The following is a 284,748-nucleotide window of genomic DNA, read 5'->3' on the forward strand; positions in this document are numbered from 1 at the left end:
CCTGGCCACCCCAGCCTGGTGGCAGGGACTAACTTCTCAGTCTGGGTTAGGCACAGCTCAAAGTCTGATTGCAAGGACTGTGGGAACTCTGAGATCCCAAGAGCTTCAGACTCAGGGTCAAAGATGCGGAGATTACTTGAATCCTAAAGTGATTACTATAGAATATGACATCTTACTCAGAGACCCATGAAATCTTGGAATCCACCTAAAAAATCTTAGAAGGTTAAATCTCATTCAAAGAACCTTGGAACAAAAGTGTTAAAGACTGTGGGCTGCAAGGCATCTTAGAGGTTGTGGATTCCTGTCTACAGCGCCAGGCAGAAGTCCTCCCTATAGTCTCCCAAAAAAGGCCAGCACCCGGGCACCGCCAAGGATGGAGCTCACTCCCTGGGAGGCAGCCCAGGATTCTTGCATAGGACAGGTCTGACCCATAGCAAATCTTCCGGTCTTAGGGTGTGGTCATCTCTTTGGAGCAGCCGTCCTGGTTCTCATGTGCTTCCTTCTTGCCTCGGTGTGTATTGTTTCTAAGGATATATATTGCTCATAAGGAGAAGTCATTGCTGTCCAGGAAAACCATCTGCATCCCAGGCCAGACCTCACCTTCTACCCCACCACCTACCCCCAGTTTGGCCCTCAGATGGTAATTGGCCAGGGAGCTAAAGGTCCATGAAAGCTGGTGGGATGAAAGAGGGGTTTGCCTTGGTTTCCAGCAGGTCCCGTTACCAAAATCCCACAGAGATTTCCCTTCTTCCACACTCTTCTCTCTCTTAGCTCTCTGAGGCCTCACCAACACTTTAGGGGAAAGCTGAGAGCTATGACTCTCAGTGACCGCCCTGAGGGGGAGGGGTAAACTGAGGCTCCTGCTGTTGAATAAACCCAGAGTCCTAGAAAGTCACAGTGGAAAGGAGCAATGCCCTCTATTGAAAGATAGGGGAGCTGAGGCCTAGAGCGGGGGCTGGGTCTGAAGACTCTCTGCCAGCCTCGCAGACCCCTACTGTAGCTCAGACTGGGTCAGAAGCCTCCTCTCTGCCCCATTATCTCTGTGCCATCGCCCTGTATTGTCACTGGAGACTTAGGACGGGCAGGGGGCCTTCTCCTTCTCATTTGAGTCCCCAGTGCCCAGCCTAGGATAGGGCAGAAGAGGCATAGGAAGGGTGGCAGGTGATGCTTCACTCACTAGTGATGGGAAGTGGCAGCCTGAGTCTGCTGGGCTCCAAGCGCAGCCTCCCTGAAGAAAGAAGGGTAAGGCTCCTTTAAATTTCCAAGATCAGCAAAAAAATTTCAAGAGCCTTTGCCACAGTATTCTTAGCTCTGAGCCCAGCTCAGGCCCTGCTGACTGCCGCCCTTCCCCCACACTCCCAGGCTGCACTTTCTGGAAAAAGTGCTCTTTTGGGAGTGGGGAGAGGGTGTGAACTGCAGAGAAACTCCCGTGTTTCCTGCCTGGTTCCTCCAGTGCCTTCCGCTCCCTGTTGCAGTTGTTCCTGCTCTCCCCTCACCTCCCACAGGGGCTCAGCTGGATATTCTCTAGGTCCCAAGAGGTGTGGGCAACAGGAAATAGAAAACCATCAAGTTCAACTGTATTCACACTGTACGAAGGGGGAAACTGAGGCCCAGAGCGGGACAGGCCCAGGTAGGCAGGCCCAGTTCTGCCAGGTATTGCAGAAGCAGCGTTCTTTGGTGTCGATGGCTAAATTCATGCAGCCCTCGCCCTATAGAATTCTAGGACAAAAACTAACATCATTTAAGTGCTCAGTACATTCATATTATCATATTGAATACTTTCAGGTTAAGTAAAAATGTCCTCGTTTTAAACATGAGAAAACGGAAGATCGGGGAGTCTAAGTGTGTCCAAGGGCATACTGCAAAGTTGCAGTCAGAACTGGGATTTGAACTAGGTCTGTGTCCATGGGGAGGTGGGGGAGGGGAGGAAAGGGAAGTGACACTTAAGAGGCACTTCCCTGAAGCCAGGCCCTGGGCTGGGCACCCTAAACAGTATCTCACTTTTAATTATAGGACATTAGTTGAACGGAAGTGTAATCCCTTTCTCCTTTTACTAGTACATGTGATAGAACTGGGGCCCAGAAAGGTGCCTGTAACCAGGCTGTCCTCCCTCAGCTAGCCGGGGCCACCACAGGCCAGTCTTCTTTGAGATGCTGGCTGGGAGCCAAGAATGTGCTGGCAGCCCAAAGCATGAGTCAGGGAAACGCAATTTCTGCAATCTCTGAGTCTGTCTGACTGCAGCCTTCCAACAGAAAAGGCTGTCCTGATGCTGCCACGTTGGAGGGTGGGAGGCCGGTGTGGGGGTGGGCAAGCACATAATCCCTCCCTGCTCCTCCCAGAGCCGGCAGGACCCACCCCCACCCGTCTGCAGTCCTGGTGCTTAGAAAAGCACACAGTGCCTTCGCCCACATGCCTACCACAACACCCGGGAGACACACACCCACTGACACGACACTGCGGGCACACATGTCCACACACTGTGGCTCTTTAATGCAATGCATACACACACGTCTGCGTAACTTTCTAGCAACACGAGTACACCACACATGGCACAGATGCTGAATAGGTACCTGTATGCTGGCACGGACTCAAAGGGACGGGGGGGGGGGGGGGGGGGGGGAGGGGAAGGGCGAAGCCAAGAAGTCGGAAGTCTGTGATTCTACTCTCATTGTCTTTTTGTTGTTGTTTTTGTTTGTTCATTTTTTTGTTAATCCTCACATGAGGATGTTTTTCCCATTGCTTTTCAGAGAGACAGGGAGGGAGGAAGGTAGAGGGGCACAGAGAGAGAAGCATCCATGTGAGAGAGACACATCAACTGGTTGCTTCCCACACGCACCTTGACTGGGGGCGAGGAGTGAACCGCAATCCAGGTTTGTGCCCTTGACTGAGAATCAAACCCATGACCCTTCGGTGCAGTGTGGGGGCCACATTCTAACCACTCTCATCTCTTAACCCCTATTACCTGTGAAGCCTTGGGGAAGTCCCTTTCCCTCTCTGGGCTTCCATTTCCATTTATAAAATGAGAGAGTGTGACTTTTCTTTGCACCCCACTGCCTGCCAGTTGGCATCTCCCAGCCTTCATCTCAAAACCTCAGGCTTTTCTTGAGCATCTCTTATGTGTGTGGTGCCAAAACCCCCACAATGCAGGACATAGATCCCATTGGGAAAAGGAATGAGCCAGGGGCAGAACACAGGGACAGGGCTCCTGGGCCAGCCCAGGGCTCCAGCCAGTGCACCAGTTCAAAACCCTCTTGTGGCCCCCTGTGGTCCCTAGAAAAAGTCCAAACCCCTTCACTGCCCTACACCTTGTACCAGGCATGCCAATTTGCAAGTACAGGCCTGGGGCGTCCCTGGGCAAAGCTCTCTCCCTACTTAGCGCCAGAGCAAGGGATGATGCTCATAAGAAAGCTTAGGTTTGGGGAGCGGGGAGTACATCTTATTTTGGGTGGACTGGGAGCTTCCTTCATCCTCCAGCCTTGCTCTCCCAGGTCTCTTCTCACAGCCCATGGAAACAGCTCCAGCTGCCTGCAAGGCCAGGCCAGGAGGGCTGGTAGGGTGGTAGTATAGTTGTTAAATGCTGCCTGTCCCTTCCCTTCACCTGGTGCCACCCACCTGTCCAGCACCCAGTTCTTCTCCCCTCCAGGTGACGGTGACAGCTGTGATAATAATGATGCCCCAATCAGCCACAGGGCTGCCCTCCCTGTCTTAGCATCTCTGACACTCAGGAAAGGGACTGATGAGCTCTGACCCCACCCCCACCCCAGCCCTAATCTGCTTCAGCCCAGGACAGTCTTCCTAGAGTGATAGAGTACAAGAAGCCCTAGTTTGGGGGTCAGGAGCCATGAGATCTGTCCTAGCTCGGCTCTGTTTTAGCTATGTGCCCAGGATCTAGTTCCTCTATAAAACAGGAATGATAATCTCGAGGATGATGAGAAGCACAGGAGATGGAAAGCATTTGGAGAACTCTCAATAATGTTAGCATCTTCACTCTACACACTGCTCATCTCTTCTCCTCATCAAATTCTACCTAACCATAAGAAGCCCCTTTGACCATTCCTGCTCTGTCCTCTGAGCAATCTCCTGTCAGTTCCACTCACACCTGGCCTTGTACATACACATTAGGACAGCAAAAGGCTGTGATTGGAGTAAGGACAGCCCTGAAGATGACAGCCTGGCAGGCAAAGGGAAAAGAACCCAGCCTGGGAGTTAGGAAGTTTGGGTGCCACCACTCACTGAGGGACCTTGGAAAGTCACTGCACTACTCTGTGCATCAGTCTCTTCATCTGTAACATGGAGATCTGAGCAAGATCTGGAAGGATCTGAGGGATCTCATTTTAAACAGGAAGAAGTGTTCATCCACACTGTTGGCAGGAGGAAGAATTGGGACATCCTTTCCAGAAGGCAGTTTGCATCGGGAGCTTTAAAAATATGTGACTGAGCAGACCAGAAGAGATTGGCAGAAAATTTTCAAAGTGATGAAAACCAAGAACCTACAACCAAGATTACTCCACCCAGCAAAGCTATCATTTAGAATCAAAGGCCAGATAAAAGAGCTTTCCAAATAAGAAAAAGCTAAAGGAGTTTATCACTACCAAACCAGTATTACGAGAAATGTTAAAGAGACTTCATTAAGAAGAAAAGATAAACATATGAATAATAAAATAGCAATAACTACATATCTATCAACAATTACTTTAAATGTAAGTGCATTAAATTCTCCAATGAAAAGATAGAGGATGGGTTCTGGTCAAGATGTCAAAGTAGGTAGATGCTGCACTCACCTCCTCCCATAATGACATGAAAATTACAACTAGTCCAGCCGGAATGGCTCAGTTGATTGGAGCAAAAAGGTTACTGGTTCAATTCCTGGTCAGGGCACATACATGGGTTGTGGGTTCGATCCTGGTTGGGTCATATACAGAAGGTAACAGAGTGATGTTTCTCTCTCACATCAATGTTTCCCTCTCTCTCTCTGTCTCCCTTCCTCTCTCCAAGTATGTCCCCAGGTAAGGATTAAAAAATAATAATAACAACTAAATTATAAAGCAATCAACCTGGACAACCATCTCAAGACTATAAGTCCTATAACTAAGGATATAAAGAAGAAGCCATGCCGAGAATAGCAGGAAGGGCAGAGATGCGAAACAGGCTGGCCCTACAGCAACGGTGTGGCATTTGAGAACCAGAGGGATAGCTCATTGCAGAGGCCCTCCCTCTGACCCAGAACACAGAGCCAGGATGAGGAGCCCACATAACATCTGGCTGTGAAAATCAGCAGGGATTCTATCTGCCTGGGTGACACGGAAGTTTGCTAGAAACTCAGGCATCCTCTTATAGCACAAACTCTCACTGGCAGACACTCACCTTGGGATCCAGTGGAGGGATAGCAGCAACTCAGGGGTGCCAGAGACAGAGAGAAATGGAGTTGTGTGGTTTCGGGGTGAGCCATCTCACATGGCAGACAGGTGCCATCTTTCTTGTGTTGAGTCTTCTGTCCACATGGCGAAATCTGATTCTACATTAGCCTAGTGACTAGGCCCTAGTCAATACCAGTAGCTCCACCCTGATGTCTCCCTAAGACAACTCACACATGCCCCAGGCTCTCTCAGCACCAACCAGCCTGGGCTTGTGTAGCAGTCTTTCTTTAAAAACTTGAAGAATTCTGTCAAGCTTGGGAGCGGGGGACGGGGGGAGGGGGGGAAGGGAGGGGGGAGGGGGGGAGGGTTGGGTGCCAGAGACATATAGGGAGAAACTGAGTTGTGTGGCTTCAGGGTTGAGGGCTGGAGGAATGGCTGCCATTGTCTCTGTGTTGAACCCTCCCCCAACATGACCAAATCTGAATCTGCATTAGCCTCGTGAACTCCACTAGCTCTATTCTGTTGACTCGCAGACAGCACCCCACCACAGAGGTCCACAGGCAGTTGGTGGCTGGCCTAGATGTAACCTGGGACTTTTGCTGAGTGGCCTCAGGTCCAGTACTGGTGCCAAATCTGAATCTGTAGTAACCTGGTGAACACCACCACTCGCCCCATCCTGGTGACTCCCTGAGACCCTGCTTCACACAACAGGTGTTCTGCCCAAGAGTCTTGCAGGGGCTGAGCCAAATGGCTAGCTGGCAGGTGGTAGTAGTTCTTGGGGTGCCCTGGGTCTTTTGTTGACTTGCCCCAGGCCTAGTACTGGTGGCAGCCAGTCTTGGTTTGTATCATGGACCCTCCCACATGCATCTAGGCCCAGCATAGGCAGTTACAACCACAGAGCACTTTGCAGCTCCTAACAAGTATCCCTAGGCCAGTCACAGGCAGTGTGTGACATTAACCTACACCGGACTCCTTTCTGAAAGACCCCAGAACCATAAACTCCAGTGGCTGGCTTCAGACCCCAATAGAGCATCACCAGATTAGCTCCACAAGTGGCACACTCAGAGAGGTCTCGGCAGACACCTGACCCTGCTGGGGAGAATCCCACTCTGTGAGGTCAGCCCCAGCACAGCAGCTCATACACTGTGGTCATGGCCAATCCTCACGGCTAGCCAGCCTGAGGATCAATACATAGCAGTCAAGAATCAACTACAACAGGAGGACACTCATCTCAGGTGACCAGAGAGACTGTAGCACTGGACCCCGCAGGACACCCACTATATAAGGCCACTCTGCCAAGACTGGGAGACATAGCAGATTTATCTAATACATAGAAACAAATACAGAGACAGCCAAAATGGGGAGACAAAAAAAAAAAGTCCCAAATGAAAGAACAGGAGAAATCCACACACACAAAGAAAACTAAATGAAATGGAGGCAAGCAATCTACTAGATACACAGTTCAAAACACTGGTTATAAGGATGCCTAAGGAACTTACGGGAAGAATGGCTAAACTCAGTGAGAACTTTAACAAAGAGATAGTAAGCATTAAAAAGAACATAGGGATGGGAGAACCAAGATGGCGGCATAGGTAAACACCTGTACTTGCTGCCTCTCACAACCACATCAAAACTATAACTAAAAGACAAAACAACTATCATCCAGACCCATGGGAAAGCTGGCTGAGTGGAAGTTCTACAACTAGAAGGAAAGAAAAAAGCTCATTGAGACCGGTAGGAGGCACACGTGGAACAGGCTGACAACCAGGTGCGCTGTTGTTTTTTTCCAATCGGGAGGGAGATACAAGCTCCCTCTGAACTCTGGTTCCAGGCGAGACTCTGGGGACCCAGACTCATACGGGGAAAAACTGGACTGGCTGGCATTGGGCTGGAACGGGAGGGCGGCTTTCTCTCAGAGGTGCTCGCAGCGATCATTATTCCTGCATGGGGGTGCAGGACTTAAGAGACATGGGGACCTCTCCCATGTAGGGCTGACTGGCAGCCATTGCTGTTTTCTCTGCCCTGGTGATTCCCTGAGACCCCTCCCCACCCAATTTACAACCCCACCCAAGCTGTGCACAGAGGCTTTTGCATATGAGTGGCCTGTCCTTTCTCAGCCTAAAACATATCAAACTGCAGCTGGGTCAGAGAGCCCCAAAGCTTCCAAAAGAAGGCCCAAGGCCCAGCAACAGCAGCCTGCCTTGCTTCACAGCTGGGCCTCATCTGGGCACTTCCAAACCCCATACAAAGAGGAGGAATCTGCAGATCTCTCTGTAGCTCCTGCTGGGTGGCCTCAGGCAGTGGCTAACTTTGTACCTCCTTGGAGATCCAAGAGCCAGTGTACCCAGTGGTCAGTGTGAAACCATACCAGATTACAACTCTTCACATCCATAAGTAACACACTCAAGGGGCAGACTCAGTGAGCACCAAAGCCCCACTGAAGCAAGTCCTGCCCATAAGGGTGTCTCCAGCACAGCAGTTCTTCCATTGTAGACACAGCTGGTCCTCACAGCCAGTTTGCCTGGAGGTCAATTCCTCCCAGTGATACCAACAGCAATCAAGGCTTAACTACAACAAGACTGTGCACACAGCCCACAAAGGGGTGCACCAAGAGTGTCCACCTCAGGTGATTGGGGAGACTGAGCCACTGGGCCCTATAGGATACCTACCACACAAGATCACTCTATCAACACAGGGAAGCAGCCAAAATGTGGAGACAAAGAAACATGTCATAAATGAAAGAAATGGAGGAAAGCAAACTACTGGATATAGAGTTCAAAACCATAGTTATAAGTTTACTCAAGAATCTTCTAGAAACCTCTGAGGAACTTAGTGAGACCTTCAAGGATCTTAGTGAGAATGCCAAAAAAAAAAAAAAAAGGAAAAGGACCAGTCAGAAATTAAGCATACACTGTCTGAAATAAAGAATAATATATAGAGATTCAATAGTAGACTAGAGGATCCCAATAATCAAGTCAAAGATTTGAAATACAAGAAATCAACACCCAACCAGAAAAACAAGAAGAAAAAAGAATCCAAAAATATGAAGATAGTGTAAGGAGCCTCTGGGACAACTTCACGTGTACCAACATCCAAATTATGGGGGTTCCAGAAGAAGAGAAAGAGCAAGATATTGAAAACATATTTGAAGAAATAATGACAGAAAACTTCCCCTACCTGGTGAAAGAAATAGACTTACAAGTCCAGGAGGCACAGAGAACCCCAAACAAGAGGAATCCAAAGAGGACCACACCAAGATACATCACAATTAAAATGCCAAGGGCAAAAGACAAAGAGAGAATCTTAAAAGCAGCAAGAGAAAAACAGTTAGTTACCTACAAGGGAGTACCCATATGACTGTCAGCTGATTTCTCAACAGAATCTATGCAGACCAGAAGGGAGTTGCAAGAAATATTCAAAGTGATGAATAGCAAGAACCTACAACCAAGATTACTCTACCCAGCAAAGCTATCATTTATAATTGAAGGTCAGATAAAGAGCTTCACAGATAAGAAAAAGCTAAAGGAGTTCACCTCTACCAAACCAGGATTATATGAAATGCTGAAAGGGGTATTCTTTAAGAAGAGGAAGAAGAAGAAAAAGATAAAGATAAAAAATTATGAACAACAAAGTGACAACAAATACATATCTATCAACAAGTGAATCTAAAAATCAAGTGAATAAAAAATCTGATGAACAGAATAAACTGGTGAATATAATAGAACCAGGGGCATAGAAAGGGAGTGGACTGACAATTCTCGGGGGAAAGGGGTGTGGGGGTGCGGGAAGAGATTGGACAAAAATCTTACACTTATGGATGAGGACAGTGGAGGGGGTAAGGACATGGGGTGGGGTGGGAACCGGGTGGAGGGGAGCTATGGGGGGGGGGGAAAGAGGGATATCTGTAATAATATGAACAATAAATATTTAAAAAAAAAAGAAAGAAAAGAACATAGGAACCATAAAAAACACACAGAGAAATGAAGACTACAATAACTGAAATGAAGAAGGAATCAACAGCCCTAACTGGTTTGGCTCAGTGGATAGAGTGTCGGCCTGTGGACTGGAAGGTCCCCAGTTCGATTCCGGTCAAGGGCATGTAACTTGGTTATGGGCACATCCCCAGTAGGAGGTGTGCAGGAGGCAGCTGATCGATCCCTCTCCCTTCCTCTCTGTAAAAAAATTAATAAAATATATTTTTTTTTTAAAAAAAGAAGGAATTAACAGCAGACTAGGTGAATAAGAGGTTCAGATCAGCAATTTGGAAGATAAGGAAGCAAAAAGCACCTAATCTGAACAGCAAAAAGAATAAATAATCAAAAAAAAATGAGGATAGCATAGGGAGCCTTTGGAACAACTTAAAGCATACCAACATTTGCATGATGGGGGTAGCAGAAGGAGGAGAGAGAGAGCAAGAAATTGAAAATCTATTTGGAAAAGTAATGACAGAAAATTTCCCTAAATTGGTAAAGGAAACAGATATACAAGTCCAGGAAGCACAGAGAGTTCTAAACAAGATGAACCCAAAGAGGCCCACAACAAGATACAACATAATTAATATGCAAAAGGTTGAAGACAAAGAATCTTAAAAGCAGCAAGAGAGCCCTAGCTGATTTGGCTCAGTGGATAGAGCACCAGCCTGTAGTCTGAAGGGTCCCAGTTTTGATTCTGGTCAAGGGCACATGCCCAGGTTGTGGGCTCGATCCCCAGTGTGGGGCTTGCAGGAGGCAGCCAATCAATGATTCTCTCTCATCATTGATGTTTCTATCTCTCTCTCCCCCTTTCCCTTCCTCTCTGAAATCTTATGGACTTAAAATATATATATATTTTAAAAAGCAGCAAGAGGAAAGCAGTTACTTAGCTACAAGGGAGCTCCCATAAGACTGTCAGCTGAGCCCTAGTCAGTTTGGCTCAGTGGATAGAGTGTTGGCCCTCAGATTGATGAATCCTGGGTTTGATTCCAGTCAAGGGCACTTAGCTGGGTTGCAGGCTAGATCTCCTGCTCTGGTTGGGGCACATGCGAGAGGCAATCAATTGATGTGTCTCTCTCACATCAATGTTTCTCTCTCTCCCTATCTCTCCTCCTCCCTTCCACTTTCTCTAAAAATTAATGGAAAAATATCCTTGGGTGAGGATTAACAAAAAAAAAAACAAAAACCCACATTTCTGCTGTTTGGAGGTGTATTTCTTTTCTTTTTAAAAAATATATTTTTTATTAATTTCAGAGAGGAAGGGAGAGGGAGTGAGAGAGATAGAAACATCAGTGATGAGAGAGAATCATTGATCGGCTACCTCCTGCATACGCCCTACTGAGGATCAAGCCCGTAACCCAGTATATGCCTTGACTGGGAATCAAACCATGACCTCCTGGCTCATAAGTCCAAGCTCAACCACCAAGTCACACCAGCTGGGCTGGAGGTGTTTCCCCCCACTCTCACCCCCCAATAAGTGTGTGTTAATAATAGATAGAAAAATAGATATAATAGAGAGAAATGCCAGAAGTAAATATTCTTTATTTTTCTTTTATTTATTGTTTAGGGGAGAGTGCGAACGCAGTCCCCCACTTCCACAAATTATGCAGTCAAGTTTCCCACATTTGGAGAAATCACAGGGGTCAACACATCGGGGTGCAACGGATAAGCCTCGCCCTGGGAAAATCACCTTTGTGATCATGGTATCTTCCCTGCCAGGTAAGTAAAGAAGGAAATATTCTTGAATGGTTCAATACTGTGCATCGTTGGAGATGAAAATGCATGTTATTTATATTTTCTCCTCACTGCCTCTCTGAATTTTTTCAATAGCATATTTACTTTTATAATCTGTTTTTGTTGGGTTTTTTTAAATAAACTGAATAGAAAAGAAACATCCAGTGGGAGGTGAAGATCTGAGTGGGGTCTGGGGACCTGGGGATGGGACCCCTCCTGCAGCTCTGGGGGAGATGGGAGGCTGGGGCAGGAGCCCCTCTGGCCAGGCCTGGCATTCTCCATCACAGGCCTGTCGGCTTTAGGCCTCAGGCTAAAATGAGCGACACCCTTATAGGATTTCTTGGGAGGCAGCCAAGGCAGGCAGGCAGGCAAGAATCCCTACAGTGTCACCATGCAAGAGGGCAGGAGTACGTGTGGGTAATGATACAGAAGATGGCCAGCCTGCTAGTAGGAGCTTGAGAGCCAGAAGCTCAGAGCTTCCTCCTGAAGGCAATTTAACAGGGAAGTGACGAGGTCACGTTGATGTTTATGTGTTGTTGTTGTTTTTAAATATATTTTTTATTCATTTCAAAGAGGAAGTGGAAGAGAGAGAAAGAAACATCAATAATGAGAGAGAATCATTGATGGGCCACCTCCTCCATGCCCCCCACTGGGGCTTAAGCTCTGCAATCGGGGCCTGTGCCCTGACCAGGAATTGAACCGTGATCTCCTGGTTCATAGGACAATGCTCAACCACTGAGCCGCGCCAGCCAGGCCACATTGATGTTTTAAAAGGAGTTCTATGCCTGTTGAGTGGAGAATGACAGAGGGAGGGCAGAGAGGAGTCACAATAACCCAGAGATGCTAGTGCTTAGACCTGGGCTGGGGCCATGGGTCTAGAGAGGACCCAGGAGGAGGAGGAAGGAGGACTCTTGTGTGCCCAGCCTGGGCAAAAGGATGGCACATGATCCCCTTCCTGAGATGGAGATTCTGAGGGAAGATGTGAGCTCCGTTGTCCATAGGTTGGAGACATCCAGGAGGGTGTAGCATCCGTGAGTCTGGCACTAAGGAGAGAAGGCCACCCTGGGGAGGACAGTTTGGGAGTCGTGCACAGGAAAGTAATGGATGCCATGGATGGTAGGTGTGAGTAAAAGCAGGCGCAGATGGTGAGAAGAACAGAGGCTGGGGGAAAACAGGCCCCTGCCAGGCAGAAGGGCACCTTTGCCACACCCAGGAAGGAGAATCAAGGTGAAACTGGCAGGGCCACGGATGGGGCAGAGCAGGAGGGAGGAAGGCCATGTCGGATGCAATGGAGTGCGGCCTCCTCTGCCCCCACCTCCCTGGCTGAGAATGCTGAGGGAGGACCAGGCTGCCACGTGATCTGTACCCTCAGCCAGGCCCCATTGGCTGGTGGGCAGGAGCGGGCGCAGAGACAGGCTGAGCTGATGCAACGTGGGCCTATCGTTGCAGCCCTGCTGAGGGGATGCAGCTGTGCTGGCCACTGCCCAGAGGTTCCAGCAGGGAGGGGGGAACCACTCTCAGGGAAGGCTGGAGCTCCGGGACTGCAGCCCAGCCAGGCCCCAAAGCCCTCTGCTCTGGGTTGGCTCTGACTCAGGAGGGAAATGCGCCTTTCATGGAAGTCCCTGAGCCCTCAGCTTTGTGCGTGTGCGTGCGAGTGAGTGTGTGTGTGTGTGTGTGTGTGTGTGTGTGTGTGTGTGTGTGTGTGTGGTGGGGGAGGGCCCCCAGCTGATGCTGCGCGCACAGTTTTCCCTCTCAGGCTCAGCATTTTCAAGGGAATATGGGAAACAAATGGGAAAGGAGGAGCCGGGCATCTGCAGAGCCCAGGCTGAGAGTCAGGTCCTGGGTTCCAGTGTGCTCAGACTTTGACTCTGTATATGCGACTTCCAGCAAGTCTCTGATTCCTCTGAGCCTCAGTTTCCCCATCTCTTTAGAGAGTTTCGAAAAAGAACTCAGAAGTTGGGGGCTGGAGCCAGAAGGAGGTCACCAGGGGCACAGCTGACAGTCTGGGCACCCTAAGCAGGCATAGGAGAATGGGAACTAGTATTCATTCATTCATTCATTCATTCATTCATTCATTCATTCGTTTATTGGAAGGGGGAGAGAGAGAAAAACATCAATTTGTTGTGTTTTTTGTTGCTGTTATTGTTTATCCTCACCCAAGGATATTTTTTCATTGGTTTTTAGAGAGAGTGGAAGGGAGGAGGGAAGAGAAAGAGAGAGAGCGAGAGCGAGAGCGAGAGCGAGAGCGAGAGAGAGAGAGAGAGAGAGAAACATTGATGTGAGAAAGACACATCAATTGGTTGCCTCTTGCACACGCCCCAACCAGGGCCCACATCGATCCTTCAACCTAAGTATATGCCCTTGACCCAAGACCTTTTAGTCTGCAGGCCGACACTCTATCTACTAAGCCAAACCAGCTAGGGTCATTGGTTGATTCTTGTATGTGCCCTGACCAGAGATCAAACCCTCAACCTTGGCATATCGGGAGACACTCTAACCAACTGAGCTACCCAGCCAGGCTCAAGACCCGTATTTTAATCACATCTGCAAAGTTCCCTTTACCATGTGAGTTAACATATCCAGTGATTAGGACATGGACATCTTTGGGGGCCATTCTTCTTCCGACCACAGAAGCCAACCCTGTGAAGGCCTTGAAGTGGAGGCGAGCACCCCAAGCAGAGGGAACTGGGTGTGCAAAGGCCTCAAGGCTAGAATGGACTGGACATGTTCTTGGAACAGCAAGAAGGCCACTCTTCTAGAAAGTGATAATACAGTTAGCTTGATCATAATCAACCTCCTCCATGGGGTCAATCCCACCTCTGAAGATAAGTGTGGTGTACTCCATGGCCCCTGAGCATCCAGGACAACCCTTGCAGAGCATCCCCTTGGCACTTAAGGTTGTCTCCTCCACCCCTTCACTTCTGCCTGGCCAACCCTCCATATGCTTAGAACGAGAGCCCTGGATGTTTGAAGCAGGTTCCCGCCTGGGCCCTCACTTGGAGCTGGGAACAGACTGACTCTGATGGAAGAGTGGGCCCAGCTCCTGGTACCTGCATATAATCCTGCTCTTTCTTCCTCTGAAGGCCAGGATTGTGTGGCTGAGGGAGGATGGGGGCAGGAAAGGTTGGACTTTCATCAGTGGCAGCAGCCATCAATGGCCATATTGTTAGCTCTAGGCTTCGATGGGGAGGGCACCAGAGTCTGGCTGAATGAGGCTTCTGTGCTCACTAGGTCAGGGTTCCCAGGTCAGGGGCTCTCCTGAGAGATGCCTCCCACCCTCGACCACTGTCCAGACCCTGCCATTTGTCTTCTTAGCATCCCTTGTACTGGCTGGCTCACTCAGTTGTCACTGGCTGGCTCACTGTGCCACTGGCTTCTGGATGGTAGTCTTTGCTGTTAGAATGTAAGCTCTCTGAAAAGGCAGGAACCGTCTGTCTTGATCACACCCAGTCCTAGCACCCAGCCCAGAGCTTAGCTCAGAGAATTTGCTCCATAAACTGTGCAAAGTATGGATGAATGAATGAATGACACTGTTGCCATTCTTGCTTTCTCTTCCTGGACCATTGCACCAGCCTCCTCACTAGCTTTCCTGCTCCTGGTCTCTCCTCCTCCTCACAGTTGCCAGGGGATCATTCTAACACACCTTCTAGTTAAAACCCCCTGGGTGTTCGCTGAGACCCTCAGGATCCAGCCAAACCCCTGCCAGCCTTGCCAGGATTCACCCACCAAGTTTCATCCCTGCCCCTGCACTTCTCCTTGAGCACACCTGACACGTCTCAGCCTGTGTGCCCTGGAACTGGTGGACGCCCTTCTTCCTCTAATCTCCACCCGGGAGGCTCCTACTCATGGTTCAGGTGACAAGCTCCTCCAGGAAGCCTGCCTGATTACCACCCCCAGCCTCCTCTGGGCTCCCACAGCCTCCCCACTCCACCCCACTCTGTGCTTCCCACCACCTCAGCACCAATTCTAATTGTCAGTTAACACCTTTGTCTTTCTCTGCAGACCCTGAGCTCCTCAAGGGCAGGCACTAAGTCTGGCCCACATGTTGTTGTTTTTTGTTTGTTTGTTTTTTAATATATTTGTATTGATTTCAGAGAGGAAGGGAGAATGAGAGAGAGATAGGAGCATCAGTGATTAGAGAGAATCATTGATTGACTGCCTCCTCCATGCCCCACACTGGGGACTGAGCCTGCAACCCAGGCATGTTCCCTGACCAGAATCGAACCATAACCTCCTGGTTCATAGGTCGACGCTCAATCACTGAGCCATGCGAGCTGGGCTCTGACCCATGTTTTGTTATAGCCAGGGCCCTGGACATGGTCAGGCACAGAACCAACACTCAGCAAAGGTGTAATCTTAGCCTCAAGGTTGTAGGTGCCACATGAGGCCTGACTAGTGGGCACTTCTACCCTCTAGTGGTAACATTGTGTCACTGCACTTATCTGTGTCCTATTTATGGGCTTCACTAGGGTGATAGACTCCTAGAACAGTGGTTCTCAGAATGTGTTCCCAGTGTCAGCATCACCTTGTAACGTGTTAGAAATGAAAATTCTTGAGTTCCACCCCAGATCTGTGAATCAGAAACTCAAGGGATTGGGCACAGCAATCTGTTTTTCTTTTTAAATATATTTTTTATTGATTTCCAAGAGGAAGGGAGAGGGAGAGAGAGCTAGAAACATCAGTGATGAGAAAGAATCACCAATCGGCTGCCTCCTGCACACCCCCAACTGGGGATTGAGCCCGCAACCTGGGCATGTACCCTTGACCAGAATCGAACCCAGGACCCTTCAGTCCCCAGGCCGACACTCTATCCACTGAGCCAAAACCAGCCAGGACCCAGCAATCTGTTTTAACAAACCCTCCAGGTGATTCTGATGCAGGCTAAAGTTTGGGCACCCTTCTTCCAGGAGACCAAGGTAATGGAGGAGACAGCAGGCCCCAGTAGGTAACATCACCTGCCAGCTAGAATCCAGGACTCCCAGTGAAAGTTGAATTTCAGACAAACAACTGTTGACGTAAGAAACATCCCAATCTGTAAAGAATCTTTATAAGTTTATTTGAGCCAAACTAACTATAATCGCCGAGAAGCAAAATCTCAACAGATTGAAAAAAATGGGAGTTTTACCACTTCTTTTACACATCATAATCAAAGGAGAAGACAAAAGAGGATTACATGACATCCACTGGTGATAGATTAGGGAGTCGGGGGGGGGGGGGGGGGGGGGGGAAAGCAAAGTGGGGAAACCTCTGGGATTGGATAAAGAGTAAAATGAAGAGACACATGCTTCTTTTACATTGGTGGGTATAGGGTAGTTAACAATTAACATTTACATCACATAGAGATGGTATGGGGGGAGGGGCAAGATAACAATGAGGGGTTCTGTGGGCTCTTATTCTGGTGGGTGATTGTGCCCTGAGGGATCTGGAACACAAAGGGGATTATTCTGACCTTCCAAAGGTATGTTATTGTAGATCCAAAGAGACAATAGACAGCCTCTGTTAAGGTAAAGATTGACCTTTGTCAAGAAAGATATCGCCTAGGACGTGACTACGCCATGACTCACTTATGGTTAAGTAGTTTTAATTTCAGACCATCCTATGTGGTTACTTTCCGTCTGAGTTTGTAAGGCCACCACACAGGCCTCCCCTAAGCTTGTCAGGTTTAATATGTGACCCCTTTTTAGTCCACACAACAAAAGATTTTTTATTGCAAATTCTGCACCAGACACATTTATTATAAAACATTATCTGAAATTCAACTTTTACTGGGAGTCCTCTTTCCCCCCCTTCTAAATCAGACAATAATTGCCAATTACTATCAGTTTGGCTCTAAGCTGAGGACTCTGCTCTTGATTTTTAAAAATATTTTATAAATAACTGGGTTTTTTTTAAAGATTTTAAAATTGATTTTTAGAGAGGTAAGGAGAAACAGTGATCGGCTACCCCCTGCACCCCTGCACACCTCCTACTGGGGATTGAGCCTGCAATTCAGGCCTGTGCCCTTGACAGGAATCGAACCAGTGACCTCTTAGTGCATGAGACAACACTCAACCAACTGAGCCACACTGACCAGGGCTCTGCTCTTCATTTTATTTTAATTTAATTTTTATTTATTTATTATTATTTTTAATCCTCACCCGAGGATATTTTTCCATTGATATTCAGAGAGCGCGGAAGAGAGAAGGAAAGACAGAGAGAAATATCGATGTGAGAGAAACACATCAATTGGTTGCCTCCCACACATGCCCTGACTAGTGCCTGGGCTAGGGAGGAACCTGCAGCCGAAGTACGTGCCCTTGACTGGAATTGAACCCGGGACCTTTGGGTCCACAGGCCGACCCTCTATCCACGGAGCCAAACTGGCTAGGCCTAATTTTATTTTTTTAAATATATTTTTATTGATTTCAGAGAGGAAGGGAGAGAGAGCAAACCATCAATGATGAGAGAGAATCATTGATCGCCTACCTCCTGCACACCCCCTACTGGGGATCCAGCCTGCAACTCGGGCATGTGCCCTTGATTGGACTCGAACCTGAGCCCCTTCAGTCCGCAGGCCGACACTCTATCCACTGAGCCAAACCAGCTAGGGCTCTGCTCTTGATTTAATGCTCTGGTGTCACCATTTTGAAATTCTTAATAATTTTTGGACATGAAGCCCTGCATTGCCATTTGGCATGGGTAGTCAGTCCCAGAGAGGACCCTTACAAAGCCTCACCCTGAACATTCAGGACCCAGAGCTCAGAGGTAGGCAGGGTCAGACCTCCAGCAGCTAAGTAGTGCCATTAAGTTTTCCCAGCCCCGTCTTCCACATCCCCCATTGCCCCCCTCCTTCATCCCTTCCCGGATTTTGGTATCTATCTCCTCACTTTCCTGCTGCCTCTGTTCTCACGCCTTCCATTCCACCTTGCACACAGTGAAGTCCCTAAAATGTCTGCCCACATCCCCCTCATGCTCAAAACTTTCTCTGGGTGTCTCCTCACCGCTGCTCTTATTGTAAGAGCCATCTGCTATTACAGAGCACAGGGCTAGGTACTTCCCTTCATCACCTCCTGTGTTCTGCCAAGTAATCCGCCTCGGGCTGATGCCTGGGTGAGGGGGTGCCGTGGGCAGGACCTATCTGCAGCGTTGGATAGGAAATAGGGAGTTATTGCTTAATGGGTACCGAGTTTCAATTTCACAAAATGAAAAAGTTCTGGAGATGGATGGTGGTGATGGTAGCACAACAATATGTATATACTTAATACCACTGACAGTACACTTAAAAACGGTAAAAATGTAAATTTTTTGTTATGTTTTGTTTTTTACGACAATATTGTTTTAGAGTTTTATTTTTTAAATGTTTTTAAAATTTACTTAGGGATTTTAGAGAGCGAGAGAAACATCGATTTGTTGTTCCACTTATTTATGAATTCATTGGTGGATCAAACCCGCAACCTTGCCATCCTTGCCATATTGGGATGATGCTCTAACCAACTGAGCTAACCGGCCAGGGCTAGAGTTTTATATTTTATTTGTGTGGTGTTTTTTTTTTGTAGGTAATTTTTAGTAAGTACTTAACATTTTTCCAGTTTAATTATTATTCTTACTAGAGACCTGGTGCATGAAATTCGTGCACTGGTGGGGGGGGTCCCCTCAGCCCAGCCTTCCCCCTCTCACAGTCCAGGAGCCCTCAGGGGATGTCTTACTGACAGCTTAGGCCCACTCCCTAAGCCACAGTCTGGCCTCCCTCTGTGGGAGGCAACTGGGCTGTTCAGGGGAAGGCACCACTCCCATCACCCTGCTGCTGCTGCCACTGCCAGCCGCCGTAGCCAACAAGGTGTTTTCATCAACACAGACTCCAGTCCCTTCACCACAAAAAAATGACAACTTTCTTTAGGCATTTTCAAGATGTCTCTTTCATGGGATATGACATTTCTTTTTTTTTTTTTTTTTTATCCTCACCTGAGGATATTTTTCCATTGATTTTTAGAGAGCATGGAAGAGAGAGGGAAAGACAGAGAGAAACATCAATGTGAGAGGGACACTTCGATTGGTTGCCTCCTGCATGAGCCCTGACCTGGGCCCGGCCAGGGAGGAGCCTGAAACCTAGGTACATGCCCTTGATCAGAATTGAACCCAGACCCTGCGGTCCGCAGGCCGAGGCTCAATCCACTGAGCCAAACTGGCTAGGGCAGGATATGACATTTCTTAGCCCCTCCATCAGCGGACCTTCGTTTTTTTCCTCCAAGAGTGAGGTGGAAAAACCCTAGATCACCTTCTTGGATTCTTATTCCCAAGTTACCAAGAACACTGCAAGTGGTGTACCAGGAGCTTAGCCAATGAGCGGTCAGAAAAGGTATTTCCTCTGCATCTCATGTGCAGAGGCGGGACTGCTGGCATGCCATGGCTGGCAGGCCCCCCTGTCTCTACTGTGAGCCTGCGCCATCCATGGCTTGCCTCACCTCGCATGCAGTCCCCTCCCGCCCACCTGCGCACACAGCCTCCTCCTGAGCAGTCATTGTGTTACGGTGTCCCAGACAATTTGCATGTTACATATATATATATATATATATATATATATATATATATATATATATGCTTGAATGTGAACTGATCAGTAACTTTGTAACCACATTGATATCTTTAATTATCCCATTTTACCCCCTATGTATAATAATCTTTTCTTTAACTACCCAACACTTTTTCTTTTACTTTATTCCCACCCCCCACCTTTGGCAACCATCAGCTTGTCCTCTAGAAGAATATTTTTGGTTTTTGTTCATTCATTTATTTGTGTGTTTTTTAGATTCCACATATAAGTAAGATTATACAGTATTAGTCTTTCTCTGTCTGACTTATTTCACTTAGTATAATACCCTCTAAGTCCATCCATGTTGTTGCAAATGACAAGATTTCATTCCTTTTTTTTTGTTAATCCTCACCCAAGGATATTTTTCCATTGATTTTTAGAGAGAGTGGAAGGGAGGGGAGAGACACAGAGAGCAACATTGATGTGAGAGAAACACCTGGAATTGTTGCCTCCCAACCAGGGCCTGGGATTGAGCCTGCAACTGGGGTTCATGCCCTTGACCAGGGGTCCTCAAACTTTTTAAACAGGGGGCCAGTTCACTGTCCCTCAGACGGTTGGAGGGCCGGACTATAGTTTTTAAAAAAAACAATGAACAAATTCCTATGTGCACTGTGGGCCCGGGACGAGTCGGCTGCTAAGCAGGACAGGCAGCGGCACCCGGCGGGCTGGATAAATGTCCTCGGCGGGCCGCATGTGGCCCGCAGGCCGTAGTTTGAGGACGCCTGCTTGACGGAATTGAACCCAGGAGCCTTCATTCCGGAGACCATGTTCTATTGACTGAGCCAAAATGGCAAGGGCAAGGTTTCATGCTTTTTTATTGCTGAGTAATATTTTATTGCATATGTGTACCACATCTTTAAAAAAAATTATTGATTGATTTTAGAGAGAGAGGAAGGGAGAGAGAGAGAAACATCAATTTGTTTAAAGAAATTTGTAAACATATAAAACAATGCCATTCTTCTCAATAATTTTTTGTTTTTGGAAAATATATGTCTCATAAAAATATGTTAACATTTAATAAGATTGCTATTGTTAAATTAATTACTTAATTTTTTTAAATGTCTCCATTTTAATTTATAATACTTTAAATACAACATAAACTATATAAAAATAATTTCTCTGTGATCTTCAGTAATTTTGGGGTGTGAAAATGGTTCTGAGAACAAAAAGTTTGAGAACCAGCACTCCTGTTATTATTCTGCACTAACCAGTATTACCCAGCAGGGGGCAGCAGAGGCAGCCAAATGAACATGTCCCCTCTGCATTTCTTTAGCTAAAGGTATTCGGCACCTGACTATTGGGTGTGACCCTCACCCTGTTTGTGCTAGAGACACAGAAGTAAATTTGTGCAGTTCAATCCCCCAGGTAACAGACCCTGGCAATTGACAGTGGTGGGGCTAAACTAGACATTCCCTCTTGTGAGCATGGGGAGGTGCTGATAAATGATAATTCCCACTCTGAAGCTCCCCATCCTTTCAAGACCAGAGGTGTCAGGTATTCTTTTTTATTAAGTTGACACAGGCATTTCGCGAAGCCACCCCCAACCCCTCCACCATGGAAAAGGGGCCACCATATAGTTTGGCTCCTACCTCAGATGGCCTTGTTCCTCCCTTTCCACTTCCCACAGCCATGGCTTCAGCATCATGCCTCTTCTCATGGTCCCTGCTCTGCCTGGTCCTCCCTTGGAGAGCAGACACCTTGCCTCCTGCTTCCCTGAGACCTCCCGGCTGAATCTTCAGCGGCCCCATCCCCACCCCCTAAGTGGAAGTGCTGCCTCTCACCCTCAGGCCTGTGCCCAGACTCTCCATTGCCCTTATGGGTGACCTCCTCTCTTTCACACGGCCTTATGTCCTCCTCTACACGCCTCCAGCTCTGCCTCCTCCTCCAGCTGCCACCCAAGCACACACTCTTTGGCAGCTTCCCTGGGAAAGGCAGCCCACACTGGATCCAAGCGCACCCCTCCTCCTGCCTCCGCCTCTCCCGGCCACCCTCAGTCCCAGCCGTGGACCCCAGGACACTTCAGTCCTGGTGCTCTTGGCCCTCGCTATCCGCTCCCTACAGCCCCCTCTCCTCCCCTTTTCTGATCAGTCCTTCTCTGGCTTTTTCCTGGGCTCCATCCCCTGTCCACCCCTCTCCCTGTGGATTTTCTGCTTCCTCCATGCAAGCCCACTCCCTCCCTGGGGCCACTCTCCTCTCATCCCAAAAGCTATCCCTGGCTGTGGCCTCAAGCCTTGGCTCCTCTCCTGAACCACAAACTCCTCAAATTCTCTATCTCCCTTACCACACACAGACATGATGAAGAGCTTGCCTCCTTTCCTTAAATGTTCCAGGTTCAGACACTCATCTCTTCGTCATCCAGACGCAAAACAGGCCTCAGACAGATTCCCTGCCTCAGCCTCTCCTCCAAAGAGTGACCAGGGCGAGCTCTGAAGGGCAAACATGACCTTGTAACCCCTGCTTAAAGCCTCCAAGGCTCCCCTCTGCCCTCAGCACAGAAGCCAAATTCAGTGACAGAGACATGTGACATGCCCCCTGTCCACCTCTCCAGCCACAGACAGACTCTCCTGACCTTTCTGCCTTGGTACTGTGGACCTGACTGTGGTCTACACACACACACACACAGTGCTACCTCTGGCCTGGCTGACTGAACACCAGGACACTCTCTCTCTCTCTCTCTCTATCTCTCTCTCTCTCTCTCTCGTTGATTTCAGAGAGGAAGGGAGAAAGATAGAAACATCAATGACGAGAGAAAGTCACCGATCAGCTGCCTCCTGCATGCCCCCCATTGGGGACCAAGCCCGCAACCTGGGCATGTGCCCTTGACGGGAATCGAACTTGGGACCCTTCAGTTCGCAGGCCGACGCTCTATCCACTGAGCCAAACCAGCTAGGGCACCAGGTCTCTTGTAATCCGTACCACCTTTGAGGGGCCACTACTTTCATCTATGCTTTAGTCATACGGAAGCTGAGGCATAGAGAGGGAAGGTGGCTGGGCCAGGATGTGTGTCCGGTGCCAAACTCAAGTGTCACTTCCCCTGTGAAGCTGCCCTCGATGCCACCCTCCCCTCCCCCTGCAGCCTCCTGCGTTCACAGGGCACTCTGCACACACCACTGCAGAGAGCCCCCAGACTGGGCACCCCTTGCTTGTCCAGTCCCTGGATGCCCAATGTTTGGTCTCAGCTTAGAAATTATTGGTAAATGTGGGATGAGCTTGGGGCATAGAGAGACACCCCATCCCTCGCTCTCTAGAATCTCATACTCTGGTGGGAAACCTGACCCACAAACAGCCCAAGACCCAAGGGATCAATGTCCCAAGAGAGGCCCAAAGGGCCAGCAGGGTCACGGGCTCCAGTGGACAATGCTGTGCCCTCCTCTCCCTCCCCCCCCCCAGCGGAGTTGGTTGGGCAGGGTCCCCAGAGGGGTCAACCTGTGTCCTGGGCTTGAAGGATGGAGAAAATGCCAGTGGCTGAATGGGGCACACGCAGGCAGGAGAGCTGGGGAAAGGATTCCGGGCTGGCAGAGGCAGACCGGCAGGAAAGCAGGCTATCCTGTGAGGGCCCAGAGTTCAGCTGTCTACAGACCCTACCAGACAGTGAGCTGCAGGAGGGCAGGGCCACATCGGCCCGATGCTCCAGGGTGTCCCCTGCCAGCACCGAGCACAGCGCCTGCACATAGTGGGTACACATAAGGATTTGTTGGAAACAGGCCTCATGGGGCATAACATTTTATACAGTTTGGTGCCCCTACTTAAGAGAGTGCTAAATTCCTAATATAAATGTTGGCACAAAGTGGATGTTTATTTGCCACAAAAATAGGAAGCTGCACAGCAGAGCTGAGGCTGCACGCAGTAGCGACACTGTTAACTCCCCTCTGGCCAGAATATAAGGAGGGGAAGGTTCTCGGAGAGGTGGGGCACCGCTGACAAGGGCAGCCTTTTCTGTCAGCCCCAGAGACCCAGGTTCAGAGCCACCTCGGAGCCCTCCCAGACAACCCACCACGACCAGGCCTCCGTCATGCTTCGTGAGCCTCTCTGGCTGCATAAAGGCCTGATTCTCCCAGGTCAGGAGACTTCCTCCCTCTGGGAGGGTAGCCAGAGGTGAATGTGGGCGTTTGAGAACTGTTTGCTGATCACCCCTTGGCGACCTTGGGCACTCCTCTCTGGGGCCTCAGGGGTCATGGAGGGTCTGTTCTGAAAGCCTTCTTTTTATTCTGGCCTCTGCTCATCTGGCCCGCTCAGGGGGCTCTCACAGCAGGGGCGGCAGAGAATCTCTCTGAGAGCCTCATTCATCTCCCCATGCCGAGGTCTCACCGGGGCCAGCCAGCACTCAGCTGGGTGGGAATGCTCTGCCACAGAGGTGTGGGGCCAACCAGACCTGAAAGCATAATTACAGAGCCTTCCAGCTGAGAGATTCCACACCAAAGGCAGGCTTCCTGGAAGAGTCCAGGAAGTCTTCTTAGAGGAGGAGACACTTGATTGGAGAGATGGAGCATTCATTCGATAATTACTTACTGAGTACTTACTATGTGCCAGGCTCCGAGGATACAGCAATGAAAAAAGACAGACAGGCATTTGCCCCAAAGTGTCTTCCCTTTGGTCCAGCAGGGAAGTAGGAATTGACTCGGGAGAGAAGGGGAGCACAGTCCCAATGGTACTCTACCTGTGGATGGAGCTAACTTTGGTATGAGGGGAAAAGGAAATGACCAGAAGATGAGGCTGCTTGGCAGAGAGCAATAATGGAGAGTCTGGAACACCAGGCTAGGGACTTATAACTTAATCATGCTGACAACTGGGAGCCACAGAAAGTTCTAAACAGAGGGAGAAGTTACAAGGTTTCTTTTTTAAAAAATATATTTTTTTTATTGATTTCAGAGAGGAAGGGAGAGGGAGAGAGAGCTAGAAACATCAATGATGAGAATCATTGATCGGTGCCTCCTACACACCCCGACTGGGGATCAAGCCCGCAACCCGGGCATGTGCCCTTGACGGGAATCGAACCCAGGACCCTTCATTCCACAGGCTGACGCTCTATCCACTGAGCCAAACCACCTAGGGCACAAGGTTTCTTTTTTTTTTTCTTTGTTGATTAAGGTATTACATATGTAATATGCCCCCCTCACCCCACCCCCACTCATGCCCTCACCCTCCTGGTGTCTGTGTCCAAAGATTTCTTTTTTTAAAAAATATTTTTATTGATTTCAGAGAGAAAGATGGAAACATCAATGATGAGAGAGAATCATTGATTGGCTGCCTCCTACACACCCCCTACTGGAGATGGATTCTGCAACCCTGGCATGTGCCCTGATGGGGAGTTGAACCATGACCTACTGGTTCATAGGTCGACGTTCAACACTGAGCCATTTTGGCCGGGCAGGTTTCTTAGCACCATACCAAGCTCAACACAAAAGACAAGCGCAAGCTTCCTGGGGCCAACCTGCCCACCCCCGGCCCTGGGTTTGGCTAGGAGAGGGCACCCCTCAGCCTGGCCTTCAGCCTCCAGTTCCACCTCTTCCTGTGCTCCCAGTCACACTAAGAGGTTGGTGTACTCTATAGGGAGGAAGGGACAGAGTGTCTGGGTCCAGGACTCACTGAGGACTCTAACCCTTAACCATACAGGCCCCACACCATTTGCCTTTTGTGGGCTTTGGGTGTTTTCATGCTACCTGGTTTCCCTACAAAGTTCTGTCTTTCCCATATCAATACCTGGCATAAAACTTCCCAGGACACCCTTCTGACAACCCGTGAGTCCAGACTCAGGGTCTTCAAGACCGGGGCTTCAGCATGACCCTGCTGAGTTCAGGGTCATGAGCAAGACTCCAGCAGAGTCCTTGGCCCCTGGAATAAAATCCGAAGTCCTTTCTGTCTGGCCCTGTCTGCCTCTTCACACTGCCCTGAGAGCTCCAGTCACCCCAAACGTGTCTGGTTCTCCAACAAAGCAATGATCTCCCTCACTTCCAGAGTTTTGCCTAGACTGGCCTCTCTGCCTAGAGCACTGCCCATTCCCTGAGGTTCCCTCCTAACCTAGCTAACCCCTACTTCTGGCCTGAACTGCCTGTCACTACCTCAGGGAAACCTCTCCTAATCCCCCAGAATAGGCCAGGGGTCCCCAGAGGTGTTCTTTCAGATCCCATGCCTTTGCACATGCCGTTTCCTCCCTCAGGAATAGACTTCCCTCCACCTCTGCAGCCTGGTGCCTGCCCAGTAGCAGCATCTTTATTGCGCTTTTACAGAAGCGGCCCCAGAGCCTCAGAGAGGTCCAGTAACCTGTTTGAAGCCACACAGCTGTGCCTAGAGTGCTACAGTGGTAAGTGGGTAATATCCTGGGCCAGCTATATGGTCTTGAGAACATCATTTGGCCTCTCAGTGCTTTAGTGTCCCCACCAGTGAAATGGGGTAACTCTGCATAAGGTTGTACTGTGCGAGCCTCCATTCCTTTGCTCCCCAGGCATTCATTCAACTTTCGCTCCTTCAGACATCAAAACCCTGCAATGCCGGCTCTGTGCCTCGCCCTAAGCAGGGTACTGGGAACTCCATAGGTATGAAACAGACACAGCTCCTGCCACAAGGCGCTTAGGAGGGATGGGAGCAAAGGGCAAAAAGGTCACTCACAATCCTCTGCTGATAATGACGTTCCTCCCCGCGTATGGGGCTAAGAAGGGGGGATTGTTTAAGAGAGATCCCCTGTATTTTCAAAAACTTAGTTTTCACCGCTTCCTGAAATCTGGATATTGCACAGCATCCAAGGCTCACTTTCTCACGCTGAGCCCTAGAAGCTGGGAGGGTGAAGAGTATTGTGAGGGCTGTCTCACAATTCCGGAGGGCTCCACTTATCCTGGGGATTCCACTACCTCAGATACCGCACCTCCACCCTGTTTCTTTCCCTACCTCGACCCCTGTTCCATCGCATGACTCCTTCTCTCCCATACAAGGCGGTCTCCACGCCCCGGTCCCAGACACATCAGTCCTTTTCACTTCTCCCTCCTCTTCACCTCGCCCTCCATTCAGGTCCCCAGGTTACCTTCCCTCCTGCTCCGCTCTTGAAACAGCCCCAGCCCCAACATTGTCCTCCCTCCAGCCTCACTTCTCACTGTGGGCCCCGCCCTTTCCAAGGTAGAGTCCGCGTTCCGCAGAGCCCCGCCCTCTTCTCACTCTTCCATTGGCCCCTGCCCCCTGACGGCGCGGGCGGAGGGTGGGCACCTGGAGAGCGCCCCGCCCCTTGCCCTGGTCCGGACGATGGGTGGGGCCTCGGGATGACTCCGCCCCTTTCGGGCGAGGCCGCGCCTGCTGGCACTGGGGGCGCTGGGCGGCGCTGCCCCGGCTCTGCGCTGTTCTGCCCGCAGCTCCGTGGGGGTGGGCGACCGGGATGACAGCGGCGGGGGTGGCGGCGGCGGCGGCGCGGGGCTGAGCGCGTGGCGTGGAGCCAGGGAAAGAGGAGGAAGTGGAGCGCGGCCCGCAGCTGCGAGTCAGCCGCTGCGCCGAGGTCCACCCCGTTTTGCAGAGCGAGCCGAGTCCGGAACCGGGAAGACTTCCCCGCCGGGCTCCGGCCCCCGCGGCTCCTCGCCGGCGTCCCGACCAGCCCCGCCGGCCCTGGCCCCGGCATCTGCCACGGGACACTTCCAGCCCCACGGTCCGGGGCGTCGTGGCCGGGACTCCCGAGCCCACGACCCTGATTCAGTGCACCTGGGCGGGACGCTCCTGGCCCACCATACGGGTCCACAGTTGCGGCTCGTTCCCAGCCTTTTGCAGCGGGTGTCGGAGCCCTCCGCCCAGGGATAACGCAGGTTGTCCCCAGGACCCCGACTGAGTGCAAAGGAGCCCGGACACCCTCAGCCTCTTTCCCTGAGACCTGGACCTTCAGCTCCTTCCGACCCGGCGCTTCGGACTTCCAGGCGGCGAGCGCCCAGGAAGCCCCTGCCAGGGTCCAGCGCCCCCTGAAGGGTCCCAGGCGGGTTGGACAGTCGGACTGAACCGGCCCCGGGTGGTACTGCGAGCCGAAGCTGCCACGTTCCTGCCGTTCCAGGCGAGGGGCTTGGTGCTTCCCCCCCTTCCCCCGAGAAGAACACAAGGGCCCCCCTGCCCCGGCAGCCGGCGGGAGCCAAGAGCTGCAGGTGAGAGCCTCCCAGATGCCGGGCTAAGCGGCTTCCCAACCCATCGGGGCAGCGACGGGCCAGCTGCGGGCGTGTGCCCGGCACTAGCTGAGGCTGGAGGGGCGCGGGAAGGGGAGGAGGAAGGGAGAAAACGGGCACTTATTGAGCGCCCATTGTGTGCGTGTCCGCGCTCCACCCTTGCGCAAGTGGTCCCTCATTAAGTATCACTAATACTCGATGAGATAAAAGGTGTCGTTTACTGTTATAGGGGCTTACAGATCGGGAAACTGAGGGTCCATGGGGTTGAGTGACCCTGCTGTTTTCACTCTGGGGATGAGACTGGGAGGAGGGTTAGGTCGGAGGTGGAAAGAAGCAGAAAGTGAAGAGAAAAAGAAAGGAAGTGGATAGCCGCCGGCAGAATGGTGGAAGCCGTCAAGGTGGGGCCATTTGAGACACCCTAGAGCCGATCCTGAGGCTGAGGAGGTAGCTTCTGCTGGCTTCCTTCCCTCCTGTCTATGGCCGGGTCACCTCCCAGGACAGAGGTGGGAAACTTCCCACCTTCACAGCTTCCCCCCTGTGGGCCTCTCTCCCCTGCCCCAGACTCCAGGATCTCTAAGGCACTCTGGAGGTCCTAAGGCAGTGCTTATGTGTCCGGGAACTCACTGTAGAGGTCTCCCAGACAGAGCCTCTCATCGCCAGAGAAGATGAGGCCCCTCAGCACTCACCCAGCTCACATCCTTCACATTACTGACAAGGTGTGTGGGGGAGGCTGTGGGGTGAAGGAAGAATGGAGTGTGTGTGCCAACTGTCCCAGATCCTAGAGCAGTGAGTGAGTGATTGAGCCACAAGTACGCTTGAGGAAACCTTCCCAAATATCCTGCAGGGTATCCACTCTCCCTCCCCAGTTAGCATCTTCTGGGTAGGTGGCTGGGGTTTTTCCTACCCTGATGTGAGGTCAGGGTGACCAGACATGACGCTGTTGTGAGAGTCTGTGTGGTTGGTGCTGGGGGCCCAAGACATGCCGGCAGCCTCCTAACCTTTGGCCCGGACTAAAGATTTGACCTTAGCCTGGCAGGGGGCCCTGCAAGACACCTCTGACCCTGGCAGGGAGGGCTTGCTCAAGGTCTCAAGGCTGGAGCTGCCAGGGCTGAGGGCCATGTCCCAGGTGTCTGGATTTCCAGGCAGGGGTTCCTTCTGCTACCCACCCTCCCCACCCCCAGGGCAGTGCAAGGGAGAGGGGTGTTGTGAAAGAGGGCTTGGCATGGATTCTGTGGGCTCTTGTTCTGGGTGGGGTGGGGGAGGGGACATGGCCTTGGTCTGAGCCCTGTGGCCTTGGCTGGGACTCTTTAACCCCTGCTGTGCCCAGCTTCCAGGATTGTAGAGGAAGCCACCTGGGAAAGCCCCTGGGAGGTGGAGGAGAATGGAGAGGTCAGCTAAAGACTGGAAGCTCTGTCCCTGGAGGGTCTGCAAGAGAAGGTGACGGAGGGGCTTGGGATTCCCCCCAATCTATGGAGATTCAAATTCTCCTAATAATCCTGCCTCTAAGCAAAGCTCCTTGTTAATGACATAATTTCACACCTGTGATCTCATTTCATGGTGTGATGGGAAGAACCTGGAATGAGGTGAACAGGGTTGGGGAGCCACGTGGGACCTCTCAGATGCATCCATGGCTCCCAGCCTCACCTGTAAAATAGGGTCAAGGCAGGCTGGCGTTATCTGTTCAGATAATGAGGCCATAATATTTGGCAGACTGTCAAGTGCTAAAGAGGGTGTGTGTGTGTGTGTGTGTGTGTGTGTGTGTTTGTGTTTGCTTGCCATGACTAGGATTGTTATTAATGGCTACATTGTGTGGGAAACTGAGGCTCAGAGAGGTGAAACCACTTGCCCAGGGATTTTGGGTTTGCTTCAGCAACTGAGTGCCAACTGCATACCAGGTGGCCTGGAAGTTACCCAGATGGAAAAGGCAGTGTGATGACTAGCTCACAACCGGGTGGGCTAAGTGGCACAGACAGATAGTGGTGAGACAGACCAGGTGGGCGTGAATGCGCTCTGCCTCCCACTGGCCATGTGGCATTGGGCAAATCACTTCATTCCTCGGAGCCCCAGCTTCTGCTCTATAAATTAGAATTCCTCCTTTATGAAGTTGTGTGAGGATTAAGTGAGATATAAATATATAGCGCTTGGCAAGATATCTGTTTCCTTCCCTATAAGGAAGGAAGCTTGAATTTTGACCAGGAAATCTGGGAAAATTCTCAGGCTTGCTCTCCTGTGCCACCTTCCTGGTCTCAGAATCCTCTGGAACCTGCTTGGGGACCCTGGATTCTGACCCCCACCCCAGGGCCAGGGTTGTGGGAGCTGGTACTCATTCCCTCTGGCTCTTTGTCCCGCCTCCCTTAGGCACAAAGGTGCAGTGAATAATTTATGGGTCCCCTCACACTGAGAGGCAGGCTCAGAGAAATTGCTCTGTGCCCAGATGAGCTTCTGAACTTGCCCCAGAGGAGGGGGTTGTTCCTGTTAGTGCTATATGAAGTCTTGGCTATGGGGGGAGGGAGGCAGGACAGGAAAAACGTGACCTGTTATCAACCTGGGGCCCCTCTCCAATGGAAACCGAGCTAGCTGGGCTAGGGTCAAGCTGTGGGCCTCCGATTCCAAATGGGTGATGAGAAATGGCAGGGAGAGGCCCATGACGAGGAGTAACCCTGGAAGGCCTCATCAAGGAAAACGGTGTCTGGGTTGGGGCTGGAGGCAAACTGCTGTAGTCCTGACATCAGCTGAAGGTTGAATCCTGGCTGTGCTGCTTACTCACTGTGAGACTAAGCAAGAATCCCGACCCTGCCAGGCCTCCATTTGCTCCTCTGTAAAATTAGGGTAGTTATGGGTGACTGTGAGGCCACATACATAAAGCACGTGGCACCATAGGACTTAGTGAAAGGGTGCTTCATTGTGAACGTGAACATTGGGGTGGGCTGATGGCAGGGGAGGTGGGATAGGGTAGTAAGCAGAGAAGTGGGTTGAACTCTGAGATAGTGACACTGGGGTTTATGGGGTCAGTGAAGGGAGTGGAGAAGAGGGAGGGTAACCAGATGCCAGAGGGCCTTGAATGTCAGACAGAATTCACATTTCAGAAAGCAGTATGGAGCCATAGCCAGTTTGGCTCAGTGGATAAAGTGACAGCCTGTAGACTGAAGGGTCCCGGGTTCAATTCTGGTGAAGGGCATGTACCTCGGTTGTAGGCTCGATCCCTGGCTGGTCCAGGCTCGTGCGGAAGGCAACCAATTGATGTGTCTCTCTCACATTGATGTTTTTCTCTGTGTGTCTCTCCCCCTCCCTTCCACTCTAATCTAAAAATCAATGGAAAAATATTCTCGGGTGAGGATTACAAGATAAAAGAAAGAAAAAAAGCATCGTGGAGTGCCCACTCAGAACCCTCTGTGGCTCCTTTTTGTCTGTAAGTTGGAGACCAGTCTCCTTTGTTGCATCTTCAAGGCCTGGCCCACTGTAGCCACTGCATGGACCCCTGGCTCATTGCTCATCACTGTCTCCTAAACACACCACATGTGGCCTCATCCCTGCGTCTATGCTTGTGGGGTTCCTCCTGTCAGAGCTGCCATCCCTGCCTCTTCTCTGCTCATCTCCCCATCTGTTGGGGCCCGACTCCAGTCATAAACATCCCTGGATTATCCAACCCGCTGCTGAATCTTCACCACTTCATAGTAATAAATAATACCTACCATTGCGCCATATTTCACAGTTTGTAGAATGCATTCACATACTCACTAGTAATACTATGATGATGATATTAACAGTAGCTACAGCTTTGAGTACTTATTATGAGCCAGACACTGCTAAGCGCTTTACGGACACACTCATTCGCAACGCGGGGCGGTAGCTGCTGTTGTCTCCAGAAACGGGGGCTGGCTCCGAGTGGTGCATTGTATTGCTCAAGGTCACACAGGTTAGACAGAGGGGCGTGAGGAGTCAAACCTGTGCTCCTATCTGGGACTAAACTGACAGCTTGACAGCTTTTAGAAGATATCCCGTCTCCTCCACTGGGGCCAAGTACCTTGAGAGCATACTTCGCATGTAAAAAGCCTTCTTTTCAAAGCTAAGGAAGGGCAGTGCTGGCGCTAGCATGGGCCCAGGAAGGAACCCTGGCTGGGCATCCAGGGCCCTGGGCCCTGGACTGGCTGGCTGTGTGACATGGGCGAATCGGCCCTGCGCTGTGTCCTGTTTTCCCACTGGTGAGTGGGGTGGTGTCCAAACTCCCAGCGCTCCTGCTTCTGCAGTGTCCTTCGTGACCCTGGGAGGCAGAGGAGACCACAGCATCAGGGCCAGAGGATGTGGTGTGCTGGGCGGCTGTGATTCTTGGCCTGGCTGCTGTCGGGACAGCAGGCTCTGTAGTTAGCTGCTGCCTTTCCCGAAGAAGGGTGGTGCCTTGTGCTGCTGGCAGCATGGTCATTAGCAGGGCAGAGAAGACCCTGTGAATTGGGAGCAGCTGGGCCAGGCCAGGTTGGCAGTGCCGGAGGCAGGCTGGCCCAGCCACAGTGGGGTCATTGGCAGGGCAGCTGGCGGGGCAGCCGCTGCTCCTCGCTTTGCAGCCTCCAGGGCGGTGGCAAGTACCCACTGGGCACCAGAGCTTTGTAGGCTGAGGCGTGCCCTTGCTCCTGTGACGTGGTCCTGGGAGTGGAGCAGAGGAATCTAGCCAGGCCCCAAGGTGCCTCCTCCTCGAAGCTTGCAGGACTCCGCCCACACAAGTGGAATCCCACTCTCCTCCTCTGCAGATCCTTAGCCCTCATTCACTGACGGTGGTCTGTGGATTGGGGCTGTGTAGGTCTGCTTTCCTTGCCAGCCAGTCAGAACTAGATTCTATGCCACCCCAACCCTCCCCTCCCCTCAGAGTGCCTAGCAGCATGCCTGGCACAAAGTGGCAACCCCTGGGCAGTGGAGACCATGTGAGTTGACCCTTGAGCAAGTTGCTCAACCTTTCTACTTGTAAACAGGTCTGGTAATAGCAGTGTTGTGGGAGTTAAGTGGGGTGATGGGAGGAAGAGGCTGCATCAGCCTGAGTCCACTTGCCTGCCTTCTTGGTAGCCTTGTGAACAAGTGACTCAGTAGGAAGTTGATTGAAGTCTAGCTGGTGATGCCAGGAGGGAGGGTGTGCCAGGTGGCAGGGAGGACTTCCCACAGGAGGACACTTTGCCGTCTGGGGAGGACTCTGTGTCAGGTGGGATTTATAGAGCTGCAATTCCCATCACCTTCCTGGTGAGCAGGTACTTAAGGGAGATGAGGAAGGCTCTGAGCTGAGCTCAGGGCAGGGAGTGGGATGTCCAGGGACCTGGTTACTCTCAGGCCTTAGCTGCAGGAATGACCCAGTTGGAGGAGCCATCTGGGCCCAGCTAGCAGATGCTGGGCAGAGCGAGTCCTTCCTTAAGCAGCATCCATTTTCGAGCTCTCTCTCTCTCTCTCTCCCCCTCCCTCTCTCTCTCTCTCTCTCTCTCTCTCTCTCTCTCTCTCTCTCCCCCCCCCTCCCTCTCTCTCTCTCTCTCTCTCTCTCTCCCCCTCCCTCCCTCCCCCCCCCTCTCTCTCTCTCTCTCTCTCTCTCTCTCTCTCTCTCTCTCTCTCTCTCCCCCCTCCCTCTCTCCCCCTCCCCCCCTCTCTCCCCACCCCCCCCCCTCTCTCTCTCTCGCTCTCTCATCGAAAATGTAGCATGATCGGAGATTTTAGTCTGTTGGGGAAACAGACATTAAACAAGTAAACACACAGATACAAAACTTCCAAATTGTAAAGAGTAAGCTCCTGAGGTGGGGCCAGTCCCATAGTTGTCTGTGGATGGGTGGTGGTAAAGGGTAATGCTCAAATCACAGCCTGAATGCACATGCTAGCAAATGATTTAACCTCTCTGGCCCTCAGTTTCCCCATCTGTAAAATGGGACGACTAGAGCACCTATTTCATAAGGTTGTGGCGAGCATTAAATGAATTATACATATAGAGCGCTCAGAAAAATACCCAGCACTTACTAAGTACTTGGTGCATGTTAGCTGTCATTGGCTGTATCTCTAGCACCTAGCAGAGTGCCTGGAAGAGAATAGGTGCTTGGGAATGGGTATGGAATGAATCCCAGGTAAAGGGCAGCTGCTCTGTGCAGTGAAAGAAAGGATGGTAAGCAGAGAAGGACACAGAAACAATGACAACACAGAATATGGCAGGGAAGGCCCCGGGCTGGGTTGTGTCTAGTGCTGGATGGAGGACATGAGGAAAGGCTGCCGGGTGGTGGTGCTCCCAGTGCTGAGGTTGAACGTATCATTGAACACACGCATGCGCACACAAGCACAAGCACACGCCCTGGCACTGCTGTGAGGTCAGCACTAGGATTGAGCTCAGAAGTGAATGGTTTCTGTCTCAGGGTAGCCAGCTAGGGTAGAGCTTGGGAAGGCCCAGGTCTGCTGGTCTCCACAGGCCTTCCTTTCCCACTGCCTCACTCATACTGTCTCGCCATCTGTGACATTCTGTTTGAGGGCATAAAGAAGGCAAGAAAGCAATTGGGGAGGAAGTGTGGGCCGAGATCTGAGACCAAATCTACAGAACAGAATAAACAGGCCTTGCTCCCTGGGCACACCCGCTGGCAGAGGTGGTCTCCCAGCATTAATCCTGCAGCTGTTTAGCTTTGAATGAGAGGACTCTATTTTTTTATTTTTAAATGTCATGAAGAATTCCTCTCACCCTCCCATCCAGGAGGCTCAAAGGAAAGTTTTTTCTACTGACAAGGGAGCCAGGACCCCCCAAGTATCTTAAAAGAGGTCACCCCAGAGGCACCCTGAAGTCTGGGTCCCCTTGTGCTGCTTGCACTCGAGGTTGGCCTTGAGGACATGACCTCAGCCCTCCTATTTTGCCTGTCCTGTAACATGGGGTCAGAGTACTAAAGTCCTTCTCTCCTTCAAGAGTGTGGGGTGAGCCCTGATCAGTTTGGCTCAGTGGATAGAGCGTCGGCCTGCGGACTGAAGGGTCCCAGGTTCGATTCCGGTCAAGGGCATGTACCTTGGTTGCGGGCACATCCCCAGTGGGGGGTGTGCAGGAGGCAGCTGATCCCCAGTGGGGGGTGTGCAGGAGGCAGCTGATGGATGTTTCTCTCTCTCTATCCCTCTCCCTTCCTCTCTGTAAAAAAATCAATAAAAAAAAGAGTGTGGGGTGGGAGAGGCTTCAGTGGGCACCTGTGCCCATGGCTCTCGAACTTGGCTGCACACCTTAGAATCATTTAGGAAACTAGAAAAGTCCTTCCTGGGCCCCACCCCGCAGTCCAGGGCAAGACGCAGGCAGCAGTAGTTTTGTGAAATGCCCCAGGTGATGTCCGTTGGCTGTCAGGAATGAGAACCACCGGCCCGCACTCTGCATGCCTCCCGCAGCTTCCCCCATGGTCCCTGCCCAGCCCGCGACAAGGAGCTCTTTGCTTCCAGCTGCTCCCTCCTCTGGCAGTGCGTTCCCTGGGACCTCCCTGCCTCGGGGAACAACGGGGCAGTGGGAAGACTTCACAATCCTATATGCTTGGGTTCCAACACTCCTCTGCTCCTGGCTTGGGTGTCTTCTTGGAGCCTCGGTGTCCTTATCTGGAACTAGGAGTAACAGTCACCCCTCCCGGAGAGGGCCGCGGAGACCGAACAGGCCACACACAGAGAGCACGAGCGCAGTGCCTGAGTGTCCACACTGCACGAGAGGCAGAGACCCGCAGAGCCGCCAGCCTCACTCAGACCCTGGCCTCCCCTGCCCTAGCCCCTGAGCCCTGAGTCCCAGAGATGCTGCTGGTGGGGGAGGGAGCAACACACAGTCTCCAGGCCCTTTCCTCCTGCCCCCCTCTCTCTAAGAGATAAGACAAGACAGCAAGCATTTTGTTTTGCTTGGTTTTGTTTTAATGGCCAAAGAGTCAGGCTCTCCTTAACAATGAAGCCTTGTCTGAATCTGCTTGTTTTTCCCAATTGGGCACCCAACTACACCGCCTGCTTGGGGCCCCCCAACCCCCCTATCCCACCTGGAAGAATGTCAGAGGGTTTCTTTTTCATCGAGGGGAGTGGGCTGGGAGACACTGGAGGCCTCTGTCTGGCCCTCGCCAATAACTGACCCCAATTAAGGGAGCTACCTTTGTTGGAAGCCAGTTCACAAAATTAATTCAAGGTAGCTACCGGGATGGGCTTTGGAGGCAGAAGAACTTGTGTTTGAGCCTGGACTTTGTCTCTTTCTGGCAACCGGACCCTGGGCGAGTCATTTCAGCTTTTTTAGCACCAGTGTTTTCTCCTGTAAAATGCATACATGGGATTCACTTCCTTGGGTTGTTCTGAGAAGCCAATGCAGTGCTTGGTGGGTAAAGCTCAGTGCCTGCCACATAGTGAGCACTCAGACGCTGTCCGCGATCTTCCTTGTCAGGAACTGAACTCTGGCCCTGCCCCTCCCGTCACTGGCGAAGATCCTACTCCGTGCACCCAGCCTGCTCCACGTGTGGGGTCAGGCCCAAGCTCAGGCGCAGACAGTGGAGGCCTGCACCCTGTGAACGGCCCTGTAATCGCCTGCTCCATGCATCCTGTATTTAGAGCAGGCTCCGAGGGCTGTTGGTGCTAGTGCTTGGTCTCCTCTCTCTGGCCCAGCCCAGGGTGAACTGCTCAGGCCATAGCGGGGAGCAGACGCACAGAGGAGAGTAAGTGCCGGGCCCAGCAGCCCCTGGGAGCAGTTATGGCCCAGGCCGAAGTGCACAGGGAGGAAGTGGTCAGCTCTATGGACAGGGGCTGTGGTCTACAGTCAGGGAATCAGTCAGCCCAGGAGAACTATCGGGAGAATAAAACCTCAACTATTTTTCTTCCTTACTCCAGTCTACCACTGGGCCTTCCCATTGGGTGAACCTACTCAGAAGCCAGAGGCCTGGAGCCCAAATCAGTCCACTGAGATGAGCCTTCAGGTCCTCAAGCAGGACGGAGAGTGGATCTGGAAAGGCAGACAGGAGACATTTCTCACTCTGATGGTCAAAAGCTGTGGAATCCCTGGTCCCACCCTCCATAGGATGCAGTTTAAGCATCTATTGTTACCTGGGTGTTCCTCTTGTGCCCCCACCCCAAAGATAAGCCAAAGCATTGCAACTGCCACAGCCCTCTCAGGGAGAGGAGTTCTGGGGTACCCAGGCTTCCATCTGTCTCTCCAGAGGTGCCTTAGCACCCCTTTGAAATTGGTACCCAGGTCCCCGCCCACTGTGCCCGTCACTTCATCCAGCTCTGCCACTACTACTGGTCCTCAGAGGCCCTGGCTGTCAGTTTTCTCCAACTTGATCACCTGAACAACCTGCATCTCTCTCCCTCTTAGTCAGGCAGTGTGGAGCAGTGGTTGGAACGCAGGTTCTGAAAAGAGACTTTCTCCTGAAATCCTAGCTCTGCCATAATACAGCTGGGGAATGGCAAGTGTGCCCCTCAATCTGTCTGAGCCTTCGTTTCCTCATCTTTGAAGTAGAGATCACATAGAGCAGAGGCATTGTAAAGATTAAATGAATGTGTCCTAGCCAGTTTGGCTCAGTAGATAGGCCTGGGGACTGAAGGGTCCTGGGTTCGATTCTGGTCAAGAGCACGTGCCCGGGTTGCTGGCTCGATCCCCAGTAGGGGGTGTGCAGGAGGCAGCCGATCAATGATTCTCTCTCATCATTGATGTTTCTCTCTCTCCCTTTCCCTTCCTCTCTGAAATCAATAAAAATATATATATTTTTAAAAATCTTAAATGAATGAATTAACATAAAGTACTTAGGATGGTGCCTGGTGAGCAGGAAGTGCCCAGTAAGGGACAGCCTTCATCATCACAAATAATACAGGCAGAACCCCGAACGCAGTGTGGCAGGACCATTAGTAAGAGGATGGGGACTGTCACCAACCGTAGCCTAGATTCTGCTCCAGTGCTGAGGCTGTGACAGTTTCTCACAGCCTTGCCACGCTGTGGACACTCACCTATCAGTTCTCCACCCCCTCCCTGCAGTCCTCTCCTGCAAGCCACGTCCTGTGAAGAGGGGTCTCATCCTCCCGAGCTGCAGTCGGACTAGATGTCCCCAAGTTCTGCCCCTGAGTCTGCACCAGGAGATGTCCCCAAGTTCTGCCCCTCAGTCTGTCCCTGAGTCTCACCACGTAGTGAGCACTCAGACGCTGTCCACGATCTTCCTCGTCAGGAACTGAACTCTGGCCCTGCCCCTCCCATCACTGGCAAAGATCCTACTCCGTGCACCCAGCCTGCTCCACGTGTGGGGTCAGGCCCAAGCTCAGGCTCAGACAGTGGAGGCCTGCACCCTGCGAACGGCCCTGTAATCGCCTGCTCCATGCATCCTGTATTTAGAGCAGGCTCCGAGGGCTGTTGGTGGTAGTGCTTGGTCTCCTCTCTCTGGCCCAGCCCAGGGTGAACTGCTCAGGCCATAGCGGGGAGCAGACGCACAGAGGAGAGTAAGCGCCGGGCCCACCAGCCCCTGGAAGCAGTTATGGCTCAGGCCATAACTAATAATACAGGCAGAACCCCGAACACAGTGTGGCAGGACCATTAGTAAGAGGATGGGGACTGTCACCAACCTTAGCCTAGATTCTGCTCCACATAATAGTTTACCTTTTATAACAACACCCCTGCTCTGTTATCTCTACTTCAAAACAGAGGGAGAGACTCAGGTTGTCCCTGCCCTGGAGGCTGGGGTGGAGGGGAGTGGTTGGGGCACAGTCCAATTCTCTTCCTCATGGGGCAGCGGGAAGCCATCAGTAGGAGACAAGCAAAAACCGAGGAGCTCAGAGGAGAATGAGAGAAATCAGGGAGCTTCATGGAGAAGGGGCATTTGAAATGAGCCTTGAAGGTAGGCTAGGACCTCATTTGGTCCACATTGGATGGGAAAGGCCTTGTCAGAAGGGGGAGAGTAAGGCTGAAGCCAGGAGGCATGGCCATAGGCTGTAGCAGGAAATGGGGTGAGCAGCATGTAGGGTACACAGCAGGCCCTCAAAGGTAGAGTGGATCTGGGAAACATTCGGCTCTCTGGAATCAGGCAGGCCTGGGTTTGAATCCTGGCTCAGTTCCTGGTTGTTTTGTTCTTGTTTTTTACTATGGGCAAGTGGGTTGGCTTCTCTGACCCTCCATTTCCCCATTTGTATGTAGAATGGGGGCAGCCCTCACAGGCTGGGCAGTGCCACCCAATGTGCTGAGTGAGGCTGAAGTCAGGCTGCTTCTCTACCCTGGGGCTGCAGAGAAGCTTGGTCCATGCTTCCTCCCCAAGGAACAGCCTTATCTCTAGAGTGGGGCAAAGGTCATGGGGAGGCTGGTGTCAGGTGAGCTCAGGTGTCCCAGCTCAGAGCTGGCGCTGGTGTAGCCACCTTGCATGTCCTCCTTAGGTCTGGGTGGCTGTTGACAGCTCGGGGGGTCATCCCTGGGCCCACATCTGCCCTGGACCCCCAGAATGAGCCATGCTGCCGTGAGCTCAGATGGCCCCCACAGGAGACTGTGCAGACCAGGTAAAGGGAGTTGGGGGGCCCGGCAGGCCATACTCATGTTGCTGGGATGTTGGGGAGAAGATGTGTTGGGGGCACATTGCATGGAAAGCCCCCATGAGGCATAGTGTTTGGGGAGCAGCTGGGTAGGCCTAGAACTCAGAACCCTCTCTCTCTAGCTGGCCACACTGCGCACTCCCTCTCCTGCCTGACGGTGCTCCGGCATCTCCAGCAGCGCATGCCGGGGCGTCTGGGCAGAAGCTGTGAGGTGCCCTGGTGGCTGTGGTAGTGCCTTGATCTTCAGAGGCCTTCCTGAGAAACAGGTGTGCAGGCTTTCAGTCAGTCCTGGCTTTGAAGACATTGGGCAAGTCACCACCTCTGAGCCTCAGTTGCTCGCCTGTAAAATGAAGGCAGCAGCACGTACCTTCTAGGTCTGTTTTGAAGCTACAGTGACATACTGGATGAGGCAGCATCTAGTATTTTAGAAGAGATTCCACCACCACCCTCATCCTGCTCCCTTTCTCTGTGCACTGTCCATTCTTAATGCTGCCTCAGGAAGTTCTCCTTCGTGTCTAACTTAAAACTGTCATAATGCAACTGGAACCTTCCTATTGTTGAGAGCTCTGCAGAGATAGACCAAGCCCTCGGTATCAATGTGCCCCATCGGTACCTGGGAGTTCGGCCGGGAATGGAGAAACGGGGAGTTGGTTTTCACCTTGGAGCCTGGGTGCCCAGCTGTCAATGGCCAGTACCTCTGACCAGCGTGGAGTGGGGGTGCATCATCTTGGCTGCTCACACTGTTTTTCCTCTCTGTGCTTGATCCATGCTTCAAAGGGATGACTCTGAGGCAGTGGAGAGAGCCCTGGGCTGGGCCTAAAAGGCCTGGATTCCAACATACACTTGACCCCTGTCATGCTGTGTGGCCTGAAGCCAGTTAGCCACCTCTCTGGGCCACTATAGGCCTGTGAGGATTTCTGTGCCCGAGGGCCCAGTCTCTCCAGTGGAGATGTATGCAGTTCAGCTGGAAGACCCTTTTTCTATCTCTCCCCTACCTGGGCCCAGCCAGCCTGGGAAGCTGGAAGATTAGCATCCTGATGGTTGGTGGTGGTAGGAGCTGGTCCACCTGTCAGACCAGAGCGCCCATAGGCAGGCAGTGAGTTGGGAATCCTGGTGGGATGGGTAGTGCCTTCCTCAGACCATGGATTTTGAGAGCCTGGATCTCCTCCTACTCACCTAGCTAAACTCATCTAGCTCAAGGGTGGGAAATGGCTGGGGGTGGGGAGGTCAGGGAGGTGAGAAGACTAGCCTGAGGTCCCCCAGTCTGTCAGTGGGGAGTGGGGAGGGAGTCCCATGACACCTGGGTAGGTTGTGCATCTGAATCCTCAGCAGGTGTCGAGGACAGCGAGCCAAGTGGTTACCAGTGAGGCAGTGTCTGGTCTGGGAGGGGGCTCTGTGGGCTGTGAGGGGGTTAGCTGGGACTCCAGACAGCCGGGTCCCTCTCCCTAGGAAGAAGTTGGCCAAGGAATGCAGGAGGTGGAGGGATCAGGAACCCCAGAGCCATGGGCTGCAGCCAGTTCTGAATGCTCCTGTGAACTGCAGTATTTGGTTTCATGGAGGAATTAAGACTTCTTTCTTGTTGGCTTTGGACACATAATAGTTTACCTTTTATAAAGTGCTTTGATATTCACGATGTCACCGAATCCTCATGGCAGTCCGTGAGAGGCAGCATGGCACTTGTTAGGGAGGACAAGGAGGGAGTGAGCTCTAGAATCAGACAAACCTGGGATTAAATTCTGGCTCCCACCAACTCCCTCAGGCAACTGAGTAACCAGCTGAGCCTCAGTTTGCTCATCTGTGAAGGGGATAATGATCCCCCTTAACAAATAGTTAGCAACAGTTGTCTGGCTGGCTGTGCACATTAGGGGAGATAAGGTCTATAACCACTGATTCAGTGCCTGATGCAAAGTAGTAGATTTCACGATTTTTATTATCAGCCCATTTTACAGATGGGAAGGTGGAGGCTCAGAGAAGGAAAGTGACTTGCCCGAGGTCATGTAATGATTTAACTTGGCCCTCCAGACTTCCTATCTGTGGCTTTTTTCTCCAGCACCACCTTCTCTGTCCTCAAATGACCAGGTAAACTGACCCCCTCATCTCTCCAGTCTTCCACACATGATGCTGTCTGCAGAGGCCTTGTGCCCTGCTCCCCACCGAACAGTGCTTGCCTGGCACACAGTAGGCACTTAAAATATGTTTTTCCTGTGCATGACTATGTTGCTAAGTTGATGTAAAAACGTAAGAAGTATTTTTCCAGGCAGCTAAGGTTTGTGCCCCTAAGCCTTCCTTCTGCTCCCTTATCCTCTTTAAAACCAGCCCTTGAATCATTTCAGTTGGAAGCCTTGTGAAAGGATTGACACTTCCTTTCTCTGCACTGTGCCGATAGGGCTAACCACTCAGCGATGGGCTTTGGGAACACGGACTGCTTTGCTGGGAGTGCTGAGACTCTGCCCCGAGTGCCCTGGACTGCGGCACCTGTTCAGCAATAGTTTCTGCCTTTCAGATTTCTGGCTCTTCTCGCCCTGACCCTTCACTCTGCTGTCCACAGACTTGCCTCCAGCAGCCCAGCACCTCCTTCTTCTCCCTTCTTACACATGTTATGTGTATCCTTCCTAATTTGCTGCTTCTACCAGTTGAGGACTGAGAAATGGGACAATTGAGTTTGTTAGAGTAGTTCATCCATTCATTAATACCTGTTCAACTAGCCATTTTTGATTCTGGGTCTTGCTAGGGATTCATCCACCCTTCCACCCATTCACCCATCCACCCACTCACCCATCCATTCACTCACCCACTCACCCACTCACCCATCCACCCATCCACTCATCCACCTATCCACTCTTCCACCCACCCACCCATCCACCCTTCCACCCACCCACCCATTCACCCTTCCACTCACCCACGTACTCACCCATCCATCCATTTACCCATCCACCCACTCACCCATCCATTCACTCACCCACCCATCCACCTTTCCACCCACCCACCCTTCCACCCACCCACTCACCTATCCATCCACTCACCCATCTTCCCACTCACCCATCCTCCCACTCACCCATCCACCCACCCACCCTTCCACCCACCCACTCACCCTTCCACCCACCCACTCACCTATCCATCCACTCACCCATCCTCCCACTCACCCATCCATCTGCCCACCTGTCCATCCACCCACCCATCCTGATTGAGAACATCTGCAGTAGCTTGTGATTACTCAAGACATGACCACGCACCAACCTGGCTGTGAGGCAGGGAAATAAGGATGTGCACAGCAAATACCAGGCCAGGACTTGATAGTTTGTAAGCTGCCCCTGCTTCCATCACCACACTGAATCTTCGCAACAGCCTGAAAATAGCATTATCCCCATTTTGTAGCCAATGAAAGCAGAGCCCAGCAGGTTGCAGTCCCCTGTGCAGTGGCCAGTAGTGAGCACAGTACTGCAGTTGGAACTCGCGTCTCCAGCCTGGCCCATTACCTGTTCCCTCTTCTGCGCTCCATTTGGGACCTGTATGATGCCCCATTCATTTTCTGCTTCTGTCACAAAGGATCGTTGTTGGCTTTGGCCAGACCTCTGCCTCCATAAAATGGCCAGCGCAAGGAAGTGTGGCCTTGGCTGTGTGCCAGCGCAAGCATCCTTTAGTGTCCATACCTTGTCTGTGGTGGACCTAGCCACACCATCTAGTACACACTTCCCAACCTGCTCTGAGCAGTCCTAGCTCCCTGGGATGGTAGCAGGTCCTAGGACAAGTGGGCATACAGGTCTGGAAGGCAGCGGGACTTCTCAGGGTCTTTACTGTGTTGACATGAAGTAAGGGTCCCCGACAGGTGGTATAGTGTGCAGCCAGCCTTTCCCAAGCTTGCTTGAACATGCAACTCCATTGTCACGGCGCCCGTGGCCTGGGACTGATGTCTAGAGAAAACGCTTGAGGAAGATAGCAAACTCTCGCTTTCCCATTTTGTACACAGAAGCCTCCAGCTAGCGCATGTTTCCTCCCAGGGCTGTTTGATTTTGAGAGGACCACGGGGAGCAGAGTTTAGCCCCAGGATGGAATTGATAATAATGGTGGCTGCAGGGGAACGTGGAAGGTGGAGATATTTTTATTCTTTCATCCACAAAACTAACGAATCTCAGACATCTACTGTGGGCCAGGCACAAAGCCAGCATTTGGAAATGCCAAGATAAGTCTGACTAAGAACCTTCCATCTCATTTCCCCGTGCCCACTAAGGGTTTTTAAAGAAAGACAAATGCAAACCTTAGAAGGAAGAAGTGATTGTTTAAATTGTTCTGGGTCTTCGTGGTGAGTGAGTATGGCACACATTTACTCATTTCAGTGAAGTGTCAGTGCCAGATCCTGAGGGGTGTGAGCGAGAGGGTTCCAGGAACACTCCGCCTGGGCAGAGGGCACCGGTGTTGTAAGGGAGGTCAGTCGGTGTTGTAAGGGAGGTCAGTCGTGTGGGGAGGCTCAGGAGGTGGGGGACAGGGAGGGAGACATCCCCTGGGATTAGCCTGAGCTGGGGGGTGTGGAGGGGAGGGGAGAGGGGAACTTGAGTGAGGCTTGCAAAGAGGGCAAAGGTTACCTGTGGAGGGGGTTGGGTGGGGGGAGGGGGAGGTAGGCTCTGGCCAGCCGGAAGAGCAACAGCAGAGAAAAGGTATAGAGGTGACAACAGGGGGGTTACATCTTCAAGACACTGTAAGGAGCCTGGGGTGATGGGGACAGAGGGAGGAAAAGCGGGTGTCTTTGAAGTTGGGCTGGGGAAGCTGGCTGGGGCAGATCCTGAGGGTCCGAACACTGGCCGAGTGGGTGCCTACCTGACTGGGAGTGCCTTAAAGGCCAGACCATGTCACATTCATCCCCAGACTTGGCTGGCACCTGGTAGGTTTGTGGACTGACTGGACTCTTCCACTGTGGGACCTTGGACAAGTCCTTCCCCTCTCCGGACCTTGAGTTCCTCCTGCTTGGGTCAGGCCACCCAGCCCATCCCTTTCAGCTCGGAAGGGCTCTCAGGGATTCTTGCCTGTGTTCAGGGGAAGACCAGACTGTCGTCGCTCCCCTACCCCCAGCCTCTGGATCCACTGGGCGGCCCTAGTGGACCCTGGGTGGGGACAGCCCGTTTGCTGGGTGTGGGTCAGGCTGGCTCTACGTTCTTTCTTCCTTCAGCAGTCGGCCCTCTGAGCTCAGGGTGAAGTGCCCTGGTGTCCTCGCTGATGGCTCTTCTAAGGCCTCAGACTGTGATTTGGGGGACAGGGCCGTGGAGCAACAGGGGTTGAGGGTTGTGCACATGCCCCAGCTTGGTGCGGGGTAGGAAGTTCTGCTTCTTCTCGGTAAATATGGGCAACTTGCTTCACCTCTGAGCCTCGGTTTCCTATCTGTAAAATGGGAACAACAGTTAACTCCCACACTGGGCTTTCGTAAGATATGAGATTAAATTTGTGAAAGCACATAGTAAACTGACTTACCCCACGTGCATGGAAACAGTTCTTGTTGGTAATTATATTTATTGTCCAGTTTTCATAATCCCTCAGGCCTCTGGCCCACTCACCCCTTTCCCAGAAGTGCTCCCTGGTGACGGCTCACTATTCTCCCTGTGACTTCTGCTGGGTTCATTTTATCCAGGCCACAGCGATAGGAGGCCATGAATTATGTACAAGTTGCACATGCAGATCAGGGTGTGTTTTGCATTCCTGTGTCTGTGAGCATTTAAATAGCAAGGGAATTGGCCTGCTGGGTCCTGGGACCAGATACCACCCTCCTCCCCCACCGCATCCCAAAGGCCTGCAGAGCATTAGGTTTGGCCTCTGGGGAAGTGTGGGGAGCCCATCTCAGGAATTCCCCCGCCCCAGCTTATCTGTACTGCTGGGGTCCAACAGGGTTTGCCCACATGCAGGGGACTCTGTCCTGTGTTCCTCATAACTGGGAATTGGAGGGAGGGGGACACTGGGCCTGAGGGGCAGAACAAGGCTGTCACCTGTCCATCCCCTCTACCTCCCAGTTGGTGCCAGGAAATGTCGGTCAGGGCAACTCCGATTTCTGGCATGGACGTGACTTTATTTCAACAGGGCCTGGGGCCCCTGCTCTGGGGGGCCTGGAAACTCTCACACACAGTGCTTGGTCAAAGCTGCCCTGCCCAGGATGGGGTGAAAGGGTACAGGGCTGGGCTCTGCCCAGCATCCTTTCCCCCAGAGATCCGTGGGTCCCTCTCAATGCCCTTGTTCCGCAGTGGCTCCCAGATGGTGTCCTAGACCCACCAGGGTTGGGGTTGAGGGCAGACAGCTGGGCTCCGCTGGTGCCTGGAGGCATCACAGATGTTCCCTCTGCTTGGGTTAGTAAGGGGGCAGAGGAGTGGGGGCAGGGAGCAAGCAGAGAGAAGGATGTAATGGAGAATCAGTGTAAACTTAAGCAGCTCATTGAGAAAAGGGTCCAGTGAACATCAATTCTTCACCGTCTTTAAAAGGCCTGACACACCTGGGTTCCTGTCCCCGATCCCCACGGGCCTGTGCAACCTTGAATTTCTGACATGGCCACCGTGAGGCTCAGTCTAGGCCAGTGGTCGGCAAACTGCGGCTCTGTTGACTAATGAGTTTGCCGACCACTGGACTAGACTAAATGTTACCGTGTAGTTGGAAGCTGTGAGGATTAGGCAATTGTGGCATATTGTGTGCAAAGAGGTAAAGGGTAGTATATGACAGTGGTCGGCAAACTCATTAGTCAACAGAGCGGCAAACCGCGGGTAAGTCCCTAATCTCCCTGTACTTGAAAAGGGAGGTAAAGGATACCTAACTCTCAGCTCCATGAGATTCAGATGAGAAATTATCTATAAAACTCTACTGGGGAGCCCTAACTGGTTTGGCTCAGTGGATAGAGCATCGGCCTGCGGACTGAAAGGGCCCAGGTTCGATTCCGGTCAAGGGCATGTACCTTGGTTGTGGGCACATCCCCAGTGGGAGGTGTGCAGGAGGCAGCTGATCAATGTTTCTCTCTCATTGATGTTTCTAACTCTCTATCCCTCTCCCTTCCTCTCTGTAAAAAATCAATAAAATATATTAAAAAAAAAAAAAAAACTCTACTGGGGAGCCCAGCTGGCATGGCTCAGTGGTTGAGCATTAACCTATGAACCAGGAGGTTGTGGTTCGATTCCCAGTCAGGGCACATGCTGGGTTGAGGGCTCGAGGAGGGCATACAGGAGATAGCCAATCAATGATTCTCTCTCATTGTTGATGTTTCTATCTCCCCCTCCCTTGCCCTTCCTCTCTGAAACCAATAACAATATATTTAAGAAAAGAGCCGAAACCGGTTTGGCTCAGTGGATAGAGCGTCGGCCTGCAGACTGAAGGGTCCCGGGTTCGATTCCGGTCAAGGGCATGTACCTTGGTTGCGGGCACATCCCCAGCAGGGGGTGTGCAGGAGGCAGCTGATCGATGTTTCTCTCTCATCGATGTTTCTAGCTCTCTATCCCTCTCCCTTCCTCTCTGTAAAAATCAATAAAATATATTTTAAAAAAAAGAAGTAATGATATTACTTATTAAAAAAAGAAAAGAAAAGAAAAGAAAAAAACTCTACTGGGGGAAAAAAAGCAACTGATACACAGTAGGTTCTTGATGGAGTCTGGGGTGGGAGACCTGGGGTGCAGGCCGGTGGCTCAGGAAGCCAGGCCTGGGTTCCCCATGCGGGTGACAGGCAGGCTCCGTGAGGACAGTCAAGTGGAGCCTCATTTGCTTTCCTTCACGGGACAGCTGGCTAAGTCACCTCTGAGTATTCCTGACAAATGCCCTTGTGCACGTTCCTGACATGTCAGAGTCAGCCCTTGCCAGACCATGTGGTGCTCAACTGACCAGCCTTGGGCACGAGGGAATCCAGAGAAGGATTCCTGGTGTCAGGGGCTCACGCTGCAGCCTCCTCCTGCGGGCCTCAGGCTTCAGTCCGGTCACAGGGATGCTTACCATCTTCTTGCCGGTTGTGATCAACCCCCAGGCCCACACTGCTGGGGCTGGTAGCACTGAGGGCTGAAGGGAAGGAACTAGCCCCTGCTCAGCTAAGAATAGAAGGCTTTGTGTGACTAAGTAGCAGCCTGATCATATCAGGCCTCCCAGCCAGGCCCCAGGTAGCTTATCAAGAAGGATCTGGGGCCATGGTGGGTCCTCCTGGGTAGAGGAGGGAAAGGGGGGTTGAGGTGCTGCGGGGCTTTCCCTGGACTTCTCTCTCATTTCCATATGATGATGATTTTTCTTTTTCCATCAAGTAAGGCTTATTGCTCCTCCCTTCTTCTCCCTGGGGCTGGCTGGGGATCATCACCAGCGTTCCTGGGGGACAATCTCTTCTGGGAAGAGTTCAAACAAACAAACTGGCTTCTGAGAGGAACAGATTGGTGGAAATGGCTTTGTCTTCAAGGAGAAAGCCAATGATGGCCGCCATTTATTAAGTGCCGACTGTATGCTAGACCTGAGCACAGCATTTGGTGTCCTTGACTCATCTAACACTCGCTAGGGTACTGTGGGCGGTGCCCTATTCCCACGATTCAGTTGAGGACACTGAGACCCAGCTAGCCCTTGGCAGACCTCATATGGGAACCAAGGACTGTCCCGTCTCATTACTTTTGGGGGCAAAGGATTCCTGAGTCAGGGGAAGAGGTGAGAGTCAGAATTCTTAGAGCCCTGGGCATGGAGGACACAGTTGCTCCGTGCAATAAATCACTCTTTGCCTTATGCTGGAGTCTGTTTCACTTTTTGCCAGCCTGGAGTAGGAGAAACATCACAGGGTTGGGAAGAGGAATTATGATCTTATCACAAACATATAGCTGGTACAGATACCTGTCTGTTGAGTTGGAATGGAACCAAACTTCTTCTGTGAAGTAGGACGAAACTGCTCCGGGCAGGATCATGAGGCTGCAGCTCCTGGTTCCTGGTCCTCCTCTGGTGCCTCCCTCTTGCCCTCCCCTCAGAGATTATACCCCGTCTGAGAATGGAAAGGAATTCTGAGTCACCTTCTGTTAGTCTAGATGGGAAGACTGAGGCCCCAGAAGGAGAAGGACTGGCCCAAGGTCACACAGTAAACGGGCCTGGAACACATAGTAGGTGTTCAAGAAATCCCTTCCTCCAGGCCAATGCCTGCTCCCCTGTGGGGCACTGCTTTTGTGCGGAGACCTGGAGGGCCTGTGATGGACTGGGAGATGGAGTCAGCTGGGTCCTGGGAGGGAGGCAGGGCCCAAAGGCTGGCACCTCTGTCTACGGTGCCCCAGACTCTTCTATGCTTATCCAAATCCTGCTAAACTCAAATGCCCCCTTTTCTGTAAAGCCTGCTTGGACTCCTCTCCCTCATACCCCTTCTAATCTCTTTCTACCCCAAGAATGGGAACATTTTTTTAACTGTGGTGAAAAGCAGATAACACAAAATTTACCATCTTAATCATTTTTATGTGTGCAGTTCAATAGTATTAACTGTGTTCACATTGTTTCACAAAAGTTCACAGAATTTTTTCATCTTGCAAAACTGAAACTCTATACTCATTAAACAACAATTTCTTCCTCCACCCCCACCATCCCTTGGCAACCACCATTCTACTTTCTGTTTCTATGAATTTGACTGCTTTGGATACCTCATATACATAGAATCATGCAGTATTTATCCTTTTGTGACTGGCTCATTTCACTTAGCATAATGTCCTCCAGGTTCATCCATGTTTGCTACATGGTTATAGCCTGTGACAAGATGTCCTTCTTTTGTTGTGGTTGAATAATATTCCATTGTGTGCATATACCAGATTTTGTTTATTCATTTGTTTGTTGTTGGACACTTGGGTGGCTTCCACCTCTTGCTATTGTGAAAGGGGTGGGAGTTTGGAAGTTGAATGAGCCTGGGTTGGATCCTGGCTTCCAGCATCACTTGAGTTTCGAGTTTGAGTCCTTCATCACTTGCTAATGTGTCTAATGGGGTTGCTGGCAAGGATTGATATTGTGCATATAAAAATGCCTGGCACATAGCAAGCTCCCAGTGAATGGTAGGTAGAATTTATTCTCATTATCCACTTTCCTTCTAGGGACAGATCCCTTTGGGGGTTTATAGGACCATGGATTATTGGACCCACATACCCAAGCTCACCTTGACCCCATCCATGAGGCCAACTCAGCATCCGTGAGTCTTAGAACAATGCAGCTGAAGAGCACCTAGGCCTAAAGAGGGGCAGGGACTAGCCCAAATTCACACAGTCAATGGCCATGCCAGGATTAAACCCAGATCTCCAGCCTCACAGCCTGGGACCTTCCTGGTGCAGTCCCCAGGGTCCACAGGTCTCAAGCTTAGGAGGGACTAGCTCTCCAGGGGCCTGTGTCTAATTCTGCAGCATGTAGAGTTGTGGGTAGCAGGCATCTCAGGCTCATCTCTGATGGGCACAGGCAGGTGGCATCCACCAGGCACCTCTGGTCATCACCTTAGCCCATGGCTATGGACAGTGGAGCTGCCGCAGTACGAGGAGCTGGAGGAGCTTGCATCAAACTCATTTGCATTATGCAGGCTTAGGTCTAAGTTCCCTGTATTGTACCTGGGAGGCCATTCTCGGCTTTTGTTCATTAAGTTTTCCTTTGCCTATTCCTTCCCTCAGTCTTTTATTCTGAACCACTCCCTGGGGCTTGCTGTGGGCCTGGAGACAACCCGTGGAGGCGGTTAGTAAGGCATGATAGCGAATAGTGTGGATTCTGGGACTAAATTGCCTGGGTTCAAATCCTGGCTCTGCCAGTGACTAGCTCTGTGACCTTGGGCAAGCTGCTTAACCTCGCTATGCCTCTGATTCTTCTCTAAATTGGGGATAATGATGTTCTAGTTACTATTGTTACCTAACAAATCACCCTGAAACTCACTGTCCTGTAGCCTTGGGGCTTTGCTCCTCCATGGCTTCCTCACAGCATGGCAGCCTCAGAGCAGTCAGACTGTATACACAGTGGCTCAGGGCTCCAGCAGGCATGTTCCAGTGAAGGAGGCAGGAGCAGCAGCACCTTTGAGGACCTGGCCTTGGAAGTCTTTAGTGTCGCTTCAGCCATTAGTCCCCAACCCCAGATTCAAGTGGGGGAGACATAGACCCCTGGCTCTCCACGAGGAAAGAGTGTCAGAGTTATTGTAAGAAGAGCAAGTGAGAATGGAAATGTTATTGCAAAAGTGTTTGGGAATACAATCTGCCACAGTCCTGAGAATTAGATGAGTCAAAACACGGAACTGTCTAGAACAGCGCCTAGGCATTGTATATAAGAGGTAGTTGTATATATGGCCAAAAATAAGGGTGATTTTGAGCATATGTAATTTACTGTGATGTGCTGACTTTAGGACCTGACTCCTACTACAGAAGCCTATTCACTGAACTGCAGCATTTCCCATTTGGGTATTGAGGGATCTATAGGAGTTCACCAAGCAGAGACAAGTGAGAAGGCACTCCTTGCAGAGCAAACTTGAACTCACTGTGTAAGGGTATAGAGTTGTTAAGTTGAGTTCCTGGGGGCAGGGACTTAGCTCTGGGTAGCTGGAGCTCCCCTGAGGTGAGCTGGGGGAGACCAGGAAGGTGAACTGAGGCAGGATAAGAAAAGCTTTTTGCATACAGGGTTTGATCCTACAGGTCCCAGGGAGTCCTTAGCTTTTTCTCAGGCAGCCATGTGAAGGACTGACTGGAGTGCTCTAATGAGGAGCCACTTCTGAAGCGGCATCAGCAGGATGGGGAGGTATTGGACCACTTTAGTGGGGAATAAGGAGTGGACTTACGGGGGAATAGGGAGAGGTCAGGAGTGATGGGGCTCAAACCCAGGTGTTTGCCTGGGGCATTTGCGTCAGCTTTGCATGTGATATGCATACCCACCCTGGCTTGCTTTCCCTGATTTCTAGTATGATACTTTGCGATTTTTCTCTGCTCAGAGCAGCTCTCCTGCAGGGGAAAGCAGAAGGGCTGGAGGATGACTGTCTCGGAAGACTAGGTGTGGAGGAGCCTGGCAGCCAACCCTGGGTTAGCAGGCAGGGCCTTCTCTGCTCCCTGCCCTATCTGTGGAGAATAGCTCTTGCACCCCTAATGGTCTCCCCTTCCAACACCCCTCCCTACTCTGCAGTCCTGCAGGGTCCAAATGGAACAGATCCTGGGGGTTGTAATATCCAGCTCCCCTCACCTCACAGATGGGGAAACTGAGGCTCAGTGACTTGCTCCAAATCCCATAGTAAAGGAGCCAGTCTCAGGCCCTTCACGTGGCTGCAGCCAGGTGCAGTGGCACTGAGGGCTGCATCCAGTTCAGGTGGGAACAGGTGCTCGTAAGGGGCAGGATGCCTCCCTGTTAGACCCTCCCCACCCCATCTTTCCCTTGGGCCCCTTCGCATATGCAAGAGGAGGGCTGTACCTGCCCAGCCACAGCTCAGAGCTTTTAGGATCAAGATCTCTCCTTTTCCCAGTCCTCGTCCTGCCTTGCCTCCCAGTCACAGCTCAAATGTCCCTTCTGAGTGAGCTCGGCAGTTCCCTTTCCCAGGCATCAGAGAGAGAGAACTCAGTGCTGGTGAGTTCGCCTAATCCTCGGCCAGCCCTGCTGGGCTCTGTGTTCTCCTACTCCTTTTACAGACGAGGAAACCATGGCTCAGAGAGACGAGGTGACTTCCCCAGGGCCACACAGCTGCTAGCCCTTCTTTTCTCTCCTTGAAATCATGTTCCCAGCCATGACCTCCCTCTGGAGGGAGCCCTGGCTGTTGAGGGTAGCTGGGAGGGGGCTTCAGGTGGAGTGGTGGGCATCTCCAGGTGGCTTGAGATGGGGAAGGGAGGAGCAGGTTTAGGGGGATGTGATGGAGTCCCATTTGGCCACTGTGGGTGTGTGACTCCTGTGGGATGTCCAGGGTAGGATGACCTGAGGTTCATTGGGTATACTGGCCTTGAGCTTGGTCCAGGCAGAGACGAGTGGTGGATGATATCGCCCAAGGAGAGTGTGAAGGACAAGGGAGGGGACAGGGCTCACTCTGGATAAAGAGCAGCAGCATGGGTCCCGGACAGAGAGAGAAGCCAGCTTGTGGGGGGTGGCGGGGGGGAGACCAAGAGGGAATAGGAGAACCAGAGCAACTTGTGTCCTGGAAGCCATGGAAGGAAGGTGAGGCCCACAGTGTCAGGGAGGATTGGAAGCTGTCCGTTGAGCTTACTCACATGGAGGTCATGACTGAACTTGGGAACAGAGAGTAGTTGGTTTTGCAGCAGGCGGGAGGGGGGAAGTGGAAAACATGAGTGTAGACAACTCTTTGAGAAGTTGGGATGAAAAGGAAGGAAGGAAAGGGAGTGCGGGAAAGGGTGGAGGGGGAAAACCTGGGTGAGACGCAGGCCTGTTTTGTGCTGCCTGGAGAGGGGAGAGGAGATGCAGGAGGCAGGGGGTGGAGGGAGAGGCCGCATCTATGAGCATCCGCCATAGTCCTCTGCATCAAGGAGGGCTCCCAGAGGAGGTAGCTCTTGCTGGAGGGATGGCTGTGGAAAGTAGGGGCACAGGCGGTGGCACGGTGGCTCTCAGTCCTGCCCTGAGCTGACAGGCTCCAGGGCCTCTGTCTACTCGGTGTGGGGAGGATCCTGGGCCCTCACTGTCGAGACTTTTGACATCCTACGAGGCAGGAGCTGTACAAAGTCAGAGCATCCTCATAAACTAGGTTCCGGGTCAGTGGTAGAAGCTCAGGGCTGGGCGGGCTTGGTCTGCAGTGCTCACCAAAGTGGCTTCATAAATGCTTCAAACGAGAAAGGCCTGGGAAGGTTAGGACATGGATTGGTCTGCTTCCAAAGAGGCCATGCCTTATCCCATCCCTGGCTCAGCTCCCAATGATGGGGAAGTTCTTCCTCTGGGTCTAGCCTAAATCTTTCCTGCTGTGTGTTCCCTCCTGGTGAACTTGTTCAACCCAGCTCTGTGGAGCCAAGCCCATCAGCCGGCCACTTTGAGTGGCGGCCAGTGTTTTTACAACTTGTTTTCATGAAGCTGGTTTGAAGTCTCCCTGCATTCCCAGAATGTCAGACCCGCCCTGATTCACAAGGGTTGACCAAAACAGTATCTGAGCCAACAGAGGAATCTGAGGACTTAGTCATCCCCCTTGGACCATCTACTGGTTCTCCTGCTTTTCTTCCAATAAAAAAAGAAAGTTAGCTCAGATGACCAGGATGGAAGGCACTCGAGGATGTAAACAGGCTCAGATGATGCTGGTGGGCAGGGCTCAGGCCTCAGGCTTTGCACTGGGCTGACCTCAGTTCAAGTCTTGCCACAGGGGATCCTTGATAACACTGTCTCTGAGCCTCACTTTCCTCGTCTCTGAAATGGGAAAATTAATGGCACCTACCTCATCGGTTGGGTGATACAGAAATAGACCCTGAGACCAGGATTTATGTCAGAATGACTCATATCAGAAGTTTTCCAGGAAAGAAAAAAAAATTGCTATGGGAATAGGAAAAAGAACCAGAAAGAGGAGAAGCAAGAATGTGATTTCAAGCCAAACCCCTCAAGGGGAACTTAGCATAGTGCCCAGAGCTCTCCGGGCACGCAGCCAGGGCCATGCCAGGGGCAAGGGCAAGGGTGTGGGACTTAGACCTCCACCCACCAGGTACTGGTAAAGGGGCACCTGGGGGATTGCTGGGCTGCAGGCAAGGGGATTCCAAGAGCCGAGGGCAGTCACTCCTGCACCTGTGCAGGTGTTGGCTGCTGGACAGGACCACACAAGCCAGTGTGCCCCAGAACGGTAAGAGGTCCCAAGAGACTGGGGTACAGCACAACAGAGCTTCTCCTGAGGATCAGTGTGCGGATTATGCGCGGTAAAGTGTATATGGCGCTGATTATGCAGAACCTGGCATGGAGGAAGCATCAGTCAGCCGCAGCGCTTCTCACCTGTTAGAAAGAGGGCTGCAGAACGGGTGTCCTGGGGTTGTGTGGTCAGCGAGAGGCAGGACCTCTGAGAGCTGCCCTGTGTCCCCTTTGCTCCCTGAGCCCCAGCTACTCACTGTTTCTCAGCTTCCAGAGGCAGATCCCCACCGAATTCCCCAGCCCGGCAGACTGGGCCCCAGCCCCCAGGTTCTTCCCACAACTTGGTTGAGGGCAATCTCCCCAACTCTGCCAGGCTGAGCTGGTGCCCTGCCATAGTCCCTCCAGAGAAGTCTGCCTCTGCACCACCCTCACCTCTGCATGCACAGCCCAGTGTGGGTTGGTGAAGAGCAGGGGATGGCTCAGGGCCCAAAGGTAGATGTTAGGTCAGGGCCATGGAGGCACGGAGCCCTGTGGAGGAAATGGAGGCCCTTGGGGCCCATGCCCACCTCAACTGAATTTGGCTTCCCAGCCCAGCCCAGCCCAGCCCAGTGTGTCTCCTATGCTTTTTCCAATAGAAGGTGCTGAGGGATCACTTCAGAAGTTGTGTCCAGGAATGAACAAATCAAAGTTGTGCTTCCAGGACTCCGATGACTTTAACTGGTGATGTCAGTCTGGGTTGACCCTGATGGAATCTGACCCAACCCCTCTCTGGCCTCCCCCCACCCCATGATATCACAAGGAATGTCTCCCATGACCTGGCCTCCCCACTCAGGCCTCTGGGGTTTAGCTCTGCAGAGCGTGACAGGCCCGGGTTCTAGTCCAGACTCCATCACTTGCTGTTTGACTTTGGCCAAGTCACCTTCGCTCTTTGAGTCTCAGTGCGCCATGTTTCTAACCAGAGTTTTGTATGCACTCACCTAAATCAGATTATTTCAGCACAGTGTTAATCCCGTTTGACTGATACCCAGAGGGGTGAAGTGATTTGCTCGTGATCGCACAGCAAATTGTGGAGGTGAAAGGGCCAGGATCTGCTCACGGGTTACATGAGCACCTTACCCTTTATGTGCTCTGGCCCCCTACCCACATCTGACCCAGAACCTGAACTAACTTCCCAGTGGCCAGGATGAACAGAACCAGGTACCCAAGTGGTCAGTCACTGCTATTTAGTCATTAGCTCATCTGACAACCATTTATTAAGCACCTACTATGTAAGGAATTCTGTGCTCAGATGGGCAGGGTCCTGCTTTCTCCAGGCTTAATGTAAGGCTATGCCCTATCCTGAAGCCTGGGGAACCACAGACCCCAGGGGTGAGGGGAGACAGACGGAAGTGGCCCCAGAGCAGACTGGGAGTGGCTAGCCAGGGTGGTGGGTGCAGGGGAAACAAGTTTGCTCACTCCCAGGTATTTGTTGCTGCCTGTGGTGGGTCCCAACTGGGTTAGGCTGGAAGATGGCTTTCATCCACCAGCAAGGCCCTCCCGAGCCCCTCCTGGTTCCCACCTCCCGCCTCCTTTGTTCACGCCCTAGCTAGCACCTGTGCACCATTAGACCTTAGTCACCTTCAGCAGAAGCTCTCTGTCCGCAGGACCTCACGGCCTCCCCTGGCACACAAGAGAGCTTAGGAAATGTGTATTGGCGACTGGGTTTATGTTGTCTAGACTCGTTTGGGAGTCAGAGTATGAATCCTGGCTCTGCCACTTGCTTAGCTGTGCCCTTGAGCAAGGGACCCAAACTCCCTTGAGCCTCCGTTTTGTCATCTGTAGAATGTGTTGCAATGGGAGGCCAACAGGAGTAAGTGAGAAGACAGACAGAGGATCTCGGCCTTGTGCGAGGCTATGGCCAGCCCTCCATAAATGGTGCACAGCGGCATGGTAGACGGGCTCTGCACATCCCAGGCTGAGTAGGAAACACAACAGAGATGGAGTTAGGCCCTGATCACATGGCTCAGCATTGACAGTTTCCAAAGCCCTGCCATGTCCCCATCGCTGGGTTCCTCCAGTCATCCCACGAGGCACCCCGGGCTGATGGCAGAACCCCCATCTGACAAACGAGGACTGTAAGCCTAGAGAGGAGGCCGACCTGCCTTTCAGTGGCCACGGCAGGCTGAGAACCCAGATCTCCCGGCTCTCAGCCTCCTGCTCTCTCCTCGACGCCCCTGCCGCCTCCGGAATCCAGCTCCTGCCCTCTGGAAGCTCTTTGTGAAAGATGCTAGGAAAGAAGGGTGGTGGGCAGCTGATGTGGAGATGTGTCATCCCAGATGTCAGGGGGCTAAGGGTGCATTCTGAGCTTTAGCACAAAGGGGGTCACTGTGACCAGTAGGCTCAGAGTAAGGAGGCACGAGGTGGGCTGGGTAGAGGTGGACTGTGTAGGGGTGCAGAGGAGGAGAAAACAGCTGTGGGAGCCTAGCGGTCATATACCTAGCCTGGTGGCTGGGTACAGAATTTGAATTTTCCCCCAATATCTATAAAATCTTTAAAAATTTAAATGTTTAATCTCTATTTAAATAATTTTATTTTAAAACTGTTATTTGTTCATTATGATGGGTATAGTTCTAATGTCCATAATATTTTCAAGAAAAACAATTTTTAAAAATATAAATTTTTCGGCCCTGACCGGTTTGGCTCAGTGGATAGAGCATCGGCTTGCGGACTCAAGGGTCCCAGGTTCGATTCCGGTCAAGGGCATGTACTTTGGTTGCGGGCACATCCCCAGTGGGGGGTGTGCAGGAGGCAGCTGATCAATGTTTCTCTCTCATCGATGTTTCTAGCTCTCTATCCCTCTCCCTTCCTCTCTGTAAAAAATCAATAAAATATATTTAAAAAAATAAATAAATAAATAAATAAATTTTCGCCAAAACCGGTTTGGCTCAGTGGATGGAGTGTCGGCCTGCGGACTGAAGGGTCCCAGGTTCGATTCCCGTCAAGGGCATGTACCTTGGTTGCAGGCACATCCCCAGTGGGGGGTGTGCAGGAGGCAGCTGATCGATGTTTCTCTCTCATTGATGTTTCTGACTCTCTGTCTCTCTCCCTTCCTCTCTGTAAAAAAGTCAATAAAATATATTTAAAAAATATATATATATAAATTTTCTTTACATTTAATTTACATTTTTTGATGGAAAAAAATCAAATTCTGTACTCTTCAAATACCGTTGCATCTTATTTTTGACCCTTTAGATTACTACCATCAATGCAAAATTTTCAAGTGATGTGCAAATCATCATTATAATAATGTAAATATAGTGATCTTACTAAAATGAAGACAATAATGTATATTTTATGAAATAATGTATGAACTATGTCTTATTACTCATCCAAACATCACCAGCCCACCATCAAAACACCCAGCTGAGTAATAATAATTAAATTCAGTCTTCCTTGATATTTTGTCACTTTCAGTCATGTAAAACCACAACTTTACATGTACATTTCAATTTACCTTATGCAGACATATTTGTCAAGGTGGGAAAATCAAACTATGTTATTTAACAGTTTCAAATATATGACAAAGATATAGAGACTCTATTTATATTTTTGCTCTGGGTTCTGCAAACTTTGGGCCAGGCCTGCCTGTCCACTCCCTGCCCACTGGCTCTCACTTTTGTGGAGCACAGGCCACCCACGCTGGTCATTTCAGCTGAGCATCATCAGCTCAGTTGCCAGCCAGCCCTGCCTTCCCCAGAGTCTGCCTTTTAGAAAGTGCTCTATACATGCAGCGTCCAGAGCAACTCAAATGCCCTCAAGGGCAGTGACCATGACTTGCCTGGCATTTCTCACAAACCTGGTGCCCCTTAAAGTCCCTTACATTCCAGCCCTATCTGTGAAAGGACCCAGGTGGGAGGGCCCAGCAGCCCTGGCTCCCAGGCTGGTAGGCCTGGCCATCAGGTTGTTCTAGTGCTTAATATTCATCTAATTGCCAACGTAAAGAATTAGTATTGGGAGAAACCAAGATGGCAGCATAGGTAAGCACCTAAACTGCTGCCTCGCACAACAATTTCAAAACTACAACTAAAAGACAGAACAGACACCATCCAGAACCACAGGAAAGTTGGCTGAGTGAAAATTCTACAACTAGAAGAGAAAAGCTCACAGAGAATTGGAGGTATGGCAAAGTGTCTTTGTGTACGCAGAGGGAAGGGCGGCTGAGAGCCTGGCTGACTTTCTCTGGCGGAAGAGGGAAGGAAGCCCCTGACTGCACTGAACCCAGTTCTGACTGCACTGAACCCTAGTCCCGGGCGAAACCCCATGGACCCAGGCTCATACAGGGGGAGTCTGGTCTGTCAGGTAGAGAGAAGGCACCCGGAGACTCAGAGACCCGGGGGAGACCCGGGGAAGCCCCGGCGTGCAGGGGTCTGGAGACCCGCGCGTCAGTGCACACAAAGGCTGTGGAGGTTGCCACAGGCTTTCCCTAGCAGAAGGGAGTCAGAAGCTCCTGACTGCACTGAACCCCAGTTCTGACTGCACTGAACCCCAGTTCCAGGCGAGCCCCTGGGGACCCACGCTCTTATGGGGGGAATCTGGATTCTCGGGCGGAGACTCGGGAGCTGGGGAAGGCAAAGGTCTGGAGGTGCGCACATGCCAGTGCGCACAAAGGCTGCGGAGGTTGCCACAGGCTTTCCCTAGTGGAAGGGAGTCAGAAGCTCCTGACTGCACTGAGCCCCAGTTCTGACTGCACTGAACCCCAGTTCCAGGCGAGCCCCTGGGGACCCACGCTTTTGTGGGGGGAATCTGGACTCTCGGGCGGAGACTCAGGAGCCGGGGAAGGCAGAGGTCTGAAGGTGCGCATGTACGCGCAAGGGCAAGGCTGACTGGAAGCCAAGACTGTCTGCTCCGCCCTGAGACTCCACCCCATCCAAGCTGAGCACAGAGGCTATTGCAATTTGGCAAGTCTAATCCTATAAGGCTGTCTCCAGCACCAAACTTCTCCCAGCGTAGACACAGCTGATCCTTACAGCCAACTGGCCTGGAGGTCAATTCCTCCCAGTGATACCAACAACAATCAAGACTTAACTACAACAAGGCTGTACACACAGTCCATAAAGGGGTGCACCAAGAGTGTCCACCTCAGGTTAACTGGGGAGGCCGACCCACTGGGCCATATAGGAAACCTAGCACATAAATCTACCCTACCAACTCAGGGAAGCAGTGAAAATGCGGCATCAAAGAAACAGATCACAAATGAAAGAAATGGAGGAAAACAAACGACTGGATATAGAATTCAAAACCACGGTTATAAGGCTTTTCAAGAATATCCTAGAAAAGGCCGATAAATATAACGAGACCCTCGAAGATATGAAAAAGGACCAACTAGAAATTAAACATACACTGACTGAAATAAAAAATATTATACAGAGACCCAACAACAGACTAGAGGAACACAAGAATCAAGTCAAAGAATTGAAATACAAAGAAGCAAAAAACACTCAACCGAAAAAGCAAAAAGAAAAAAAAATCCAAAAAGTTGAAGATAGTGTAAGAAGACTCTGGGACAACTTCAAGCGTACCAACATCAGAATTATGGGGTGCCAGAAGAAGAGAGAGAGCAAAATACTGAAAACCTATTGGAAGAAATAATGACTGAAAACTTCCCCCACCTGGTGAAAGAAATAGACTTACAAGTCCAGGAAGCGCACAGAACCCCAAACAAAAGGAATCCAAAGAGGACCACACCAAGACACATCATAATTAAAATGCCAAGAGCAAAAGACAAAGAGAGAATCTTAAAAGCAGCAAGAGAAAAACAGTTAATTACCTACAAGGGAGCACCCATATGATTGTCAGCTGATTTCTCAACAGAAATTATGCAGGCCAGATGGGAGTGGCAAGAAATTTTCAAAGTGATGAATAGCAAGAACCTACAACCAAGATTACTCTACCCAGCAAAGCTATCATTCAGAATTGAAGGGCAGATAAAGAGCTTCACAGATAAGAAAAAGCTAAAGGAGTTCATCACCACCAAACCAGGATTACATGAAATGCTGAAGGGTATTCTTTAAGAAGAGGAGGAAGAAGAAAAAAGAAAAGATAAAAATTATGAACAACAAATACATATCTATCAACAAGTGAACCTAAAAATCAAGTGAATTAAAAACCTGAGGAACAGAATAATCTGGTGAATATAATAGAATCAGGGGCATAGAAAGGGAGTGGACTGATAATTCTCAGGGGGAAAGGGGGGGGGTGCAGGAAGAGACTGGACAAAAATCATACACCTATGGATGAGGACAGTGAGGGGGAGGTAAGGGCAGAAGGTGGAGTGGGAACCGGGTGGAGGGGAGCTATGGGGGGAAAAAGGAGAAACAATTGTAATAATCTGAATAAAGATTTACTTAAAAAAAAAGAATTAGTATCATACTTCATGTTACATTGATTTGAGTAATAGGAGTTGTTAAATATAATAGTCCCCCTTAGTCACAGGGGATACATTCCAAGGCCCCCCAGTGGATGCCTGAAACCACAGATAGCCCCAAGCCCTATGCAACTGACTCTGAACAACTTGAGGATTCAGGGCACTGACCCTTCGCAATAAAAAAATCCACCTATAACTTAAGTCGGCCCTCTGTGTACACAGATTCCCAGCTGCAGATTGAAAAAACAGTTGACTCTTGAACAACACAGATTTGAGCTGTGTGGGTCCATGTTTACTTATGGGGTTTTTTCAAAACCTGTGTTGCTCAAGGGTCAACCATATATACTATACTTTTTCTTACACATATGTACCCATGATGAAGTTTAATTTATAAATTAGGCACAGTAAGAGATGAATAGCAATAACCAATAATAAAATAAAACAATTATAACACCATGTTGCAATAAAAGTTACGTGAATGTGATCTCTCAGCAAACTAGCACAAAGCAGCCTAATTTTTTTTTTTTCTTATTAAGTTGAGAACTTTCACCTCTTCACTGAAAGGAAGCACTTTATGGCTTCTCTTTGGCATGTCTGCATTTCCAGCATCACTGCTCTTACACATTATTAAGTGAAATATGGGTTACTTGAACCCAAGCACTGCGATACTATAATAGCCAATGGCTAGAGGGCTGCTAAGTGGCTAAGGGTAGGGAGCATAGACAGTGTGCACAAAGCATGGACAAAGGGTGATTGATGTCCAGGGCCAGATGGAGTGGGACCATGTGGCATTTCATCATGCAACCCAGAATGGAGAGCAATTTAAAACGTATGAATTGTTGATTTCGGGGATTTTCTATTTAATAATTTTGGACCGTGGTTGACCATAGATAACTGAAACTGTGGAAAGGGAAACCACAGATAAGGGGGGACTACTGGGCCATAAGATGTTCCTCAGCCACCGTGTGCATTAACAACACTAATTCACAAGTACTTTTAGGACCACAAATTGGAACAGGGAGAAAAAGCCCCCCTCCCCCCGCCCAGTAAAAGGATGCTCAGCATTACTGGGAAACTGATGAGGTACAGTCTTCACTTAATGCTGTTTATAGGCTCTTGGAAACTGCCACTTTAAGTGAAACAACATCTATCGAAGCCAATTTTGGCATAGGCTAGTTGCTATAAAAAAGGGTTAAGTTCCTACAGCATATTTCTGGTCACAAAACCATCACCAAACTTATAAATAGGGACCCAAATTACTTCTAATATTTAACATTGGAATGAATGTGAACTGTACATACATTTAAGAAAGATGAATAAAAAGTAAAATAATGAATTTCCAACCCACTTATTCCAGTTTAGGGTCAAGGATGGCCAGAGCTGGAGTTTAAATCTAGGTATCGGCATTCACTCATATATGCATTTGTTCATTTATTTAAAACCCATATTCACTTCGTGCAATTCTTCATTTTATTATAGAACACCAGGCCGGAATAGTCTTGTAGCACAGCCCCATGATCCTACCAATGAGGGAAGTGAGGCTCAGGGAAGGCTGCCGATGTACCTAAGATCCCACAGCAGAGAAGTTCCCTGGCGAGGTTTCACAGCGGGAGGATGGGTGCCGTGTTTGAGTTTCAGGTAAAATCTGACTGTCCCAATCAACTTCCCTTCATCAGACTCTGCTACCCAGGCCCCCCACCACAGGGCCCCGGGGGAGATCCTACAGGGGGTTTCTGTTTGAAGAGCCACTTCCTGTTTGGGGCTGAGCACTTCCTTCAGGTGACTCACAGGCTCCCGCTGGCCTCGTGCTGGGAAGCCAAGGTGGGGGTGGAGGCAGGCTCCAGCTGTGCCACCCTCTGCCTGTGACCCCAGCTGGGTGACCCTGAGACTGAGCAGTGCCATGGACTGGAGGTAGGAGATGGAGGTGGAAGGAGGATGCTATACTGTTCTCACCCAGCTTGGTGGGCAGGGCTCTGAGAGAGCAGGGAACTCAGGCTGCTGTGGGTGGAGGGGCAGCCTCCACACCCAGCTATTCATTCCCACATCTGGTTTCCAGGGTAGCTGCTGCCCAGGTGGGGGCTGACAGCAGAGCTGAGACCCCGTAGGATGAATTTGTGATACTTTCTCTTCCTTGCAAGACAGTGAAGTGTGATAGAAAGTGCACTAGGCCAGGAGTGATGGACTTGGATTTCTGATGCCAACTTTTGGTGACCTTGTCATTCTCTGCCCATCTTGGGGCCTCAATAGCCATGTCTGTCTAATTGGGGAGGAGGGGAATACTGGCTGTGACATTTTGTGGCAGCTTGGTGTTGTAGGATTTACATGAAGAGAATTGGGTTTGGCTGGCTGGTGTGGGTCAGTGGTTTAACATCAACCCATGAACCAAGAGGTTGCAGGTTCAATTCCCAGTCAGGGCACATGCCCGGGTTGCGGACCAAGTCCCCAGTGGAAGGTGTGCAGGAGGCAGCTGATCGATGTTCCTCTCTCATCGATGTTTCTATCCCTACATCACTCTCCCTTCCTCTAAAAATCAATAAAAACATTTTTTTTTTTTTTTTACAAGAAAGAGGGAGAGAAAATTGGGTTTGAATTCTGGCTCTGCTCCCTTGCAGGATGTGCCTCCCTCTCAGAGGCGCCATTTAAAAACCTGAAATAATAATCCCTTTAGTCATTTTACATAACGTAATCCTCAAGCCTCAACCCTATGGGTAGGTATTATTGTTGTTTTATGCATAAGGAGGTTGAAGCACTTACCAAGTCCACATAGTAACAGCCAAGATTCTAACTTGTGCAGTTTGACCCCAGGACCCATGCTGTGGTCTTGCTACTCAAACTGTGGTCCTTGCACCTGTAGCCTCAGCATCACCCAGGAGCTTGTCAGAAACGTAGACTCGCAGACCCCAGCCTAGACCTCCTGATCAGGCTGCATTTGAACGAGAGCTCCAGGTCACTTCTTTGCACATTCAAGTCTGAGAAGCCCTGCTCTGTTGATATGCCCTCAGTCACTGAGGTCTAAGGATCACTGTGGGAGATGAAGGAAATAAGTGTGTTTTGTAAACTGTAAGTGCAGTACCCTCGGGCCCTGTGGAGGAGGTGCGGGAGTCAGGGCTGCGGGTGCCCCAGGAATCTGTCCCTCAGTAACAGAATATCATTTCCAAACTGTCTCTGAACCCAGCTCTGTCCCCTTCCCATCCAGGGCTGAGTCTTGGCTGTGTGTTTATTGCTGGCATGTGACTCCAGGGCCCGACTGGGTTAGAGAGAGTTTTCATGTTGGCATGAGCTTTTGCTGGGCACCAGGTCTGAGCTCTCACTGCGCTGGGTCTGCAGGGTACCAGGAAACCTGGGTTCCAGCCCTGGCTCTGCCTCTGACACTCTGGGTGGCCTAAGTAGGCCCCCAGCCCTGCCAGCCTGTGTCCCCTAAAGGGCAAGGTGGCAGTATCCTCTGAAGCCTGCAGTCTGACCTGGACCCCTTCCCCTTTCCTCCTCTCTCTTCGTGGCCTTTTGGCACCATCTTTCCTCCCCGTTTCTGGGCAGGAGGGCTGCCCAGTGGGCTGTAAGAGCTCGTGTTGGGGGAGGTGGTGCATGAGTCAGAAGTAAGCCACATAATTTCGGTGCCCCAGATCCCGCCTCCAGCCCTCCAGCCCTTCCTCTGCGGCTGCTTTAGAACAGCTGGTGTGGCCGCTACCTCTGGAGAAGCAGGTCCCTGGGCAGCACGAAAGGGCCTCTGCCCGCCAGGAGCTGGGCACAGCCCCAGGTTTCGTCCCAGGGCAGCTGGACCTGGGATCATGTTTCTGCGGGTCCTGGGGAAGGGGAGGAAGAATGGTTCAGGGAGCAGGTTATACTGGCTTTGGGGTCGGGCTGGTTTGTGGACAGCATGTGTGGAGGGGGATTGCGTGTGAGGGGTCTCATGGCCCACAACGGGATCACATGTGTCTCCTCGGCTCACCTACCCGCTTGGTGACTTCTCCAGGCAGAGACTAGGTGTGCCCATCCCTGGACCCCACACCCAACACAAGGTGGGCACAGTGTGGGGGCCCACTAAGGGTCAGGTGGGAGGGGAGTAGGCAGGGGGAACTGATGAGTGATCTGACTGGGTTTGTCCCCTTGTCCCCACAGCTCTCCCAGTGAAGTGACATCACTGCCTTCCTGACAGGACACCCTTGGGAGCCCAGCTCACAGCGTCTGGTACCTTCTTCCAGGTAAAGAAAAAACAAAGGCCCTAGCCAGTTTGGCTCAGTGGATAGAGCATTGGCCTGCAGACTAAAGGGTCCCAGGTTCGATTCTGGTCAAGGGCACATGCCTGGGTTGCGAGTTTGATCTCCAGTGGGGGGGTTGGGAGGGGCGGGTGTAGGAGGCAGCCGATCAGTGATTCTCTCTCATCACTGATGTTTCTATCTCTCTCTCCCTCTCTCTTCCTCTCTGAAATCAATAAGAATATTTTTTTTTTTAAAGAAGGAAGGAGGCAGGGAGAAAGGAGTTATAGACAAGCTACATGGAGCAGCCCACTGGGCTCTAAAGCAATGTCTGCCTCTCTCATGGGGGCGGCACTTTACAGTTTACAAAAGCAGGCAGGGGGAGCGGGATTATTGTCCCACTTTACAAGCAAGGGAAGAAAGAACGGCTGCTCCGGCTTACTCAAGTGTACCTGTACTTACCTAAGCACCTTACATGTATAAGCTCATGTAATCCTCACAACAGCCTAGGAGGTTGGCAGTTATTATAACTAAGGAGACGGAGGTGTGGAGGCATTAAGGAATTTGCTCATTTAGGAAGTGGTAGAGCTGGGTTTCAAACCCAGGCAGGCTGGCTCTCCGTGCACATTCCCAACCCCGTGATTTCCTGCTTCTCCAGGGCCAAGTCCTAAACTAATTTACCTTGCCCTCCCATTTCCAGGGGAGATTTGTGTTTTAAGAGAGAATCCTAGAGAATGATGCTTCAGCCAAAGGAATGAATAGCAAATAATGGAACTGGAGGCCTTGAGTCATGGAATTGGTAGGAACCTCGAAGGTGTGCGGGCCACCAACTCCTGGGACTGTCTTCCTCAGCATTGGAGCAAGGCTGGTGTTCTTTGGTTACTGAAGGGAAACCTGGACATTTGAAAGAGAGGTAGAAACGTTGAGGCCCTAGATCCTCAGACTTGCCTGGAAGTAGGGGGGCTACTGCTCTTCACAGAGCACCGTGACGAAGAGAGATGTGAATGACCGTGAGGAGTCCGGATTCTGTGCTAAATCTGAGGTCCCCTTACGCTAGATCGGGAACAGAAGTGTGCAAGCAGATACCAGAGGCTTAAGGAAAAATTGTGTGTGTGGGGGGTGGGGGGGCGGATACTTCATTGAGACCTTTTTTTAAGTAACGACTTTTCTGTAAATGAGGAAAGGCAAAGGCAGAGTTGGGATCAGGCTCAGAGGACTCTGCACGTGTGCGGTGGACGAGGCCCTGATTGGTTCCTTCTTTCCTTCCTTTGCACATTTAACCAGCTTTTCTGGCTGACAGACAAACGGGCACCTCTTGGTACTGGCATAGTGCAGGGACACGGGTCGCCTGCACCCTGGCTCCTCTAGCAGGGACGGGGCCTGGCTTTGCTCGCGGAGTGGATCAGAAGTCTGCCTCTGGGGAAGCTTTCAGCCTGGTGGGCATGGCAGCCACGGAAGCAGATAATTGCTGAGCACACAGGCCTGTGATCATGTCTCAGGAGCTCTGCCAGACGGGAGCACAAGGGGAGGAGGCAGTGGGCTGGGCGGGGGCGGCGGGGGGGGGAGGTGTCAGACTGAGCTTTGCACAGGATCCATTTGTTAAGATGGATGGGATGTGTATTGGGGTGGTGGGGAGGGCTTTCCTGGCAGAGGCCCAGCTCCAACAAAGGCAGGGCTGTGGGAAGGTGGGCAGCGTGATGTGCTGGGAACACTGCATTGTGAAAGGGGGAGGGGAGGGGAGGGGAGGCGAGACAGGTAGGTGTGAGTGGAAGGAAGCAAGGGAAAGACTCCTTAAATGGCAGGACTTGTTTTTCTCTTCCCACCCCAGGGCCTGATGAGGAAGCCTGTTTGTGTCATAACCCCACTATTTTACATAAATAAATAAAATAAATCATTGCTCTCCATCCCCTCAGGGGGCAAAAACTAGTCCGAGACAAGTTTGCTCAGTGCAAGTTCCTGCCAGACTCAGCTTCCACTTCTCCTCCTCTCTTTCAGGTGCCTCCCCTTCCCTGGCATTCGGGGAGAGGCATTGGAAAAAGCCAGCCTGGTCCCTGTGGCAGAATCCCTGGGCTCCTGGGAGGGGCTGAGAGGGAAAGTCTTCCTCTTCACCAGGCCCCTGTCTGGCCCCTGAAGCCCAGCCTGAAGCCCCAGGGACATTTGCTCACTCTGCCTGCTCCAGGAAGAGCCTGTCAGTGCCAGGTGGTGGTTGTTTTTCTGTGCATGTTTTTTTTTTTTTTTTTGGGGGGGGTGTTACAGCGGGAGGCCACTCCTCTCAGGAGGGCTCGCTACAGGCCTGACTTAAGGCCACTCTGCTGGGAACCACCACTAGGACCTATGCTGGGGATTTCTGCGTGGAGAGCGAGGCTGGATGGGAAGGCTGCAGGTCTTTCCTGGTGCTGACTTTTGATGATTTTAATAATCTGAGATCCAGGGATAGTTCTGTTGGATCGCACCAGGGTTCCACGATGGCATGAGTCTTGGGTGAGGTGATTCTAAGACTCTGTTTGCAGCTAGAGCTTTTGAGTCTGAGATGCTAAGCTCCGCTCTCTGCCCAAGCCCGTAGCCCTGACTTGGGAAAGAGAGGTCCTTTCTGTGCCAGGAGAACCCAAGGCTCCTGGGCAGGGTCCTGAGCCTGGCTCCTGTTCAGCCAGTAGTCCCAAACTGTCCCAAACATGTGGTTCTGTCCCCCGAGGGCCTTAACTGCGAGTGCGTCTCAGACCTGTCCTGACCTGCTCCAACCTTGCCTCCTTGCCGTGAAACGGGGATCTGGTACTTACCTGCAGAGTAGGTGAGATGCTTCATTGAAACGATGTGAGGGAGCTCTTTGTTAACAGCAAAACACTGGCCATGTGGTTAGAATTGTACTGTTGCTGGGAAGAGGTGCCCTCCCCCTAAAAGGAAGGTCCATGTCCGATTCTCTGTAAATCTTTCTTGGCTCCCCGTAGTGCCTGGCACACTGTGGGGGCTTCTCAAACATTTACTGAATCACCTACAGAGCCTTGGATATGGGACAGGTGGTACCAGAGGCCACGGTTCCCAGGGACAAGCAGGGAGCACTTCCTACATGAGGACCCATGCTGGGATGCAGTGAGCCTGGCCTGCCCCCAAGGAAGAGCAGTCAGAGGTCTCTTGGGACAGAAGTGTTGTATAAACAGGAGGCTCAGACACCTCCTCCGTGGCAAGAGGTTAATAATGGCCCTAATTATGGCATGATTGAGCTTTGAGGGCTCCTGCTGAGTGCCAGCCTCAGCCAGTGAGTAACTTTTTCCCAAAGAATAGTGTGCGTGACACAGGAGGCCTCTCTCCTGGCATCTCCTCTCCTGGGCTCTCCCACTGGCAGCTGCCTCAGTGATAGATTTCCTTCCTGTCCCGCCTCTGCTTACCTTCTCTGTTGATTTCGTTAAAATATAGGGCTTTCTCTGAGGCTCAGAGAAGTGGAGTGACTTGCCCCAGTCCATAATGTAATGGGGGCAGCCGAGATCTCTCCATGCAAGCCATCCGATGGGCAGGGTCATGACCAGCCTCTAACCTGGTCACAGGTCTCATTTTGATGCCTCCAGTCAGTGGCAGGCTCAGGACTCCCAGCCGTTAGCCCTACGAGTGGAGGGGGTCTGCACCTCAGACCAGCCAAGGACTGTGGGATTGCCCATCCTTCCTCCCTGAGCTGTCCCATCCCTGCTTCTCTCCTGGAGATGAGGAGAGAGCAGGTGGTGAAAGGGTTTTAGAAGAAGAGCGCCCAGAAGGATTTTGGAGATCATCTGGTGGTGTTGAAACTCTCTCAGGATACAGACAGGAAAGCCAAGGCCAGAGGCTTCTGGAGGTCGCCCAGCACAGCCTGCAGCCCTGGGTTGGGACTGGGGTTGAGGCCCCAGGGAGGGCAGCCATGGCCAAGGAGAAGGGGAGCGATTCCTTCTCTGCATTTGTGCTTTGCCTCCTTCCCCAGGGCCCTGGCAGGCTGCTGGAGAAGATCAGGTCTCTGCCAGCCCCAGCCCTGTGCCCGTCATGGTGTGTGGGGGTTCCCCTTCTCTCCCCTGGGTTCTTGGCCCTCCTCCGTACTCTTGCTCCCTTGGAGCCAACCAAAATATTGAGCTTGGCCCTATGAGGTGCAACTTGCAGTGACACAGAGGCTGTGGCTGGCATAGACATGGAGGATGGCAGAAACGTGGGCAGGCACTTCCTCTGGGCTGTAGCGTCAGCAGCCCTGGATTCACATCCCTCTTCCGTGCCCATTGGCTGTTTGGCCTTGGGGGAATCACTAAATGTCTTGGGTGTGGCTATCTATCTGTCAATCGATATAGATATCTAAATTAAATGCATATATACTCAATTAATAGACTTTATTTTTTTTTTAAAGAACAGTTTTAGGTTTATAGAAAAATGGATCAGAAAGTACAGAGAGTTCCTACATGCTCTCCCTCCCCCACCTCACAGTTTCCCCTATTAACATCTTACATTCGGGTAGTGTATTTGTTACAACTGATGGGCCAACATGGATGCAGTATTATTAACTAAAGTCCATGGTTTGCATTAGGGTCCATAGTCTATGCAGTTTGATAAATGTATACTGACATGTGTTCACCATTACAGTATCATGAAGAATAGTTTCAGTCTTAAAAATCCATCCCCAACCCCGGCAACCACTGATCTTTGGTTGCTTCTATCCTTTTGCCATTTGCAGAACGTCATGTGGTTGAATCAAACAGTATGCAGCCTTTTCAGATTGGCTTCTGTCACATAGCAATATGCTTTTAAGGTCCCTTCCTGTCTTTGCGTGGCATGGTAGCATATTTCTTTTTATCATTGAGTAATATTTCGCTTTCTGGATGGACCAGTTTGTTCATCCCTGCGCCTGGGGCCCATGTTTCTCATCTGTAACAGAAGCCTGTCGAGCTCCGCTTGGCAGGTTGTCATCAGGTGACGACACAGGTACGATGCTCAGCATGGGCCCGGCAAGCCCCATGCCACCTTCTGTAACTAGCTTCTTTCGCTCAGCATCCTGTTTTCAGGATTCTTTCATGTTGTCAACATGGCTCCGTGTTTTATTCCTTTTTATTGCAGCTCGGGTCCTTTTATTTGTTTTTCCATCTAGTTCCCATTTCTCCGATGAGTAAAATAAGGCTCAGAGAGAGCTGGCGACCTGTCTGAGCCAAGTTACAAGTCAATTGCAAGAGACTAGGCTGGAACCTGGGCACTGACACCTGGCATAGAGTCTTCCCTCTCTCAGGAAAGAGCGTGGGCTTGGGCCACAGGCAGTAAGATATGGGGGCAATGAGGGCCGGGAGCCTGGGGGTCATGGGAGGGAAGAGGAACAGGGAAGTGGGTTGGGTGCCTTCCCAGGTCATCAGGGAGGGAGAGGACCTTGCAGCTTTGTAATAGGTGCTCCGTGCTTCTCAGGCCTGGACTCCTGGAAGGCCCTTCCCTGTGCAAACAGGAGTTCAGGGCAGGGACCAAGAATTCAGACAAATTAGGACTTGGTGCTGAGGGGTGGGGCTCAGAGGTGGGGGCTTCCTCTTGTCCCAGAGCCAGCAGGGGCTCTGGGCAGGGGATTTCTTGGGAACTTGGCTGATGCCCTGGGAGGTGGCTTGGAGAAATCAATTGATCCTAAGTAATGCCATTGCCCTGGCGGGAAGAGAGGAGGGAGGGGGCAGGGTCTGGTCTCCGGGAGCTTGTCTAAATGCCAGCGTCTGAGAGGCACTTTCTGTTAGTAGAACTTCCAGACCTCCTCGGCTGTACAGTCCAGGAAGCCCTGTGCCTCCTCCTCTTGCTGCCCTGTGCTGGCCACTGGGGATGTAGGAATAACTCAGGCCATCCAGTGGGGGAGAAGGACATGTCCACAGTGCTCACACAGGGTGCCCAGGAAGCCTTAGGGACGCTCAGGACTATGGGAGGCTGGGAAGGGCTCTAACCAAACCTGGGCTCAAGGAAGGCTCCCTGGAGGAGGTGACATCTGAGCTGAGATTGGAAGGGTCAGGCGTTGTCAATCAGATGCAGGGACAGCAGGCTCTGGAGTGGTGAGGCTGGAGGAACTGGAGGGGCCTGGTCACGTGCCTTTAAAAATCTTTCTCTAGCCCTAGCCAGTTTGGCTCAGTGGATAGAATGTCGGCCTGCAGACTGAAGGGTCCCGGGTTCAGTTCTGGTCAAGGGCATGTACCTGGGTTGCGGGCTCAATCCCCAGCCCCAACCAGGGCCACGTGTAGGAGGCAATCAATCGATGTGTCTCTCTCACATAGATGTTTCTCTCTCTCTGTCTCTCCCGCTCCCTTCCACTCTTTCTAAAAATCAATGGAAAATACTCTGGTTTATCTTCAGATTGCACAAATCTTTTGCCTTTTGAAAATCAATGGGAAAATATCCTCAGGTAAGGATTAAGCAAAAAAACAAACACACAAACAAACAGACAAATCTTTCGCTGGCTCAGTTGGGAGCTTGGATTCATGGCCAGTGCCTTCCTTTCCTTAGGGCAGTAGCCAATGGGATGGTGAGAAAAGGGCTTTCTTTGAGGGATATGAGAAGCAGATTGGGGGTGGTGAGGAGGTCAGTGTCTGTGCAGGGCCTGAGTGACACCCCCGGAGACAGCCAGGAGCCTCTATCTTGATGGAGAAGCAAAGATTGGGTGGCCTTGGCTGTACCTGGTAACCAAAGCCGTGGGAGTGGACGAGATGACCCCAGCAGAACATGGAAAGAAAAGAGAACAGGTTTGCCTCCCAAAGGGTGCCTGACATTATGAATAGTGTGAAGATTTTCCTGGGGAGAGGCGGTTCCAAGAGCCACAGTCAGCTGAGTCCTGGGCTGAGGTCAGTGCAGACAGTTCTACTTCCCTCTTTTCCAGATCTGAATGGAATTTCCATGCCTAGGGATTGGTGGGCGAGCAGGGAAGGGCGGAACGGAGGACACATGAGAGCCAGTCCCAGGGTAAGGGGTCCTGGGAAAGGAATGTGAGGGCAGGGGCTCCTGGGTGTGGGCTTCTGCTTGCCTCAGTCACTGCAGCCATGTGCCCTCCTGGCACCCTCCCCGCAAACTCTGGTCCCTGTTGAAGTCAAGGCAAAGGCTGTTACCCCACCTTACAGATTCAGAAAGCAAGGCTCAGGGAAGAGCGCTGAGAGGCCTCAGCCACAGTGCAAGTCAGCGGCTGACACAGGATGAATCCAGGCTTCTTCCTAAATATTAGCTGCCCCCTCCCTTCCTGAGGGCAAATGTGGTGGTCGACCTAATCTGGGGGTGCACTGGATGAGATCTGGCTGCGTAAAGCTGAGAGCATCCCCCATGTGCTCCCCAGGCCTCCCCAACCCCGCAGGAGCTAGGCCGACTGCAATAGCATCCCCATCCCTTACTGTCCCCCAAGCCCACGGCTCGGCTCGACTCAGAGAATTCCCAGCAGCTGCACCATGTTCACATGGCTCCCCGGGGAACCATGGGCACAGAGACTGCACCACACAATTCCCAGCAATTAGGAGGCACTGGATCAGTCGATATTCCCAGCAAGCCCCTAATGCATCTCTCTCCTCAGACTGGAGGCTGGACGCCCTGTGCTGAGGTTAGCATTGGGTGGGGGCTGGGGATGAGGGTGGGGGTGGGAGGCAGAGGTCCTGAGTGAGGCCCAGAGGTGGAAGTAGGGGGTGGGCCTGAAACCCTGGGTGCCCCTGTGGTGCAGCCCCTGGGCATTTAGAAAGAAGCATCTTGGGGTGGGTGGGGGCGAAAAAAAAAAAAAAAGAGGCGTCTTAGGAGCTCATGTTATAGGCCTCAGCTCAGTGCTGCCTCCAGGAAGCGTGGCTGACCCTCTCTGCCCTGTGTTAAGTGCCCAGAGCCTCCTTTTACTCTCTCCACCATGCGCTGCACTTAAGAGCCATTGTAGCCCGGTGATTACAGGGGTCAGCAAACACTCCCTGTAAAGGAGCCAGGCAGCATTTTAGGCTTTGTGGGCCATATGGATGTGGTCATAACCCCTCAGCTCTGCAGTTACAGTTAAAGCTGCCATAACAATACATAAACGAATGAGCCTGGCTGCCTCCTATGAAACGTTATTTATGGATCCACTGAAATGTGACTCTCATATCATTTCATGTGCCACAAATGTGTTCTTGTTTGATTTTTTTTCTCTTCTCAATCCTTTAAAAATGTAAAAATCGTTTTTAGCTCGTGGGCTATGCAGAAATAGTTGGATTTCTATGGCCATACCACTTAGAACACACTCGATCTCACCTGACCTCGGAAGCTAAGCAGGGATGGGCCTGGTTAGTACTCGGATGGGAGACAAAAATAGGTGGCTGGATGGATATGGCCCCTGAGTTAGAGCAAGGCCCCTGGAGCCAGACTGCCTGGCTCTGCTGCGTCACCTACGGCAAGTGGCTAAACCTTCCTGTGCTCCAGATTCCTCAAGTGTACAGGGCGATGGTAATGATAGTGCTTTGAGACGTAAAATGGTGCAGCCGCTTGGGGAAGCAGCTTTTGGCGGTTCTTCAAAAGGTTAAATCATGTGACCCAGCAATTCCATCCCAAAGTACTGACTCGAGAGAAATGAAAACATATGTTCACACAGAAACCTGCTCACAGCGGTGTTGTTCGTAATGTTAACGTAAAAAACAACAACACTGAAACCTGTGAAGAATTTTTGTGAGTTTATTTGAGCCAAACTGTCGACATATGCCGGGAAGCAGAACCTCAACGAATTGAGATAATGCTCCGGAGAATGGCGGGTTACATCTGTATTTATACATTGCAGCCAAAGGAAGGGACATAGGTGGGTTACATGAAATCCATTGGTGATAGATTAGAGAGGCGGGAGAAAGCAAAGAGGGGGGCAGAGGGGGAAGACACCTGGGATTGGATAAAAAATAAAATGATGGACATATACTTAGGTGGGTGCAGGAACAATTAACATGATAATGAAGGAATGTGTGGTATCTGTCCTGGCACCCAGCACATTTGGTTGTCCCCCAGGAGGTCCAAAAAAAGGGAAGTTACAAGTTACCCAGACACTTCAAGGGTATGTTATCATAGATGCAAAAAGGCAGATAGGCTCAGTTAAGGTAAAGGTTGACCTTGTCAGTGAAGATACTGGCCTACGACGTAACTACCCACCATAACTGCTTTTTTTTTTAAAATAAATCTTTATTGTTCAGATTATTACATATGTTTCTCTTTTTTTTCCCCCATAGCTCCCCTCCACCTGATTCCCCACCCCACCCTATGCCCTTACCCTCCGCCACTGTCTTCATCCATAGGTGTAAGATTTTTGTCCAATCTCTTCCCGCACCCCTCACAACCCGCTTTCCCCCGAAAATTGTCAGTCCACTCCCTTTCTATGCCCCTGATTCTATTATATTCATCATTTTATTCTGTTCATCAGATTTTTTATTCACTTGATTTTTAGATTCACTTGTTGATAGATATGTATTTGTTGTCATTTTGTTGTTCATAATTTTTATCTTTACCTTTTTCTTCTTCTTCCTCTTTTTAAAGAATACTCTTCAGCATTTCATGTAATCCTGGTTTGGTGGTGATGAACTCCTTTAGCTTTTTCTTATCTATGAAGCTCTTTATCTGACCTTCCATTCTAAATGATAGCTTTGCTGGGTAGAGTAATCTTGGTTGTAGGTTCTTGCTGTTCATCACTTTGAATATTTCTTGCCACTCCTTTCTGGCCTGCATAGTTTCTGTTGAGAAATCAGCTGACAGTTGTATGGTTGCTCCCTTGTAGGTAATTAACCGTTTTTCTCTTGCTGCTTTCAAGATTCTCTCTTTGTCTTTTGCCCTTGGCATTTTAATTATGCTGTATCTTGGTGTGGTCCTCTTTGGATTCCTCTTATTTGGGGTTCTCTGCACTTCCTGGACTTGTAAGTCTATTTCTTTCACCACGTAGGGAAAGTTTTCTGTCATTATTTCTTCTAATAGGTTTTCAATATTTTGCTCTCTCTCTTCTTCTGACATCCCAATAATTCGGATGTTGGTACGCTTAAAGTTGTCCCAGAGGCTCCTTACACTATCTTCCTATTTTTGGATTCTTTTTTCTTTTTGTTTTTCTGGTTGGGTGTTCTTTGTTTCCTCATGTTCAAATCTTTGGTTTGATTCTTGGGGTCCTTTGATCTACTGTTGAATTTCTGTATATTCTTTATTTCAGACAGTGTATGCTTAATTTCTGACTGGTCCTTTTCCATTTTTTTTTTTTTTTTTTTTTTTGGCATTCTCATTAAGATCTTTAAAGGTCTCACTAAGTTCCTCAGAGGTTTTTAGCAGATTCTTGAGTAACCTTATAAATGTGGTTTTGAACTCTATGCCTAGTAGTTTGCTTTCCTCCATTTCTTTCATTCGTGACATGTTTCTTTGTCTCTGCATTCTGGATGCTTCCCTGTGTTGATGGAGTGGCTTTGTGTGGTAGGTGACCTATAGGGCCCAGTGGTTCAGCCTCCCCAATCACCTGAGGTGGATACTCTTGGTGTACCCCTTTGTAGGCTGAGTGCACAGTCTTGTTGTAGTTAAGCCTTGATTGCTGTTGGTACACTGGGAGGAACTGACCTCCAGGCCAATTGGCTGTGAGGACCCGCTGTGTCTATAATGGAAGAAATGCTGTGCTGGAGACATCCTTATGGGGCAGGACTTGTTTCAGTGGGGCTTTGGTGCTCACTGAGTCTGCCTCTTGAATGTGTCACTTATGGATGTGAGGAGTTGAAATCTGGTGTCTCACACTGACCACTAGGTACACTGGCTTCTGGATCTCCAATGGCGTGCAGGTCAGCTACTGCCTGAGGCCACCCAGCAGGAGCTACAGCGAGGTCTACAGATTTCTCCTGGTCGGACCAGAGCTGCAGTTTGTTAGGTTAAGCTGCAATAGGGCAGGCCATTTATATGCAAAAGCCGCTGCACACAGTTTGGGTGGGTTTGTAAATTGGACAGGGCGGGGTCTCAGGGAGTCACTAGGGCGTAGCAAACAGTGATGGCTGCCAGTCAGCTGTCTCTGCGTCTCCGCGTTTCCAAGTCCCCGTGTCCCATGCCCCAGTGCAGTAAACAATGTTTCCTGTGTGCAGCTCTGCAAGAAAGCCACCCTCACTTTCCGACCCGATGGCAGACAGTCCAGCTTCTCCCCATAGGGGTCTGGGTCCCCAGAGTCTCGCTGGAAACTGGAGTTCAGAGTAATGGAGAGCTGTGTCTCCCTTCGGGTTGAAAGAAAAAGTGCACCCAGTCACCAACCGCCAGCCCGATTCGCATGCCTGCGTACCTCAGCTTTTCCGTGCTTGTGCACGTCTCAGTGCTCTTTTCTCTTTCCTTCTTGTTGTAGAACTTCTACTCAGCCATCTTTCCCGTGGTTCTGGGTGATAGACGTTTTGTCTTTTAGTTGTAGTTTTGGTGTGGTTGTGAGAGGCAGAACGTACAGGTGTATACCTTATGCCGCCATCTTGGTTTCTCCATAACTGCTTTTAGTTAAAGTTTAATTTCAGACCATCCTTTGTGGATACTTTAGGTCTCTGAGTTTGCAAGACTACCATGCAGGTCAGCATGTGGCCCCTTTCATCCACAGTAACAACCACAAAGCAGTAACAACCCGAATGTCCCTCAACTGGCGTGTGGGTAAAAAGGTATATCTGTACAATTGAATATTCTTCAGCTGTAAAAAGGAATGCACTGATTTATGCTACAGCATGGATGACCCTTACAAACATTATGCTAAGTGAAAGAAGCAGTCACAGATGGCCACATATTGTATGATTACATTTATATGAAATGTCCAGACTAGGAACATAAATAGAGACAGAAAGTAGATTAGTGATTGCCAGGGCTTGAGGGGTGAGGATGGGGTCGATGGGGGGTGGACGCGGTGAGTATGGAGTTTTTGCCGGGATGATGAAAATGCTTTGGAATTAGTCACAACTCCGTGACTATCCTAAAAGCTGAAAATGCTCAATACTGAATTGTACACTTTAAAGGGGTGAATTTTATGGCGTGTGAATTAGATCTCAATAAAAAAACAATGGTAACACTTACACCATAGGTTGCTGTTAGAGTTAGGATATGGACAGCACTTGGAATGGTGCCTGGAGCCTAGTGTGGGCCTGCTCGTGCCCCTTGCTGGTCCTGTGAGGGCCCTGAGGGGTCACTGCGTCTGTCCTGTCCACATTGTCTCCAGAGCCTTGGACAGGGTCTGGTGCAAGCAAAGCAAATGGCTTCAGAGTCTAGAATCCACAGACCAGGAGTTGAGTCCTGGCTCCTTGGGTAAATCATTTGCTGCTCTGAGCCCCACGCTCCTCATCTCTAAAATGGGACAATGAGCCCTAGCAGGTTTGGCTCAGTGGATTTAGCATCAGTCTGTGGACTGAAGGGTGCCAGGTTCGATTCTGGTCAAGGGCACATGCCTGGGTTGCGGGCTCGATCCCCAGTGGGGAATATGCAAGAGGCAGCTGATCAATGATTCTCTCTCATCATTGATGTTTCTATCGCTCTCTCCCTCTCCCTTCTCTACAATCAATAAAAAAAAAATATTTTTTTTAAAAATATATTTTTATTGACTTCAGAGAGGAAGGAAGAGGGAGAGAGAGATAGAAAACATCAATGATGAGAGAGAATCATTGATCGGCTGCCTCCTGCAAGCCCCCCACTGGGGATCGAGCCCACAACCCTGGCATGTGCCATTGACCGAAATTGAACCTGGGACCTTTCAGTTCGCAGGCCAATGCTCTATCCACTAAGCCAGACCAGCTAGGGCAATAAAAATATATTTAAAAAAAAATAAAATGGGACAATGATAACTGGTGTTGAGGATCAGATGATGCCTGACATTAGAAAATGTGAGGTGCCCAAGCCAATGGTCACTGGCTACACTTGGCCAGCACTGAGCCCCAGCAGTTATCTCCAGGGCACCAAGCAGGGCCGGGGCAGTTGCTCCTGGTGGCAACAACTCAACCCACTAGACACATCCCGTAGTTCTACCCACAAGCCCTGCTGGGCTGGGTCTCCCTGAGCCTGAAGGCTTGAACTCGTCAGGGCACCAGACTCCCAGATTGACCACACCCAGCTGTGTGACCACAGGCCAGGCACTGCCCTCTTCTCTTTCTGAGCCTCAGTTTGTTCAATTGTCAAACGGGGTTGGGACACACAGTACCTTCCACCTGGGACAGTGAGATGGAACGATGGTTATAAAGTGTTCACACAGGGCCTGGGATATATTAAATGCTCAGTACATGTCAGCTTTTATGATAATTTATTTTATTTTATTTATTTTTTATGATAATTCATTTTAAAATATTTATTTGGAAAGTTCTGTGTGCTAGGCTCTGTTCTAGTTACTGGGCAAATAGCAGAGAATAAAGCAGACAAAATCCTTGCTTTTGTGAAACACATATCATAGTGGGATAGGCAGACGAGAAACAAAAAAAGTAAATTATGATGGAGAAAATAAAGCTGAAAATGGCTGAGCAGTAGGGGAGGGGTTGCAGTTTTACAGAAGATGACCTGGGGCAGTCTGGTTGAGACAGATATTTGAACAAAGACCTGAGGAGAGGAGGGGCAGGAGGGAACCATGCGGGTTCTAAGGGAAGAGGCTCCAGGCAGAGGAGGCAGCAGCAGTGTGCTGGTAGGTGTGGCTGAGGGGTGGAGTATGGATTAGATCAGGGGAGGGTGTCAGGGGACCGTCCTGGGAGACCTGCAGGGTGGCCCTCTGACTCCAGGTGGGCCTGGGACCCACTGCAGGGATTTGTGCAGAGCTGACCCACCCTGACCTCAGCTACAATGACTTTTGCTGTGTCTAGGGCTGACGCCTCACCCCTTCCCTGCCTCACAGCCTTGTGCTTTCTCCCACAGAACCAGCCTGGGGCACCCATGGGCTCCTGAGGGCCGGGCACCAGGGCCTCGGGCACGAGCATGGTAAGACACCAGCCCCTGCAGTACTACGAGCCCCAGCTGTGCCTCTCCTGCCTCACGGGCATCTACGGCTGCCGCTGGAAACGCTACCAGCGCTCCCATGATGACACCACACCGGTGAGCCACACTGGGACCTGGTCGAAAGGACCCAGGGAGCCCCAGAGTTGCAGGGTCGGAGTGGGGGAGGGAGGGGGGGAGGGGGTGTCAGCTCTGTCACTCTGCTGTGTGGCTCTGGACAGGTCAGTGCCCCTTCTGGGTTTCGCTTCTCCTTCTTTAAAATGGGCCCATGGCCATTCTTGAATCTCTCTGACCAGGTGGGGAAGGCCATTCTGTCATGGAAATACCCAATTGTTAACACTCTTCTGACAGCAGGGGGGCTGGTCTGCTCCCGAGGTCAGGGCAGGGAGGGGTGCTCCAAGAGGGGCACTCCAAGAGGAAGGGGTCACCCCAAGGTGAACAGAAGTTATCAGCTTCCTGGCAGATCCAGACTGGCAAGCCTGCAGGTGGGGGTGCTGGAGGGGAGGGTGAGGAGGTGGGCCAGGCCATCGGGAGCCTGGGAGCTGGCAAGGCTGTGGCCTGGCACCAGGGCCCTGTCACCTGAGCCACGGGCCTGCCAGAGCTGGCAGCAGGTGCTCGGCCGGATAAGAAAGCCTCCTTCAGTGTTTGCTCCCCAGCCAGGCTCTGGGCTGCACTTCATCCCTAACGCTATCAGCCGGTGAATCTAGTTTCTTTTCTGAAGGAACCCAATTCCTTTAAGAAGGAATAGAGAGAGATAACTCGTGTTTATCTAAGAGCTTTGCTGCCTGAAAAACAACTTTCTTCTTCCTTCCTTGTTTGAACAAAGAAGCCAGCTTCCAAAGTCAGCTAGCCCCCAAACAGGCGGGAGTGGCCAAGGGTAGGGGTGGCGGGCGGCTAAGGTCCGGCAGGCATCTCAGGGCTACCTGGATGGGGAGGCTGGGGAAGTTGCCCCGTCTCTTCTGCTTCTCTGCTTGTGACAGTGAGGGACGAAGTGCTAGATGAGTCAGGAGCCTGGGCTCATGGCTCCCAAATGGTGAGAAGCAGGTACCTGGTGGGTACCTGGCCTGATTCATGGTCATGCCCCTGCTCCCAGCAGAGAGGCAACATGGCAGACGGAGGCAAAGGAGCGGAAGGGGCCTGCCCAAGTCACAGAGCAGGTCCCTGCACTGCTGGGGCGGCAGCCCTGCCTGGGACAGCCTTTCCGTCTTAGGTGGACGTAGGGTCTCCCCCACAGTGGTGCAGACTGTGAGGTCAGGAGTCAGGCAGACCGCAAGTTCAAGTTGTGCCTCTTCTACTTGTCCTGTCGATGTAAGAAATGTCCAAACCTGTAGAGAATTGTAATAGACTTTATTTGAACCAAACTGACGACAGTATTGGGAAGCGAGGTCTCCGATGCTCCGGAGAAGGACCGTTTTGCAGTTTCTCTTATGCGTTTAGAATTAAGGAGGGAAGATTACATGAGGGTGGGAGAAAGCAAGGCTGGCATTGGCCTACAGGACCGTTAACAAGATCCTATGCTCCCTTAAGGTTAGTTCCACTTCCCAGGGCTCTGAAAAAGGCATTTCAAACGTGTGTTAACCTAGATGCACAGAAACAACGGACGGGGCTTGCTTGAGGCAGAGATGAACCTTTTGCTAAAGAAGTTATGAGCCTGGGGTGTGACTGTTCACCATGTCCCGCCCAGTTAGGAATGTGTGATGAGATCACCCCGTGAGGTTACTGTCGGTTAGGTTTATGACAGTGCCCCTCTGTTGTCCACAGTATGCACTTGACTTTGAGCGTTCTCACCTATGAAATAGCACACACACCTCTCAAGGACCTGCTGGGCAGATGGCATGCGATAGCGACATGAAGTGACCAGCACGGTGCTAGCTGTGACTAGTCATGAAGACCAGAGATTCCTGAGTCCCACGCCTCGGCCTCTCCACTCTGAAATGGAGGAGGGGTAGGGTTAAGACTTTAGAATTCCTCGGCCACTCCGCTGTGCTCTGAGCTCCGTTCTCCCTACAGACTGGGGCCCGGCAGCAGGGCCTCCCCGTGTCAGGAAAGGCAGACGGGAGGGCAGCAGTCAGCTTCACCCGTGTGTCTTGTGCCAGGCGCTGTGCTGAGCACTAACACGCCCGTGAGCTGGGTGTCACGGCCACCATTTCACTAGGGGAAACAGAAGCCAGGTTGTCAGTGCCTTGGCCCAGGTCATGCGTGCCAGTAAGGGGCAGAGCTCAGATCTGACCCCAGGCAGTGTAGGTCGAAAGCTCTTGGTGGGGGTGGGGACATAGCTGAGGCGAAGGAGGGGAGAGAATGGCTGAGCTTCCACGCAGACAGTTCCTTGGCGGTTGCAGTAGACCCTGGAGGAAGGTGTATCTCCCAGAACACACCCTTTGGTGGGCATGGGCCAGCCAGCCCTCGGCTGTGGAGTCAGGAAGTGATGGGTCCTGGCTGTGGCCCGCACCGGGCCCAGAGTGGAAGAAGTGGGGCTGAGGCCAGTTTTGAGCTAACTGGGAGCCTAAGTGGTGCAGTCTCTGCAAATAGCAAGGTCTGGGGCCAGGTATGGGGCAGAAGCAGGAAGGGTTGTAGGAGGTCACGAGTTGGCTGGGAGAGGGGAGAGGGCTTTGCCGCAGCTCGGGGTGGCAGGGCCTCTGCAGAAGGGGCTGAGCTCACCTCAGGTGACCCTGTGACTCTGAGCTGAGGATGAGCATCCACCCCCTTCCCTGTCATTCACTCCGCTCCTGCTTCCCCTCCCACTTCCTGGGCTCAGCCTCAGTCTCAGCCTGCTCACCCTTTTCTCTCCCAGTCCCTCGGAGGCAGCTGGGTGAGGAGTGTGATGGGGTGCTGGCTCCCTGGCCTGAGACAGTGATGGGAACAGCCATCTGGTGTCTAAGAGCCAGGGCTGGTGCCGAGAAGGTGCTCCGTACATTTTGCTGAACAAATGGAGGCCCTGAGTGAGCTCCGGGAGCACAGGCTGGGTAGGGAGGGGAGAGCCGCTAGGGCTGGGGGTGAAGGAGAGGCCTCAGCAAAGGGGTGGCGTCCAACTTTGGGCCTCTGCCTCTCCTCATCCCCACTGCGCCCTCTCCTTTGGGGACTGGCCCAGGCACTCCCTCCCCTCAGGTCCTCTTAGGGGAGCCCCCCTGCATCTCCCAACTCAGAAACCTGGGGTCAAGTTCTTCTGTGAAGCCCACTTCTCTGGGCCTCATCTGTGAAATGGGGTGACAGACGGGTGGTGAGGCAGAGGCATTGCACTCCCGGCTGGGGAGTGAAGTGTGAGACTGACAGTGAACGTGTACTGAGCACCTATGGTATTGGTGGAGCATATGGCTTACACACCTTGCCCTGTTCACTGTTGTAACACCCCTGTGGGGGGTGGGGGGCGTGTTTAGTTGTTATGCCCCACATATGGATCAGACACCGAGGCCATGTCACACCTGCAGTCCGGGACAGATTTGCAGCAAGAGCCTCAGCAAAATGGAGGCTGTAGGGGAGGAATCCTGTGTTTTGAGTCCAGGTGTTTTTTTATGAGAGCTTGTGAGAGGGAAAAGAACGGAAGGGCGGAGAGGACGTGGGAAGTTGCCTGATGCAGGAGAAAGAGCACTGGACCAGGAGCGTTTGGGACAAGATGGGGAGCGGGACCCTCTGTGTTGCCCTGGCTGGGGCCTGGCCCTGCAGGACGGGAGTGGAGCCTGGGGAGGGTGTGAGGTGGGGGAAGCTTGAGCAGGAGCCCCCTCCCCGCTGTCCAAGCTGGCCTCCTTCCTTCCTGCCCCAAGCCTTGGCTCACATGGTCCCCTCCCCCTAGGACACACACTTGACAAATAAGGAAACAGGAAACAGGACCAGAGAGGTGAAGTGAGCCATTCTCCTGCCCCAGCTCAGTGGGTGGAGGAGCCGGGCAACAGGAGGCAGCTTGCTCGCTCTGGGAAGGGGAAGCAGAGCTTTTTATAACTGGGGTAATGAATTGGTTGTTGTCTGTGACTCATTACTCTAATGCTGCCAGTGAGGGCCTTGGTGGACAGAAGACAGTTCTCAGGCCGTGCCCACGGGGACCCCTGAAGACTGTGCAGCGGTGGGAGGCAGCCCAGTGTCAGAACCCGCTTCTCTGTAGCAAGAGGGATACAGGTCAGATGCCTGGAGGAACTTCCCAGCCCAAGACACTGAAGGAGACAGTGACAGTCGACCCTTGCACTTCTATAGTAAGCTTGCCTTTTGAGGGCTGTTTTGAGGCTGTTTGACCCCGTCCACCTTAAGGATGGGGCTCCAGGGAGAGTAAGTGATTAATTCAAGCTGAGGCATTACAGGCACAACCTGTACAGCCCCTGCTCGCACCCCCAGTCCTGCGCCCGCTCCCCACTTCCACACCAGTCTTGTCTGGGAGGCACTGGTTACTTAATCAACAAACCATCATGATACCTGCTCCGGGCCTGGAGGTCACAGATGTATCAGACCTGGTCCCCCTTTCCTGAAGGGCTCCTAGGCAGGCAGGGGAGCAGACAGACAAGAACTGACACACCCAGACCACCCAGGGAATCGCTGCCGAGGCCAGGAAACCCCAGGCAGGAACTTTGGCCTGAGCCGGTGCCTGAGAGAGTTACACCATCGTGCCAGACTGGGGACGTGACCCTGGCAGGGAGCTGTGTGTACAGTGTCTTGCACTTGGGAACTGAAAGCATTTGGCTCCAGTGTGAAGAGGGGAGGGCGCTGCCTGAGGCTGGGCTGGAGAGCCTGCACTCTTACTGGGCAGTGGGAGCCCAGGCAGACTCCGGCTGTGCAAGGGCCACTGTGGTTAAATCTCAGAGAAAGAGTGCTGAGGGGACTTAGTGGAGGTGGGGAGGGCAGGGAGCCTGGTGAGAATGGCTGAGGTCTCACCTGGGGGTAGAAGGATGCAGGGAGGTTGTGAAGGGAGGGATCTAGAGACACCTGGAAGGTGCAGTCAGCAGGCTGGCTGTGGAAGAGGTTGGGAGTCTGATGATGCCTCTGTCGGCCCATGATTTCCAGCCCGGCAGGATGAGGCCACCATGCTGTGCCAGGAGTAAGTGAGAGGGGAGAGTGGCCTCAGTAGAGTCCAGGAATGGTGCAGCGGGATGGGTGGGACACAGAAATAGAAAACGCCCCACCCCCAATTGCCTACCTCCTAGGATGGGAGCAGTAGACGCCTGCTGTGGGGGTTTCATCAGCACCCGTCCCCACACACAGCCCCTGCAGCCACCCCAAAATCACTGCCCCCTTTCACAGCTCTGCCTGAACTCTCTTTGTCTCGCCTTTCAAGGCTCATTGCAAACGAGAGGCCCAGTGCACTAAATTTGTGCACGGGTAGGTTCCCTAGCGGCTGCCGGCTGCCCGCTGGGGCCTCCCTTCCCCTGGCTGCCTACCGCCGCCACCGACCAGGGACTCCCTCCACACCCGCCTTGGCCTGACGCCGCCTGCTCACCTGCCGTGGTCTCACTCTTGTCGGGGCCCATTGGGGCTGGCAGCACCTTCACTGCTGCCATCGCTGCGTTTCTGATGCCCGCCATGTTCCACGCCGCCCCCTGGTGGTCAGGGCATATCTAACTCCCTGTCAGTCAAACTCGCGCCTGTGGGGACAATTTGCATATTAGCCTTTTATTATACTAGTATAGGATAGTAAGTATAGGATGTCTATTCCTCTAAATTCCCCCCTTCCCCAATCAAAAATGAGTCAGGTCTCTCTCCCACCTTCCCTCCCTTTCTGGGTTCTCGCAGTACCTGCCACGTGGAGTGTGACTTTCTGTGTCTCCCGCTAGACTCTGAGTGTTTTGAGGAAAGGGCTTGGCTCAGGAGGGGCTGGGCAAGCACTGGAGGGATGCCCGAGCCCCGAGTTGGACAACGAGTGAGGAAGCCTGTTAGGGGAATGCGTTGCCACCCCGAGACTGTGTGGAGAGGCAGGACCCCGGTGAGCTCACAGGTGTGGGGTGGTCGGGAGAGTGCAGCTGTGTGCTGCCTTGCCCTGCCCCTGGCTGAGGCTGGCAGGGAAGGGTGTGGACTCAGCTGTGGGACCTCTCAGGCTGCCCTTAGGGTTGGGGTTGGGCTCTGCCAGTGTACAGGAGGATTCCAAGCTGGTGCCCCACCTCCCTGTTCTATTACCGCCACGTGGGCCTATGACAGGGATAGGTGTGTGGCAGGGAAGAGTGGATTCCACTTGGGAATCAAGGAGGGCTCCCTGGAGGAAGCAGCCTTTGGAACTGGATGTGATTGGCATCGGCCAGAAGCACCTGATGGGCATTTCTGGCCAAGGGAGCTGCATGCAGCTTGCACTCTTCCCTGCCTCCTCCAGTGACTTAGTGCGTGACTTGATGCAAGGCCAGACCCTCTCTGGTCTCAGCTTGCTTGTGGGTTAGATGGAGATACATACTCATGCCCCAAAGGTCCGGGGAGATAAGGGATACCAATGTGCCCCATGTCCTTTACCAGAGACACCACTGCTCCCACCTTGGGGAAATGTGTCCTACCACAGACTTGCAAAGGGCTGGCTGCTCCCTTCTTCGGGGCTTTGGGGAAAAGGGGCCCAGCAGGTGAGAGGGGCACCCTCTGAGCTTCCGTTTTACCACTTCTAAAATGGGGACGATAAGCCCCCATTCCAGGGAGGGGCGGGGAATGTCTGGCCTGCGGGCTGTACAAGGCCCTTAAAATCATTTGGTCTGGCCCTGCCAAGGCGTTAGGGGTGAGTTAATGAAATGTTGGACCAAACACAGAAGGCTGATTTTTGAGTTGATAATTTTGTACGGCCTGTGAATGACGCTATACATATCCACATGGCCCTTGGCAGAGAAAAGGTTCCCCACCCCTGCTGAACCCTACAGGGCTGCTGGGAGGATAAGAAAAGGAGAGATGGTATCCTTGCATTGTGAGAGAGGGGAGGGGCTGAGAGTGCCCAGGGTTGTGGCAGCACCGGGAGCTGAGGATTTATCTCTGCAATAAAGCCATGTCATCTCTGGCCTTTGGGAACCCCCCCCGCCCCACACCCACTTTGCTCTTCTCTGAATGTTGTGAGGGGAGCAGGGCCACGCCGTGCTCCTGGGGAAGTGGTCACGCCTTGTTCACAACACTCCTGACAGCCTTGAGTAGCTGCTTAGGGAGTGTGGATGGGACAGCATGGTGATGGGGAACAGCAGGGCGTGCAACCACCTACCACCCTGTGGCAGGGCCCTCGAAGGGGCTCTGGGATAATCCCTCCTAAGACTCCCAGCTTTTCTGCTCGGGTCTCCTCTTGGACGGATGCAGCCCACAGGATGGGCGGGAGAAACTGGGCGCTCTGGCTGGGCCTGGTTCCATTCTCCTGCCTAATGAGCAGCTCTGAGGACCTCCCCCCGCCCCCACCCACCCCCCACCCCCGCAACAGAAGAAGGGCAGACAGAGGCCTAATTGCCCTGCTCTCTGGAGCCCAGAAAAATAAATCCAGCCTCTTAGGCTGTCAGGAGCTGGCTGGGGGTGGGATCCTTATCCCTTTGCCTGCGAGGCCCTCATGCTGTCATACATCTCAAATCTCCCCAGGCCATCCCTCCCCCAAATCTCCTGTGTCCGGGCCAGAATAATCCTGCCAGGGCCTGCCCACCTCTCCCTTCCAGGATCTCCCCGCACCTTTCCCAGCTGACATTTCCTGGGCTTTTTCTGTGCATCAGTCCCCCCATTTGGAAGTTGGTGAGGGTGAAACAGGCTGGTGATTGGAGGAACTGGGTGCCCAAGATCTGGCCTGCAGGCAGACTGGATGGGTGGCACCCCTCCATCTTCCTCTCCAGTGTGGTGCTCTGTGGTGCTGAGGGCATAGCTGGGCTCTGGGGCGTCAAAGCAGAGCCAGGGCCACCGGGGTGGCCCAGGGGCCAGAGCCCCACCATGTGGAAGAAGCCATACCAGGCAGGGTCAGCACATGGGGTGAGGGCTGCTTCAGGACAGACTAGACAACCCAGAAACAGACCACGCACATCCAAGCACATGCCTCTGTGCTAACTGAATGTGGGAGTTGTTGCACGTATCACAAATGGCACCGGGACAGCCGAAGCATCCGTTTGGTGGAAGTAAAATGAGATCCCTGCCTCTTACCTCAAACCAAAATAAGTCCCAGATGGATTAAAATGTATTTTTGTTCTCTTGAGGAAGCACACATTTGTTGAGAAGACTCACACAGCTTGGGAAGATGTAAAGTAAAAGAAATTCTAGTCTTAATGCTTTAGCGATAAGGCTTTCCAACCTCTCTCCATACCCGTAGACATCCGTATGGAGCTATAGATAGATGGCTATAGAGAGATGGGTTACACACAGATTTAAATGTAAACAATGAGGCCAGGAAATTACCACTGTAAAATATGAATTAGGTATATAATCTTGGGCCACCTTCCTTTAACATGAGACCAAAGGCAAAACCTATAAAAGGAAAGAGATACATTTGACTGCCTAAAAACTTAAATTTTTATCCAGAAAGAACTTGATAACAAAATTAAAGCCAAATGACAGAATTGAAAAATACACCCTATGTGAAGGCTAATGCTCTTACACAGAGAAAGCTTTTTTTTAAAATAAATCTTTATTCAGATTATTACAATTGTTTCTCCTTTTTCCCCCCATAGCTCCCCTCCACCCGGTTCCCACCCCACCTTCGGCCCTTACCTCCCCCCACTGTCCTCATCCATAGGTGTATGATTTTTGTCCAGTCTCTTCCTGAACCCCCCCATGCCCCTTTCCCCCTGAGAATTATCAGTCCACTCCCTTTCTATGCCCCTGATTCTATTATATTCACCAGATTATTCTGTTCCTCAGGTTTTTAATTCACTTGATTTTTAGGTTCACTTGTTGATAGATATGTATTTGTTGTTCATAATTTTTCTCTTTACTTTTTTCTTCTTCCTCTTCTTTAAGAATACCTTTCAGCATTTCATATAATACTGGTTTGGTGGTGATGAACTCCTTTAGCTTTTTCTTATCTGTGAAGCTCTTTATCTGCCCTTCAATTCTGAATGATAGCTTTGCTGGGTAGAGTAATCTTGGTTGTAGGTTCTTGCTATTCATCACTTTGAAATTTTCTTGCCACTCCCTTCTGGCCTGCATAGTTTCTGTTGAGAAATCAGCTGACAATCATATGGGTGCTCCCTTGTAGGTAACTAACTGTTTTTCTCTTGCTGCTTTTAAGATTCTCTCTTTGTCTTTTGCTCTTGGCATTTTAATTATGATGTGTCTTGGTGTGGTCCTCTTTGGATTCCTTTTGTTTGGGGTTCTGTGCACTTCCTGGACTTGTAAGTCTATTTCTTTCACCAGGTGGGGGAAGTTTTCAGTCATTATTTCTTCCAATAGGTTTTCAGTATCTTGCTCTCTCTCTTCTTCTGGCACCCCCATAATTCTGATATTGGTACGCTTGAAATTGTCCCAGAGTCTTCTCACACTATCTTCAACTTTTTGGATTTTTTTTCTTTTTGCTTTTTCGGTTGAGTGTTTTTTGCTTCTTTGTATTTCAATTCTTTGACTTGATTCTTGTGTTCCTCTAGTCTGTTGTTGGGTCTCTGTATAATATTTTTTATTTCAGTCAGTGTATGTTTAATTTCTAGTTGGTCCTTTTTCATATCTTCTCGTTATATTTATCGGCCTTTTCTAGGATATTCTTGAAAAGCCTTATAACCGTGGTTTTGAATTCTATATCCAGTCGTTTGTTTTCCTCCATTTCTTTCATTTGTGATCTGTTTCTTTGACGCCACATTTTCACTGCTTCCCTGAGTTGGTAGGGTAGATTTGTGTGCTAGGTTTCCTATATGGCCCAGTGGGTCGGCCTCCCCAGTTAACCTGAGGTGGACACTCTTGGTGCACCCCTTTGTGGACTATGTGTACAGCCTTGTTGTAGTTAAGTCTTGATTGTTGTTAGTATCACTGGGAGGAATTGACCTCCAGGCCAGTTGGCTGTAAGGATCAGCTGTGTCTACGCTGGGAGAAGTTCGGTGCTGGAGACAGCCTTATAAGATTAGACTTGCCAAATTGCAATAGCCTCTGTGCTCAGCTTGGATGGGGTGGAGTCTCAGGGCGGAGCAGACAGTCTTGGCTTCCAGTCAGCCTTGCCCTTGCGCATGCGCGCCTCCAGACCTCTGCCTTCCCCAGCTCCCGAGTCTCCGCCCGAGTGTCCAGATTCCCCCCACAAAAGCGTGGGTCCCCAGGGGCTCACCTGGAACTGGGGTTCAGTGCAGTCAGAACTGGGGCTCAGTGCAGTCAGGAGCTTCCGACTCCCTTCTGCTAGGGAAAGCCTGTGGCAACCTCCACAGCCTTTGTGCACACTGGCGCGCGCGCCTCCAGACCCCTGCCGGCCGGGGCTCCCCCGGGTCTCCCCCAGGGTCTCCAAGTCTCCGGGTGCCTTTCTCTCCACCTGACAGTCCAGACTCCCCCTGTATGAGCCTGGGTCCACGGGGTTTCGCCAGGGACTGGGGTTCAGTGCAGTCAGAACTGGGGTTCAGTGTGGTCGGGGGCTTCCTTCCCCCTTCCGCCAGAGAAAGTCAGCCAGGCTCTCAGCCGCCCTTCCTCTCTGTGCGTACAAAGACCCTTTGCTGTACCTCCAATTCTCTGTGAGCTTTTCTCTTTCCTTCTAGTTGTAGAATTTTCACTCAGCCAGTTTTCCTGTGGTTCTGGATGGTGTCCGTTCTGTCTTTTAGTTGTAGTTTTGAAATTGTTGTGGGAGGCAGCAGTTTAGGTGCTTACCTATGCCGCCATCTTGGTTTCTCCGAGAAAGCTTTCATAAGCCCATAAGAAAAGAAGCCATTTCCCCAAACAAAACCTGCCTGGCTCTGTGCCTTTGCACCTTCACTCCCTCCCTCTGCCTGAATCGAGGCTCCCTGGCTTTGTCCTCCTAGCAAGCCCACTTCCTCCAGCTTTGCCGTAGGCGAAGCCTCTTGGAGGCCCTCCGCACCTGGCAGTGTGCTCCTAAGCAGCCCATGTTACCCTATTCGCCACTCACTCCTAGGACTGGAGTTGCCTGTCGGCCGGTCAGTCATCTGGGTGGGTTGCTCAGAGTGGAGTCCAGGCCTGTTTTATATTCCAGTGCCAGCACCAGTGTGTAGAACTCCTGCAGGAGAGTGGTGGCGAGGACCTGGAGGGAGATGCTGGGATTTAGTTTGGTTTAGGCCATGAGGTAGGGGTCTAGTTGTATTTTTTACCAAATAGATGTCCGGATGTCCCAACACCTTCTGTTGGATTCTCTAGCATTTCCCTGCCAATTTACCCGGTACATGTCCTGAGTCCATGCTCCCAGGCCATTTCCCCTTTTTGGGGTCTCAGATTTTCCATTTCCTAATTGGACCTTTAGAGGACAAGGCGAGAGGACCTCTGAAATCCTTTCTAACGCTGGCGTTCCAGAGGTCCTGCCCTGGCATTGCCTGTGACTGCTGTGTGGCCTGGGGCAAGGCCCTGCCTCCTGCGTCTGTCTCCTCAGTCAGAAAAGGATAATTACACGTCCTGTTCCAGGTTGCTTTGAGACAGTTGGGACTGGGGGCAACCAGGCCTGGGTGTGGATTCTGGTTCCACCATTATGTTTGCCCTCTGTGATTTGGGAGAAATCACTTCCCCTCTCTGAGCCCTGGTTTCCTCCAACTAGACTATCCCACCTGCTTTGCAGAGCTTGGAGAGGATGAGATGAGATTGGGGCAAGTAGAGAGCTCTTAGGAGTCCCCCCACCCCCCGAGCAACCGCCAGCTCTAAGAAGAGCTCACACAGGGCTCTGTCCTCTGTAGCCAATGATGTAGGTCTATGAGACAAGATGGGGCAGCTGCCGGGCCGGGGTCTTCTTCCTCCATCCCTGTGGCTCCTAGGGCTGCAGCCTGCAGGGCCAGACCTGACCTCTGTGTCCACTGATCCGGGCACCCACCTGGGCTAGGGGTGGGCCATCTGTGGGCTCTCCTCAGCAGCCAGAAAAATTTGGTGTAGTGCAGGGGGCGGGGGGAGACTTGATCACTGTCTTCACGTAATTAAAGGGCTGTCAGACTCGAAATGATAATTACAGGAACGATCCTGGATTTGGCAATTTACAGCTTACATCTGTAATCTTGTTCAGGCTGGCAGCCCTCCCATGACATAGAGGTGATGTCATCCCTGTGGACAGGGGAAGCGGAAGCTTGATGTCCTGATTGAATGGCCCACGGGCACCTGGCTAGTGAATAAGAAGAGCCGGCTCTTGATTATATTCCCCCTGGTCATTTGACCCCAATATTTCTTGCCCTTTTGGGGGACTTGTTCTGTGTGGTATCAGAGAGCCAGCTACGGGGGGGCAGTCAAGGAGACAGGTTCAGCTGCGTCTCAGGGAGGGATGGAGAGAAGAGAAATAACTCCTAGGGGGGCCCTCCCGTCACCAGGCACCTTGCAGGTTCTACTGGTCTGTGCTACCTGCCAGCCCTGCTGTCCCATTTACAGAGCAGGACCCGGGCACTCGGAGATGATGAATAAACGTCTTCTCCAAGGTCACACATTCAGTCGGTAGCCAGTCTGGGATTCAAACCCAGTGTTGCTGGACCCCCAAACGCAGCCTGTCCCTATCCAGCTTCTCTTAGAAGGAAGAACTTTCGGGCCAGAGGACGATCAGGCAGCATCAGAGGGAGCCCGCCCATCCCCGGAGCTGCGGGAGCAGAAGCAGGCTGAGCTGCTGTCCTGGAGGCTAAGAGGCTGCTCTGCCCCAGGTGACAGGCCAGGAACAGGAGCCCACTATGGATCCAAAGTCGATGATGGTGCCAAGGTCAGGGAGGTGGCTCCTGACATGGAGTTCAGGGTCCAGGTTCTATTTGGGGACCCAGGGGAGGTGTTCCAAACCCGCAGGGTCCCCAGCAGTGGAAGGGAGCAGTGTCTGTGCACATCCTGGCCTGAGGTCGAGGACCAGGGCACAGGTAGCAGCAGCAGCAGCACTTCCTGTGTAGGGTGGGGGTTTGGGGCTCCAGCCCTGCTCCGTGACTGTGACTGTGTGAGCCCCGGCTGCTAATAAGCTCTTGCCACCGTTTTTCTCTGAATGCTGAAGGTTCTGGGGTGGGCGGGACAGATGAAGAGGGAGAGGAGAAGACGTGACAATCAGCATGAGGCAGCGAGAAGAGAAGGAACAGGGTGTTTGGGGGAATTGGCACATTGGTGCTCGACAAGGATGGAGGGTCTCATCTTCCTGGGTGTGTGTGGGGGGCGGGGGGACAAGAGTGGGAGGAGATGAGGCTGGGGGTGTGGGCTGAATGCCTGTGGCCTCTGGGATGCTGTCATAGCCGTGGCTGGGGGAGTGAGCAGTGCACAGCCAGGGCCCATCCCTTCCCTGGCTGCTCTTAGCCTCCTCCTCCTCCTGCAGGCTGCACCTGTCAGTGCAGGAACTGCTTGACCTTTGTCCTGCAAAGGAAGGAGGCTGGCGTGCCACAGGAGCACCTTCCCTTGGTTGTGTGAGGCCGCCAGGCTCAGCCTGAGATGATGTCTGGTCTTGTCCACTGGCGCCCTGAAGCCTCCTTGCATGACGGCTACCATCACACATCCTCTGTTCCTCATACCAATCTAAGCACTACCTGTGTCCCACAGGATGTGGGCCCAGGGCACACCGAGATATCTTAACCACTCCTGCCCCGAAAGAGCCCACAGCCCTGCAAACTGATCCATATGAGGCTCCGTGTGCCCTTGACGTTCATCACCTCATTTAATACCAACCCTCCGAGGCAGGGGTTATGACTCCCATCTTATAGGAGAGAAAACCGAGACTCAGAGGAGCTGAATACGTTGCCCAAGTGGCAGGGCCAGGTCTGCTTTCTGCCTCTCAAGCCTGGCCTCTTTGCATCAGAATGTGGTTGAGGGCCACACTGGCGGGTCCCAGGAATCTCTGCAGAAGGGGTCAGGGAAGGGAGGTGTTCAGAGGCTGGGCAATGGGAGGGCCTCCCCTAGGAGAAAGAGGTTGGGGCAGGGGCAGGGCAGAGAGAGGGGACAGAGGGGAGAGAGGAATCCCCGTGAGCTAGTGAGCTGAGCTGGGCCTGGGGTGGCCATGCGGGTCTCAGAGGGTGGTTTTGGAGAGAGATGTGCGGGAATCCCGGGGAGCCTGTGGGTACTGCCTCCGGTCAGGACACCTGGGTTCAGTCCCACGTCCCCTCCTCCCCCACTGGGTACATCGCTCCACCTCTGAGTCACCACCACTCATCCATATTGATGCAAATTAGCAAAAGGCGCCCCTTCCCCAGGACTCCTGACCGGCAGCCGCTGGGACATTGTCATGACAAATGTGACCATCGCTGGGAACCACGATGTCAGGGGCCCTTTTCAGTGTTGGGGTCCACAGCTTGCTCAGCCATACATGGTGGCCCTTCTCTGAGGTTCAGTGTCTGCATTTGCTCTCCGCTGGATAAACGCCCATAAATAAACACCCCTGGCATCGCATCGTCCGGACTGTGAGAGGTGACGGAGGCAGTGGAGCCGCTGTCGCCCCTCTGGCAGCTCAGCCCGGAGCAGGGCCAGCCTGGTTGGTTAATGTGAGCAGCATCCCTGGCCTCCCTGCCGCCCTGACAAGGACCTTTAGTGCCATTTGGAGCCTCGTTGTCAGTGGAGCTGCTCCCCACACCCCACTTCCTCCTACCAGTTCCCTGCCTTCCCCTCCCCCTTCTTCCAGCCCCTGCCATTCAGTTTTTTCCTCTGATTGTTCTTAGAATGACCCTGTCTGTGCCCCCTCCCCCACCCACCCCCTGTGTTGGTGCCTCTTTATCCCCATCTACAGGCTCCCTGTGGCCATGGGGCCTCTGGCTTCCAGTTCCTAGGACCGGTTTACGTAGGTGCCCCCACCCTAGCTCATGCCTGATCATGGGGTTCCTAGATCCTCATTGCTTGGGCCCTGCTTCCATCTCTGTCATGCCCTGGGTGCCTCACACATCTGCCAGCTCTCATCTTGCCACTCTGGCTGGTTCCCAGGGGCAGGGCAGGGCAGCCCCTCATTCCTGCCCTGTCCTCCCTGCCCCACTCTCAGGATCCAGCCATGTGAGGACAGGGACCCTTAGTGTGTGAGACCCCTGCCTGCCAGCTGTTTAAGTTGGCCTGGGACCTACCACTGCACTCTGCAGGAAATGGGTGCAAACGAATTTTTATTTGTGAGCAAATAAGAAATGGAGGTAGCAAGAGGGATTCTTAGAAGGACTTGGAGGGGGAGGATGCTGGACCCACCAGCTGGGGGTGCTGGCTCAGTTGTGCCAGTGTGGGCCAGCCCGTCTGGAGCCAGGGCCCAGACGCAGAAAGCAGAACCGAAATCGAAATCGGTGTGGGGAATGGGAGGGCCTCCCCTAGGAGAAAGAGGTTGGGGGCGGGGGACAGGGCAGAGAGAGGGGAGAGAGGAATCCCAGTGAGCTAGTGAGCTGAGCTGGGCCTGGGGTGGCCATGCGGGTCCCAGAGGATGGTTTTGGGGAGAGATGCGTGGAGACCCGGGGAGCCTGTGGGGACTGCCTCCGGGTGCCCTGCGCATCTTTTCTGCTCCCCTAGACAGTCCCAGCCAGTCTCTGGCCAGTGGCTGCCAGGGTTCCATTGCTCCAGAAAGGCACATGGCTTGCCGGTCCCTGCCAGGGTTTCTCCCTTCCTGGACAGGGCTGGGCCTCGCTGGGCCTGGAACTGGGGCTCATGCCATTCTTGTCTGGGTGGGGCAGACACCAGTGGCCTACTCTCTGAGAAGCCACCCGCCTCCACCTCCTTCAGCGTGTTGTCATCATCACGTCTCCATTTATGTTCCAAGTGGAGGAGGCTGCTTTGTCACCCAAGCTGGACCCTCCTGCCCAGGAAGTGTTCATAGTCACGACTCGCCCGGGTTTGCAGGCCTTCCCCGCATGCTGGGGAGAGGCACAACATCCTTACAGATGCGTCAGAGACACTGACGGCTTGCCAGCGCCGAGCACCTGACTTGTATTATCTCATTAATTCTCACATCAACCCATGGATAAGTACTATTATCCTCATGTCACGGCGGGAGGGGGCGGGACTGAGGCACGGGTTGCATCGGCTTGCAATGCGCAGGTTATACAGCTAGTAAGTGGGGGACAGGGAATCTGGCTCCACTGTGCTGTGTCTTGACAGTGCAGGATGGCGGTATCCGGGGCAGCGAGTGAACTCTCCTTCTTCTTCTCCCAGTCACAAATACTGAGAGTGGAGGCAGGCTCAGGCCCTGTCCCCGCAGAACCCAAGGTGACACAGAGTTGTCATCGGGGATACACAGTCACATGGACAGATCACAGTGTACAGAAGGCGAGTTTAAAGAGGTTCCCTGATGCTGTGGGAGCCCCGAGGAGGGAGCATGCTGGCGGGGCAAAGGCCAGGCAGGCTTCCCAGAGGAGGTGACATTTGAGCTGACTTGAAAGGTAAATGGGAATGTTAGGTGGCCACAGCCAGAGTGAGGGAACTGGTAGGGGATATGAAGCAGGAGAGGTGAGGGTGGGGAGCGCCCCCAGAGGGAACCCCTGCTTGGCAGAGCAGTAAGGAGCCATTAAGAAAGTAAATTGGGATTAGAACTGTAGGTCATGGATGGCTGAGGTGAGGTGAGCTCCAAGGAGCCTGGCAAAGGGCCTCCTGACAGTGCCCGCTCGAGAGATTGCCCAGCTGCTGCAAACCCTCCAGCCCATCAAGGGGGGTGGTCTTGGTTCTCTCCTGCACTGACTTCCCTCAAGGGCCGCTGGTTTGTTCTGATGACCTCAGCAGTTTCCCAGACAGCAGGATGTCCAAGCTTGCTGTGCTTCTGAGATAAGGGGACGGATGAAAGCAAGGATTAAACCCGGGCCCAGCGGAAGCGGCCGCAGACTGAGCGGCCCTTCGGGAAGCAGCCGTGATGGGTCGGCAGCCCCCACCCTCCCCATCCCCACTCCTCCCGGAGACAGAGGGGTGGCCTGGCCCAGCCTTGAGGGGCCAGTGCCTGGTGGGGGGCCGCAGAACCCTGCATTTCCTCAAGTCCAGAGGCGGGGGGGTGGGGGGAACGGGGGGCTTTTATCCTCTGATAACTGGCTGTGTGACTTAGGCAATCGCTTTGCCTCTCTGGGCTTCAGCGTTTAATCAGTAGTTCAGGGCGGAGGTGGGAAGAATAATACCTGCTTTGTAGGCCTGTGTGAGGAGGGAAGGAGATGAAGACTGTGACCTATTCACAGACTGCAGGTCACCATGCCAGTGGGAGGGCTTCGGGCAGATGTGGCCTTTGCTCCTGGGGCCACTGCCAGAACCCAGAGACTGGTGCACGCTGGCAAGGCCTCAGGCTGCGGCCATAGGGCCCAGCTTGGGGGTGGAGCCCGACCCTGCTCCCAGCTCCCCACCAGTTTGTGCACGGGAAACTTCCCCGCTCTGAGCCTCAGGTCCCTACCACTGTGAAGAGGGCACCAATCCCTGCTTGGCAAGTTTGGCTGCAGAGGGGGAGAAGGAGGGCACATTTAGGCAGGTGGCCTGCTGGGCCAACCCGTGACCCCACTTGACCCCTTTCCTGCCCTGCTCCTCCAGTGGGAACGCCTCTGGTTCCTGCTCCTCACCGTCACCTTCGGCCTCACACTCACCTGGCTCTACTTCTGGTGGGAAGTCCACAATGACTACAATGAATTCAACTGGTGAGTGGGGACAGGGGGTGGGACGAGGCCTGGGTCCCGGGCATCCAGTGGCGAGACTGTGGGGTGGTGGTGATGGTGATGGTGGTGGTGGTGGTGGTGGTGGTGGTGGTGGTGGTGATGGTGGTGGTGGTGGTGGTGGTGATGGTGGTGATGGTGGTGGTGGTGGTGGTGGTGGTGATGGTGGTGGTGGTGATGGTGGTGGTGGTGGTGGTGGTGGTGGTGGTGATGGTGGTGGTGGTGGTGGTGGTGGTGGTGATGGTGGTGATGGTGGTGGTGGTGGTGGTGGTGATGGTGGTGGTGGTGGTGGTGGTGGTGGTGGTGGTGATGATGGTGGTGATGGTGGTGGTGGTGGTGGTGGTGGTGATGGTGATGGTGGTGATGGTGATGGTGGTGGTGGTGGTGGTGGTGGTGGTGATGGTGATGGTGATGGTGGTGGTGGTGATGGTGGTGGTGGTGGTGATGGTGGTGATGGTGGTGGTGGTGGTGGTGGTGGAGTTTGAGCCTCTCTCTCGCTGGCCCTCAGAGCTCTGCCACCAACTCTGTGTGGCTTTGGGGCAGGGGCCTCTGGAAAGACAAAGCCCAGGGGAACTGAGACCAGCTTGCAGGGAGCGGGGAGGGGGGGGGGGCGGGGGAAGGACGGAGAACTCCTTCCTGGTGCTATTTTGGGAAATAAGAATGGCCTCAGGCAGGCTCAGCAGGGAGCTGGGGCCTCTGGCCCCTTTGTAGATGAGGACTCCAAGGCCAGAGATACAATGGCCTCAGCAGAGGACGTGGCCCTGACACCACCTCTCCCCCCCCCCCCCCCCACCCCGGCTTAACTCCTTGATTAGGGCCTTGGGCAGGGCTGGCAGATGCTGTGGTTCTGGGACAGCTCAGCTCAGGCACCTGCTTCTTCCCCATTCCTGCCTCCATTGCCTGTCTTTGTCAAATAGTGAAGGGAGGAGGGGAGGGACCCTGAGTTCTAGTGGGAACTCCTTCAGGCCCAAATTCACACAATCAGTTGGGGGCAGAGTTGAGGCTGGAAAGCCAGACACACACACCCCACCCCCATTAAGTGCTGTCTCTTCCATTTAGTCAGAAGCTCAGCTCAGTGCAACTGTGAGCAAGTCTCTGATCCACTCTGAGCCTCAGTGTCCTCTTCAGTAAAATGGGGTAACTGACCTCATCAGGTCTTTCTGAGGGTGAAATGAGATGATGGACTTGAGAGGGTTCAACGCTCTACCTCACCCTGAGGGTCGTTTCCTGGGAGGCCCATTCTCTGGCTGGAAGGGGCCATGATGTCAGAATTGGGGACTTCTAGGGCTGCGGACTTCTGATGGGCCATGGTTCTGGGATTCCATGATGATCCTAAGATTCTGTTCATGGAGTTGGGCATCCCCTCCCCTCTGCGTGGCCCTAGGTTGCGCCTCCATTATTAACGAGCACAATAAAGGGTGTGCTGCTGTCCCCTCCCCCGCCCCCCAGCCTGGCAAGATGAGCCTCAGCCCCCGCTGAGTCCCCAAGGTGGCCTCTGGCCTTTATTAAATGCCAAAATCAGCAACTCATCCTTGTAGGCATCACAACACAGGCACTGTGCTGGGCATGCAGGAACATTCCCCGCTGGCCCTCGCTGCAGACCTTGGACAGTTCTGCTGAACTGGAGATTGGCTACCTGGAAAGTCATCGGGTCCATCCCCATCATGTTCAGATGGAGAACCTAAGGACTCACCGTGGCCACACAACCCCCAAATTCATCCTCAGGAAATCCAAAATGTCACTCAGTCTGAGGAGACTGAGGCTCAGAGAGGTTAAGTAGCCTTCCCGAAGTCAACAGTGAAATGCAGACAGCTCTAGGACAGCAACTCGAGCCTGGCTGACTGTCACATGCTGTCTATAGAGCCATGCCCTCTTCCCAGAGAGTGAGCTCCCTGTCACTGGGTGGCTCAAGCAGAGGATGGGTGACTGCCCATCGGGCCCTGCCTGGGACTTAGGGGTAGCCTGAACACCTGCCTGTCACCTCAGTTTCTTAAAGTCGGGGCTGGGATTCGGGCAAGCCTGGCCCGGGCCTTGTGGTCTCTGGGGAGGATGTGAGTGAGATCCAGGTGGTCAGGGCTGGATGACAAGAGCCAGGGAGGGGCTTCGGGGCTGTTGCTGCTCAGGAGGGCTCCCTAGCGAGTGAGAGACACGTGGAACCAGGGCATTTGGCAGAAGTTGTTAACAGGAGCGGGTCCCACCCCTCTCAGGGCCTCGGGTTCCCCATCTATATGGTAGGAAAGTGTACTCCGTGATCTCCCAGGTGGCAGATTTCCTGTGGAATCAGAGGGCGAGGGCCAGGGAAGAGCAGGAAACATGTGCCTTAAAACGCTTATTCCCTTTAGCCTGTGACTCTCTGTGCAGGAGTCTACCCTAAGTAAATCATCACTGGAACACAAAGATACGTGCACAGTTTTCCTTTTTGTATTCGTTTATAATAGCGAATAATTGGAAATGATTAATTGCCATTAGTGGGAGGTTGGCTACATATGGTGCACTAATTCAACAGAAGACTACGTGGCTGTTGAAAATCACATTTTTTCGGGTTTGTACTGACCTCAATAAATGCCTTTAATTAGAAGAGAATTGATTACTTATCACATGTCCCCCTAACCCCCAAATTCATCCTCAGGAAATCCTTTGAAGGGCATTTGATCAATTCTAAGACCCCTTGTTTTCACATTCTAGCTTTGAAATAGAAATGAGTGTCACAATTGATGGCATTTTAGGATCAGTGAAGCCTGTCACCTCCTCAGGGACCCACAAGCCAGTAAGAGGCAGAGTGGGCATTTGAATCCGAGTGTACTTCCCTCCAAAGCCAAACTCTGACCACTATGCTATTCCAGCGGGTCCCAGCTTTGTTGTTGATACAGATCTATAAGCATAGGCGAGGAACCCGCTGGAAGAAAAGTCAGCCCAGTTTGGGAAATGTTTATTTCTGGGCTGTAGAACTATGGAGATTGTTGTTCTCTCCTTTATGCTCTTGGCATGCCCAGTGTCCACCACGAGCCCTCCACAGGCCTGGCTGATGATGGAGAAACAATAGCATCATAACAGAGTGGGCAGGGCCTGGCCCCTGAGCCTGGCCAGCCCGAGGCAGGGCCCTGGCTCCTGGGGAAGGTCTGACCCCGACCCCCTCTCCTCCTGCAGGTACCTCTACAACCGCATGGGCTACTGGAGTGACTGGTCCGTGCCCATCCTCATGACCGCAGCCACCGCCTTCACCTACATCGCGGGCCTCCTGGTACGCGGGCTGGCCCTGCTCCCGGGAAGGGAGGCACGGCCTGTGCAGGGCTGATGGAGGGGCCTGCCCCGGGCTGATGAGAGGAGCTGGCTTTCCCCTTCTCTTGGGCTGCTACACCTCAGGAGCTTGGTTCCTTCAAGGTGGGAGGTCGCTTGCTTCTATCCCATCCTGCAGTGTTTCCCCCGACCTGGGGGGAGGTGTCCGCTCCTAGGAGCCGCTGCAGACTTCTTCTTCCAGGAACTTCTGCTTTGTTTCCTGCGCCCAGACCTCTATTCCCTCAGACTCCGGTCAATCCCTTTGTTGGATGGGGGGCTCCTTGGGAACAAGGTTCAAAGGTACCTCCGCCTCCATGGTCCTGGAACTCCTACAACATGAATTGAGCAGTCCCAGGGCAGCAGGGCCGAGGGAGAAATCCTAGAGGAGGAGGAGCGGGAGGCCTGGGAGAATTTGGGAGGAGGCCAGGCGTGGGCCGGGCTGGGCATTCCCATCGCCTACACCTACGGGGAGGGTTTGTTGACTTTTCTGAGCCAGACCCAGAGCTGAGTGGGGAGAAGGGTGTCTGGGGAATTGGCGGAAGCCTTTGAGTCACACGTGGAGCCTGACTGTCGCCCTGTGGCCCCTCCTCAGGTCCTGGCGCTCTGTCACATCGCCGTGGGGCAGCAGATGAACCTGCACTGGCTGCACAAGGTAAGGGCTACCTCCGTGAGGTCAGAGGGGAGAGGAGGCCGGGCGCATCGCCCCTCCTCTGGGTCACGGTTTCAATCGTTCTAGTAGCTCACCCTCGGTACTCACTCTGTGCCCAGCACTGTTCTCCCGGCCTGGCCTGTATTAACTCATTTAACTCTCACAGTAGCCCTATGTTGCAGGTGCTGTTATCCTATTTTGCAGCTGGAAAAACTGAAGTACAAAGAGGTTAAGTAATTTGCCCAAGCTCTCCCACTTCGTCAGTGGAGGATCCAGGGTCCTAACCCCGTAGCTGCGCAGGAAGCCAGCACGGGACACACTGGCTGGGCTCCGCCTCGGGTCCCACCTTCTCTTCATTCCGCAATGAGCTCATTCTGAAACCGACCCAGTCGTGTTATTCCCCATTAGAGTCCTTTCCACCACTCCCATTGCTCCCAGGAGGACCCCCCACGCCCCCGCCCAGCATGACAGCCCCGCATGACTTGGCCCTGCTGTCATGGGTCAGTCACCCCCAGCTTTGGATGAGACGTCTCAGGCCCTGCCAGAACGGCTGCCTCTTCTCTTCTTTGCCTCCTCGCTCTCGCCCCCCTCTGTCTCCCTCCGGCCCTTCCTTGGTTCTCCACCACCTGCCCAGGATGCTTGGACTCCCCAGCCCCTGCAGGGCCCACCACCACAGCCTGAGCATCCGTGTTGTCCGGTTCCCTCTGGCTCCCTGACCCCGGCCCTCCCCATTCTGGGAGCTTCTTGCAGACCAGGACTGGCTTTGTCCATCTCTGGCCCTAGTGCCTCACTGGGTGCTGGGCCCAACACAGGGAGGCTTCCGAGAATCAGAGCCTCAGCCCTCTTGCTGCTCGTCGCCTGCACGGTGCTGAGTGGATCTGCATGACGCCTGCTCTTCTTGAGGCCCCAGGGGTCGCAGGGGTGGCACAAAACTGACCAAGAGAGAGCCCTTTCCTCGCAGGAGCACCTGGGCCTTGGAGGGAGGGCTCGGCCATCTCTTTATTCCCAGAGCCTGGCTCAGAGTGGCCATGCCGTTTTGGAAGGGGCAGACAAGTCTAGAAATTACCATAAGCCCATGAGATGGGTCCAGGGTGACTCTGAGGGGAAGGGCTTACTTCCAGCTAGAAGAGGGACATGGAGCAGGAACTGGAAGAAAGACATAGTGAGTTCGAATTGGGCTGTGTAGTGGGAGATGCCCAAGGGCATCCAGGGGGGCCTGGAGATCAGACTGGGTGACTGGAGTCTTGAAGGGGTGCCCTGGCGTCCCACCTCCACTGCTTGTCACTCTATCCGGAGGCCTCCTCTGGGCTTGTGAAGTCCCCTCTGTGAGGCACTTTTATCTCCCGGCTGCAAAGCTGACACTTGAAAGAACCGCACCAGATGGCACCTGGGTGGGGCTGGCTCACACCGTGGTCACCTCCTCTAGGTCACGCCTGGTTCTCAGCAGGTCACACCCGCTTGATCCTGGTGGAGAGGCCTCCGGAGGCGCTGAGCTGGCAGGGGTGCAGGTCACTGCACGGATTCTTCTCCTGGGAGGGGGATCAGATCCCTTCATCTGCACAGTGCCAGCTCCGGTGCCAGCCCTGACTTCCTGTCCCCTCTGCCCCCTCCCATGAGATCTCAGCATGAGGAAGGTCCAGCCAGAGCTGATGCATGCCTGGACCTGTTGCACCAGGAGGGAGGCAGCTCCCTGGGGCTCAGAGTTTTCAAGTAGGGGCTGGACACTCTCCTGTTCTGTTTCCAATATTCTATCATTTGAGTAGAAGATTCTAAGGAATCCTTGTCCTTTTTTTGTTTTAACCAGTTTTTGACCATCTGATACATTGACATGGTTCAAAATTAGAAAGGTACAAAAAAGTACACAATGTAAGTCTCCCTACTATCTCTCCAAAGTATTTTAAGCATATACACATATTCGTATACCCTTCCTTTTTCCTTTTCTTTACACACAAGCCTACTATACCTCCATTTCACATGTTAACAAAACTCTCGGAGCTCCTTCCCCACAGGGCATTGAGAGCTCCCATTGTTATCCAGCCCCTGCTCCTGTCCCCGCGTCTAACCCTGGGTTCCCAGGTATCCCCTGTTGATAGGCCTGATGACATCCCAGTTGCTTTTTAAATATACTAGAGGCCCGATGCACGAAGATTCGTGCAAGAATAGGTCTTCCTTCCCCTGGCTGCCAGCACCACCTTTGCTCTGGCCCAGAGCCGCCTTCCGCCTCTTGCTTGTGGCATTAATTTGCATATTCCCTCCTTATTGGCTGTGGGCACCACCACCTTTGTCGTGAAGTTACAGTCAATTTGCATATTCTGTCTTTCTTAGATAGGATACTTTATATCTATATCTATATCTATCTATCTATCTATCTATATTATTTCAGAGAGAAAGGGAAAGGGAGAGAGATATAGAAACATCAATAATGAGAGAGAACCATCGATTGGCTGCCTCCTGCATGCCCCCTACTGGGGCTTGAGCCCACAACCAGGGCATGTGCCCTGACCTAGAATGGAACCGTGACCTCCTGGTTCATAGGTCAATGCTCAACCACTGAACCACACTGGCCGGGCCCCAGTTGCTTTTAATTCATTGTTGGGACCGTGTGATCTGGGTGGGGAATTCTAGAGTATGCTTTTGTAATTGTGATAGTTCTTGTCAAATCGCCTCCTTGCAAAGTGCCACCAGTCCATGCTCCCTCGGCAAGCTATGGTTATGCTTATCAAATCACCCTTGCCCCTGAAGTGTTTGAAGATGTCTCGACTTGAGCCCATTAATGGGTGAACCTAGCCCCTCTGTGTCATTTTGATTTGCATTTCCCAGCTGATGCGTTAGATTCAGCATCTTTCATGTGCTTGAGTCATTTGCATTTTCTTTTCCATAAACTGTCTCTTCATATCTTTTGCCTTTTTGCTACAGGATTTGCTTTTTGCTTATTAATTTGCAGGAGTGCTTTATAGATTCCGAAAATCGGCCCTTTGGCTGATGAACTGCAAATAACTCTTCCGAGTGTGTCACTCCGCCTTTGACCTTGCTTATTCTGGTTTTGCCATGGGAATTTTTTTGTCCTTAAGGATGTGAATCTGTCCTCTCTTTTTATGGCAACTGGCTTTTGTGTTAGAGTCTTTCCCACTCCAAGATTATAAAAATGTTCTCTATGGCATTATTTGATAATTACATGTTTCTATTTTTTATAACATTTAAAATTTTAACATTTTGGAAGTTACTTTCAGGTATAGTATGGTCTTACTTTGTTCTTCTTAGATGGTTTCCCACTGTTCCTGACTATCTATTGAGAAATCTACCCTTTCCCTTCTAATTGGAGATGCCACTTTTATCATATGCTGATTTCTTTTTAAATCCTCACCTGAGGATATTGTTCCATTGATTTTTAGAGAGAGTAGAAGGGAGGGGGAGAGACAGAGAGAGAGGAGCATGGATGTGAGAGAGACACATCGACTGGTTGCCTCCCGCACGCAGCCCCAGGGCTGGGGATAGAGCCTGCAACTGAAGTATGTGCCCTTGACCAGAATTGAACCCAGGACCCTTCAGTCTGCAGGCTGACGCTCTATCCACTGAGCCAAACCAGCTAGGGCATATGCTGATTTTTAAAATCTATTTAGATCTGTTTTTGAGCTTTTTATTTACTTCCGTTTATCTCTCTGCTCTTAATATCAGCATCCAACTGCTTTACGTAAATACTACAGCTTTATACTGTGTTTAATCGAGATCTTTATTTTGAGAGTCCCTGGTTCCCCGAGTCCTGAGCAGGGGAGGGTTGGGGGGCAGGTGCCGGGATGTGCCAGGCACTGTGCTCATTGTAACAGCCACGACCATCACTGATTGGGCACTCACTCTGTGTGTCGGGCACTTGCCACACAGTATTCCATTTACTCCTCGTAATAATCCTGTTCGTCTGATGTTCGGCCCACTTTTAAAAATTACACCACTAGCATTTACTAACTTAGTGCCAACCACTGTGCTAAGCACATCCCTTGTACTTTCTCGTTTATCTTCCCCAGGACCCGTGGGGTCGGCACTCACTCCCCCCATTTCACAACCCAGGAGCCATGCTCCGAGAGGCCCACCTCCCCGGTTAGGCAGCAGAGCTGGGATGTGCTGGTGGATGTATCAAGTGTGTCCCTGAGCCCCGGCCAACCAGCTGCTACCGAACCCAGATTCCAGCCGCGCCCCCGCCCCCCACCCGCACCCAGGAGGCCAACCTGTGGCACCTTTGCGAGGCGGGGCTCCCACTCCTCTTGGGTGCCAGCACCCAGCAACGCTCCTGAACAAATGGATGCAGCTCCCGTGTCCCTATCTTTCCCACTGTCCTCACAAACCACAGTCTCACCAGCACGGAAACCAAAGGGCGGCTCTCAGGGGACAGCGGCTGCCTCCGGGCTTCTGGGTGGGGCTTCTCCTTCCCTGTCAGGTGGAACTGCCAGGATTCGGTGCTGTTCTTATGGCTTAAGGACATGTGCGGGGGAATCCCTCAGACAGTGAACATTGCAGCCACGCTGCTGAGCATAATGGTGCCACCACAGCAACTGCAAAACTCATCATCAAAGTTTTAATTGCATGAGGGTTATGGGGAATTTGTTTAATTTCCACTAGCAATTAAATACTGCCATAGATGCTCTCAGAAACGACCCTTCAGAGACGCTTGCCGTGCCAGCGCCTGCCTGGCGGGGCAGCAGGGGGCAGGCGCCTGGGCGTTGAGGGGCACTCTCAGGGGTGGTTAGGACTGGGCCTCCCGCACTGCAGCATGACCTCTGACCCAGGCAGAATGGGGTTTGGGTCCAGATCCACCCCCTCAACGCTACATGGCCAAGCAAACCCTATGGTCTCTGAGCCCAGTTTCTCTGTGTATAAAATGAAGATGGTGCCTCCCCTGGGACGTTAGGAGAATAAACACAAGGACAACAGGAAGTGCCTCCCCCACAGACCCAGCACACGCAGCCTCCGCGGGCCTGCTTCCCCTTCCCATGCTCCCAGGCAGGCAGGCCAGTCGCCAAAGGTCCCGCCCCAGCTCAGCCTTATTACTGCTTCTTATTGGAACACTTGTTTCCCGCCTGATGGGCTGGCATGACAAACCGCAAAGGAACACTTCACCCCAGGCAGGAATGAGATGGAGCTGCCCGCTCTGCCCTCACCATCTAGAAACCCATCCAGAGCTTGTTCCGGCTGGAGCGTGGTCAGAGCACTGCTGGGAGGGGCTGAGACAGGCCCTGCAGGAAGAGAGAGGGGGAGGGCCGCTGGCTGGCAGAGAGGACACCTGCCTCAGGCCTGAGCACAGTGGGTGCAGGGTGTGGGGGCCTGGCTGCCCGGCCCCTGAGAGAGAGCGGGGTAGGGCTGTGGGGTAGAAGGGTCACCTGGGCACTGCCCGGCCTGCCTGGTGTGCAGGGAGTTGTGCAGGGTGAGTGCCAGGGCTCAAGAGGTGTGTGGGGGGGTGTCTCTGGAGAGTAGACAGACACCAGACTTCACTTAGTTTGGGGGAGCATCTGACGTGTATGAGATGGTCCAGATCCCCTCTGTCCCCAAGAGACCTCTGTCCTGTGAAGGTCCCCTCTAGTCTCCCATCACAACTGGGCTTGCTTCTCCAGGAGCGGCTGGGAGGCAGTCCCGGTGACACCTTGGAGGCTGAGGCCTCGGAGGCTGGGGCTGGGAGCAGGCCTCTGCCGCGGGCTGGGGCTGGGCGGTGGGGCTGCACCCTCCCTCACCTCTGCTTGCTGAGCCTGAAGGGCCTGTGGGCCTGGCTGGCAGGGGACACGGCTGGCCTGGGCATCAGCTCCCACAGGGACCTGGCTCCACAGCCTCCTGCCCCTGTGGTCCAGGCAACTCACCCTTCACTCCAAAGGTTGCTGGCAGGGCTGGGGGAAGCCCGGATGGGCCCTGCTGGGCGCAGGAGAGCCCGGACCCCTGTTTGCTGGGTGTCTTCCCTCCTCACACCCTCCATAGGGCTGAGCCTGGGCTTCACCTCCACCTTGCTTCAGCTCCCTCCCACCTCTCCATCCCCCTCTGTTTCTCTTGGTCCGTGGCTCTTCTTCCCTGGGTCTGTGTCCTCCTCCTGCCTCTGTCTCTCCCTGTCATCCCTGTCTCTCCCTGTCATCCCTGTCTCCCCCTGTAATCACTCTCACTGTCCTCTCTGTCTCTCGCTGTCATCCCTGTGTCCTGCTGTCATCTCTGTCTCTTGCTATTCTGTCTCTCGCTGTCCTCTCTGTCTCTCCCTGTCCTCTCTGTCTCTCCCTGTCATCCCTGTCTCTCCCTGTCATCCCTGTCTCTCGCTGTCCTCTCTGTCTCTCCCTGTCATCCCTGTCTCTCACTGTCATCCCTGTCTCTCCCTGTCATCCCTGTCTCTCCGTCATCCCTGTCTCTCGTTTTCCTGTCTCTCCCTGTCATCCCTGTCTCTCCCTGTCATCCCTGTCTCTTGCTGTCCTCTCTGTCTCTCCCTGTCATCCCTGTCTCTCCCTATCATCCCTGTCTCTCACTGTCCTCTCTGTCTCTTGCTGTCATTCCTGTGTCCTGCTGTCATCTCTGTCTCTTGCTATTCTCTGTCTCTCACTGTCATCTCTGTCTCTCGCTGTCATCCCTCTCCCTGTCCTCTCTGTCTCGCTGTGTCAGCTTCTTTCAGCCTGTGCCGTCTCTCTCCTGCTCCCCCTTCCCTGTTTTGTCTGCCTCTCCTGTGCTCTCCTCTCTTCCCCTCGGTCCCTGCCTCTCCCTCTGCTCTCCCTCTCAGACACACTGGAGGCCCTTGGCCTGTCCAGCCACACCTGCTCTTCCCCTTCCAGATGGGGCTGATGGTCATCCTGGTGTCCACGGTGGTGGCCATGTCGGCCATGGCCCAGCTGTGGGAAGACGAGTGGGAGGTGCTGCTCATCTCCCTGCAGGTGAGTGAGGTTGGGGGTGGGGCTTCCCTCAAACACTCAAAAGAAGGCAGCATCTGTCTCTTTATCACATTATTTCCTCAGACCAAGACCCTGGGCGGGGAGGAGGGGTCCAGGTCACAGCAGGTCAGAGGAGGGAGGGTGACAGCCCAGGGTCCCTGACGCCCAGTGTCTCCGGGAGTGCCCTGCCCCGTGGATAGGGATGGGCCATCAGGGTGTTGGTGACCAGAGGGTCTGGCGGAGCTGGGACTCAGCGGTGCCTCTTGCCCCCGCATACAGGGCACAGCTCCGTTCCTGCACATGGGGGCCCTGGCCGCCATCACTGCGCTCTCCTGGATCGTGGCAGGACAGTTCGCCCGGGCAGAGCGGTCCTGTAAGTACGACTGGGCAGGACCTGCCCTCAGCCCGCCCTCCCCTGGATGTGCCCTGGGTGCCCTGGGAGGGGGAGGGGCCTTGCTCTCTGTGGGGCCATGGGTTCCATGGGGGCTGCAGCTTCAGTCAGCGGTGCCCGCTTCCTCGTCTGAGTCTGTGTCTGTGTCTGCGTGTGGGCCAGAGGCCAGGGTCACCTCTCTCTGGTCATGATGGGGGCTGCCCTTAGGGCAGGGTCTCTTCAGAGCATGTGTGTCCTGACACTGAAGGGGAGAGGGGTCCCCCACAACCTGCCCAGGGCTCATGGCCGGGCCTGATGGGAGCAGAGCGCTCACCGGGCGGTGCTCTCGCCTGTGTCCCAGCCTCCCAGATGGCCATCCTCTGCACCTTCTCTGCCGTGGTGTTCGCCCTCTACCTGGCCCCGCTCACCATCTCCTCTCCCTGCATCATGGAGAAAAAGGACCTGGGCCCCAAGCCCGCCCTCATTGGCCACCGTGGGGTCCCCATGGTGAGTGCCCCTGAAGGCCCTGGCAGATGGGAGCGGGTGGGGAGCAGAGCTACCATTCTAGGGGAGATGAGCAAAGACCTATCTCCTCGTAGGGAGGGACTTGCAGGGAAATGAACATGATACATGGGATGAAATACAACCATCTTTAGCCTTTGGAGGGACGTGTGGGAAGGGTTCATGAAAGGCTGGAGAGCTGGTGGGTGGGGTGGGAGCAAGGCTGCCTGCAGGCTGTGACCAGGCCGTGGGGCAGGAGAGGCGGGCGCAGCCCAGAGCCCATGCTAAAGGGAAGACTGCTCCAGTCAAAGGCAGCGACAGCCCCTCTGCCGATGCCCTGTGACCCCGCAGGGGCCTCCCCTCGAGGGGGCATCCTCCAGAGCCGGCTTCCTCCACTCTTGGCGGCTCTGGGAGCCCCACTGACTCCATCTTCTCTGTGCCAGTTTCCACATCTTGCGCCCTGAGACTCTGAGAGAGCCGAGGCCGAGGCCAGTGAGCAGGAGACAGCACGCGTGAGGCGCCCAGCTGTGAGCCTGGGAGACCCCGTTATCTTGGGCAACCCTCCCCCTTGTCTGGGCCAGGGTTTCCTCACCTTGAACTGGGTTCTCTACAGAGGCAGTACCCCTCCCACCCTCAGTGGGACTTGTGCGAGCTTTCTCTTGGTTGTCACAGTGACGGGGAGTTCCATGGTGTTGAATTTCAGGGGAGCCCACGTGCCCTGAACTGGGCCCAGGGGCCCTTCCACCGAACCCCGCTCTGGTCACAGTACCTCCTGGAAGCAACGAGCTGGAAAGGACATGGCTTTGGAGTCGGAGGGATCTGGTTTTGGGGTCCGGTTTTGGGGTCCGGTTTTGCCATGTGCTGCCTGTGTGTGTCAAGGGTCACCTGTCCCCTCGGAGCCTCATGCCCTGTCTGGTGAGAGAGAGACGCACAGCCTTCCCAGGCAGCGGGGTGCTGAGGGAGGGGAGGGGCCGGGGAAGGAGCAAGGTGGCCCAGCCTGGATTATTATTTCAGTAGAAATTTTTCAATCAATCACAGACATGGAAAGAGTAATATAATGGAGAATAAATAGAGTAATGAATCCAGTACCACCTTCAACATCCATCCCTGCTTTGTCATTTTTGTTTCATCTTTCCCTACTTTTCTTTTTTCTGCTGTAATTTTTATTTATTTTTAATCTTTTAAAATCTTTATTGTTGAAAATATTACATATGTCCCCTTCTTTCCCCTATCGACCCAATCCAGCCCACCCCCCACCCCTGCCCCAGGCCAGGCCTTCACCACCCACTGGCTGTGTCCATGGGTTATGCACATATGCATACAAGGTCTTTGGTTGATTACCTCCCACCCACCCCCTCTCCCCTGCCTTCCGAGATCCCACACTCTGTCTGCTGTAATATTTTAAACCAAATCTCAGACATCGTATAATTTAGCCATACTTCAGGATGTATCTCTAACCATAACACATAAGGACTTCTTTCTTTTTTTAACATGACCACAACCACAATGCTCTTATAACACCTAACCAATTAATAATACTGTGTCCATGCTCGGTTTTCCTTTATCTCAAAAATGTCTGTTTACAGTTGTTAAAAATCAGAATCCAGTGGGGTCCAGCCAGCGCATCTGGCTAACCTCTCTTCTAAGTACGTTTAGTTGCTGTTTAATTCTTTAGTTGCTGTTTAGTGGTTGAAGAAACAGTCATTTGTCCCGTAGAATTTCACACATTGTGCCTCTGGCTGCTTGTGTTCTTGGGGTGTTTTCTGAGGGGCTGGCGGAGGCATCGGCACAGCTCTATGTGTTGCTGTGATACCCGTGCACATCCCCCTGGGGGAGGCGTTGACTCGGTCCACACATCTGTGTGTGATAAGCCCAAGTGCACATCCCTGTCTTGGAGACGGTGCCCACGTGTCTTCCTATGTGAGTGCCCAAGTGTGTGTGCACACATGCTCACTTTAATATTTGGTTGGACTAACTCCAAAGCTTGGACTTTTAACCACAGTGGCCTGCCCACTTGATTTTGTGGCATGCCTCCCCGCCTACACACACACACACTCCTGACAGCAGAACCACATGTGGGCTTAGGCCAGAGGCATTGGGGGCCCCAAGATGGGGATTAACAAGCCACCCTGAGTGCCCACATACTTCTGGGGGTCCTCCTGGAGTCTCAGGACTGGCCAGGGAGGGCCAACTTTCCATGCCTTTTCTCTAGGAGGTCAGTACTTAGCACAGGGAGACCCGAGTTGGAAAAAGCCTCGAGAAAGAGACTTTGCTCCTTCCAAACACTTCCTCGGGCCACCCACCGTCTCCCTCTGCAGCCCCAGCCCGAGCAGGAGAGAGCAATGGCCCATCCTGGGTGGTCACTCGTGGAGACCTGGCCACAGGGCATTTAGAGACGAGCTGGGTGGGAAGCCCATGCTCTCTCCAGATGCCTCCGTGGCCCTGCCCCGCCTCTAGGCGAGGCCTCACACGGCCCATTTGCCTGGGAGACAGGCCGCAGGTCCCCAGGGCTGCTCTGCACCAGGGAAAGGGGGAGAAAGAAACTCAAGTTATAGAGCCCACTGTCGTCTGTTATACCACCCACGAGCTTGGTAACAGCCCATTTTATAGCTAAAGAAACTGAGGTTCCAAAAGGGGAAGTGATGGCCCAGGACTGAGAAATGGTATTGCTCCTTCTCAACTCCCAAGTCCTTTCCGTGTGTTACATGTTGGGGAACCGCATGGCCAGAGGGAGAGAGAATGGGAATGACCTTGTCTTGGTGGGAATGACATGGGGACCCTTTCCACCTCATCCCTACGTAGACAGGAGTCCTCCCTCCCCGTCTTCCTTGTGGTGCGCCTCCTCCTAGCCCAACCCTTGGTATGGTGCTGACCCCCAGTGGCAGCAAAGGGTATGACAGTCACCAAATCAGCTAGAACTAGGGAAACTGAAAACCTCCCCTCTCCCAAGTAGAAAGACCCTTAAAGAAGAGGGGATATGCTCTCTCAAGGGGTGTGTGGGGAAACTGGGGTCTATGAGAGAAACAGATGTACCACGCAAGGCCACAAAGCTGGTTGACGGTAGAGTCAGAGCCAAAGTAGGCTCTTCAGATGTGGATGCTGCAAGGTTAGCAGTTGTCATTACTTACTGTGTATCAGCCAACATGCTGGGACTCTTAGCCCATGTGACAGTCTTGGAGATGGTCTCGTCATCTTCTGTACAGATGAGAAGACTAGTCGCCCTCTGAAACTGCTGCCTATCTGCCCTCTCCTCTCGCTCCGGGACCTCTACCTGGACTTGGGGTATAACAAGGGGAAACTTGGCATTCACCCCCAGCCCAAGATTGCCATAGGCAGAGGACTGTACCCCGACATTTATATACATCAACACTAACCACCCCTGCTTCCCACTCCCACCCAGAAAACCTGCGAGGCAGGCGCGATTTAACAGATGAGGAAGCTGAGCCCCGCCACACAGTATTGCCTGAGGAGTTGGAGCTAGAACCAGGCCCAGCATGGAAGATCTGCCCTTGGCTGGGGAGGTGCACGTGAGCTAAATCTCAACTCTCCCCTCACTACCCCTTTCCCGGCAGCTGGCCCCAGAGCACACGCTGATGTCCTTCCGGAAGGCCCTAGAGCATAAGCTGTACGGATTACAAGCTGATGTCACCATCAGGTAGGCGCTGGGTTGTGAGGATGGCACCCCTCCCGCCCCCACTGCATCCACATCCGGGTCTCCACTGGGGAAACCGCGGGTCCCAGAGCCTCGGAGATGGGAGGGCAGAGGCTTGGGTTACCCACTGCAGGGCAGGCACCTTGTCGGTGACCTTAAATCTTGTGCCAAATTCCAGGATATAAAACAGAGAAAAGAACAGAGGCTCTTGGTTGAAGCGGGGCTGGGGGTTGGGAGCTGGAGTCCTGCCACAGAGCCGCTTGAAGGACAGACTCGATCTCTATGAAGGACTAGGGCTCCGACAGATGGAGCCGCTCTGATAAGTGAAATGCGCACATTGCAGAGTACACACTCACTGTGGTGTCACTTGTATTTTAAAAGACCACATTAGGATGACTTACACAGCCCTGGCCAGGGTTGATCATTGGTTAGAGCAGTGGCCTGCGCACCAAAGGGTCTCGGGTTCAATTCCCAGTCAAGGACGTGGACCTGGGTTGCAGGTTCGATCCCAGACCCCGGTGGGGGCGTGTGTGGGAAGCAACCAATTGATGTGTCTCTCTTACATCAATGTTTCTCTCTCCCTCCCTTCCACTATCTCTAAAAAGTAATGGGAAAAATACCCTTGGTTAAGGATTAACAACCAAAAACAAACAAAAAACGCTAAAATGACTTACACATCTTCTACATGTAGATACATGTGTGTATTCGTATAAAGGGCAGGAAGAACCCACACCCATCTCCTAACAGACCTCTGAGAAGGGGAGAGGGCAGGGCAGCCACGTCCGGCTGCACAGGGTGTGTACTAAGGGCACCATGTACGTGTGAACACTTGAACTTGCTAAGAGACTAGGCCCAGCCCTCCCTCCTCAGCAGTCCCCACCCCCATCTGATGCTCATAGAGAACTTGCAGGAGTCGCCCACCAGCCCACTGCCTTCCTTGTGCAGACGGGGAGCCTGAGGCCCAGAGAGCGGCAGAGCCTGCAGGGCCCCCTGGCGGGTTGGTGTACATGGGTGGGGGGCAGGGGTGTGTGTGTGTTGGGTGATTACTGGGGGCAGGTGAGGGGCCTGGGTGGGCAGTGACTCCGTGGCCCGCCCTCGTGCAGCCTGGACGGCGTGCCCTTCCTCATGCATGACACCACGCTGCGGCGCACCACCAACGTGGAGGCGGCGTTCCCGGAGCTGGCCCGCAGGCCCGCCTCCATGCTCAACTGGACTGTCCTGCAGAGGCTCAACGCCGGCCAGTGGTTCCTGAAGGTCTGGTTGCACCTGCCCCGGCCGAGTGTGGAAAACGTGGGTGGGGACCCCATGCAGTAAGAGCTGGGCGGCCATCAGCTCAGGGGCCCCACTCCCCAGCGTCCCTCACAGCCACTTGTTAGCAGCCCCCTTGGGCTCTTGCCTCTGCAGCCCTGAGACCATGGTTGTCACTGCATGTGCTGGTCTGTCCCCCATCAGAAAAGCTGATGGTGATAGGAGTTAAAATTGTCACCTTGGTAAAACTCCATAGAGAGAAGTGGTTTCTCTGGTCTGAAATGTTACTCAAGGAGAAATGTGCTGGGGTCTGGGATATAGTCCAAGCAAATAATTCTTTTGGTAAGCAGGGCATGGAGGAGAGAGGTGAAGGGTGGGGTCTCCGTGCTCGGGAGCCAGGAAGGCACGTGGAGGCCCCTAAAGTGCTGGTGAGGCAGCCAGCCATGTGTGTCCTTGTCTCTGCCAGACGGATCCCTTCTGGACGGCCAGTTCCCTGTCCCCCTCCGACCACAGGGAGGTCCAGAACCAGTCCATCTGCAGCCTCGCTGAGCTCCTGGCATTGGCCAAGGGCAATGCCACGCTGCTGCTCAACCTGCGCGACCCTCCTCGGGAGCATCCCTACCGAGCCAGCTTCCTCAACATCACCCTGGAGGCCTTGCTGCGCTCCGGCTTCCCCCAGCACCAGGTGAGGCCTGTCGCCCAGCCACGCCCAGCCACGCCTCCAGGACTCAGCATTAATTCACCGGGTCCCCTCTGCAGACCTCAGCTTTCACCTTTGTAAAATGGGGGTACCATGCCCCTCGCCTCCCTGACAGGGTCATTGTGGGGACAAGAGGGTAACAAGGAAGTCCTTTAAAATGATCAAGTCCAGGTTCTCCAACACACTTTTACTGCTAGGAAGCATTGCCCACATTCTCGTGGTGTAATAGTTGGAGATCTGAGGAAGCTCACACCAATGTGTGACGCACACTACATGCTGGTGGCCGCGTGCAGAATAACTGACATTTCGATTATCAGTCATTGTGACCAGGGGCTAGAGGGCAAGCTCCCTGGGTTATTGCCAACACAATTCACAGCCTTGGCTGGGACCAAGTCATCCCCCGATTACGGTAATTATATGTAAGCTTTTACCCCGTGTCAGGCCTGTCTGTCCTGTCTCTTTTAACCCTTCTAGGTGCGTTAGGAGGGGTAGACTCAACCCATTTTACAGATGAGAGATCTGAGGCCGCCCCCTCTCTGCCTGCAGGTCATGTGGCTGCCTAACAGGCAGAGGCCCTTTGTACGGAGGGTGGCTCCTGGCTTCCAGCAGACGTCAGGCTCCAAGGAGGAGGCTACCAGCCTACACAGAGGCCACATCCAGTGGCTGAACCTGCGCTACACTCAGGTGTCCCGCCAGGAGCTCAGGTGCCCACCCCACCTACCCCTGCTCAGCCAGAGGGCAAGACTCAGTTCCTCCATACTGTCTGTCTGTGTCTTCCTCTCCCTCTCCCATACGCACACACGCTCTCTCATACACATGCACGCTCTCTCATACACACGCACGCGCACACACACACACACATCTGGGCAGATGGATAAGCACAGGGACTTCTGGTCGAGGAGGAGACGTCAAGAGCGTCAGGCAGACATGGGTTGGCTCCGAGTCGGGCCCTCTGGGAGGAAGTCCTTCCTCGGGACGGTGAGGATGGCATCAGAGGCTCCCAGAGGCCCAGACCCACAGGCTGACCAGCCTGTCCCTCACCCCACAGGGACTATGCTTCCTGGAATCTGAGTGTGAACCTCTACACGGTCAACACGCCGTGGCTCTTCTCCCTGCTGTGGTGCATGGGGGTCCCATCCGTCACCTCCGACAACGCCCACACTCTGTCCCAGGTGCCTTCCCCCCTCTGGATCATGGTGAGTTGGGGGACTGCTGGGGATAGAGGGCACTTGCGGGGAGTTGAGAGCTGCCAATGGCACCCAGGAGGGTGCAGACTCCACACTTGGGGTCTCTGGTGAAGCCTCAGGTTGAGGGGAGCCCATGGAGGGTACAGGCTTGAGGCAGGAGGAGGATGTTTGTGGCCGCTGCGTCGGCACTGAGGTGCTGGGAGAGGGGAGGGGCCTGGGCCTGACCCACGGGCAGGAGCATCACTTACGGGCCCTAGAGAGCTAGTGAACAACTATTTGGGTTTCCTGGTTTGGGGTGTTGTTTATGTGCTCCCACTGCTACCTCTCTGAGAAGGTGAACGGCAGATGGAGGGTCTTGTTATGGCTGAGACAGTGCCAAGGTCAGCGATCAGATCTAGGTCACGGAGGGTTAAGTCCATCCGTCCACCTGCCCTCGGTCCTTTAAGATCTCTGAAGGCTCAGCCCAAATGAGATGAAATAACACTGGCAGCAGTGGGGATGAGCACACTCGAATTTTGGGGTCACAGGAGTTGACCAATGCAAGAAGAGCCCCCACCCCTCCTCCTCAGGCCACTTGAGGTCAGGAGGTTTGCCCTCCTGGTCCCTCCACTGTTCCTGGGGGAAGCCCAGGCAGTCCACACCCTACAGTGACACATGCACTCTTACACCCACATGGATGCCACACATGGCACACCTGCAGGTCATGTTGAACCCTCACACTCATCTATCTTTCATTATTGGCCTCTTGCTTTGAGCCTCCTTAAGCAGCCAAACCCTCCAGGCTTAACACTAACCACCTTTTTACTCCAAACACCACACAGGCATTTTATCCTGTGTACACACACCCTCCCCCCCCCCTCCCCTCCCCTCCCCTCCCCACAATGCCCAGAGCTCATGCCTCCAGGGCCTCCCCTGCCCATGGACCCTCCGTCTGGAGCCTGATGTGGACTGCCTGTGACTGGAGGCTGGCCATGGGCCGTCTGTCCACAGCCCCCGGACGAGTACTGTCTCATGTGGGTCACCGCGGACCTGATCTCCTTCACCCTCATCGTGGGCATCTTCGTGCTCCAGAAGTGAGTAGGCTCTGACCACTTCCTTGGCCTTCCCCGCCCCAAGGCAGACCCTGCTCCCACCCAGCCAGGTGCCCCTCCTCCTGAGCTCTGGGCCGGGAGAAGGCCCATGCGGGGAGAAGACTCCCAGTGGCCCCCAGCCCGCCCCCCTCCGCCAGAGCTGGTAGCTTCTGGAATGAGCACCCAGCTGGGAGCCCAGAGCCAACCCCTGCGCAGATTTGCTGGTGGACTCGGGTTGCAGCTCCTCTCCGGCCTGTCTCCCCACCTGTTGAACACGGCCGTGGTTCCCACCAGCACTCAGCACACCTGTACCATGCTGGAGATCTCCCCACCCTCAGACAACAGCTGGGGCAGTGGGTGCAGTGGGAGGTGGGGGTGGCCAGGGGAGGGCTGAGGGCCAGGCTGGGGTCCCAGCCCAGCCGTGAACCAACGGGAAGGGTTTTATTCTTGACTGACGTTCTCTCTCTGTCCCATTCTGCTCTGACCCGGCGCATGTCCCTCCTCTCTCCCCCCACCCTCCCCTCTCTGCTGCACTCTGGCATCTCACAGCTATCACTTGATCAGGTAATTCTGGTGTGGTCTTCCTCCTCGCTGCCCCTCTCTCCAGTTCCTCTGGGACCTGCCCGAGCCTGTGCCTGGGTCGCTCCCTCACCCGAAGCCTCCTTCCCTCCCCAGAACCCTCCTCTCCCGGCATCCTCCCTTCTCTTCCCACCTGGCCGTGTGTGCCCTCTGCTCTGTCCCTCCTGCTGCTTCTGCCGATGGGGAGCCAGTGTTCCCTTGTCGGTTGCTGACCTGGCCTCTCTCAGCACCAGCGCTTCTTCCTCTGCAGAGAGGGCTCTGCCTGCTCCCCGCTCCGTGTCCCTGCAGGGCCTGCCCGCTGCCCAGTGCACACCCCAAGTTCTGTCTCTCCCTTCCCATCTGTCGCCTTTCCGCTCTCTGGGTTTGCCTCTCCCATCACTCATTCTCTCTTTACCTTTCTCTGTGTCTCTCATCTCTCTTTTTCACTTTCTGTCTCTGACTCCCCCATACACACTCTCCCACTTTCCCCTGGCGAGGGCCCCACAGTGGGTGAGCTTCCTGTCTTAGATGTGCATGGCTGAGAAACCCTGGCCTGATGCTCTCCTTCTGGGGTTAATGTTAATTTCCAAGAGGAGACTTCCATCTTGGAGACCCAAGTCCTTGGTCAAGCACCTTGAGCCCTCCAGGGTCAGAGGGCTTCACTGAGCAGCTTCTAGGAGAAACTGCTCCCTGGCTGGGGGACTGAGCCAGCCAAGGTACTTTCACTCAGGCCTTCCTCCACCCTCACAGTCAGCAGACGTACAGAGGTGCTGGCTGGCGCTGCTGGGCCTGCAGTGGGGGTCAGCGTGCCTGGGAGGCTGGCCCTACACAACATATAGGCAGGGTGGTGCCACTCTGTTCCTGGGGGTAAGAGAGGCCTGACGGAGAAGGGGCCCTGGTGCAGATCACTTCCTTATTCTCCCATTCATTCACTCAAGTACTTAGGGCCCCCCGACACACACACACACACACACACACACACACACACACACACACACAGAGCCGGCACTGAGGTTGGTGCCAGGGACACAGTGATAAATAAGACCCAACTGCTGTCCTCAAGGACACGAAGGGTGCTCGCCCAGCCAGGGCGCAGGCTGTCTTCCCCTCTGCTTCCTGCTTGGCCCCCGTCTGTCCGCTCTGTTCATCCACCCCTCTGCCTGTCCATCTGCCTGTCCATTTCAGCTGTGCTGACCCCATCTGGAAACAACTGATTTCTTGTGGATTCTGGGCTCCCTTAATCCACCCCAGCAGGGCTCTGTGCCCTGGGGGTTGGGTTGTTTCCAAGCTGACCCCCGCTTCTCTTGGTGGGAGTGAAAGTGGGGGTCCAGTGAATCCTTCTGTCCAGGTTACAAAGTCTGAAGGTCAGAGGCCAGGGATTTGGGGCTAGTTGAGGACAACAACAGAAAAAGCAGTGCCTGGCTTCGCGTGGCCCCTGCATGCCCTGAGCAGCCCGGCCTCGGCCATCAGAGGGATTGGCGCTCCGGCTGGGGCTCCCCATTGGGGAGTATGTGCCCCCTCTTCCAGGGTGGTTGGAAAGAGAGTAGCACAGACCCCACCCAAGTCATTCTAAGTCCTTGGCTCGGAGCCTGTGAAGACCAGTTCTGAGCAAAGCCCCCTGCATCTCCCCTCCTCTCTGCTTTCCTCTCCGGGGGTTCCCTCTGGCTTCCCTCAGCTTAGTCATAACAGTGGAGCTGTAGGAGACATCAGCTGGAACTCCCCAAGATTAGTGTGTACCCCATGGTGGGTCATCAGAGTCAAGTCTGGTAAGCCCTCCCCATCCCAAATTTATCACGTCCAAAGAAACCAGGTGAATAACTGGGGGCACCTGAGACAGAACTAACCAACCCAAAACATCCTGGGCCCAGGGGGCTGAGCTGGGTCTGGAGTAAGAGGAAGGCAGGAGAGGCCTGGCTGAGAGTCAGGAGACTCTGATTCAAGCGCCAGCTCTGCCCTCGCTGGGCCCCATCTGGATAGTCAGACAAGAGTCCTGCTGGTCTCTCAGGCCCAAGCCAGAGAGGCTCTGGGAGAGGGCAGGACCCCTGCTCCAGGGGTGGGTGGGGAAGGGCCTGATGCACGGGGTCATCTCTGCAGGTGGCGCCTGGGTAGCATACGGAGCTACAACCCCGAGCAGATCATGCTGAATGCGGCGGTGCACCGGACCAGCCGGGATGTCAGCATCATGAAGGAGAAGCTCATCTTCTCAGGTGGGCAGCCCCGAGACAGGCACTGGGCCCAGTTCCCTACCCCACACGTGCACACAGCACACACAGACAGGAACATGGCATGGACATAGATGCCCACACACATACAGAGGCACACACATATAGACACACACGCCCTCCACATACAGCCATGTCAGCATCATGGGTGGTGGGCAAGGGTGACGTGCAGGAGTGGGGTGGAGGGGAAGAATCTGCTTTGAAGGCCTATCCCGCTTTGCCTGGTTCATACAGGGACCCCAAAACTTGACTTCATCCCTGCTGTTGCCAGCCGGCTGACAGTCCCAGTCTGATGGAGGAGGAGGCAGCTATCTAAGCAAGAACATGGGAAACTGGGTGTCACTGGAGCTCTAACAGATGAGGGCGCTGAACCCAAGTGGGGTACAGAGGAGAGTGGTCAGAGCTCCCTGGGGCAGTGAGGACGGTTTTGGAACCCACTTTGCAAGGAAGTGATATAGCTGAACCGAAAGGATAGGAGGGGCCTGGGAGATGGGTTTGCGCTCAGGGCGGAGGAGCAGAGGGCAGGAAGAACAGGCCAGGCAGGAGCAGCATGTTCAGAGGGAGTGAGGGAGCACTGCTTCCAGGGCACTGGCAACTAAATACCGCTCCACACGGCTGGCGTGGAGGGCCGCTGGCTGGCTCACCCCAGGTGGTGCCTGGTGGCGTGGTCAGGAGCTTGGGCCTCATTCTGGAAGCAGACGTGGGTTGTGGGAAGATTTGTATTTGGCCGTTTTTGCAGTAGAGCTGTAACAAAGTACCGCGAAGTGGGAGGCTTAAACAACAGAAATTTATTGTCTCACAATTCTGGAGTCTAGGAGTCCAAAGTCCAGGTGTCAGAGGGCTGTGAGGGAAGGATCTGGTCCAGCCCTCCCCGCTTGGCTTGTAGATGGTCATCTTCCTGTCCGCATGGCATCCTCCCAGCATGCATCTTGGTAATTCAGGAGAGAGATATGGGTATGGGAACAGAAAGAAAAAGAAAAAGAGAAATTTTATAGAGTATTTAGGAGCCAGATGGATCTGGATTCAAATTCCAACTCTATCCCCCAACAAGCTGTGTACACTGGAGCACACTGTCTAACCTCCCTCAGCATCAGACTCCTTGTCTGTAAAATGGGCTAGTAACCCCCAAAGGATACGTGTGAGGGTTATGGTCATGCCGGTCCAGAGGGGTAGGGTACTTGGTAAACGTGCATGAATGAACGAGAGCCATGGGGGTGACTGTGGTTTTGGTGGGGCTGGCTCCAAGGATCAAGGATTGTGTGACCATCTCACTATTCACTCCTTTACTATTCATTTCTCTAACAGATGAATGCCAGGCACTGTTTTTGGGTGCTTAGGATACACAGATTCTTGCTTACCTTTGCTCAAAAAAAAAAAAAAAATCCTCCTGGGAGCCTTCCCTGAGCACCAAGACGGGTTGGAGTGCCCCCTGGCGTCCCACAACCCTCTGGCCACACTGGAGAGCTCCCTCCTGGAGGAAGGGGCCAGTCCAGGGCACCTGGGATCCCCAGGCCCCTGCACTGTGCCTGGCCTCAAGTCAGAGGGGTGAGGAGCATGAATGGAAGGCAGGAGGCCAGCCCCTACCCCTAGGCCTGGCAGGTTCTGCCCAGACCCCCCGCCCCCTCCATAGTGCCGAAGACCATTCCCTGAGCACCTCTGAGGCAGGCTCTGAGGGGAGTTGACCACAGTGCTCACTCCAGGCTGAGAGGTCGTCTCCAGAGATCCTCAACTCCACCAAGGAACCCTGAGTCCCCTCCACTCAGCAGACCTTCCCCTGGGCCTCTGCTGTGTCCAGCACTGTGCCAGGCACTGGGCACGCAGAGGCCCAGACAGTACCCCTATCCTTGAAGTGCTCCAGCTGGTGGAGGCCACAGGCAGTGGCAGTACAGGATGTGATGGGGTGGGAGGTAGCAGGGGGAGGGTGGCTATGGGCAGGTCCCATCCCTGCCAGAAGAAGGAGGGTCAGGGAGGCTTTCAGGAGGCTGCAATAACACAGATGAGAGGAATGAGCCAGACTTTTTAAAAGGTGTTGATGGGGAAGTCACTCCCAGGAGAGGGGCCAGTTTGTGCAAAGGCCTGAGGAGAGTAACACATGGTGCCAAGCCCAGGAGGCTGGGGCTGGTTTTCGGTGGCTAGAAGGAAGAGTTCCTGGGGAGCGTAGACACCCAGGGGGGCCTTGAATACCAATCTCAACACCAAACCTGGGAGCGTAGACACCCAGGGGGGCCTTGAATACCAATCTCAACACCAAACCTGAACCCAGTAGTCTCATCAGCATCCAAGTGCCTGACCAGGAGTCGCTGCGGGCCACCCTTCCCACAATATCTTCTCGCCATCCTCACTGACCCCTCTCTTGCCCCCACTCATATTCTGCCTCCTCTGGCCCAACAGAGATCAGCGATGGCATGGAGGTCTCCGATGAGCTCTCTGTGTGTTCAGACAACAGTTATGACACATATGCCAACAGCGCCACCACCCCAGTGAACCCCCGAGGGACTGGCAGCCAAACCAAGACCCTCACAGACCGGAGTGGGCGTTAGGTGAAGCCCTGTCTTCCCAGGCTGAACCTAATGGAGAGACCAGGGAACCCAGAAGAGCAGGCAGAAGCTTGTCTGGACTGGGAGCGCTCTGGGAGCTGGCGCCATGGCCTCCTCGTTGGCTCCAGCCCCTCGTCCGCCATGACCTCTCTTAGGGGGTAGGGGCTCCTCTCCCCTCAGGCCCAGCTGGGCCGGGACTCCAGCCTCTCAGATGCCCCTGCAGGCCTGGGGATCCTTCTTCTGGGAAGTGTGGGGCCTGGTCCTCCCCTGAAACCCTCCCTTGAATCCTGGATGCTTTGATGGGCCACTGGGCCATGCCCTATCCCCTGGAGGATGTGGATGCTCATGTGGGACCACCCTCCTGTTTGGGCTGTGAAGCAGCCGACTTCTCTGTTTCTCCTGCCTCGAGGACCTAGGGCTGGGCCTCTGCCCCCAGCAGCTCAGCTCTTCACATCCGTCTCAAAGCACAAGGAGGCTCGCCTCAGCAGGAAAGCCTGCAGCAGTGATGGAGATATTCCTCCGACCAGCCTCCCACCGCCACTGGCCCTGCCCCAGGAGTGGGCCCAAGCCACGTCCTTAGGAGCAGCTGGAAGTGACCAGAAGAGCAGGCTCAGGGCTGCTCAGCCCCCTGCCCAAGTGTCCAACAGGCCTCCAGGGCAGAGTGACCTGAAGGCTCAGGAGAGCGAGACTGGCACCACCTCAGTGACGACAGGGCAGGGCCCCTGGGAAGAGGGTTCTCTGGGCATGGTCAGGGGCAGGCATGTGGCCAAGGAGGCCTATAGAGGAAGGAGCCTGAGGCGCCTTGGCCAAGTGATTAAAGCTGCCATGTTGACACGTCATTTCTGAACTGTCAGTGGAAGGATGGGGACCGAGCTTGCCGAGTTTGGGATTCAGTCTTGGCCCCATGATGTGAGGAGCCATTCTCAGAAACGAGCGGGAAAGTGGCAGGCTGGCAGGTTCCTTAACAGCCCAGGGCTGGGGACCAGTCTTGGAGAGATAAAGTGACCGTCCAAGGCCCCACAGAGCAAGTGGCACCAGAATCCCACCCAGGCACTCATGCCTTCTGTAACCAGCCAGGAACAGCACAGAAGCTGGGGAGGGCTCCTGGGCCCAATGCTGGGTGAGCAAAGGGACTAGGAGGTCCCCGCACGGCCCCTTGGAGGTGCTCTGAGCTCCCTGACCTGTGCAGTGAGACCTTCAGCCAGCAGATGCCTCTCCACCATGGCAGAAGTTTGGCTTGGACTTCTCAAGGATTTGGACCTGACCAAAGCCAGCCCACCCCATTCCTGGCACATTGGGGTGCCTGGAATGAAAGCCCCGATATAGTCCACAGATGTCCCTTTCTGTTATTCAGTCCTTGGACCTCTGCCCTCAGTGAAGGAGTCAGCAGTGGAGTCGAGGCAGGTCTGTAACTCCCATCCTTGTCCTAAGAGTTTGTGTGATCTTGGGTGTGTCCTAAGGGGAGAAGGGAGAAGCTGAACTCTAGCACCAGCCCGCATTAAATAAACCATGGTGCTTTCTGGAAACCACAGGATGTGTCTCTTCTCCAAACAGGGGTCTTCTGGGTAGAATTCTTGGGATTGGAGTAATTCTGCCACCTTCCTAGAGGAAAGGAAGGAAACCCTTCCCAAATGTTGGAACCCAGGCTGCCCCCCGCCCCCCCCGCCACATTAACTTCTAAGACTGCCTCTCAGGAACTGTGAAGGATTCACCCCTTCTTTCCCCCAGTGAGATCTGCCAAGTGCTTCCCTTCCTGGAGCAGAGGTCAGCTCCTGCCTCTCCCTGGGCACAAGGGAGTACGAGTGAAACCTGGAACAGCTGGGTCAGGAGTGGGATCACTTGTCCTACCCAAAATGCCCAATAACCTGCTCTCCAGCCTCTGGCAGGCCCAACAGGAAAGTGAACCTGACCTTTCCTGCCAGCTCCTCCCTGTCCAGGCAGTGCCCCTGGCCAGACTTGGGCAACTTGAGACATCCTGGAGTTCCCAGGAGAGGGTAGAGCAGGCTAGTTCTCTGTGGAAGAGCCAGAGTCCCACTCTCACCAGAGCCCTACACCATACCCACCCCCTCCAATGCAGACAGTCCAACTGCCTCCTCTCACCCCAAACAATGGAGGGAGGATGGAAGCCAGCCGCTACGTGGGCAGATGGCTGGGCCTGCCTCCACCCTTAGTTGAACCCACAGCCCCTGGCCAACCCTGGCTCCTATGCCTTGACCTGAGGAGTTACTGAGAACCCCAACTTCCTGATGTCCTCCCCTTGTCTGCAGAAGACAGTCTGACTGCCTGCCCATTCAAAGAGGCCTTCCCTGCCAGCCCCTGTAGATCCACTCCATCCTTCCTCCCTTGGATCTCAGTGGGTGAGACCTCCTCAAGGTTGAGCCTACCCTCTACTTCCTCCAGGGTCCTCCTTCCCAAGTACAGATATAAAGGTGCCTCAATCTAGAGGTCCAAGATGGCAATGGCACAGGAGGACGCTGAATTCAACCAAGTATTCACATATATAGAGAGCAATTACTCCAAACAACTGAGGACTGAATGAACAGCTTCTAAATATGAGAAAGAGACCGCACAGAGAAGGCTGGGAAGCCACAGGAGCGCTCCAGGAACCTCGGGAATACTCTGGGGCTGGAGGGCCAAGTGAAACTGTTTACATCCCCCTCCACCTCCATAGCATGGGTGGGGGCTCTAGTCCAGGTAATCGGGCCTACCTGCAAGGCTGCTGCAGTGAGTTTCCAAACACATCACCTGAGCCCCTTTTGGTTCCAAACAAAGGGAGCAAGCACAATCCACAGGACAGTACTACACACACTTGCCTCCCCACTTGGAGCTGCTCGGGGTTGGGAGGCCAGGGCCCCATATATCTTAGGCACTTGCTTGGCTCCTATCAGCCTGTCGACTTATGAACCAGGAGGTTCCAGTTCCATTCCCAGTCATGCCACATGCCTGGGTGCGGGCTCGATCCCCAGTGTGGGGCATGCAGAAGGCAGCCGGTCAATGATGCTCATCATTGATGTTTCTATTTCTCCCTCTCTAAACACACACACACACCATAAACCATGGAGGGGATTGTAAAAAATGTAGTCCTTAAAAATATACTTAAATTTAAATGCCTTAAAATAGGTTGCTATTGATATAGAATGATATACATAAACCTCATGGTAGTCATAAACCAAAAACCTATAAAATATTAAAAAATAATAACAAGGAATCCAAACAAAATACTAAAAAAAATAAAAATAAAAAACAGCAAACTACAGGAAGGCATCAAAAAAAGAAAGAATAAAGGACTATAAAAACAACAACAACAACAACAAAAAACACACAAAACAAAACCAACCATTAACAAAGTGGCAGTAAGTACAAACATATCAACTACTTTAGATGTAAATGAACTACCTGCTCCAATAAAAAGACATAAGATGCTGAATGGGTTAAAAAAACATGCCCCATCTACATGCTGCTTACAAGAAACTCACTTCAAATCAAAAGACACATTCAGACTGAAAATAAAATCAATAAGGAAATGATGGCCTTAAATGACAATTAGGCCAGATGGATTTAGTATTTTTTGAACATTTCATCCAAAAGCAGCAGAATACACATTTTTTTTCAAGTGCACATAAGAAAATAAGAACATTTTCCAGGATAGACCACGTGTCAGGCCACAAAACAAGTCTCAATAAATTTAAGATTAAAATCATATAAAGCACCTTCTCTGACCCCAATGGTATGAAACTGAAAATCAATTACAAGAAAAAAATTGAAAAACACACAAATGTGTGGAGGCTAAATAACGTACTAAACAATGAATGGGTTAACAATGAGATCAAGGGTTAAATAAAAAGATACTTTGAGCTAAAAGAAAATACAATTACCCAAAATATACGGATCACAGCTAAAACAGTCAAAGAGGGAAGTTCATAGCAATAAAGGCCTACCTCAAGAAATAAGAAAAATCTCAAATATACAATATAACCTTACACCTAAAGTAATTGGGGGTGGGGGGGGGGAGGTGGGAGAGAACAAGCAAACCCCAAAGTGAGTAGAAGAAAGGAAATAATAAAGATCAGAATGGAGCCCTAGCCGGTTTGGCTCAGTGGATAGAGAGCATCGGCCTGTGGACTGAATGGTCCCAGGTTCGATTCCAGTCAAGGGCACATGCCCAGGTTGCAGCCTCAATCCCCAGTAGGGGGCGTGCAAGAGGCAGTTGATCAATGATTCTCATCATCAATGTTTCTATCTCTCTCTCTCCCTCTCCATTCCTCTCTGAAATAAATAAAAATATATTTTTAAAAGAGATCAGAATTAAAATAAACAAAATAGAGACTAAAATTACAATAAAAAAGATCAATGAAACTAAGAGCTGGCTCTTTGAAAAGATAACCAGCCAAAACCAGTTTGGCTCAGTGGATAGAGCGTCAGCCTGTGGACTGAGGGGTCCCAGGTTCAATTCTGGTCAGGGGCATGTGCCTTGGTTGCGGGCACATCCCCAGTGGGGGGTGTGCAGGGGGCGGCTGGTCGATGTTTCTCTCTCGTGGATGTTTCTAACTCTCCCTCTCCCTTCTTCTCTGTAAAAAATCAATAAAATATATATATATTTTTTAAAAAGATAACCAAAATTGATAAACCTTTAGACAGACTCATAAAGAAAAAAAGAGAGAGGGCCCAAATAAATAAATTCAGAAATGAGAGAGAAGTAACAACTGAACCATAGAAATACTAAGAATTATAAGAAAATACTACAATCATATGCCAACAAATTAGAGAACCTAGAAGAAATTAATAAATTCCTAGGAACATACACTCTTTCAAGATGGAATGATGAAGAAACATAAAATCCAAACAGACCAACTATTAATGAAATAGAATCTGTAAAAAAAAAAAAAAAAAAAAACACAAAAAACTTCCACCCTGGCTGGTTTGGCTCAACGGATAGAGCGTTGGCCTGTGGACTGGGGGTTCCTGGGTTCGATTCCGGCCAAGGGCACATGCCTGGACGGCATGCAGGAGGCAGCCAATCAATGATTCTCTCTCATCATTGATGTTTCTGTCTCTCCCTTCCTCTCTAAAGTCAGTAAGATGTATTTAAACAAAAACAAACAAAAAAAACTCCCAACAAACCAAAGTCCTGGACCAGATGGTTTTACAGGTAAATTTTACCAAACATTCAAAGAAGAATTAGTATCTATCCTTTTCAAATAACTCCAAAAATTTGAAGAGGAGGGAAGGCTCCAAAATTCATTTTATGAGGCCAGCATTACTGGTACCAGTACTAGAAAAAGACAATACAAAGAAAGAAACATTTTGACCAATATCCCTGATGAACACAGATGCAAAAATCCTCAGCAAAATATTAGCAAACCAAATTCAGCAATACATTAAAAAGATTTAATCCCACTGGTCAAGTGGGATTTAGTCCCAGGATACAAGGCTGGTTCATTATCTGCAAATCAATTAACGTGATACACCACATAAACAAACTGAAGGAGAAAAATCACATGATAACATCAATAGATGCAAAAAAAAGCATCTGACAAAGTCCAACATCCATTTTTAATATAAATTCCCAGCAAAGTAGGGATAGAGGGAACATACCTCAACATAATAAAGGTTATATATGACAACATAATAAAGGTCATTTTATTCCATATATACCTAGAAATAAAAAAAATACCTAGGAATAAATGTAATAAAAAAGACAAAGGAATTATTTCTGAAAACTATAAGACACTGAAGAAAGAAATTGAAGAATACACAAATAAATGAAAGGATACACCTTGCTCATGGATAGGAAGATTGGCATTGTTAAAATGTCCATACTATGCAGAGCAATCTACAGATTCAATGCAACCCCTATCAAAATACTAATGGCATTTTATACAGAACTAAACAAATAACCCTAAAATTTGTAAGGAACCACAAAAGACCCTGGAGAGCCAAAGAAATCTTGAGAAAGAAGAACAAAGTTGGAGGTATCATGCTACTTGATATCAAATTATATTACAAGGCTATACTAATCAAAACAGCATGATACTGGAATATAAACTGACACAAAGATCAATGAAACGGAATAGAGAGTCCATAAATAAAAGCACACCTACATGATCAGTAATCTATGACAAGGAGGCAAGAATATACAATAGGATAAAAACAAATGGTGTGGGGAAAACTGGACAGATACATGCAAAAAGAAATTAGACCACCTTCTTAGACCATATACAAAAATTAACTCAAAATGGATTAAAGTCTAAATGTAAGACCTAAAACCATAAAACTCCTAGAAGAAAACATAATAGGCAGTAAACTCTTTGACATTACTCTTAGCAATATCTTTTTGGATATGTCTTCTTGGGTGAGGGCAACAAAAGAAAAAAATAATGGGGCTACATCAAACTTAAAAGTTTTTGCACAACAAAGGAAACCATCAACAAAACAAAAAGACAATCCACTTAATGGTAGATCTTCCTAAATGACACTTTGGATAAGGAGTTAATATCCAAAATATATAAGAAACTCATACAACACAAAACACACACACACACACACACACAAATCAAACTGATTTAAAAATGGGCAGAGAACCTGAATAGATATTTCTTCAAAGAGGACATACAGATGACCAACCGTCATATGAAAAGATGCTCAAGGTCCCTAATCATCAGGGAAATGCAAATTTAAAATGAGATATCACTTCACACCTGTCAGAATGGCTATCATCAATAAATAACAAATAGTAAGTGTTGGGAAGGACGTGGAGAAAAGGGAACCCTGGTGGGATTTTAAATTAGTGCAACCACTATGGGAAACAGTATGGAGGGTCCTCAAAAAATTAAAAATAGAACTTCCATACAATCCAGCAAATCCATTTCTAGGTATTTATTGGAAGAAAACAAAAAGAATTCTAATTCAAAAAGATATATTCACCCCTAAGTTCACTGCAGCATTAGTAGTAATAGCCAAGATATGGAAGCAACCTAAGTGTCCATCAAATGATGAATAGATAAAATGTGGTACATATATGCAATGGAATATTATGCAGCAATAAAAAAGAATAAAGTTTGCCATTTGCGACAACATGGATGATGTTAAGTGAAGTAAGTCAGACAGAGAAATACAAAAACTGTATAATTTCCCTTATATGTAGAATCTTAAAAAAAAAAAAAAACAGAAATAGACCCACAGATATAGAAAACAAGCTGATGGTTGCCAATGGGGAGGGGGATGGAGGATGGGAATAAAGAATAAATAATATTCTTAAAAAGTGGCTGGATCTCTCACATCCTTTAACAAAGAGTAACACATACCACCTATTTTTAGGTGGAAGGGGGATACACCATTCCTTGGAGCAGAGTCCTCGGACCACTCTCTCCAAGACCTCAGGACACATACCTGGCCACCGTCACAGTGACCCCTCCTATCAGACGGGGCCGCCTAAGCCTGGCCAGAGCAGGTTCCTGCAACACCCGGCCTCAGTGACTCCTCATGGCACAAGGCTTTCTGTAAAAAAAGCTGGAATCTATGTATCCCTCCTGTCAAGATGAAAGACCAGGGCCAAAGGAGGGGCTGGTCTAGGGCTTTGGGACATGTCAAGGCAACAGCCAGGACAGACCATAGGTGCCCCAGGCCCATGGGTGCTCTAGTCAAGGCAACCTCCTTCCAAATTGCTGTCCTCTTCCATGAAGCTAAATCTGTTCGTCCACCCCATGGACACCAGGCCCTGGGGCCTTTGTAGAGGCAGCAAATGATCTGGCACCAGTCTATGGAGTCATTTCCCTCTGGCTCCAGGAGGCCAGCCCAGCCCAGCCCACAGCTGCCTCCTCCTCTCCACCCCCACACCAAGTCTGTCCAAAACCACCACGCCAGTCCTACTGTACCCCCTCCAAGGGAGGTACGTTCTTGAGTGAAAACCTCAACTCATACCGTATCACAGAGGACCATAGGATGTTCACACGCATGACACGGTCCACAGAGACCCCTGTCATGAACACGTTGTCCACAGAGATACACCCGTCACACACAGAAATGAACAATCACATAGAGACAGAGACAGGGACACACAAGGCATATAACCAGATGCACGGTCCCACAATGACGTCTGCTATCAGCAGGAATACAGACATGGCACAGTCACACCGGCAGGAAGGAAAGCTAGACCTTCAAGCCATGCAGTCACATTCTTAGTCACCCCTGCAGCTACAAGGTTACACTCACTCCAATGCTACGCAGCCGCTGAGTCCCATATACTCTCACAGTCTCATACAAGTACCCTGGAACACCTGAAAGCTCACAACCACCAGGTTGTACACCATCTCCCAGGAGAGGCACCCACCCTCACACCTGTGCCTCATTCAGTCGTAGAGTCGGTGCCAAGTCACTCCAATCCAGGCACACGGATCCCGGAGTTGCACACAGTCAATCCCATGCTCATTCCTCCCTCCTCCCCCTTTTCCTCCCTTCCAGGACTCGTCCAAGAGTGAGTGGAACAAAAGCCCAGCGTCCCCTCTTTCCCTCCACCCTCTTTTCCCCTCCCCCTGGCGTCCAGCCCCTTTGTCCTCCTGCAGCTGAGCCTGAGTGGCAGTCTAGGCAGAGCAGCAGAGACATTGGAGCCCAGGCTGCCGGGGGTTCAGGCGGCAGGACAAACAGGAGTGGTCCGTGCAAGAGCAGCAGCTTCAGGGCACCTGGGAGAGGGCATGGCCAGGTAAGTGCTTAGGACCAAGGGCTGCCCTAACTGTGTGGTGTCTACAAATCTAAGCATGTTTGTATGAATAGGTGTTGGCGTGAAAAAGAGGCAGGGTGGCATGTCAACTTTAAGGGCTGGGAGCCTCAGTCTGCATCAGGACCTATAGCTTGAGATGCCTAGACTCTTAGCTGGATGGGAGAATGTTCCAACTGGGCGCCCTTCAGCCCCCAGAAGGGGAATCCCCAGGGTGGAAACTGTGTCTGAGGTCCCCATGTATCCACAGTGCCCAGAGCAGTAGATGAGCTATAGAATGAGTAAGTACTGGTGCACTTCCCAGGAGAGGAAGCCCTTCCCAAAAACCCTATTGCCTAGGACAGTGGTCGGCAAACTGCGGCTCTGTTGACTAATGAGTTTGCCGACCACTGACGTAGACTCTCGATTCCAATAATTACAGGCTGTTGTTGTTTCTTGTGATTAAGCCCCTATCCCAGTGGTCGGCAAACTCAGTCAATAGAGCCGCAGTTTGCCGACCACTGGCCTAGGACATCTCTGCAGGGATAAGCCCCTCCTCAGGCTGAGACCTACTCACCTGCATCTCAACTCAAAATGTGGCTGCTTTCTCATTTCAGAGAGACTAGAATGGGGGCAGCATACTCTCACAGCCTCTCTCACCTCCCTCGGCTGCTCCTGGGCTGCTCCTTGGGACACACCCACACTCTAGCAAATGTGGCTGAGCTGCTAGGCATACAGAGTCTGGAGCCAGGTGCAGTGCCCAGGCCCTCTACTTGGGCAAAGTTAACTTCCCAGAACCCTGCCCACCAGAGAGCTCATTTACTGTGATTCTGAGGCAGGGGATCCACCACCTAGTATGACCTGGGCATGAGCCGTGAAAGCCAGGCTGACACTGGGCAAATCTGCTCTCCAGGGCAGAGTGGTCTCAGAGGAGGGAGAGCACCTGGGATCAGGAGAGTTAAAGGGGAGGCAAGGGCATTGGCCAGAGCTGTGCTCCTCTAGAGTAAGTTACTACATAAAGGAGTGAGCTCCCTGTCCCTGGAGGTGTGCAAGCAGAGGCAATATGTTCTAAAGGCCAAATCATGACCGGCACAATACAGCCCTTCAGTCTGTGGAGTGCCTTCACAAACACCCCTCCTTTGATCCTCACAGCAACCTCTGAGAGGCATGTTCCCCCTGTGTACTTGCCTCAACATGACAAACTTAAAGAGGGTGGGGCTCTAGACAAACTTTTCAGGGTTGTGAGGATCAAATGAAATTATATACCAAAAAACACAACTAAGTGTGCTCCCTTACTCTTAAGTAAAAAAAAAGCAATGCAAAGAACATTGGGTTTGTACTATGCACCTAGCACTTTTCATACATTCTATTTAAGAGTCACAAAGTCACAACAACCCTGTAAGGTGGGCATTTATGATCTCATTTCAAATGAGGAAACTGAAGGGAATGTGCACAGGTCACGCAAAGTCAATGTTAGAGGCAGGATTAGAAGCCAGATCAGTCCTTAGAGCCAACCTGTTCCTACTTCTCCACAGTGCTTCCTTCACAACAGAGAGAACTTCCCTCTGGGCCTGGGCTTTACCTTCTATCTCCTTCCCCTTGGGCCTTTGCACAGGCTGTTTTCTCAGCTGGAGACATTCTCCCTCCACTCCCCTCCCTTCACCTGGCAAAATCTGTCTCCTCAGTCTGAAGATCCCCTCCTCAGGGTTCCCTTCCCTGACTCTCCCCTCCAACTGCGTTTAGTGCTCCTTCTTCTAAGAGCTCCCCTAATATTCTGTACTTCCCATGGGAACCCCACTACCACCACCACCACCAAGCTATGAGCTCCTGAGTGCAGGAGCCATGACTGCGTTGCTCACTGCCTGGCAGAGAAAAGGTTCTCCATACATACTTGTTTAATACATTCACTCGACCTTGAACAGGTACTGTGCACCTGCTCTGGGCCCGATCCTATGGTGTTGGGGAAGGGGCACCTATAGGAGATGGGCAGGAGACAAGATGGGTGAGGAGAGGGAGGTAGAGTTATACCCCTCCACATACACTGGGTCTCTCTGGGATAGCCTGAATTCCTTGACCAAAGGCTACAGCTCCTGTAAGGGGCCCTTCCCTATACAGATATTTTGTACAGGTTCCCAGCCCTTCAAACCTTGGGAGAGGTGAAAACTCTCTGGAGTTGGAGCCACGTGGCACTGCTGCATTCCTTGTGGTAGTCCCTAAATACTTTCTACACTTTTGAAATCATTCCTTTATTAGACCCTTCTCAAATTACCCCAAATGAAAGCGTGTTCTATCAATACTAAGAGAAAACAGCTTGACAAATCTGAAGCGCAGGGAGGGCAATTGGGCTTAAATGAGTAAGTGAAGGCGAAGGTGGAACAGCTAAGGCAGGAGCTAGCCCCTCAAGTAGGCAGAGACTACTAGACCCTTGCAGCCAGCCATTAGGAATCTGGATGGGAGAGTGGAAGGAAGAGTAGTTGAATGAATGAAAGAAAGCACACTACTTACTTTCATGCCTACCTGTGATGAGGGGCCTCCTGCCCTCTATTTCGCCCCAGCCAGGTGGATTTTCCGATGCTATTTGTGTTGTACCCTACCCAGGAGGATGCTAGATGGCCCCTTGCTGGAGGAGTCAGAGCCAGGCGCTGAGGCGCCCTGCTCAGGGTCTTGCCAGGCGCAGCACGTCCTGCAGACCCTCAACGCCTACCTTTGGAGCGGCACCCTCACCGACGTGGTGCCGCGCGCTGGCGGCCACGACTTCCCGTGCCACCGAGCTGCGCTTAGCGCGGGCAGCGCCTACTTCCGCAGCCTGTTCGCAGCCGGGCAGCCAGAGCTTGGTCAGGCCGTGGTGCCCGAGATGCCGGGCACAGGGCGGACCAGGGCGGCAGCAGCTCTGGCCGCGGTGCTCGACTACTTGTTCAGTTCAGGCGTGCAGCTGCGCGCCGAGGACGAGGCGGCCGCCGTGCTGGAGCGGGCCGAACGGCTGGGCGTGGCGGGCCTGCGCGAGGCCTGCACACGCTTCCTCGAGGGCAGCCTCCGCGCCGCCAACAGCCTGGCGCTGCGCCACGTGGCCGCCTTCTCGCTGCCCTCCCTGGCGGAGCGCTGCGGCCGCGTGCTGCGCCAGGACTTCACAGAAGTGGTGCGCCATGCCGACTTCCTGGAGCTGGCGCCCGAGGAGGTGGCCGCGCTGTTGGCGGACCCAACGCTGGGCGTGGCGCGTGAGGAGGCCGTGTTCGAGGCGGCCATGCGCTGGGTGCGTCACGACGCGCCAGCCCGACGCCAGCAACTGCGGAGCCTGCTGGAACACGTGCGCCTGCCCCTGCTGGCACCCGACTACTTCCTGGAGAAGGTGGAGGCTGACGAGCTGCTGCGGGCCTGCTGCGAGTGCCGCCCACTGCTACTCGAGGCCCGTGCCTGCTTCATCCTGGGCCGAGAGGCCGGTGGGCTGCGTACGCGGCCACGGAGGTAACATGCCCCCCCGCCCCAACATTCAATCACTCACTCATTCCTTCGTCATTCTTTAATTCATCCTCAATCATGCCTCTTGCATGAAATTCACTCATTCATTCAACAAACGTTCCATGGGCTGTGTGGGGCATTCTGCCCTTGAAGAGTTAGCCAATGGGGAGATGCAGGGGTCTCACACCCAATGTACTTTTTCTCTTGCCCATCTATCTATAATTTTGAGTGCTCCCTTTGTGCAAGTCTTGTGCTGGGTCCCTGGGACTCAAGAGTGATTTGAAAACACCCTAAACACTCTGGGAGCTCAAACTAGTAAGGTATATAAACAGGCAGGGCCTGGAACACCAGGCCAGGAGACGGGTGGAGTAGTCCAAAATAGAAGACACGGAAGTCCACTCTCTTACCACTGTACCAGGTATTTCCAACACTAAGCACAGGGCCTGGTACAAAGATGCTCAATATTGGTCATAGGAGTTAGGTAGGAAACTGATGGTTAAAGAGTTTGGGAATTCTGGAGGGTCCGTAGTCTGAGGGGTCAGTGGGAGGGGAAAACGCTTTGCTGAAAGGGTATATAGCCTGGTTCAGTGATTAAGGTATGGGTTTAGGAGATGTTATAGGAGGGAGGCAGCAGGATTAGGGAGTGGAGGCCAGAAAGGGTAAGGAGAATGGGTTAGCATCAGACAGACCTGGGCTTAAATTCCAGCTCTTTTGCTTACTGGCAAGCCTAAGTGTTTAGCCTCAGTTTCCTCCTCTGTAAAAGGAGTAATAATCCCTGCCTGCTAGAACCGTCATAAAGATTAAACCATGTGATTTTTCTAAGTAAGGTTAAAGGCTTTGTAAAGATTCTTTTTCTGTAACTTAGAGTCAGTGGAATGGGATAAGGATTAGTGACCCTTGTCCCCATCAATAGCCAGAGGGAAGGTTGGAAGTGACACGGGGATTAGGAGAGGGACAGAAGGACGAGGAAGGGCAGGACTCCTCTACAGTGTGGTCAGTGAGAGGGTGAGAGGGCTGAAACTTGGGCACGGATCAATGAATATTGAGCTTTTCCCCATGCCAGATTCATGGACCTAGCTGAAGTGATTGTGGTCATTGGCGGTTGTGGCCGCAAGGGACTTATGAGGTTGCCCTTCGCCGACGCCTACCACCCAGAAAGCCAGCGCTGGATCCCACTGCCCAGCCTGCCTGGCTACATGCGCTCAGAGTTTGCTGCCTGTACTCTCCGAAATGACATCTATGTCTCAGGTGAGAGCGGGGCCGCACTGGGAGCCCCACAGGATTGGCTCATGGCTCCTGAGCACTGCCCCTTTGTTTTTCCCACCAACCAGGAGATTGGGGTGGGATTTTTCCTGATAACCTAGTTATTGGCTGAAATGGTATGTAGTCCTGCACAGCCAATCCCTGATGTGACTCTACCCTTTATTCAGTAAAGTCAGCTTCAACTCATATTAATCACTTCTTTTTATTAGCTACTATGTGCCAGGCATTATGTTAAGAGGCTTACATTAATTAATTCTCTCTACAGTCCCATTTCACAGATGAGAAAACAGGCTCAGAGAGGTTAAGAATTTCCCTGTGGTCACAAAATTGACAAAGCTAGGAGGAGCTTTGATACCAACAGACCATGCCTTTCCTGAGATTCAGGCCCTAGAGACTCAAAGAATAAAACACAGTCCCTGCTACCCTGATGTACCCTGGAGAGAGGAAAATGGACTTCCCTTTATGACCAGGCTGAATTTGATGGGAACTCTCAGAGACCCCAAATGCGCTGGAATCCTACTCAGGGAATCTGGCCCGATTTGGAGGAAACAGCACAGGCAACGGCATAAAGGCAGGAACGTGCAGAAGGGAACCCCCAGTACTCAGGGCTCTGAAGTGCAGGTTGAGTGTATCTGGGAGAGGAGGGGAAGCCATTGTAGGTGATGACTCCAGGCCTAGGTAGACTGCACTTGATGTTGTAGGAACTATGGGTGGCTGGGAAGGATAAGGAGCAGAAAATGAGGCGAAAGCCTCAGACACCATCTAGTCCACACTTTATCACTGGACAGCTTATCCAAGGCCACTGGAAATAGAGAGACAAGGGCTACAAAACAGAGGTGTGGCTCAGGCTGAGGGGGTGCAGTCAGAATTGTCCCTGGGGAAGCTACTCCTAAGCGGTGAGTCCCTGGTCAGGAACCCCATGGAGGCCAGGGAGGAAAGGTCCACAGCCTGCACTCTCAGTGCCTGGCCCCATGGAGTGTGCTGTGTCCTTCACTAATACCCATGTGGGGCTTGGGGGCTGGAAGCTCTGGTTTGGGTCAGTGCTCTGGCAGTGAAAGGCCTGTGATTTTCAGCAAGGCATTCCTGGCCTCTTAGCATCATCTGAGTTTCCTACCTGTAATCCCAACACCTCATGGAGGGATGAAACAGACATGAAGTCAGGCAGGTGAAGGCAGAAGTGAGACAGAAACCCTGGGTCACCCTCTACCCCTCCCCTTCCCAGTGTAGGTGGCTCTGCTTTCTCTGCCCCAGTGTATTCCTGATTCTTGAACTTGGGTACCTTTTGTACTCTTACCTTCCGTAGAGTTCTAAAGTGCTCCCCTTTGCTTCCCTGAGCACAGAGCCTGGCACACCACCACAGTGTACCGAGTGAAGATTAGTTCCTTCTCCCTGAATCTCTCAGGCCTCTCCCCTCCAAAGTCTATGCCTGTTGTCCTAACTCAGACTTTGCCACCACTCATTCAAAGCACACTGCCTGGGTCACACCAGCTCAGGAGAAAGTCCTTCTTGACATCTACCCTTAACTCTTCCTTTGGATCTGGGAGAAATAGTTGCTTCTCTCTCCCCAGGAGGCCACATCAACAGCCATGATGTGTGGATGTTTAGCTCCCATCTGCACACTTGGATCAAGGTGGCCTCATTGCACAAGGGCAGGTGGAGGCACAAGATGGTGGTCTTGCACGGACAGGTAGGGACATGCAGCAGCTGCTGCTCCTGGGGCCCAGGGTATCCTATCTAATAAAGATGCTAATTGACCGTCACACCCTCACAAAGATGGCGGAGCCCACAGCCAATGAGGGAATATGCTGACCGTCACTCTCTCAAAGATGGTGGTGCCCATAGCCACAAGATAGTGGCGCCCAGTCCCCTCAGCCCTGCCGGGATGGCAGGCATTCGGCACAGCCGGGCCCGCCCCCAGGCGGGTCGAGCCGCTCCGCACGCCTGCCTCTGGAGTCCCCCAGCCCCCTCAGCCCCCATAGCCGCCCAGGCCGGTCCGAGGCGCAGGCAAGCCTGGGATGGTGGCTGCCCGAGGCTCAGGTAACCAGGGCCGCCCAAGGCTTGTGCTGCCAGCAATGGCAGCAGCAGAGGTGTGATGGGGGCGTCATCTTCCCCTGATTGCTGGGTCACCTCCTACCTCTGAGGGCTCCCAGACTGAGAGAGGGGGCAGCCTGGGCTGAGGGACACCCCCCTCCAGTGCATGAATTTTCATGCACTGGGCCTCTAGTATATCTATAGATGTCCTTAGAGAAGGCCCTCTCTAAGACCCTCTCTCTCTGTAAGGGCTCTGAAGTCTCAAAAAAGGAAGGGACTTGCCCAAAGTCACATCAAAATACTAATGCTAACAGTAATTACTGTAATACTATAGCCTAGGGTGTAGGGTGTGGGCTCTGGGGCCAATAGCCTAGTTTTGAATCTTGACTCTACCACTTAAGAGCAACACACACACACACACACACACTGCCAGTTATCTTTGTAAGCTACATCTCCAACTCAGAAATGCAAATAAATGTGCTTCTTAGAATCATTTAAGATAGTGGTCGGCAAACTGCGGCTCGTGAGCCACATGCAGCTCGTGAGACGCGGTTTGCTGCTCTGTTAACTAATGAGTTTGCCAACCACTGATTTAAGGCAGTAAACCCTTACTTACCAGCTATTATTTAAGCATTAGCTTGGTGTCAAGTATTTTACAGATCAATTCTACATTTAGTACCCATTCTAGAGATGGATCTCATTATCCCCAGTGAGTGAGAGGAAACCTGCTACACGAGGTTCAGTCACTGGGGATTCACCCTGGCCCCTTTGCTGGGGTGGGATAGCTTCTGGCATATAGCCGGAGCTAGCCCTGACTCCAATGGGGGAACCCCCTTGTCCTCACACATAGCTGTTCGTGGTGGGTGGCTTTGATGGACTGCAGCGCCTGAGCAGCGTGGAGCGCTACGACCCCTTCTCCAACACGTGGGAGTCTGCGGAGCCACTCCTGGAGGCCGTGAGCTCAGCAGCGGTGGTGCCCTGTGCTGGCCGGCTCTACGTGATTGGGGGTGCCAGGCAAGACAACATCAGCACAGACAAGGTGGGCGTGGACAGGATACTGGAGGCCTGCTATGTGTTGGTGTTGAGTTGGCACTTTCCGGCCCTCATCCATTTTCTTAATCCCATCAACTGCCCTGAGGAGTAAGCTTTGTTTGAGTTCACACACTGGGTCAGCAGCACAGTGAGGCCTGAATGTTTGGGCTGCTTGGTGCCATATGGTTTTATAGATTAAAAAATTAAGTGAGGGTGGTCGGCCAGGTGTCTCAGTTAGTTGGAGGGTCCTCCCACACACCAAAAAGGTCGCAGGTTCGATTCCTGGTCTGGGCACGTACAGAAGGAACAAGATCAAGGTTTCTATCTCCCTATCTCTCTAAAACAAATATATCCTTGGGTGAGGATTTTAAAAAATTAAGTGAGGGCGAGAGTGGGATTAATTAAAATGTTTTTCTGCCAGCTTGTCTGATGTGGCTCAGTGGCTGAGCATCAGCCTATGAGCCAGGAGATCGCAGTTCAATTCCCAATCAGGCCACATGCCTGGATTGTGGGCTCCATCCCCAGTGGGGAGCATGCAGGAGGCAGCAAATTGATGGTTCTCTCTCATCATTGATGTTTCTATCTCCCTCTCCCTGGATCTCTCTATGAAACCAATAAAAACATATCTTTAAAAAAGAAGTTTTTGCGCCATTCTCAAAAATATAATACACTCATTATTGAAAATTTAGAAAACCGGAAACAGGAAAAAAATCACCCATAATTCCCCCACCTAATAGTAGTAGTAGTAACTACTATTAATATTATGGTGTATTGCCTCCAGGCTTCCTCTAAATTGACTTTTGATTTTCTGTTTTAGTTTTGCCTTCTTACTGTTGGTGGGTGTTTTTTTTTTTCATTTTTGTTTTTTAAATTACTGACTTTAGACAGGGAGAGGGATAGATAGAAACATTGATGAGAGAATCATCAATTGGCTGTCTCTTGCACGCACCTGACTGGGAATCGAGCCTGCAACCCTGGCATGTACCCCAACTAGGAACTGAACTGGTGACCTCTTGGTTTATGAATCAGCGCTCAACCACTAAGCCACATTGGCTGGTGCGTTCTTACTGTTAGTAAAATTTCACACTCTTGAAGAATAAAAAGCAGAATGCACTTTCCACATGCTTAGCAACTCGTCTAAGCCATCACTTCAGTAACTGTATAATAGGCCACTGGGTGGGTGAGCTATAGTCTACTAAACTAATTTAGTTTTTTGTGAATAAAAATTAATCTTCATAATGGCAGCTCTCTCCTTCCCCAGATGGCCTCACAGGCTTGTGGTCTGGGATTTGAAATTTCCCAAACTGGGATCACTGCCTTTCCTTATCCCCTGACCCCATTTCCTCAGCACACCTTCCTGGGACTGGCTAAACTGCCCATTTAGTACCCAGTACCCTCTCATGCAGCACTGACTTGTTTTAGGCCACTCTGGGGGTCTCCAAAGAAACAACTGAAATGGAGTAAAGGTGATCAGGCAGCTACAAGTATGAGCCCTCAGAAATTGTGAAAGGTGTCTTAAAACACCTGTAGGACTGGGAGGCATGTGGACAGCTGTAGTAATGAGCTGCAAAACACCCCAGCTGGAATCTTGTCATGGCCTCATAGCAGCAGGAAGAGGGATGAGGATTGACTGACAGTGTATGCAGCCAGGAACACATCTCCATGGGGGACCTGCTCTGGACTTCTATAGCACTAATGCAGACGGCATCTCCATGTCCTGGAATGGAGACCTCTCCTTGGACCTTGAAAGATGAAGATGTTTTCAACACAGGGAGTCCAGGGGTAGGAGAAAGAAGGTGGAACTAGACTTGAGGGCAGAGATAATGGGTTTTCTCTACCCTCCCGGACACTAGCTGAGGCAAATATTGTGCTGAAGGAGTCCCCCTGACGGAGAGAAGTGGGAGTGCATGGGCAGCACGGCAGTTGGGGGGTAAAGCTTCACCACTGCCAAACCTCCTGCCTTTCAGGTGCAGTGCTTTGACCCCAAGGAGGACAGGTGGAGCCTGCAGTCACGAGCACCCTTCTCACAGCGATGTCTTGAGGCTGTCTCCCTCGAGGACACCATCTATGTGGTGGGGGGCCTCATGAGCAAAATCTTCACCTACAACCCTGGTACAGATGTCTGGGGGGAGGCAGCTGTCCTCCCCAGCCCCGTGGTAAGTGGAGGGTCCTAGACATGGCCCTGACACTGGTTCCATTGAGGAGAGGAAAGACCCATTTCTAAGGGTCTGGATCTTAGAGATAGTGAGTCTTGTGTCTGATTCCATGCTAGATGGTTCTACATGGTTCTCTAGCTTTGCCCTCACAATGAGAATCAGCCTTGCATTTCACAAATGAGCCTGGAACCCCAGTCCCAAGTGTTGTAGCATTGGATGGGAAATTTGGTCTAAATGACCTTGCACTCTCTCCTGTACTGAAGGCCACTAGCTGGTAGCCTACTGAAGAGATGGGAGGGGAGAGCATGGAGAAAGAACTTGCTAAGTTCCCCTGCCCCAGTGATATCAGAGAAGGGAGGCCCAGGCCGTGGATGGATGCTCTGGCCTCTCCCACCTTTTGTCACCTCCTGAAACTCCAGAGACTATGTAGGGATGTGGTTACACTGGTAGTACCTGCCAGTTATGACCTTTAGTGATCCTAAGATCCTGAGACTTCTGGCTTCTCTAAGTTTGAGATCCTAAGATAGTGATGGTGTTAATTATTATTGTCACTGGAATGCTTACTGTGTTTTAGGCACTATGTAAAATACTTTACATGCTTAACCCCATTAACTGTTAAGGGAGCCTAGTGAAGGTACGATTGTTCTTCTGACTTTGCAGATAAGGAAACGGAGGCCCAGAGAGGTTGTGACTTGTCCAATATTCATTTAGTAAGGGTCAAGCCAGAGCTTTCTGCCTTCCATCCAATTTCTGGTCTAACATCCACATTGCTTGCTCACATTCTGTGGGTCAAGGTTTTGTTGTCTGGTCTGGTCAGCTAGGGACAAAGTGAGCCCCAGACTGGACCCCAGAGCTGATTGTCTTTCCATTTGTACACCCAGGAGAGCTGTGGCGTGACTGTGTGTGATGGGAAGGTCCACATCACTGGTGGGCGGGATGATCACGGGGAAAGCACCGACAGGGTCTTCACCTTTGACCCCAGCAGTGGGCAGGTGGAGGCCCAGCCGTCCCTGCAGCGCTGCACCAGTTCCCACGGCTGCGTCACCATTGTCCAGAGCCTGGGCAGGTGACTCAGACTTGGACAACCTGAGCCAGGAGGCAGAGAAAGAAGGGAGAACTCAGGCTCACCGCTCTGCTTTCCTCATGGAACCTCCATGTAAATAGCCCCTTAACTTATTGCCCCCTTTCTTCTAGAAATAAAACGTCATCCAAAGGTTGGGTCTGTGTTCCAGCTCATGCCTGCTTTGCCTGGAGAAGTATCTGCTCCTTGTTTTGACTCTTTACAAAGCACCTACATATGTTACTTCATTTACTTTCATAATAGCAGTGTGGACATAATTTAAAATATTATGAAATATTCCATGCATAAAAGAACATATATTTTTGCGCAGTTTAATAATAACACAACTTCTTCCATCCTACCACCCAGCTTAAGAAATATATGTTACAGCCCCGGCTCATGTGGCTCAGTTGGTTGGAACGTCGTCCCATACACCAAAAGGTGACAGGTTGGATTAAAAATTTTTTTAGTCAATATAAAAACAAAAAAAGGAATAGAATGTTAGAAATGCCTTTGTAGGCTCTGGTGTCTATTCCCAAACCCATTCCCTTCCCATAGTCCTCTGAGGTAATCACTGTCCTTCAACTTGAGATTATCAACACTTTTAACTTTTAGTGAGCTAATTATTAATATCTGTATTTCATGAAGCTTCAGAATCAATGAGACATTTCTGGTCAGGATAGCCCCCCCTTTCTAAACCACCCTCTCAAACTCAAAACACCTGGCAGAGATAGACAGAATTAGAGCCCAGACTACTAAAAAGACAAAGACATGGGTGTATAAGTAAGCAAACATGTCCAAGGATCAGAAACAACAGAATGGTAAAACCCCAAGGAAGGCAGAAGCTTTGGGGCTCAGGCTCTGTGGGATAAAGGCCTTAAAAACAGGACTGCAATCCAGGCTCACTGCTAGAAGCCAGGGACGAGGTGGTCCACCCATCAAAGAAACTGAAACAAAAACAGAAACCCAAATGGCCTTGGGGTCCGAGGCTTGCAGCTGGGTGATGGGTGCCAGAGCTACAAGCCTTTGAGAACCCAGCCAGGCTGCATCTGGACCTCCAACATCCCAAGCATCAACAGAGGCACAAACCCCTGATGTGACTAAGCCCCTGGGTTAGCCTGGGGCTCTAGAAAAAGCAACATAGAACTGCTGGATAGGAAGGGGTGGTGAGAGAGGGAATGAAAGATGCCGCAAAGGGAATCTGTGAGGCAGAGGCCTCGTGGTGCAGGTTCTGTGCCTGTTTCTAAGGCCCAGAGGACGGAGGACCTAGCCAGACCCCATCTGGGGCTCCCCTCATTTGCACCCAGATTGCCTTTTAAAAATCTATCACAGGCTCCTGCAAGTCCTTCAGCACAGGGCCAGCCCCACGCCCCTCCCATCTTTCAAAGCCCCAGGGCCCTGTCTGGGAGATCTTCCCAGCTGAGGCTGGCCCTTTACAGCCCAGCACAAAGGCCCAGGTCACAGCTGAGCTCCTATCTTCTGATTATCCCTGATTAGGGAGCCTGTGACCATCTGGACACAGCTGATAATGGCAGAGGGGAAGGGGGGAATAGGGGGAGGCCCAGTTCCTCAGAGCCTGCCTGCCCCCACCCCAGGGATAACATCCAGGACAAAGAAAGCACTGTATGATTTGCCTATCCCGTCAAATGCCCAATTGGAAATGATAGGGGCAAATCCAGTGCAAGCTCTCCCTCACCTGGGCTGGGCACTTCCAGTATGCCAAGCAGACTGCACCACTTCCCCCACAATGACCGTTTACGTTCCCTATGCCCTTTCATGCAAGTACTGATGCCCCTTCCTGCTGTCTGCTTGGGCAGACCTGATACCCTCCACCCCCAGAGTTTACCACTCCTTCTGTCCCTATCTGCCCCAGTTCTATCACCTGACGTATGGCCAGGCCTTTGTCTCCCGACACACCCAAGGGATGCCCTTTGAGGCAGAAAAGGTGTCAGTTTCATCTGTGTCCCCCAGTGCCCAGAACAAGGCCTCCCATTGACTACATTAAATCTAAGTTTTTGTTGTTTTCTACCTCACAATGCCTATGAGTTGGTACTATTGCCTACCCCACCACGTTTACAAATGAGGAAAGACTCAGTTGTAAGTGACTTGCTTACTAAAGTCACTGAGCTGGTAAGGGGTGGCAGAGCCAAGATTCCAACCTGCATCCAGCTATCTCCAAAACCTGCTCTCTCCATGCAGCCACATCCAGGCTCTGCTAATCTGAGAATATGGGTGTTGCACATATGAATGAAGTACAGCAGTTGTTTAGAAGTAGGAGATACATCATTTCCACTGAGGAAAATCCCATCCTGATAGAATTTTGTTCGTCCTTAGGGGCCTCCTTGAATGAAGGGAGACATTATTCATGTCCCTAGTGAGTGAAGCTCACAGGAACACAAGCAAAAGGTGACATCCCATATGCCCTAATTTCTTAGGACTACTAGTTACACCTAATATTTTGGTCTCTCAGTCTAACTAGTCCTTCTGTGGAATGTCTCCCTGGCTCCTAATTCACTGCTTCCCCACCCCCATCACCCCCCTGCAGCCAGACAAGATCAGAGCATGAACCCTGAGCATGGCCCCTTGGCGTGCAGTGTGCCAGAACAAAGACTTAACTCTGGTATACCATCAGAAGCCACTGCAGCCAAATTCAGTTTTTAGTTTTCTTTCCAAGCAGTTCTAATTATTTGTAAGGATTAGTATTTTATGACTGTTCTTTCTTAGTGGGCTTCCAAGGAACAATGGAGAAATTTACTTTTTAAAAAACTAGGATAAAACTCATTCACTTTTACAGTCATCATATGGAATAGTTGGATTCTTGCATAAATCTAAAATACATTATGAGATCTTGGTGAACTTATTTTTCTGTATCTCAAGAAACTTTATTTCATAATAGAAATTATCGTATTACTCATCAATTATTCCCAACTATGTCAAACAAGACTAAGATGGTAAAAAAATGGAAGAATTATGGTACTGCCTAAAACAGGCGTCCTCAAACTACGGCCCACGGGCCACATGCGGCCCACCGAGGACATTTATCCGGCCCGCCGGGTGCCGCTGCCTGTCCTGCTTAGCAGCCGACTCGTCCCGGGCCCGCAGTGTGCATAGGAATTTGTTCATAGTTTTTTTCTTTAAACTATAGTCCGGCCCTCCAACGGTCTGAGGGACAGTGAACTGGCCCCCTGTTTAAAAAGTTTGAGGACCCCTGGAGATGCAATGAAATAAATCACTATTACATCATCATTCAGTTTCCATATTACATTGCCCAAAGTATTGGTTGTCATCTTTTAAGAAGATACCAAAGAAATCTAGAGACATCAATTAAGAATTCAGGCACTAGCTGGTTTGGCTCAGCAGATAGAGTATTGGCCTGCAGACTGAAGGGTCCCAGGTTCGATTCCAGTCAAGGGCACATACCGGGGCTACAGGCTCCATCCCCAATAGGGGGCATGCAGGAGACAGCCAATCAATAATTCTCTCACATTGATGTTTCTATCTCTCCTTTTCCCTTCCTCTCTGAAATAAAAAATATATTAAAAAAAATAAACTCAGGATTTTTCATTTCCCACCCATAATGACAAGAAAGTTGACAGAACATTTCACACTTATTACACAAATTAGAAAAGAATGCAGAGGCACATTGCTGGACTGTAGTCTCTTAAGGAAAAGAAATTGGTCACATAAGCAAAATCTTTCCTAGATGAATTTTCTCAACTCAAGAATTGGCGAATGAACAATATATTTCTAAAAATTGAAAGGAACTATGGTATTTTAAGCCATAAGGCATTATTTAGTGAAGTCGTTCAACAGGATTTCATCACACAGAATTTTTATGACAAAAACTGGACCATCCTGTTTTGCTTAAAGGTGGTGTAGCAATATTCTTTCATCTTTTATGATGCTTATGCACCCAAATTTACTTCATACTGTTTGTTACAGTTCATAAGTGGGAATACACTGAAGATAGTTGTGTATGTGATTGAAGGGAAACATGCTATAAAAATTTTTTAAAAATATATTCATTGGTGCCCAGCTGGTGTGGCTCACTGGTTGAGCATCGACCTATGAGCCAGGAGGTCAAGGTTCAATTCCTGGTCAGAGCACATGCCTGGGTTATGGGCTCCATCCCTAGTGGGGGCGTGCAGGAAGCAGCCGATCAATGATTCTCTCTCATCATTGATGTTTCTCTCACCCTCTCCCTCCCTCTGAAATCAATAAAAAATGTTAAAAAATAAATAAAAATTCACTGACTTGGTTATTCTAATTGATCTTTATAAATCTAAAAATAAAAATGTTTTGCCCTGTCTGGCTCAGTGGATAGTGTCGGCCTGCAGACTGAAAGGTCCTGGGTTCGATTCTGGTCAAGGGCACATGCCTGGGTTGCAGGCTCGATCCCCAGTGAGGGAGCGTGCAGGAGGCAGCCGATCAATGATTCTCATCATTGATATTCCTCTCTCTCTCTCCCTTCTTCTCTGAAATCAATAAAAAATATGTATTTATAATTAAGTTTTTAAAAATGTTTTAAAAGCAAGGAACATGGCTGGCTGTCCTTTCTTAAATTATGAGCCATCAAAAATATTGCATGTTGACAAGTGCAAAAAAACCCAGAAAAAACAAAAGCAGTAAGCTAGAGCCTATTAGAGATGTATCTGAAATCTGGAATCAGTTACATGAATATGTTCTAGTCACATAGCAGCTGATGAGAACTACTTCATTGCAATCAAGGAATTTTGCTCATTTTGGGGATTTGTACCTTCAAAACAAGGAAAATTTGGAATTGTTTGCTGTTTTAATTCATATGTATTTATGCATATACACATGACTTTATTGATATAATCCATCCATTTGAAAAGTATAATTCAATGGTTTTCAGTATATTCAGAGTTGTGCTAATACTTGTGACGGTCACGGGGCAGTTGATGGTCCACCAGTGAGGGCAGGATGAACAGGTCACAGCAGTCCACCCCACCCCACTCAGTGGAGAAAGGCCCAGCTGCACCTGGCTAGGTGAAATGATGCAATACAGGACTGAGCAGCAGAGGCTCAATGGTTTCATTTCAGCTTCAGAGCTACTGGGGGACTCCCATCTTATTTATAAATGTGAGGGTATGGGATCTGGTAAGTTCTTCCCAACCTATGGCCTTGTTACTTATTCTCAAATCAGAAGTGGGGATCTTGAGATACCCAAATGTTTTTCCAAGCCTAAGAGAAATCACACATTCCCCTAAGATGTATTGCATAAATTAAAATCGCTGTAAAGTGAGGTAATGGAATGTGCCCATTACAGGGATGTTGGGAAGTTTAAATGACATATTCACAGCAGGCTCAGGGCACATAATTATCTTCTCACCATGGTCATGCTGCTTATCAAGCTATAAATGTAACTTTAGTAAAAAAATACGGAAGTGGTTTCATAGATTAAATAACATCAAAAATCAGATGTCCCTAAGGTAATAGAAAAACAATCTTTGAATCCAAAGTCTGGCTTGAAGGCCTCGGCTCTTACCTGTTAATAAATCTCCAAACAGAAATAATATATTAGAAGATAAATACTAGAAGAGACATGTATTGGCATTTAGATCTCCTTTAACGGCCACAGCAGCCCTGTGAGATAACCAAAACCAGAAAGGTCCAAAGTGTCAGGGAATCAGTGTTGGTGTCAGAATTTGAACCCAGATTTCTATTTCTAATTGCAAAGCCCAGCTTCTCAAATGTACCTTGTACAATGCTCTGCAAAGGACATCCTTCAGTCTACTACACCCTGGCTGACTTCCACATAGCCTTTGCCTAACTTCCCAGCCAGGAGTTGAGGTGGTGAGCTGGGACTGTGGCCGATTTCTTGGACCTCCCCTTGGGAGTGAGATCATAGCTGGGAGGAGCAGGACCCGCCTCCCCCACCCCTGGGTTATCACTCTGTGGGTTCCAGCAGCCTTTGCAAGCCCAGATTCTGTCGGGAGGTAAAACCCAACCCACCCCACCTCACGTCAAAAAATCCTTGTTTCCCTCTGGCCCCACCAGTTTGTATCCTTTTCCTGGTTCTCCAGAGCTATCTGCTGGTTCCCAATCTTTGTCTGCCCTTTGGACCTACTCCCAAGTTCTCAGACTTTAGTAGGTGTTCTTTCCTTGCCTGATTCATCAATAGGCTCTCAGCTCTTGTCATCAGCTGCCACATATCCTTAATGACCACAAGCTAACTCATCAGTCTTTTGGGATAGTGTCACCTGTGGACTGAAGGGTCCCAGGTTCAATTCTGATCAAGGGCACTGCCTGGGTTGTGGGCTCCATCCCCAGTAGGGAGCGTGCAGGAGGCAGCCAATCAACGATTCTCTCATCATTGATGTTTCTCTCTCTCCCTCTCTGAAATCAATAAAATATTTTTTTTAAAAAAAGATAGGTGAAAAACCATTTACTGAGAAAAATTGGGGGAGGTTAGTGATTATCCTCGGGGAAGTCTGTATCTCTTGGTGAGCTATGATTATTCAGTGTTCACCTAAGCTCTACATTCATCTCCTAGGGTTTTCTGAAATGAAAGGTTTAAAAAAAATCCCTTCCTTTCTTGATCTCAAGTAACGGCTATACAGGGGTGTTTAACAATTCAAGCTGCACACTTAAATACTAATAATTTACATACTTTTCTGCACATCAGCACAGACACTCCCAACTGACAATGTTCAACTTACGATTTTTCAACTTAATAATGGTGCAGAGGTGATTCCCATTCAGTAGAAAGGCTAGCGAGATGTAGTACAATAGTCTCTCATGATGCTGGGCAGTGTCAGTGGGCCACAGCTCCCAGTCAGTCCCAAAATCCCAAGGGTAAACAACTGATACTCTACAGTGTACTGTGTTGCCAGGGTGTTTGGGATAGTGTTTTTGCATTCCATCATGTCTACAAAATGCCCACCTGTATCTCCTGCTTTGAGTGAGAAGAGGAAGGTAATTACTCTTGAGATGAAAACTGACGGTAACTGCCCAACTATAAAATAAAGTTTCTGAGCACATTTTAAAGTAAGCTAGGCTTATATTTGGTAGCTAGGTTCACTAAAGGCATTTTTGACCTACGGTATTTTCAATTTATGGGTTAATCTGGATATAACACTTAAGTCAAGGAGCAGCTGTTCTTCAATAAGTTTATTTTTCCCTTCCCAAGCTGCTACTTGGGTGCACATTTGTCATAGCGCCACCTGGTGGTAAGTTAACAGCACTACTGAACGTTACAGACTTAATTTCCAATTTTAGTAGACTTGAGATTTGCAGAAAACTTTATTTTTTACTATTGATTTTTAGAGAAAGGGGGACATCAGTGTAAGGAAGAAACACTGATCATTGCCTCCCGCACACACCCTTACCCTCCGGTGCATAGGATGATGCACCAACCGAGCCAGATCACCTAATCTAATATACAAAGACCTGTGACTGACTGTGTCAATACTAGATGCTAAGATCCTAGGTGACGACCAGGATTGTGAGAACCTGTTGCCAGCCCCCAGACCTTTGGATGCTCACATTAGTTAACTAAGTTCTCTAAAAAAAAAAAACCCTCAAAACCAAATTACACAAATCCAGAAGTACAGAAATGGAAGCAGTTTAGCTCAATTCAAATAGTAACATTTCCAGTAAAACTGCAAAATGCCAATAACTTTACACACAAGAGATCAAGCCTTATAAAGGGGAATATCTCTATTGAGATGTGGTCTCAACTCCATCAATATTGACAAAACCGGTAAGATATTAGTCTAGACAAAGTCAATATAAACATCCAAGGTTCTTTTAAAAAGTGAGGGGAGGCCCAAAGATACATTTGTCAGTACACTCCTCTAACGTAATTCATTAATTCACTCAAACATTAGGCCCTTACCATGTGCCAAGCAGTATAACCATAACGTGCAGTTGTCTGTACATGTGCAACTTATAGTCTAGTCTAGTGGTCAGCAAACTCATTAGGCAACAGAGCAGCAAACCACAGCCGCGGTTTGCCGACCACTGGTCTAGTCGGAAAGACAACCAAACTAGGCGGCTTGTGGAGCCAGGTTATTTCACAGCCAGGATGGTGTGGCTACTGGACTTGGCCTTCCAGGCCCAGGTCAGTTGTCAACAGGAAGGAAATTCCCCGTTCTGTGATAAATCAATCTAGTTATCATGAGTCTTGTAGAATTATCAAGTCTGTCTGTCCCTCATTAGTTTCACCTAAGTGTAACAAGAGCACCAATTACTTGTAAATAAATAGCAATAGAAAACACTTCAAAATATGATAAAACAGGAGACAATTTTAAATATTCTTACACCTGTGCTTCAGGTTCTTCATCACTGGCACAAATTCCAGTTACACTTTAGAGATGTTGAGGATTAAATTAAAAAGTATGTGAAGCACAACACCCAGAGCCTAGTATAACCCAAAATATAATGACCAATATATTTATTTTCTATGTGCAATGTAGATTTCCTTATGCACTAGGAAAAAAATAGTCTTAATTATCCCTCTTCTAAACCTAACCCTAACAGATGAGTTAATCAAGGTGCTGTCAGACCTCAGTGTCACTACCCCCAACAGGATATCTCTCTGGTTAGCTCTGCTTGGGTCCTCCTGTTCTGGCCCTTGTCTCACAAGTACAGTCAAAACCAAGAGGATTTCAGTGAAAGCACAGAAGCATCGTGAGCCAAGCAGCCCTAAAAACCAACCAAGTAATGCTTTGATGAGGTGACATGACCCTCTGAATACTGGATGTACAGTCTAAGTCAGGCCATGCATCTTTTAAAAAGATTTTATTAAAGGTCTTTATAAAGCAACATCCAGACTCCAGATCCAGCTGCCAAGGAGACCCTAAAACCAAATAAAGCACAACAGTAAGAACAGAAATTTCACCTGAGTATCGGGTTCTTTCATTTACCAAATGGGTATACACTCCCACTGAGGGTTTGCATGAAGACTAATAAACACAAAAACTTTTAGGAAAAAAAACCCGGTGTTCTTTTTAAGGGAATTGCTGAAGGATAACAGCTAATTACTAGCAAGAGTGCCTTGAAATTTTTGAGTAAATAAGGGCAATAGAGGGAAATTCCCATTTCAAACATTGTAGTAATCAGGAATTTAAGAGACCAACTCCAAACACCCCTCCCAAAAGAATCCTGGGTTAAAATTAAAAGGGTCTCTGGCTTTAACCAGCATTCTTCCATGTAAATTAAGTGCACTCCAATTATTATTCACCAAATGCTTACCACAGTGTGCAAAACTAGTACTAGGGAGACAAAGGAACAGGGTCCTATTCCGCCCAAGAGGCTGCCAGAGACATACCTGTTATGCTGTGGGTACTGGCTGGGGCATGGCAGGCGGCTCTGGCTTTCCACCTTTCTGTTCTGAGATGGGCGTGGTGGGCAGTATCTCATCTTTGGGTTCCACAATGCTCACATGGTCAGGCAGGGGCTTCTTAGGACCTATCTTACCACTTGGGTCCCAAGGAAGCATGATCTTCACTTTGATGCCCAGCACACCTAAAGGATAGGACCATGGTTAGGACCTGCCTGTGGTATCACCGTCCACCACACAAAATAGGACAGGGCAGAGGAAGAGAACAGTAAGTTACTCAAGTATCCCTGGTTCTGGTCCCTTCTCAGACAAATGCCTCTAATCAACCAATGAATAGGACACTTTTGCAAAAGGAACCTATGCAGTGCCACAGAACATGGCACTGACAAGGACCAAGAGCAGGATGTGACCTTTCTGACTCGTCATCGTGTCATCACTGAAGGGTACACAGGTGGCTGAGACAAGGACAAACCAACTCTTGGATCTGACTGATCTCAACAATTCACTCCTTCCAATTCAGTGCAGCTAATCAATAAGCTCTGCTACTCTGAAAATGAATTCTCTAAACGCTGAGGTGTGCATGGAAAACCACATCTATTCACTAAGACCCTTTGCCCCAAGAGGTACCGACTGCTCACCTTGCCTGAGCAGCACATGGCGCACGGCAGTGTCAACATAGTAGTTAACAGGGTCCCCACTGTGGATCATCAGACCATCAACAAACTTCATGGATTTAGCCCTCTGTCCTCGGAGTTTCCCCGACACCACAACCTCACAGCCTTTGGCCCCACTCTCCATGATGAACCGAAGCACACCATAGCAGGCCCTATGGGAAAACAAGAGACAGATATCCATTTGTGTTATCACCAAAGATAGAATCACCCAATCCCACCCCATGTTTAAAAAACATATAAGACTTACTAGTCTTTCCTGTTGTCAATGTCCCTTTCAAGCAGTGGTTCTCAACCTTTCTAATGCCGCGACCCTTTAATACAGTTCTTCATGTTGCGGTGACCCCCAACCATAAAATTATTTTCGTTGCTACTTCATAACTGTAATTTTGCTACTGTTAATGAATCGTAATGTAAATATCTGTGTTTTCGGATGGTCTTAGGCGACCCACAGGTTGCAACCCACAGGCTGAGAACCGCTGCTGTAGAGCCTAAGACCATCGGAAAACACAGATATTTACATTACGATTCATTAACAGTAGCAAAATTACAGTTATGAAGTAGCAACGAAAATAATTTTAAGGTTGGGGGTCACCGCAACATGAGGAACTGTATTAAAGGGTCGTGGCATTAGAAAGGTTGAGAACCACTGCTTGAAAGGAACACCACCCCACACCCCGCACCCTGCGCCTAGGCCCTATGCCAGGTGAATTAAGTTGGCAATCTGGGGAGCTGGGAGTGGTAAAGCTCAGTAACAAGTATCTATATATAGAAAAGGCTAATATGTAAAGTGTCCCCTCAGGAGTGGGAATTCGATCACTCGCTATGACGTGTGCTGACCACCAGGGGGCGGCGTGGAACATGGCAGGCGACCAGCAGCAGTGGCGGGCGGGTGCTGAGGAAGCAAGGGAAGGAGGCGGTGGGGAGGCGGGGAACCTGATTGGCCCTGATCGCCAGCCAGGCCTAGGGACCCTGCCCATGCAAAAATTTCGTGCACTGGGCCTCTAGTTTAAAAATAAATAAAAGAAACCCCAGGTGATCCTAATGTACAACCAAAGTTGAGACCCACAAGATTAAAAAAAAAAAAAAAAAAGTCGAGGCCCACACCCAATCTCATGATTATCAAGTTGACACCCACCACCCCCATCATTCTGAAGCAAACCTTTCTAGTCTGGTCCATCTCTGCCAACTCAGGCAAGCAATCAGTAAGAACCCAGAAGTACCCAATCACTAAGTGACCCCCTATGGTTTACTGAAACAGTCCTCAACCTCCAGAATTCATGTTCATTAGGTACCCTGTCAGTTTAGCATCCTAGCTGCCTTCACTATTAGCACACTGGAAAAGCATATCTAGGTCTATATAATTGACAGTAAGCCTTAAAAAATACCATGTCTTTCCCCCCCCCCCCCCCCCGCCCGCCACCTTATTAGTTTACATCCGGGAAGGTAATAATTGGAGTTAGTAAAGAGCAAGACCCATCACCATGCCCCAGACCCTTTCACATGATCTCATTTAAACTTCACAAAAAAAAGGTGGTGGTATAATGATACCCATTTAGAGACAGGAGACCCAAAGGTCTGAGAAATTCAGTAAGTTGCTCTGGTCTCAGGACTTCCCAGTCAAACTTCAATGCGTGCAAAAGTCACCTAGAAGGCTTGTTAAGACAGCCTAGCTGGGCTACACTCCCACTTTCCAAGTCAGTGGGTCTAGGTGGAGACAGAACCTTTTCAAACAAGTACTCAGATGATGGCAGTGATGCTGGCCCAGGGACCCAACTTTTCAGAATCCCTTTTTTAAGTGGTAGATCTGGCATTCAAACCAGGGTGGAGGTCTTCTACATGCCCTTGCCTATAGCCTTTCCTACCCACCCCAACATCAACCTGCAGGCAGTGCAGCCCTTGTATCCTTCCTCTGCTGAAAAACCTCCTGGGGCTCTGCTGCAGGACCAGCCCAGTCACCTCATGTCCTTTACAATCCATCACTCCTCACAGTACTATCTATGTACAGCTCACAAAGACAAATGACTAGGTTTTAAGCTCTCTTCCAACTGCACTGTCTTATCTCCTTCTAGTCCCCAGAAGAATTAACACATGATGGAACTGAATGACTTCAACAGGAAGCCTAACCTTCCCTCCGAGTTCTATTTTTGTTTTACTCCCCAGGCATTCAGAACAGTTCTCCATTATAACACTGATCACTCCTTTAAAAATCTGCTTCTTGCCCAGCCAGCGTGGCTCAGTGGCTGAACATCAACCTATGAACCAGAGGTCACGATTCGATTCCTGGTCAGGACATATGCCTAGATTTTGGACTGATCCCTAGTGGGTGGTGTGCATGCCAATCAATTATTCTCTCTCGTCATTGATGTTTCTATCTCTCTCTCCCTCTCTGAAATCAATTAAAAAATATATTAAAAAAAAAAAAAAAACACAAAAAGACTTGCTTCTTTACTAGTCTTTCCTGCTACACTGCCAGTTCAACAAGGACATGGAGCCCTAGCCGGTTTGGCTCAGTGGGTAGAGCAATAGCCTACGGACTCCAGATTCAATTCCAGTCAAGGGCTCATGCCTGGGTTGCGGGCTTGATCCCCAGCAGGGGGCATGCAGGAGGCAGCGGATCAATAAAAATACATTTTAAAAAAAAAACACAAAACAAGGACATGGATTGGAAATATCCTGCCATGTAGAGAGTTCACTTGCCGAATTAACAAAATGGCAAACACACCATATTCTGATCCACAAAAAGGGGATACTCACCTCCGCACAGCAAGGCCCCCTAGGAGTTTGTAACGCAGAGACTCTGCCTGGGCAATGGCACACAGACCTCTTGTGGCCACCTTTTCAGCATAAAGCTTTAAGAAAGAAACAAACGATATATATTACTATAGCATCCCTTAGTACTAAAGTACTTCTACTCCCCACACCTAGCACACACTCAGTGTCATGAATTGAAGCATTCTTTACTACCCTCTCATCCCTAGCTCTTCCTACAGCCATACCAAGGAGACCAAGGGGGCACCCAATCCATCATATGTATCATTACCATTCAAGGTGGATGTAAAATTCCTTAAGCACCAGAATTGAACAGAACAGGCCTGTAAAATTAAGCTTACTACTTACTATGAGAACTTCAACAAAATACCAATCCATTTGTAATATTCAATGATCATGAATAAACGAAGTCTTCAGTGAGATAAGGGTTTTTAGAAGTACCATCCTAAAGAGCCATTTCCAGGTCCTCAGTAACCACCGACATAAGCCAGATCACTCACCTCTACACTGCCCTCAGGGAAGCCAAACCTCTTCTGAACCACAGCAGTCAATTCCCGGATCCGTCGGCCCTTCTCACCAAGAACATTCTGTGTCCTGGGGAAAGCAAAAAGTGACAATTCATAGCTCTCATAAAATTCCACATGCAACCTCAAATCTTGCATCTATGTAGTAGTAAAACCTCATTCATCAGACACAAGCAAGTATAAAGTGTGGGTGACAGGAACTAGTTAGATTTAAAAATACAGTTCACAAAAAACAATTATTGCATTCCCTAAGGCCAAATTTACTGGTTGTCCCCTTAAGCTTCCAGACCAAACCAGCGTGTGTTTTTTTTAAATGAGGCTGACTTAAAGTCTCAGTTCTTTTTTTTTTTTTTTTAATATATTTTTATTGATTTTTTACAGAGAGGAAGGGAGAGGGATAGAGAGTCAGAAACATCGATGAGAAACATGGATCAGCTGCCTCCTGCACACCTCCTACTGGGGATGTGCCCGCAACCAAGGTACATGCCCTTGACCGGAATCGAACCTGGGATCTTTCAGTCCACAGGCCGACGCTCTAGCCACTGAGCAAAACCGGTTAGGGCCAGACCAAACCATCTTCATCTATGCAACATAAATGAGTTTTTACCTGGTGGCCAAAATAATAATTTCTGTCCTGTTTGGTGTAACTCGGACCTCAACTCCAGAGTAGCCATCTTCAGCCAGCTCCCGAGTGAGAAACTCGTTCAGTTCAGCTTTGAAGATGCCATCAGCAACAAACTAAAATAAAATTAAAAGTTAGGACATGGGTGCAGGTTCACTTTTCCCTGCCTGGTCTTTCAGCCAAAGCAACCCTCGTCCAAACTCAACCCGTCCAACAAATGACCCATCATCAATCGTATTAGCCTTGTTCCAACAGGGATGCAGCAACCCTTCTCAGACAAATGCCTCTTGGTCATCTTCTGGTAGTGACTTTGACCCAGGGCCCTTAAAACAGCGCCGCAGAACACAGCACGGAGTAGGGGCCACTGGACAATAACACCTCCAGTCAGACTCGTCATCGTCTCTTCATTGAAGGGTTTTCAAGACTGTCCTTTACACGTACGCATGTCCAACAAAAACTGCTCTACAATGCACGTTTACAACTCATTTATTCAGCACAGCAGGGACCCCACGCAAGTGAGGGATTCAGCCGCCTAGTGCACTGCAGGGACAACTTGGACCGTCAGAGGCATCCCAGCCACGTTCTCTCGCCTTACTTGGTGTAGCTGTCTTACAGAGGATGCAATTCACAAGTGTGGATTTCGTTTTAACGTGGATATAATGTATATAAAAAATGACCAACTGCCTACTTCTAAAACAAATGGACTTAATAACCTTTCCCATGGGAAAGTGAAAAGAAACACGAGGAAGCGTTCTTCCGAGGTTCCCTCCCTCCATTAGCCCACTGCTTTTCCTTGGAGTAATAAACTGTCAGCAGCCTGTCCAGTTGAAGTATTTAGGGTCAGAAGGCTGCACCCAGACACGACTAGTAAGAAGGCAAGACACCCCTTCCCAAAGCCACGGTGTTAAGATCTGAAGCGACCGGCTCGGCTCACACTCTCAAAATATCACACGTTCACTAATCTTATTTGTTGACCAAGAAATGCTCACAAGCGCCTTTTCCGGGGCAGGAGAACAGTCCAGTGTTCATGTCTACTCTCCGCCCGGAACCCGCAGAAATCGTCTCCCATTCCCCGCCACACTGCGTTCGCCCGGCTCGGGCCCCGCACTCAATCCACCGCCATCCGCAGCCCGCGGGGATGCCTCGCAGCTCAAGCCACTTCCCGGGGCAGGGCACGGAGCTGCGGGTCCCGCGACGGCACCTCGAGAAGGCCCTGACCCCCACGGCGCTGCAATCCCCAGGGCCCCAAGCCCAGGACCTCACCTTCCTCTTCTTGGAAATTTGCACCGCCATCTTGCCGCCGTGCGTCGCCGAAAAGAAAGGAAGTAGCTCATGGACGGAAGTGGGTATAAAGGGCGCGGAGCGACGACGAAGAAATGCGCGACGTTGACGCCTGTGGACGCTCCTGGGAAATGTAGTTTTTATGTTAAGGAAGGCGTTCAGAAAAAGAAGAATAATGGAGACAGCTACAGAAGGAAACAGGAAAGGAAGCAGATGAATCAGAACGTGGGAATTGCAGGGACGCTTACTGTAGTTTAAAAATAACGAGAGGCGCAGAGATGAAAATTACAAGCATAAACTCAGAGCAACAGAGTTCAACAAGCGCAATATCCTGACCCCTACACTCTACACTGGAATGAAAATAGACTGAAAATCTTTTGTGAAATTCATTTAGGACCCCAGCTCTTTCAGACTGTTTTCATTTCATCCGTTCCAACTGATAGCTAACATTTATTAAATATTCTTAGGGCTATTGTAAGTCCTGTATATTATTAACTAATTTACCCCTAGGCTTCACTTTCTTAAAGTCTGTTACAACTTGTAACAAGAAATACTAAAGAGGTGGCTCATGGGTTCACAATAATTTTTCAATAAAAAATATTTCCCTCTGTATTTTACTATGAAAATTTCCAAGTGCACAGAAAAGTTGAAAGAGTTTTGCAGTGCACACTCATATACGAATTACTTAAGTGCTGCAATGAACATTTTTGCTATATTTGATTTATCACATATCTATCCACCCCTCTATTCACCCACCAATGCACCTTTTGATACATTTCCAAGTAAGTTGCAGACATCAGTACACTTCACCCCTAAACATTTCAACAGTTTTATGCTAAATTTGGATAGTTTGCCTGAATTTAAAATCAGGAGATTCTAAACTATTTTAGGTTACTCTTTAAAATACAGAAAGATCTAGCAACATATCAGGTCTACATTTCCTTATAACCATGCTATCCTTCCCTGATAGATGGCAAAGTGCTTTCCCCTGTGGCACAGTCCCTGGCAGCTTCATTCATTTCTTGTCTGATCATTTTGTGCTTTTCTCCAGCACTAATACAATTTTGATGCAAAGATCTATCCTATACTCATGGAATTAATAGAGCTCGGGAGTGGGGGGGGCGCGGGAGGCAGGGAGCTGAGCAGAGGGACCAGAGAAGATGAGAAGTGGATGAACCAAAAAGATAGATAGGTTGTGGGCCTGATGTGTCTTGATGATGGATTGAGATTGAAGAGGGGGGATTTAGAATGATGCCCAGGTTTCTGGGTGGATGCTTGGTGACTCCTCACTGAGATGAGGAACCCAGAGACAGGTTTTTTTCTTCATGTGTCATCTTCCTCTGCTCTTGACTCTCTTCTTCATCAAGCTCCATGGTCTGTTAATTCACTGGTACCAGGCTGCTAAAATCTCAACCCTGATGACTCTGACTACCTGACTTTGCTATGCCCTCACTTGGGATGTGGGAGAGAACCTGGCTTTGCATCCTGTAGTCAGAATATTTCCTCATTCAGATATGCCTCTCGTTTTCCCACAGTGCTTACTATAACCTTTGTCAAATCAGAACCTCCTCCTCATTCTCGGCAGTCAACCTCCCTCCTAACTTATTGCCCCCAAAATAGATTGTACAGAACTGCCTCTCAGCTATCCTGTAGCTGTATGTTTCCTTGGCCAGCCTTCTCTTTTCCCCTCCCTGCTCAAGAAAGACACCCTCTTCTTGCCCAAGGTAGGCCTCCCCTGTGTGTTTTAGTTCAAGTTTAGTTCTGTTCCTTTGAGACCTTGTTTTAGCAATCAAGCTCTCCCTTTCAGGTGATACCCTCCTTTACTGGCTCGTTCCTTCCCCAACCCGCGTGTTAAATATGTCCAGGGTTGTGACTCTCCCTAGTTGTAGAACAAATTTTAAAAGATTTCTTTTTACTGCTTTTGTATTACTGCTTTAGGACTCACACTTCCAATATTCCTACTTACAATAAAAATAAGACCCAGAGTATGGAAGGGTGTGAGAAAACTAGCATCCTCACACTGTAGGTGGAATGCGAACTGGGATTCTTTTTTGAGGGCAGTTGATGGTAACCACCATAATTTAAGATATAGATTCCCTTTGGCCCAGCAAATGCATTCCTTTTTATCTACTCCAGAAAAACACCTGCACAAATATACATAGAGTTGAATGCAAGAATGCACGTTATAGCACTATGAGGAATAATGAAAAAATAAATGAAGAACAGCTCCACAGGCCCTCAGTAGAGAAGTGGTTATGGAAAATTATGTAGTGATTAAAAAGAATGATGTGACTGTATGTACACACATGAAAAGAGCATTAAGAAATATCACTATGGGCCGAAACCGGTTTGGCTCAGTGGATAGAGCGTCGGCTTGCGGACTGAAGGGTCCCGGGTTCGATTCCGGTCAAGGGCATGTACCTTGGTTGCAGGCACATCCCCAGTAGGGGGTGTTCAGGAGGCAGCTGATCGATGTTTCTGTCTCATCGATGTTTCTAGCTCTCTATCCCTCTCCCTTCCTCTCTGTAAAAAAAATCAATAAAATATATATTTAAAAAAAAAAAAAGAAATATCACTATGGCCCTAGCTGGCTTGGCTCAGTGGATAGAGCATCGGCCTGTGGACTGAAGGGTCATGGGTTTGATTCCAGTCAAGGGCACACGCCTGGGTTGCAGGCTCCATCCCCAGTAGAGGGCATGCAGGAGGCAGCCAATCAATGATTCTCTTTCATCATTGATGTTTCTGTCTCTCCCGCTCCCTTCCTCTCTGAAATCAATAAAACTATACATACTTTTAAAAAAGACTTTCAAGCTTGTGTCTCAATGACTTAAAAAAGAAAGAAAGAAAGAAAGAAAGAAAGAAAGAAAGAAAGAAAGAAAGAAAGAAAGAAATATCACTATGGCTCAATAGTTGAGCATCTACCTATGAATGAGGAGGTCACGGTTTAATTCCCGATCAGGGTACATGCTTGAGTTGCAGGCTTGATTCCCCAGTGTGTGTGTGTGGGGGAAATGCAAGAGGCAGCCAGTCAATGATTCTCTCTCATCACTGATGTTTCTATCTCTCTCTCCTTCTCCCTTTCTCTCTGAAATCAATAAAAATATATCTTAAAAAGAAATAAAGGAATATCACTATGTGACAAAACCTAGTTTCAGAACAATATAAACTATATAATATTGATGTACAAGAAAATAAAACATATATGTGTGTAAATGCATATAAGGATAAATAGCCAACTGACAGATAACCAAACTTACTTCTGGGAATGGAGTAGTTTGGGGGGAGGTTAAGGGGTAATCTATTTTATTGCTCAACTTAAAAGAAAAATACATTTTTATTTATTTTTAACAGAGAGGAAGGGAAAGAGATAGAGTTAGAAACACCGATGAGGGAGAAACACCAATCAGCTGCCTCCTGCATGCCCCCTATTGGGGATCAGCCCGCAACTAAGATACTTGCCCTTGACTGAAGTGAACCTGGGACCCTTCATTCCATTAGTCTATCCACTGAGCCAAACCCGTCAGGGCTCAACTTTTTTTTTAATAATAAAAATAGATTCATACATTCCTTGTAAAATTGAAAATGAGTAAAAAGAAAAAAAGCAAGGACCTCATTTCTGATCATGTGGCCACTTGTGAAACAATGTGAATTGGCTCAGCCTCTAACACCAAATCCCATAACCCTTTCTTTTGAAAGCTCAGGATAAAGAAAAGTTTATTCTCTTAATCAGACTATAAATCTCCGTTTGATACAGTAGCCACTGGCTTCACAGGGCTACTGAGTACCTGAAAGGTGGCTGGTCTAAGGGGAAAATTGTTCTATGTGTAAACAAACCAGATTTCAAAGTGTGAAAAAGGAATATCTCAATAATTTTTGTGTTGATTACATGTTAAAACAATAGCATTTTAGATATAAAATGAGTCAAATAAAATATGGTATTACGTTTACCTGATTCTTTTTCTTTGTATTTTTTTTTCCTTTTGTTAATCCTCACCCAAGGATATTTTTCCATTGATTTTTATGGAGAGTGGAAGAGAGAGGGGAAGACAGAGAAACATCGATGTGAGATTGGTTGCCTGCTGCATGAACCCCGACCAGGGCCTGGGCCAGGGAGGAGCCTGCAACCACGGTAGATGCCCTTAACCAGAATTGAACCCGGGACCCTTCAGTCCGCAGGCTGATGCTCTACCCACTGAACCAAACCGGCTAGGGCTGTATTTTTTTTTCCCCAATGTGGCTACCGGAAAATTGAGAATTACATATGTAGCTTATCTTTCTGTTGGGCAGTGCTGCTGTCATTTCCCACCCAGAAGTCAGAGGTGCTTTACCTCTCTTTGTTTCCATGAGTTTTGGCAGACAGAGGGCACTGAGTTACTGTCTAAAGGCATATTATTGAACAAAAGGAAGTTTACAAGGAGTGGGACCAGTCTTGTTCCCTGTTTGCCTGGGACTCTGGGAAACTCAAAGCTGAGTTCCCGGGAGCGCCCCTAGCCCTGGGTGAAGGAGAACTAGTATGTGGATTCAGAATTATTTCTGGAGCCCTGGAGCCAGGCAAGTGAGACCATCACAGCCTCCTCTTCCACATACACACGCCCTTCCTCCTTTGTAAACTGAGGCCCACGTGGTCCAGGGGGCAAGGAGAGGTGAACTCAGTGAGAGCAACCATTTAACTTTGTTCGGGTTTTTCTGAACAAACAGCCTGGGTGGCAACACAACGGACTGATGTATGGACTTAAATCCTGGCCTTTGGGGCCAGTCAAAATGTCTCTCAGATTGAAAGGTGCTTTTGAGAAACTCTAGGTTTTTTCATTCAGCAAAACTTTTCCAAGCATCTGTTCAGTGTGGCATCGTGTTTAAAGTCACAGACTTGAGCCAGACAGCCAGGGTTCACATCTCTGGTCGGGTTGTTTACTGGCCATGTGACCTTGGTGGAGTTATTGCTGCATGAATTTTCTCATTTATACAATGGGATGAAAATTTTAATTAACCCACCCATGGGATGGCTATGAGATTGAAACAGGTGGAATAAAATGTTCCCCAAAATTGATCCATCGAGTCAAGCCCTGCCAGAACTGGGCAGTTATCAATAGGTAGCTATAAAGCAATGGTCCAGGTTTGTGCACTAAAATTCATATACCCTAAGCATCGTATATATTTTTACATTCTGAGCATATAGCACAACACGTGTTAAGCAGTCTATACCCAGTAAATAGGTACATCAATGTAAGTGGATGAGATTTAAGATGAATCAAATTTACAAAAAAAGATTGCTGTATAGTACACAATAATAGAAGTATTTGTGTGTGTTTTTACTGCTAATAATGGGCTACATTTTTCTCCAAAAATCTGATTTCTCTGTTTTGAAAATAAAATTACCAGACCGCATACCAAAAAAAAAAAAAATTCTATTTGCTCATCTGAACAAAAAACAAACAAACAAACAGAAACACACAACAACAAACACACACACACACACACACACACACACAAACAATGGTCCAGGAACTAACCTGACAAGTTTGTTTTCCAGATCTAAAGCCACAGAGACAAACTCAATACCTGGTTGGGAAAGTCCTTCCCTGCATCCCATAATAAGTGCTGCACAATCCCAGAAAGCTTCACTTCACTGATGTACACCCAGACATCAGTGTTCCAAAAAAAGCAAAGAGCCTGTTAACCTACACCCTGACTGGTTAACCCCAGCAACTTCAGTGTTCCCAAGCCCCACGTTTGGCAAGCAGAACCTGGGACTTATCTCAGTGTTCTTGCCCTCTGCGGAGCCTCAACAAATCTGCCTTTGCTTTTTGCCAGTGTCCTTGGTTTAAATTCTTTTATATCAGGAGACAAGAATCAAAACTCGTCAGTAACAAGATTACTAGTAAATGAATTAATGCAGCCAGAGCGCTTAGCACATAGTAAAGCATCTGGAACATAGCAAATGTTCAATTAGCATTCAGGATATATATATATATATATCCTCACCCAAGGATATGTTTTTATTGATTTTAAAGAGAGAGAGAAACATCAATCAACTGCCATGTTTTTTATAATTGATTTTTAGAGAAAAATAGGAAGGGGGGAGAGAGAGAGAGAGAGAGAGAGAGAGAGAGATTGATTTGTTGTTCCACTCATTTATGCATTCATTGGTTCCTTGTATGTGCCCTGATCAGGGATCGAACCTGCAACTTTGGTGTAGCAACATGACACCCTTACCAATTGAGCTATCTGGCCAGGGCAGCATTCACTGTGAGTCCACTGACTATGCTAGGTCCTGGGGACACAGATTAATCTTATTCAGCTCCTGTCCTCCAGGAGCTCAGATCTGAGGGTGAGGAGTGGGAATACAGATAAGTGAGTAAGTGTGATAAGTATCATGTCATGATAGGGAAAATAGAGCCTGAGGAGGGCAGGGTATTGGAAAAGACGTCACAGAGCTCCAGTCCTTGAGCTGGGACTCAGAAGAGACTTAAGTGTTTGCCAGACCAACTGACACATCAGGCAGAATGAATGGGCTGAACACTCTAGGAAGAAGCCCCCTCCCCATAATCTAAAAACAAAATTCAAAATATAAAATATATTCAAATGATTCAAAAAATAAAATACATTAATAAGAACTATTGAAAAGGATAAAGAAGCAAGTAGATATATTGGGCCACATGTTTCCAGTTCTCTCCTTAGGCAGCAAGAAACCCTGTGATGAATAAATGTGCACCTGCAATGTCACACAAAGGGGGTCACCACAATGCAGGAGTGCCATGGAGGATGCTGGTGCCACACCAGGAGGGTGCCGAAGGAGCGGACAGCTTGGCCAGAGGTGGGGCAGCGGGGAAATGTGGAGCCAGCTCAGTCTGTCTCATATCCCAGTGTGGCCACTGACAAGTTTTGTGATCTCAAGCAAGTCACTTAACCTTCTGAGCCTCAGATTCTTCATCTGGGACGTGGAGAATAACCAAAAAGAGGTGTTATAATAAATCATAAATTTCTAACTGGGCAAGTCATGGTGGGCCGGCACACCCAGGCCTATAACTCCTTCAGTGAAAGGTTTTAAGCCAGCCCTGTTCTTGATCTTGTGCATCAAGGCTAACACACCATTGAAATGCCAGAAATAATACCCCTGGAAGGCACCACCTACAAGAGAGCACATAAACTTGTTCACTGCCCTGTTATCCAATCCTGCCTTGCTTTCCCCACCTTCATGTGATCTTCCTTAAATTTCCTCCTTAATTCCAAATACATAAAAGGAACTGCAAACTTATTTTCTGGAGCATTTTAGATCCTGCTCCCTGGCAATTGTCAATTTTGGCTTAAATAGACTCTTACAAAAATTCTCTACAGGTTTGGACATTTCTTATGTTGACAACCTCACAGGATTTCTATGATTGAATTAAATGTTATCTTTAAAGCACCAGCTCAGGGAAAGTATTAGTAAAATGGGACAGAGTATCATTGCTCCTTAGTGCAAATAAACAACGTGGCATTTAGGTTTACATTAATCTTCAGTGTTTTTGGTTAGGGTGAGTCACCTCACCAAGTACTACCCAACACTAATACCTGGCTCTTACCTCTGCTCTTTACAGATGGACACACACACACACACACACACACACACACACACACACACACACAGCACAATTTGACTACAAGCAAAATAGAAGCCTAATATGCTAAGTGTCTGACCATTCAACCATTCGACCAGTTGCTATGACGTGCACTGACCACCAGGGGGCAGATGCTCCCACCAGTTAGCTTGCTGCTGGGGTCTGGCCAATCCGGACTGGGCGAGACTGGCGGGACTTGCCCTGGAGCCCTCCTGTAGTCCCTTCCCCACCCTGATCCTGCATTGGTGGGGTTCCTGGGCCTGGCCTGTGCCCTCTCGCAATCCAGGACCCCTCAGGATGTCGGAGAGCCGGTTTCGGCCGATCCCCGCAGGCCAGGCGGAGGAACCCCACTGGGGGTCCGTGCACTTAAGTGTCCCTGCCTCTAGTACTGCTATAATGTATTGGGCAGAGAAAGCTTCTTTAAAGGAATGATGTGGGAATAATTGTGCCAGAGATCCGGCTGGTGAAGCAGAAAGATGTGCCAAGGGAGAGAAAAAGGCCCAGGAAGTCCCAAACCATCAGGCATCCCCCAGGAGTGTGGGATCAGGGTCTGATTTGGAGAGGTGGGGCCCAGAACTGTAACAAGGCCCGGCCCAGGGCTAGTGAGGATTAGGTAGGGAGAGCTGAGTCTGTGTGGGAGCGTGCAGGTAGCAAACGCCAGCTGGATCGTTCCTGGGGAGTCGCTGAGCCCATCTGGAGGGCGGGAGGGTGGAAACACAGCGCAGTACCCAGACAGTAAGTTTGTCTAGTTTAATTTTAGAACGCGGAAATCCCACCTTTCCTAAACTGGCTCTCCCCAAACGGGGCACGCTTCGCCCTCTGGCGGCGAGCGCCGGCAACTACAGTGCCTTGGTCCTCCTCTTTCCCAGAAAGGGGTGGGACTGCTGCTCTCCCCAGCCAGCACTCCTTACTCCTTCAATGGGTCAGCTAGCCATGTGAGCATTTTTGGTGACTCCATTCAAGAGGCTGAGAATGTGGGACAGACATGGCTGGGGAGGTGGGCGTCCTCCATAGAAACAAGAGGCAGGAAGCGGGAGGCCAGCTTCCCAGGATTTGACCAGTGAAACCCACACATGAAGGACTGAATTTACTGTGATTCCACTGAGGTGGCCTCCGGAATAAGATGGTAACAAGCCAGTGCTACCAACTGCCCGGCTTCCTGCCCAGAGCAAGGCCATGTGAACAGGCAGCTGGTTAGCTTGGAGACAAAGGGAACGGGTAAGAGCCAGGGCTGGCATGCAGCCACCACTGCCAAAGGGGCAGGATCCAGGCCTGGGGTACTGAGCAGGGAGGGCTCTTTCTTAGAGATGAGTGCTTCGGGCTTTTGTAGAGAGAAGCCATTAGAACCATTGAACTAGTTCTCCAGACCCTGATCCCACAGGCTCCAAGTAACCTCTGCGTATAGCCTTGTGCTTCTGCAGAGAGACAACAGGCATGTCTGCCTCATGGATGGTGTAGGTCCCCACAGTCATTGAGCTCTGGGGGAGGATTCAGAGCAATGGAACTCGCCTCTGCTGCTGGGGGGAATGTAAATTAGCAGAGGCTTTGGAAGGTTTGCTATCCTTGAGGAATGTTGATTGTGTGTTCCCCAAACCCAGCAATTCCACTCTTGGGTATACAGCCCAGGGCCTGGTCTTCAACATTTTGTGCTCACATTCTCCCTTACAAGAACCTGAAGGGTGTGGCTCCCCTTTGTACAGTCTAAGTTATATAGAACTTTAACATAGGTAGGCACTTTTCACCATGTTTAAATAAACTTGCAAAGATTATATTTTCCAGCATTATCACAATGTCAACACTGTAAAATAAAGCAGTTAGTCACTCTGATAAATGTCTCCGTAAGAATATAAATGCCACAGTGATTTGATACCCACAATTATCCATTTTAAAAAATACAAAAACAAGTTTTTCTTGAACAGTTGCACATTTTACATTGTTTCATTTTCTCCTTGAGCTTATATTTCCATTCCGCACAAGCCCGGGAATGTCTTCATGCCTCCTGGATAATCCCGAGAACCCCATGGAGCAGATCCACGACCTCTTCCCTGTCCACTCTCCTTGCCCTGGTTGGCTGAGGTAACTAACGCGGGTTTAGTTTAGCTGGGTGGTTTTCCGGGAAGATCCTGAACCAGCTGGGTGTTTTCCCAGGTCAGTGACCCGTTGAGATTTAATTTCTTTCCTTTACCCCGTGTTTACTCATCAACAGGGGTCTGAACCACAATACAGTTTAACCTATTTACCATACTCTTAACTCGTTTTACCAACAAAAGGAAACTGTCTTCTAAGACCAAAAGTCTGACCCCCTACGTAAAATTACTTATTAACACCCATGAATGTAAAGGGTTAGACAATATTGTTTTCCGGATGTTACTGATAATTTTCTACCAACAAGAAGCCACAGTTGGAGAAGTGAAGACAACTGTAAGATGCCTCCATCTTAATTGTATTGAGACCTGGTGAGACGACAGTAACTAGGGACCAGGACATTTCTTAAATTCTTTCTGTAAAGAGAATTTGAATTAACTAAAATCAAAGCAAGATGGTGAGTGGGATAAATGGTTGGGGACCACGAAGTGTTTCAGGATACCAAGTCCATTCTCATCAGGAAGATGGGATGTCGCTGAAGAGCAGGGCAACTTGGAAGAAAGGCCGCTAGAGGGCGGCAGAGCACAGCGGACCTGGACCGATCATGGGAAACGCAGCCGTGGTCAGGTGGTCCATTGAACCCACAAGAAAAAGCAGGCAGACAGCACATCTAACTCACTAGCCTTCACCGCAGGCTGCAGCTTCGCCCCGCGGGGAAGGGAGGCAGGTACCCGGAGCAAGGTTATGGGTCAGAGCTGTCTAACAGAAATATAAAACGTGAGCCACATACATAAGTTTAAGTGTTCCAGTAGCCACCTATGAAAGAGAAAAACAAAACAAAACACAGTAGGTGGCAGCGTTCATTTTAATCCCTTTTTATTTACCCCATAGATCTGAAATACCTTTTAACATGGAATTACCATAACAATTATTAAGATATCTTACTTGTTTGGTATCAAGTCTTTGAAATCCAATGTGCATTTTCTATTTACAGCACTTCTCAATGTAGACTAGCCACATTTCGAGGGGTCAGTAGCTACTTGTGGCTATAGACATTTACTTTCCAGCAGGCAAGTACCTCCTGCAAGACAAGGGCTTCAGGAAGATTCCACTGTCACCTCAGGGAGAAAAGTCAGGCCAAGGACCCACAGCACTCCTCCATCAAACTCCTCCTGCAAATATTTCTGCCAGGGCGCCGCTATCTCGCTCCTCATCTCTCAGCCCCCCTCTTTGCTACACCAGAGCTGCTGTCTAAAATTCCCGGGTTAGGAAACTGTCATGACCCCTCCTGTTCCCTCTGCTCCCTTCCGGTCTGGGACCAGAGGTGTGCAAGCTTGAGGAGGTTCCGGCGTTTACATAGCTTCACTTCGAAAGAGCACAGTGATTGAGAAGACGACAACTTGAATATAGATCTGGTTTCCCACGGAGAGCAGCGGAGAGCAGGCTTGGATCTCACAGGCCTGGTTTGGATCCCCCAGTGGTGGCCGTGGACAAATGGCACGAAGCTCTCTTGCTGCCTCGGTTTCCTTGCCTGTAAACTTTGGATAATATTAGCAGGTACCCAATGGGCCTGTTGTGAAGATTAAATGATATACTTAAAGTTGTGCTTTGCACATAGTAAGAGCTAAATAAATGGTAACTCACAAAACAATTTAGATTTGCATAACTGCATTTCAACACTTTTAAAGAATGATGATTTGATAAAATATATAAACTACCGAGAACTGCCAGGTACTGTGCTGGGGCCTAGCGTTGCTCTGATAAAACTTGTGTCTGTGGTGTTTGGATTGGTCTGTTATGACATCACCTCCTGTCACCTTCAGCCAAGTAATTAATCCCATTATTACAGTCTGTCAACTAAAAATTTTAAACAACATAAAGGAAAAGATTACTGCCTGGCTGGCGTGGCTCAGTGGTTGAGCACCAACCTATGAACCAGGAGGTCACAGTTCCATTCCCGGTCAGGGCACATGCCCATGTTGCGAGCTCAATCCCCACTGTAGGGCATGCAGGAGGCAGCAGATTGATGATTCTCTCTCATCGTTGATGTTTCTCTCTCTCTCTCCCTCTCCCTTCCTCTATGAAATAAAAAAAAAATTAAAAAAGGATTACCAATTAAAATCAATTTGAAATCAATTTAGTTATTCTCTAATAAATGGCTAAGGCTATTGAATGCTTGCAAAGTGTCAGGTGCTTTTTTCTTTTTAAAACATGCTTTAGCATATTTAATTTCCATAACAGCTTTATGAATTAGATTCTATAATTTTCAGATGAGACAGATCACACATCTAGGAAGTGGCAGGAGTAAGATTCAATTCCAGACAGTCTGGCTCCTGCGTCTGGGCGTGGGCCACCCTTTTCTATTTTTCACCAGCAAAATCTTCCGTTCAACCCTAGGCCTCACCTTCAAAGCTTGCTCTCACCTTTGGAAAGCCCTTGCTTCCACCCAACCCCACTCCTACCCATCTTCTGCTTTGGGCCCGTGTTCCCAGGCCCTTGGTTCAGGCCTCCTGTCACTTGTCAGGTGACATCACCCTGAGATAGGCTGGAATCTAGTTCCTCATACCAGGGTGTCAGCTTCCTGCCTGGTGACAAATCCCAGACCCAGGCCTAGGGGAGGGAGCCTGGCAGGCCACGGTTTGGTTTTTAGCTCTGCCGCCTACTTTGTGAGTGCCTTACACAAAAGGCTTAATTCGCTGTGCCTCAAAGATGTCATGTGTGTTTTTGGAAATATATGTAAAGTTCCTGACATGAAGTAGGCGCTTTATAAGTCATGGCTTCTCTGAATTAAAAATAATTTCTTTATAATCGTGAAATGAATTAATCAGCGAATTGATATGGAAGGCAATTTGGGTACAATCTAAAACTCTTTAAATATACTTGCCCTTTGACCCAGCAATTCCACTTCTAGGGAATTACCTACAAACATATTTCCATATGTGAGAAATGATCTATGCGTAAAAATTCATTGTAGCATGAGAACCACCAAAATGTCCAACACCACAGAAGTGTTTAAACAAATTTAAATAAACCCATCAGATGGGATACTATGACGTCATGAACAAGAATAGCATGGCTCTATGTACAGTGAGATGAACCACTTTCCAGATTAAAAAAAAAAAAGAGCAAAGTGCAGAGCAGTGTGGAAATATTATGATTTGTGTAAATGCTAAAGAGAAAGGCTATATATGTAAGGACTTATGTGTGTACTGAATATCTCTGAAAGGAGACACCAGCAACTGCTTTCAGAGGAGGAATCTGGTGGTGGTGAGGTGCTGCCGAGTTGCGCTTCAGACATGGGAAAACAGCTGACTTTTCACTGACTACCCTTTCTGAATGCTGTAGGGTGTGCATGTATATTGAATAGATTTTTAATTAATTTAAAATTTAAAAGAACACCTGAATTTATTCAATCTTTGTCATAACATTTTTTCCAAAGATGGTGTCCAAATGGCCAACAGCTACATGAAAAGATGCTCGACATCCCTAATCATCAGGGAAATGCAACTCAAACTGCAATGAGATAGCATCTCACATCGGTTAGGATGACTATCATCAAAGAGACAAGAGATGATAAGTGTTGTCGAGGATGTGGAGAAAATGGAACCCTTTTGCACTGTTGGTGGGAATGCAGATTGGTGCAGCTACAATGGAAAATAATACGGAGGTTCCTCAAAAAATTAAAAATAGAACTATCATATGATCCAGCAATTCCACTTCTGGGTATATATCCAAAGGAAATTAAAACAAAATATAGCTAAGAGATATCTGCACCCCCATGCAGGAATCTAAGACAAACAAGCCTGGCCGGCGTGGCTCAATGTGGTGGAGCATCAACCTATGAACTAGGAAGTCATGGTTTTTTGTTTTTTGTTTTTTTAATATATTTTATTGATTTTTTTACAGAGAGGAAGGAAGAAGGATAGATAGTCAGAAACATCGATGAGAGAGAAACATCGATCACCTGCCTCTTGCACACCTCCTACTGGGGATGTGCCCGCAACCAAGTTACATGCCCTTGACCGAAATTGAACCCGGGACCTTTCAGTCCACAGGCTGACGCTCTATCCACTGAGCCAAACCGGTTTTGGCAAGGAAGTCATGGTTTGATTCTTGGTCAGGGCACATGCCCCGATTGCAGGCTTGATCCCTAGTGTGGGGCATGCAAGAGGCAGCGATCAGTGATTCTCTGTCATCAATGATGTTTTTAATCTCTCTCCCTCTCTGAAATCAATACAAAAAAAAATATTTTTAGAAAATATACTTGCCGACTGAGGAAAGGGGATGAGCACAGGGAGAAGCGGCTGTCTGCAGTCAAAGGACCCATGAACCACGGGAAAGCTGGCTGAGTGGAAGTTCTACAACTAGAAGGAAAGAGCAAACAGCATTGAGAGGTGCACAAGCGCTGAAAAGCTGAGGTACGGAGGCGCGAATCGGGCTGGCGACGGGCGACTGGGAGCGCTGCTTTTTTCAACCCGAAGGGAGACAAGCTCCCAATTACTCCAAACTCCAGTTTCTGGGGAGACGCAGGGGACCCAAACTCCTACGGGGAGAAGCTGGACTCTCTGCCATGGGGTCGGAAAGTGAGGGTGGCTTGCTTGCAGGGCTGCGCGCAGGAATAATTGTTTACTGTGCTGGGGCACAGGATGCGGGGACACGGTCGGAGACACAGAGCTTGCTTACTGGCAGCCATCGCTGTTTGCCACGCCCTAGCCTAGTCACGCCCTGAGACCCCGCCCTGCACAATCTACAAACCCACCCAAGCTCCAAGCAGCGGCTTTAGCATATGAATGACCTGCCCTATCGCAGCTTAACCTAGCAAACTTGCAGCCTGGGTCAGACAGCTCCAAAACCTCCAAATCCCAAGCAAAGAGGAGAAAACTGTAGTTCTCGCTGTAGCTCCTGCTGGGTGGCCTCAGACAGTAGCTACATGCACCCCATTGGAGATCCAGAAGCCGGTGTACCTAGTGGTCAATGTGAGACACCAGATTTCAACTCCTCACATCCATAAGTGACACATTCAAGAGGCAGACTCAGTGAGCACCAAAGCCCCACTGAAACAAGTCCTGCACCATAAGCGTGTCTCCAGCGCAGCAGTTCTTCCATTAAAGACACAGCAGGTCCTCACAGCCAAGTGGCCTGGAGGTCACTTCCTCCCAGTGTACCAACAGCAATCAAGGCTTAACTACACCAAGACTTTGCACTCAGCCCACAAAGGGGTGTACCAAAGGCGTCCACCTCAAGTGATTGGGGAGGCTGAGCTACTGGCCCCTATAGGTCACTTACCACACAGAGCCACTCCATCAACACAAGGAAGCAGCAAAATGCGAGACAAAGTAACATGTCACGAATGAAAGAAATGGAGGAAAGCAAACTACTGGATGACATAGAGTTCAGAACCACATTTATAAGGTTACTCAAGAATCTTCTAAAAACCGCTGAGGAACTTAGTGAGACCTTTAAGGATCTTAATGAGAATGCCAAAAAAATGGAAAAGGACCAGTCAGAAATTAAGCATACACTGTCTGAAATAAAGAATATACAGAAACTCAACTGTAGATCAACGTACCCCAAGAATCAAACCAAAGATCTGAAATATGAGGAAACAAAAAACACCCAACCAGAAAAACAAAAAGAAAAAAGAATCCAAAAATATGAAGATAGTGTAAGGAGCCTCTGGGACAACTTTAAGCGTACCAACATCTGAATTTTTGGGGTGCCGGAAGAAGAGAGAGAGCAAAATATTGAAAACCTATTACCGCGTTCCCCGAAAATAAAACATCCTCTGAAAATAAGACCTACTTACAGGTTTCCTTCTGAGTGAAATATAAGGCATCCCCCGAAAATAAAGCCCCCAGGCTCTGTCTCAGAATGAAAATTAATTTACCGTAAACTGGTCGCTAGGGCTGCCCCGACTGGCGTCTAACAACCAGTGATGTTACGCGGAGTCCTGATGTCACTGCTGTGTGGAGGCAGAGCGGAGGTCAGAGTGAGCGGTGAGCGCGGGGCAGGAGAGAGGAGGAGACTTTCGCAGATGCGTGTAGAAGAACAGGAGGATTAGAGCGGACGGGACTCGGCGAAGGTGGTGAGTGCTGGTCTGCCTCTGGTGACACTACCTGATGCTCGCGGCCGCCTTCATGATGACTGAAGGTTCTCAGTCAGTGGCAGACCCTGCTCCAGCCCAGATCTAGGCCCCAGCAAGCCCAGTGACAGTCCCCCAGGCAGGCCCCAGGGGGTAAATGTCTGATAAAGGGGTAGGGGGGATGTCTGGTGAAGGTTTTCAGTGGCACAGGGGTGGGGGGAAGGGGATCACTTAAAATGACACAGGAGGATCAGAGGGGGCAATCAAAATGACACAGGAGGATCAGAGGGGACAATCAAAATGACACAGGAGGATCAGAGGGGACAATCAAAATGACACAGGAGGATCAAAAGGGGTTACTAAAATGGTAATCCCCCCTCTGATTCTCCTGTGCCATTTTGATTCCCTCCTCTGATCCCCCCTTTGTCATTTTGAGTGATCCCCCTCCCCCCACCTTGATACCCCAATTCCTTTTTTTTTTACCCCTAGAAATGAATGCAAAAAGAAAAAGCTACTCCGTGGAGTACAAGAAAGGAATCGTGGAAGACTCTTGGGGCCAAAATCTTACTGCTTTCTGCAAAGAGAAGATGTTGAGTATCCGATTGGTCCGAAAATGGCGAGCAGAGTATGGTAACCTCATTGAACAAGTGGACAAGGGAAATGCTAAAAAGCGCAAGTGTGGATCAGGTCAGCAACCATTATTTTCCGAGCTGGAAGACCTGATCTGTGAATGGGTTGTTGACAGGAGAGCAAAGGCTTTGGTTGTGAATAGGGCTCAGATTCAAGAATTTGCCCTTGCAATGGCACCACAGTTTGACATAGCCCCCGGAGACTTCAAAGCATCACAACACTGGCTGGATAATTTCCTTCAGCGAAGTGAACTGTCTTTAAGAAGATCTACAACATTGTCTAGGTTGGAAGATACTCAAGTTATTAAGCGAGCACTTGCATTCAAGTCCTTTATTGATGATGCTGACTTCTCTAAATACAATCTTTCCAACATGATTGCTATGGATGAAACTGCACTGTTTATGGGCCAATCATCTCAAACAACAATTGAACAGTGGGGTGCCTCCTTGGCGTACATTCCCTCCACTGCTTACGAAAGTGCATGTGTTTCCTGTATTTTGGCAATTCGTTTGGATGGCACTAAAATCCCACCTTTAATCATTTCTAAGGGCAAGAAGGAAAAGATTGAACGTGTTTTGGGCGTTTTTATTCTTGAAACTGAAAAAACCTGGGCCACACAAGCAGTTATAAGGAAGTGGGTCGATTTAATACTGCCGCTTGTTATGCGAGGGAGCCATAGAGGTCTGCTAGTCTGGGATGCAGCCAGCACTCACCGCGCTAAAGACATGAAGACATTTCTTCACGAAAGGAAAATAGATCAGATAATGATTCCCGCAGGAATGACGGCCTATCTCCAGACTCTTGATATTGCAATAAACAAGCCATTCAAAGACAATTTGCGCATGGAAATTAATGACTACATTGAAAATAGAATGGAGAGAAATCAGCGTGGAAACTTTGTGAAACCTAAACTGCAAGAAGTTGTGACTTGGGTGAAGAATTCATGGGAGAAAATCACTGACAGTTGCATTGCAAATGCACTGCGAGCAGGCTACCTTGACAAGAAGTACTCATTTAAAAACAGTGCTATTGCTAAACATGAGAGATTTGGTCCACTGATTCTGAAAGAAATTGAGTCACAAGAAATTCACCAGGAAATTCAGGAATTGGATTGTTATGATGATGTTCCAGAAGATGATGACATGATTGTCATTGAATAAATGAGTAAATTCTTGATACTGTAGGATTCACAGTTTGTCTGGTTTGTGTTGACAACTACCGTACTACCGTACCATATACAGGTAATAAATTTCCTTTATTTTCATTTAACAATAAATGTGTACCATATTCTTCTTCATGGAAAAATAAGACATCCCCTGAAAATAAGACCTAGCATGTCTTTGGGGGCAAAAATTAATATAAGACACTGTCTTATTTTCGGGAAAACAGGGTAGAAGAAATAATGACAGAAAACTTTCCCTACCTGGTGAAAGAAATAGACTTACAAGTTTAGGAAGCACACAGAACCCCATACAAGAGGAATCCAAAGAGGACCACACCAAGACACATCATAATTAAAATGCCAAGGACAAAAGACAAAGAGAGAATCTTGAAAGCAGCAAGAGAAAAACGGTTAGTTACCTACAAGGGATCACCCATACGACTGTCAGCTGATTTCTTGGCAGAAACTATGCAGGCCAGAAGGGAGTGGCAAGAAATATTCAAAGTGTTTAAAAAAAAAAAAGAATTATTTAAAGTGTTGAACAGCAAGAACCTACAACCAAGATTACTCTACCCAGCAAAGCTATCATTCAGAGTTGAAGGTCAGATAAAGAGCTTCACAGACAAAAAAAGCTAAAGGAGTTCATCACCACCAAACCAGGATTACATGAAATGCTGAAGGGTATTCTTTAAGAAGAGGAAGAAGAAGAAAAAGGTAAAGATAAAAATTATGAACAACAAAATGACATCAAGTACATACCTACCAACAAGTGAATCTAAAAATCAAGTGAATAAAAAATCTGAAGAACAGAATGGACTGGTGAATATAATAGAATCAGGGACATAGAAAGGGAGTGGACTGACAATTCTCAGAGGGAAGGGAAGAGATTGGACAAAAGTCTTACACCTATGGATGAAGACAGTAGCAGGGGGTAAGGGCATGGGATGGGGTGGGGAATCAGGTGGAGGGGAGCTATGGGGGAAAAAAAGAGGAACACCTGTAATAATCTGAACAATAAAGATTTATTAAAAATATATATATATACTTGCCTTATGACAGTGTGATCCCACTTTCCAGTATCAGTTCAAAGCCCAACATCAGCCCCGCAGCAGCACTGTCTCTGTGGGGGGCTGGGGCCAGACTGGCCAAAGGAGACTGGCCTTGTTGCACTGCTTCCAATTTTTTTAATATAATGAGAACGTATTCATGCATTGCTTATATAATTACAAGTTTAAGCATTTAAAAATATTTTACAAACATGGTTCTCAGGAAATGTGTGGGACAGGGAAAAAATGAGAGAGGACAAACCATTTCCATTGCCTTGACGTTTTAGTCATTTTTCCTCCACTGCGTTTTTTTATGCATTGTTTACCCCTGTGCAGTGTTGAGAAGGCACACAATTTCATATTTGATTTTCCCCATTAGCTTCATAACAGCCTTGGTTAACGTCTGGGACAGGCCCATGAATCTCTCTCCCGCATCTCAATGGCCTGAGGGAAGGCAGGCAGGTACGTGGTGGTGGTGGTGGTGGAGGGGGGGGGGGGTTCTGTGTGCTCTGGATACCCTTAGGAGAGTTTCTCAACCTTGGCACTTTTGACTTTTTGGTCTGGATAATTCTTGGGTGTGGAGCTGTCCTGTGCACTGTAGGATGTTTAGCAGCATCCCTGGCCTTTACCCACTAAATGCCGGTAGCACCTCCCTTCACCCCCACATCATGACAACCAAAAATATCTGCAGACATTGCTAAAAGTCACTTGGGGGTAGGGTTGGCAGATTTAGCTTTTTTAAAAAAAAAAAAAAAGAGGAAATCCTGTTAAATTTGAATTGGGATTTCAGATAAACAACAAATACTTTTTTAGGCAAGTATGCCTCAAAGAAAATACTGGGTAGGGGCACATACTTATACTGAAAATTTACTTGTTTATCTGAAACTCAAACTTAACTGGGTGGCCTGAATTTTATCTAGATAGCCCCGGCCATAGGGCATCAGAGACACTGGGAAAGACAGAAGGCACCCTCCCTCCATGGGGCTTGCAATCTGGGGCTTCCAGTCTTGTCCTGGGAAGCAAGCATAGCAGGGTGTTGAGCTGGGTGCTGCTACTGGGGTTCTTCAGGTGCCTGGCTAACGGAGCCCTTCAACTCGGGTTTCTGCTTCTGCCCCATCCTCCTACTCCAACAGCTCTCCCCCAGGGTTTCCACGATCTATTCACATTCTGTCCCCTACAGGCAGAAGTCACTGAAACCTCCCTCCAGGGGTCACCCTTCGGGGCCCCAATCTCCCAGTAAGCACACCTCAGAGTCTGGGAGGGTTTCGAAGGGCAGGCTCCTGGGGCTTCTCCACTCAGGTTTGGAGGAGGCAGGGGCTCTGGGGGTGGACCCTCTGGGCTTGGCAGGGGTCCCTGGGAGAGGGGATCGGATTCAGAAGCTGGAAGCAGTGGAGGAGGCAATCCCGCCATTTGATCAAGTTTATTGAGTGCTCACGGTGTGCCAGGCCCTCTGCTAGGTGTTGGGGAGGCATTCGCCACCAGGGGGAGCTGATCCTTGCTCACGTGTCAGGTATGGAAGGTGCAGGCCCGGAGCAACAGTGCCCTCCGGGAGAGGGCATCCAGAGGACCCGTATGTCCCGTCTGTGGGGCAGAGGGGCGATCAACAGGCTCTGGACATAGGCGGAGTCCAAGGTGCCAGAGGCATCTGGGGCAGATGTGCAGGGGGCAGAAGAACTTGGGGTCTGGGCTAGGGAGAGATGTGTGGGCAGAGGTCCTGGGGAGGATGGGGCAAGAGCTGGTCTGAGAGGAAAAGAGGGTGAGGACAGAGCCTGAGAGCCTGGTGTTTAGGGCAGGGAAGGAGACTCAGAGGAAAGGGTCGGAGGGTGGATGTCGGGAGGTCAGTGGAGAAGAGTTCCCAGGAGGGAGCAGTCAACAGCAGCCAGCACCGCTGAGAAGCAGGCGAGCGGGGAACGGCCATGGCAGTGAGGACCCCAGCCGGCACAGTTCTGGGCATCGCACTTTAAGAGGAACTTGCAGAGAAGATGTAGAGGAGCATCTGGCGTCCTTGGGGGAAATATTCGAATGCACTGGGGAGGCCGTTATGAGAAGGAAGCTTCCCAGGGCCATGAGCCACTCAAAAGCTGCAGCCCTGGAGACTCTGAGGGCCTGGGGTGGCCACGCTAGCACACCCCGCCCCCCGGCTCACTCTGCTCCAACCCAGCTGGTCCTTGAACATGCCAGACAGGCTCCTCCCTCAGGGCCTTTCCACCTGCTGTTACCACTGCTTGCGACACTTCCCTAATACACCCTCATTTCCTTCAGGTTGTTACTCAAATGTTATCTTCTCCATTAGGCCTTCTCTGACAATCACTTTAAAATAGCAACGACCGAAGCCTCCGGGCCCAATGGGATAGCATCTCAGAGGTGTCATGCTATTTATTTTGACTCTTACCAATACAGTTAATTTTTACTCTTAAAAAACAAAACAAAAAAAAAAGCAAAACCCCCTCCCAGCATTACCTAGTTCCCTTCCTTGTGTTTCTCCAAAACACATTTATCATTATCTAATAAAATCTACATTAAATATTTTAAAATATATTTTTATTGATTTCAGAGAGGAAGGGAGAGGGAGAGGGAAATAGAAACATCAATGATGAGAGAGAATCATTGATTGGCTGCCTCCTGCACGCCCCACACTGGGATCAAGCCCGCAACCCAGGCATGTGCCCTGACCGGGAATCAAACCATGACCTCCTGGTTCATAGGTTGATGCTCAACCACTGAGCCACGCCAGCTGGGCTATATTAATATTTTTTTTGTTTTGATTTGAATGGATATGTTCGAGATTGAAAGTTGTGCCCAGTCTTTTGTTATTACACACAGTACTGCAATCAGTAACCTTATGCCTACATTATTTTACTGCGCAGATGAAGCTCTTGCCTAAAGTCCCAGAAGTGGCATTGATGGGTCAAGGGTAAATGCATTTGTAATTTTATCTTATTAATGTTTTCCCTGCTCTCCTCACTAGAATGTAAGCTCCTGGAAAGGGCAGGACTTTTTAAAAATTTTATTCATTGCTATATCCCCAGTGCTTCAAACACAGCTTAGCACACAGTAGGTGCTCAATAAATAACATGTTGGATGAATGAACCCATCCCTGGAAGCCTGAAGATATGCTCCTGAGGAACATTCCAGTCTGCCTCCTTTCCAACCTCAGGGCTCGGGATCCTTAGAGACTCCTGAACACAGCGCATGGTCCCTGCCGGTCCCACAACCCCTCCAGAAGCCGAAAGCCTTTGTCTACAGGGGTGCTGTTCCAAGGCTGTTGTTTTCTCCCTCCGCTTCCCTTACTTTACCAGGAAGGTGTTTAAGAAATGTGTCTACTTGGTGGCATGCCTCATTTCACCTCTCAATTCCCTTCCCTCACTACAGTTTTCTCTTTTTAAAAAATTTGCAAAAATCACTAAATGCTTGAAGAATGATCAGGTGGCAGAGAGACTGAGCTAATTTTCAAAACTGAAATTCATTCATGGAGTGAGGGTTTCTTTTGTGCCTGTGCTGGCGATGAGAACAGATGATGAGACCATGATGAAAATTACCCCTGCGTCAGGGGTTCACCATTCACAGGAACAGAGTCCTCAGGAAGGTTCCTTGAGGCAGGGACTCAGTATTCACCTCATCCCCTACCCCCCACAAAAACGAGCCTGCTTGAGCCTGGCCCATGTGGCTCAATGGTTGAGCATGGACCTGTGAACCAGGAGATCACGGTTTGATTCCCTGTCTAGGCACATGTTTGGGTGGCAGGCTCAATCCCCAGTGGGGGGTGTGCAGGAGGCAGCCGATCAATGATTCTCTCTCACCATGGATGTTTCTATCTCTCTCTTCCTCTCTGAAATCAATAAAAATATATTAAATAAATAAGTTATTATTTTAAAAACATGAGCCGGTTGATGTTTGAGTCCTCCAGGCCTCTGAGCAACAGCGAAGAGGATGACGAGAGTAATCCTCTGTTTTCCCCTCACCTGTCAAAGGGACTGTTTTGTCGGTTGCCCGCTTGACTTTTGGTTTCATGTTGCTGGGAGTGTCTGCTGATACTCGTCTGAGTCAATTGTTTAACTGCAGGAAACGTGGTCGTTCTGATTCCAGGCGTTCCCCGTTGGGCCCCTCAGGGAGCACCAGGTTGAATGAGGTCTTCTGCCACTGGCTCCCAGTTTTCACCAGCGTGGGGAGGAAGGAGAGGGCTAGGGGGATTGGAGCCAGACTGACCTGGGTTCAAATCCTGGCCTGACCACTTAGTAACGGAGGTCTTGAACAACTAAGGTCAAAGCTCCCTTCATCCTGTGTTCCAGGCACCGTCTGTCCTTTCGGCCCCTCCTATAAGCAGCCACCGCGATAAAGAGGAGAGAAGGGGTAAAGTCCAGAACCTGTGAGTCAGGGATTAGCAAAAGATTCCATGATGGCAATCTGTGTGCTTCATCCTCAGGGCGCTGCAGAGCAACCCTGAGGGTCTTTTGCAGCCGCAACTCCAAACATATTTTGGCTCCTAACCTAAATTTTTTTGATCTGAGCATTGTTTAGTTCTTTTTCATCACATCTGGCACTCAAACATCTATAGCCTCTCTAGCCAGGGGCGCTCTTACTAAACTTCAGTACACAGAAAGGTCCAGAAGATTCCCAGACCTTGGACACCTGCCTCAGTGTTTATAATGAAATGGGGGATCCCAAATTTCTATATGGACGGGGCCATAAAGGAAAGGTTGTTCAAGACTGAAAGCAACTGGAGATTCTTCTGACTCTAAAGAAACTGAAGATTTGAGAGAGCTTGAAGCAGCCTGAACGAGAAGACTACCCAGTGGTTATTTCAGGAGATGATAGTGATTAAGACAAAGGGTTTGGCTTTAAAACAGGAACAAAACTACCCTTGCAGATTTGAGATGGTGACTGGATAAGGAGAGAAAGAAATGTCATTTCAAGTCCTTGAACTGGTGCTGTCTAAAGTGGGATGATCCACTGTAGCCTGGGAGAGATTTAGGAGACATCAATTACATGAAAACAAACCAATTGTAAAAAAATGTGAGATATTTAGGGGAATTTGGAAACTGACTGGATATTTGAGATTGAGAGCTTGATCACCAATGAAGCTGAGTGACGGGTACATGAGGTTCATTTTGCTATTCTTTTTACCTTTATTATTTTCCCATAATAAAAGTAAAATAAAATAAGCCTCCCCCCCCCCAAAGGAATACTTCAAATGTTAAGATCAAATACTTCTCTTTCCTTACATATCATCAATTGCTTAGCTTCATGCCACATTTTTGTTTACTTCATATCTGAATCACACTTTTCTGGTACAGTTTTGTGTTTTTCCTGGAGTTTCTTGGCAACTTTCTCATTAGTTCTGAAAGGAGAAACATGTACCTTTTTTACCATATGACTAAGAGCTTCTAGCGTCTTAATCATACTATCTATTGACTGGAATTCACTTTATTCTTTTTTTTTTTTTTTACTGATGAGAGAAACATTGATTTGTTGTTCCACTTATTTTTCTTTAAGATTTTTTTTTAAATTGACTTTTAGAGAGAGGGAGAGGAAGAGAGAGAAACATGGATGTAAGAGTGAAACATTGATTGGCTGCCTCCTGTACATCCCCTACCAGGGATTGAGCCTGCAACCTGGGCATATGCCTGGACTGGGAATTGAACCAACAACCTTTCTTGCATATTATGTGTCTTAGGCCAGGCTCTCCGAAGCAGAGCCTGAGACAAGGATTCTGATGAAAGTGAGATCACTTTCTCAGTTAATCACTGTCACCTGAATAGAGCAGGGGAAGAAAGCTAAGCAAGGAAGTATTCTTCACAGGAGGCTAGGTTCAGCCTGGTCCTATGGAGACTCTGGAGTTTGACCCTCTTGAAACAGGGGGTATTTTTGTGTAGCAACTCACAGCAGCTGGGCAATGGGTACACCAGACTGGTGAAGGGGATTAGAGCACCATCCACGACTCCAGGGGTGCTCAAACTTGTTAGAACAGACCGCCGGGCCTCACCCCAGAGTTTCTGATTCAATAGATCAAGAGTGGGGCCTGAGAATGTGCATTCTAACATGTTGCCAGATTCAGCTCCTGGAACTACACTTTGAGAATCAAAGCACTGCATTATATCTTCCTTGTTTGTTTTCCAAGCACAAGCTCAAGTAATTTTTTTTTCAGTAAGAGTGCACAGGAGGCCCAGCTGGCGTGGCTCCGTGGTTGAGCATCGACCTATAAATGTCACTGTTTGATTCCCAGTCAGGGCACATGCCCAGCTTGATCCCCAGGAGGGGTTGTGCAGGAGGCAGCCGATCAATGATTCTCTCTCATCATTGATATTTCTATCTCTCTCTCCCTCTCCCTTCCTCTCTGAAATATATATATATATATATGTAAAAAAAGAGTGCATGGGAGGTAAACTTCATTTGTTCTCACAAGTCTATTTTGCCTCTACTTTTCTTTTTTTTTAAAAAAAAATATCTTTATTGTTTTCAGAGAGGAAGGGAGAGGGAGAGAGAGATAGAAACATCAATGATGAAAGAGAATCATTGATGGGCTGCCTCCTGCAAGACTGGCAATCAAGCCCGCAACCCGGGCATATGTCCTGACTAGAATTGAATCGTGACCTCCTGGTTCATAGGTCGACGCTCAACCACTGAGCCACTGCGTCTGGGCATCTATCAGTGTTTCTCTCTCTCTTTTTTTTTTTTTTTTTTTAAATTAATTTTGGCTGTTTCAAAAACATTTCTCCTCAGAACTTTGCAGGTCATTGTTTATAGGTGTCTAGCTTCAGAGAAGCCTGATGCTAATTTGATCTTTATTACCTTATAGATAACATGTTCATTTGCTTTCAACTTCCGGAGCCATTAGGCTTTCTGAAACCTTATGAGATCCTAGGTTGCATGATTTTTCTTTGATTCTGATTACCATTCAATGAGCACTTTAAATCTAAAGAATTTTTTCATTGCTCTGGGGAAATTTTTTCTATTATTTCTCTGATTCTCCTCTTGCCTCTTTTTTCTTTCCTCTCTGGAATTATCATTACACAGATATCAGGCTCTTGAATTGATCTTTTACTGCTAAATATTTCCCCCTTAATAAAAAAAATTTTGTCTCTATATTCTTGGAAAATTCCATGACTTTGGCTCCTAGACATTATTTAGTATTTTTTTTAAATTTTGGAATGCAGAGATAATACAGAGAATTCCCATGTGCCCTTTACTCAGTTTCCTCTCAGCATCTTACATAACCATAGTACATCAAAACTAAGAAATGAAAATCCATATGTTACTATGACCAAAACTCCAGATTTTATTCGAATTTCAACAGTTTTCCCATTAACATCCATTTTCTGTTCCATGACCCAATCCAGCATTTAGTCATCATAACTCCTGAGTCTATAATGTAACTGTTTCTCAGTCTTTTCTTATTTTGTTTCTTTTTTTTTAAATCATTTAGGCAGTTTTGAAGAGTACTAGTCAGGTGTTTGGTAGAACATCCCTTAATCTGGATTTCCCCCTCCTGGTTAGAGTGGGGTGAGGTGTTTTGTGGGAGAATACCCTAACGGTGAAAGGCCCTGCTCATCACAGGACATCAGCTGGTAACCATACCCTTGGCTACTTGACTAAAGCAGTTTGTCAGGTCTATCCACGTAAAGTCACTATTTTTTCCCTTCCCCTACTCCAGTGGTCGGCAAACCGCGGCTCGCGAGCCACATGCGGCTCTTTGGCCCCTTGAGTGTGGCTCTTCCACAAAATACCACGGCCTGGGTGAGTCTATTTTGAAGAAGTGGCCTTAGAAGAAGTTTGAGTTTAAAAAATTTGGCTCTCAAAAGAAATTTCAATTGTTGTACTGTTGATATTTGGCTCTGTTGACTAACGAGTTTGCCGACCACTGCCCTACTCTATTCTCTGTAAGTGAGTCACTAAATCTAGCACAGATTCCTGTCGGGAAGCCAATTGAGCCCCATCTGGAGGGGAGAGGAACTACATATGTTACTTGGAATCTGCTTTAAGGAAGCGTTGTCCCTTCTCCCATGTGTTTATTTATTCAATCATCTGTTTAGGTCGGCATGGACTCATATATTTATTTTGGACTTTGGGTTATACTCCAATCCTACACTATTTATTTTGTTTCTCAAATTGTCCCAGCTTGGCTATTGAGAGCTCTTTCAGGTTGGTGTCTGTGTCCCTTTGACACATCCCATCCGGATTTATTTAAGCACTGCCTTACTTTCTGGCACAAGTTTCTAGCTTCTAGTCAAATTATATATATATATATCTTTTATTTTGGCAATCATATTTTTCATTTCCCAGAACATTTTCATGTTTTCTGACGGATCCTTTTTATCAGCAGTTCTTTCTTGTCTTATGGAGTCAATATCATGCCGAAATTAGAATTTACTTCTGATCATCATGTTGTAAGTGCCATTTATTGGATTTAAATGATAAGAATCACTCTTCAGGGGTGGGCAAACTTTTTGACTCGAGGGCCACAATGGGTTCTTAAACTGGACCGGAGGGCCGGAACAAAAGCATGGATGGAGTGTTTGTGTGAACTAATATAAATTCAAAGTAAAGGAGCGGGAGGAGAGAGCAAGAGAACCGGATAGAACAGCCGGATCCGTAGGGCCATAGTTTGCCCAAGGCTGCTCTAGATAAAGCTTGAAAGACTTAATTATAGTTACAATATGTGTAAATAGTGTTATTCTTGGCAACGTAAAAGTAATAGCATAATTGTCAGGGTCTGAAGGTTGGGGTGGAGGACAGGGCACAAAAGAGTATGGGTGCTGATTTCATTTTACAAAGAAATCATGAGATAACAGCTAAAGCAGATGGGACTGAAAATAAAGATTTTAAACAATTATTGAGATTGAAGAAATGATCACTAGAAGAATAAACCAACACTGTAACTAACACGACGTGGAAGGAATTGGAAGATGAGCAGTAGTGTGAGTAGATTTCTTCATTTTTCATGAGTGGATATAATCATTCATAATAAATATTAATTCAGTTAATAAAGAAATAGAGGTACATGCATATTAATCAGATTTGTGGTGAAAGCCACCACCTCTCAAAGCAGAAAAGATGATGGGTTTCCTTTAGAGAGGCAACCTAGAACAGGGTCAGACAGGATGGAGCAAGACTGAGTTTTTACTTAGTAATATTATGTATTGAAGCATTAAAAAAAACATACAAGTATTAGTTTGATAAAAGTAATATTTCATAAAAACAATTTCAATGTGTGTAACTGTTGAATGCAGCAACATGCCGGTGCTTGACACAACGTGCAGGTGGGGAGGGAAACGCCGGGCCGGATGAGGTGCAGTGTGCACAGGATTGTGGCTGCAGAAAACAGTCCACCTTGGGTAGGGGGTTCCCAGACGCAGGGCTCCCCTTTCCTCTGCTCCTCTAGCATGTCTGTTCATTCAACAATTGACCTAGTTCTGGCTGAGTTTCAGACCCTGTTTTGGGCAGAGGCTGTGGAGCTACCTTTGCTCTTGACCAATTGTTACAAAAGACTGCTCACCCTGGAACTGGGCCCCCACCTTGGGAATGGTACATAGTCCACATGCACTTTCCTTCCAGGATGAAGGAGGTTGTGTGTGTGTGGGGGGTGATTCTGGGAGTTATGGTGACCAGCCCTCCCAGATTGCCCTCTACTCTCCCGGTTTTAAAACTAAGAGTCCTTCCTCTCAGGCAACCCCTCTGTGCTGGGCAAACACGGGCACTTGATCACCCTGGCCCAGGGGGCAGTGCTAGCCCTACCTCCCACGTCTTCTTGGTCTTTTTTCTGCTGGAGGAGACCAAGGAATCCATGGCTTGTATCATCTCGAGTTGATGACATACTCTGCTTTCTAGATTTGGTGTGTGTTGGGGGGTGGGGGAGAGCAGGGGGGGTGTTCTGGAGTCCTAGGATAGGCAGGTAGCAGATCAGGGAGCTGACGATGCTGATTTCTGGATGGCTAAGGTGAAGGGAAGAGAGGACTCTAAGTAAGGGAACTAGGAGAAATGGGGTGGGATCCCTTAAGGTAGAGTGGTTTTGTTAGGGATAGAAATAGGATATTGGGGACTAGCTACAATTATAAGAAATATTAATCATGCTCTGTTAACCAGGATTGTTTTATTCAGATTAAAGAAAGCACATTCTAACCTGGCTGGGAGTTTTACACCCTGGGACATGGGAGCTGACATTGGAATGCAGTCCATCCTTCTGTCCTGAGAACTGCCTATCGTTATGGAAAGATTTACAACCTGGTGGCTGAAACCATCTAGCTCTGGAGGCATCTGCTCTTTACAACCCCAAGCCCCTGCAGCCTGTAATCTGGCCCCGGGGCTCCCGGAGGCACCAGCCCTCTGTGACCCTCCCCACCAAGCCTGCATGACTTGTACCCTGTAATGATTATACGTGCATGCTTTCCCATGCTGTAATTCCTACTGTCTCATGTAATCTTTGTCCTTCTACCCAATATAAGCAGCTGGATGACCAGCTGCTCTCCCATCCTGCCAAATGCTCATATATGATTCAACCCTGTCTCTGCTTAATTGGCTCAAATAGTGACAGGCAGCCCGGACCCTTTGGTTGTCTGGTTACAGTTTCTTTGCCTTCAGAATTGCATGTCTGGGGGCATACACTTTGACCTATTTATGAAATGCAAGTATTTCATAAATATTGAGTTTCTACTATGTACTATGCTCTGATTACTAAGTTGCATTACAATAACTCGTTAATTGAGCCCTGTTTTAGACTCTGGAAATGCTGCAAGGAACCAGATTCAGATACAGAACAGAGAGTTTACAGACCAGAAGGGGATGTTCATTGGCAATTGACCTGTGAGTCTATCTATTTTTTAAATCTATTTGTCCTTACACCAGTACCATTCTGTCTTCATGATTGTAGCTTGATATTAAGTTTTGAAATTATGTAGTATTGGGGGCTGGGAGCGGGGTGGAGGGGGACACGGGCAAGGAAAAAGGGACATCTGAAATACTTTCAACAATAAAGATAATTTTTTTTTTAGTTTAAATGCATTTTATTTTTAGACAACCTACATGACATTTTTTTTTCTTAAAAACAATGCCTCCGCTCCAAATGAATCAAGGTCAAAATAAATGAAGAGCTCAAGATAACATCAGCCCCATTTGTCCTAGTCTTGGCGTGTGGATGAAAGGAGCAGCCAGTTACGATGACAGGAGATAGAGCCAAACTGCCCAATTTGTTAACATTTTTCCATTTCTAAGCCACCCTTAAAGAAAATCATATATGGGGGCACACCATCCTCACGGTAGTCCAGCAGAGCCACCATGCCATCTGGATTCGTGTTCTCACCAATAAAGAACTGGTAGTTTTGGAATTGGCAAGGATGTGCTCCATTTGTTCTGCAGCCGCTGTCATAAAAGGCTTTACTCTTTCTGGTCTCTGTTCTCAAGCTTCCCTTGAGTTGCGTTCATGTCATCTTTGATGCACTTTTTGTAGGCTTCTTCTGTGAAGCTGGTTTCCTGCAAGTGATGGCTCAGGACAGTGTCAACACCAGTGATGACTGTGCTTTGGTACCTTCGCCCTCAGGGCCTTCAGCGGAGGCATTTCCACCAATAAGCGAGTCATCAATGTTACCCTCTGTCCTACTGACCATCTTCCCCTCTTCCTCCAGGCACAGCACGTCTGCGATCTCCCCGATCCTGTACATATGGGAAAGCATCTCATCATGGCTGATGAGGTCCCGGTAGATGATCATGATTCATGATGGCGCTGGAAGGAGCACGGAGCACGGAGCACGGAGCTTGGCGCGAGCGTGGTGCAGCCGGAGCGGTCAAAGATAAATTTTTAAAAAATCATGTAGTATGGGTCCTCCAACTTTGTTCTTCTTCACCCCACCCCCAGATTGATTTAGCTATTTCTATATAAATTTTTACTACAAAAAAAGTTTATTGGGATTTTGATTGGGATTGTGTTGAATTTATAGATTAATTTAGGGAAAATAACAACCTAATATTGTCTTCCAAGCCAGTAACTTGGCATACTTCTTTATTTATTTAGATCTCTTTTGATTTCTCTTAACAATGTTTTATAACATTCAGTGTGAAAATATAAATTATTAATTGCATATCTTTTGTTAAATTTATTCCTAAGTATTTTATGTTTTCAATGCTCTTGTAAATAAAATTTTAAATTTTATTTTCAATTCCTTCCTGCTGGTATATAGAAACACAATTGGTTTTTATATACTGACTTAATTTATTAATTCTAGCAGTTGTTTGTACATTCCTTAGTATTTTCTATGTTAATAAGCATGTCACCTGCAAATAGCTCTACTTTCTTTCCCATCTTTGTGCCTCTTATTTCTTTTTATTCTTTATTACAATGGCTAGGATCTCTCATATCAAGTTAAATAGAAGTGCAATGAGAACTGAGATCTTTGCCTTGTTCTTTATCTTAAAGAGAAAGCATTCAGAGAGGATTAGAGATCTCCCATATACCTGCTACCTCCACACAAGTACAGCCCCCCCACTATTAACATCCTCCACAGAGCGGTACATTTGTGACAACTGATGGACATACATTGATACATCATAATCACCTGAAGTCCACAGTTTACATTAGTGTTCATTCTGGATGTTGTACATTCTATGGGTTTGGTCAAATCCTATATAATAAAAGGCTAATATGCAAATTGACAGAATGGTGGAACGACTGGTCGCTATGACATGCACTGACCACCAGGGGGCAGGCACTCAATGCATGAGCTGCCCCCTGGTGGTCAGTGCACTCCCACACGGGGAGCACTTTTCAGCCAGAAGCCCTGAGCTAGGCTCAAGGCTGGCGAGCACAGTGGCAGTTGGACATCCCCCGAGGGCTCCCGAACTGTGAGAGGGCACAGGCCGGGCTGAGGGACCCCCTGGAGTGCACGAATGTCAAGCACCGGGCCTCTAGTTTATAATATGTACCCACTATTATAGTATCATACAGAGTATTTTCACTGTCCTAAAAATCATCTGTGATCACCTCTTCTTCTCTCCCCTTCCCTTCAATGACTGGCAACCACTGATCTTTTTTTTACTGTCTTCATAGTTTTGCCTTTTCCAGAATGCCATGTACTGTAGTTAGAATCACACAGTATGTAGCCTTTCAGATCAGCTTTTTTCACACAGTTAAGAAACATTTAAGATTCCTCCATATCTGCCTGGCTGGTGTGACTCAGTGGTTGAGCATTGACCCAGGAACAAAGAGGTCACTGGTTGAATTCTCGGCCAGGGCACTTAAAAAAAGATTCCTGACTTGATAGCTCATGTGTTTTTAGCACTGAATAATAAACATCCCATTGTTTGCATGCATCTCAGTTTATTCATTCACCTACTGAAAGACATTTTGGTTGCTTCCAAGTTTTGACAATTATGAATAAAGCTGCTATAAACATCTACATGTCGATTCTTGTGTGAACGTAAGGTTTCAATTTATCTGGGTAAATACCAAGAAGCATGATTGCTAGGTTATATGGTAAGAATATGTTTAATTTTGTGAGAACCATAAAACTGTCTTCCAAAGTGGCTGTACCATTTTGCATTCCTACCAGCCGTGTGGTGAATTTTTTCTCCACATCCTTGCCAGCATTTGGTGTAGTCAGTGTTTTAGATTTTATCCATTCTAATAGGTGTATAGTAGTATCTCATTGTTGTTTTAATTTGTATTTCCCTGATGACATATGATGTGGAGCATCTTCATAAGCTTATTTTCCATCTGAATATCTTTTTTGTGAGGTGTCACTTCTTTTTTTAAATTTTGTTTTATTGATTAAGGTATTACATATGTGTCCTTATCTCCCCATTGTCCCCCAACCTCCCCCCCGCCCCCCCCCCCACCTCCCCACTCATGCCTTCACCCCCCTGTTGTCTGTGTCCATTGGTTAGGCTTATATGCATGCATACAAGTCCTTTGATTGATCTCTCTCCCATACCCCCACCCTCCCCTACCTTCCCTCTGAGGTTTGACGGTCTGAAAGATGCTTTTCTGTCTCTGGATCTGTTTTTGTTCATCAGTTTATGTTGTTCATTATTTTCCATAAACAAGTGAGATCATGTGATATTTATCTTTTTCTGACTGGCTTATTTCGCTTAACATAATGATCTCCAGTTCCATCCATGCTGTTGCAAATGGTAAGAATTCCTTCTTTTTTACCGCAGCGTATTCCATTGTGTAGATGTACTACCGTTTTTTAATCCACTCATCTGCTGATGGGCACTTAGGCAGCTTCCAAATCTTAGCTATTGTAAATTGTGCTGCTATGAGCATAGGGGTGCATATATCCTTTCTAATTGGTGTTTCTAGTTTCTTGGGATATATTCCTAGAAGTGGGATCACTAGGTCAAATGGGAGTTCCATTTTTAGTTTTTTGAGGAAACTCCATACTGTTCTCCACAGTGGCTGTACCAGTCTGCATTCCCACCAGCAGTGCACGAGGGTTCCTTTTTCTCCGCATCCTCGCCAGCACTTGTCATTTGTTGACTTGTTGATAATAGCCATTCTGACAGGTGTGAGATGGTACCACATTGTCGTTTTGATTTGCATCTCTCGGATGATTAGTGACTTTGAGCATGTTTTCATATGTCTCTTGGCCTTCTGTATGTCCTCTTTCGAAAAGTGTCTATTTAGGTCCGTTGCCCATTTTTTTTTTTTAAATATATTTTAATGACATTTTACAGAGAGGAAGGGAGAGGGATAGAGAGTTAGAAACATCGATGAGAGAGAAACATCGATCAGCTGCCTCCTGCACACCTCCTACTGGGGATGTGCCCGCAACCAAGGTACATGCCCTTGACCGGAATCGAACCTGGGGCCTTTCAGTCCGCAGGCTGATGCTCTATCCACTGAGCCAAACCGGTTTCGGCCGTTGCCCATTTTTTGATTGGGTTGTTTATCTTCCTTTTGTTAAGTTGTATGAGTTCCCTGTAAATGTTGGAGATTAAACCTTATTGGTGATGACATTGGCAAATATGTTCTCCCATGCAGTGGGCCTTCTTGTTGTTTTGTTGATGGTTTCTTTTGCTGAGAAAATAAACAAATGGGACTACATCAAAATAGAAAGCTTTTGCACAGCAAGAGGTGTCACTTCTTTTACTGGGACTGAAATTACATGATTTTGTCTATAAGTCAGCGAGGCAATTCTTTTTCTTTATTCTTCAAGTTAAGTAATTCAGATCTATCTTCAAGGTCACTCATTCTTCTGCTGCCAACAATTGATAGTAAGCCCAACCAGTGAGTTTTTTTCATTTCAAATACTGTATTTTGAACTCTAAAATTTCCATTTGGTTCTTTTTAAAAGTTTTTCCATTTCTGTGCTGAAACTTACCCATCTGTTTACTTATTATGAACCTATTTTCCTTTAAATTCTTGAACATATTTATAATAGCTTGCCGGGGCTGACCAGCACGATGGATGAACAGATTACTCTGACACAGTTTCACTGTGGGGGAGAGGGCTAAGGGACGGCCTGACAGAAGTGACCAGGCAGCCTAGATTGCCTGCGTTGTTAGGCTTTTATTGGAATTTTTATCTTTAGATACAATCAGTAGGGTGTTTACATTGTCCTCTCAGCAAGGGCATCCAGGAATTAGGTATAAGGATTCCAATAAACACCCGGGGGTTTGAACATGCACAGATTTGTTTGGGAAGATCAAGGAATAACTAGGGGCACCGCCTTCGACCCGTCCATAAGTCTCCCCTGAGTCGGAATTCTGATAAACAGGGCAGGCAGCCTTCCACTCACTTCCCTTTTATCAGAATGTCCTCCTTGCAAACCTTCCAACCAAGTCTCCTGTGGTCCTGAGCAACAGCTGACTTAAAATTCTTGTCTGGTCATTCCAACAGTCTGTTTCTATTGACTGCTTTTTTGCTTGACTATGGGTTTCATTTTCCAGGTTTTTTGTTTGTTTATTTTTCACATGTCTAGTAATTTTTATTTTTGTACTGAACATTTTAGGTGATATGCTGTGGAGACTCTAGATTTTGTCATCTTCCTATGGAGAGTGTTGACTTTTGTTCTCGTAGGCAGTTAAATTAGTGGCTGATCATCCTGAACTGTGGAAGCTCAATTGTATTCTTTAATAAGGCAGATCCATTTCATTTATTTTATTTTTTTATGATTTAGAAAAGTTTCTTTTAGCTTAACTATTATTAGTAATGTCACAAAATTTTAAGGTTGTTGTCAAATGTGGTACAAAACTAATGTGTTTTTTTCATGTATGAACTTTAAGTCCTTCTTATCATTATTTTTTGTATATGGTAACCAATCTTAAATGTGTTTTTATTCTTTAACTTGTTTGTCATTGAGAACCTCCCTGTAGTGCCCTGTTATCAGTTTTATGTTATCTTTTATTCTTTTTAAAATTTTTATTTTATTGATTTCAGAGAGGAAGGAATAGGTAGAGAAAGATAGAAACATCAATGGTGAGAGAGAATCATTGATCGGCTGCCACCTGCATGCCCCCTACTGAGGATCTAGCTCACAACCCAGGCATATGCCCTTAACTGGAATCGAACCTGGGACCCTTCAGTCCACAGGCTGACACTCTATACACTGAGCCAAACAGGCCAGGGCTATGTTATCTTTTTCAATGTCAATATTTTATGTCAAATCTGGAAAACATTAAACAATTTTTTCAATGTGTTAGTTTGATTATTAAAAGTATTCATTTGTTGAATCCCTCCTATTTATTAGTAGGAAATGAATAACTCCTATTCATTAATTAAATTGTCAGTAAACTGCCCTAACCAGTTTGGCTCAGTGGATAGAGCGTCAGCCTACGAACTGAAGGGTCCCAGGTTCGATTCTGGTCAAGGGCATGTACCTTGATTGTGGGCACATCCCCAATGGGGGTGTGCAGGAGGCAGCTGATCGATGTTTCTCTCTCATTGAGGTTTCTAACTCTCTATCCATCTCCCTTCCTCTCTGTAAAAAATCAATAAAGTATATATATATTTTTAAAATAAATAAATAAATTGTCAGTAAACTAAGAAAACATTCATCATTTTTATTTGGAATTTATCTCTTCCTCTTAATTAACTGACCTTTTGGGGATGATCTGAGAAAAAATTGTTACAGTTCATGGCTTAATGTTTAAATAATTTCTGTTAATTTTATCACTTATTTTAAAAAATATAATCTTATTGAGGCACTTTTTATATATAAGTATGTCACATAATTAATAATTTCAAGTTAACAATTTAATGATTCTTTTTAGTAAATGTATCAAGTTTTTATAGCATTTCCTTCACCCTAGTAAGGTCCCTCTGCCATTTACTGTCAATCCCCATTGCCCCAGGAAGCTATTAATCTACTTTCTATCTCTATATATTTGCCTTTTCTGGGCATTTCATATCAATGAAATTATACAACAATGGTCCTTTGTATCTAGCTTTTTTCACAAAGCATGTTTTTGAAGATTATCCATGTCATAGCACATATTCATATTTTATTTATTTTAATTGCTGAATAGTATTCCTTTGTATGGATATACTGCATTTGGTCTACCCATATTGGTAGACATTTAGATTGTTTCCAATTGTTGGCTATTGGATCTATTTTTAAAAATATATATTTTTATTAATTTCAGAGAGGAAGGGAGAGGGAGAGACAGATAAAAACATCAGTGAGAAAGAAACATTGATTGGCTGCCTCCTGCATGCCCCTCACTGGGGACCGAGCCCACAACCTGGGCATGTACCCTGACTGGGTTGACACTCAACCACTGAACCACTGGGGCTGAGCTAATGGATCTATTTTATTTTGCCTTTAATCTTGGGCCTAAACCCTAGTTTTGGGACATTGTCTTTATTGTTAAGGCATAGTACTTCTGAGGGTTCAGTGGAAAGCCTGAGGTGTTTTCCAAATTGCAATAACTTGGGGAGACTCGAACTTATCTCCCCCATTGTGGGAAACATCTAAAATCTCTGCTCAGTTCTTTCAGCTTTCTAGCTACTACTTTCCACTGAGAGCCATCGCCATGTATGTACAGTTAGGAGTCAATCAAGGACTTGAGATCAGTCTACACGCAGATTTAGAGTCTTAACCCTGCTGTGGCTCCCCCATTTCCAGGATCCTCTCCTTAAATTTCTAGCCATTCTAGCAACCCCAAATTCCTTCCTCTAATACCTCAAGCAGCCTTCTGCTCCCTTAAGGTTTCTGTTTAAATTCTAGCTTCTCTAAACTGCCCAGAATGGGGAGGTCCCCCTGGGGAAATGCATATAAAATTAGATTTCACCCAGTGTGATCCCCATCTTTCAGGAGTGAAATTCCACCCAGTTTTGACTGTTTTTGCTTGCTCTTCAGTGCCTTCAAATCCTTGTTGTTATATTTTGTATTGTTAAAGTTTGAATTGTTATCTGCAGGAGGGTTTCTGATACAAGATACTTTACCATAACTAGAATCAGAACCATTGTCTCTGTGTTTTGTTTTGTTTTGTTTTAGAAAGCTAACAATACTAAGACAACCTGACAAAGGCCTTTCTGTTAACAAGGGTATTTGTCCTTTCCTATCATCTCCTGGCTCCGAGTTCTTACTGTAGCTCACTTGGCTGCATTTCACAGTAAAATGGATATTTATATTTTTTTAGCTACTCAGCCTCTAAACTCTCTTCTTATGTTTGGGGAATCCTTCACCCTATGATTCTTGGAGTAAGTTCAAGCCTGCCTCCAAGTATGGAAATCACAAATGCCAACTACACAATTTCTGGGTCCTTGCAACAAGGACAGGGTCACATGACCTAAGGCAAGGGCACATGACTAGGTACAGCCAATCAAATGCATGGGGGACTTTGACTCAAAGATGAGACCCAGCAAAGAATTCTTTCTGGTGCAGTGGCCACATGCAGTTTCTAGGAGTAGGCTTAGTGCTGGCAATAGAGGGGTCTGAGTTGCGGTGTTCTTGATTCATCAGTAGCAGCTACCTGGATATCCTGCCAATAAGTTCTTTGCCTATTAAAGTCAGCCAGAATTGGTTTTGTTGATTACAGATGAGAAACTTGAATTGTGATGGTTAAACACCAGTAATCCCATCCTGAAGAAATCTTTTTTTATAATATATATATATTTTTATTGATTTCAGAGAGGAAGGAAGAGGGAGAGAGAGATAGAAACATCAATGATGAGAATCATTGATTGGCTGCCTCCTGCATGCCTCCACTGGGGATCGAGCCTGCAACCTGGGCATGTGCCCTTGACCGGAATCGAACCCGGGACCCTTCAGTCTGCAGGCTGACGCTCTATCCACTGAGCCAAACCAGCTGAGGCAAGAAATCTTGATAGATTGATGTAAAACATATTGGAAGCTGACCCATCTGTGAGCTGCTTCCTCAGGATATGGCCCCTCCTCCTTTTCAGCTCCTCCCTTTCCCTCTCTGTCCTCTGGCCACAGATCCATCTGAATTCCCCCAAAATATCTTGCCCTTTTCTTCCTCCCTGGCTTTGCAGCTGTTGAATGTCCTCTCCCTGGAATGCAGTTACCAATCCTCCCCTAAACAGCGCATACTGCCTCCTAATTGGTCTGCATCCCCTCTGGCCCATGCCCAATTCATTCTTCACACGACAGCCAGAGCCATCTTTGCAAAACACATGTCTGAATGTGTCACTGCTCTGCTTAAAATCTTTTAAAGCTTCACCCTAACTGGTTTGGCTCAATGGACAGAGCATCGGCCTATGGACTAGAGAGTCCCAAGGTTCGACTCCAGTCAAGGACACATGCCTGGGTTGCGGGCTCGATCCCCAGTAGGGGCTATGCAGGAAGTAGCCAATAAATGATTCTCATCATTGATGTTTCTATCTCTCTCTTCTCCCTTCCTCTTTCTGAAATCAATAAAAATATAAAAAACAATCTTTTAAAGCTTCTTTACTGATCTTTGGATAAAGATCAAATCCTTAACATGATCCCCTCGGTAGGGGAACACGTAGGAGATAGATGCCCAGGACTGGCTTGATAAGGATTGAGGGGATTAAAGGAAGAGTCAATGATCACACCCAGATTTCTGGTTTGGGTAGAGGTAGGGAAGCTCCTTAGTTTATTAACCTTTAACATCTCCAAGGTATGCGCCAGTCAGCCTCACATCCTTTGTTGAGCAGGGAGCTGAAAACTCATCCACCCACCTACCCACGCACACTTCAATCTGACATTCAGCTACCTGACCAGCTAAGCAGAAGCTCTGGGTTTGAGCTGCAGCTCTACCTTTTATTTGCTATGCCCTTGGCTTAGGCATGTTCCCTCATAGAACCTTTCTTTCCTCATCTATAAAGCAGGGACAATACTTTATTTCTCTCTATTTTCGGTAAGGAATTATTATTGTGAGTGGTAAATATTCAAGCATGTGACTGGCTCAAATTGGGACTTGGTTGAAGATAACCATCTCCTACAAGATGTAGAATCTCCTCAGTAGTAGAATCTACTTGCCTTTTAGAAAAATTACTCTGGTTTTCAGGTGTATTACAAATGGGTTGAGACAGGAAAGACAGAGCCTCTGAACCTCGCAATCATCAGTGTCCTTGGAGAAATGCAGGGGGAGGTGGCCTGCAATGAGGGTGGAACAAACAGACCTGCCTGGTACCTTAGAGTAAGCCTGGATCCTCCCCTGTCCACAGTTGGTCCCTCAGCAGGTGCTGTTGGCTCTATCTCCAAATATAAATGAATCTGTTTATTTCTTTTCATTTCTGCTGCCTCCACCTTAGTCCAAGCCATATCCACTCTCTCTTGCCTGCTGCAATAATGGAGTGCACTGCTTCTGTTCTTGTCTTGTTCCAAGATATCTCTTTCCAACAGCTAGAGTGACCTTTAAAAATGTAGTCACTGTTACTCATCTCCCAAGTCCTCCACTGGCTCCCCAAACTCCTTAGTTCCAGCCACAGGCCCTGCACGATCTTCACCATTTCTTCCCATCACCCAAACCCAGGCACCCTGGTCCTGGGCTTCTGAAAGGCCCAGCTTCTGTACCTGCTGCTCCCTCTGCCTCTGGCTCTCCCCACACACCACACAGCTCTGGCTCCTCATCTGCAGGTCTCAGCCCACAGGTTATCTCCTTGAAGAGCTTTTTCCTAAGAACACTTGCCGCCAGTATGCTTTAATCATCGTTTTATGTCCTTTATAACACTTATCGCTGCCTGACATTAGATTGTTTATATTTATAGAGGTCTCCTCAAGATTACTACTTTTACATTTTTATTGACTTTAATTACACTAGGAATACAAACAGATTGTATTCCTGACAGGTTAAAGTAAAAATACCCCCTTCACTCCTCTTCCCCGCTCCTACATCCCTCTCTGGAATGAGAGCTCCTTCTGTCTTATTGATCACTATTTGTGAGTACCTAGAACCATGTGTGGCATGTTGAACAAACAGTGATTGAATGAGGAGTAAATCAAGGGCCAAGTTCTGGCTCTACCACATTTTAGCTTACCTTTGGGGAGGGCCTTAGAGGGAAAGTCAGAGGCCAAGGTCCACAGGAACCCACGGCTTTCGGCAAACTACTTAGCTTCTCTGAGGGTCGGTTTGCTCTTTTATAAAAAGGGGGAAAGAACATTTATCTCATAGAATGGTGAGCATCGAGCAGTGCCAGGCACACCGTACACCCCCTAGTGAAGTTTATGGGCTAGCAGGGATGTACGTGAAATCCTGCATGTTGACTCACAGGCTACCAGTCTGTTCAGCGTCCCAAGAAGGTTAGAGCCATGCTTGCCAAACTGGGCTGGGAAGAGCTGTGTGCTGGCAGAGCGTATCTGCATGGAGATCATGTGGTTTGGTTGAACTTCTGTTTTCTAGGTGGGGAAACTGGCCTCTCCATCTTACAAGGATCCTCTCTAGCTCACACAGTGAGCCTCCTCTCATTAGACAAGACTCTGGTATATTCCTCTCAAGATCTCTGCCCTTAGTAGAAACAGCAGGTGGCTTCCTCTCCTTCCTCGGTGGGAGTGAGGGTGACGCCCAGAGAACAAGGCCAGGAGGAGAGTTCTAAACCATAATCCACACTCTCCTAGCTCCGAACATTGTCCAGACCCTGGACCACCCTGCCTGCCTCTCGGTCCCTCAAACCCCCAATCACTTGCCATCTGGACGTAATTATGGTAATTCCATTGGGATATCCTTACCCGACTATATAACCAGCATAGGTATCTGTTTCTGAGCATAATTACAGGAGATGTTTACAGACCCACAGTCACATCAGAGTAAATGATAGCTTCATTTCCTCCCATTAATATGCCAATATTAGGGACCTATCAGGGCCAATGAGCCAAATCCCAGCAGCGAAAGACATCACACTCTCGTCTGACAGCAAAGCAGGAGTAACCTCAGACAAAGCAGGGTTTCAGCCAGGATTTCAAAGGACATCTCATGAGGCATGCAAGGGGTGGGTTAACATCTCCTTGGCACCTATTGTGTGTCAGGCACTCAGGGGAGGTCAGCAAACACCTATGACCAATTCTGCAAACTGGTATTAGTTTCCCACTTTACATGTTTGGAGACTGGTTCTGAGAGAGCTGGTGTCCTGGGTCACCCACAGCAGCCTGGGCTAGGGTACCTTGCATCATGCTACCTCACCAGGCCAGACTCCCAGGCGTAGCAGGCCAGCTCTATGCCCTCTTCCTTATCTCCTCTTCTCATGGCTTCCTCTTTTCAGGCAGCCACTACCGCTGCCCCTGCTCCCTCCGGTCCCCCTCCCACCCTCATCAGTGCCCCAGCTTTGTCGCTGTCTTCTCCTGCCCCCTCCACCCCTGCTTCCTGTCTCTGTTGGGTTGTTGGGTGTTATCTCTCCAGAAGGGTGGGGAGTTGGGTTGAGGGGAGGGTGGAGCAGAGGTCGATCGCCTTGCCAGGCACCCAGAGTCCCCCTCAAACCCCTATTCCTACCCCACCAGGGCCGCCGCCAGGAACTCGGCCTTGGGGTAGGCAGACCCTCAGCTTTCACCTTCCCGCACACACAAAGGCTGCCCTCTGTGTGGGCAGGGGGAGCGCGCCTGCACACATGCACAGCTGCACAAAGGCGTGCACACCGCTCCATCTGCACACATACACTCCTAATCGGCCCGCGCACACGGCGTGCACACGGACCCGCACCAGCACACTCTCGCGTGCACACACGCGCACGGATATCTACACCAGCGTGCGCCCTCACGTACACACCAAATACACCACACACACGCATCTGGACACGCACCCGTGTGGACCCCCAAAGGCCTTGCGGGCCCTGACGCCTCCAGCTGCCCTACCCTGGCGGCTGGCTGGGCGGCGCGCGCACACACAGACACGCGCGCACACACAGACCCACACGCGCACTTCCCGCACTGCTCCACGCCCCTGGCTGCGGCCTGGGTGCTGTGCAGCCCCGCGGGCGGTTCGGCGGGCGGCGATCCCGGCAGGGGCGGGGGCGGGGGCGGGGGCGGGGGCGGCGGCGGCGGCGGCGGCGGCGGCGGCGGAGGCCGGAGGGCGGAGGAGGCGGAGCAGGGAACCGGGAGCCGGCTGGCCCGCGCTCTTCCTGCCGGCCGGGGATTTTCCAGCCCGGGCGCGTACGCCGTGGACCTGTCTGCAGCTGCCGCGGACCATGGGTGACAAAGGGACACGGTGAGTGCGGGAGGCGGCCGGGCCGGTGCGCATGGGGCTGACCTGGGCCTGAACACGGGCAGGGGTTCTAGTCCGCGCCCTGGCTCTGCGATCGCGGTCATGCTAGGAGCCCAATCTTTGGCTCAGCAGCACTCAGTTCTCTATCCCTGAGGTTTCCCGTGTAGTCGCTGGCAGGGCCCTGGGCGGGGACACCAGAGGACCCGGCTGCCCCATCTGGCTCATGGCTCCTCAGACACACTCGCTCTCGCCGATACCCAGCACTGGCCAGCAGACACAGAGACCCGGGGGGCAGGCTGACACACAATGGCACACACGCTCATGTGGACACACAGACGGACACACTCATCCATGGGCATGCTTCTGCTGTAGCGCGGCACACACACACACACACACACACACACACACACACACACACACTGACATTCACTGCCACACACTGATCACACAGAGTGACACTCACACACTCAGTGGTACCACTTGTCAACACATTCTTGCTGACAGTTATGTTGGCATACACTGTCACACTCCAGCACACATCAACTCTAACATACCTTTTTGCTGGCATACATGTTGGCCTACACTGTACACACATACACTGTCACTTTTGGTCACTGTAACAAACACTCTTACTGGCATACACAGGTTGTCACCCTTACTGACATGACTGCTTATGCTGGCACCTGTCTCACTAACATGGTGTTCACAAGACCACACCAACACTGACCCCAGCAGACACAACCAGACTACTGCCCGCACAGACGGGCTCCCCATGGTCACAAGCTAAGAGACCCTGGGGCTGCTGACACTCACTCCAGTCCCCACATGGAGAGAAGTGGAAACACACACATCACACAGTGGGAGGCCCCCTGGAGCCTGGGAAAACCACATCCTATCCACTCTATTTCCTTTCCCTCTGACCTCCCTGAGATCTGGCTGGCTGGCCAGGATCTGTTTGGAGCTGGAGGTGGGACAGGGGCTCCTATCTGAGGAGCCTGCCCGGACTCAGAAAGGGAGAGGATATGCCTCTGAAGTGGAAAACTGGGACAAAAAAGGGGAAGGGGCTAGAGCTGGGGCAGGGTGGCCCCTGGGGACAGCCCTGGTCAGGTGCTCAGCTTTGCACCCTAGTTCTGCCCCCTCCGTCTGCCCACTTTCTTAAGTTCTGATAGAAGCTTCTCCCTTATCTCCTCCTCTTACCTCTTCTGCAACCCCTCTTGCATTTTTTCTTTCCTCTCTCCTATCCTTGTGCCCCACTCCTTCCTCTTCTCTTCCCTCTCTCCACCCTCCCTCTCTCTCTCCTTGCTTCCAATAATTATTTATTGAGCCCTTGCTGTGTACCAGGCATGGTGTGGGGATCAAAGATGTGTGCTGCAGGAGCTAATAGACTAGGGAGCAATGACCCGTAGTGGTCATCATGTTTTGGGACCACTGACAAAGCAGTTTCACACCCATAGCCACCTGACACACTCTCTCAACAGCATGCGAGAGGTCTCCCAGAGATCATGGACATTTTCCAGAAGAAGAAATTGAGGCTCAGAGGTAACTGGTGCTCCTAAGATTTAGAAACTGCTTCCTAGCCATCCTCCTGACAGCTCTTCAAGGGGGTTAATTTTCCTCTTCCTGTTTTCTTGAAGAGGAACCAGAGCAAGAGAGGTTACCTGTCTTGCTTAAGCAGGGGTCAGAGGCAGGGCCTAGACTGGAGCCCACTTGGTCCCGTTTCTCTGTGGCTGGCTCTCCGGCACTGCCATGCCCCTGGAGGGTCCTGGGTGTGAGGCGAGGTGGGGGTGCCCTGCTCTGTGTGTGAAGGCCCAGGCTGGTGCTGGAGGCTTCAGAAGACTGTGAGGTGTCTGCATGCACCTTAATGGCTAATCCCCTGTGACCCAGGTCTCTGTCCTCAGCAGGAGGATGTGACTCTCTTTTCCACATCATGTCACCCTGACCATGGAGGTGAGGCTTTTCTCCCTGCAGGAAGCCAGGAGCCGCCTCTCCTTCATTCTTCCTGTGCTGCTTCACCATCAGGGTGACTCAGGCCCTCAGCGTGCCTCTCTGTGACTTGGTCCCCTGCGGTCATGGGTTGTCAGCAGGGTGAAGACACCAGGAGCAGCCAGGCATCTCTTGGAGACCCTATACTTGGAGGCGGGACCTTTTCCCTGACTCCCCCTGCTCTGCATCCAACTCACTGGGGGACCTTGGAGACAATGGGCAATTGTCTTCACCTTTCAGGACCTTAGTTTTCTCATCTGTCAATTGGAGCTATTAATTCTTAAAATTTTCAGGACTCTTCTTGTGTTTACTGAATTCACTGGGCGGGGTGGGCGGTGTTGCCTGGCTACACTCCACCCAGCCACAGCCCTGCTCCCCTGTCAGTCTTTCCTGTAGCCCCAGTTGGCCTCCCTCTTCCTTCCAGGCAGGTTTCCCCAGTAATCTGGAAGAGAAGGGTAAAAATCAATAATGGGCTGTACCTTGCCTTGTTCCATAAGCAGTGGGACTCTGCTTTATCTCGGACTTAGACGAGGAAATGGCAAATATCCAATACTCTAAGGATTAGGAGTCATCACATCCATCCCTGTGCCTGGATTTGCGTCCCCCATATGAAAGTGACAATGGGAATTAGTCAGAAACTGCCACTCCCCTTTAGGAACTTTAGGGTCAAGGGGGAAAAACAGATACCCGGATAGGACTCATTTTAGGCAGGTAGTGTGCTGACTGCTCTAACAAGGTGCTCTGGGAGCAATCATAGATCCATTCAACAAATGTTGACTGAATGCCAGGGCTGGGGGTTCAGGATGAATGGCTCCACTCTGTCCCCAAAAGATTTTGAGCAGAGTAGGTGATTATAATGCAGGGTGACATGTGCTGTGAGAGGCTAAGGAGGAGTCCCCAACAGTCCGGGCAGGCGACATGGTGAGGAAAGCTTTCCTGGGAAGGAGGTGGCATTGGGGCCAGGGAGTTTCATCTGGAAGGATGAGTAGGCCAAGTGGGTGGGATTGAGGACGTCATTCCTGGCGGAGGGTGCAGAATGTGCAAAGGCTGGGAGGCGTGAAGCAACATGTGGCCTGCGGGTTGGGCAGGGGATGCTGGGTGAGCCTTAAGAGGTAAACACAGGCCAGTCATCAACAGCCTGGAATGTCAGGCTAAGGAGCGAGGCTTTTCTCCTGAGTGGAAAGTGACTCAGGGAAGAGTGTGAGGAGGGGCGAGATGGGAGCGTATTTTCATTTCAGAGGGGGGCCTTTGGCCGTGGCAAGGAGAGTGAATGGGAAGAGCAGGCCTGGAAGCAAGGAGACCTGTGAGGAGGTGGAGGAGGAGGAGCCTGAGAGAAGGTGAGCTCTGAAGGAAGTCTGTGGAGAGGATGAAACTGAGAAACGTGAATAAGGAGGTGGAGCCATTTAGCTGAGTGGTTGGGTGTCTGGTATGTGTCAGGAGTTACATGTATGATCTCATTTGGTTCTCCCAACGATCCGATCCTATTAATGTAGGGACTGCTGTTCCCATGTCACAGATGAGAAAACAGACCAGGAAAAATTAAGTAATTTGTCCACTGCCATTTACCCAACAAGCTTCTGAACCCAGGCCTGTCTGCCCACGAAGTCCCTCTGCTGCTCTATGCTCTCACTCAGAGGGAGGGGGCTTGTCTGGCTCACAATTGGCCTCCCCCACCTCCCTGGTGACCCCATCCTCAAGCTGTGCCTCCCTTCTGGTTCTTGCTGTTCCTACTAACTCAGTTGGCAACACGAAGGATCAGAATTAGGCAATAGGAGGGACTTCCTGAGAAGCAGTGGGATGGAATGGATTTTCCTTTCCTACAGATGTTTATGAACATTTCTTTTTTGATGGGGGAGGAGGGTGGGTATGATGGGGACGCATAATCACCAGTGTCTGTGAGCCTTGGCCATTGTCTGCCTTGGCTGTTGTCTCTCTTGGCGGTTAAGCTCTGTGTGACCCTTCTTGGCTAGAACATGGGGAAATCCTGTGGCTTTGGCTGGGGTCACTTGTGGGGCTGCTGGGAACAGAAGTGTTGAGCCTGACACAACGTCTATGATCCCCGGTTCTAGGCCGGCCTCTGGGCTTCAGACTTCTCCATGGCTGTCTTCCTTCCAAGTGTGGGCCTCCTTGCCCAAGACTGAAGCATGGGTTCAGTGGTCCTGAGTCGTGGGCTGGCCACACCTCAGCGCTGTGACAATGGAAGAACACCAGGCTGGGGTCAGCATGCCCTGGGTGGCTTCCTGGAACTGCTGCCAGCATGACCATATTGACCATCTAACGAGGCCTGCGTGGGGGGAGAGGGGGGCGGAGAGGGAGAAAGAGGGGCAGCAGCTTGGCAAGGAGCCAGACTGCAAGTTGAGGAAGATGTAGGAATACTTATTCGACATAGAAGGGTCAGGACCTGGGGTTGGGGGAGGGGAGGGATGGAAGTGGGAGATGGGAATTTGAAAGTCTTCTGTTTAGAGAGGTAGTTGACTTGGGGAGGGTGGTATCATGGTACAGGGAGAAGGTGTGGCTTATGAAGAGAGGATAGTTAGGGACAGCTGGGGCCTTGGAGAGCACCGATGGCCATGGCTGAAGGTGGAGAGAGGAGGGAGGACACAGGGCAGGCTGTGTCCTGGGAACCAAAGAAATAGGGAAGGACCAACAGAGGAGGAGGTGGGGAAAGACCCCTTGGATTTAGCCAGAAGGCACTTACTGTGGACTTGGTGAGGGGGTCTGGGCGGAATGGCGAGGACAAAGCCAGGTGCAGAGGAGAGGGGGAAGACCCTGTTGTTCGTGCCTGGAGCTGGGCTGAGCATTTTGGAGGAAGGGTGAGGTGCTGGATGGTGGGGAGTGCCCAGAAGTGTTTGGGGACCTGGGGTGTGAGGCTCAGCTGAGGACTGGGAGGGACATTTTGGGAGTGTGAGCTGGTCACAGGGGAGGCACGTCTGTGCTGACTCCTGAAAGAACGGTATCTAGGAGTCTTGGGGAAGGCTTCTTGGAGGAGGTGCCCTCTGAACCGGGTCCTGGGGCATGAGGAAGGCTTAGGTATTTTAGATAGACGAAGGGCCTATGCCAAGGTGCAGGTACTCGAGTGTGAGGGTTGAGGCTGCTGATGGAGATGGTAGCCCTGGCTGGAGGGCTTTGGGTGCTGGGGTGGTGGATTTCAAGGCTCTTTCTCACTCATTTATTTATACCCAGGTGGCTCTGTTCTCCACTGGGGGAGCTCCTTGTGGTTCAGTATTATTTGTTTCCTGTTTGCTGGTCATTATTCACATCTGGGTCTGGGCCATAGGAGATGTCTAGCAGGGATTTATTGACTGGACTGCACTCCTTCCTCCCTCCTTGCCTCTGCTATCAGCCTAGGGAGTCCCTAATTGCTGAAATTAGGTCTTTCCCATTGGGGAATCCTAAGGATGGAAGCCATGTTTTTCATATTAGACTGGATGCTGGGGGTCTCCTCCATCAGATTGGGAAGTCTGGGAGGGGAGGGGATGTACCACTCCTATTAGAATTGGGTTCTTGCCCTAACCGGTCTGGCTCAGTGGATAGAGCGTCGGCCTGTGGACTCAAGGGTCCCAGGTTCAATTCCCGTCAAGGTCATGTACCTTGGTTGCGGGCACGTACCCAGTTGGGGGTGTGCAGGAGGCAGCTGATTGATGTTTCTCTCTCATCGATGTTTCTAGCTCTCTATCCCTCTCCCTTCCTCTCTGTAGAAAACCAATAAAATATATTTTTTAAAAAAGGAAAGTGATTAAAAAAAAAGAAAAGAATTGGGCTGCGAGTGAAGCCTTTTTCTCCCCCATGAGGCAGACTTCTGCAGGTGGGAGCCATGTCTCCTCCATCAGAATGGGGGCTCCTGAGGGTGGGGCATGTCTCCAGCACAATCCTTGGGATTAGCTCAGGCATTATCCCTGATGGTTCCCAGGCATCCTCCCTTCCTCCTATGTGCCAGAGAGATCCTGCCCCAGGGGTGGCTTGTGTCCTAGTAGGGTATGTAGAACAGGGGGGTGGGGCAGGACAGGATGGCTGCCTTTGAGAGGGGAACAAAGGACTCTGTTGTCCCCACCCCCCTCCGCATCCCCCAAGGAGCTCTGGCAGGGTCATCTCTCTGGAGACAGGCCTCCTCCTTCCTGGGGCTGGCCTTTAGTCCCACTTTAGAGGAACTGCTTGTTCCATCCCAGGAGACCTGGTGCCAGACAAGGCCCCCAGGAGGCCAAGGCCCAGGGACTGGACCAGATAGGTCCCTGGAGTTCTATATGACTGAAGTCATCACAGCTACCGAGCAGCTTTCCCTTGGCCTAAGTCTGCGCTGGGCCTGGCTGAGAACACAGCCAGTCCAGTGGGGCCCGCTGTACCTGGAGAGGGATCTGTCTGTCGGTCTCAAGAGTGTGGAGCAAGGCCGGGTGCTGTGACTGATGTCAGGCCAGCAGGAGGCAGGACTCTGCACTCAAGGTCTGAGCTGTTCAGTGGCCATGCAGGGTGTAGCTTCTCTCTCTGGGTGCACCCAGAGGCCCAGAAACTGGATGAGGCAAGAGGCCCCTCCCATTCTGGCCCTTAGCCTCTAGGTGTGCTCAGAGAGAGAAGGGGTATACTGCTTCTTTTTGCAGCTCCCTCCCCATCCCCCTAGCCTGTGCAATCCGTGGGCATCCGTGTGTTTTGGCAGAGGACAATGGGAGAGGGTAGGGAGTGGACAGCTGGGATGCACATCTCAGGAAGGTCCCAGAGTTATGCCCTAATGCTTACTCATTGCTGTGTGACATTGGGCACGGCATTTATCTTCTCTGGGTCTTGGTGTCCCTATGGAAATCAAATCAGCCAGCATGCATAACGCCCTCCTGGCTGAGCTGCCCCTTTCCTGTGTTCTGTTAGTGTGTTTTGGGGTGACCTTTCTTCTGGAGGACCAGGAGTGGGGGATTGGGCAGCTCAGGCTTCTGTCACAGACCAGTGGGCTGAGACTGCCAGGTTGCTGGGCCTGGGTGATATGGGTTGTGCTGTCTCCAAGTCCTCACCTCAGCAGCCTCCCACCTCTCAAAGCACCTGCATTCTCTCTGCCCAGGCTGTTTGCTCCTCATGGACACCCTCCTCTGGGTGTCCACAGGCTCCTCTGTGATCTGATTAGCATAGATTAGAGGCTGATTAGAATACTGGGTAGGCTCTAGCAAAAACCAGATTTCCTGGTTTCAAATGCCAGCCCTGCCACTTACCAACTGGCTGACCTGCCCCGATTACTTAACTCTTTCTCTGCTGCAGCTCCCTGGTCTGTAAAATGGGGTTGTAATAGTGCCTGCACAGTAGGTTGCTGAGAGGATTAAATGAGTTAAATCACATTTTGTGCCCCCCCCACCTCTTTCTGGCACTGGCCCACCCTCTCTTTGTGGGTCTTGGTTATTTGCACACTTGTGGATGTCCTCTCGGTGAGGCCAAGGGCACCTCGCCTGGGTCTGATGTCCCCAGCACCTGTGCAGACCTGGCATGGCACTGAGCTCCATAAATATTTGTTTAGCGAATGAAGGAGGCTGAATGTAGGTATTTCCCTGGGAAAAGATATAGTGTGTGTGGGGGGGCGGTAATATTGTTGGTGAAAACAATGGGACATCATCAATGACTCTGAAATGTCTAAAGGTGGCCTGGAGCCACAGGCATTAGGTTATTCTTTGTGACCCAAAGGGTGGTGGTCACTAGATGAAGGGCTTTACCTTGCCAGGAGAAGGTGTTTGCTGAAAGCCAGAGCTACCTGGAAAGGGGATTGCTGGCTCATTCTAGCCTCAGTGCCTTTGTTCCTGCTGCTCCCCCCTCCCACCTGGAATGCCATCCTCACTTCCCTCTGCTTGTCCAAATTCTATTTCCTAAATAAGTGCCCTATCCATGGAGCCATACTTCCTGGTCCTCAGAGGGTGGGCTAAATTCACCACACCATCCCCATCCTCAGACATTACTGAGCCTTTTCTGGGTCTGGGCAGTGGTACGGGAGAATGGGTAGTTCCTCGTTAGGATAGACATCTGGATCTGGCTACAGCCTATCCAGTGTGGTTTGACCTGGCATGAGGAGGGGACCATGGCTTCCGATGACCCACTGTTGATCAAGGAGCTCTTTATGCAGCTGGAGAGCACAGAATTCCCATCGGCTTCCACTGGGCAAGTACCCAGAACCCACCTAATTACTGGGGACAGAGTTCTGGGCACTGCATCCAGCAGGCTGAGATCATAATCAGCTAATTAAACCACCCAAGAATTGCTCCTTGGCCAGAGGAGTGGAGGGAAAGGGGGTGGGGGACGGTGAGGCTCAGAACAGATGTGAGAAATGAGAGGGAAGCTATGCAAGGGGGGTTCAGACACTGGTCCTGCTGTGCATAGCTGGAAGGGAATCAGGAAGGGGGTAGGGGAGCAAGGAGAGAGATAAATGGGCAGCTGAGAGAAGGTCCCGTATAGAGACATCACCAAAGTGACATGACTCAGGGATAGGGGTTCTGACCTGGGAGACAGGACCCCATTTCTCCACTATCCCTGTGATACCATGGAAGAGATGCTTTTCTCCTTTGGGCCTCAGTTTCTCCATGTATCAATCTGGAAGTAGGGGAGACATTGGCCCAGAAGGTCTCTAAGAACTTTCCTTTTTTTTTTTTTTTTAACACAATATATTTTTATTGATTTCAGAGAGGGAGGGAGAGGGAGAGAGAGAGAGAAATAGAAACATCAATTATGAGAGAGAGAGTTGTTGATTGGCTGCCTCCTGCACGCCCCACACTGGGGATCGAGCCCACAACTCGGTCATGTGCCCTGGCAGGGAATCAAATCATAACCTTCTGGTTCATAGGTCGACACTCAACCATTGAGCTACGCCGGACGGGCAGAACTTTCCTTCTTGATTCTAGAGCTAGAAGGGGAGAGGGCGTTAACAGCAGGCTGTGCTCTAGCGTGGCCTTCAGCATCCCTGTCCTCTGGAAGGAGCAGACTGTATACTGGTCTGATCCAACCTGAAATTGAGCTGCTGTAGGTTCATCAGAAGGCAAGACTGTGGTTGCAGCAGGGAAGCCCTCGGCCTCTGTCATACCCTTATCCCTCCCTGCCCTGTCCTCATGATTGTCCTAGCAAATTAGTGTTCTCAGTGAGCGACCATTTAAGCCTGCAGTGGCTTTTCCATCAGTCTAGTAATTTCCCAAGTAGCACCCCCAGGTGTGTGGGGATGGGGCTCCCTGAAGTTAGAGCCAGGAGGTCTGGAGTATGGATTTTAGTCAGACAGACTTGGCTTTGCTGTCCAGCAATATTGCTCGCTACTTCCAAGACCTTGGGTGAAGGTATTAAAGTGTCTGGGCGTGCCAAAACCGGTTCGGCTCTGTGGATAGAGCGTCGGCCTGCGGACTGAAGGGTCCCAGGTTCGATTCCGGTCAAGGGCATGTAACTTGGTTGCGGGCACATCCCCAGTAGGAGGTGTGCAAGAGGCAACTGATCGATGTTTCTCTCTCATCGATGTTTCTGACTATCTATCCCTCTTCCTTCCTCTCTGTAAAAAATCAATAAAATATATTTAAAAAAAAAAATAAAATAAAGTGTCTGGGCGTCAGTTCAGTGGTGACTGGGAGCAGAGAGGGTAAAGACTTGATCAAAAGTCATTGTTAGTATTCAAGACCTGGAGTGGATCTCAGCTTTTCTGTCTCTGCCCCCTCTCTCCAGCCTGTCCTGGACTGTGCACACAGCTGGGTGTGTGGGGGCGGGGTGGGGGGGGGGTGATCTGGGCCAGAGGAGCCGCTCACGTGACTGGCAGGAAAGGGAAGTGAGATTGCCCAGGGTGGGAGGGGTGGAGCAGAGTGGTGCTGGGGCAGCCTGGGTCACCGCCCTTTCAGCCCCTCACCCATGGCTGATTCTCTAGGAGGAAGTGGGGAGAACTTGGGGTGCAGGAAGCTAGGAGCATGGGTGGGCTTTGTGGAGGGCCCGAGGCCTCTCTCCCTTAGCTCCTGCCCCCAGGTGCCAGTGAGGAGCCCAGATCCTGGTTTTCTGCCAGGGAAACCAGCAGACCCCTGTTTCACACATTCAGACAACAACCCTTCCTGATTCCCAGCCCCTAGCGGGAGGTGCCTCCTTGGAGCTGGTGCGCCTGCCTGCCCAGGTCTGAGGTCTGCCCAGGTCTGCCGAGGTCAGGAGGAGAGGCAAAGGCAGGGAAGAAAGCCACCTTCCCCTCCCCCACCCTCTCCCCAAAGCTCTGGGCTGTGACAGCCAGGGCCTCTGGCTCTGAGGAAGCTGGTTACATAACTCAGCACGACTCCCAGCTTCCTTCTTTCATTTCTCCCCAGAGGGGCCACAGAGGAGGTGCAGCTCTGCTCAGAATTCCTGGGCCTGAGAGGTCCCTGTGACCATCCCCTTGCTTGGGGTGGTGGTAGGTGCTGCCCATACCATTTCGGGAGGAAAGCTGTGTGCGCTACCTTGGTGCAGGCCACTGGGGTTGTCTCCACGCACTGCCCCAGTTCCCATACTCCTGGGAGCAGGGCCGCAGAAGGGAGAAGCCTCAGTAGAGGAAACAGGCAGAGTCCTGAGATCATTTGCCTGCAGAGTGCCCCCAGAGGGGCGCTTCTCTGAAACCAGAGGAACAAATAGCCATCATTTTTCAGTTTGTTCCATTCAAGCTCACAAATATTTCTGAGTGTTTGTTGAGTGCCAGGCCTGTCCCTGAAGCCGCCTGGCCCACCCCAGTGGCATGCCTCCCTTTTAGTGGGAAGCTGATTTAAGGAGCAGTGTGCTCCTGTCTCCACTTAAGACGATGCCCTTTCTCATAGGGTGGGGTTTGGCCCTCCTGGGTCCTGGGGTGGCAGGGAACATCATAACAAAGAACACCCGCACCCCACCCTACAGGCCAGGGGTTTCATGGTTGGCTTATACCCTGTCTATTCAGCCATGGCTGCCCTCCCAGGGAGGTGCCCGTGGACAAATACTTCTGAGTATCTGCCACCCTGCAGGCCCTGGGTTGGACACCTGAGATAGGAAGAGGAAACTGACAAGTCTTGGCCCTCGGCTGCTCATATCTTTTGGGGGAGAAGAACTGGATCATCACAGCACACTCTAAGAAGTGGGGCAATGGGAACCAGTTTATACCAGACAGAGCAAGTCCAGTGGGTAAGGGTCAGAGGCAGCTCCACAGAAGGGAGCCAGCTTTGGAGGTGAGCCAGAGCAGACACTTGTCTTGGTGGGGTTTGTGACCGATGTTTTCAGCCAGGACTGACTTGCTTCATCAAATACTTGAGCACCTACTATGTGTCAGGCAGCGTCAGGCACTTGCTTCATCTGCTGTTAGTAAGCAGTATCCTGGATCTGCAGACTTCTGGAGGCCACAACATCTAGGGTGGAAGTGAAAGTTCTGCCACATGGCATCCAGTGAGTGTTTGGACCTGGACAGAGGTACTGGGGCAGGTTTGTGAAGAGACACTGGGCTCAGCAAACTCATCATTGGAAACCTGGGTCCGTCCAAGTCTCCTGGTGGAGGGCAGGGGGAGCAAAGGCTTCTCACTGGCTCGAGAGACCCTGCAGAGGTCTGATGACTGTTCCCAGGTGAGAAATGACATGAAATAATTGGGAAACCATGAGTATGAGAAACATCTCTAGGCTTTGGGGCTGTGGGGACAATGTGCTGTCTCTGCCCAGGGCGGTGCAGATAAGCATAGATGGCGTTCTCTCCACTGCGCCCCCCTCCCCCTCCCCTTCCCCTCTATTAGTAGCTTTGTGTCTGTGGTGAGTTTTTCAGCCTCTGGGCATAAATTTCCATGCTTTCTCTGTTCTGTCTGTGCTAATAAAAGCGCCCAGCACATTAGTAGGCTGATTTTATTATGGGTCTATTTAGCCCCAGGGCAGTGGAAGAAATCTGGAAGCATTTTAAAATTCAGTAAGAATAATTTTTTTGCAATAGTTTTTTTTAATATCCAAAAAATGACAAAGATGATCACGTGGCATAACCAAGTGGTTAATATGCATATATTCATTTCTCATATTATTTAGAGTGCTGACTTCAGCAACAGCGACTCAGTATGGGTACTTGAAACAACCCAGCTACTCTGATGTTCACCATTTTGCAAAGTCGATTTTGCAAAAGGAAAAAAAAAAAAAGTAAAAGTTTTTAATAGGAAGAACTTTCAAACACAGAACCATGACCCAGTCCCAGACTGAGCCCTGACCCTGAATACGGACTGACCTGGCTCCCCAGCCTCAGCTTCCTGTGGAGTGTAGAGCTGGGGGAGGGGTGTGTGCGCAGGGAGCTCTGTGCAGAAGAGAAATCCTAATCCTAACCCTTGGGGTACCCATCCCGATGTGATGGATACATGTCCCCATCGCTAAAGTGTTTTTCTTCTCTCCATTCCACTGCTACCAGCTCAGTCCAAGCCCCACTTGTGGCCTGGACTATCGCAGTCGTATTCTGGCTGCTGTCCCTCTGCTCAGTCTAAACCCTCCAAATCCTCCTCTTGTTCTGAAATTCACATCTGACCCTGTTCTTCCCCAGCTTAAAACCCGATTGGTTGCTCCCCATTTCCTATAGGACAGTCCACATTCTTCAGGTGGCCCTGGGGGCCCTTCATGGTCTGTGCCAAACTCCTTCCCACACTCCTTTCCCAACTCTTCCAACCACACAGCCAACCCTCTGGCTACACTGACTTTTTGGATGTTCCTCCACAGTCTCTGTACTTTCCACACTTCTGTGCCTTTGTTTGAGCCAGTCTCTCTGTCTGGAATGCCTTCCTCTCCGACTGATGAAACCTCCCTTACATTTTAAGGTTGCACGTTATGTCAACACCGTTCAGTTGAACATGTTGTACTGGGCACCTGCTGTGTGCTTGGGCATGACGCCTTCCCTCGACTCCTCGTGCCCTGCCGGCACCCCTCCTCCATGCTCCTTCACCGCCTTGCAGGCTTTCGTGATGGTCCGTGGTATTGGAGCTGGCTGTTAACATGCCAGTTTCCTGTGCCAGAGGGCAGATGTCTGTTTGATACCTCTTGGACCCCAGCAACTGATAGGGGCCTCAGATAAGTGGGGGCCAGAATTGGGTGGGGAAGTGAGTCAGAGAAGATTCCCTGGAGGAAGTAGCCCTGAGCTGCTGACCCAAAGGAGAAGCGCTCTATCTCTTTTCACTTCCTTCCTGGCCTTGGTGCTGAAAGAGAACAGCTGAAACGGTGGGAAGAGAAATGTCTATATTTTCCATTAGGGGTTGGGGATGCCTAGCCTGGAGATGATTCCATAAGGCATATAGCCCCTCCCCTCCCTTTTTTCCTTCCATACACATTTTCTGAACCTCTAGGACAAGAAGAAGGAATGTCCTCAGGAGCCTCGTCTGTCTGTTGGGCTGGAGGCAGGGCCTTTGTGAAGGCGGGTTGTGCTCAGATCGCCTCTGGGCCCTTCCTCCAGCCCAGAGGCGGGTTCACCATGAGGCTGGCTCGGCTGCAGCTTCAGGCCCTTCACGCTCCAGGGCCCTTTCCAAGGCCCAGCAACGTGTCTGCATGCCCAGGGGTTTTGTGAAATGTGCAAAGGGAAGATTTTTTTAAAGCAGTTTTTTTTAAAAAAAAGAGGGCTTCCAAACTCTATGAGCTTCAGGCCCATTCAAGCCTAGAGCTGTGCCTGCTCTGGCTGGGTGGTGCTTTGTGCCAGGACATTGGTGCCACGTTGCTGCATGTCCTCAGAGAGGTCTCATCCCACCGAGTGGACCTAGTCATCGGTTGGCGCCCTCCCTGCTGAGCCAGTTCTGGGTCAGGCCCAGCTCACAGCTCCTGCTTGCTGTGCAAATAAGAGCCCCACCGAAAAAGGCCTCTCTGCCCTCCATCTTACTCATCTGCTAAGTGGACATAATACCCACCCAAAAGAGCTGTGGGAAGGTTTAGACAACGTACCAGAGATAAAACTGCCTGGTATAGCCCCAGGCTTGTCGTGGGAGCTCAGTAAATGGTGGAAGCTCAATGGAGACGGCTCAGGGGAGCCCACCCCTTCCACCGGGATGGGGCCGGTTCACCTGTGGATTCACCTGTGCGGTGCCTGATGCTGGCTGCTGGGGATCCAGCTGGGGGTGGGTGGTGGTGGTAAGATGTGCTAAGAGGGTAAAAGTGTTTATAAGCTGTGAACTTCAGCTCCCTGGGAAGGGGCAGGCCCTTTTGTGGGAGAAGGGCAGGATGGAAGTCTGGACTGACCTTCCTGCTCCTGGGTTGGGGTTGGGCGTTGGGGGTGAGTGAGGCGCCTGACCTGTCAGTAAAGTCCAGAGGTGGATGGAGTGGGGGATGGGGTGGGGAGGGTGGGTGGTAACTGAGCTGACCTTTTCTGCTTCCCCCTGCAGTGTCAGGAAGGGTTACTGAGTGGTGGTTGCCTCCTGTCCCTCCCAACCTAAGTGCCCCCTTCATGGTGAGGAGGGAGGAGACTGGAGTGGGGGTACGAGGAAAGAAATGGGCTTTGGTGTCAGGCCAAATTTCAAATCCCACTCCCATTACTTGTTATGCCTGTGAACATGAGACAGTTATGTAATCTCTCTGAAACTCAGTTTTCTCATCTTTGGAATGGGGATGATAGCATTCTCTCTCTACCCCAGGGTTATAATAAGGCTTAAAGGAGATAATGCAGGGCTTAGCACAGTGCCTGGCACAAAAAGTTGCTCAATAAATATTGATTGTCCTTTTTTTCTGTCCCATGACCCTCATCAACCTGTCTTGCACTTCACCCTTTACCCACATTTGGACTGTGGGCTCCCGGGGGGCAGGGGTTATGTCGTGTTCTTCCATCATTATGCCCCCAGCTCTGGCACAGTACCTTTGAAACACTTTGAATTGGTTGGTGAGAAATTGCACTGGCCCAACGAAAAGACAGAAACTCACAGTGCACCTACTATGTGCTCCTGCTGAGGCCTACTGTGTGGTTTCTGCACTGCAGAACTCAAATGGCCACTTGCGACTTGCTGCACAAGGGGCTGTTTTCTTTTTTCTTGGCACCCCCGAATGAGTCATTATTTTGTCAGCATTGTCCCCGCTGGAATGCAAGGGCTCTGGAGCTGTGTTTCCAGGTCCCAGTGCCTGGCGCAGGAGGCATGTGTACATTTTTGTTGAATGAATGGCTACCCTTTCCCTCCTCTGAAGTCAGGCCTGGTGTCCCGTCCAGCCCAGCCACTTTCTAGTTGAGGCAAGTCACCCTGCCTCTTTCAGCTCCAGTGTCTTCTTCTTTAAAACGAGGAAAATAGTGGTCCCAAACAGTCAAGTGCTCAGCTGTGCCTGGAACGAGGTAGGCGCCCAGGCACGTCAGCTGCTATTTTCCCAATGGTCTCTGAGGTGTCCTTCCAATTCCGACCTTCAGTGACCTCCCTGCCTCTGGCAAGGAGGAGATTGGGGAGAACATTCCTTTCCTCAGACCCTCTCTACCGGCCCCACAATGGATTTGGAGCTCTGTGCAAACTGTTTATGTTTCCCCAGCAGAGTTTATTACCCAGCCCGGCCTTCTGCAATTAATTACAAGCAGAGCAAATAACTTGTCCCTGGGAGGCTGGGCTTGGCATAAACAGTTATATCCAGCCAGGGGCCAGCCCAGGGGCGAGGCTCTGCCCTCCAGCCCTTGGAACAGACTGGGATTCGAGGGTTAAGGTTGGGGAGGGTTGGATGGTGTGGAGGGCCAAAGAGAAATGCCTTTCCTGGACTCCTCCTTAGCTCTTGAGGGGCTGGAATATGCGTCCTCTTTGAATCTTCCTAATTGCCCCGTAAGTAGTCCTGTTTGCCGATGAGGAAATCAAGGATCAGCTAAATGAAACAATTTGCTCCAGGCCACACAGCTTGCAGGGGATGCAGGACTGAAGGTTCACATGGTGGCTGTGTAGAAAAACAGACTAAAGAAGATAGCTAGAAATTGGCCAATCGCGGAGGGATTGTTCATTCATTCATTGTTTTTGCTGTGGGCAGTGGGCAGGGCACCAGGTGTTCCACTGGTGGGGTCAGACTGGACCTGGGTTCAGCAACCTCGGTATTTGGGTTCTGGCTAGGAAAAAATTCAGAGCCAAGACTCAAACTATAAGAGAACATTTATTTGGAAAACCCTTAGGAGGTCTTCCCTCCTAAGGGTTTAAGGGTGGAGGTTTTAGGGGAGCTCCCAGGGGAAATTCTCAATAGAACATTCAGCAGCTTGCCAGGGGTGTCCTTTCAGGGTCAGGTCTCCACTGATTGATTGGTCAGCACCAAGGCAGGGGGTCATTATTCAATGCAGCTGGTCCTGAGGTCAGCCATGGGGTCGCTGGTCTGGTTTCCTGCTTTTCTGGGCCTGGAGCTGAAATATAACTGAGGCCTAAATGTTATCTCTAGGGAAGAAAGATGAAGGGCTCCCAACTGTGTGACCATGCCCTGGCTGGTTTTGCTCAGTGGGTAGAGCATTGGCCTGTGGACTGAAGGGTCCCAGGTTTGATTCCAGTCAAGGGCACATGTCTGGGTTGCGGGCTCTGTCCCCAGTGGGGGGCATGCAGAAGGCAGCTGATCAATGACGCTCTCTCATCATTGATGTTTCTATCTCTCTCTCCCTCTCCCTTCCTCTCTGAAATCAATCCTATATAATAAAAGGCTAATATGCAAATTGACTGAACAGCAGAACAACCAGTCGCTATGACACACACTAACCATCAGGTGGCAGACGCTCAACGCATGAGCTGCCCCCTGGTGGTCAGTGCACTCCCACAGGGGGAGTGCTGCTCAGCCAGAAGCCGGGCTCACAGCTGGTGAGCACAGCGGTGGTGGCAGGAGCCTCTCCCACCTCCGCAGCAGCACTAAGGATGTCATCCCCCGAGGGCTCCTGGACTGCGAGAGGGCACAGGCCAGGCTGAGGGACTCCCCCTCCCCCCGCCTCCGAGTGCATGAATTTCGTGCACTGGGCCTCTAGTAAAAATATATTTAAAAAAACAAAACAAAAACAAAAAAGACTGTGTGACCAGTGATATGCTAGGGGAGGAAAGGTCACCCTGGGGGCAAGGTCCCACCCTGCAATTGTCCTTTGCTAGGCATCTGGGCTTTCCACCCTGGTGACCTTCTGTACCTGGCCCATTGTCCTCACTCTGTTCATGTCTGTCTAACTGCCTACCACAGTTTGTTCATGCATTTATTTATTCATCACATATTTGTTGGGCCCTGTCATGTGTGAAGGGGGCTGAGGAGGCAGTGGCAGCTGAGATTCTTTGCCAGATACTCCCTTAGGATGGTCCCAGAAACAGGCTAATGTGTGGCAGAAGGCAGATTCTTGGATGCCTAGGAAGGGGGTGGCCTCTATGGGTCGCTAGTGTCATAGTCACACCATCCTACGCAAAGAGATGGCTGGGGAGTAGTCTTCAACAGGAAGGGCCCTCCCTCTAAGGCCAGCCCATTCCTCCCAACCTGGAATCTGGAATTCTCAATCCTTGAGCCCCTGCCTTTGGGCAGAGAAGGCTCAGAAAAGGTTTGGCTCCAGATTACACAGCAGGAAGGCATAGTGGAAATTCCTGGCAAGGGGTTTTTCCTAGTGCCTTTATGTCTGAGAGGGGAAACGACTGGCAGGGGGAACCCTCACTGGCTGTCCTGATCCCATGTGCTCTCTCCCCTCCAGGGTTGAGAGTTCCGTGTTTCCTGAAGGCCCTTCGATTCTAGCAATTCCTGCTCCACTGTACAGTCTGTGCAGACCTCTGGAGCCTTCTGCTGGGGCCATCTTCCCTCTTTGCAGGGAAGAAAGCTGAGACCCAGAGAGGAAAAGGAGCAGGGCACTCCTGCCTCTGTACTCATTTTGGATATGACGTGCTTAGATCCTGGAGCCCATCCCTGTGGCTTCAGGCCATGGTGGAGATTGTGGCTCAGCCTGAGCCATTCACTCTGTGTCCCCAGCACCTGGCCCAGAGCCTGGCATGTAACAGTCACTGATGCCCAGGAAAGATGTGACTCGGGGATGAGTGGCTGGCTGGTTGGAGACAAGAACAGAGGGAAGGACTCTCTAGTCCAGGAGGCGGTGGGCTTCAGTCCAAGTCACCATCTCTACACAAATGAACCTCAGTGCTGCCTTCTGGGAAACAAGACAGAATAACAGTCCTCACTCACAGGGTCGTGGTGATGATCAAAAGGCAACAGTGTAGCTGCCTGGCTGCTGTGGCTCATTGGTTGAGCGTTGACCTATGAACCAGGAGGTCACAGTTCGATTCCTGCCCGGGTTACAGATTCAATCCCCAGTGTGGGGCTTGCAGGAGGCAGCCAATCAATGATTCTCTCTCATCATTGATGTTTCTATCTCTCTCTCCCTCTCCCTTCCTCTCTGAAAGCAATAAAAAAATATTTTTTAAAAAGGCAACAGTGACTATTCACAGTTGCCAAAAAGTGGAAACAGATGGCCCAAAAATCCATCAGTGGTTGGATCCATGCCATGGAATAATATTCAGTCATCAAAAAGAATGAGATACTGATCCATGCTACACCAATGAACCTCGAAAACATTGTACTAAGTGAAAGAAGCCAGCCACAAAGGCCACATATTGTATGATTCCATTTGTATGAAATGTCCAGGATAGGTACATCCATTGACACAGAAAACCAACATTGGTGGTCTCCAGGAACTGGGGGAAAGGGAGGATGAGGGAAGAAGCCACTCAAGGATTCGGGATTTTACTGTAGATGATAGAAATGTTTTGGAACTAGAATGAGGTGGTAGTTTTGCACAGCACTGTGAACGTACTAAATGCCACTAATTATTCACTTTAAAATGGTAAATGTTATGTCAGGTGGATTTCACCCCAATCAATTATTTTTAAAATTTGCTAATTAAGAAAAAGCAACATCTGTTAGAAAGGGATATTGGAGATGAGATATGGGTGTTGGCATGAGGCTACTGGGGAAAGGATGGTGTGGGAGTGACCAGCTGTGACAGGGTCAAGGTGTCGAGTGGGTGGCAGCCTGGCAGGCTGGTTCACTCCAAGGGTTTTAGAATAAGACTACCAGGGTTCATAGCTGCATGGTCTTGAACAGGTTATTTAACCCTTCTTTGTTTCAGTTTCCCCATCTATAAAAAGGTAATAATGAAGTTTTTATTATGGGAATCTTTATCTTTTATTATGGAAACCTGAACGTTTTTCTGAGGATTAAATGAGTTAATAATCTCTGTGAAGTGCTTAGAATAGTGCTTGGCACAAAGTAAGTACTGTGTAAGTGTTAGCCACTGTTATTAACGCTCATTCACATTTTTATTTATTTGTCCATTTACGGAGCACCCCTCGGAGGCAGGCCCTGGGCTGCGTTCTGGGGACACAGCTGTGAGCATGACTCAGGGCCTGCTCTCAGAAGCTCCCTCACATCCTGGTACAGGACTCACACCCGCAGCACCGCCTGCCCGTGCTGCGTCTGCAGCTTCAGCTGTTAATGAAAATTGTTCATCACCTCCTGCTTCTCCAGAGAGCTGCCTGATCAGGCACCGACTCCCGCAGGCTTGGGCAGGCCTCTTTCATGGTATTTGAAAATGCCTTGGGCTTGTCCCTGGGCTTTTGTTCCCTATGTGTCACTGGAGAGGTCAGGCTGGCTGAGTTCTGGGGTTCTTCTCGGCGTTTTCAGACCTCCAGGCCTCCGAACCATGTAGTTCACTAGCCCATGCTTGGGATAGACCTTAGTTTTGACATGTCTGCTGAGATTTAATTTATAAAAGGTGGACAATCTTCTGGGGCTGGCCAGCCAGGATGGGGTGGGGGGCGGTAATCGGGGCATCCTGCCTGAGCGTCAGCCTTCAGGGACTGGGCTTCTGCCTCCCTTTGGGGGTAGCCACCCCCATTGGCATATTCATACACAATTGTGCTTAATCCACGTCACATTTGATTACGGCTTCTTTTCCTTCAGCATTTCCCGTGCCATTAACGCATCTAATTTCCGTGTTTGTTAATGACACGCCAGAGTCCCTCATGTGAACGCTCCACAGTTTATTGAACCATCCCCTTATTTGGCATTTACATGATTTCCAGTTTTTGGCTCTTGTAAATCGTGCTTAAATGATTAGCTTTGAAGCTACCCAATCACTTCCTGAGGGCGGAATCCTGGAAGTTGCAGAGGGCCCAGGTTTGGCTGCCGCCCTCCTCCTCATCCCTGCGTGCCTTTCTTGCTCCTGAGGTGAGCTTGCTTGTGGGGGCGAGGAGGCTCCCTCCGGGTAACGCTCGCTATGAGTTGTTCATTTATCTCTTGCTACAGAATCAATCACCCAACAGCATAGTAACCCCAAACAACAACATTCATCTTCTCGTCTCTGGTTTCTGCTCAGCTGGGCAGTTCTGGCTCAGGGCTGGAGCTGCTGGCGCTGACAACAGGACCTGGGGGTATTATCCCTGGACCCTGGCCACCTCTCTCTCTCTCTCTCTCTCTCTCTCTCATTGCTGCCTCTCTAATCTGGGCTTCCTTCATTTCTGACCTGGATGAATAATATCAGCTAAACACTCAGCACTCTCCGTGTGTTCCGAGTTCTTTCCATACGTGACATCGTTCATGTAATCCTCACAACAACCCAAGGAAGCTGGTGCTGTGGGGAACTCTGTTCCAGCTAACAAATGGCAGATCGGGAATTTGAACCCAGAGCAGTCTCGTTATTGACCCTGCTTCTTCACTGGTCTCCCTGTGTCCACTCTAGCCTCTCGGCCCTTCCGTTCTCCATCCAGCGGCCAAAGTGAGCATGTGAAAGTGTAACGACATCATGTCTTTTCCCTGCTGCAGCCATCTTAACACAAATGACAGTAAAATCCCGATTCCTGCCCGAGGCTGCCTGGCCACCAGGCCCCGCTGCCCTGCCCTGCTGGATTCAGCTACCCACCTCCCTCGGGGCCTTCAGGGAGTCTTATCCCCCAGAGCCTTCCCACGGCAGGTTTTATTCCAGTTTGCCATAATGAGACATCTCTGCCTTTTTCCCCTGTCAGAGTTCATGCCGCTGCTTCTTTAGCTTCTCTTTCGGATGACACTTCTTCGGGAAGCCTTCCTGACTCCCACCCCCACCCCCACCCTGGCCTCTTGCAGCACTGAACTCGACAGCACTAATCAAACCACCGTGGACTGTGTGTTTGATGCCTGTCTTGCAGGCTGTTGTATTGCACACTTGCAGGGGATACTATTGGCATTGTGATCTGTGCCATGGCACCCCCTGGAGTTGTGCAGGGCCCTCTTATCTTCCTGGCCAGAAGGGAAACTTCACGTAGACAGGTTCCATTGCAACAACCTGCCCTAGTCACTCTATGTCTCTGGTGGCCAACAGTATCTGACACACACAGTAGGTGCTCAGTAAACATTTGTTGAATATTATTAATCCCTAGAGGCCCGATGCAAGAAGATTCATGCAAGAATGGGCCTTCCGCCCTAACCGGTTTGGCTCAGTGGCTAGAGCGTTGGCCTGGGGACTGAGGGGTCCTGGGTTCGATTCCGGTCAAGGGCATGTACCTTGGTTGTGGGCACATCCCCAGTGGGGGGGTGTGCAGGAGGCAGCTGATCAATGTTTTTGTCTCATCGATGTTTCTAACTCTCTATCCCTCTTCCTTCCTCTCTGTGAAAAATCAATAAAATATATTTAAAAAAAAAAAAAAAAGAATGGGCCTTCCTTCCCCTGGCTGCTGGCACCACCTTCACTTCGGCCCAGAGCTGCCTTTCTGCCTTTGCTCCGGCCCGGAGCCACCTTTCTGCCTTCCCATGCTGCCCAGAGGCCTGGAGCGGCTGGGGCAGTGAGGAACGCAGGCATCCTGCCCCGCCCCGGCTGCTCAGCACCTGCGTATGCAAATTAACTCACCATCTTTGTTGGGTTAATTTGCATACTCACGCCTGATTGGCTGATGGGTGTCACGAAGGTACAGTCAATTTGCATCTTTCTCTTTTATTAGTGTATATAATAGAGCTAATATGTATTACTAGCTGCCAGGCACTCTGCTCCCTTAATCCTCAGAACAACCCTTTGGGTTGTCCCTTCTACATAAAGTCAGAAACAGGCTGAGGGAGGGGGAGTCACCTGACTGCTAGCCTCTCACGAGCAAAGGTTTCAACCAAGGCAGACTGATTCACTGTGATAAGAAAGTGCATGAAAGAAGGACCCCTACATTCTAGCAGCTTAGAGCCAGTCAGATGAGGGTTGTGAGGGAAAGCCCAGATACAACGCATCACAATAAAGCTGCTCAACGACGGGAAGGACACATGTGGGGAGGGAGAGCGGAAGGAGAGAGAAGGCCCTGGACAGGAAGTGGATTTGCTTTGGGGCCACTCTCCCCCGTGTGTGTGTGTGTGTGTGTGTGTGTGTGGTCCCACAGCTGTTCCCAAGTCCTCACTCGAGCAGTGTGTTCTGCCGGAGAAAAGGCCTCTGTTAAGGCTCCGAGGACTGGCCTGAAGGGACTGTCAGTCCCTGGTTGTCTGGGAGTCCAGAGCAGCTTCAGTGCCCACACTCCCTCCTCTGAATTCCAGTGTTTCCCACTAGACTGTGGGCTCTCTGAGGGCTGGGCCTGGACTCCCCCATCAGGCCAATTTTGTTTGATTTTTCCTCAGACCCTTGTGGTTCTGACTTCCAATAGATTGCAGCGAGGGCGTTGCTCTGCTACGTATGAGAATTTTGCTCCACAATATTTTCTGAGTTTGCACCATCTCCTATGTGAAGTCCAGCCCAGCCCAGAGGCCAGGTCTGGGGGCTTTGGGAAGAATTGGTGCCTGAGCGGGTCTTGAAGGAGTAGCAGGAGTGACCAGGTGCAGCCCACATCCCCTTCTTCCTGAGCCTTTGCCCCTGTGGGTACAGAGCTGGGAAGGCCCTGGTGACTGATGGGGCCTCCCCACCTCTCTCCCCAGGTCACCCTAAGGCTTCCAGAGCCTCCAGTCCCCAGCGCCTTCCCAGGCCCCCCCCCCACCCCCGCCCCGTCCCGCCAGCGCCCGCCTCCCCCCATCCCCCCGCAGGGTCTCTGCTTCTATCCCTGTCTCCTTCCTCACAAGTTCAGTCTGCTGGGGATTCTGTTTTGGTTGGAAAGAGGAGGCGGAGGTGTTTGCGTGTCTGGCTCTTTCCTCCTTTCTCATTCCTCCTCCCTTCCTCAGGCTTGCCTCTCAGGATGTTTCCTCTGTCAGCCTGGCTCTGCTCCAGCCTCTCCCCTCCTGGGCAGGCAGCGGCTGTCCTCTCCCACACGGGGCTCCTATGGGCTGTGGCTTTCCAGAGTGTCCGTGAATGCCTCTGCCCCCGAGGAGGGGTCTGCAGGGCACGGTCCTCAGGGTGGGGGCACATCGCTTCCTCCTTCCTCCGTTGTTTAAACCCACATCTCCTGGGAAAGGAGGCTACAGGCCCACGCACAGCTGCCTCCTGCTCTGCATGGGACCATGGGATCTCCCGCTCTGGGGTTCCCCCCACGGCCAATGCGGCCCCTTGGCACAGTGTATATTTGGTAGTAGTTTTATGCTACTTTGCCAAGGATCTTTACTTCTGGCACGAGGGCATTGGGGAGCTGCCCCCATAACTTGGCAGTGGCTTAGAATGTAGAATTGGCATTACTTTCCCCCTACCCCTGCCCCCACTTCTCCACATCCCCAGCTGAGGTCCCATCACCCACTGGGGACCCTCACTGACCCCCTCTCTTAGGGTGAAGCAGATCTATGCCTTGTGGGCCTGACAGATTTCAGCCCGGGCCTTAGATCCCCAGCACCGTGCACTGTGCCTGGAGCGGGGTCGCAGGAGCAGCCAGGGCAGTGGAGAGTGGTGTGAGGGCACTGAGGATGGATAAGGTGTTGAGGGAGCGCTTCTCAGAAGAGGTAGAGCTGACCCGGGGTTTGGAAAGGTGGGTAAGAGTTGCACAAATAGGCAGATGGGAAGGGCATTTCAGGCAAAAGGAACAGCTGGTATAAGCTCTGAAACAGGTGTGTGTGATCAGGGCCTTAGGTATGTTGGGGAAGTGGCTGGAGGAGAGGCTGGAGAGAAGGATGTGGAAGGAACCTCTGATCAGGGGGTGGGCACCTTGGCCCGCTGCAGTGATGCCAGCTATTAGTCCCTTCAGCTGGGCCCCAGGCTTTGTGCTGCAGGCCTGGGCTAGGAGGGTAGGCAGGCAGTGCAGGGGTGGGCCCTGGGGCCTGGCCAGGGCTTGGGACTGTGTACCTGGGCTGCTTCCCTGGGCCGAGCAGGTTGTGGGATTAGAACCTGTCAAGGCCAGCTGGTTAAAGCAGGCTTTATGACAACATGTAAAATAGAACCAGGTTCAACTGTGGTCTCCATAATTTCCTGGCTGTGGCCCTGGGCAAATTATTGACTTCTGTATACTGTGGTTTCTTCTACAATAAAGATAATAGAAGGTACTGCTCAAGATTGTTACATAAATTAAATAAGGTAACTTTAACGTTTTCCTTTTTTCTTTTCCCTTTCCCCCCTTCCTCCCTCACACTCCTCTCCCTCTTAGTTGGCCCTTTAGACTGAGGCCTGGGAGTAATTTAAGGACCCTGGGCATCCTCAGCCCTGACAGCTTACCCCTAAATCTCTCCTCCCACAAGGCTCTGGATTGGCAATGCTCTGGTCAATATGTTTTCCTAGGGCAGTGGGTCTCAGTGTCTCAGGGCCCCAGCATCAGCATCACCTTTAGAAATGTCATAGTGAGAAATGCAAACTCCCAGGCCTGCCTTATACCTGCTGAATGGGGACTTCTGGTGGGCCCCCAGAGGCTGGGCTTTCACAAGCCTCCCAGGTGATTCTGATGCAGGTTCAAATGTAAGAACCACTGCCTTGTGGACAGGTGCCCAAGGGCATCTGAGGGGGAGGAGCCTAGCTCTGGGCCTGGAGTCAGAAGACATGGATGCCCAGGGGACCGACTTCATGGTCCTGTGAGTCACACAGCGCCCTGAGCTCAGAAGGGCCTCACGATGGGTCTAAGGCTCTTCTGTCTCCATCTGGAAAATCTCAACAAGGGGCCCTTCCTTTTCATTTTGCCCTGGGCCCACAAACTATGTGACCTGTCCTGGGTGCAGGTCAGCTGGGTATCCTGGAGAAAGTCACTTTCTCTATTGCAGTATCACTGCCCTCATCTATACGGGGATGATAGTCTCCATGTTCTAGAGTAATTGTGAGGATTAAACGTGATGCCTACGTTCAGCAGTTGGCGTGGTGCCTGGCCCAGGCAGTGGAGAGTGGCTTCCTCAGGCGGTGTGCCAGCCCTGGGCACACCTCTGGGGAAACCATGGCTTAATGGGGCTTATGGCCTGGAGCAGGGAGACAGCCGGCCAGAGATTCACACTGTGAGAAGTGCTCTCAGAGTGCCTAAAGGGGGGCCCTGACCTATTTGGGGGTCACTGAAGATGTCCCTGAGGAAATGCCTAATGAGTAAAAACCTGCAGTGAAGTGAAACGAAGTGGATGTGAACTCAGGTCAGAGTGGACAGGGTTGTGCAGATGGAGGCAACGGCATTATGATGTGTTATTTTTCTAGTTATTAAATAACACATCTTTGGGGCAGGCTGAGGTGAGATGAGTAGTCCTCGAGGGACTGAAGGCAGGTTGGAGGCAGCCTTGGCCTCGGAGCCTCACGGCCTGGTCTGGGTGCCTTCCCTTCAGAAAGGCTCTAGACCACAGTTGGAATAGGAGTGGGCCCTTGCCCAGATGCCTCCTGCAGCCGGGCAGGACTGTGGCTTTGCCAGCTGGTGCCTCAGGCAGGCAAGTTATTAATCCTCCGGAAACCTCTGCTTCCTCTTTAGCAAAATGGGCCCCAGAACCCCCTCAGCGGCTGTGGTGAGGTTGAAGTGAGGTGATTGCACGGAAGCCCCAGCACAGCGCCGCCCGCAGGGAGTGCTCCGTCCACAGTCTGCTTCTCTTACCCTCATCCGTGTGGAAGGGGGAGCCCAGGTTTGGATCAGAAGCCCCTCTAGCCCAGGCTTGCTTCTTTGGTGGTGGTGGAGGGGTGTCCTTTTTTTTTTTGAACTCTAAGGAAAATTAGCCTGATAATCCCTTTCCTGGAGGTGATCAGATGAGATTAAGGACTAACCAGCTTTGGGGGCCCAGAAGCAGAGGCTTTGGAGATAGCTAAGTGGCCATTTTTCCCGTGGGGGTCCAGCTTGGGGGTTAGCCCACCAGCTTTCCCGTGAGGGTCCAGCTTAGGGGTTAGCCCACCAGCTATAGGACAGAGAGGGGTGAGCTGCCCCATCTGGAGTCCTCAGTCCAGGCCTGGCTCTCAGTGGTGACAGCAGCTTTAATTTATCACAGGCTTCACTGCACCAGGCACTACCCATGCATTTGTCAAGAAGGGCACTAGCATTGCTCTCATTTTAGAGGTGAATCAGAGTGATCCCCTATTTGCCCAAGGTCACCCAGCTAGTGAGTGGCAGACCCCAAAGCCTTAACCACTACCCCAAACTGACTCACACTGTGGGGTGGGGGCAAGTCCTGTATTGCTCTGGAACCTGATGTTCTCTGAGGTCCCCTCAGCCCCAGTGTCCTGGGGCCTGCGTCTCTGGGAGGGCCTGCCTCCCGGGTGTTGATACCACACACCCTGTCCTGCATCCAGGCTGCTGTTGCCTTTACTGTGCAGGAAATGGCCAGCTTACTCCGGCCCTCTCAGCTCCAGCCTCCCAGGCCTCCTGCCATCCTGGGCTGGCCCTGGGCCCTGCTCCCTCTCCCTTACCCACAAGGAGGAGCGGGCGTGGCCAGAACCCATGGTTTCTCCACTGCAAGTGCATGTGGCCCAGGGCTGGTGGGGCGGGAGCCCTGTGGGAGATTCCAAAGTTAGAAAGATTTTTGTGGCTCTGGGGAACTGACCAAGGTCAGTGTGGCTGGAGGGTGTGGGTGGAGGAGCAGGGGAACATGGGAGAGGAGGTTGAGAGGGAGGGCAGGGGCCAAATTGCAAAAGGGTTTATGGGGAGCAGTTAAGGGCTTTTAGGCAGTGGAGGGACTGGATCAGGTTTGCATCTGGAATGACTGACAGTGTCAGGTAGGTAGCATTTATAGCCATTAGTCATGGTTGTGATGCTTTTCATTGAGTTAGTCATTTATGATTACCCAGATACCACTTCTTACTAGCTGTGAGACCGTGGGCCAGTCACTAACCCTGAGACCTTATTTTCATCACCAGCAATGTGGGAAGGTTAAGGAGCCTTCCTCCCAGGGATTATATCAGGATTAAAGAGAGATCATGAAGGGATTTCATAGAATCCCCGTTAATCCTGTAAACACTGACCCACCCAGCCCAGCTGTGTAGCCAGGGCCCTTCTCACCTTCCTCCCTGGTTCGCTATTTGGAGCAGGACAGGTTCCAGAAGGGCCCAGCCATACTATAACCCCTTGCAGGCAGAGCTTACCTTTCCCCAGATCTTTTCCTGTTCTCAACCTTAGCCCTGCACTGGCCGACCCCTGCCTCCTCCTCGGATTCTCCTCAGCCTGGAAACCCTGCCCGAGGGGCTCCGGCCTTAAGAGCCACGGAGATTCCCAATTAGCCAGCGTGGTGTCGAGTGGAGGAGGGTGCAGGGCCTAAGGAAGTCATGTGCCTTCCCCAAGCCTCAGTTTCCTCATCTTCAAAATGAGATTGGAACTGCCCACCATATTAGTCTCCTACAGTCTGTAACAAATGACCACCGATTTAGTGGCCTGAAACAACACACGTTTATGCTTTTACAGCTCCTGAGATCTGAAGTCCTGAAGTGGGTCACCAGGGCTGTGTTCCTTGCAGAGTTCTAGGGAAGACTCATTCCGTTGCCTTTGGTAGGGTCTTTCCCTCCATCTTTTTTTTTTTTTAATATATTTTATTGATATTTTACAGAGAGGAAGGGAGAGGGATAGAGAGCTAGAAACAGCAATGAGAGAGAAACATCGATCAGCTGCCTCCTGCACACCTCCCACTGGGGATGTGCCCACAACCAAGGTACATGCCCTTGACCGGAATCGAACCCGGGACCCTTCAGTCTGCAGGCCGACGCTCTATCCACTGAGCCAAACCGGTTTTGGCACTTTCCCTCCATCTTAAAGCCACAGTGTAGCACCTTCCAGTCTCTCAAAGCTTCTGTCATCACCTTGATTTTCTCTCTCTGACCCTCCTGCCTCCCTCTTATAAGGACCCCTGTGATCACACTGGGCCTACCCAGATAATGCAGGGTAATCTCCCCTTTTCCAGATCCTCAACTAAATCCCATCTGCGAAGCCCCTTTTAGCATGTGAGGTAACATTCACAATTCGGGGGATTAGGACGTAGGTGTGTTCATTATTCAGCCTTGCAGGGTAGTTGTGAGGAGTAAATGGGACAAGACATGTGAAAAGCTCAAACAGTGCCTGGGGCATGGCACTCAGTCCCTCAACACACTTTCTTTTCCTCCTTTCTCTGGGCCTGTCTCCCCATTCACAACATGAGGCCCTGTCCATGGTTAGCAGTGGGGTCTCACCTTATTTAGAGCATGCAGTACCCTTGGCCCAGCCGGGCATTCCTAGGAAGCAGCAGAACTGAGCCCTGCCCCTAGGATGCCCCCAGTGGCCATCAAAAAGCATCCCCTCTGACTGAGCCAAAAAGAAAAGAAAAAGAAGAGAAAACTCAGGGACATGGACAACAGTGGTGATGGTGGATGGGTGGTCAGTGGAGATTGAAGAGGGCAGAGAGGGGATTAAAGGGATGGAAAAAATAATATTAAACAATTAAATGGGGAAAAAAAACCCTCCTCCCCCTTCTCCTCCTCTCTCACTAGGACAGACCTCCTCTCAGTTCCTGGCCTGCGGAGCATTTCCCATCATTCCCAGGGATGGCTGATGGGAAAGGCTGAGCTCACCGATCCCTGGGGAGGGCAGGGGGTGGAGGGAGGAGAGGGAGAGGCTGGCAGCAGCCTCTATGAGAGAAGGGAGGACCGGCCAGGAGAGGAGATTTACAGGGGGAGAGGTCGAGGTTATCAGTGCTCAGGATGAGTGGGAGAGGGTGGGGCCGGGCCTCCAAGCTGGGCCCTAAACAATGGTCAGCTCTTTCTCTACCTTCTGAGCCTGGCCCTGGCCATGCTGCTCTGTCCCTCTGCCAGCCACCCCTTCTGAGAGGCCCTGGGACCGGAGGAGTGTGTATGTATGTTGGGGATAGGAGGAGGGTGTCAGAGAGCAGCAGGGGTCGGCAGAAATTTCTGCCTGGCAGAAATACCCAGCGCCCTTTGTGAGGAGGGGGCCATCTCAGCCAGCGTCCATCCCCACCCCTCCCTCTGCTCAGAAGTCAGTCCCCATTTGCCCCTGGGCTCATCATCTGCCTTTACTGCACCTCACTTTTCTTATGTGAATGTGTGTGTGAAGGGGGCAGAGGCAGGTGATGACTCCATTATGGGATCTGAGAGAATTAAGTGAGATAGTGATTTTGAAACGCACACTCTGCTATATAAGGCTGTGTAATTTTGTGCATATGCATGTCACTTTAATGTTCTCTCTTCCACACCTTGACAACCTGGCCAGCTCTTAAGCAACCTTCAAGTCTCGGCTCCGATGTCCCCTGCTCTCTGTAACTTCCTCAGCAGCCAGCCCCTGTTCCTCCGGGAAAGAACTGAGCCACCGCCCCCACCCCCTCCCCCGCCCAGAGTTACCATCCCTCTCTTTTAACTCCCTCTGGTGGTGCCTGTGCAGGATGGTTGGTGGGTGCATCCATCACATCCACCATATGTGGGCAATGCATTCACCACAGACCCCTCTGCTTCTCAAGCTCACTGTAGTTGCGGCAGCACAGAGGCAGGATGGTGAAGGCACAGGGGGAGCTGGCCTCCCGGGGTCTGACCTGGGCAAGGTCCCCACATGGCAGTTTAGCCCTTACAATTGAGCAGGCCCCCATGACTGACCCAGAAGAGGCCCAGCTGAAAGCTGATGGCCAAGTCATCCAGGTTCAAGGCCCTTCCCTTTCTGCGATGGGAATGCTCATGCCCATGCCTGAGACCTCCTGCGGATAACCAATACATCAAGGGGGGAATGTTGGTTGTCAGGTTTCCTGATGAGGGTGAAAGCTGAGGGGGGCTGTCCAGGCCTTAAGGAACGTATTTCATCATCTCATCCATCACACTCTAAGCACTCCCAGGAGGCCCATGTCCCAGTGCCTGTGGCCCACTAAATACATAGAGAGTGCCAAGTAAATGTTGGGAGACACGGCATGGTGGTCAAAGGCTCCTCCACGCCCTGGCTATGTGTTCTTGCATGTGACAACCTAAGCCCTTTTCCCCACTAGACCTTAAGCCACATGAAGGTGGGGCCCTGGATAGCCCTGTTCACCCTGGCGCTTCTGGTGCCAATCAGTGCGCTAATCCTACCACATATCAAACTTGGACTGTGTGCCGGGCCTAGGCAGATGTCAACTTGTTCATTCCCCTCAACACCCTGAGGTAGGTTGTGTTACCCCACTATCCAGGTGAGGTGAAGGACCACTCAGTGTCAGGATGGGGATCCAGATCCCGTTCCCAATTGCTCTTCCCATGTCTGTCACCATTTGTATGGCCTCCATGGGGCTCAGGGAAAAATGAGCATATAGGTCGGGGCAGGTGGAGCTGGTTCCGAAGCTGTCACTTCAGACAGGTTGGTGGACAAGGAAGAGGCCAGCATTACCCCCTCCTCCGGCAGGTTTTTCACAACCTCCCAGGAAAAAGAGAGGGCACCGGTGTGAGGGGCAGGTGCAGGGTTTGGATGGGTCTGGGGGTGTTTATCACTAAGTCCCAGGTGTGGTTTGGGGAGAGTTTTGGAGGTGCCCCAGAATGCTCCTCCCTGCTCACTGCCTCACGTTCAGCTGCTCTTGGCTGACTTCACTGTGACCACTTCATCGGCAGGCCTGTGTGTTCTTGGAAGTAATGGAAATGCATTTCTTAAAAATGCTCGATAATTCAGCCTTGTCCTAATAACAGACCTTAGTCTCTGCCCAGCACTCTGGCCTCCCAGGAACTCCTCAGACCCATTATCTCTTCTCAGCTGCCCAGGCCCCTGTGGGGTAACTTGAGCCCCACTGAGAGCCGGTGAGCCAGCGAAGGCCACGCTGGACAGGGACCTGCCCAAGGCCACCCAGCCCGTCTGTTTCTGTGGTGGTTGTGGTGGTGGTTCGTATTTTCACCACTTACAGAGTCCCATGTACCAGGGCCTCATTTAACACTCCCGACGGCTGAAGTGCAGGCTGACAGAGAGTCAGGCCTGCCCAACCCCCAGCCCTTCACTCCTTTATGACGCACCTTCTCTGTGCCCAGCACAGTCCCTGCCCTGGAGCAGCTCCCATCCTGGGGGTGCAGACAGCAAGGAGGTATCCATGAGATTGGCACCCTCAGCCGGGAGGCACAATAAAGCCTCCCTCGAGGGAATGATGGCTTTTTTTCTGAGTTTCTCCATATTAAACATGATATACAATGCCTAGCCTATGACAAATGAATGATAAATCTTAAAATAATTGTTTTTTGTTTTCTAAATTTTAATGAAACGACTCAGTTAAAAGTTTCAAAGGGAGGATAACTATAATTTTTAGTTGACTGATGAGCACTTTTTTTTTTTTTTAAATGAGCACATGTCTTACATTGTAATGCTGCTCTTTTAGAGAACCTCTTACATCCTAAGCTATAACGTCTAGGTTGGGGCAGGTGGAGCTGGTTCTGAAGCTGTCACTTCAGACAGGTTGGTAGACAAGGAGGAGGCCAGCACTGCTCATTCGGCTAACCTTCCCTCAGTACTGGTTTGTCTGGGCTCAGTCTTGGGGCTCAGCGGCTCTCTTGGCTTTGCCCAGTGGCCTGGGCTCGCTCATTTCCACCTCTTGCTCCCAGCCCCCGAGGCTGAGCTCATAAAATGTGTAGGCAAAGCACTTTGTGGATCGATGCTAACTAATAGCAGCTCCCTGGAGCTGGCGCGCGTGTGTAGGGAAGGAGATTGTGGAGGCAACTTAGACCAGGCTCAGGGCCGGCCCGCTGGGGAAGGCCAGTGATGTCCTCAAGGTGGGACTTGGGCGGGGCTGTGCTTTTCTTCCCCCGTCGCTTCAGCCAGAGTGGGCGTTCAGAGTTGGGAGACTGGGGAGTGGGGGTTAGTGGCTCGGGAAGAGTTTTGCCCAGTTAGTGGCAGAGCCAGGGGCAGAGACCCATTCAGCCTACATATTTGGACACATCCAGGCTAGAGCTAGGTACGCAGCCTGTCCTGGGCCGCCTCTTGTCAGGCCTCTCCCAGTGGCCCACTCCACAATCTCTTGAGAAGCTGATGGCCCTGGCCAGGACCGACAGCCGCTGGCCCCTGCTCAGACACATGGCTGTCTTAAGGATGACAAGGAAGCTTCCGTTTAGCTGAGGGCATGAATGGGAAGCTGGCATGGGGCCTTGTGCAAGGGATGATATGGGCAAGTCTGCCCCCAGTTCTGCCCCAGGGGGAAGCCCTTCTCTGTGTCTTAGACTGAGCAGAAGTCTAACAGGGAACTGTTGAGGGGATAACAGATGGGGATTGTCCCTCTGGGAGTTCCTAGTCTGATGGAGGAAGCATGGTCTTGTCCTTCAGGAGAGAGGCTCCTGTCTGATGGGGGAAGGTGGCTCCTGGTTCCTGGAATTTTCCTATATAATGGACAGGACATGGTCCTTGTCTGAGGAAGGAGGTATGACCTTTATCCTCAGAAGCCTCCTCGCTGATGGAGGAGTCATGGCCACCTCCCTCCGGGAAATCCTTATCTGATAGAGGAGATCTGACCTCTATCCTCCGGAAGGCCCCCTCTGATGGGGAGACTCATCTCTCAAACTCTCACTCAGGAAGTCCCATCTGTCCTAGCTGGTTTGGCTCAGTGGATAGAGCATTGTCCCTAGGACTGAAGGTTCTGGGTTTGGTTCAAATCAAGGGCATATACCTTGGTTGTCGGCTCGATCACTGGCCCTAGTTGGGCCACTCGGGGAAGGCAACCAATCAATGTGTCTCATCCACATCGATGTTTCTCTCTCTCTATCTCTCCCTCTCCCTTTTGCTCTCTCTAAAGATCAATGAAAAAATTTCCTTGGCTGAGGATTAACAATAAATAAATAAACAAACAAACAAACAAATAAATAAATAATAACTTTAAAAAAAAAAAAAGAAGCAGCTCTATTTGATGGCTTCTGCTGTTGCCTCCCTCCTCCCCCTCCCCCGCTCTGATTCTTGGGGAGCCCAGATCTATAGGTAACAGCCACAGAAAGCTGGGCAGAGCAATGTGTGGGTCAGGGAGGAAGGGAAGAAGAGGGACTGTAGAGGAGCCCCTATAAAAGTAAGAGTGACATGGAAGATTCCCAGTGGAGGTGCCTTTATGGGACAGTCTGATGGCCAGGAGTCGCCTAGCTGTGCCGAGTATCCGCTGGGGATAAAGGGTGGAGCTCTCCCAGGCTGGGAAGGGAGACATAAGTGCTCACTCCAGGGAGCCCTGTCTCCATGCAGGCCGGACTGCTGTGGGGTGAAGGGCCCCAGGGACCCTCACCCTCAGCAGGTCCATGCACAGGCCGGGTGCTGCCAGCCCAAAGACATCCGCCCTCCCAGGCCCGAGAAGCCCAGAGGAGGAGAGGAAACAGGACGCGTATCAGGAACGCCTTTTCCTTTTCTTTGTAACTAACCCCTCACTTGGGGCTGGAGAGAGCCGCTCCTGCAGGGCCTTCCCTGGCCTGGCTGCTGCTGCCTGCAGCCCCGGCTCTGGCTCCGGCTCCGGCTCTTTCAGGGTCTCCCTCCATCCCACACAGCCCCCTGCCTGCCTGCCGGGGCTGCTGCTCCTGGGCTGGTCCCGTAACTTCGCAAAGACGCAGGGCTGTCACCTGTGAAATGGGGTAAGACTTCCTATCTGCCTCATAAGGAAGCTGGTTTTTCTCTTTATAAAAGAGTTACATAATTGAGATGTGCACTGAGCGCTTCCTGTGTGCTGACCTCTGGGATGGTCAGTGGTGGGGAGTGTAGGGTAGGAACAGGTGTGGGCATGCAGGAAGCCTGTTTGGGACTTGTCTGAGAAGTCAGGGGGCATCTGAGTAGAGACGTCCCAAGGCTGGTGGGCATGGGGTCAGAGAGGGTCTGGCTGGAGATGGAGGTGTGGACTTACCAGCATCTGGTAAAGTGGCCTAGTGGGTGGAGTTACTCAGAGATCTGCGTGTCACGGGCTCTGGGAAGGGGTGGAGGCCAGACTCTGAAGGCCACAGCCAGCGGGCTCAGCAGCAGAGCCTATGGAGAGCTGGGCACACAGCAGGATGGGGGCCCTCGGCTAGGGCTCCAGGGGCCAAGAGGACTGGGCACTGAGATGGGGTTACTGGATGGTGATCCCAGGGGATGTTGAGGCCTTCACCTCAGCAGGCTGGTGTGGTGTGTGGGGAAGGGTGGGCCATAGATGAGGAGGTAGTAAAGATAAAGTTGCTCGGACACCCAAGAATGTGGTCAGGCAGACTGGCATTCTTTTATTTTCTCATTATTTGAGTTAATCCTCTGCTAGCTATTGGGCTATCGCATTTATGTGGTATGTGTATGGTGTAGGTGTGTGGGGTTGTATGTGAGATGGTGTGGGGTGTGGTATGCAGGTGTGTATGTGGAGTGTGCTTAGTATTTGTGTGCGCGGTGTCTGTGTATGTATGTGGCATGTATAAGGATCTGTGTATGGTGTACATTAGTGGGAGGTGTGAAATATATATGGTATGTGTGTGGTGTGTATGTGGCAAGTGTGCACAATGTGTTTGTGATGTCATGTGTGTGATATGTGGTGTGTTGTGCATAGGTGTGGTGGGTGTGGTTCTGTAAGTATGTGTGGGGTGCACGTCTGTGTGTGTATGTGTGGGGTGGGTATGGTGTGCATGGAGTGTGTGTGGATGAGATGTATAGCGTTTGTACATGGGGCCATGTTCAGATCCTTGTTCCACACAGCATAGAGCAGGCTGGTGCTGAGCTATCTGCCTGGGCTGGACCTTAGAAGCATCCACTAGACTTGTGAATTTCTCTTCTCTACTTAGGGTTACACCCAATGGTGCACTGGTAACAATTTGGCCTTCCAGAAAAAAAGGGGCTTGGGGTTGTGGTATTTGCCAATTTCTATGGTGTAAATTCTCACAGTATTAACATGATGTCGCTGAACATGGAGCTGGGAAGAAGTATACCGTAGGACACCATCATATAGCATTCCCACCAAATAAATTAGTAGACATAAGTAGGTCATTGTATATCAGATCAAGATCATCATAGTAAAAATTAGTAAAATAATTAGTGATAAATTTTGAGTATGCATTCCCTTTGTTTTTATTTATTTATTATTTTAATTTTTTGAAACATGAAGCCTTTGTTTATTATTGCTATAATCAAGGCAAAATCTGTTAAAACAATTAGCCTTGATAATGGAAATATAATCAGAACCATTATTCATGAATTTACAGTTTGATCTTCTCTGCTGCTCAGACTTCACTCCTTGTTTTTTAATATAATTTATTTCATTACAAGTTTAGATCAGGATTTCTCACCATCAGCACTATTAACATTTGAACTGGGGATTCTTTGTTGGGGTGGGGAGAGGGCTAACCTGTGTATTGTGCAGGCAGCATCCCTGGTCTCTATCTACTAGATGCCAGTAGCCCCTTCGTAACCACCCCCAAGTTGTAACAACCCAAAATTTCTCCACCGTTTCCAAATGCCCCCAGTATAGAGCCACTGACAAGGGCTGTATTAACAACTAGCTCGCCAAATTCCTAAGAATGTGACAGTTGGCTCTTATGAGCCAACTCCAGCACATCGAAGGCACCTTATCTGGCTAAATGTGAGGCATAGATTCCCCGACCCCCCTCCCCAAATTCTTTCTTCAGAAAGAGCTGCCCCCTTAGGCCACTGCTGTCAGTCCTTATAGAGCCCCGGGCCACAGAGGGCTCTCAGCCCCCATAGGCCCCAGAGTGGTTGATAAGTGGAGTCCCAAATGTACCACCATACTGATCTGTTCTGATGTTTTATGAAATGGGAAAATGGGAAACATAATGCTTCTGAATTAATATCTCATTTTAATATAGTATACTAGAGGCCCAGTGCATGAAATTCGTGCACTCGAGGGGGGGGGGTCCCTCAGCCCGGCCTGTGCCCTCTCGCAGTCTGGGAGCCCTCAGGGGATGTCCGACTAATGGCTTAGGCCCGCTTCCCACATCCTTAGCACCGCCGCTGCACTCACCAGCTGTGAGCCGGGCTTCTGGCTGAGCAGTGCTCCCCCTGTGGGAGCGCACTGACCACCAGGGGGCAGCTCCTGTGTTGAGCGTCTGTCCTCTGGTGGTCAGTGCGCATCATAGCGACTGGTCGTTCTGCTGTTCTGCATATTAGCCTTTTATTATATAGGATAATTCTATATTCCTAAAAGTTTATGTGTTCAAATTGGCAAACAAAACAAATACAACTTTAAATACAATCTTTCTGCTGGGGAAATCATGGACCGTGTGTGTCTGGGGCCACCTTGTAACTAACAGGCTACTGCTGAGGCCATACACGTCCACCTGTCCACCCGTGTCTCATCCTGGTGGCAAGGCTGTGCCCGCTTCGGATTCGCCACTTGGCCCAGGTCCTATTTTTTTGAGTTGTGAGCTCAGAGTTTGACCCTTGTTTATTCACTTATTCAAAATATTTGCTAAGCACCGACTGTGTACCAAGGAAAATTAATGCCTGAAGGAAGAGAGTTCCTGCTTTCCAGAGTGTGTCAGGGTTTCAGTTCTAATCCGTGCAATGATGGATGGCCCCGTGTGGATGCTGCGGGGATGCAGAGCAGGATAGAGGAGAGGGAGGGGGCAGTGCAGCTGTGTCAGTGGCCTGGAGCTGAGCTGGGCACATACACATCATCTCATTCCACCCTCCCACTCTGCTTTTGAGGGATGGTTTGTTTATTTGTAGAGCACCTGTCTCCCTGCTTCAGAGTGCAGGTAAGAACAGTGCCAAGGCCAGAGATGGAAAAAATAAAAGGAGGAAAAGAAAGGAGGGAAGAATGAAAGATGGAAGGAAAGAGGAAAACAGGGAAGGAGGTGGGGCGGGGGGAGGGAGCAAGCAGAGCCTCCCCCGTAAGAGGAGTCAGGGCAAAGACACTTTAAGCTGAAGCAAGCAGGGAAGGCTTCTTGGATGAGGTGACATTGGGAAGGAAGGATGGAAAGGCTTGCCCGAGGGAGAATTGACGGAAAGGCAAGTGCAGAAAGAGAGAATAGCAGGGTTTGTCCCTGGAGCTTTCTGGAATGTGAGGGACTAAACTGGAGTTTAGTTTAGTCCTAAACTGTTGTTTTTCATCTGAGAATGGGAGGGAGACAGACAACTGAAAAAAACTTCCCTGTCTCCAGCAGGGACAACATCACCACCTCCTCCAACCCCAAGGCCTTCATACCCGAGCGACATCTGGCAGGAGCCTTCCCTGGGCCCTGGAGCGGAGGGCATCATGGTGGCCAGGGGAATGATGATAATAACAGTAATAATGATAGTACCACTGATGTTGGCTTCTCTTTATCAATGCCCTACTCGGGACCAAGTCTTTTTTTTTTTTTTTTTTTTGTACTGATTCTTTATAAATACCTTCAACCTATGGGGGTAGATATCACCCCCTTTCCTAGCCCGGGGAAAGTATTCCTCAGAGAGGTTGCTAAACTCACCCGAGGTCACACAGGACTTGGGCAGAGTCTCCTTGCTGCAGCGCCACACTCTTCCCACTGCCAGCAGCCTCCCCTTCCTGCCTCTCGACCCTGGAGAAGGCTGGAGAGCCTCCCGGTGCCGGTGCGTCTGTGGGCTCTTTGGGATCCAGCTGCCAGCCCACTTGGTGACATTTTCATTAGCCTTTGACTTTCAGATCTCCCCATTCTTGGGCTGCCAGAAAACAGGTTATGCTCCTTTAAGAAACTCTCCCCTTTGTCATGGCCACCTGGTGGCTCCCCGCCTTCCTCACTCTGCACCCCCTGAACATCTCTACAAATATGGATCACGGGTAGAAAAGTGAAGCCGTGACAGCAGCAGGAGGCTGGAGAATTGCTGTCTGCCTAGAAGCCGGGGGCCGGAAGCTTGACTTGGCCAGACCCCCATCCTGCCAGACACCACCTGTGCTCTGCAAGCCGGCAGAGGCCCCAGGGAGCCCCAAGGGATTGTGAGCCAGGACGTGACAGGAGCACCAGAAGCCTGGGGCTCACCTCCGTGTCTGTGGCTCTGAGCACACCAGCGAGTCTCTGAGCCGGAGTTTCCTGGCCCCAGAGCAAGACTCCTTCCTCCCTTGGGTTTTGATCTCTCCATCTGGGAAATGCAGCGGGCTGCACTGTGATTCCCCAGGCTCCACAAATCTGTGAAATGGGGGTGACATTCCCTGCCTTCCTGCTTCCTCCCCCTCCCAGCTGCCCCGAGAAGCAGGTGCACTAATGGAGGGTAAACAGGCAGGCAGTGTTCTGACACAGGCAGACTGTTCGGTTCTGGCGGAGCAGACAAGCCCGTCCACAAATAACTCTGCTACCAGGGAGAGTGTGATAAGGGCCCTAGAAACCTCTTTGCTGCCACAGCCACCTGCTCCTCACGCCTTCCTGCTCCCTGACGGCTGTTCCCACACCCAGAAAAGTGGGTCAGAATGTAGGGCGGCTGTACCTGACAGTGAATGCCCCCTCATCTCCCCACCCTGCCCAGCTAAGCCGTGGTGGCTGTCAGAGGCAGCAGTGGGGGGAAGTTAGGGTCCCGGAACATCTCTGGGTCCAAAATACAGTACCAGCCAATCATTCGTCCTTCCCCCAAATGCCCATGACTCCCCATTGCCTTCAGTGTGGTTCAAGATCCTTAGCTTGGTTTCAAGACCCTTCATACCCAGCCCAGGGCCGGGCGCATGGAGGTGCTCCGGGACTACCTGGCAGTGAGCGGACCCTTCTCTGGCCCATCCTCCTCCCTGGTGCTCCCCTCAGGTACTCGGGACACCTTTCAGCCATATCAGTCTGCACTCTATCTCCCAAGCACCCAGGGGACTCAGTTGCTCTCTTCAGACCTCTGCCTGCAGTGCTGTCGCTTCACCGCTGAGTGTTCTTCACAATCTCCCTCTTGGCTACGCCCTCCCTAGAAACTGTTCTTGGCTTCCGAGACAGAACCATACAGCTGCACCCAAAGGATGATATTGTGAGTGGCTAAAGGTGAGATCTCTGGAGCCAGGCTGCCTGGGCTCTAATATCTAGCTCTACTCCTCACTAGCGTTGTGTCCTTGGGCAAATTACTTTGATGCTCTTTGCCTCAGTTTTCTCATCTGTGAAATGGGGATGACAGCAATACCTCCTTATAAGGTTGTTGGAAGAACAAACGAGTTACTCATTATGACACCCTTAGAGCGGGAACTGGGTGAGTTTTCTGATGTTGACTGAAGTCTGAGTAATATTTGAAGGTCTCCCCACATTCACTGTTGACAAATATATAACATTTTCCTCCAATATGAATTTTCCAGTGCTCACAAAGGAATGAGTTGTTACCACTGCTCTCTCAAGTCGCTGATAGGGACTCCGCATTCACGGATAGCCACCCCAGGATGAGTTTTCTGATATTCAGACATGTTTTGTCTAAATGATTTCCCATAGGTGGCCCATTCACGGGGTTGCTCTCCTGATGCTGGCTTTATGACTTTGTTAAGTTATTTAGGATCACCGAATCTCAGGTTTCTCCTCTGAAAAAATGGGACTATTTAGGTGGAATAATATAATATCCTAATGTGTGTAAAGTGGATACGTTACGGCACCTCGCTCATAGGGAGAACTTAATGCACCGAGGACATTGAGCTTGGTGGGTGTCTCTAACTTGGTCTGTTGTCAGCAGGGACCATGATTGTTGATCTTAATGCCCCCAGAGCCTGGCAGTGGCAGGGCCAGTGTGACTGTGGATAAGTAAAGAGTAAGTGGGAGAGCCTTTGGTCATAGCTGAGCCGACGCCTGTGCTGGGTGTATCAGTTATATTCCTGCCTCAGCCTGATGGTGGCTGGGACCCTGCCCCTATGAAGCATTTTCTAAGCCCAGTGTTTATTGATCCTGAGAGCCAACGAGAACTATAGACAGATGAAGTCCCTGGTGTCCACTCACCTAGAGAGAAGGATCATTACCAACCACCACCTATTTAAACTTCATCCATACTCACTTTTGACTGATTCTCTCGTAGAACATTCATTCAACAACATTCAACCTGTATTTATTTATTGAGTACCTACTGTGCCCCAGGCGCTGTGCTATACTCCAGAGGTCAGTGTCCATAACACAAATAAAATCTCTATTCTCATTGAAGTGATATAAGTGAAGCAGAGAGTGAGTGAACAGCCCATTACAAACTGGGAAATGCTGTGAGCCCGGGGCACCTGGGTGTGGGAGTTGGGGGTCTAAGCCAGTCTTGAGGGGAGTCAGGGAAGGCTGCCTGGAAAAGGAGATCGCTGAGCAGACGACACAGCACAGGAGTTCTAATCATTGGCACGGCAGGCCTGGGGAGGGATCCGAGAGATGTGGACTCCGGATTGTAAAAGTGCAGAACCAGAGAGTCTAACTTGAAAGGATTCAGAGTCGTAGGGTCCCTATGTCTCTACTTTCCTTACAATGTTTTTTTCCAGACTCTCTTTTCTCCAACACTGGAGATCTATCTTGTTAGGGAAGCCCTGGCAACTTTATAAAGTAATTTATGTTTATTGTACAAAGTGGAAAAATAAGAGATATAAAGAAGTAGGTGGGTGGCTGAAGGGAGTCTCAACCTCTGTTAATATTTAGGCATATGCCCTTTCCTTTCACTCATTTTTTTTGGGGGGGGGGGTATTGTTTTTAGTTTTATTTTTAAAATTGAGATATGCCCTGGCTGGTTTGGCTCGGTGGATAGAGCGTTGGCGTGCGGACTGAAGGGTCCTGGGTTCGATTCCGTCAAGGGCACATGCCCAGGTTGCGCACTGGAACCCCAATAAGGGGTGTGCAGGAGGCAGCTGATCAATGATTCTCTTGTCATTAATGTTTCTGTCTCTCCCTCTCTCTTCTCTGAAATCAATAAAAATATATTAAAAAAATAAAATTGAGACATAATTTACAACCATAATAGTCACAGTTTTAGTGCAAAATATGGTAACAGTCACAGTTTTAGCTTATTTACAAGGTTGTACAGCCATCACCACTATCCAATTCCAGAACACTTTCATCACCCCGGAGAGAAAATCCTGTCCTTCAGCAATCACTTCTCATCTCTCCCTCGCGCCAGCCCCTGGCAAGCACTAATCTACTTTTTGTCTCTATCTACTTTCCTATTCTGGACATTTCATATAAATGGAATCAAACAATGTATGGTCTCTCGTGACGAGCTTCTTTCACTTGAAGTTTTCAAGGTTCATCCATGTTGTCACATGAATCAGCACTTCATATCTTTTTGTGGCCGAATATGATTGTGTATATATATCACATTTAAAAACACATTCATCAATTGATTGATATTTGTTTTATCTTTTATGTCTATAATGGATAATGCTGCTATGAACATTTATATACACATTTTTGTGTGAACATCTGTTTTCAGTTCTCTTGGGTATATACTAGGAATGGACTTGCTGGGTCATAGGTTAACTCTATGCTTAACTTTTAGAGGAAATGCCAAACTGTTTTCCAAAGTGACTCCACCACATCACATTACCACCAGCAATACCAGTTTCTCCACATCCTTGACATTTGATATTATCCTTTTTAAAAATACATATTTTTACTGACTTCAGAGAGGAAGGGAGAAGGGAGAGAGGGAGAGAAACACCAATGATGAGAGAGAATCATTCATTGGCTGCCTCCTGCGTGCCCCCCACTGGGGATCCAGTGCCCAACCCAGGCATGTGCCCTTGACTGGAATTGAACCCAGGACCCTTCAGTCTGTAGGCCAACGCTCTATCCACTGATCCAAACCAGCTAGGGCTATCCTTCTTTTAATTATAGCTATTCTAGTGGATATGAAATATCTCACTGTGGCTTTGATTTGCATTTCCTCAATGACTAATGATGTTGAACAACATTTCAGGTGCTTATTGGCCACATGTATATCTTCTTTGGAGAGATGTCTATTCAAATCCATTGTCCATTTCTAATTGGGTTATTTGCTTGTTTATTATTGAATTGAAATAAGGTCTTTATATATCCTGGATACTAGACTCTTATCAGATACATGATTTGAAAAGATTTTCTCCATTCTGTGGGTTGTCTTGCACTTTTTTGACCGTGACCTTTGGAGCTCAAAAGTTTTTAATTCTGATGAAGTCAATTTTATATATTTTTTTCTTTAATTGCCTGTGATTTTGGTGTCAGATCTAAGAAAGCATTGCCTAATTCAAGGTCATGTTTTCCTCTAAGAATTTTATAGTTGTAGCTCTTACATTGGGTCTTTGATCCATTTTTAATTCGTTTTTGTACACAATGTGAGCTAGTGAATCTAACTTCATTCTTTTGCCTGTGGATATCCAGTTGTCTCCGCATCCCTTATTGAAGAGACTGTTTTTTCCCCTGTTGACTTGTCTTGGCTCCCTTGTCAACAATCAATTGACTATAAATATATGGTTTATTTCTGGTCTCTCGGTTCTGTTCCATTGATCTATCTATCTTTATGGAAGTATCAGAGTCTTGATTACTATAGCCTTGTAGTAAATTGTGAATTCAGGAGTGAGAGTCCTCCAACTTTGTTCTATTTTTTTTTCTCAAGATTTTCTTTTCTCTTTTTGGCTATTCTGGGTCATTTGTATTTCCATAAGAATTTGAGGATCAGCCTGTCACTTTCTGCAGAAAAGCCAGTGGGGATTTTGATAGGGATTGCATCATTAGCTCTGTAGATCAATTTGAGGAGTGTTGCCATCTTAACTTTTTTTTTTGGTATTTATTGAGTACAAATTGAGCTCATGACAAATGTATTATTTTGAATCCTGATTTATTATGCTTAATATTCTATCATAGGCATTTCCCTGTGTTATGAAAGATGCAAGCACAATTTCAGTGCAATGTAACATTCCATTGTTTGGCTATACCACACGGGATTATAGACTCTCAGTTGTTAGGTAATCTATCATGGAAGGTACTTTGTTCTGGGTCCCTTGTGGTGCAGGTCTCTTCCTACAGGCACAAGTGAACACTGGGAGGACTGGTGGTTCACGGAACAGCAGCAGAATATTAGTGTAAAGTTCATCAACAGGTGGGGAATGGGGCTATCTGGAGAAGCCAACATCCTGGTTCATGGAGAGTTGACCTGCCTCCAAGAAAAAACAAATACAGTGGACATGCACCAGCCCTTAAATGCTCTGCCTAGAAATGAGATGTTACACTTCTACTCCTGTTTCATTAGCTAGAGCAAGCCACATGGGCATGCCTAACTTCATAGGACAGCAGACATTTGCCTGGATTTGGAGGGGGATGGAGTATTGGTAAATATAATAATATCTACTATACCCTTGCTACTGGTACCTCATGCTTATATATTCTATTCCATTAAACCAACAAAAACAAAGTGCTGGTGGCAGTTCTTTAAGTTGATTTCGTTATCATCTAATGGGTTGTGATCCTTGGTTTGAAAAACATTGCTCTATCGACTTTCTTCTGCCCATGTCTCATGGACCATATGGCACACCCTAGGCAGAGCTGATTGGCCCGGGCATGGGACACCTGACCAAAGTTGGCCAATGAAACGTCTCTCCTGGGAATTGGAATTGGGCCATTCAGCAGTTAACAGTGGGAAGTGAGTGAGAGGCAGAGTAGGAAGAGGGTCAGAGTGAGAGCCAGATGCAAGCCAAAGTGATGGAAGAGCAGAAAAGCCCCGAGTAAGCAGAGAGAATTGGTCCACAGAGACAATGGAGCAGCCGCACAGAGAGCAGTGCAGCCGGGAGAACATGCAGCCCCAGAGGGAGAGGTGGAGAGAGAGAGCAACCATCTGAGAGGCTGATGGCTTCCCTGATCCCGGCTCCAGCATCAGTGCATCCTGCCTGCGCATTCTTCCCGTGAGATGTTTGTCTCCTTATACCCCCTCCTCCTTTTCCAGGGCTACCCTTGGTGGGTTTCTGTTCCTTGTCTCCAGTGAGCCTTAATCAGCTAGAGCACCCCTGGAGTTTTCTGTATGGGACCTGGCTGTGACTCTGAGAACCAGGCTTGTGGGACATAGACGGGACTCGGGGTGGGGGTGGGGGTGGGGTGGGTGGTGGGTAAACCAGACCTAGCCATCCCACAGTCTGGAAGTTTGGCTTCGATCTGGAAGTGCCGTTGGTTTGCTCTTCAAAGCGGACAGGCAGAAGCCTTCTGTGTGGTGCTGCACATGTGGGGGTCCTGTGACCTGGAAGCACCCCCACAGAGGCACCCCCACAGAAGCACCCCCACTTTGCTGACAGCACTGGGGTCAGGAAGCTGGTGGAGTTGCTTCAGGGAGGGTTTGGTTGTGTGACAGAGTGGAAACGTAGCCACACTTTGCCTGTCTGACCCTCAGTTTTTTCATCTCGGAAATGGGATTGTTGAAGGATCAGCAGTGTTTTTGGAAGAATACTTGGAGACATGACTAGCCCATAACAGGCTCTCAGGGCATGGGCAGCTGCTGCTGCTGTTTGAGGAAACCATCAGCAGCCCAGCTCCCTGAGGAGGTGGCCTGAGGGGCTGACGGAGCTAGTGACAGAGCATTCCCCGCCACCGGCCATGCTTCCTGGCTCTCGTCACCCTCATTCTCCGCCTCACCTTCACTGGCCCTTTCATTTCTTCCCCTCCCCTGTCTTACCCTCATGTCCCCTCTTTTCTGTTTCTGATCTGGGTAAAAGCACCTGCTGTAGAAAGCAGCAGTGTTGATAGAAAGGACCAGCTTGTAGAGGCAGACAGCAGAATTGGGTCTGAATCCCGACAGAGCCCCTGGCTTGCTGTGTGCTCCTGGGCAAGTTACTACATCTCTCTGAACCCCTCGTTTATCATCTATAAAATAGAGGTTATAATGCGCATTTTACAGTGCTGTCAGGAGAAACAGTTAACTAGGCACTTAGCAAATTCGAGTTCCTTCCTAACTCCCTTCCTCCCTTTTTTTTTATCATCTCAGCCTGGCCCTCAGCCCCCTTCTGTGCCCAGGATGCCACTGTCCCTCTCTAAGGGATGTCTGGTCCCCTCTGCAGGTCCAGCCCAACTTGGGAGCTGCTAGTTCAAACCATGTGATCTGCATTTTTTTTTTTATCACTTTAGCAGTTATTACACTCCAGCTGACTGTGGCATCTTCACACTCCAAATACTGATAAATATTTATGAGGAGGAGAAAAGCTCAGAACTCCTAGGGGAGGTGTGTGTGGGGGAATGTGCCAGGCCCTTCCTTGCCAGCCAAACTCAGACTCATCTGTGGTCCCTTGAGCCCAGAATAAGGGGTAGGTGTGTGGGGCGGGGCTGTGGCGGCAACACAGAGCCACCTTCCGCTCCCCTTTTTGGAGGAATGACTGTTGCTGTGACGGGTGGCCTCACCCTGCCTGGTCCTGGATGCCTGCTGGGTCTCCTGCTCCTGAGGAGGGATTTGGGCTGTGCTATCTCTCTTGGCTGTGTGTGGGCCTGCTCCATTGCCCTGAGTCTGCTCCATCTCTCTGCTTCTGACTGTTTCTCTCTCTCTCTTTCTGTTTTTGTTTTTTGTGTTTTTTTTTCCCATTTCTAATTCCTTTTAAAAAAATTCTAATCCAAGGATAATTTTCCATTGACTTTTTTAAATAAATAGTGGAAGGGAGAGGGGGAGAGAGAAACATTGATGTGAGAGAGACACATCGATTGGTTGCCTCCTGCATGTGCCAGGGTCAGGGATCGAGGTTGCAACTGAGGTATGTGCCCTTGATTGGAATCGAACCTGGGACCCTTCCGTCAATAGGCTGATGCTCTTACCCACTGATCCAAACCGGCTAGGGCTCTAATTCCATTTTTATTTTCACACCTGCCAGGCCATGTCTCTCTCCTGCCCTCTCCCTCCTCCAACATGTTCTCTTATCCCCCGGGTCTCTGTCTCTATCTTTCACTTTTCTTCTCTCCCTCCCAACATTATTCTGAGCATTCCTGGGGCTCAATGATGGGGGACAGGTAAGGGGGTCTCAGGCTCCCACACCCAGCTGCGGGGCAGAGGGCAGGGGAGCTGCCGCAGACTGCAGTGTGCTCCGGAAGGCAGAGTGAGCACGTGGCGGAGACCGGGACCAGGCTCTGCTGTGTGGCCATGGGCACCTCCCTTCCCTTTCCTGGGCCTCAGTGTCTCAGCTAATTCCTTCACTGGTTCATTCATTCACCCACTCAACTAATATGTATTGGGTCCTTGCTACCTGCCATTCATCAACACATCTATTCAACATCCACTAGGTGCACCCTTCTAGGCACTCGGGACACATCAGGGAAGAAGAGAGACAAAGATGCCAGCCCTGGTGGAGCTGACACGTTAGCAGAGTGGACAGGCATACATGTGACCAGCAGTTATGGAGCAGGTTAAAGTGAGTGCTGTGGAGAAAGGAAAAGCAGAGTGAGAGAAGGAGCGGGAGTGTGGCGGGGCACAGGGGCAAGACCCACACTTCAGGCTGGGCCAGCAGATCTGTGGGGGAGAGTGCCCCAGGGGAGGGGACTGCTAGAGCGAAGGCCCTGAGGCAGGAACCACCCTGCGTGTTGGAGGAACAGCCAGGAGGCCCCGTGGCTGGAGGAGGGAGGGAGAAAAGTGGGAGTTAATGCTGGGAGGTGAAGGAGGCAGGGCAGACATTCCGACAAGACTTGTCCTCTGCGTGAACTGGGCGGAGTTTGAGCGGGTGAGTGGCGTGGTCTGACTTATACCTGCTGGTTGAAGAATAGACCGAGGGGCCCTGGCCAGAGCCCCGGAGAGCTATCATGGCAATAACAGTGGTTTAGGTGGGGGTGGGGGTGGAGATGGTGAGGTCTGACTGTGCTGGGCACTGTTCTGGCTCTCAAGGCTTCGACGGTGCCTGAAAACCACTCCAGGCCCCTTGTCCTGGGTCCCGCAGGGCCTTCCCCTGGGTGGGACATGCTAACCCTCTTTCTCTCCACAGGGTGTTCAAGAAGGCGAGCCCAAATGGAAAGGTGAGTCTGCAGCAGCTGCACCCCAGCTCCTCCCTGACCTCGAGCTCTTATCCTCTCTTGGGCATGTCTACGGACCATGCAGGACCCCGCACACCCTCATGGGAGGCCCTTAGGAGCCTTCGCCACAGGGGGAGGGGTCTCCTTGGGAGTCTTTCTGTCTGGGGCTGGGGTGGTACAACTCCCCTGGACTTTAAGGAGCCCCTGCTCTGGGGTGGGGAGGCGCAGCCAACCACAGAGAGACTTCAGCGTGAATGCAGGCACTGGAGTAAGTCCAAGGGCCTCAGGGCACTGCTTCCCGGTGTGAGCGGGCCGGAGCCTCTGCCGAACCACGAACCACGGCGTCATCTTGGCCACAGGGCAGCTCCCCACGCCTGCCCTGCTTTCTTTCTTCTCACAGTCCCCCGGCTCTGTCCTGCTTTCCTCTCACAGCAGATAGATATTACTGACATCATTCATGTCGGGTCCCAGCGAGTGGGTGGGGATTGGGGAGGGTATATGGAGATAAATAAGGCACAGCCCGAGCCACCCACAGCCAGAGGGGGTAGGCAGACATGACAAGTGATCATTTCCATGTAAAGTGGCAGATAGGAGGTAAAGGGCTGTCCAGGGGCTGCAGGACCCAGCCACGTGGTCAGGGACGGCTGTCCCCAGGAGGTGTGGTTTCCAGGCAAGGCAGGGTGCAAAGAGCATCTGGGCACGCACGTACATCACAGGGCGTGTGGGGGGGACCGTGGCAGTTGCATCTGAGTGCCCAGAAGGAGGCCAATGGAGCAGGAGCTGAGGTGGGTGAGGCTGCAGGGCTAGGTCCTGAGGAGTCTGGGGGCAGGCTTAGTGGCTGGGACTCCGCCTGGGCTGGCGAATGGCACCTCGGGTGCTAGCGCAGCAGACACCACCAGTCACCTTTCCTGCTGAGCCAGGATTCCATCCTAGATTCTGTCTCAGCCCAGGGCCCCAGGCGCTCCTACCTATCGATCAGAGTCGGCATTTGGATGAAACCCATTTGTCATCTTACCTCTGGGCACTGAGGAGCCATTAAAGGGTTTTCAGATGGGAATAGCATCGTTAGATTAGCATTTTAGGAGGGCCAGCCTGGCTAAGGAGGGGTGTGAGGCTGCAGGCAGCAGACCATGGAGCAGCTGGTGCAGGAGTGGCTGTCGGAACAGAGAGGAGGGGGTGCACGCGAGGGTTTAGGGGTTGTGGAGGAGCAGGAAGTGTCTAGGTCTCTAGGACGACCCTCTGGATTCTAGCCCGGGGTCTTCCCTGAAGGATGGCTACCCAGTGGGGCACCAGCTGTGGATCCCTCGCTGCTCCAACACCTTGCCTGAGTGGGTTTCTGCCAGACTGTGTGGAACTCAGTGTTCAGAGCTTCACACCAGTATCCCTGCTCCGGGTTTCCCTGGCCTCTCTGAGATGCGCCCAGGACTCCGGGTTAGCAGACCTCTGCCACGGCGGCGGCTCCACCCTCAGAGGTGCTGGGCAAGATCTCTCCAGAGCTCAGTGTCAGGGGTGCTGGGTGAGATCTCTCCAGAGCTCAGTGTTTTCATCCGTAAAATAGAAACAATGGCAACTTCTTCGTAGGAGTTTGGGATGAATAGGTGCTTTCGAAACTGCACCAGGGTGTTATTCTTGGTATTGGGTCTGGGGCTCAAGCGCAAGGCCAATCGGGATTTCAGTGAGGGTTAGGGATGGGTCTAGGCATTTCAAGGGCAGCTCCTAAGGTTTTCTCCAGGGCGAGGGTCAGTGGCTTTTCAGGAGTGTGTTCTCCGGGCCCACAGCTGCTCACATAACCTTGTGCCTCTCCTCCCCAGCTCACCGTCTACCTGGGAAAGCGGGACTTTGTGGACCACATCGACCTCGTGGACCCTGTGGGTGAGTCCCTGGAGGCCAGGCCCCTTCCAGAGAAGTGTGTGTTCACGCAGCCCAATAACAGCCCTCAGACCTCTGGTGCCAGGAATGGGGTGTGAGAAGCTTCCTGCATCAATTGGGAAACATTGACTGAGCAGCTACTTTCCCCTTAGCTGAGGGCACGTGGGAAGGATTGAGGTGAGACGCAGGGAAGGCATCCTGATGATAATGCAGGATGAGGATGAGGAGGGCAGCAGCCACCCCTTACTGTAAGGCTTCTGCCAGACCCCAGGGGTCGCTACTGTTATTATCCCAGACAAGGAGACACAGCCCAGAGGGGTTAAGTGACTTGCTCCAGGTCACAGAGCTTGTAGGTCAAGGGTCCTGGACTCAAACCCGACAGACAGACTGGCTCTACAGAACCTTTGCTCTGCTGCCCCCTGGTGGTGAGGGCAGGGAAACCGTGGGGCTTCTGAAATGGAGACTCAGGTCCTCCCAGGGCCTGAGACACCTTCCAGAGTCTTATTCTCGGTCAGGATTCCTCAACCTCTGCACTCGTGACATTTTAGGTTGGATAATACTGTGTTGCCGAGGCTGTCCTGGGCATTGTAGGATATTTAGCAGTGTCCCTGGCCTCTACCCATGAGACCCCAGGAGTACCCCAGGCCAGGATGACATAAAGTGTTTTTAGATATTGCTAAGCGTCCCCTTAGAAGGCACAGTGACCCCTGGTTAGGATCCTAAGAACCATAGCTTTCACCTCATCGCCTTCCCATAACTGTTGGGGGGAGGGAGGCCCCAAATTACTCCTATTGGATATATGGGGACAGTGAGGCCCAGAGAGGTTAAATGATATATATATATTTTAAAAAATACATTTTATTGATTTTTTTTACAGAGAGGAAGGGAGAGTGAGAGTTAGAAACATCGATGAGAGAGAAACATTTATCAGCTGCCTCCTGCACGGGGATGTGCCCTCAAGCAAGGTACATGCCCTTGACTGGACTCGAACCTGGGACCCTTGAGTCCGAAGGCCGACGCTCTATCCACTGAGCCAAACCGGCCAGGGCGGCTAAATGATATTTTAAAGAAAAACATGAGCAAACGAAAGTGAGGCGGGTGGAGGTGACAGCTTGGAAGGACGGGCACTGGAAGCTGCATGAGACCACGTCCAGGTGAAGAAACTGGGATGTGCTGTTCGGGGGAGAATTCGGAGATGGAGGCCTCTGTCTTCACATCCCGGGGGCTGCCCTGGGCCAGGAGGGCCAGAGCGAGCTGACTGTGTGGTGACGGAGCCCAGGTGGGAGCGGAGGCTTCAGCTCTCTGAGAGGAAGACCCTGTGACGTTGGGGCAGGAGACCTGGGGGGCCCTGGGTCGGGAGGGGTGTGAGCAGATCCTCGAGGCTGCAGAGAGGTCAGCTCCGGTCCAGGTCCCTCCCTTCCTGCCCAGAGCAGGATGCCCCCACTCTCCTTCCCCACCCTGTCTGGGGACACTGTTTAGTGTGCTGCGAAGCTCACTGTCCCCTCTGCCATTTGCACCTCCTTCCTGAACTGGTCCCTTGGAGGCCGTGGGCAAGCACCCCAGAGTTCACCTGTGGCCTGCTTCAAGGCGCAGCTTCCAACCCAGTGGCCTCGTAGGGAGGGCAGCAGAGGTGGCACAGAGCCTGGGGGAGGGGCAGCAGCAGGAGGGACCACCTGTGCACACCGCACGCCAGGCACCGTGAGAGCTCTGTAGCAAGTGTCCGCAAGAGCACCGGCTTCATGCTGGCCCTGGGCTGGTCCCTGGGGTCCCAGAGAACTGCCTGCAATGCCCCTTGGTCATCTCTGGCTGACCCTTACTTGCCCTTTAAGACCTGTTTACCGCTTTGGTCCCAGAGAGCCTTCCCTGACGCCTGGCTGGAAGGAGTGCCCTCATGGGGGTGCCCTCTGGACTGATGGGCCACTGAGCCCTGTGCCCAGGCACCTAGGAATGCCCTCAGTAAAAGGAGGGAAGATGCAGGGCAGGCTCTGGCAAGGGCGGGCACTTCCGGGCCAGCTGTCCCTTGGACCTGCCCAGCATTGGGATGGGACCTGGGCCCTCTGGGCACTCACTTCCAGATGTGGGCACTCACGCTCAGACTCCCTGAGAGGCCCGCTGTGGGGGCAGCGTGAGGTGGGGGTGCGGGCGGGGCAGGTTAGGGTGTGGACAGAAGGAGACTTTAGCTTGTTCAGTGCCTATAGCTGGGTCGAGTTCGGCCAGAGGTGACTCTGGGCATGGGAGGCACGGGGGTGGCCCTGAGCCGGTGTCCCGGCCTCCTGGGGGGTTCTGGGCGAGACGATGTCCTTCGTGTCTGGCTGGGCTCTACACTCGCAAGGCCAGGCCTTGGGACATTCTCCACGGTGTCACCCATGCCAGGACCGTTCAGTGCTTTCTACGCATTAACTCAGCAAGTCCTCACCAGAGCCCCAGGGGCAGGTACAACAGCATCACAAACCCGACCTGCAAATCCCAAATCCAAGAAGCTCTGAAAGCCTAAAATTGTTCATCAGTTTGATGCAGGATTCATTTCATGGCAAAGGCTGACCGGAACGAATACGAGGCCATTTTTGCCTTATTTGGCTGCTTGGTGAGACTATTCACGCTTCCCAGCGGAGGTAGCCATGGGTTTGATCAGGGGTGCTGCCTGGAGCCTGCGGAGGAAGGGGTTCAGAACACAGGGAAGATGTACCCCACGGCCTTCCTACAACCCACAACTTCTAAATTCCTGATGACACCCTAGAATAGGGGCTCCGGACCGGGTGGTTATTACAGCAGATGAAGAAAGGGAGAGGCCAGTAAACTGCCCGAGCCCCCAGCGGGGTCTGTAGGGCCAGCCTGGGGCGGGAGGTGGGAGGGTGGTGCCGTCCCCCGGCGCTGGCGTCCCCATTTCTCTCATGCTGCTTTTGGACAGACCGATGCTTTGGGTTTGGGTTTGGGCTTGGCTTGGTGTTTGGGGCTTAGGAGTTTGAGAGGTCAAATTGGGAGGGTCTGCTCAACTCCCTGTCCTTCCTCCAGATGGTGTGGTCCTGGTGGATCCCGAGTACCTCAAGGAGAGGAGAGGTGAGGCCCCACCCCACCTGTCCAGAGGCCTCCTCTCCCCCAACCCTCCCAGCCTCTAGCCGGGGCCTCCCTGACTCGCAGGCGGGACAGCAGACAATGATATTGCCTCTCCCCGCCCATCCCCACCATCCTTCCCTTGACTGCCCCAACTCGCATCCGAGCAGGTGCCCTTCCCCATGCCCACCTGGGAGAACCCTGAGCACTTTCACTTCAATTCACCATGAGGATCACAAGGATGGGTTGCGAGCAGGGCAGCAGTTAGAGTCATTTTGCTGGGGAGGTGAAGGGGTTGTCCAAGGTGAGCAGGCAGACAGGAGGCAGAGGTTAGGCTGGGAGACGACCCCATGCCTTCTGGATACCACCCAGCACTTGTTTCCCCTCCTCCGCCCTCCCCACCTATGCCCATCACATGCCCTGGGCTGGAGTCTGGTTGGGGTGGAGTACAGAACTGATCCAGAGTCGGCCCCCACCTCCTCCAGGTGCCCCGCTTCCAGGCACCCAATGCCCCTGTCCCAAGGGCAGTGCGGCCCTTCCCAGGGGAACTTTGGGACAGACCCGTGGCCTCCAGTTGTCTCAATCTCAGGGCAACAGCTGCTGCCGTGGGGGGCTTGTCTGCTGCCCTCCCGGCCGCCTCCTCAGTGCCCCCTGCTCCCACAGTCTACGTGACACTGACCTGCGCCTTCCGCTATGGCCGGGAGGACCTGGATGTCCTGGGCCTGACCTTTCGCAAGGACCTGTTTGTGGCCAACGTGCAGTCCTTCCCACCGGCCCCCGAGGACAAGAAGCCCCTGACCCGGCTGCAGGAGCGCCTCATCAAGAAGCTGGGCGAGCACGCCTACCCGTTCACCTTTGAGGTCAGGGACTGCCAGCCCCTAGGGCCCCATTCAGAAGCTCCACCTATAGGAAGCCTTCTGGGCGGGGGCATGGGGGCAGCTGGGGCAGCAGCTCCATGTCACCTAGTTCCCAGGGTAGGTTGGGACCTGGTGCACTGTCACGTCTCTTCTCTGCCAGGGGCGTCACCCTTACCTCCAAGCCACTCCCCAGACCCTCCTGGTTCCAGGTCATGGAGCCAGAGGGGAGAGGGGGGGAGGAGGTGAAGGGAGCTGCAGAGAAAGAAGGAACCCTTTCTCACCCCTGGGTCACTACAAGGCTGTCTTCTGCCTCAGGCTGGCTGCCCACTTGCCCAGCTCACCAACGAGGGATGGCAAGTAGTGGATTTCCTGGCTCTGCCATCTTTCCATTCCGGGACTCCAAGATTCTGGGTTTTAAAATGTCCTGTTTCTCAGACTCTGTTTCTGTCAGGGGTGAACTCTCCTTGCTCCCTTGGAGGGCTAGAGAAGGGGAGAGGGTACGGATCATCCTCTCCATCATGCGTGCATTGGTTCCCCGTGGCTGCGGTAACAAAACACCACAAACCTGGTGGCAGTGAAACTCGCCAGTTACCGCCTTAAAGTTCTGGAGGTCAGAAGTCCGACCCAGGCTGCCCCAGGCTAAAATCAAGGTGTCAGCAGGGCTGCGTGCTTTCTGGAGGCTCTGGGGCAGGGTCCTTTCCTTGCCTTTTCCAGCTTCTGGAGACCGCCCACATTCCTTGGCTCGTGGCCCCCCCCACCCCCCATGTCGAGTCAGTCTCACATCCTATCACTGATGCTGACTCTCTGCTGCTTCCTGCTTTCACCATTAAGGACTCTGGCCCAAGATCCTTAACTTAACCACATCCTTAAAGTCCCTTTTGCCACCTAAGGTAACAAAGTCACGGGTTTGGGGGATTAGGATGCAGACATCTTTGGGGCCATTATTCTGCCCACCACAGTAGACATCATGGAAAAATCTTTGTCTGCTGTTCTGAAGACTGGGCTAGGCTAAACCCTTTAGATACAAACAAAACACTGAAGTCCTTGGCTTTCCTGGAGGGGCCTTTGGCCCCTTTGGGGTGTGGCTTGGGGAGGTCTGATGGGGGAGACACGGTCTGTCCTCTGAAGCCCCTGGTCTGATGGAAGAGACATGCTTGTCCATAGGGGACCCTGGTCTGATGCCTGTGGGTGGGGGTGGGGCACATGGGGAGGGAAGTGGGGAATGTGACAGGAGGCTCATTCTGTCTGTATTCTGTCTGTCCTCTTAACAGATCCCTCCGAACCTCCCATGCTCGGTGACATTGCAGCCGGGGCCGGAAGACACAGGGAAGGTGGGCCACCCCCGAGGGAGCATCTCTCTGACAGGGAACTGACACCAGAAGTGTCCCAGGCCCCAGATCCTGAGCCCGTTTCCTCCTCTGCAAAAGGGAGATAACAGGATGTGCTCCTTGTGTGGCTGAGAGGGTGGAGTGAGACGCCGAAGCAATGCACCCAGTGCCCGGTCTGCACCAGGAGGTGCTCCCACACTGGGCTGCCGAGGCTCCTGCTGTATGTCTGGGCGGCTGCCCTGGTGAGGATGGCCACCCAGGCGAGGCAGGAGTCTGTAGAACAGAGCCCCGTGAGGGTGCTTGGGGAGGCCCTGAATTGGGGGAGCTGGGGGACAGCTCTGTGAGAAGGTCAGATGGCAGCCACAGAAGGAAGCAGCACAGCCCTGGGGTCAGACCGAGGGGCTGTTGGGCTGTGGGAGCTTGGCTTCCGTTCCAGCATCCTCCTTTGTAAAATGCGAGGGTGGCTGGCCATGCTCTTGGGAACCTGCTCGCTCCAAGGCCCTGTGGTCAGTGACCCCTTCCCCACAGGCCTGTGGTGTGGACTATGAAGTCAAAGCCTTCTGTGCAGAGAACCTGGAGGAGAAGATCCACAAGCGGTGAGAAAGAAGGGCGCAGCTTCCGGCTGGGGTGTGGGCTGCCTGCTGGCAGAGCGAGGGAGGCCGGCTGGAGCGTCAGAAGAGATAAGTGACAATACCTGGAAGTGTTCTGGGAGGGGCCACACATTCCAGCTTTGGGAGCTCAGAGAAGGGCACTCTGGAAGGCCGGCAGGTCACGGAGGGCTTCCTGGAGGAGGCAGCTCGATTGCCCTGGCTCAGGCCTCGGCATTTTTTTCTTTACACCATTGTACCTGCTTCCTCCATCTCCCTGCCTCTAGTCCCGTCCCCTCCAGATTTTATTTTTTTTACTTTGTTTTGGAAACCCCTGAAATCCAGACTGTTTTAAACAGTGAGCGTAGTCATTCCCAGGCCTTCCTAGTCCCTGTATCCCGATCCTCCTCCTTGGAGGCCATCAGCAGCAGGTGGTGGTGCTGGTGGGTGTCAATGGAGGCTTCTAAGCGAGGGAGGGAAGTGGAGAAAGTGAAGGCACCCAGGGGAAAGGCAGGGGAGGTCAGCCCATGTCTCAGAGAGGGGAAGTATTCTCCTGGAGAAGCACAACCCGGGGCCCACAGAGAGCCCAAGCTGGCAGCCCCAAACAGCCGGCCCTGACTGTGGGGTGGGCTTCTTCAGCCCGAACTCAGAGGCACCCACCTGGGACATTTCCTACAGGAGGCAGGCTGAAGGCACTGCAATCTCTCAGGGAGTGGGCTGAGTGCACCACCTGGTGGCTATAGGTGTATTGCAGGCATCTCCTCCTGGGCAGCTTGTGTGTGTGTGTTGGGGAGAGAAAGGGGACCCTTCTTCCTTGCTTTTCTGTCCCCAGAGAAAAGGAGCGGGGAGGGGTGTGTGGATTTTTGGGTGGAGCCTGATCAGAGCAAGAAAGAGGAGCAGCATTGAGAGCCACCACCCTCACCTCACCATCAATGGGGCATTTTGTCATCTGATAGTGTAAGCTCCTTAAAGAGTTACTACTAATAATGATATTGCAGCTATCATTTATCAAAGATTTATTAAGTGCTGGACAGTATTCAAAGTGATGGGCATGCCAGAACTAATTTAATCCTCATAACTACCCTAAGAGGGTGGTCCTGCTACTGTTACTGTTTTCCAGATGAGGAACTGAGACACAGAGGTTAGTGTACTCAAGGTCATAGTTAGTAAGGGGAGAGCGAGGACTTTAACCCTGGCTATCTGGTTCCAGGGAATGGAGGTGGCTTATCTGAGAAATGGGGATGCCAGAATATCTAACATGTCATGGAGACTGCCTCACCGAGCCCCCTGTCCTCCCTGTCCTTGTTCCACCCTGAGCCCCAGTCACCTTCATCGAGCCCCATCTTGTCTCTGGGCCTCCTCTCCCTCACTGAGTCTTTATCCTCTTCCCTGGCCTGCACCCCCTTGACTGAGTCCATCACTGACCCCGCCTCCTCTTCAAGGCCCCATTTCTTCACAGGGTCCATGTTCCCTGCATATTTTTATTTAATAGATAGTTAGGCATTTGTTAGATGGCAGACACTGTCACAGGTGCTGAGAATATAGCAGTGAATGATTTTAGACAAAAATTTCTGTCTTTAAGGAGCTTACACTATCAGATGACATAAGGAATGCAGGAAGTGCTACCAAGACAAACCCACATGACGAGCTGCCATGGGGTGGTTCGGCTCTGATGTTGTGGGAGTTCAGACCATGAGAAGATCCAAGTGGGTAGATCCAGGAAGGCTTCCTGGAAGAGGAGGCATTTAGCTGGGCCTTGAACATGAAAGCAAATGAGGGCAGAAGCAGTGGAAAGAGGGACCCCAGTGCAAGTGCAGCTTCAGAGAAATGACTAGATAGGACATCCGGGGTGATAGTGAGGAGGTGGAGGTGGCTGGGACAGATGGAGGAGGGCCAGGTGGTGACAAGGCTCCTATGCCAATCTCTGTAGTTTGGACTGGAGTCCGAGGCCGTGGGGAGCGATGGCAGTTCCTTGAGCAGGAGAAGGATGTGAGGATTGCAAGGAAAGGGGGTGGAGGCAGGGGACTCTGGTCATCTTTCGCTCTGCCATCTCCACTAGGAATTCTGTGCGCCTGGTTATCAGGAAGGTTCAGTATGCCCCGGAGAGGCCTGGCCCCCAGCCCACAGCCGAGACCACCAGGCAGTTCCTCATGTCGGACAAGCCCCTGCATCTAGAGGCCTCCCTGGATAAGGAGGTAGGCGGCTCAGACTTGGGGCGGGGGGAGGGGGGTAGGAAAGGGAAGAGAGCTGCTCGACCACGCTGGAGCCTCCGATCCCAGCTCTTTCATGGCCTCAGGACTCCTCTGTAGGAGCTGCTACCCCCAACTCTAGGAGCACAGGGCGCAGGGGACCTGAGATTCCCATTGGGGGTTTAGGGAAGCCTCTTGGGACCTAAGGGGTGGCAGAAGAGGGCAGGAGCCTGAAGGGTGTGATTGACTTCAGAAATCAGTGTACCTCGCAAAGGGTCCTGGGTCCTGGTCATCTCCCCACACCCCCATCCACCCTTGAGCTGCGAGCATCCCTTCTCCTGTCTGAGAACAGCTGAAGGCAGGTTCTTGGGGCAAGATTCAAGTTGAGGTCCTTCAGTAAGGATTCAGAGCTGGTTCCTCAGTGCTCCCGACCCTTCCCCGCCTACTTCCTGCTTCTTCTAGACCCTCCTGTGTCTGAAATTCCAGGCAGCCAGAGCTGGCAGGGACTTGGTACGCCATCACCTAGGCCAGCTCCCACATTGTCCAGAGGGGTAAGCTGAGGCTTATGCAGCCCGTCCAAGTCCACCACTCTCGTTCTGAGTGTCGTTATTATTTCTGGTGCTAAGCCAGGATTGGAGCCCAGGAATATCACCTTCTAATTTAATTGTCTTTCAAAGTCCCACAAAGGAACTGAAGTCTAACATGCCTGGTGGCTTAGCATCAGCGGGAAGTGCCTGATGAACTAGGGGCCACTGTCAGAGTGGCCAAGGTCTGGGGAGCCCCAGGAGATGTATGTGTGAGGCCTCTTCTGCCTCCCCCCCCTCTAGAGCTTTGGTGTCCTCCCATCCAACCCTTCTCCCTTCTTATGCCTCCCAGATCTATTACCACGGAGAACCCATCAGCGTCAATGTTCATGTCACCAACAACACCAACAAGACAGTGAAGAAGATCAAGATCTCGGGTACCCCAGGCAGAGGGCCAGCCCAGGGGGCGGGCAAGAGGGACTCCTCCCAAGGATAGGGGGTAGCCGAAGGCTCTCACCTCCTTAACAGCCGGGAAGCCCAGGGCTGCTCTAAGCCAAAGAGTAAGGCTTTTGAGGCTGCTTCTGGCCAGGGAATGAGTTTACTGTTTAAGTCGCCTCCTCTCAGGTTCCCTGGGTCCGGGGCAAAGCTGTCCTCGAGGGGCAGATTTGGGTTATGGAAGGGAATGGGTGTGTTTGGGCTGCCCTTTGGGTGGCGGAGGGGGAAGCCCCCAGTGGACTCTGGCCATTGCCTGGGGCTAAACATCCCCAACTCAGGGGAGCCTAGGATGCCTGGGAGCTGCCCCCCTGACTCACACCGCCTCGTTTCCCTCTCGCTCCCCAGTGCGCCAGTATGCAGACATCTGCCTTTTCAACACAGCCCAGTACAAGTGCCCCGTGGCCATGGAAGAGGCTGAGTAAGTGAGCAGAAGGCCAGCCTTGGACACATGGGATTGGGTGGGGAAGAGAAACCCTGGGTCCACTTACAGGTCCAGAGGCCTCTGGCAGAGCGCTGGGCCTCAAAAAACATTTAAAAAACACTCACTCGATTTAGCTGCAAGAAAATGCATGCTACAGTCAAGGAAAAGACCCAATAACACTAGAATGACAGCCCAGCTGGTGTGGCTCAGTGGTTGAGCATCGACCTATGAACCAGGAGATTCCCGGTCAGGGCACATGCCCAGATTGTGGGCTCGGTCCCCAGTGTGGGATGTGCAGGAGGCAGCCAATCAATGATTTTCTCTCATCATTGATGTTTCTATCTCTCTCTCCCTTTCCCTTCCTCTCTGAAGTCAATAAAAAAAAAACAAAAACTAGGATAACAAAATAAGAGCTAATGAATATAAGGGAACTGCGGTCCTAATGATATTGTACCTAAAACCTATATTGAAGCGAGATACTTGTTCTGAGTTTCCTGACAGCCAAAGCAAAGAGGTTAAGGCACTTGGTACCCGGTGTTTCTAGTCTGATAAAGGAATAGTCCAGCTCATTGGCTAACAGGGGTTGTGTGGGAGGGTAGAGAATGATTATTTTTTACAAAATCTAGGTTTGAGGAGCGCTATTATGATTGAGCATGGAACTGTGTTCCAAGCTTGTTAGTAGCTAAGGAAAGAAGAAAGATCTCAAGTGAAACATTCTTCCTCACCTGGAAGAAGCAGATGCTCCTATTGGAAGACATATTGTTTTTTCTCCTGACCCTGCATGTAAATTTTTGAGTAGTTGCATTTCATTTCATTTGTCCTGTATGTGTGGGTTTATTTACATGTAATAGTAATCAGTATGTTTGCAACTAAAAAAACATTTTAAAAATGTTACTCTGTGGTCTTGGAGAAGTCCCGGCTGGGCTGGGGTTGGCTCTGGGGGCCGTATCTACACCTGCCTCCCTCTTCCCAGTGACACGGTGGCACCCAGCTCAACGTTCTGCAAGGTCTACACGCTGACCCCCTTCCTGGCCAACAACCGAGAGAAGAGGGGCCTCGCCCTGGATGGGAAGCTCAAGCACGAAGACACGAACCTGGCCTCCAGCACCCTGTGAGGACCGCCTCCCTAGCTCTGGGCTCTAAATGTTCACCCTGTGCCCGGGGTGGGGGGGGGGCACACCCACCTTGGCCCCACCAGTGCCCGCACAAGGCCTGGGTTAACCTCCTCCCAAGCGTGGTCCAGGGACCATCCTCAGGAGCTTAAACTAGGGAAGCTGTCCCTTTGCTCCCCCCATGATCCAGGAATGACAGAGAACAGGATGGGCCCCCGACCAAGGTCCCTGAGTGCTGCGCTGTTGCTTGAGGGGGAACATCCTGGAGAGGCTTCCTGCGAGGGCGCAAACCCTAACCTAGTGCCTTCAGTCAGATGGGTTTGTCCCTGAGGCACAGTGAGGCTGCAAGGGAGGGAGCTCCTGGAATGGTCCCAGCAAGAGAGGATGAATCGGGAGGGGGCTGGGAAGGCTGGAGGGATGAGGGCAGGTGGATTCCCTGCCCTATGGTCATTCCTCCCCAAGCTCCCACACCCGCAGGCAGCGCTTACCTTTCTCACACATTGCTCTGCTTGCTCCTGGCGGCTGAGTGGCCCAGGAGAGGGACAGGTGGCTTCTACCCCCCACCCCGGCCCCATCTTGCCCACCCAGTGGTCTCCATGAACCGGCTTCCCTGTGTCACCTTGCAGGTTGAGGGAAGGAGCCAACAGAGAGATCCTGGGCATCATTGTTTCCTACAAAGTGAAAGTGAAGCTGGTGGTGTCTCGGGGCGGGTGAGTGCTCCAGTCCCTCCAGGACCCTCGGCACAGAGGGGCATGCCCTGCCCACCTGCAGCCTGCTGCCCCGTCCTGCCGGTTTGCTGGACTTCGTAGCTGCATCCACTTTGAGGGCGAACCAAGCTCCAGGGCTTCCTGCTCCCTCTCTTCTTCCTTCCTGCTCCCCTTCTCCCTCCCCTGCCCCCTGCCCCTCTCTTGCTTCAGAGGCCTTCAGCCCCTTCCTTGCCCCTCCCATCGATCCCTCCTTCTCCTTCCGCCTCCTCTTCCCTGTCCCCCCCATCCCTGGGCTCATGGGTGGGGGGAGGCGTCCCAGAGTCTATGTGCTGTGGGTGTCCAGGGGGTTCTATGCCTCTCATCCTACCTGAGGGTACAGCACCCACCCCCACTCATGCCCATGCTGATCAGCTGGGGAAATGGCTAAAGGGGCCGAGACTCCCACAGCTGGATTGGGGGTGTTCTGACGTTCCCATTTTACAGATGGAGAAACAAAAGCCCAAACAGTTCCCCAAACATGTCCTGCAGTCTCCCCGCCTAATCTCAGGTCATGGGGGTAGAAGGGGGTGGGGTCATGGCAGTGGGCCAGACATACTCCCTGCCCTGGAGCACAGTCTGGGGCAGGGGGCGCTAAGAAAGAACTACCTTCCCCCACATATTGGACCCATGTGTGGTTATAGACCTAGATTTCTGATTTGGATTTAGAGAGTTGTCACAGGGGTATTTTTCTAATTCATGCATTTCTACAAAAAGGGTGGAAAGCTAATAACATTAAATGTCAGTCCCCTTTATTATGAGAATAATGCCTCATGCAGGTGGCAGCGTGTAACACTGACTGCAAATTATAGAACCTCTCAGAATCACAAACCCAAGTCCCACGTCCTGTGACCCTTGCAGGACCCAGGCTGCCTCGAGCTGCTTCCTGGAGAAATCCTCGGTGAATCCCAAATGCTTCCTTCACTAGAGAGGCCTCCCAGGAGAGGCAGCTCTGTGGTTAATTTTCATATCTCCTCTGCAGACATGGATCCTGGGGCTCAGCGAGGCCTTACAGGGGGTGTGGCTGAGCCTGACCGGATCTCAGCCTCCCCCGCGAAGGGCGAATGCTGTCCATGTGTCCTTGAAAGAGCAGCCACAGCCCCTCAGGGGTGGGTGGGCGTGAGTCCCAGGGTCTTCTCTACCGGGCAGCAGAGGTGGTGAATGAACATGCTTTCTGTTTTCTTCCTCTGAACTCTCTCCTGACCACTCCTCCCGCCTCCTCTGACCCACCCAGCCTGTTGGGAGATCTTGCGTCCAGGTAAAGTCCCTCCCTTGGACCTGACTGACCCACCTTTCAGAGCTGCAGGGCAGGCGGTTGGAAGGAATCTTATCGGTCACTTTCAGCCGCCAGGCTCGGGCATGCGTTGGGACTGGAGCCCTCTCCCGTGAGTCCAGGGGGCTGCAGTTCTTCCTTTGAAAACCTCAGGCTGCTCTTGCATTACGCCCAAGCGACAAGGACCTTTGCAGACAGCACGGCCGGCTTTACCGATGTAGGGAGCAGCCCCCAATTAGTCTGCATTATAGAATGTTTTGAGGAAACACCAGCTTCATGGCTTTCAAACTTCTACACTCCTGAGAATGAACTGCTGGCCGAGGGTTGCTAAGGAGAGGCCCTGTGGAGTTCTGCCTTTATAGACAAGACTCCCTGGTCACCTGCTGGATCCGCATACCTTCCACAAAGGCACGGGTCCCAAACGCAGTGGTTTTGCCTCCTTCTGCCACAAGATGGCAATATTGCTCACCCCAAGAAATCAGTCCGTTTGGCGAGGGGAAATTCAATTCAGTTCAGTTCAATTCAATGCATTTCAGTCAAGATTTTCCTGAACCCAACCTTGTGCTCGCCTCGTGCTGGGTGCTGAGGTTCCAGAGAGGGGTCATCACAACCCCTGCCCTTGATCACTCAGGGTCTGGTGGAAGGTTAAGGTCCGGATTCTTCCATCTGTGTCCTGTACGGCTTGAGTGAAGGCTTACACCAGCTTCCATTCTGAGATCTTCCAAGCGCACCTGGAAAAGCAATCCCCATTTGGAAGCAAAACGAGAAAAAAAAAGCCAAATTGTTTGTTTATTTATTTCTATTTTTTTAAAAATATTTTTATTGATTTCAGAGAGGAAGGGAGGGAGAGAGAGATAGAAACATCAGTGATGAGAGAGAATCATTGATTGGCTGCATCCTGCATGCCCCACACTGGGGATCGAGCCTGCAACCCAGGCAAGTGCCCTGACTGGGGATCAACAGTGACCTTCTAGTTCATAGGTTGAAGTTCAACCACTGAGCCATGCCATCCGGGCGTGAGAACCACATAGTTTCAACGGCCTTATGAAACTGCCATGTTCTTACTGAGGGGAAGTCATGATCTGGACAGGCACACATTTCCCTGTTTAAAGGAGCCTTGTGCCTGCACCATCTCCTGGAAGTCCTAGTGGTTCTAGAACGTGGGTGTTGCTGTCCCCAGTTTCCAGATGAGCTCAGTGAGGCGTAAAGTGCTGCCAACTGAGTGGTGGGGCTGGCGGAACAGACCTTTCTGGTGGTCTGTCTCCCTGTCCCTCCTCCCTCCTAGGAGGGCCCTGGGCAGCAAGGTCAGTGAGATGAGGGTGTGCCTGGCAGCACTCACAGTTGGCAGGGCCTCCTAGATGACCACCCCCGCCCCCCCCCCCCCCCTCCGCTCCCTCAAGCTGAGAGGAGGAGCCTCAGGGCTGCTTTGTAAGAGTGGAGAGGAGAAGGTGGGTGGAAATCGCCTCAGGTCTCAGTGGTTAGGGCTGTGAATCAGGGAGTCAGAATCCTGTCTATCACTTCCCATTGATGGCTGTGTGCCCTTGGGGAAGATACTTTTACTCCTTGTGCCTCAGTTTCCCAACCTGTCCATTGGGTGCAAGAATAGCATGGCTGTGAAGGTTAGAGTTGCTCTAGGGCAGTCCTTGGCAGAGTCAGCGTCATGTTAGGTTTCCCAACCTGTCCATTGGGTGCAAGAATAGCATGGCTGTGAAGGTTAGAGTTGCTCTAGGGCAGTCCTTGGCAGAGTCAGCGTCATGTTAGTATCTGCTCTTGTTATTGTTCTGTGTGTCAGAAGCACTGGCCGGTGGCAGCACTGCCCCTGTTCCTCCCCACTGCCCCACCCTCCATCCCCGCTCGGCCCTAAGCCTCTATGCACAATGTAGATGGCCCCAAGGCCTGGCTTCCATCCAACTTGAATTTGGTTGAACTGACCTCAGCAGGGCATCATCGAGATGACAGGGGGCGAGGGCCACCTGAGCACTTTAATGGAGCCTCCTGGAGATGTTGAGAGATGGGACGGAGTGGGGGTCAGGGGAGTTCCAACCAGGAAGTTGGGAAGGGCGGTGTCAAGATGGCTGTGGTGATTTGAGGTTGCCAGGACCCCTTGCCACCTCTGGAACCACCAGTGACCAAGATGCACACACCGTCCTCAGCCATCCTTTTCCCACCGTGTGTCTCCTCCCAGCTTGTGGGAATCCAGGGATCCTTCTCAGGAAAGGGGAGGTTCCATTCTTTTTGGAGCCAGGAGAAGAGGTCTCCCAATTCAACTTCCAGATAGACGGAGGCTCAGAGAACCAGGGACTGAGGCAGGATTTCCTACCTCTCAGCCCAGAGCTACCTCTTCTGACCATAAAACCCTCCCCTGTCCTCAAACTGACAGGGTGTTGAGTCTCACAACCAAAGACTGGGCTCAAGGCTCACCGGATCTGGGTCTCTGTTTCAGTGACGTGGCCGTGGAGCTGCCCTTCACCCTAATGCACCCCAAGCCCAAAGAGGAGCCCCCACAACGGGAAGGTGAGCAGGATCTGTGGGTCACCGGGGTGGGGGTTTCCAGATAGCCGACCCCTTTCTCCATCAGCTGCCATGTTTTCCCATCACCCCACTTCCCTCTGGGTCAGCCTTTAGCCCAAGGTCACCCCTCTTCCCCAGCTCCCCAGGATCTTTTGTGAGGCCCACACTCCTATTTACATTTAACTCCCTAGGAGACAGAGAGGTCTGGCTCTACTCTCTATGGCAGGGGGAGAGGGACTGGGGGGAGGTTGGGAGTATAGGGGGCCCACTGGCCATGTTTGGAACCCTTATCTTGCATCCAGAATTAGAAGAAAGGGCTCCGTGGGTAAGGTGGCCCCTGGACACCATTCCCATAGTTTTTACAAGAGATTCCAGATTGGTCATACTTCATGAAGACTATTTCAGTCAAAGAGACGTTACATAGTATGTTCCACAAAGAAAGAAAAATGTTCCCACAATTAGACTATGCAATGCTGTTGATTATAAAAAACACCCCAAATTCAGGGATGTGAAAATGTGAAGAAAAAAAAAAGGTTGTTTTAGAGTAGGTGAAAGATGCATGGAAGAAATGAATCTACGTCACATTGGAAATAAGGCCACAGGAGCAGGGTCTGGAGGCTTTTCCTTCTCCTGGGGCTGCAGGGGGCCTCTGGGACCCTCCCTGAGCCTCTAATCTGCCTTTAGGAAGTTTTGGGGTATTTCTCAGACCAGGGACCAGCCTTCCTTCCCCACTCCCTTCTTCCATTATCCTCTTCATCTTAGCTTGGTTGTTCTGGGGTGGGGACCTGTGTCCCCATACCCACTCACACTAACCCATGGGTGCCTGCCCATCCTGTGTTTAGTTCCAGAGAACGAGGCGCCCGTAGATACCAACCTCATAGAACTTGACACGAAGTAAGCCAAACCTTGCCTGCAGATGTCTGGGGAGCCGAGGTTGGGTGGTGGGTGGGGCAACAGGGTCATTTGCATATATGCTTATTAACCCCTGAGGAGCAGCTGGGCTAACCATGTCTGCTGAGAGCCACCTCTGCTGCCTCTTGAGCAAGCCGCTTGCCTGCATGTGACTTGAAGGACCCTCCATGCCTGTTTCCCTTCCTCCTGCCTCGGTGGGGTTTGTCTTCTTCCCTCATCCTTTGCATGTCCATCAGTCTGTCCACAGCACCTGCTTGGCTCACACAGGGCTGGTTCATGGCCCTGGGCTGGGGTTCTCATGTCCCACCCAGGCCCAACCAGTGAAATCAGACTATGAGGTGGGGAAAGGTTCTTATTGCTTCTGACTCTTGAGGAATGATGTGGATTTCCCTGCGGCCAAAGGCCACCGGCTTACCGGACAGTTGCCAGAGGGGGAGGACCTGGGCCAACATCATGAACCACCTCCAGGGCAAACCAGCTTTCTCGTTCCAGCTCTAAATCCACTCTTCCCTTGTCTCCCAGGAGATATTTGGGATGTGGGATTTCAAGTCACCCCAGGAGAACACCCCCACACCGCTGGCTGAATTCTGGGGGACAGAGCACTCGGTGGGCCTAAGTGGACCTGTTTCATAGTAGAAGGGAACTCATTGTTCTTGAAAACAGTGCTTTGTCCTGAAAACCCACGCAGGCACTCCCTTTCCCCACCCACCCTTCCTCTGCCCCCGTTTCGATTTTGTACCCCCCAAACCCTTCCTCTCCAAGACCCCTCAGGTAGAACATGAGCCTGCACTTTCCTGGAGAAAGGGCCTTCACGGTTTTCTCTCCCAGTAAGTCAACCGCTCCTTCCTGTGCAGAAACCGAAATGCTTCCTGAGGGAGTTCTTTAGGGGGGTGGGTGGGTTCCTTGGGCCTGTTCTTGGGGAACCCAGAGTGTGTTGTGGACCTGCTGGTGGCCTGGCCTCTCACAGTGGAAGTGGGTTCTTCCTCTGGTCCCAGCCCTGCTACACCCACCCCCAGCACCTCAAGAACTGGGTCACTTTTCAGCCCGTAGGCATGAAAGGCAAACGTATGCCTTCCTCTGCTGTTTCCACAACTGGCTGTAGACCAGATGTGACCAGGTGTGTCAGCCTGGCAGGCTTTTTGCCCAGGGTCAGCCCACCGACTCAGTGTCTAAGTCCCATCAGCATGCTGGCCCTCTGACCCCTCTGAGGACGCCTACTCTCCCTGCCCTGCAAACACCTCCCTGTTTTCCTTGTCTTTCCCACCAGCGATGACGACATAGTGTTTGAGGACTTCGCCCGGCAGAGACTGAAAGGCATGAAGGATGACAAGGAGGAGGAGGAGGATGGTACTGGCTCTCCACAGCTCAACGACAGATAGACCGGGGGCCGGCCCCCGCTGGGCAGCTCCAGGTCCACCCGCCTGCACTAGGCTGCTTACTTGTCTTCTTCCTGTTCTGGTGCCCCCTCCCCTTTGTTCTTCCAGTTTCTACCAGGGGCCCAGTGGTCTTCCAGGTTGTGGTGGTGAACCTCTGGCCTCAGGACGGGCCCCACATCACCACGCCAACAGGGCCACGTGCACCACCATAACCCTGTCACTGCAGTCACCTCTCCATCCTCTTCCTGCTGACCCCCAGAAAGGCCACCATGGCTCTGGCCTTGGAATTTGACTTGGAATGGGGAGCAGGGGGGACGATAGGGCACAGGACTTGGAAGGGTGGGGTTGAGGGGTCCAGATGTGTGAGGGAATGAATGCCCACAGTCCCAGGTGGTTAACACAGTCTGGCACCTGAAAGATGACCATGGTGAAGGCCACGCTCTTCTGGCTGGGAGGACAGACTGTGGATAGATTCTCAATGCCTTTTTGCAGTCCTGACCCACTAAACACCTCCCCCCCCTTCCACCCCTGTCCCTCTGTGTCTGACAGTGACATTAGTGTAGACACCAAGAGTGGACAAAAGCAACTGGACCGACTTTCTTACCAGCAGTTAGCTAGTGTAAGGCAAGCTGTAGTCTATTTCAGTATTGTCAGGATATAACCTCCTAGCTACCCTGTATCTTATGTGTGTGTCCTACCTATAAATATGCACATAGAGAGAGAAACGGAGGGGTCTTCAGAAAGTACCCCCCTGCCCCTCCTCCAGACAGAGTGAGCCGAAGCTACAGATGAGGTTTCCTGAAGGGTGGCTCTGCGAGATGGGTGCAGGGGCGGAAAGGTGAGCATCTGTCCTGTTCCCTTTCTTTGTGGACTTGTGATTGGCGATGCCATGGGAAGCAAGCCTGGAAGTCTAAAGAGGTCCGGGGACACCGGTGTCCTCCTGCCTCCACCTTGCAGTTCTCCAGGGCTGGGCTGGGCTGGTCCTGCAGGCTGGGAGGCAGCACCTGTGGCCACCATACCCACAGGCAAAAGGGGTCCTTCCCCAGAAGGTGGCAAGATCCATCGGGGTGCCCTCAACTAAAAGAGAGGGGGCTGCTGCATAGCAAGGAACCTTTTGTTTCCTTGGGGAGTTGATGATCCCTCCCCCACCCCTCAGTGTCATGGGGACCCAGTACCCATTGGCTGGTGTGATTTGAGACCTGGGGTGTTTCCAGCGCAACAGGACAGGCAAATGAGGTAGAAAGTGTTCAAAGGTCTCTGTTGTCTGGCCTTTGCTGCTCACTTACTGTGTGACCGTGGGCAAGTTCCTTTCCCTTTCTGGACCTCAGTTCTTCACCTGGAAAACCAAGGGGTTTGGCCAGTGATCACAAAGGGTCCTCCCAGCTCTGGCCTCCTAAGAATGTGTGAACATTGAAGTTTCTGGTTTAGTGGTTGGAGCCAGAGCCTCTGACCCTGTTCTGGCTGCCTCCCTAGGGGACTCATTAGACCCCCAAGGTGGCAGGACCTTGGAGAGCTCCCACTTCTCCACCCCAGGCCTGGGAAGGGCCCTTCCTGGGCTTCTGGAGGTTGCCTGATGTCAAGGTGTGGCCATAGCTACCATGAGCTGCTGGGCCCTGGAGCCCGATTATTACAAAAGGACAGAGCTTGTATTTGCTGAGCCTTGGCGGGGAGGAGAGGCGGGGCGGGGGGGCGGTGACTGGGAGGAGTGCTTGTGATAGGAGTGCTTGTGATAGCCCCTGTGAATGCAGATACCTGAGGTTTACCTTAAACCCAAGCAAGTATATTGATTTATGGAGCAAGAGGCTCTCTCCTCAATTCCTGCTTCCTTCTATTTCTACCCCATACTTGTCTGAAAGGAGACAGCAAAATTTTATTATATAAGTTGAATCTCAATCCTTTTCAATCCAGTGCCCACTGGGGTGGACTGGGCAATCATTTGCCATGATGAGATTACCCAGTTCCCATGCTTGGCACTGTACTAGCCCTTCACTTCTGAATCTCATGAAGATTCAACCCTAGGGAACCCTACCCAGGTGAGAATCAAGTCAGCTCAGGATAGTCACACCCCCCTGGCCAGACCTTGGGTCCTAGCTGCAGGTGCCTCAGGCATCGAGCCCCTATCAGAGCTTGCCGGGCTGTGTGTACCTCCCTGGGCAGCTGTAGAGTTGGTGAAATGCTGGAACAACACACCACAAGCATATGGTCTCCATTGTCTTCCTCTGGAATCTTTGGAGCTGGCATAAGACCCTTTAGGATTTGGGGTAATCACTCCCGACACTCCTTCTCCTCCATCTCTAACCTGTGTGTACAAAAGACTTGCCACTGGTTTCTTGAGCTTCTACCCCAATATCTCACTCACCCTTTTGTGTTTATCTCAGTGTTTACCTGAAATTTCCCCAGCTGCAGGAAGCATCATAGGCCCACCTAGCTTTTCACTCTTTGGGTGCAGGACTGCAGCAGGGCAGTGGTCAAGTTCATTGGAAGTTGTCTTAACCATCCTTGGCTGATAACTTCATTGTCCTGTGCCGAGCACTGGAGATCCTGTCCTTAGGGAGCTCATGGTCAGGGGAAAGTCACGGGGGAGGAACGGGGCCGTTTTATTCAGAGCTCCATGGCTGCTGCTAGTCTATTTAGTGCCTTGATGTGAATTATACATGGTGCCCCTTCCAGGTGGCCTCAGCCCACGTTAGAATGGACAGTTTTATGAATGGTGCCCAGGCTGGAGTTTAGCCCTACTTGCCCCTGGGCTGGTGCCCACCTGCATGGTCATATGCTGCAGCTCAGGGGACTCTCAGACCAGTGTTTCCTCTGGCCTCGTCCTGAGAGAAGGGCCCACGGCATCTCTCCACGCTTCTGGTCGGCTCCACTCCCCCTGCAGCCCAAACATGACCGAGTCCTCTGCAGGGCCCCTCTCCATCTGAGTCATGAAACTGGGGTTGGGGAGCCCCACTGGGCCCAGGCACCAGCCCACAGTGTCCGTTCTTTCTGTGCACACATTTGGGGCCTGTGCTGACCAGGTAGTGCCACACGGGGACTTTGCAGTAGGCCATGCGGGTGGCATTTAGGTTGCAGTCTAGGCAGGAAGGAAGACCATGGCTCTGTGTGAAAATCCCCAGGCAGAGGGTCAGTGGACTCAGCATTCCCGCTGTGAGAAGAGTCAGTCCCAGAGAAACTAGGACTGGGTTATTTGGTGAGACTCCACGGGCCTCCTCAGCCTCAGAGCCCAGACAGGCGAGAGCGGGCTCACTTGGGGTATGGCTTCAGCTGGGGGGACGCTGACAAGCTGGTTCCCACAGGGTGCAGTGAAAAGCACACTGGCCTGGCAGTCCACAGTGCCTCTCAGTTCTGACCGTCATCAGCCAGCTGAGTAGCCTTGAGCAAGTCACTCAACCTCTTGGGCTCAGTTTCCATAACTATAAAATGGGACAGCAGTGCCTTTCCCACCCCACTTGACTCAGGAACTGTGAGGTCCAGATGGGTGGGAGTCAGTAGAGATGAAAGTCAACCCTATACATTGCAAATGGATGCACTGACCATGGCCCTGCCACCGCAGGGGAGTGGCCCAACATCACACAGGAAGTTTGCTGTGGGCTGAGCCTTCCTCCCACTGGCCATCTCTTGCCCCTTCTCACTTAGGCAGATGTCAACCAGAATGAGGTGTAGCTAGGTCGGCTTTGGGACCCAGCTGAGGGGGAAACTGAGGCACTATTCAGGAATTCCATGCCCACATGGTCTCAGCAATCAGGACAGAGAGACAACACATGGATATTGTCAGTGATTGGGACTGGGGCACCTTTGTCCCTCCCGGGCTTGGTGTCACCCACAACTTTCATCTCTCAGACCCCACAGAGGCCAGGAAGCCTTGGCTCTTGTCCCAGGTTGTGAGAACCCCCAGCCCCAGGCCCAAATCAGTGCTCCACCGAAGAACCTAAGAGGGAAGCGGAATAGAAATTGCCTGCCCCTTCCCTCAAAGTACAATGTCCCCTCCAGGGTCAACCAGGATGGCCAATGCTTCTTGATGATACTCGGGAGGTATTTGGGCTCAGGGAAAACCCAGGCCTCAGACACTGAGAGCTGACCCCAGCTGTCCTGTCCCCAGTAGTTTCAGCAAAGGCTGCTTCTCTCCTGCCAGTGACTGGTGACTGGACATTCTCTCCCTCTCCTGGAAGAAGGCATTAGGCCCCAATCTTGAACTCTTATAGGGTCTCATGGACATAGGCCTATACCTATTCTGAGGTGTTTCTTTTTAAAGTCAACAAGGACCAAAACAGACTCCCTCCATCCTCGTGCATAAGCCTACATTGGGCCTGCAACTTGGCCCAGGCAGTTCCATCACTCTGTCCTCCCTCCAGGACTGAAATGGCCTACCTGTTGGGGCAGGATTTTCACCTCTGATACTCCCCTGCAGGGTCACTGCCCAGTGGCTTCAAAGAGAGGTCTCTTGAAGGGGGAGCATCCTCCCCCCATTGCTCTCTCCTAACACTTCAACCTGAAAGGGAAGTCAAAGCACAGGTCCCCAGGACCCATGATCTGTAGACATGCTGACACAGGGGTTTTCAAACCAGGTGCTTTGGAACCCCTGGTGTTCCACAGAGATTTGCCAGGGGCTGCTAAAGTGGGAAGGGAGGGGTGGAGGCGGAGGATAGGTCTCCAGCCCTCCGCCATTACCACTTCCACCAGAACAACTCTGCTTTTATCTGACTTGCCTATTGAGGTTTCACCTTCAAGTTTTCTTTTGAAGAAAAAAATTCTTCAAACCACCATTCGGAGGTTTGATTTTCGACCAGCAAGCACAGGTTTTATTCTTGCTTTTCATGTTGGAATGGCTCTAGCATTCCAGTACAGATTTGTATTGGAACTTGGGTCATACACCCAGGCCCAAGCATTTGCCTATTCTCACACACACACACACACACACACACACACACACACACACACACACACACGTACCCATGTGATGATTTTGTAGCCCCCCACCCTGTGGCTGGGGCTTAAGTTTCATTGGGGCTGAGCCTGGTGCTCAGTGAGGGTGGGTCCTGACCTGATATTGGCCCCTGCAGCATCGGGGAGTGTGGAGCAAGGAAACAGGCCCAGCCCTCACCCCAGTGTGATACCCAGCTCTCCTGGCCCAGGCACGTGGGATGACAGAAGGGCAGGGTGATGGGAGGAGAAACTAGAGTCAGGTTCCTCTTTACATCTAGCCAGATAGATGCAAGTCCGGGTTTCCTAAAAGAAATGCTGAGGCAGGACTTGATAGCAAAATCTCTCCTGTGAGCAGGACCTGTCCAGAGACCTTTTAGGCAGCAAGACACCCTTGAGCAATTCTAATAGGATTCCACACCCACATTTGTGGGCAATCAGGTGTGTGGGCCACAGGAGGCTGCCTGGAGAGAGGCTGGTCCCCTACCTGCAGTCTCCCAAATCCTCTCCCTGCCAGCCTGGCCCTTTACCCAGGCCCCTCATCAGGGCTGAGGGTGGGCACTTTGGTGAGACCTAGACCAGCCCTGGGCACAGAATCCTGTCTCCCCCTGCCCAGGGCATTCTAGGTGAAAGTGTGAGGCTTAGAGCACTGCCAGCCAGGCGGTGATCCACGTTCAGTTGAGTGTGCTCTTGGGACCCACCGACCTCAGTTTCTCCTTGTGTAACATGGGGCTAGTGCCAGCCTCTGCCCACCTCACAGGAATTACAGAAAGACTCATGGGAGGTATGGGAGGTGGTATCACATGAGAAGTGGGAGCCTCATGAACTCGGGGTGCGATCGCGCGGTCTGTGCTGCAGATCTGCAGAGCCCTCAGGGGAACGAGTGCTCACTGGAACGTCTGCTCAGTGTTAAGGGCCAGCCACAGACACCAGGGGTGGGGGGTGGGGGACGGGGGAGCTCTTCCTACTCAATGGGAGCCAGTGCTCAGCCTGATACAGTGACTCTGTGTGGGTCCTGCGTGCAGGGAGTGACAGGTGACTGGGACAGGTCCCCAGGTCTGTAGCCCTTCTGTGAATGATTAGTTTGTGACACCCTCACTCCTGGGCCACCTGCCAGGTTTATTTGTTGTACCTGTGGCATTCCTTATTATGTCAGATAAGTTATTAAAGTTTATTCAACTCGAACAGGACAATGAACAAAAGAACCATAAATAGGAGACCATTAAAGATCTTTTGTGACAGGTGCTGGCTGTGCTTTTATTTCTGTCTCATGAGCCCCTGGCAGGACAGAGACCCTCCAACGCTGACCTGGTGCCCTGACAAAGCTTGTGGCTGGGCCAGGCGTTTTCTTCCCCTGGCTGTGGTCCCAACTCCAGCCTGGTTCCTGCACCCCCTTCTGGGGACAGCCAGGAAGCTTTCTCCTCCCCCTCTGCCATTTACCAGCCTTATGGCCTCGAGGAAGTTGCCCTTCTCAGACACCACTGGGTCCCATAACCCCTGGTTTGCTCCTGGGGTGAAGCCATCCCATCCTCTTGTGGGCACCACTGATCCCTTCAGCTGGGGTCTTGCTCAGTCCCAGCCCTGATTCTTGTTCAGTTCCCATCTCCTGCTCTTCCGGGTCTTCATGAAGTCACTTCAGTTTCCCACAACTTACCCTGTCTGCCTGTTCCAGAAGGACCCCTGGGAGGAGTGGGGATATAGGTGCGAAAGAGTCTAAATGATCATCTACTGTATTATCACAAAAGGAAGATGCTGATGAATATAAGACAACTTTCTTAGAAAGTGGATTACATATGAAAAACGAAATCTTACATTCCTGTAAAATAATGTGCAACTTAGATCAAGGCCTTGCCCTCCAGGTTGGCCAGAAGGTGGTCTGTTTCCTGACGTTCCCTTTCAGCCAGAGAAGGGCAGCAGGGATACTGACCTGTGTGTGAATCAGGAGACCTGAGCTAAAGTTTTCTTTCTGCCCTCCCACATGGACTGTGTCCGTCTGAGTCCAGGTAAACCGAGCCTATGCCGGTATTACAGTAGCAGGAACTTAATAGAAGAAACTGGTTATAAAAATGTTGCGAGAGTTGAAAGGGTAAAAGGGATGTGAGGCAACCCCGAGACCAGGTAAACGAGAAACCACAACCACTTGTTGGGTGGAAGGCTAGGGAGAGGAGGTGGCATCTTGGAGCTGAGGAATGAGGGCAGCTCAGTGGGGACATTGAGGGAAAGGGTACCTGAGGAATCTAGACCACAAAAGAAACACAGCTATTGCTGCCTGAAGCAGAGAGAGTGGGAGAAATACTCTGGTTTCTCCTCTCCTCCTGCCCTCCAATGTCATGTGTGCCTCCTATTGGTGTAATCTAATGAAAGCTACTTGTCAAGGACTCTTTGGAAATGTAGTTTGTAATGGTCAGTGCTCTGTGTGCAGTACAGAACAGAAGAAGGCCCGGGGATTAGATGGAGACCAAATCGGCAAATCACCAGCTCTTTCTTACTCTTCTCATCCAGAAAACAGAAATAATCCCATTGGTCTGGGTATCACAAGTTAGAAGGAGTACCCTCACATCTAACCAGGACTCTAAACATGGGAGAAGGATTTATTTCCTCTTAGCTTTGAGCTTTTCTCCTGCTGTCACTGTCTTCTTGATGCTCTGGGACTTCATTTACCTAGCTTTTTAAGACACTAGCAAATCAAAATAAACTGGGTAGGAGTTTCAAATTCTGGGCAAGACAGAGTAAGTCCACTATAGTTTATCTCTCCTACTGATTACATAAAACTCTGGACAAAAATACAAAACAACTACCTACTGACTGAAAATTAAACAAAAGCAGGAAGAGGGTGTCAAGTCAAAATTTGGAGAAGTAATTTGTGTGGGGTAAAGTTTCCTTTCTTTTCTCTTTTCTCTTGTGGATTTGTGCTGAAATTAGAACCACCACCAACAGAAGATGAGATAGACTTAGGGTCTGACCTAAATTAGTTTATTGCCTCTATAAACAACAACAAAATCAACATCCTATAAAGGATTATAATAGGACTGAGTCTACACAATGTCTAGGATACAATCTAAAATTATTCAACATACAAAGAGCCGGAAAAATATGACTACTTCTCATGGGGAAATAAAATCAACATATGCCAACTCTAAGATGACTTAGATGCTGGAATTATTAGAAAAGTTTTTGAAGTAGCTATTATAACCAATTGATGTGTCTCTCTCACATCGATGTTTCTCTCTGTTTCTACTCCTCCCTTCCACTCTCTCTAAGTATCAATGGAAAAAATATCCCTGGGCGAAGATTAACAACAAAAATATGTTTTCTGACAATAACAGAATTAAGTGAACTAGAAACAAATAACAGAAAAGTACCTGGAAAATTCACATATACTGGGAAATTAAGTAACATATTTTTAAATGGGTCAGAGAGAAAATTAGGACAATTAGAAAATATTGTGAATTAAATGAAAATGAAAACACAAATAACTAAATTTATGGGATGCAGTTAAATTATTTCAATAGATGCAGAAACGACATTTGATAAAATTCAATATCCATTCATTTAAAAAACTCTAAACTTTCTTAATCTGATAATGGGCATCTACAAAACACCCACAGCTAACACCATACTTAATGGTGAAAGACCAAATGTTTCTCCTCCAGGGCAAGGATGATTGTTCTCAACACGCATTTTAACATCCTCCTGATGGTCCTAGCCAGTGCAAAGAGGCAAGAAAAAAAGACATGGATTATAAAGGAAGAAATAAAATGATCTCTATTCACAGACAATACAATTATTTATATATAAAAAAAGAGCTACTAGAACTAATAAGTGAGTTTATATAGGTTGCAGTATATATGATCAATATACAAAAATAATTATATTTCTCTACAGTAACATCAAACAACTGGAAATTGAAATAAAAAAGACAATGCCAATAAAAAGATAATAGCATCAAAATAGAAATATTTAGGTATAAATATAAAAAATATGGGTCATAATCTCTGTGCACATCTCTAAAGTACAGATGTTGAGAAAAGAAATCAAAGATGACCTAAGCAAATTGAGACATGTACTATGCTCATGGATTGGAAGATTCAATATTGTTAACATACCAATTCTTTCCAAACTGACTATGAATTCAATGCAATCCAAATCAAGATCTCTACGGGATTTATTTATTTTTTTTGTAGACATAGACACGCTGATTCTAAAATTTATATGAAAAGCTAAAAAAACTAGACTAGCCAAGCAATTTTTAATATCCTATCTAATAAAGAGGGAATATGCTAATTGACCGTCGTGCCCTCACAAATATGGTGGCATCCACAGCCAATAAGGAGGGAATATGCTAATTGACTGCCACACCCTCAAAGATGGTGGTGCCCACAGCCACAAGATGGTGGTGCCCAGTCCCTCAGTCCCGCCCAGGCGGCAGGCACACCTGCCTCCGGAGTCCCTCAGTCCCCTTAACCCCTCAGCCACCCAGGGCTGGCCCAAGGTGCAGGCAAGCCTTGATGGTGGCTGCCCAGTCACCCAGGGCCACCTAAGGCTCAGGTAACCAGGGCTGGCTGAGGCTTGTGCTGCCAGCAGTGGCAGCAGCAGAGGTCTGATGGGGGTGTCGCCTTCCCCTGATCGCCAGGTTGCCTCCCACCCCTGAGGGCTCCTGGACTGTGAGAGGAATTTTCATGCACTGGGCCTCTAATATATATATATATATATATATATATATATATATATATATATATATATATATATATATATATATTTAATTAATTTCAGAGAGGAAGGGAGAGGGAGAAAGAGATAGAAACATCAATGATGAGAGAGAATCATTGATCGGCTGCCTTCTGCATGGCCCCTACTGGGGATAGAGCCTGCAACCCAGGCAGGTGCCCTTGACCAGAATCGAACCCCAAACCCTTTAGTTTGCAGGCCAACACTCTGTCCACTGAGCCAAACTAGCTAGGGCCAAGCAATTTTTAAAAGGAAGAACAAAGTTTGAATTCTTCACTACTTGGTCTCAAGACTTACTATGAAGCCACAGTAATCAATAAAGTATAGTAGTCATGAAAGAATAGACACATAGATTGATGAAACTAAATCCAAAATCCAGAAATAGACCTACACATATACTGTCAGTTGATTTTCCAAAAAGGTACAAAGGCAATTCAATTGTTGTCTTTTCAATAAATTGTGCTTGCTGAGGAAGAACCGGAATGCTTGTGGTCATGATGCAAAATGGTAAGACACTGTCTTAAAAATTTATTTTTCAATTACAGATGACATATAATATTAGTTTCAGGTATACAACATAATGATTCGACATTTATACACCGTATTAAGTGATAAGCCTAGCACCCATCTGGCACTATACATAGTTATCACAGTATTATCAACTATATTCTCTATGCTGTGGTACAGACACTTTGGAAAATAGTTTGGCAGTTTCTTATAAGTTTGTACTGCAGAATTGTACACCTAAGCCAATATAATTTTATTAACCAATATTGCCCCAATAAATTCAACAAAAATTTTTAAAAATACTATAAGACTTAGTAGTTCACTCCCAAAATAAATGAAAAGTTACACTCCTACGAAAGCCAACACAGCCCCTGGCAGGTGTGGCTCAGTTGGCTGGAGTGTCTGTACACCAAAAGGATGATGCTCTAACCAACTAAGCCACCCGGCCAGGGTGGAACTGTTCCGTATCTTGATTGTCCACATCAACTGTAAGCCAAAAAGAGTGGATTCCGCTCTATACAAATATGTATCTCAATAAAATAGCAAAAGAGGAGGGGGCCAAAAAGAAACTAAACAATTTATAGATCACAAACTGCGAACAGTCTTTACTGGGCATGTACCATTTGTTGGGGATTAGGCTGGGCCTTGAAGACACAAAGATAAATAAGACAATCCCTTCCTTCAAGGAGCTCACAGATTCATAGGAAGATAAGGAATGACAACAAAGGTTTAGAATTGTTGAGGGATGCTGGAGATGGGGCAGACATGAACTCATGGCATGCCATGAGATCACTGAGGAGGGGTCCTCACATTCAGCTGAGATGGGTGAGATTGGGAAGAAGGCAGGCTTCCTAGCGGAGGGATTGCTGCAACCGAGTTCTGAAGGACAAAAAGGAGTTGGGCAGGTGAGGAGAGGCTCTGGACATTACAGGTAGAAGGGAAGGCACATGGGAGACGACCTGGGGCCCTCAGGGAATTGTTAGGACTTTTGTGTAACTGCGATGAAGGGAACCAGAAGAGCCGGCAGGAGATAGGACCAGACCATGGTCATGGTGAGGGTGGTTACAGATAATCAGTCCAAAGAGCTTGGTTTTTATCCAGAAGACAGTGGACCAGGTTCTAAGCAAGGCAGTAAAAGGGATCAGATTCATGCATTTTTAGGATTACTCTGCTGCATTGTGGAGGATGGATTAGAGCAGGAGGCAGAGGGACCAGAGAGGAACTGGGGCAGGAATTCAGCTGAGAGATGTAGAGCCTGGGACCAGGTGGGGAAGCAGAAGAAGGGCCAATTGGAGAGGTATTTGGGGGTAGAATGGCCAGGACTTGCTTCCCATTTGATATTTGAACATTCAGTCTCAAAGAAGAAATGGCACTTGCTGTTTCTTCAGATGGATCTTTTCTTGGCTCCTTACAAAGCAGGTTCCTTCCCATTCTTTAGGGTAAACCACCTTCTCAGGGGGTTCTGCCTGACTATCCCATTCAAAGGACACCCTCCACTCTCCCATCACTCTGTTTATTTACCTTCTAAGAAATGTATTGTTTATTTACTTGTTTACAGTCTAAGCCAGGGATGGGCAAACTTTTTGACTCGAGGGCCACAATGGGTTCTTAAACTGGACCGGAGGGCCGGAACAAAAGCATGGATGGAGTGTTTGTGTGAACTAATATAAATTCAAAGTAAAGGAGCGGAGGGGAGAGCAAGAGAACCGGATAGAACAGCCAGATCCGGCCCGCAGGCCGTAGTTTGCCCACGGCTGGTAAGCACATGGCTCTGGGTTCTAAGCCTAACGTGGCCTTTTATTAGAGGGCCTTAACAAATTACTCATCTTTATGTGTCTTAGTTTCTTCATTTGTAAAGTGGAAATAATAATACCTACTTCAGAGAACTGTCATCAGGCTAAAATGGGTTAATATGTCTTAAGTGCCTAGAACAGTGGTCGGCAAACCACAGCTCGCGAGCCACATGCGGCTCTTTGGCCCCTTGAGTGTGGCTCTTCCACAAAATACCATGGCCTGGGAGAGTCTATTTTGAAGAAGTGGCATTAGAAGAAGTTTAAGTTTAAAAAATTTGGCTCTCAAAAGAAATTTCAATCGTCGTACTGTTGATAAATGGCTCTGTTGACTAATGAGTTTGCCGACCACTGGCCTAGAACAATTACTGGCACATAGTAAGCATGTATGTGTTATTTATTACTATTATTATTTTATTGTCATTTTTCTTCAATACTGTGTCCTCAGCTTCTTCCTAACACCGTGCTTGGCACATAGGCATTTTAAAATACTTGTTGAATGGATTGTGACTAAATGACAGAAGGAACTTCCCCACCTTAACCAGCAGATAGCGCATGTACCCAAAGAAAAGTTAAAACTGGTTCGGCTTCTACACCACTCGGCCAACAGATGTCGCTGCGGTTCCCTGGCGGCAAGGAACCTAGGCTGAGCCAGTGGTGCAAGTTGATCAGAGTATTCCAAATGGAGGAGCCAGAAAGCTATAATTGTATTAAAAAGTCAAAGTCAAGAAAGCTAAGGATAAATTATGTTTTGCATGATTACATATTCTAAAGCTGCATTTTCTTTGTTTTCTCACTCGATTGAGCAGCAGCAACAAGGAGCTGGCCAGGCAGGCTTCTTATGTAACTGAGACCTCAGTTCAATGAGGGGGCAGACGGTGGGAGTCCAAGGGAATGAGCATCTGACATGCAGCAGAGGGAGGCCACAGGCCCTGCATGATGCTTCTCCCCTGTGCTGTGGATTTCTGTGGGGCAGGGACAGTGCTCACAAATCTTGTCTGTGAGCCAGGACTGGGGACATGAAAGGGAGGGAACTGGGCCCCTGGGAGGAGCGTCTGGTCTGGTGTGGACAATGGGCCAGAAAACCAATCAGGACGAATAAAGGGTGGGTTGGGAGTACAGTGGCAGGAACAAGAGGGTGAGGTAAGGAAAGCAGAGGGCACTCGAGCTGCCCTGATGCTCTCGGTGCGAGGAAGGCATCCCAGGTAGAGTGTACTGTGTAAGCAAAAGCATGGGGCTTGGAATACCCAGCTCAGTTACTGAAACTGCAGTAGTTTGGTGTAGCTGGAGGATAGTGTTTAAGATGCTGTTTAGTGTCCCTGGTTGGTATGGCTCAGTTGGTTGGGCGTCATCTCAGACACCAAAAGATTGTTGGTTTGATTTCTAGTCAGTTCACATGCCCGGATTTCAGACTCGATCCCCAATAGGGGTGGGAGGGGGTACACAGGAGGCAGCTGATGGATGTTTTGCTCTTGCACTGATGTTTCTCTTTCCCACTCCCTTTCTCCCTCTCTAAAAATCAATAAAAATACATTTTTAAAAAAGATGCTGTTGGCCTGGCCGCATGGCTCATTGGTTGAGTGTCGACCCATGAACCAGGAAGTCATGATTCAATTCCTCATCAGGGCACATGCCCAGGTTGCAGGCTTGATCCCCAGTGTGGGGCGGGCAGGAGGCAGCCAATGAATGACTCTCTCATCATTGATGTTTCTATATCTCTCCCCCTCTCCCTCTCCCTTCCTCTCTGAAATCAATAAAAATATATTTTTAAAAAGATGCTGTTTAGTGTGACTGGAGGACAGGGTGAAGGGCAGGGAGTGTATTAAGTTATATAGTGCTGGCAGACTAGGTAGTCTAGCATTTTTTCTTTTTTCCCCCAGGTCTTTCAAAAAGTCACTGGAATCCAGGGCCCACAGCCTGGCACAGCCCTAGCTTCTTCTTGTCCCCATGTAATTATTAATAGTGATCCCTTCCACCCTCTAAGGTTTCCTAGTATGGGTGGTCACCTTAGTTAGGGACCCCTGGTGTGCTCCCATTATCACAGTGACCCCATCTTTACTGAGGGCAGGAGCAGGCTCTGGTCCACCTCAGCCGCTACTCAGTGAGACAAGAGGCTTAGGAAGAATGAGTCTTATGCCTGGGACCTCAGAGATTGGGGGTCCAGAACAAACCCCTTTCTCCTCTCAGGGAGAGGTGGAGATGCCCTTCCATGAAGAAGGGTCCCCCAGCAGGGTTTCTGCCTGCAGGAGGCTGGCGCGGGTTTCTGAGGCCTGCTGGTGGCTGCCAATGGAGGCTGAGGAGCCCTCTCCACCCCTTCCTTGTTTGCTTCCTTTTTCCATCTCCAGGCCACCACAGCCTTGGGTCTGGCTGCAGGAGGCAATGCCCCCAGGGGTGTAGACACAGAGTTAGGAGGTGGGGAAGCCCTGGGTCAGATAGTCAGACCCAGAGCAGGACAGGGATGCCCCCAGGGAGCATCCTGGGCTCTGGCTCTGCTTTGCTTCTATGTCCTGTGTCACTTGGAGGAGGGCTGCTGGGCTTTCTGGGCCTCAGTTTCCCCACCAGTGCAATGACAGGTTAGTTGAGGTGGTCTGCATGGCACTGGCCAGCCCTGAGTAAATTGCCCTGAGGCATCACTGAGAGAAGAAGGTGGGGCAGTGAGGGAGGGGGAGGGGTGGAGGAGGGAATTCTGAAGGAGCCAAGTGCATTACCCCAGGAATATTAACTGCCCCCGTCACTTCTCCCAGTCCGGAAAAGGCCATGCCCATAAATTAGCGCCATGAGTCTGCCAGGCAGAGACTTAATAAAGAAGGAGATGGACTCCAGTGAGAGCAGGCAGTGCCTCTGGAGGTTACAAGCCCAGCCCCAGCCTGGACAGAAGGAACATGGAGCCAGAGACGGGCAGGGATGTCAAGGTCAGTGTTGGACTGCCCAGGATGGCAGGAGCCAGCTCTGCTGTGTTCACTGCTGAATCCCCAGCACCCAGCGCACAGTAAGATCTCAAGAGATATTTCTGATTAAGTACCAAGGGACAGGTTTCAGATTGAAACCCCACCCTCTGGACTCCAGCTGGGCCCTTGCTGGTTCCCACCCCAGACCTAAGGGGCATGGAGAGGAATGGGGTCACGGAAATAAACTCCTCCAGGAAATGGCTCCCTCTGTTTTTGAAAGGAAATTTCACATTGTTTACAGGGTCACAGAAGTCTGGGGAGTCTGACATGTTCCTCACAGTGCATAGCTGATTTATGTCTGCCACATTTCCAACAGCTACATACCTTTTCTCTCCCTCTCCTGCTCTCTGCTGTACCTGCTCTCTCAGGGGACATCCTGGACGGAATTTCCCCCGGCAGTCCCTGCAGGCTCCTGCCCACCTCAGATATCCAGCAGCATTTCCAGCATGTGATTAGAGGGGGAGGCTGGCCATTCAGTGGGGGCCCTGGCACTGATGAGAGAGGGTCTGAAGCAGGTGGGTGGCATCAGGGTGTCAGGGCAGGGCAGATCCCTCCATCTCACCTTTCCCTATAAGGTATCTTCTGGGCTGCTTATTCCCTGGCCCACCGGCCTGCTGTAGGCACTGCTTAGTTCTGATCCTCTCGATGCTTCCAGTGCCCAGCATGAGGTCTGCCACAAAAAGGAAGGGCAGAAGGAACCAGTAGGAGGCACCAGGTCGGTCTCCTGTCCCACATGTCACAGGACTCCACTTCCTTGCCTTTTTGGAAGGTGGAGGTTCCTCTACGACCGCCCAGTGGAGAATGTGGGGGACGCAGATCCCTCCTACCCACATACACCCTCCCAGCCATGAACGGTCTCCCGATTCTCAAACGAACAAAATCTTCCTGACTGCAGGCCTTTGCACAAGCCTTTGCACAAGCTGACAACTTCTGATCGTTCTCTGTTCTGCAAACTCCTGCTCATCCTTTTACACCCCATTCAAATGTGATTTTCTAGAAGAAGTCTCCCTGGGTGGAGTCAGGGGTTCTTGCTCTGAGCTTTCAGTGTCCTGGGACTTCTTTTCTCTAAACCTTGATTAACTACGACTCCTCCCCAGGGTCCTTAATCCCTTCTCATGCAGAATGACCAGGGTAGTGGATTTGCTGGGAGGAGATAAGGTCTCACGCACTGTCTCCGACTCTGTGAAGAGCTAATCTAGGGTGAGCTGCGCTCCTGCCCCCAGGCAAAGCTGCGACTGGACTGTGGGGAAGTCCCAGGCAGATTCCTCTGGCAATGAAAGAGAGGTTCCCAGGAAGAGAGAGAGTGAGCACCTTATGAAGAGAGGGTGTTTCTTGGTGAGATGGCTCCTACCTTACCTCTGAGGTCCTTTTCAGTGTTTACAAGGCACCACATCTAGGATGATGTGGCCCTAAAATTCTGAAGTGCCAGCATGCTGGACTTCTACCAGGTGGTTGTAGGACTCTGAGATGCTAAATGTGAAATAACCCAGCATGGGCACCATGAGGCAGGAATTAAGCCTCCTGGCCTGACCCTACTGGCCCAGAACCCACCTGCCTCCTTGCTCCACATATCTCAGGGGGTCATTTCATCCATCCCCACCTCCAGGCTGCTTCTCCTCTCGGCCTCTAGCATACCCAATGAGCAGTTCTTAACCCTCTAGCCAGGAGACTGTGGCGTGACAAGGGATATAAGGGAGAATCAGGTGATTCGTCAAGAGGGGATGATGCCAAAGCAGCAAATAATGATCCATCCTCTTTCCTGTCTGAATTAACTGCCTCAGTTCTCTGTGGCTGCATTTCCTCCCTGGTAGCCTCATCTGATGCCAGCATTTGTCAGTCCAACTCTATCTCCCTCACAACCCCCACCCCAGCGCTGTGATGAGGAATGAAAGGGGAAGAGGATGGAGAGGAAGCATAGGGTCCCATCCTGGCTGTCTATAACCCCATCTCAGAGGATAAAAAACAGACTGGTTTGGGAAGCAGTGCCATCCCATGGGAAGTCTATGTGCCTACCTTCCATCCTGCTATGTGCAGTCAGATCCCATGTCTTTTCCCACAGCCCAGGAGAAGAAACCAAAGGTCACTGCACCTTAGGGAGGTCCAAAATGCCCTCCAAGTGTCCCTCCCAACCCCCTCAAGTGCCCCAAGGTCAGCCCGAATGATATGGCACCACTTACAAGAGCAGAGCATCAGTGGTTATTGCAGACTTTATAGAAAACTGCCCAAGGGATTTCCAGACTTCTTGGGTAGGGGTGGGAAGGCAGGCCTCAAGCCAGTATGCCGAAGGAGCGTGACTTCCTGTGTGCAGAAGCAGCACAGGCCAGCCATTCTGCCTGACCAAGGGGGTGGGAGTCAGGGAGAGGCAGCCCCTCCCCACTCACCGATTGTGCTTTGGGATCATGCAGAAGGCAGGGCGCCGAGGCTCTGACCCTGAACAGAAGGGCTTGTGCCTGAGACAGAAGGTGAGACCTCCCTTCTTCCTCCAGAAGGGATGGGGGATGTTGCATGGCAGCAAGGGATCCTTAGTGGAGAAGAGCCAGATGGGTGGGAAAGAGCATATGGGCAGCAGCTCCCAGCCCTTCAGAGCCCCTTTCCTGACCCCTCTCTGAGGCCACGGTGGGTGGGTGACCCTGGTTCTGAGGCCGGACTTCACAGCCCCAGGACCCTCCTTTCTCCGTGGGGATCTGCTAGCATGGTTGGGGCGCCTGCACCTGTCTTGCAGTGCTGGAGAGCTCATTTTAGGATGTGTCCAGTGAGCACATTCCAGGGATGGATTCCTCACTGGACCCTGGCCTAGTGAGTAGCAGGAGTTGGTACTGAGTGCAAGCTGTGGGTGTGTGGGGGGATTGAGAGCCTAAGACTTGGGCAGGAGGTTGAAACTCAGATCAGGTTAAAGAGCTGAGAGTTTGAGATTGGGCCAAGCACTGAATACTGGGGGATCAGAGCTCTGGTGGGAAAGGCTAGAGATCTGCTCCACACTAAGGCTATAACAGAGTGTGCCCCTCCCTGGGATGGGAGAGACCAACAGAGCTGAGACCCAAGCCCCAAGGAATGGGGCCCTGAGCCGGAAGAGGTGGCGGGTGGTATGAAATACAGCCTCTGATTGGGGGAGGGTGCCCAACCCTTAGAGCCCAAAGGTGTTGGTCTCTATGCAGGATGGAGGGCTCAGAGCTCTGGTATGAGAAAAAAGGCTCAGAGTCCACCAAAACCTTTTCCTGGGAGTGCTCTGCTTCTGAGACCAGAATAGGATGCGAGGGCCCCAGTTCTGGGAAGGGAACTGAGGGCTCCAAGCTGGAGATGGGGGTCCTTGAAGTCTAGGATGATGTTTCCCACTGAAAGGTCAGGGCTCAAAGTTGAGGGTGGTGGAAGCAATCTCAGGGCTTTGGGATTTTAGGAGAAGGTGTCTGGGTGAGCCTTAAAAGGGGGAGAGAGGTTGATGGGTCTGGAGCCTGGAATGAATGGGTAGGGCTTCTGGAATCAGAAGGGGTGTCTCTGGGTCTTTGATGGTAAGAGCTCTCAGAGGCTGGGAAGAGGGGTACAGTTTGGGGTTTTCATGTGCGTGTGGGAGGTAAGGGGGCGGTGATGCCAGAATCCAAAGGTTTCAAGCAGGTGAGGTCCGGGTCTCAAAAGCCTCAAGCTTGCGAGTGTCTCATACCCACTCCTTCAGGCCAGGTAGCCCCAGTAAAGCCATCAGTTGGCAGGGGCACCCCCAACAAGTGAAGCTCAGAGGCCCGAGCTCGGGGAAGTGGCTCGGGAGCCGGCGGGGGCGGCTGGGGCGGGTACACGGCGCGGGTCGGCGTCCTGTTCGTAGCGGTAGTGGTAGCCCTCCATCTGGTCCCTGCAGGCCTCGCGCAAGTTGCGCATCCAGCGCTGGATGCCCCGGCGGTTTAGGTAGAGCACCATTAAGAAGATGAGGCCGATGAGCGCCAGCACCAGCCCGAAGAAGACATAGGAGGCTTCCAGCTCCGGGCCGGTGAGTTCTACATCTTCGGCGTCGCGGTCAGCGCAGCGCAGCCACGCCTCGTCCAGGTCCAGGAAAGGCCGGTCTTGCAGCTGCCTTGGAGAGGCACATCGCAGGCGCCGCGCGTCGGGGACGCGCTCCGTGGCGTTACGCAGCCAGGCCAGCAGGGGGCGCGCGGCGCAGCCGCAGCGCAGGGGGTTGTCGGCCAGCAGCAAGCGCGGCGCGGGCAGGCCGCCATCGCGCTCAAGAGCGCGCAGGTCGTCGGGGCCCAGGCCGGCCAGCGCATTGAGGCGCGCGTCCAGCTGCTCGAGGCGCGGCCGGAGAAGCGCGGCGGGCGGCAGGCGGCTCAGCGCATTGCCCGCCAGGCCCAGGAGGCGCAGCTCGTCAAGGGGGGCGAGCGCGGCGTTTAGCGTGGCCAGCAGCGCGGGGCCGCCCCGCACCAGCGCGTGGTTGAGCTGCAGCGAGCTTAGCGCCCGCAGTCCGCGGAAAGCGCCGGCGCCCAGGGCGCGCAGCGGGTTGTGGCTCAGGTCGAGCGCCGCCAGACTGGGCAGCCCGTCGAAGGCGCCGTCCTCCACCACCTCGATGTTGTTGTGCGTGAGGCGCAGCGCAGTCAGGAACGGTAGGCGCACGCCTCCCGCCGCCCCCTCCTCCCCATCCGCGTCCTCGCCGGCGAAGGCGGCCGCGCGCAGCACCGTCAGGTTGGCGCCCACGATGGTGAGGTTGCGCGCGTCGGGCGGCACGTCTCGAGGTGGCTGCCGGAGCTCTGCGCCCGACGCGCAGCGCAACAGCAGCTTGGGGCTGCCGAAGCAGTAGCACTGGAAGGGACAGGGCGCGGCGGGCTGGCTTAGCGCCGCCGCCACGAGCAGCAGCCCGGGTAGCAGTGGCCCCCTTGGCTCCGGCTGTCCCGAGCGCGGGGCCATCGCGGCTGCCCCCGCATCCAGCGCCTGGGCCACCGTGCTCACCAGTGAGTTCTGAGCGCTTTGGGGGTGGGTAGGGGGCGGGTGGGGCAAGTCCTTGACCTGGAGAGGCTGGCAGTCGCGGTTGTTCCGTCCGTTGGCTCTAAAATCCGAGGAACCTTCACTTTCCGGGCTGGGGCAGAGGGGTCAGGCGGGGAGCGGAGCCCCCCACCCCCTGGTGCCCTCCTCGCCCTGCGCGCTGGCCTCCGGCTTCCGCGGCCGTTCCGGCTCGGAGCCGAGTGGGCAGGGTTTGCCTCCCCCCTCCCCGCCTCCCGTCCTCCTCCTCCGCCCCCAGCGGAGTCTCAGCGCCCTGCTCTCAGAGAGGCGGGGTAGGAGGCTCCCTCCCGAGAATCTGGGCTTTTGACTGCTGTGCTTTCTCGCCTCCCCTCTCGGGTTCCGGATCTGCTGAGAAGTTTGGCTCTCCCAGGTCTCACTTGCAGCCTCCTCGTCTACCTCACTTCCCATGTTTAAGCTGGATTCTTCCTCTTCCCTCTCCAGCACGTGCGGGGCTGGGCTGGACCTAGGAGAGCAGGCAGGTGGGTCAGGCCAGGGAGCAAGAATTGGGTGGTAGGACTTCATCATCCTCCCTACCAGCGCAGGAAGGGATGAAGGATGGGCTGAGAAAGTTACTCTTCCTAATCTAGGAGAAGGCTGTGCCCCCAAAGACTGGAAAATCCCCAGCCCCCGGCTCCCTCCGCTGGGACCCTGGTTACATTAGGCCTGGCTGGGTCACCACCACTGAAAGTCCCTGGGACTAGCGGACCCCATCACATCCCACCTCTGAAAGTCAGCGACACCCCCTTAGCTCCTCCCGGGCCCCCAACTCACTGGCTGCTGTGCCTGAAGTTCTTTCATCTGGTTTCTTCCACCAGGCTGGACTCCCTGGCAAAGCACTGTCCCAGGCTTTGGGATCAGTGGGTGTGGTGATTCAGCTCTTTGCTGTCCCCTCCCTGCTTGAGCATCCAGGCAGGCACCCACTAAACTGTTCCACTGGGTATCAGGACCCTGGGGTTGTTGGACACTGGGAACTGCCTCCAGGATACACCTTCTGTGAATG

General features: G+C 50.8%; 5 protein-coding genes and 1 pseudogene across 13 annotated transcripts; 3 read left to right on the forward strand and 3 right to left on the reverse strand.

Annotated features, from left to right (window-relative positions):
* Positions 1-26,895: 26,895 nt before the first annotated feature.
* GDPD5 (glycerophosphodiester phosphodiesterase domain containing 5) lies at positions 26,896-122,325 on the forward strand. Of its 3 annotated transcripts, none has more exons than XM_080642741.1 (18): positions 27,125-27,736; positions 64,467-64,549; positions 78,332-78,508; positions 95,828-95,931; positions 99,094-99,187; positions 99,815-99,874; positions 106,657-106,755; positions 107,032-107,125; positions 107,484-107,629; positions 111,196-111,278; positions 112,379-112,529; positions 112,990-113,208; positions 113,770-113,927; positions 114,272-114,419; positions 115,401-115,483; positions 116,030-116,044; positions 118,133-118,245; positions 120,652-122,325. In XM_080642741.1, exons 3-18 carry the CDS (start codon positions 78,392-78,394, stop codon positions 120,798-120,800), a joined length of 1,833 nt encoding a protein of 610 aa, XP_080498867.1. In that variant the 5' UTR covers positions 27,125-27,736; positions 64,467-64,549; positions 78,332-78,391; the 3' UTR covers positions 120,801-122,325. The 3 variants fall into 3 exon arrangements, with proteins under 3 accessions (XP_080498869.1, XP_080498867.1, XP_080498868.1); XM_080642742.1 differs by lacking the exon at positions 27,125-27,736 and adding an exon at positions 28,363-28,470 and having other exon boundaries at positions 64,476-64,549; XM_080642743.1 differs by lacking the exon at positions 116,030-116,044 and having other exon boundaries at positions 26,896-27,736.
* RPS3 (ribosomal protein S3) lies at positions 119,027-155,724 on the reverse strand. 2 transcript variants are annotated; one of them, XM_080642745.1, is made up of 7 exons: positions 155,647-155,724; positions 154,369-154,499; positions 153,738-153,831; positions 153,223-153,317; positions 150,433-150,620; positions 149,783-149,979; positions 119,027-119,188 (listed from the first exon to the last, which is right to left on the reverse strand). In XM_080642745.1, exons 1-6 carry the CDS (start codon positions 155,674-155,676, stop codon positions 149,786-149,788), a joined length of 732 nt encoding a protein of 243 aa, XP_080498871.1. In that variant the 5' UTR covers positions 155,677-155,724; the 3' UTR covers positions 119,027-119,188; positions 149,783-149,785. The 2 variants fall into 2 exon arrangements, with proteins under 2 accessions (XP_080498871.1, XP_080498870.1); XM_080642744.1 differs by lacking the exon at positions 119,027-119,188 and adding an exon at positions 149,227-149,311.
* Positions 132,077-140,497, forward strand: KLHL35 (kelch like family member 35; the record flags this gene model as incomplete). The annotated part of the gene is made up of 6 exons (XM_080641343.1): positions 132,077-132,951; positions 134,009-134,193; positions 135,777-135,895; positions 137,090-137,278; positions 139,239-139,427; positions 140,309-140,497. The coding sequence occupies exons 1-6, from the start codon at positions 132,092-132,094 to the stop codon at positions 140,495-140,497; spliced, it is 1,731 nt and encodes a 576-aa protein (XP_080497469.1). The 5' UTR covers positions 132,077-132,091.
* A 29,680-nt stretch (positions 155,725-185,404) lies between the features above and the next one.
* LOC308234022 (translationally-controlled tumor protein-like) lies at positions 185,405-185,966 on the reverse strand (annotated as a pseudogene). Its single transcript has one exon. The product of its transcript is annotated as a translationally-controlled tumor protein-like (transcript).
* An 11,709-nt stretch (positions 185,967-197,675) lies between these two features.
* On the forward strand, positions 197,676-265,694 carry ARRB1 (arrestin beta 1; the record flags this gene model as incomplete). 5 transcript variants are annotated; one of them, XM_080687701.1, is made up of 16 exons in its annotated part: positions 197,676-197,820; positions 244,606-244,636; positions 246,445-246,505; positions 249,515-249,559; positions 250,217-250,413; positions 251,682-251,741; positions 252,267-252,334; positions 254,385-254,520; positions 255,391-255,475; positions 255,879-255,951; positions 256,928-257,065; positions 257,693-257,776; positions 259,044-259,067; positions 261,526-261,596; positions 262,436-262,487; positions 263,773-264,032. In XM_080687701.1, the coding sequence occupies 16 exons, from the start codon at positions 197,801-197,803 to the stop codon at positions 263,882-263,884; spliced, it is 1,257 nt and encodes a 418-aa protein (XP_080543827.1). In that variant the 3' UTR covers positions 263,885-264,032. The 5 variants fall into 5 exon arrangements, with proteins under 5 accessions (XP_080543827.1, XP_080543828.1, XP_080543825.1 ...); XM_080687699.1 differs by lacking the exon at positions 197,676-197,820 and adding an exon at positions 201,016-201,137; XM_080687703.1 differs by lacking the exon at positions 197,676-197,820 and adding an exon at positions 241,472-241,566.
* Positions 265,695-280,963: 15,269 nt separating this feature from the next.
* On the reverse strand, positions 280,964-283,902 carry TPBGL (trophoblast glycoprotein like). Its single transcript, XM_080687181.1, has one exon. The coding sequence runs from the start codon at positions 283,653-283,655 to the stop codon at positions 282,498-282,500; it is 1,158 nt and encodes a 385-aa protein (XP_080543307.1). The 5' UTR covers positions 283,656-283,902; the 3' UTR covers positions 280,964-282,497.
* Positions 283,903-284,748: the final 846 nt, after the last annotated feature.

The sequence above is a fragment of the Plecotus auritus genome (assembly GCF_963455305.1).
Source record: "Plecotus auritus genome assembly, chromosome: 9".
Classification (NCBI taxonomy): domain Eukaryota; kingdom Metazoa; phylum Chordata; class Mammalia; order Chiroptera; family Vespertilionidae; genus Plecotus; species Plecotus auritus.

Bases quoted from the DNA above. Each gene is read 5' to 3' on its own strand.
- GDPD5 (XM_080642741.1), top strand. From the start codon at position 78,392: ATGGTAAGACACCAGCCCCTGCAGTACTACGAGCCCCAGCTGTGCCTC. The intron at 99,188-99,814 runs GTACGCGGGCTG...GCCCCTCCTCAG, and splicing joins CCTACATCGCGGGCCTCCTG to GTCCTGGCGCTCTGTCACAT. The intron at 112,530-112,989 runs GTCTGGTTGCAC...TGTCTCTGCCAG, and splicing joins CCGGCCAGTGGTTCCTGAAG to ACGGATCCCTTCTGGACGGC.
- RPS3 (XM_080642745.1), bottom strand. From the start codon at position 155,676: ATGGCGGTGCAAATTTCCAAGAAGAGGAAG. The intron at 153,318-153,737 runs GTGAGTGATCTG...TCTTTCTTAAAG, and splicing joins TCCCTGAGGGCAGTGTAGAG to CTTTATGCTGAAAAGGTGGC. The intron at 150,621-153,222 runs GTGAGTATCCCC...GTTTTCCCATAG, and splicing joins GGGGGCCTTGCTGTGCGGAG to GGCCTGCTATGGTGTGCTTC.
- TPBGL (XM_080687181.1), bottom strand. From the start codon at position 283,655: ATGGCCCCGCGCTCGGGACAGCCGGAGCCAAGGGGGCCACTGCTACCC.